General features: G+C 34.0%; 1 protein-coding gene across 1 annotated transcript; it reads right to left on the reverse strand.

Moving 5' to 3' along the window:
• Positions 1-114,274: 114,274 nt before the first annotated feature.
• On the reverse strand, positions 114,275-223,981 carry Ccdc7 (coiled-coil domain containing 7). The gene is made up of 20 exons (XM_071619665.1): positions 223,703-223,981; positions 222,467-222,559; positions 217,713-217,796; positions 204,390-204,410; positions 204,065-204,097; positions 199,051-199,217; positions 174,952-175,095; positions 174,411-174,523; positions 163,986-164,058; positions 151,665-151,695; positions 151,210-151,299; positions 150,652-150,668; positions 148,863-148,931; positions 147,293-147,347; positions 143,580-143,645; positions 139,888-140,094; positions 124,447-124,553; positions 115,132-115,237; positions 114,789-115,088; positions 114,275-114,535 (listed from the first exon to the last, which is right to left on the reverse strand). The coding sequence occupies exons 1-20, from the start codon at positions 223,979-223,981 to the stop codon at positions 114,275-114,277; spliced, it is 2,316 nt and encodes a 771-aa protein (XP_071475766.1).
• Positions 223,982-263,962: the final 39,981 nt, after the last annotated feature.

Here is a 263,962-nt window from a genome sequence, read left to right on the forward strand (position 1 = left end):
TATAAACTGTCAGAATAAATACTGATGGGATCATTTGCAAAATGACTTAAAGCACAAATGAGAGCTTGTAGTTCTGCTTTTTGGGCAGAAGCATATGAGGTTTGTATTATGTATGAGCATGAGTATAAAAACCTGCTTTACCTGAGCTTGAGCCATTAGTGAATACTGTTAGAGTACCATTTATTGACTGTGCATGTACAATCCTTGGAAATACGAATGGTGTTACCAATGCAAACTGAATAATTTTATCACAAGGATAATGACTCTCTATCTGACCAGGAAAATTAGTAAAAGCTACTTGCCAAAAATTAGAAGTTTAAAAGAGCCAATCATTGTGTTGAGCAGAAAATGGAATGATTATAATATTAGGTTCTGATTCAACTATCTGTAAAACTCTTGTTCTGCCCTTTATCACTAATTGAGCAACAAAATTATGACTTTTGAGGAGAGTGGGCTAAGTGAATCCACCTAATAACTCCCAATGTTTGCCATATCGCCCCTGTAGGAGCATAAGAAGTTGGAAATATCAATAAATATATAGGCTCTTGTGGATTAACTTTAGTAAGCTAAGTATTTTTAATAGCAATTTCAACTTTACTCAAAGCCGTTTTCACCTCAGCTGTGAGCTGACGAGAAGAAGTTGGAGAAGGATCTCCCTGTAATATCTGGAATAAAGGACTTAGATCTGAAGTATTAGCTTTAAAGATGGCCTAAGTCAATTAATATCTCCTAATAATTTTTGAAAATCATTGACTCTTATTTGAAAGTATTGAGGACAGATTGGATGTCATTAAATCACATGACCTAGATATTGAAAAGTAGGTGTCTTCTGCACCTTTTGAGGTGCAATGCACAAACTCATTACTGTGAGTGAAGTCTCTAATTGGGCAAAAATTTTTAAGAGTACATCTGAATTAGCATGAGCTAAAAGTATGTCATTCATAAAATGAATAATATATGCATCAGGAAATTTTTTCCTCACAGGTGTGATAGCCTGGGCCACAGAATTTTGACATAGGGTAGGACTGTTATGCATTCCCTGAGGCAACACTTTACAGAAATATCTTTAAACTGGTTCTTTAACATTAATTGCTGGGACACCAAAGGCAATCTTTTTTTAACAGTCATCTGGGTGCAAAGGTATAGAGAAAAAACAATCTTTTAGATCTACTACTATCAAATAATAATCTAAAGGAATAGCTGTAGCATAAGGAAGCCCAGATTGTAATGTTCCTATGGGCTCTATGACCCAATCAATAGCTCTAAGGTCTTGCAATAATCTCCAATTATCATTTTTTTTCTTAATTACAAAGATGGGTGGGTTCCAAGGGCTGAGCATAGGCTCTAAATGACCAGCTTGAAGTTGTTCCTCAACTAACATGTGGGCTATTTTAAGTTTTTCCCCTGTTAGGGGCCACTGACTAACCCAGATTGGCTCTTCTGCGAGCCAATTATTATTATTATTATTATTATTATTATTATTATTATTATTTTGCTGTTTTGGGGTTGGGGAAACGTCAGGAACCCCACCAAAAATTTTGGTTGGGTGCATTAAGTAATGTCTGTTGAGGAGATTGGGTCATAGGTAGCTACTCACCTGTAAGTTTTCCTCAATTTCCCTAGGAGTAAATCCTTGATTAAGTCCCTTAAATGACATGATAGAATTTGGAGTCACTAATAATAATCCTAAACTGCTTAAAATATCTCTACCCCATAAATTTACCAGTAACATGTCCAAACATAAGGCTTGAAAATTCCAGTACTACCATCTTGGTCTTCCCAGTGAAGATACTGGGCACTCTGGGCAGGTTGAGAGATCAGCCCTATACCTTCTAAATTGGCAGGTGCAATATGTAAAGGCCAGCTTTTGGGCCAAAATTTGTGATATAAAACAGATTTATCTGTACCAGTATTTACAATACCTCAAAATTTTTTGATTGATTTTAAGTTACAGTAGGGGACACTCCTGCCAGATTAATTGAGCCCAGTACACTCTGTCCAAGAACCCAAAAGTTGAGGTCTTAAGTGGGCTGTCCAAAGAATGGCAAGGTAAAAGTACTAATTGTGCCAGCATGTCTTTTGTAGAGAGCCGATTGGAATGCTCTGATTTCACAGTGACTGTTAGCTCATCTCTAAAATCTGAATCAATTAACTCCTGGCATTACTTGAGTTCCCTCTTTAAAATTATTTCATCCCCAAATTAGGCCTATGGTATCTGGGGGGTAATGGTCCAGGGATTCCAGTAGGAACTCACTGTGGTCCCATTTCAGGTGTAAAATCTATTAGCATGGCTGGTCATAAAAGTACTGTCTGGGTGGAACTGGCTGGTAATAATGATGATCCGCCATGGCTGGCTGTGATGACATCAAAGCCTGCGACTCTGAATCCTCCTCCCATGTATACTGTAGAGTCTCCATTGTTTGTCCAGCCTGGAGTAGGCCCAGTCTTTCATTTTTTTGGCCCTGAAGAAAGTGAGGTCAGAAATAGAGGTGGGCTGCTGCCATATCTGTTCCCATTCGCCCTCACCACATGGCTTTATGTCTCATAATGCTGCTGGCGAAAACCAGGAGAGGTTTCTGCCCTATTGCGCAGAGATTTGCAGTCCTGAGCCAAATGCCCTGCCACAATTAAAATACCACCCATGAGAATGGTGTCTCCAGGATTGGGGCTGAAGTACCTGTTTTAAAGCCAAGTGGAATGTAAAACCTTGTAATTGTGTAGGACCAACATCTACACAAAGATGAATAAATTCAGAAATTGTCCCTTTCTTCCAATAGGGTAGGAGGATGTCCTGACAAACTTCATTGGCATTTTCAAATGCTAGCTGTTTAACTATGAATTCTGAGGCATTTGAGCCTCTGACTGACCTATTAACTGTCTGGTACATGTGCACTATGAAATCAGAGAATTGTTTCCTGGGACGATATCTCAAGCCATGTTCTTTTGGCACATGCAGTGATCTGATCATAAATGGCTAGATCATAATTCAATTTTCTTTAGGTCCACAAATTCCCCAGTTCCTTTTAACACCTCCAAAGGGGCATCAAAGCCTTGCCTTATATTCCTCTCAGCCTGTTCAGAACAATAATCAGTCCAGTGAGATCTCCAAAGGAGATAACCCCCAAAAGGCAAGGCTTTGACATTGAAATCCAGTCATTTGGGGGTACAGGCTTGTGGCATAACGAATCAAGCAGACTTTGCACAGAGGGTGAGTTTGGACCATAGGTACTTCAAGTGCCTTTGAGCTCCTTAAGAGTCTTAAAAGAAAAGGCAGTGTGTACATGGGCATGCTGGTTTTGTTTGTTAATCTGCTCAAAGACTAGAAAAAGCTGAAAACCTGTACTGTCTTCCTGCACTCTTCTAAGGCCATGTTGTAGGGTCATAAGCATGGCTACCACCAGTTCAGAGTAATTATTGAACCCCGTTCTCCTGGAGGAGAGTGGCCGAATTTGGATGGTGGGTGCTGGGCCAGCTAGATATAATTTAGTAAAACCTCCTCCAGGTCTTCCTCACCTTCTGACTGAGTCCCCTCATCTATATCTTCCTGACCATCTTGTTCCTCTCCATTTTGAACCTGCCTCACTGAAATCCAATCAGAGCTAGTTTCCTCTCTGGAACATGCCCCTTGTTGCTCCTTTAAGCTGCTGTGTCTGGCTGGCTCAGCAGAGACTAAATTTTTCATTTTAGGTTTTGCCCCAAGGCTGCCTGTCTGTGGTTTGTGAGCTGCAGACTGAGTGAAAATTGTCTCTGTCCTCAGTCCCACAACAAAAAGAGAGAACCCCTTGGAAGCAGTCTCGGGCCTTTTCTCCTGCTCCAAACTTCTAAGAGCTCTCTGAAGCCCTTTCAGCAGGTCCTCAGGGGACCATTGGTCCTGTTCTAGATCATCAAAAAGACGCATTTCTAAAGTGGTCCAGGCCTTCTGAACATTCTCTGTTGTACTTTTAGACACCTTGGCAGAGAGGCAAACTTTAAATAATTTTCTACATAGCCTCTCCCAACTGTGTAAATCTGATGAGTCTTGCTGACAAAATCATGGGCACACCTTGCTAACCATTTTTAGGAAATGAGCTAGCTGGGCCCTTCTGACTTGTTTTCCTCTCTGGTTGATTATTGTCTCTAGAATTGTTAAATACATTTTTATCTGAAGAGGTAGAACTGCCCACGAAACTGTCTGCTTCCTCTGTGATCTCCCAAAGAATCATGGTTCACTAAATTTCTATAGCACGCTCTCTCAGTCAACCTGAAAATTCACCCTAAGGGGTCCCTCATTCTGGGTGCCACCTGCAGCCCCCGGCCCACAGGGGCAGCTGAACTTAAGGTCATTTGTGTGAATTTCCAGGGACACCAAATAAAACAGACACACACTTTACCTTTAAACAAGCTTCAGGACAGCTCCTACATTCTCGTCCTCAAGCTCCCCAAATGAAAGAGTGAGGGATATTTATGAGAAGGGGAGAGAGAAAGAGGGAGAGAGGGGGGAGGGGGAGGGCAGGCGCACGTTAGGAAGTGGGCTTTTATTGGGAGGACCCTCATTCTTAGAAAGTTCCATCCAAAAAAGGTAAGGGGCAGAGTTACAATGGACACTTGGGTGTAATTCAACACAAGGGCTGTAGGGCGACACCTACGTCTGGGGCAATTTCCAAGTCAAAATGAGACGCAGTGATGGTCAAAGCCTCTCCGCTCCAAGATGGAAGATGCAAATCATTCAGAGTGGCTCCCCACAATTGATTAATAATATTAATTTTATTTACTTACTAATATTAGTTATTCTTAATTTAGCAAAGAGTATTGATATAATAAGGGATACATTGAATTCTGTTCTGAATCTAAGCAGAACTTTCCTTAATGATCCCACTGAGTAACTCCCCTTTCAAATATATTAAATATATTATTTTATTTAATATTCATGGCCATGAGAGACCATTTTCATAAATCATTTTCAACAATTCTGATAAGAAGCAGCAATACTTTTGGCTCCAGTTGGTATCCAAGGGCTCTACTTTTATTATCTCATTTAAAATGTTTTTCTTGGTTTCATTCTAGTTTCATCAGTAAGTATAACTTATTTGATTGTAGAATTTGACTCAATGTTAGAAACCACTTCTGATAGTGAGAGACTTTTTACAATCAAGTATGTGAGATCTCTGTAACTAGATATACTTAAGTAGAGGCTGGATGATTATATTTCACATGTGAAGAAAATCCTATGTGGAGTAGGGAAATGCATTGTATATGATTTGATTTAATGCATCCTCTGAACTCTAGGGTGTTTAAAGACATGTATAGAAGGAGAGTAGATAAAGTATAATTTCATCCTTTACTCAGGTCTCAGATGTGTATCTCAAATTTTTCAAAACTAAATTACTATGCTGATGGAGCATATATATATTTTTTGCTTTAAAATTTGTGTTCCACTGAAAGGCACTAGAGACGTGATAAAGAAACCATTTTAATCCATTTCTAGAATCTTTAATGACTATTGTATTGTATAGTGATCTCCTATAAAAACATGCAAAAAGTTAAATGTAGAAATTTAAATGCCTATTGATATTTTCTTTGCTAAAGTAATAACCTATCAATATAAGCAGGTTTTGAAACTGTGTAGTAATTTATGGATTCTAAAATAGTAAAATTCAATATATAATAGTATTAATTCATTTAGGCTGTCAAGGAGGTAGGAAAACAAAATATTAGCTAATAATATTTGGACATATTAGAAGCTGATAAAAATTCTCCAAAATAAGTAAAATAAGTCTTCATATTAAAAAAGGCACATGAGAAGAAGTAGAAGGAAGAAGAGGAGGAGGCCAGGAGGAGGAGAGAAAGGGTGGGGGTGGAGGAGGGGGAGAAGGATGATGATAATGGGAGAAGGAGGAGGAGGGATGATGAGGGAGAGAAGGAAGAGGAGGAGGAGGAGGAAGAGAAGGAGGAAAAGGAGGAGGAGGAGGAGGAAGAGGAGGAGGAGGAGGAGAAAGATGATGATGGTGGTGGTAATCATAATCCATCAATCTTAGGGCCAAAAAAGAAAAACAAAACAACATAAATATCTTAGATTACTACATCATTTTCCCCTTTTCACTCTACTTCTTAACAGTATCTCTCTCATCAGTTAGATATCAGTTAAACTGATATATCATCTTAGTATCAGTTAAACTACATATTCATTAGCAGCATTCTCACACAAATAAGTTGAGCTTATAAATAATATCTTATTGTTCAGCCAAAGCTGGTAGTATACTTTGTAGTCTCACTAATTTTAATAAATGTTACATAAATCAAGCCTTGGTTCTGCTCTCTTCAATGTACATCTGGTTTTAATATAAAGAAGCAAAACAACATATCTTCTTTCCTAATTTAAATTCTACCTGAAAGTGTAAGAAATGTAGGGAGGTAACTTTTCTCTACTATAGGATAATACAAAATAGTTTTGCAAATAAAATGACACTTAAATAACCATTCATTTTCAAAACTTCAGAGCACAAAATTCATTTAATTGATTTTACACCATTGTAGAAGGCACTGCAGGGAAAACAGTGAATAGAAGCAAGCTGGAATTTCAACACAGAGCTCCTTTCTTACCATCAGTGACAAAGAGGCTATGATTTTAGTGGTTCAAGTTTATTCCATACAGTAGAGTTCTGAAAATTAACCAAATAATTGCAATTTTTATTTATTTCAACTTCTGATATACACACATACAAGCATTTCTGAAACTTTCAGAAATGTATGTCTTAGTATTGAAGTATATTTTATACTAAGTACATTTTGAAATGCATAACACTTTTCAGAATATCTGAAGGCCTTGAATTTAAAAATCAATTATTTTTTCTTTCAATAGTAAAATAGACTTCAAAGTGTCAGGAAGCTTCATTGATCAAGAACTATCCATGAAGCCATCAATATGGTGGATTCTAGTAATTAAAGCTCTTCATTCATTGGTCCAACATCTCAAACATTTTTGTTAAAATTTCAGACCCATAAGTTACAATTACTGCCCATATCCTATTGAAAATTCCAGTATATTTACCACCCAAGTGCTCAATGACTGAGACCAGAACATAGCATTCTGAGATTTGTTTTCTAAATCACAGGTAGGAATGTTGTTCCTGCAACCATGTAACCAACACACACACACACACACACACACACACACACACACACACACATTTTGGTACCAGGAATTGAATCCAGAGGCACTTAACCACTGAGCTATATCCTCATCTTTTTAACATTTTATTTACAAATAGGATTTCACTGAGTTACTTAGGACCTTGCTTAGTTGCTGAGGCTGGCTTTGAACTCAGAATACTTTTGCCTCAGCCTCCAGAGCCACAGGGATTACAGGTGTGTGCCATTGCTCCTGGCTAAGTCTATTGATAATTCTTGAACTGTGTTCTCCAACATGAAATCCACAAGCCATTGTTGTTATTAAACTTATGTAGTTGAAAATCTAGATTTTCGGTCACTCTAGCCCATATCAAGAGGGCTTATATACACACAGGTGCATTCTTATCTGAGTAGTCATGGAACAAACTTGAGAGGTGGATTGGATCTAGTTTAGATAATTCAGAAATCAGCAACCCTGAGGAAAGTCTGCTATTCTAAAATAAAACTTATTCTGGAAAAAGAATTCTACAAAGAAGTAAAAGCCCACCTTTTCACAGCTCAGTTCAATTAATTTCTGCATACATTCTCTCTAAATCCTCACCAGAATTAATAGAAACAACATTATGTTATCTCTGAGATCTTTTACAGTTTCAGAGAATACTGATAGTTGAATTGATGCTCAATTTGTAAATTTTTTTTTCATATAAGTGGATCATTTTCATTCTATATTAAATGTATGATGACAAATTATGTAGTATAGAAACTATTTCAAAAATTTTATTTTACTTTGTTGTTTTAGAAAAAATCCAATTTTCCTTATTAAGTATTGATACAAAATATAACTCCAGGGTTGGGGCTGTGGCTCAGTGGTAGAGTATTTGCCTAGCAGGTGTGAGGCACTGAGTTCAATCCTCAGCACCACATAAAAATAAATAAATAAGATAAAGGTATTGTGTCCATATAGAAATAAAAAAATTAAAAAAAATAACTCCAAAATGTTTAGATTAGTATTCTTGCTCATTGTTCTAATTCTTTCTGGGGGGAAACAAAAACACTCAAGGCAAAAAAACAAAAACAACAACAACAACAAAACATTCAAGTCTAGATATCTATGTCAATGATATCCCAGACTTGATTTAGGACAATCTCATTCAATAATACTCAAACTCTCTAGGGGACAGTAAAAATAGGATTAAAACTATTTTAATGTTACACAACATTTGGTTGGCAAAAGTTGTATGTTTAACATTCTTGGAAGTTGTATTTTATGCCATTACAATTTCCACAAAATATGCTTTAACACATATTAGTAAGGTTACTGTTAGTATATTTTTACTTCTTTTCCATTTTGAGTAAATTGGTTGTATAACAGTGTTTAAATATTAGCATTTTCTTTTCTTTTTTTTTTTTTGGTATTGGGGGTTGAACCCAGGGACACTTTACCACTGAGTCACATCCCAGCCCTTTGAATAATAATAATAATAATAATAATAATAATTATTATTATTATTATTTTAACAGAGTCTCACTAAGTTGTCAAAGATGGCCTTGGACTTGTGATCCTCCTTCCTCAGCCTTCCAAGTCACTGGGATTACAGGTGTGCACCACTACACCAGGCTTAAACATTAGCATTTTCGTTATCTGTGATTTTAAAAATACTTGTAACTTCTAAAAAACTACAGTAAAAGAGATAGAGGAGCAATTTGAAACATTTAAACTCACCAGCTGCCTTAGGAGTTCTTTTGTGGAGCTAGATCAGTCCTAGGGTATTTCTCATATTGTTCAATAAGCACTTGTGTCAGTATTATTGTCAAAAGGCTTTCCCACTTGCAATTTTTATTGCTGTTTCCATGAATTTATTCATGTTGTTGATCTTGCTCACTAATACTTTCTTTTTTTCAAATTTGATCCAGATTTCGGTGTAGTAGTATTTAACACTTTTAAAAAAAGATATTGTGTAAATTGAAAAACATGGTTTTGTTTAATTTTACTATACTTGATATAATTTTTACTATATTTGATATCATTGAAAAACAGGATATATGAATAGTATACTATAGCAAGTGTCAGAAGCATTCAGAGGGCTTGTTAAAATAAATCTTGCTGGACCTTAGCCCCGGAGCTTCTGATTCAGTAGGTGTGGAATGGGGCCCAAGCATTTGTATTTTTAACAAGTTCCCAAATGATGTCAACGCTACTAGATTCTTCAATCATACTTTGAGGAGCATTGATAGAGTAATTTTAAAAAGTTCAACTCAAAATTCATAGAAATTCTATTTTTTTGGCTAACATAAAATATATAAGCTTAATATGCATGTAGTTCTTCAAAAGATCAGTTGGTTTTAAATGAAAGGCTAACTGCAAAAGAAAAGCATAAAGAGAAATTAATGTCAGGAAGAAATTAAAGGAAAGTCCATTTGGGCAGAAGACTTATCTTGAAGTTGATGGAAACCCAGACTGAGTCATAAAATATCAATTACCATGATGTTATTGCAACATTTTTTTGTTATAAGAGAAAAATTGGAAATAATCAAAGGGTCCATTTAGTAGAGTTTTAGTCAAATAGACTATGGTAGGTCCAAATATAGAGGACTTAAAATGAATTAGATTTGGACATGTTGATATGGAGATTTTCAATATATATTAATATACTTTAAAAATTGAAAATAGGGACTGGGGTCAAAAAATAAGGAGGGAGAAGAAGAAGAGAAGTGAAAATATAGAGAAGATGCACTATTTCTTTGAATAATATATAAATATTATTCAAAGAAATATATATGGTTAAATATATATTTATATTAATATACTTACAGATCTTTTAATTAAAATACAATTATATGTGTTTATAAATCTACATATATATTACTTTCAGCACAGTGAGCATATTGCTATAAGTGTGTTTTCTCTTAAAATTGTGCAATGAACAACTAAGACTAATTTATTTTGGGGAAAAGAATTTGGTGAAGGAAATTTTGATTTCAATCATTAGTTTTATATACTTTTTTACATAAGTTTGCATTTTTAACTGCATGTATGTATTATTTATAGTTTAAAAACATCAATAATTCACACATACTACATTGAGTATCATAAAAAGGGACAATAACAAATATCATCAAGTATATACATAAATAACAACCTTCATACAGGGCTGGTCAGACCAAAAAAATGTTACAGCCATTTTGGAAAATAGTGTGCCTGCTTCTTAAAAATTAAGCATAAATTCCCTGTACAACTAGCAACTCTATTAATAGGTGTACATGCAAGAAAAATACAAAAATATATATACACAAAAACACTTGCATATGAAGTTCACAGTGACATTATTAAAGATAGCCCCAATGTGGAAACAACGCAAATGCCCATCAACTTTGAACCATCAACTGGTGAACAGATAAACACAATGTGACAAATCCTATTTCATTAGTAGAAAAGAATAAAGTATAGATGAACTCTGAAAACATTACTCTTAAGATTTTTAGTTTCTGGTCTGGCATGTAGAAACCTGGAAGTAATCTCTACTGTTCACACAACAAGAAAAAGTCTGACCATAGTGCAAATCAACAACTCTTTTTAGATTCATCTGAGAATTGTGGTCATAGGGCAAACCAATGTTCCTAAAATGAAAGACACAGGCAGATACAGAGAATCACAACTTTCTCAAAGCAGATGCCTAGGAGCAGAAAACTCCATGGAACCCAACACCATGGCAGGAAAACCTAGCTATAATTGTGTAATTATAGAGACTCAGTGTACACAAATTTGTTTAAAAACTCCAGGGTGACAGTCTGTTTTAGTCAGCTTTTTCACTGCTGTGACTCAATGACCCAACCAGAACAATTTTAAAGGAAAGAAAGTGTATTTGAGGGCTCACAGTTTCAGAGATCTTAGTCCATAGAAGGCCAGCTCCATTCCTTAGGGCTCCAGGTGAGGCAGAGCATCATCGTGGAAGGGTGTGGCAGAAGGAAACAGCTCACATGTTGATCAGAGACCAAAGACTGCACTTGCCAGACACAAATATATACCCCAAAGCCATTCTCCAATTCCCACCTCCTCTAGCCACACCCTAACACTTCAGTTTCCACTCAGTTAATCCCTATCAGGGGATTAAATTACTGATTGGGTTAAGGCTCTCACAACCCAATCATTTCTTCTTTGAACCTTCTCACATTGTCTCCCATGTGAGCTTTTGGGGGACACCATATCTAAACCATAACGCAGTCTTAAAGGGACACAACAGTTTTATAAGTTCTACCTCAAGGAATCCTGACAAGTTTTCATACGAAATATCAGAGAAAACTCTTGCTAAAACAGGCATTTAAGTATTTTATAAAAGCAGGCATTTAAAAGTATTCCAAGAATAATCTAATAAACTGTTCTCTTTAACAAGGCCTGCCCTCACAAAAAAGAAAACAAAATCACACCAAAACCAACCAAAAAAAACCCAAAATACTTTCCAAGAGTCTAACCATTGGAATTTTACCAGAACGTTTTTCACCTGGGGAAAGAGAATACTCAACCCTAGTGCTGTCTAGTTTTACGGTGTCTCCTAAGGTGCAATCAGTGGTTATAGAGAAGTACTTTTGAAGGTTAAAATCCAAGGCACAGGTTCACTAAAAGATAGATCTAATTAAAGAACTATAGAATGCTTTTCTCACCCATTCCCATCACCACTGTCAATAGGGCTATTATATAGTAATATGGACTACAACTATGAGAATCATGGACATGGACAATATTTAAAAAGTCCAAAGACAATAGGAAAAAATTAGGACATCTGTGAAAGTTTAGCCTTTGACAGTTACAGTACAGCAAATAGTAAACATAGAGACTACTCCTAGCCAGATGAACTGTACCTAACACTATAGATCATTTACTTTTTTAAAATACAGTATATTATGTCTCTCTGGTAATAAAAAATTGCAAAGCATAAAAAAAGACAAAAAAAAAGAATTAAGTTACAGTTTGATGAAACAGAGGAAACATTAGAGCCAGATTTAGATATGGCAGGAATGTTAGAATGATCTGATTGGGAATTTAAAACAATTATGATTAATATGCTAAAGGCTCTAATGGATAAACATACAAGAACAGATGGGCAATATAAGTAGAGAGATACAAATTCCAAGAAAAAAATTATTAAATATCAAAACCAATGAAACTATAATAAAGAATTCAGAAAGTGGCTAGGCACAGCTGAGGAAAAATATCTATGCTTAAATGTGAGTAGAAATTTCCAAAATGGAGAAACTAAAACAAACAAACAAAAAAATAGAATATTCAACAACTATGGGACAACTACAGAAGGTATAAACACAAATCATGGCAATATGCTGGGAGCCATTAGCCAAGTAGGTATGACAATTTCCTTGCCAGCGTACCCCATGTTGCTTAGTGGAAGGACTCGTGGAAATAGGACATTTTGCAGTGACATTGAATGTAGGTGACCTTGCTCAAGGACCAGGGCGGATTAGGGTGTTCCTGGTTTAGGATAATTGGGTTTAGGGCGTTCCAGTTTAGGGCGTTCCAGGTTTAAGATTATTCCTCCTGGGAATAGGGCGTATCCTGCTGCCTGAGTTCCCCTTGAGTTCTCACGGGATTCAGACAGTATATTTTGGGGGACAGAAGCCCAGTGGAGGTGGATTTGGGCAGAGAACGTGGATTTCCCCAGAACGTGATTGTAGACGGCTGGTTCAGGAATAAAGAGTTGCTGTTTGAATCTACAAGCTGTGTGGTGGCTCGTGATTGTGTGCCCAGCCACACTGCGGCAGGAATACAGGAAGAAAAGAGAGAAGGAACAGAAGCATTTAAAGCAATAATGACTGAGAATTTCCCAAAATTAATGTAAGTAACCAAACCATGGATCCTGGAAGCTCAGAGAACATTAGGCATAACAAAGGCTATAAAACTCCTACAGCTGCCACTCAATATTCAAACTGTAGAAAACCAAAGAGAAATTTTAGAAAGATTCCAAAGGAAAAGATACTTTAACTATAGTGCAGCAAAGATAAAACTACAGCAAACTTCTCCTTGGAAACCATATAAATAAAAGGAGACTAGAGTAAAATAATAAAAATATTGAGGCAAAAAAAAAAAAAAACTGTGCCAACAAAGTAGAATTCTGTACTCTCTGAAACTATTTTTTTCAAACACTAAAGAAAAAAAAAACTTTCTCAAACAAAAATCAAGGGAATTTGTTGCCAGTAGTTCTACATTGTAAAAAATGTTAAAAAATTCTTCAGAAAAAATGAAAATTATATAGGTTAGAAACTCAGCTCTACATAAGGGAAAGGCACTGAAGATGGAACAAGTGAAGGTAAACTAAAATATTCACGTTTCTCAATATTTATTGATCTAATAGACAAGAGCTAATTTTAAATAATATTAGCAATAATGTATTCAATTTTATATGCTTATAAATAAGAGAAATGAATGACATCAATGACACAAAGATTGGATGGGAGGAATTAGGATTATTTTATTTTTACCTTATGGTAAGCTTGCACTACAGGTGAAGTGGTATAGTGTTATTTAAAAGTGGATTTGGATTAACGTAAATTGTTTTGTTACTATAAATGTACATTTCAAACTTTTAGGAAACTGCTAAAAAATTAAGAAGAGGAAATATAATTGCTATGCTAATAAAGGAGAGAAAATGGAATCAAATAAAATTCGCAAAAGGCAGAAAAAATGGATAAAACAGAAACAAAGAAAAAGGGTAATGGATAGAAAACAGTGACAAATATGGTAAAAATCATTCCAATTATATCAAAGATCACTTTAAACATCAATGATGTAAATATGCAAATTTAAAGACAACATCAATTAAACTACAGAAATTGTCAGAGTGGTTCAAATAACAAGATCTAACTTGCTGTCCACAAGAAACACTTTAAATATATGACCACCTATTGAATAAAAATTAAGGGAATAGAGAAAAATAAACCATGCTAATTTTAAAATTCATAAGTTATATTCATTTCGGACAATGAAGATTCCACAGCAAAGAAAATTATAAAATGAGGGTATTACATGATGATAAAAAGGCCAATTTTCCAAGAGGACATACAAATATTACTGTGTACAAGCCTAAGAGACATCAAAATATGTGAGGTGAAAGCTGATGACTACAAGAAGAAATAGATGAATCCATTGTTATAGCTGGAGACCTAATCAATCCTGAGTCATAGAGATATTCATCAGGCAGAAAACCAGAAAGGACATAGTTGAATTCAACAGCACCATCAATCAACCAGATATAACTAACATCTATAGTCTATTTCAACCAACAACAGCAGATTCTTTTCAAGTTTTCATGAAACATCATTAAAACAGACCATGTCCTGGGCCATAAAACACAACTGAAATATTTTAAAAGAATAATCACACAACTTCTATTCCCTACCCACAATGGAATTAAAGTAGAGTCAATTACAGAAAGATAGTTTGACTGGTAGTTTTTCATCTCATTTTGTTGTTTTTTATTGGTGCTAAGATTTTGAACTCCTTTTATATAATCTAGATATTAATCCTGTATTTTAAGAGTAGCTGGCAAAGATTTTCTCCCATTTAGTAGGGTTTCTTCACCTTGTTTTCCCTCTGCTGTCCAGATGATTTTAGTTTGATGCCACCCCATTTATTGATTTCTGGTATTATTTTCTAAACTATAGGAGTACTATAGGAGTCCTATTGCCTATATGTTGGAGTGTTTTCCCTGTTCTCTTTGCAGTTGAAAAGTTTCTGGTCTTATCTCAAGGTCTTAGATCCATTTTGAGTTGACTTTTGTGCAAGGTGTGACAAAGATCTAATTTCAAGCTTTTACATATGGATATCCTATTTTCTCAGCACCATTTGTTAAGGAGTAGAATCTACTTTCTTTAACATAAGTGTTTTTGCATCTTGTTCAATAATCAGCTGACAGTAGTTTGTCTTTTTGTCTTTTATTCTGTTCCACTGGTGTGAATGTCTATATTTATGCCAGTGCCTCTTTTCTATAATTGGGCAAATGAAGTAAATAGACACTTCCCAAAAGAAGTACATGGTGCCCCAAGTAGTGGCTTAATCTCCAGTAGAAACTATCTTGCTGGCTTGAGAGCATGAGGCAGCCACCACAAATGAAAAGTGAAGGAGTTCCTAGACACTTGGTAGGGTTCCAAGACTTCAACAATACCAGCTAAGCCAAAAGAACTGAACAGAGATTTCAGAGTTTGGGACAAAGTTGAACATAATAGAATCCAGAACTGTTCTAGCATTTCATGAATCAAGTTCAGGCTAATCCAAAATTACTAGATATAAGGAAATTGGAAAGCACATCCAATATTCAAGGAGAAAGGTAATCAATAGATACTAACCCTGAGATATCATAATGAACTTGTTCTCATGTCTCAGAAATGTACTGCTAAAGATTAAATAAAATATGGCAGTATAGTGATATGTCTGACACCTTATAATGCTGTTAAATTTTAAAGGTATCATTGCGCTTTGTAGGGCTCCAAGCAATGGTGCGAAGCAATTAAAGCACCACATATTATCCATATCATATCTACTCAGCTCTACTATGGACAATGCTTACATGAATGTCTGCACCACATATTATCCATATCATATCTACTCAGCTCTACTATGGACACTGCCTACATGAATGTCTGTGGCAGTTAAGTTTATTTATGGACATTAAAATTTGAATTTTGTATAATTATCATGTGTCATGAAATTTTCTCTCCACTCTAACCATTAAAAATACAAAAATATTCTTAGCTTCTAAGTCATACAAAAAGAAATGGCAGGCCAAATATGGCTCACAAATCATAGATTCCTGATTCCTTATCTAGTTCATAAGATAAAAGGACAAAGAGATGTAAAAGATTCAATATTGTAGGAAGGTCAGTTTCCCTTACATTAATTTATAAGTTTAGGAAAATAGCTATCAAAATCCTAGTACAATTTAAAAAGTAGAACTTAACTGATTTAAAAATGTATCTGGCAAAATAAATATAAAAGAATAATAACAACATAAAAATATTTAGAAAATAAGATAATACCAGAAAGTTACCTGCCTAGCAGAGACACAGAATAACCATAAATCTATGATACTTTAAAACAGTGTGATATTGGTACAAACAAAAACTGATAGTTCAATGGAATACAGCAAACAATCTATAAAGAGAAACCACATATAGAAACCCAATATATATAGAAAAGATGACATTTCAAATTAGTGGTAAAGTATGAGTTCCTTAACAAATACTGCTGGGTTAACTAGATTTTTGAGGTTTGATCCGTAATTTAGATAAAAAATACAAATCAAACCAAACCAACCAGACAAAAACTCAACGACTAAAAGCTCACAAAAGCCATAATAGTATTAGAAAAAAAATGTAGAAAACATTAAAAATTCTTATTATGATGAAAGATTTTCAAAACATAAATCCAGAAGACAAAAGGATTACATATTTTATAAAAATTAAAAGTAGTTTTAACAAAGTAAAATGCAAGTAGCAGATTAAATACCAACAACACATATAAACAAAAAGGATTCAAAGCCATACCACACAAAGTACAACCATAAACAAAAAGTGCAAACATTTACTTGTTGGGAAAAGTATAAGGGCAGCTGCACCCCAGAGAAAAACCCCAACATGGCGCCTAAGGACCTTCTCTTCCTACTTTCCCCTTTTTTTCACTGGCGCGAAAAGTTCCCACGGGTGTGAACTCTCCCGCTGGCGCCAACTTCAAATCTCGCTGGCGGGGAACCTTAGCCCCAATAAGAACTAATTCCTGGGCTCCAGAACTGATATCTGGAAGAACTTGCCAATAAACAGGTGGTCTGCCATTTATCTAAGTCCTGTCATCTCTCCTTAGATCTATATAAGCACACAGCCTTTTGTAATAAAATTGAAATTCTCCCCAGCGAATTGTCTTGCGTGGAGGATTCTTTCATTATTGAGTACCTATTATAGGCCAGGTACTGTATTTACATAAATTAGCTTACTGAGCCTTCAATAATGGAGTGTATACTATTATTGTCCCATTTTTCAGGAGCCTGGCTTATCTAAAGGCTATGCTACTTGGGAGGCTGAGGCAGGAGGATTGCTTGAGCCCAGGACTTTGAGGCCTAACTGGGCAACATAGTGACACTACTACTACTACTACTACTACTACTACTACTACCACCATTCCTACTGCTAACAAAAATGACAAACGGTTAAAATTCCATTTTTCTGATGAAAATAGGCAAGGAGGAGTTAGGTAGTTTACCTAGGGGAAAATTCAGTGGGATACTAAGGAAAGATATGAAGGTAGCAAAAGGATAAGATGGGTAGCATATGAAGGAAGAAACACAAATGGCTAATAGACAAATGAAAAGAGACTAGCATTATTATTAAAGTATCAGTGATAAACATTTTTTTCTCCATCAGATTGGTAAAAATTTGTATGTATTATATAAATAATATATAGTGCTATCTTTCATATTTTCAAATATTATGTATGTAGTTGTAATTATTATACATGCACATTATTTCACAACTTATAGGTTTCTTTAACAACGGATTTGAACTTTAATAAAAATGATACATGTAAAAAAAGAAATACAGGGCTGGGGTTGTAGCTCAGTCGTAGAGCGCTTGCCTAGCAAGTGTGAGGCCCTGGGTTTGATCCTTACCACCAACTATACCTAAAAGAGAAATATTAAAAAAAAAAGAAATACAAATGGCCAAATAATTATATGAAAAAATATCAGCATCTCTAATTATCAGGGAAATGCAAATCAAAACCACACTGAGATTTCATCTTACTCCAGTTAAAATGGCAATCATCAAGAACAAAATAACAATACGTGTTGGTAAGGACATGGGGAAAAAGAAACTCTTATACAGTGTTGATGGGAATGTAAATTACTATCGCCATTAAGGAAATCAGTATGAAATTTACAATACTACGAATGAGAAACCAACATAATTACAGTTATAGAAAACAAATCTAAAGTCTATAAAGATTATGTGTAATTTTTAGTACTAAATTAAATCTAAAAAATGGAACATTTTAGAAAGGAAAAATATATCATTAACACTGATTAAAAAATGAAGTAGATCTTTAGCTGAGCTATCTCATGTACAATCAGAGAAATGAAAAGTTGTGCTCCATTTGTGTACAATGAATCAAAATGCATTCTGCTATCATGTATAACTAATTAAAACAAATAAAAGAATTAGAAAATGAAGTAGGAATTTAAACAAACTATATAATTACTATAGAAAAGAGTGGAAAAATAATGAAGATATATAACTGAAAATGTATGAAGACTGGATGATTTTATGACTGAATTCTGTCTAGACTTATGAGAATGTCAATCCTATATGAGTTTTTCCTGAAATAAATAAATAAGTAAATAAATAAAAGGAAGGAGAAATCCCACCTCTGTGTTTTGATATCTATTATCCACTCTTTCACCTTTGAAACATACACTTCCTAATCTTTAGTAATCTCTGTTCTATTCTCTGCTTTGGTGTGATCAACTTTCTAAAGGTTCTATAAAACAGCAAGAGTATACAGTATTTATCTTTCTGTATCTGATTTATTTTCATGAAACATAATGTGTTCCAGTTCTTTCCATGTTGCTATAAATTATAGGATTTCTTTTTTATGACGGAATAATATTTAATTTTGTACGTATACCACATTTTGAATCCATTCATTCACCAACTGACTTATCAGTTGATTTCATATGTTAGTTATTGTATTTGGATAGTACTCCAATAATTATTGGAGTACAGGTATGTTTTTTAAAGATTTCATTTTTCAGTTGTAGGTGAAAACAATACCTTTATTTTGTTTTTATGTGGTGCTGAGGATAGAACCCAGTGCCTCACACATGCTAAGTGAGTGCTCTTCCTCTGAGCCACAATCTTAGCCCTGCAGGTATCTTTTTGATATAATGATTTCATTTCCTCTGGATATGTAACCAGTAGGGTGTCATGTGGTACATTTATTTTCACTTTTTTGAGGAACTTTCATATTGTTTTCCATAATGGCTGTACTAATTTAATTTACATCGCTATCAATAGTATGAAAGGATTTCCTTTCTCTACACCCTTGCCATCACTCATTAGTTTTTGGCTTTTCGTTATAGCCATTCCAACTGAGGTAAGGTGGTACGTCATTGTGGTCTTGTTTGGCATTTCCATGAAGGTTAATGATATTATTCAATATACATGTTTTTCATTTGAGAATTATCTCTCCAGATAAGTTACCCATTTTATTTTATTTTACTTACTGTTTTTTTTACACAAATGGAGCACAACTTTTCATTTCTGTGGTTGTCCATGATGCAGAGTCACCATTCATGCAATCATACACGCACATAGGGTAATAATGTCTATCTCATTCCACCATCTTTCTCACCCCCATATCCCCTCCCTTCCTCTCACTTCCCTCTACCCAATCCAAAGTTCCTCCATTCTTACCTTGCCACCCCTTCCCCCATTATTGTCCACTAATCAGAGAGAACATTTGGCCTTTGGATTTTGGGGATTGGTTTACTTCACTTAGCATGATATTCTCCAACTCCATAATTTACCTGTGAATGCCATGATTTCATTCTTCTTTAAGGCTGAGTAATATCCTGTTGTGTATATATACCACAATTTCTTTACGTATTCATCTACTGAGGGACATCTAGGTTGGTTCCACAGTTTAGCTAGTGTAAATAGAGATGCTGTAAACATTGAAATGGCTGTGTCATGGTAGTATGTTGATTTTAAGTCCTTTGGGTATAGTCTGAGGAGTGGAACAGCTGGGTCAAATGGTGGTTCCAAGTTTTCTGAGGAATCTCCATACAGTTTTCCAGAGTGGTTTGCACCAATTCACAATCCCACTAGCAGTAAATGAGTGTACCTTTCCCCCAACATCCTCACCAATACTTATTGTTGCTTGTATTCTTGATAATTGACATTCTGACTGGAGTAGGATGAAATCTTAGACTAGTTTTGATTTGCATTTCTCTAGTTGCTAGAGATGTTGAACATTATTTTTTATATATTTGTTGATCTCTTTCTATGAAGTGTTGGCTCAATTCCTTATCCCATTTATTGATTGGATTATTTGTTTTTTTGGTGCTAAGTTTTTTGAGTTTTTTATATATCCTGGAGATTAGTGCTCTCATATGCATGTGGTAAATACAGAGGACGCAGAGACAAACCCACATACTTACTATTATCTTATAATAGACGAAGGTTCTGAAAACATACATTGGAGAAAAGATAGCCTCTTCAACAAATGGTGCTGAGAAAACTGGAAATCCATATGCAGCAAAATGAAATTAAATCCCAATCTCTCATCATGAACAAAACTCAACTCAAAGTGGATCAAGGACCTAGGAATTAAACCAGAGACTCTGTGGCTGAAATAGAAAAAAAAGCAGGCCCAAATATTCATCATGTCAGCTCAGGATCTGACTTTCTTTCCTTCTTCTTTTTTTTTAAATAACTTTATTTTGTTTATTTAGTTTTTGCCCAGGACCTGACTTTCTTAAAACTTCAAAAGCTCAAGAAATAAAATCAATAATCAATAAATGGGATGGATTCAAAGTAAAAAGCTTCTTCTCAGCAAAGAAAACAATCAGTGATGTGAAGAAAGAGCTTACAGAATGGGAGAAAATCTTTACCATACACACATCAGATACAGAACTAATCTCCAATTACCCATTTAAAAATATTGACCATATTATGCCCTATGAAATTTGAGTATAAATTATGGTTGAGATAAGAGGTCACACAAATTTAGGATTCCTACTTTTTATATTTGTGCAATAATGATATATTTATGGGAAACACATACTAAGGTCCTTATGGGAAAAGGATCATATTTCTCCAAGTTTCATAGGATCATATTTCTCTACAGTTCAAAAACAAATAATACTTGTTGGAAATGATCATATTTCTCCAAGTTTAAAAGGATCATATTTCTCTACAGTTCAAAAACAAATAATAATTGTTGTATACACATTTACTTATGAACATAGAGAAAATTATAAAGTAAAAAGTACAGGATTAAAACAATTAGTGATTCTGCTAGAAGTTGCATGGGAATTCCCTTTAGAATACCTTTGTCTATAAATTTACATTGATAGAAAAATAAAAAAGTTTAAAAACCATAATTCATAAAATTCTTTCTATTATAACAAAAGGCAACCAATGGCAAAATGGGCAAAGAATATAAATCGGCAATTAAGAGAAAAGTTAAGTCAATGATAGAATAATATGCCTAGTTTTCATTAAAATAAAAACAATTCTTATTGAAGATGAAAATTTTAATAGTGTATTTTTATTTCAAATGATTTACTTATAAATTGTGGTAAATGATACATATCATAAAACTTGACATTTTGATCATTTCTAAGTGTACAGTTTAGTGGCATTAAGTACATTCATCTTGTAGTGTACCCATAACCACCATCTAATGCCAGAACATTTTTTTTATCTTGCAAAACCGAAACTCTGTGTTCATTAAAAAATAATTCACCCTTACCACATACTCAACCCCTAGCAAGCACATTCTACTTACTCTGTCTATGAATCTGGCCATTCTAAATACCTCATATGAATGGAATCATATGTATTTCTCTTTGTGACTGACTTATTTCACTTACCATAGTCTTCAAGATTCATTTATGTTGAGATGTGTGTTAGAATTTCTTTCCTTTATAAGAATGAATAATAATCCATTGTATGTACATACTACATTTTGTTTAGCCATTCATCTATAATGGACACTTGGGCTTTTAAAAAATTTACCTTTTAACTATTATAAATAAAGCTACTACAAACATGGCTAGGTGAATCTCTGTTCATGTCTCTATTTTCTTTCTTTTTAATTTATTTTTTTATTTATATATAAAAATGAAATGCATTACAATTCTTATTACATATATAGAGATCAATTTTCATATCTCTGGTTGTATACATAGTATAGTCACACCAATTTGTGTCTTCATACATGTACTTTGGATAATAATGATCATTACATTCCACCATCATTAATTACCCTATGCCCCCTCCCTTTCTATCCCACTCCTCTGCCATATCTAGAATTTGTCTATTCTTCCCATGTTCCCTCTCCCTATCCCACTATGAATCAGCTTACTTATATCAAAGAGAACATTTGGCATTTGTTTTTTTGGGATTGGCCAACTTCACTTAGCATTATCTTCTCTAACTCCATCCATTTACCTGAAAATGCCATGATTTTATTCTCTTTTATTGAAGAGTAATATTCCATTGTTTATATATGCCACTTTTTTTAATCCATTCATCTATTGAAGGGCATCTAGGTTGGTTCCACAGTTTAGCTATTGTGAATTGTGTTGCTAAAAACATTGATGTGGCTGTGTCCCTGTAGTATGCTCTTTTTAAGTCCTTTGGGTATAGACCAAGGAGAGGGATAGCTGGATCAAATGGTGGTTCCATTACCAATATACCAAGAAATCTTCATACTGCTTTCCATATTGGCTGCACCAATTTGCAGTCCCACCAGCAGTTCCCCACATCCTCGCCAACACTTATTGTTGTTTGCATGCATAATAGCTGCCATTCTAACTGGAGATGAAATCTTAGAGTGGTTTTGATTTGCATTTCTCTAATTGCTAGTGATGATTAACATTTTTTCATGTATTTGTTGATTGATTGTACATCATATTCTGAGAAGTGTCTGTTCAGTTCCTTGGCCCATTTATTGATTGGGTATTTTTTTTTTTTTTTGGTGTCTATGAGTTCTTCATATACCCTAGTGATTAGTGCTCTATCTGATGTGTGAGTGGTAGATATTTGCTCCCAAGATATAGGCTCTCTATTCACCTCACAGATTGTTTCTTTTGCTGAGAAGAAACTTTTTAGTTTGAGTCCATCTCATTTATTGATTCTTGATTTTAATTCTTGTGCTATAGGAGTCTTATTAAGGAAGTTGGGGCCTAATCCCACATGATGAAGATTAGGGACAACTTTTTATTCTATTAGACACAGAGTCTCTGGTTGTATTTCTAAGACCTTGATCCATGTTGAGTTGAATTTTGTGCATGATGAGAGACAGGGGTTTATTTTCATTTTGTTGCATATGGTTTTCCCAGCACCATTTGTTGAAGAGGCTATCTTTTCTCCAATGCATGTTCTTGGCACCTTTGTCTAATATAAGATAATTGCAGTTTTGTGAGTTAGTCTCTGTGTCCTCTATTCTGTACCATTGGTCTACCAGTCTGTTTTGGTACCAATTCCATGCTGTTTTTGTTACTATTGCTCTGTAGTATAGTTTAAGGTCTAGTATAGTGATGCCACCTGCTTCACTCTTCTTGCTAAGGATTGCTTTAGCTATTCTAGTTCTCTTATTTTTCCAGATGAATTTCATGATTACTTTTTCTATTTCTATGAGGAATGTCATTGGAATTTTGATCAGAATTGTATTAAACCTGTATAGTGCTTTTGGTAGTATGGTCATTTTGATAATATTAATTCTGCCTATGCAAGAGCAAGGTAAATCTTTCCATCTTCTAAGGTCTTCTTTGATTTCTTTCTTTAGGGTTCTGTAATTCTCATTATATAGATCTTTCATCTCTTTTGTTAAATTGATTCCCAAGTATTTTTTTTTTTAGGCTATTAAGAGCGGGGTAGTTTTCCTCATTTTCCTTTCTGAGGATTTGTCACTGATTTGCAGAAAGGTCTTTGATTTATGGGTGTTGATTGTATAACCTGATACTTTGCTGAATTCATTTACTAGTTCTAGAAGTTTTTTGGTGGAACTTTTAGGGTCTTCCAGGTATAGAATCATATCATCAGCAAATAGTGCCAATTTGAGTTCTTCTTTTCCTGTATATATATCCCTTTGATTTCTTTCATCTGTCTAATTGCTCTAGCCAGTGTTTCAAGAACTATGTTAAATAGAAGTGGTGAAAGAGGGCATCCCTGTCTTGTTCCAGTTTTTAGAGGGAATGCATTCAGTTTTTCTCCATTTAGAATGATGTTAGCCTGGGGCTTAGCATAAATAGCCTTTATGATGTTGAGATATGTTCCTGTTATCCCTAGTTTTTCTAGTGTTTTGAACATAAAGGGGTACTGTATTTTGTCAAATGCTTTTTATACATCTATTGAGATGATCATATGATTCTTATCTTAAAGTCTATTGATGTGATGAATTACATTTATTGATTTCCTTATGTTGAAACAACCTTGCATCCCTGGGATGAAACCTACTTGATCGTGTGCATGATCTTTCTGATATGTTGTTTTTTTTTTATTTGCCAGAATTTTATTGAAAATTTTTGCATCTATGTTCATTAGAGATATTGGTCTGAAGTTTTCTTTTTTTGATATGTTTTTGCCTGGTTTGGGAATCAGAGTGATATTGGGCTCATAGAGGAAGTGCTGCCTCTTTTTCTATTTCCTGAAATGAATTGGAGTGTATAGGTAATAATGCTTCTTTAAAGGTCTTGTAGATCTTGGCTGTGTATCTGTCTGGTCCTGGGCTTTTCTTGGTTGGTAGACTTTTGATGGTGTCTGCTATTTTGTTACTTGAAATTGATCTGATTAAATTGTGTATATCACCCTGATTTAATTTGGGCAAATTATATGACTCTGGAAATTTGTTGATGCCTTCAATTATTTCTATTTTATTGGAGTACAGGTTTTCAAAATAATTTCTAATTATCTTCTGTATTTCTATAGTGTCTTTTATGATATTTCCTTTTTCATCATGTATGTTAGTGATTTGAGTTTTCTCTCTCCTCCTCTTCATTAGCATGGCTAAGGGTCTGTCAATTTTACTTATTTTTTCAAAGAACCAATTATTTGTTTTGTCAATTTTTTCAATTGTTTATTTTGTTTCAATTTCATTGATTTCAGCTCTGTTTTAATTATTTCCTGTCTTCTGCTGCTTTTGCTATTTATTTGTTCTTCTTTTTCTAGGACTTTGAGATGTAGTGTTAAGTCATTTATTTGTTGACGTTTTCTTCTTCTTAGGAATGAACTCCATGCAATGAACTTTCCTCTGCTTTCATAGTGTCCCAGAGATTTGGTATGCTGTATCTGTGTTCTTTTTCACCTCTAAAACCTTTTAAATCTCCTTCTTGATGTCTTTTATAACCCATTGTTCATTCAGTAGCATATTATTTAGTCTCCAGGTATTGGAGTGGATTTTATTTCTTCTTTTATCATTGATTTCTAATTTCATTCCATTATGGCCTTATAGAATGTAGGGTAGAATCTCTACTTTTTTATATTTGCTAAGAGTTGCTTTGTGGCATAGTATATGGTATATTTTAGAGAAGGATCCATTGCTGCTGAGAAGAAAGTATATTCTCTCATTGAAGGTAGGAATATTCTATATATATCAGTTAAGTCTAAGTTATTGATTATATTATTGAGTTCTACAGTTTCTTTGTTCAGCTTTTGTTTGGAAGATCTATCTAGTGATGAAAGAGGTGTGTTAAAGTCACCCAAAATTATTGTGTTGTGGTCTATTTGACTCTTGAACTTGAGAAGGGTTTGTTTGATGAACATAGTTGCTCCACTGTTTGGGGCATATATATTTATAATTGTTAAGTCTTGCTGGTGTATGGTTTCCTTGAGCAGTTTGTAGTGTCCTTCTTTATCTTTTTTGATTGACTTTACTTTGAAGTCTACTTTATTTGATATGATAATGGAAACTCCTGCTTGTTTCTGCAGTCCATGTAAGTGGTATGATTTTTCCCAACCTTTCACCTTCAGTCTGTGGATGTCTTTTTCTATGAGGCACCATAGTGTTGGGCCTTTTTTTTATCCACTCTGCTAGTTTATGTCTTTTGATTGGTGAGTTTAGGCCATTAACATTCAGGGTTACTATTGAGGCATGATTTGTATTCCCAGCCAATTTTGTTTATTTTTGGTATTTAACATGAGTTGGTTTCTCTTCTGGTTATATTTTCCTTTAGTTAATCCCTCCCTCTGCTGATTTTCATCATTGTTTTTCATTTCCTCTTCTTGGAATACTTTGCTGAAGATGTTCTGTACTGCAGACTTTCTAGTTGTAAATTCTTTTAACTTTTGTTATCATGAAAGGTTTTTATTTCATCATTAATTCTAAAGCTCAGTTTTGTGGGATATAAGATTCTTGGTTGGCATCCATTTTCTTTCAGAGCTTGGTATATGTTGTTCCATGATCTCATGGCTTTGAGGGTCTGGGTTGAAAAATCTGCTGAGATGTGAATTGGTCTCCCCTATATGTGATCTGATTCCTCTCTCTTGTGGCTTTTAAGATTTTGTCCTTATTCTGTATGCTAGGCATTTTCATTATAATGTGCGTTGGTGTAGATCTGTTGCAATTTTGTACATTTGGTGTCCTGTAAGCCTCTTGTATTTAGTTTTCCAATTTGTTCTTCATGCTTGGGAAATTTTCTGATATTATCTCATTGAAGAGATTGTACATTGCTTTGGTATAAAACTCTGGGCCTTCCTCTATCCCAATAACTCTTAAATTTGGTCTTTTGATGCTGTCCCATAATTCTTGGATGTTCTGTTCATGGTTTCTAACTTTCTTCATTGTGTGGTCAAATTTATTTTTCAGATTGTAAACTTTGTCTTCATTATCTGATGTTCTTTCTTCTAGGTGATCTAGTCTGTTGGTTATGCTTTCTATTGAGTTTTTTATTTGATTTATTGTATACTTCATTTCAAGGAATTCTGGGTTTTTTTTTTCAAGGTCTCTCTCTTTTGAAGTAATCTCTTTTTTAAAATATTTATTTTTTAATTTTAGGTGGACACAATATCTTTATTTTATTTTTATGAATTGAACCCAGTGCCTCACGCATGCTAGGCAAGCGTGTTACCACTTGACCCACATCCCCAGACCCTTGAAGTAATCTTTTGATACCTGTATTTGCTCTTATCTCATTGCTGAAGTGATCAATTTTTGCTTGTATTTGCTCATTTATGTCATTCTTTAATTCAAAGATCATTTTAATTATTAACTTTCTGAATTCCTTCTCCAACATTTCATCAACTTCGCTGTCCATAGATTCTGTTATTATAGTGTCCTAGATTGTTTAGGGGCATTTTCCTCCCTTGTTTTTTCATGTTGTCTAGGTGTCTTATTTTCTTTCAGTGTGCATCTGAGATGTTATAGTTTCTTCCCTATATTCTTGTAGTACCTGTACAGATTGTCTGTACCTCAGCTTGATGTTGGGCTTCTAGACTGTGCTGGTGTTCCTCAATGGATGCTACTGCATCCTGGATCTGGGATCTGCATAATTTGGAGTGGGTAGATCTGGGCCACTGGGGTTGACCTCCCTTGGTAGTCTGCTGGTCAGAAGGGACAGTCCTGTACCAGAGGCTAGGCTCGGCAAGTGTCTGCCCCACTGGGGGGAGAGGAGAACCATGCCTATGAGATCTGGATCCCACATGGCCTGATGTGGGCAGTCTGGGTTGGATCTCGGCTCCCATGGTAGTCTTCTGCTCAGAGGGGGCAGTTCTGCACCAGAGGCTACGCTCTGGTGAGTGTCTGCCCCACCGAGAAAGGGGTCGAGCCAGCTGGCTGTGTGCCTGGTCCCCACAGAAGCTGGTGTGAGTGTATCCGGGCCGCTGGGTTTCACCTTCCATGGTAGTCTGCTGGTCAGAAGGGGAGATCTTGTGCCAAAGGCTAGGCTCTGGTGGTCTCTGCCCCACAGGGGGAGGGGTGGACCAGGCATGCTGTGTGCCTGGGCCCTGCAGAGGCCAGTGTGGGTGGATCTCATGTCACATGTTTTAATTCTTCTTTTGAGTATATATATTCAGAAGCAAAATTGCTGGTTAATATGGTGATTCTATTTTACTATTTTGAAGAATCACCATATCAGCTTTACCATTTTACATTCCTACCATCAGCACACAAATCTTATTTCTCCACATCCTTCCCCCCAAATTTGTTTTCTCTTCTACTTTCTTCTTTCTTTCCTATTATCCATTCCTCTTTTTCTTCTTCTTTCCTTCCTATCAATAGCCATTTTAATGATTAGTGCAACCTTTTATTTGCGTTTCCCTTATGATTAGTGAGGCTGACTATCTTTTCATATACTTGTTGACTATTTGTATATTTTCTTAGAAGAAATGTGTATCATGAGTATTTTGTTCAGTTTTTAATTGAGTTTTAGGAGATCTCTATTAATATATTTCTGAATATTAATCCCTTATCAGATACATAATATGAAAATGTTTCCTCCAATTCTGTGAGTTGCCTTTTTACTCTGTTGATGTTACCTTTGACGTTATCCTTTGATGAGAAAAAGTTTGCAATTTTGGTAAACTTTGTATATACTTTTCTTTTTTGATTGTCTTTTGTATCAATCCAAGATAACATTTCCAAATCTAACATTACAAAGGCTCTATATTAAGTTTTATTATAAGATTTTTATAGTTTAGCTCTTACTTGTAGGTCTTTGATTTATTTTGAGTTCATTTTTGTGTATGGTGTAAGGTAATGGTCCAATCTTATTCTTCTGTATGTGGATACCTAGTTTCCCCAGAACCATATCTTGTAAAGACCTTCTTTTCCTCATTCAGTGGTGTTGGCACACTTGTCAAAATTACTTGAGCATATATGTGAGAATTTATTTCTAAAATCTATATGATATTCTATTCATCTATGTGTCTTTATGCAACTTTATAGCAACTTTTGAAATTATAAAGTATGACGCATCATACTTCTTTTTCAAGATTATTTTGACCACTGCAGTCTTTTAAGAGTCCATATAAATTTTAGAATGGACTTCTCTATTTCTGAAAAAAGGCTTTGAAATTTTTAGAGATCATACTGAATCTTTAAGTCACTTTGTATAATAAGGTAATTTTTAACAATATTGCTTAATATTGTTTATATTTTCAATCCATGGAAATTCTAATGTTGACTAAGATACTAGAAAAAATAGGCCTCTATGCATTTACTAGCATATTTATTAACTATAATCATTTTGGAAAGTATTTGACAGCATCTTATTAATGAAATAATCCTACCTATAAGCTCATTTTATGGAAAAATACCATAATATAAATGTATATATACAATGATATTTGTTAACCATTGATTGTAGTAGAAAAGCTCTAAGTATAAATATTCAGGAACTGTTGAATACGGTATGACATATTCACAGTTTAGAATATCATGCAGCACATTAAAGATGGGAAAAATGAAAGAAGTCTGGCAATTTACCTGGGTTGGAGGCAAAGAGGCTCCATATATATGAGCCTATTATTACACAGAACCACAAAGCCTTCTATACATACTTTTTTATAGGAAAAATATTAGAAAACATGATTGACTTACAATATTGGTTGGCTGGTGAAAGGAGCACACAGGTTTGAGGATACCAGTAAATGAAGACAATGGGAATATAATATATACTTTCATTTCATATATCTAAATTGTAGTGATTCTTTTACCTTTATGGCTAGACTTTATATAAGCAGAGGTCACAAAAGGCAGAAGACCTGGAAGTTCAACAGATTTTTTGCTTAAATTTATAGCTTTAGGTTTTCCTAAAAAATAAGAACAGCTTTATTAAATTATACTAGAAATTGACTAATTACAAGTTTCTAAAAGTTAAGATGAATCTTTATTTATTTCTAAATCAGTTCCCTTGTATTTTTTCCAGTAATTTAGATAAAACAGCTCAACTAACAGTAACATTTTCCTTGTCCAGTAGTTGATATTTATAAAACTGTTTTGTAGAATTGATAAAGAAGTTTACAGTTCAACAATAAAAAATTCAGTGCAAGAATAGAGGAAGAAGGATGCAAGATGAGCTAGAGGGAGGCAGCATTCTGTGTTGCTCTATGACCTGTGACTCAAGAAGTGAGAATACTGCTTCTCTATGAGCGATATTCCTGCTTCTGCACAGGAATCACAGCCACTGTGCAAGGCTCTATGCCTCAGCATCAGAGTAAGTCTCCCAACTACTCGCCCATGCAGGACTACCAGGTGCCCCAGTGGGACCATCGGCATCAGAACCTGTACAAAACTTTCCACCACCTACCCAAGCAGAAATTCTGGATGCAGATCCCATGCAGGACATCTGGCAGCTACCCACGTGCAGGATCTCCAGCTGCTACTCCTGTGTGGACCCCCATCAACCATCATGGGGCTCTCCCTGCCCCCTCACCTCCATTTTGGGACTCTGCAACAGTGAAGATAGTCCCCTACACATCATAGCACCATAGCCCGCCTGCACTGGGGAACTTCACACAGGCTCATGTTGCATGCCACAGACCCAGTCGCTGAACTCATCGTCCAATGCCATTGCCTGGCTTCCCCAACCTGACCCAACACCCCATCACTAAAAGCAAACGTCTCCATCTTGGGTCACCTTCATCACAATCTTTAGTGGAAGCAACTCCCAGTTTGGAACTCCGGCTGGCCAGGTACCCAGTTTCTAACTTCCAGCTCTCCCCAGCAGCCTCTACCCCTGCACAGTGACAGCTCAAAAAAAAAAAAATAGCTCTCAGTGGGGGCAGGTGTGCAGTGCACCCACAACGCCACACATAAGACCCCTAGAGAGAAAGGTCCCTTATTAGGAAGCAGTAAGGGAAAGGGTGAGTGTGATACAGTTTAGAGACTAACACAGAGACCAGGAACTGGGAGGTCTTCAGGCAAGATAAAGAGATAAGACCATGCACTCACACCACAGGAGCAGGCTCAAAAAGAGTTCCCTGAGATGCAGTCTCCCCTCGGGGACTGGTGGGTCCCATACCCCACTTCCAGGTGCCCTCCACCTAGGACCAACCCTCCCTCCCTGGTCACCTTCACCATCCCGAGGGTGGAGATACTAGGTAACAACAGATGACCCCACCTACTGGAAGAGAAGGGAAGCAGAAAGATACTAATCTCCAACCAAAACAATCCTTGTTTCTTCCTTCAAGATATTTTACTTTTTTAATATTTTGTTTATATATATATTTTTTCCTTCTTCTCCCTCTATTCTCCTGCCCTCGAATCTCCAATATATGTGAAACCAAGTACTTTGCATGAATTAAGATATTGAGGACTGAGACAGCTGAACAGTATATTACAGTTGTGTTGTATATACTTTTCTTTTTTTCTTCTTTTTCTCCAATTTTTACTACTTTTACATTTTTTATTTTTCTTAATATATATGTATGTTTGTTTTATGTATTCTACTGTCTTCCCACTTATTTGTCTACCCAAAATTACTTTCTATTTGCCTACTAACCTTCTTCTTTAAATTTGTCTTTCACATTTCCTAAGATATAATAACACTATATTCTCACCTCCTACATCCTCAGCATATCTTCCTATACCTCACTCACAGTTCTTTGTCCACCATCAGAAACTGTAAACACTTTTACAAAGCTACTGATTATATTGTAGATAATAATTGAATACACCATTTCTATAGATTGTGACCAAACTGTAAACATCAATTAACAACTATTTGCTTTTAGGTGGTATATTGTTCATATTGGGATCTGCTAACATTGTTCTACCCCTCAAAGGAGAGATATTGGAACCCTACAGGGGCACTATAGGGTAAAAAGGGCAACACCTTGGATCCACAGTGCTAACAGAGAAGACACACAAGCAACATGAAAAGACAAGTGAAGAAAGTGCCTCAAACAAACCAAGATTCCACAGTATTAGAATCCATGGCCAGCACAGCAGAAGAAATTACAGAGAAGGAGTTCATAATGTACATAATTAAAATGTTCTGTGAATTAAAGGATGACCAACTAAAGGTGGCAAAAGATCATTTCAACAGAGGGCTATATAAACAAATACAGAAAACAAAAGATTTCTTCAATAGGAAGATAGAGGTTCTAAAGAAAAACCAAACAGAAATCCTTGAAATTAAAGAAATAATAAAACAAATTAAAGGTTTAATTAAAAACATCACCAACAGATTAGATCACTTGGAAGACAGGACCTCAGAAAATGAAGACAAAATATATAATTTTGAAAAGAATGTAGACCACACAGTGAAAATGGTAAGAAACCATGAGCAAAACATTAAAAAAATATGGGATAGCATAAAAAGACCAAATTTTGAGTTATTAGGATAGAGGAAGGCATGGAGTTCCAAACCAAAGGTATAAACAATCTATTCAATGAAATAATATCAGAAAAATTCCAAACACGAAGGACAAGTTGGAAAACAAAAATCAAGAGGCTTACAGGATGCCAAATGTACAAAATTACAACAGATCCACACCAATGCACATTATAATGAAAATACCTAACATATAGAATAAGGAAAAAATATTAAAAGCCACAAGAGAAAGGAATCAGATTACATATGGGGGGAAACCAATTAGGTTATGTGCAGATTTTTCAATCCAGACCCTGTAAGCTAGATGATCCTGGAACAACATATATCAAGCTTTGAAAGAAAAAGAATGCCAACCAAGAATCTTGCATCCATCAAAATTAAGCTTTAGATTTGATGATGAAACAAAAATCTTCCATGATAAACAAAAGGTAAAAGAATTTACAGACAGAAAACCTGCACTACAGAACAATCTTGACAAAATATTCTATCAAGAGTAAATTAAAAAAAAACAGTAAAAATCAGCAGAGGGAGGCATTACACTAAAGGAAAAACTAATCAAAGGAGAAAGCAAGTCAAGTTAAATAACAAAAATAACCGGGAATACCAATTATGTCTCAATAAAAACCCTGAATGTTAATGGCCTAAATTCACCAATCAAAACACACAGGCTAGCTGATTTGATAAAAAATAAATAAAAAAGATGCAACAATATGCTGCTTCCAAGAGACTCATCTTATAGGAAAAGACAGCTACAGTCTGAAGGTGAAAGGTTTGGAAAAATACCACTCACATGGATTGTGGAAGCAAGCAGGGGTTTCCATCCTCATATCAAATAAAGTAGACTTTAAGGTAAAGTTAATCAAAAGGATAAAGAAAGACATTTCACACTGCTCAAGGGAACCATACACCAAAATGACATAACAATTATAAATATATATGCCTCAAACAATTTACCATCTACATTCATCAAGCAAACTCTTCTCAAGTTCAAGAGTAAAGTTGACCACAATCCAATAATTCTGGGTGACTTTAACACACCTCTTTCATCACTGGATAGATCCTCCAAACAAAAGCTAAACAAAGAAACTATATAACTCAGTAATACAATCAATAACTTAGACTTCACTGATTATATATATTTCTTCCTTCAACGAGTGAATACACTTTCTTCTCACCAGCACATGGATCTTTCTCTAAAATAGACCATATATTATGCCACAAAGCAACTCTTAACAAATACAAAAAAGTAGAGATACAACCCTGTGTTCTATCATTTCATAATGGAATAAAATTAGAAACCAATGATTAAAATTAAAAATAAAAGCTACTCCAATACCTGGAGACTAAATACAATGCTACTGAATGAAAAATGAGTTGCAAAAGACATCAAGGAGGGACTAAAAAATTCTTAGAGATGAAAGAGAACACTGATAAAATATCAAAATTTCTGGACACTATGAAGGCAATACTAAGAGGAAACTTCGTTGCATGCAGTTCATTCCTTAAAAGAAGAAAAAGTCAAATAAATGACCTAACATTATATCTCAAAGCTCTAGAAAAAGAAGAACAAATCAATACCAAAAGCAGTAGAAGACAGAAAATAATTAATATCAGAGCTGAAATCAATGAAATTGAAGCAAAAAAAAACAACTAAAAAAATTGACAAAACACAAAATTGGTTCTTTGGAAAATAAAATAAAATTGACAATTTTTAGCCATGATAACAGAGGGAGAAGAAAACTCAAATTGCTAACACGTATAATAAAAAAGGAAATATCATAACAGACACCATAGAAAACAGAATATAATTAGAAATTATTTTGAAAACTTGTATTCCAATAAAATATAAAATATCAAAGCCATTGACAAATTTCTAGAGTCATATGATTTGCCCAAATTGAATCAGGATGATATATACAATTTAAACAGATGATTTTCAAGCAATGAAATAGAAGACACCATCAGAAGCCCAAGACCAGATGGATACACAGCTGAGTTCTGCAAGACCTTTAAAGAAGAACTAATACCTATACTCTTCAAATTTATTTCAGGAAATAGAAAAAGAGGGAGCACTTCCAAACTCATTCTATGAAGCCAATATCACCCTGATCCCAAAACCAGTCAAAGATACATCAAAGAAAGAAAACTTCAGAACAATATCTCTAATGAACATAGATGCAAAAATTCTCAATAAAATTCTGGCAAATTTAATACATAAACATATCAAAAAGATAGTGCACTATGATCAAGTGGGGTTCATTCCAGAGATGCAAGGTTGGTTCAACATATGGAAATCAATAAATATAATTTATCACATCAATAAACGTAAAGATAAGAATCATATGATCATCTCAATAGATGCAGAAAAAGCATTTGACAAAATACAGCACCCCTTTGTGTTCAAAACACTAGAAAAACTAGGGATAACAGGAACTTATCAACATCATAAAGGCTATTTATGCTAAGCCCCAGGCTAACATCATTGTAAATGGAGAAAATTGAAAGCATTCCCTCTAAAATCTGGAATGAGACTGGGATGCACTCTTTCACCACTTCTGTTAACATAGTTCTTGAAACACTGGCCAGAGCAATTAGACGGATGAAAGAAATTAAAGGAATATGGATAGTAAAAGAAGAACTTAAATTAGCAGTATTTTCTGACAATATGATTCTATACCTAGAAGTCCCAAAAAATTTCACCAGAAAATTTCTAGAATTAGTAAATGAATTCAGCAAAGTAGTAAGATACAAAATCAACACCCATAAATCAAAGGCATTTCTATATATCAGTGAAAAATCCTCTGAAAAGAAAATGAAGAAAGCTACCCAATTTACAATATCCTCAAAAAAATAATTAGATACTTGGGAATCAAAATAACTAAAGAGGTGAAATCTCTACAACAAAAAGTATAGACGTTAAAGAAAGAAATCAAAGAAGACCTTAGAAGATGGAAAGATCTACCTTGTTCTTGGATAGGCAGAATTAATATTGTCAAAATGACCATACTTTCAAAAGGACTATAAAGATTTAATGCAATTCCAATCAAAATCCCATTGACATTCCTCATAGAAATAGAAGAAGCAGTCATGAAATTCATGTTGAAAAATAAGAGACCAGAATAGCTAAATCAATCCTTAGCAAGAAGAGTGAAGCAGGTGGCATCACTATACCAGACCTTAAACTATACTACAGAGCAATAGTATCAAAACAGCATGGTATTGGCACCAAAACAGACTGGTGAACCAATGGTACAGAATATAGGACACAGAGACTAATCATATAAATACAGTTATCTTATATTAGACAGAGTCGCCAAAAACATATATTGGAGAAAATATATCCTCTTCAACAATGATTCTGGGAAAACTGGAAACCCATATGCAATAAAATGAAATTAAACCCCTATCTCTCACCCTGCACAAAACTCAACTCAAAGTTGATCAAAACCTAGGTATTAAACTAGAGACCCTGCGCCTATTAGAAGAAAACGTAGGCCCAAATCTCCATCATGTAGGAGTAGACCCCAAATTCCTTAATAAGATTCCTATAGTGCAAGAATTTAAAGCAATAACCAATAAATGAGACGGATTCAAACTTAAAAGCTTCTTCTCAGCAAAGAAAACAATCAGTGAGTTGAATAGAGAGTATACATCTTGTGAGCAAATTTTTACCACTCACACATTTGAAAGAGCACTAATATCAAGGGTATGTAAAGAACTCAAAAAGCTAAACACCAAAAAAAAAAAAAAGCCCAATCAATAAATGGGCCAAGGAACTGAACAGACACTTCTCAGAACATGATATACAATCAATCAAAAAATATATGAAAAATGTTTAAATCTCTAGCAATTAGAGAAATGCAAACCAAACCACTCTGAGATTTCATCTCACTCCAGTCAGCTTTAAGAACACAAACAACAATAATTGTTGACGAGAATGTGGGGGAAAAAGGCATACTCATACATTGCTGGTGGAACTGCAAATTGGTGCAGCCAATATGGAAAGCAGTAGTGAGATTCTTTGGAAAGCTTGGAATGAAACCACCATTTGACATACTCCTTAGTCTATACTAGAGGGACACAGCCACATAATTGTTTATATTAGTATAATTCATAATGGCTAAACTGTGGAACCAACCTAGATGCCCTTCAGTAGATAAATGGATAAAAAATGTGATTATATATATATTCTTTGCAGGTAAATGGATGGAGTTGGAGAATATAATGCTAACTGAAGTAAGACAATCACAAAAAAACAAACAAACAAACAAATGCTGAATGTTTTCTATGATTAAGGAGCTGGTTCATAGTGGGGTTGGGAGGGGGAGAATTGGAGGATTAGACAAATTCTAGACAGGAAAAAAGGGTAGGAGGTGAAGGAAGGGGATATGGGGGTAAAAAAGATGGTGGAATGAGATGGATATCATTATCCTAAGTACATGTATAAACACAGGAATGGTGTGAATATACTTTGTATACAACCAGAGATTTGAAAAATTGTGTTCTATATGTGTAATATGAATTGTAATAATTCTTCTCTCCTATATAACAAATTACAATAAAAAATAAATTTAAAAAAGAATGGAGGAAGAGATTCTAAGAAATGTAAAGATACATATTTTGAACACTGTTAATGACAAAATACAGTAATTAATATAATTTCAATATCTTTATTTGAATAATGTGGTTCATTTAGATAGTACTTTCTCAAAGTAAGTGGGAAGAACTTAACTTTAATGTGTTGAATTACCACAATGTATTTTTTCCACAAAAATAAACATGAAATTTTTTCATTCATTAAGTCAAATCTTTGTTTGAAAAATGTATAGCTTCCATTATTTTTTAGATCCAAAGCCTTCATTTTTTTGATAGAAAATAAAAAGTTTATGCTATCATCATTTCCCTTCATCCTACAAAAGACCATTATTATTTCTCTCTAATAATGGAGTAAAAATGTAAATAATGATTATTGGATCACAGACTATTTTTTAGTTTTCTTTCCTCTTTGCCATTTCTTTAGGCAATATTATTGCTTATATTAATACTTCTAGAAAAGAGTTTGGCTTAGAAGTGGAAAATTGAGTTATAAGTAAAACTGGGAGCAACATCAAAGGAAAGCATAACTGTAGATTATATGAAGCAACAAGTGAGCCCCAAATCAATTATATTTGTCCAAAATACATTGAAAGATCATTGATCCCAGCTTGAGAAGTTGTGAAATGCTTGGAATCTAACCTACAAAAATTTCTTTTTCAGTCTTAACCTATCTTTTCTATACATTTTTCTATCTACTGAAACTGAGGATTTTGTTGTTTGTTTTAAAATGTCCTTTGCCATCACACATAATTTCTGACCATTTTTTTTTCTGAGACAGAAAGTGGACTTTTTCTTTTTCTCTTTCTTCCTTTCTTTTTTTTGGGGGGGCGGTGCTGGGGATTGAACACAGGGCTTTTTTTTTTTTTTAAATATTTTATTTACATTTTAGTTTTCGGCAGACACAACATCTTTGTATGTGGTGCTGAGGATCGAACCCCGGCCGCACCCATGCTAGGGGAGCGCGCTACCGCTTTAGCCACATCCCCAGCCCGAACACAGGGCTTTTTGGATGCGACACAAGCACTCTACCAACTGAGCTACACCCCCAGCCCAGATTTTGTTCCTTTTGATGTGTTCATTTCTCCTTTCCCAGAAGCAGGCACAAATATCTTCTATGGTTAAGAACTTTCTTCCTTCTTTTAAATTGCGAGTAGTTAAAACAAATGGAATAAAAATAATATCTCAGTCAACCTTCTCCATCTCCTATTGATTTTTCTTTTACTTATAACCCTATGGATGGAGAATAGCACATGTATGTACGTATGTATTTTTAGGCATTGGAGCACATATGTATTGAAGAAAAGCCAACATTAAAAAAAAGTTTAAATTCAATATCTGTAAAAAATGTACCAGGGTGTGAATTGTATGATGCCTAAGGAGTGACTAAGAAATGGGATCTGCAAATTTTTTCTATGTATTAGTAGAATTAGACAGTTGAGGAGATGGCAACAAAGAGAGAACTCTATCTTCCTTCCTACCTATCCTCATGTTGAGTTTTTCTATAGTAACCCTTCTGGGACTGGAAAAAATAGGGATTGTAAATGTAAGGAATTTATCTTAGTCATCCACAGAAACCACAATAGTGAGCAAGAAAGAAAAGTTGAGAAAATAAGTGGAATTCTGATTTAGTTATTAAGGAAAAGGAAAAGAAATGAAAGGAATGTTAGTTATCTACGAACAATAATCTACTAACATCATCTACTATATGAACTTAATTTAGAGGAATTTATGTTTTGCTAAACTGTTATATGGTTACAACAAATACAATTTTATTATTTCTATACATTAAAGCTTTCCTTAAAGAAATACCACACTGACACAAAAATATTAAAAATTACCTGAAGGTGGTTGATTCAGAGAAGGAAATGGAATGGGGTTAGTAATGCCTGAACCAGCCGTGGATTTTTTTAAAGATTCAGTTACATAGGAGAAAACATCTGAAGGGTCTTCTTCTAAAAATTTAGAAAATATGTTATGTATAACATTTATCACATTTGTAATTGTTTTAAATACATAGTATGTTAGTTGTTAATAAAAATAAACTTAAAATAACTAAAAAATAATTTTTTGAATTATTAATTAAATTAAAATAATAAAAACATACTTTTAGAAGAACTTTTTTGAGATCAGAGGTAAGTAAAAGAAGCCAGTAACAAAGACCACATATTCTAAGATTCCATTTATGTGATGTCTAACATAGGCAAACTTTATAGAAACAAAGAGTAGATTAGTGGTTGCCTACAGCTCAGAGTATAAAGAAATTGGAGAATTATAGCTAAGGAGTTCAGAAGTTTCTTCCTCAGGTAATAAACATGTTCTAAAACTGTTATGGTAGTGGATGCATAATTCTGTGAATATCCTAAAAGCCATAGAATTTAAAATTTTTAATGGGTGAAATGTGAGGTGCATGAATTGTTATGTTTTAGATATGCAGTATCCACCAAAAGGAAACATACATACACACACACACAGACACACAAACATACACACGTAAATGTTGGTGGCAAGAATCTGGAGAAATAGAAAACATCATAGCTGGCTGTGGAAATGTAAAATGGTAGAGCCTCTTTGAACACTCTGTCATTTTAAAAAATAGTTAACATAAGTTTGCCATATAATTCAGCAATGAAAACATGTTGCCACAAAAACCTGCATGTGAATATTCAAAACAGCATCAGTAAAGTCAAAAAGTGAAATCAATTCAAATGTCTATCAACTTGTTGATGGATAAAAATATGTACAAAATACTTGTCATCAATAAAAAGGAATAAAATACAACACTGCAAAATTTGCTGGTAAATTGATGGAGCTGGAGAATATCATGCTAAGCAAAATAAGCCAGTCCCCCAAAACCAAAGGCCAACTGTTTTCTCTGATATGTGGATGCTAATTCATAATCAGGACTGCCGCTAAGGAAAAATAGAGGTACTTTGGATTAGGCAGAGGAGAGTGAAGGGAGGGAAGGAGTTATGAGGGTAGGAAAGATAGTAGAGTGAATCTGACATTATTACTCTATGTGTATATGTTACTACATGACCAGTGTAATCCTACAGTATGTACAACCAGAAGAATGGGAAGTTATACTTCATTTATGTATATTCTACTGTCATGTGTAACTAATGCTTGTTTCTATCTTTAGCCTATAGTCTCCCCTTTCCCAGTTAATTAGGACAGCTTTTTTTTTTAACCCCTTTTAAGTATTGTATGTCATATATTTGTAATACAATCAGTTACATTTGTCCAAGTCTGTATTTTATTTTGGTGTCCTTCAATATCCTGATTCATTTGTTTTTGGTTGCATGTTTTCTTTATTGAGAAAATTATGCTATCACATGATGAAAAAGATGAAGATCACTGTCTGTTTATTCGCCTTTGATCTGCCCTGCTTTTCTTGTGAAGGTGCATACTTAAGAGCCTATCCTTGACTCACTGTTAAATGAATTTTTTCTTCTCTCATTTTATACTGTTTTCTGATAATGGAACTGGGACTCTACAAACCATATGTTTTACAGGCCAAGTAGCTTCCAGTTAGGCTGAGTGAAGTCATTGACAAGTTAGCTAAAAATGCACAAGTTCTCTCAGTGAAGACCAGCACTAATTGATGATCATTATATCCAAAGTACATGTATGAACACACATATTGGTGTGAGTATACTTTGTATACAAACCGAGATATGAAAATTGTGCTCTGTATGTGTAATAAAAATTGTAATGCATTTCGCTGTCATATATAAGTAAAAAATACAGTTGAGCTTGGTACAGTGGCCTATAATTTCAGTGACTTGAGAGTGTGAGGCAGGAGGATCACATGTTGGAGGCCAGTTTCATCAATTTAGCAAGACACTCTCAAAATTAAAAAAAATATTTTAATAATATATAAATAATACATATTATTATAAAATATATGTATATATTTTTCAAATAAATAATATATGAAAGCCTCAACCATATTGTCCAACACCCCACTTTCATCAAATAGACAGATCATCCAGACAAAAATATCAATAAAGAGCCAGGCACAGTGACATGCACCTGTAAGCCCAGCATCTCAGGAGGCTGAGGTAGGAGGATCACAAGATAGAGACCAGACTCAGCAACTTAGCAAGGCCCTCTGCAACTTAGTGACCCTGTTTCAAAATAAAATATCAAAAAAGAGCTATAGAATAGGGCTCAGTTGTGAAGCACTTTTGGGTTCATTCTCTAGTACCAAAGGAAAAAAAAAGGAAAATCAACAAAGAAATATCAGAGTTAAACTAAACTATAAATAAAATGGACTATTACACAACACTTTATTGAACAGCTACAGAGTATACATTCTTTTCATCAGTACATGGAACATTCTCTAGAATAGACCACATATTAGAGCATGACAAAAGTCTCAACAAATTTTTTTAAAATTGAACTCATATCTTTTCTGACTAAAAAGGAATAAACTAGAAATAAATAACAAAATTAACTTCAGAAACTCTACAAACATATGAATACTAAACAAAATACAAAAGGGAAACTAAAATTTCATAAAACAAATGAAAACAAAAACACAACAAACTAAAATTATGATAAATAGCAAACATAGTACTAAAGGTTAAATTTAAAGCAATAATAGCCTAGATAAAAATAGATTTCAAATACAACCTACTGATACATATCAAGGATCTAGAAAAGCAAGAGCAAATTAACTTAAAATTAGTAGAAAGAAATAAATACTAAAAGATCAGAGCAGAAACAGATGAAATAAAGGCAAAAAGATAATACAAAAGACCAATACCAATACCAATACAGTGGTCCCTTCACCTTCTGAATACAGCCCTCATTGCTCTAAGGCTTTAAAAACCCCATGTCCCTCCTGATGGGGAGAGTAACAACCTCTTGGACAGGAGTCCCCTGTGTTTCTCCTTTGCTAGCAATGCAACAAACCTTTTTTTTTTTCTTTTGCTCAAAAACTGTGTCTTCATTAAATTGGCATTAATTGGCACTGGGGACAGGGACTGAACTTTGGTCACAAAACCAGGGGTGATTAACCACTGAGCTTCATTCCTGACAGGGTTGCTATAGGCAGTTGATAAATCATTGCATTGAACTATATGAAACCTTGGATGTTGAAAAGCTGCTTTGGGGAAGCTTGCAGCACAAGAGCACCTGGGGAGTGCCAATGTGCAAGATGATTCCTGTTGATAGGGGAAATTCTGTGGTGTTATGGAACTCACTAGTTCAAAAAGCCAGAGCTCCCCAGATCCTAGCTCCCCAGAGTTACAGGAAGTGGCTACCGCTAAATCCTAAACAAGCTGTTTTTACCATCTTCATCCTGTTTTCCTAAAGAATTTCTTCACCCTGAATCCCTTTGGTGTACCTACCCATATAAATTACTGTACAGACTCCATTTTGTTTTCAGATCCAGTCTCCACCAGGGCTTGTCCCCACCATGCCCTGGCTTTTCACTAACAAATGAATCTTTGTCTTATTTATATAATTTCTAATTAATTTTCTAAGTTCGACTCATAACCTGCATTGGTTAACCATCCATCTGCTGTGCTGCCTGTGGTGGACTATATAGGTTTTGCTAAGTTGCCTAGAACCTCTCTAAGTTGCTGAATCTGGCTTTGAACTTGTGGTCCTTCTGTGTTGGCCTCCCCAGCTGCTGGGATTATAGACATGGCCCAACATATCTGGCAAGAATTTGTTTTTTGAAAAGATCAATAAAATCAACAAACCTTTAGCTAGACTAAGGGAAAAAAAGACTCAAATAAATAAAATTAGAGATGATAAATGAGATATTGCAACCAATAACACAGAAACACAAAAGATCATTAAAAATTATTACAAGTAACTCTATAACAAACAATTGGAAAACTTAGAAATGGATAAATTTCTAGACACATAAAAGATACTGAAATTGAACAATGAAGACATAGAACACTGAACAGACCAATAACAAATAGTAAGATTGAAACTGTACTAAAATGTTTCCCCAAAAAAGAAAAATCTGGGAACAGATGACTTTACTGCTAAATACTATCAAAATTTTAAGGAAGAACTAATACTAATTCTCCTCAAACTATTAAAAACATGAAAGGGAAGGAATTCTTAGAAACTCACTCTTAAGAGTCAGCATTACTATGATACCAAAACAAGACAAGGACATAATAACAACAAAAGAAAACTATAAAGTAATATCTTTAATGAACATAGGTGCAAAAAAGATGCATAGAATATTAACAAATCGAATCCAACAGCATATCAAAAAGATAATTTATTATAATCAGAGTAGATTCATTCCAGGAGTTCGAGGGTGATTCAACAGCTGCAAATCTATGAATATAACACATTACACCACAAAATGAAGGACAAAGTTGTATGCTTATCTAAATAGATAAACAAAGCTTTCAGTAAAATTCAATATTCTATGATATTGACAAAATAATGAAACTTCTGGAAAAATTAGGTACAGAAGGAGCATACTTTAATGTAATACAAGTTGTGCACAAAAAAGCTGCAGCTAACATTATACCAAATGGGGGAAAAGATGAAAATGTTTTCTTTAAAGTCTGAAACAAGGATGCTCACTTTCACCACTCTTATTCAATATAGTATAGAAATCTTAGCCAGTACAATTAGGCAATAAAAATAAATAAATAGTATGCAAATAGAAAGGATGGAATTCAAATTATACCTGTTTGCAGATGATATGATTCTCTATGTGGGAAAATGTAAAGACTCCACTAAAAGACTATTAGAATTGATAAGAGAACTCAGCAAATTTGTAGAATACAAAATCAACATAAAAAAATCAGTAGCATTTTAAAATAACAATAACAAGAACTGCTGAGAAAAAATTATAACAGAAAAAATCTTATTCTCAAGACCTACAAAAAATTAAAATATAGAGAAATGAATCTAAACAAGGAAGTGAAAGATCTCTATAAAGAAAATTACAAAACTCTGAAGAAAGAAACTGATGAGGACATTAAAAAAAGGGAAAGACCTCCCATGTTCATGGATGGGAAGAATTAATATTGTTAAATGCATATATTATTCAAAGCAATCTATAGGTTTAATTTAATTCCTATAAAAATACCAATGATATTCTTAACAGGACTAGAAAAAGACAATTCTAAAGTTTATATAGAAGTACAAAAGACCCTAAGTAGCCAAAGTAAGCTTGATCAAAAAGAACCAAGTTGACCCAAACTCTTTATTTCTGTATTTATAATTTTTCTTATATTTTATTGAGTAGAAATAGCACTTATTACTATTTCTATAAAGTCTTTCATCATTTTTCTCTTTCTGGTCTTTGTTCTGTGTCCTGTGATAGCATCTTCCCTAATTTTGACTTATACCACAACCGCATTTCACTTTGGACCAAATATTCATCTCTGTATTTCACACAACTTGACTTCACAATGGACTAAAAACATTATGGCATTATCACAAAACCACACAGACCAATGGAACAGAATTGAGTGCCCGTAAATAACTGTACATCTATAGTCAACCGATTTTTTGGACAAAAGTGATAAGAATATACACTGTAGACTGGACAGTCTCTTCAATAAATGGTGCTGGGAAAATTGGATATCCGTATACAAAAGAATGAAATTAGATGTCTCACAAGTTATAAAATTCGATGTAAAATGGATCAAGAACTTAAATGTAAGACTAGAAACTAGGAAAATACTTGGAAAAAAATCATAAGCGAAAAGCTTCAGGACATTGGAAATAGCAAATATTTTTTTCTTTGCAAGGGAAGGAATCCCCCAAAAGCACTGGCAACCAAGGCAAAAATAGACAAATAGAATTACTTCAAACTAAAAATCTCTGCATAGCAAAGAAAAAAGTTTTCAGAGTTAAGAGACAGTCAAGAGAATGGGTAAAAACATTTACAAAGTATGATTCTGACAAGGGGCTAATATTCATAATATATGAGAAACTCACAAAACTCAATATCAAAAAATAACCCAATTAAAAATGGGCCATAGGCCTAAATAGAAATTTCTTCAATTTCTAAGGTCTTCCTCTATTTTATCAAAATGTCCATACTACCAAAAGTGCTATACTGATTCAATGCAATATTCATCAAAAATTTTAATGATGTAAAAAAATAATTCCACTGATATTCTTTATAGAAATAAAAAAAAACAGTCATGAATTTCATCTGGAAAACTAAGAGACCCAGAATAGGTAAAACAATCCTTGGTGAGAAAAGTGAAGCAGGAGGCATCACAATCCCAGACCTTAAATTATACTACAGAGATACAGTAACAAAACCAGCATTGTATTTGCACCAAAACAGGCAAGAAGACAAACAAAATAGAAGACACAGAGACAAACTCACAAAAGTACAGTTACCTCATACTTGAAAAGGGTGCCAAAAATATACATTATCTCATCTTCAAACATACAAAGATTTCCCTAAGAGAATGCTGAATAAAAAATGTAAGATAAAAAAGTAAATAAAAGAACAGTTCAAAACTATTGTAGGTAATTAGATACTTTAAAAATATTTTTATATGTAATCTTTTACCTTTATTCTTAAAGGATGATAAATTTCTGAATTTTGTTGGAAATTTAGTTGGTATGCTGTTCTTAGTTTGAATATCTTCTTGATGTTGTTTGAATGTATCTTTGTTTTTCTGTAAACTCACACCTAAGATAAAAGTTTAAAATAAAAATTTCATGAATATTCTTACTTTTCACACACTATTTCCTAAATTCTTTATTTCTATATTTATAACTTTTCTTATGTTTTATTGAGTAGCCACTTTTTACTATTTCTATAAAGTCTTTCAACATTTTTCTCTTTCTTGTCTTTGTTCTGTGTCCTGTGATAGCATCTTCCTTAATTTTGACTTATACCACAACCGCATTTCACTTTGGACCAAATATTTATCTCTGTATTTGATAGGTAGTCTACATTTAAAATAATACTTTTTGGAAAGATGTCTTTAGAAAACAAATTTTGTGCATAAGTCACTGAATCAACCTCAAAAATCAACCAATGCTTGTTATATTTCATAAATTCTATTTGTTATAAAAGCAACATATAATTGTAGAAAACTTCCATTTGGAAGCCAGAGGGTAAGAAGATTCACAAGACATTGTAACTGAAGTCCACTGAGTGAATAAATTATTGTTAACATAATTTGTTTCAGAACCTATGGCTTAAGCTAGCTATTCACATTTGTCAAATAAGGGTGAAAGCTGGAGAAAATTTGTAAATCACTACAAATAAAAACCTTAAAGCATGTTAGAGTGATGATTCCATGTTATTCAATATAAGTTTATTCTCTATATTATTTTTCTGAAAATGTCCATGCAAAATTAATTTGTGTGATGATATTTTAATACATCCTGACATTACAGATTGAATGTAATTTCGGATATGGATGGTACAAGACTATCCCAAATGACAAGTTAACTGTAGATAAAATATGTTCTTAAAGTATTGCTAAAATGTACCATTCTCAATAGCTAGACTGTGGAACCAACCTAGATGCCCTTCAATAGATGAATGGACAAAAAAATGTGGCATTTGTACACAATGGAATATTATGCAGCACTAAAAAAGAACAAGATCATAGCATTTGCAGGGAAATGGATGGCATTAGAGCAGATTATGCTAAGTGAAGTTAGCAAATCCCTAAAAAACAAATGCTGAATGTCTTCTCTGATATAAGGGGGGTGACTCTAAGTGGGGTAGGGAGGAAGAGCATGAGAAGAAGACTACCACTAAATAGGGAAGAGAGGTGGGAGGGAATGGGAGGGAGAAGGGGAATTGCACAGAAGATGGAAGGAGACCCTCATCATTATACAGAATAATGTATGACAATGTGAGGAAAAAGAAAAAAAAAGAAGTGTGTCACATTAGATTGGGTAGAGAGAAGTGATGGGAGGGGAGGGGAAGCGGGGAAGGAAGGACAGCAGAATAAAATAGACACTAGTATTGCTGTGTGTATATATGTGACTGCATGACCAATGGGATTCTGCAACCTGTACACTCGGAAAAATAAGAAATTATACCCCATTTGATTCAAATGTATGATATGTCAAGATCATTGTATTGTCATGAGCAATTAATAAAATAAATAAAGTATTGCTAAAATGTCATAAAAACAAATGTTAGATAACACAGATGAAGAAAAAGCATTTAACTTAGTGATTTCTACCCAAAAGTTTTTAGTGTGTATGTAGGTGTATACTTTTTTCTTTTGTCTTTTTCTTTCTTTCTTTCTTTTTTTTTTTACAAAATATCTTTGACCCAAAGTAATGTAGATGATGGGAGAGAATAGGATATGAGAATTCAACAGTAAAAGGGAAAGAAAAAACAGAGGCCACAATAAAAACTTTTGAACAATACTTGCACAGAACATCATTATATATAGTTTATGACTACAAATGATAAAAATCTTAGAAAGGAGGAATGAGACAGGGTAGAGTACATTTTATATTAATTTTTGCTCTCATCTGAATATTTGTATCTCTCTTGCTCAAGTATGTTGAGTCCTAATCACCTTGTGATAGCATAGGTTGTAGGGTCTTTGGCAAGTGACTATGTCATGAAGGCTCAGTTCTCATGAACATGATGAGTACTCTCCTTAAAGAAATCCCCTTCCACTTTGCCCCTTTTACCATGTGAGGACACAGAAAGAGGCACCAGAAGGTGAATACTCACCAGTCACAACTTCTGTCAGTATGTTGGCCAAAGGTTTTCCAACTTCCAGAACTGTGAGAAATAAATTGCTATTGTTTATAAACCATTCAGTTTAAGGTCTTTATTTTATAGCAGCTTGAGCTAAGACAGTCTTTATGTATTTTCTGAAATTTTAAAATATGCCAAGAGTAAAATAATAAGAATTCTATGAAAACTATTCTAAGTAATTAGATTCTTATTTTATATGATTATATGTTACTGTCTTATACCTTGATTGTCCATGGGTGATTTTGTTGAGAATTTACTTGGTGCAGTATGCTTGACAAAACTATCTTCTTCTTCTCTGAACATATTTTTGCCTTTAGATAAACTCATACCTAAAATTAAAAATTTAAAAAGTCACATGATGGCATAATGACTACTTACGGACTACTACCAAATTCCTTATATAAGCCTTTGTTTCTGTATTTGTAATTTCTTATTTCTCATTTTATAGAGTGACCACTTGTCTATTACTCAAATTTCTATAAACCATTTTATCATTTTTCCTCTATGTTCCTTAATAGTATGTTTCTTAATTTTGGCCTTTATCTGAGTATCTTTTTATTTTGAACAAAAATATTCATTTTTATATTTGAATTGTAATCTCCTTTCAAATGTTTCCTTTAAAAAATTTACATCTCTTAAATTTTATCAACATCATTTTTATTATTGCCCTAAATTATTAAGAAGAAATATCAACTAATTAGCACTGTGATTCTTAATATGTATGATATTTTAAATAGGACCTAAATGAGAATATTTTATCGCTGAGTCTAAGGTGGTTATTCAAAAGTAACAAGGACCCACTTATTGAACAACACTGAATCAAAAATTAACAGAAGGTATTGATCCTAAAAATTAAAGAAATAAAAATGGAGGCACCATTTGCATGTATGTATAAAATTAGTTACATATCAGCAGATGTGAGTTACAGAGAAAAAAGCTGTTTTTGTGTCAGGTATATAGTGTATAGCTAAAAACAGTCCGGTGATCATAACCTACCAAATATTTTAAGATAAAACACAAAAAAGTATTTTATGTTGGCATAGCAATAATAATTCCCAGGATCTTATACAGTTATATCATCACATCCAGGATATTTGGAAAAGAAAAATTGATCTTATGGACCCTGCATCTCTAGCTGATCAAATACTTCATGAATTGAATGGTTTTAATCCTAGAAATTTGCTGAAACATTCTGCATGTATATTATGGAATGATATGTTTGCTACTATTTTTGGGGGTATCATAATAATAGATTGTCATACCCACAGAACAAGGATCCAGGAACTTGAAATAACCGCTCATCATTTGCATTAAAGAATAAAGAAGGGGAATGTGTGGGGATCCATCCATGAAATGTGCCTGAATCAAATCGGCATGGAAGCCATTGGGTAAGAAAATCTGGTATCTGGGAACTCCCAGCAGCAACCCTGACACTTTGAGACTGCCCTGTAACTGTGACTTGCTACACAGCTCTGACACAGGTTCTTCACAACAACAGAAATGGGAGTTACCCTTTAAGAATGAACAGCCTACCTACCCCCATTCCTATCCTATTTTTGGGAAGAAGTTTTTATCAAATCTTTTTGATATATTCTGATAAAAATAAAGCATGTGCAGGCTCTGCACCCCTCTGGTTGGTTTGGCCAGTCACTGCTCCTTCTCTGAAAACTTAATTTCTGGCCTCTTGTGTTTATTTTGTAGTACTATTTTCTTAGCTTTTATTTCATAGCCAGCCCATCCCTTTGATGGGAACCCTTTCCCTCACCCGTGTGGGATGTGTGTGAGACCCACGGGCACCTAGCTCTGGGCCCTACTTCTCTCCAGAGAAGTCTGTCTCTATCCCTTTCTTAAATAAAATTTGCTTTCTAAGATTGCCTCAGCGTTTCTTTGGTGATTAATCTTCAGTACCAGGGGAACGAGGACCCATTCTTGATCTCCAAGACAGGTATCAGCTGGGGGCTCATCTGGGATTGTTATCAAGATAAGCTCCTCCACATCTCACATCTTACTGAAGTGCACATTTCTGTCCCTTTCTCTTTCCTTCTAGAGGGCAATATTAGGCATCCATCATCTAGTTAAACACAATTAATGCAAGCTGCCAATCTGAAAACTCTGGTGAAAGGGTTCAAGGCCTCTGGTGGTTCCTAATCACCTGCCCTGTGGGTCAGGCATGTGGGACTCTGCCAAAGCTACTTCTGCATTTCCTATGATGGCTCAGAGTGTCTGGAGTCAGAACACAACAGCTCTGGATCCTAATTTGTCTGTGAATGAGTGGAGTTGAACAAAGGAGTGGAGCAACTGTGAGATTCTTGTCCGGGCCACTCCCCAGTGAAAATCAAATGCTTCTCCCCCAGCCTTCTCTCTTGACAGCCTAATGAGTATCCTGGGGTTGTGGCTCAGCCGTAGAGCGCTCGCCTAGCACATGAGGGCCTGAGTTCGATCCTCAGAACCACATAAAAATAAATAAATAAACAAATAAAGAAAGAAAGACAGAAGTGCTGAGCGAACACCCCAATAATACACACATCTCTGTATGAGCTAATCTCATTCTTCTACGCTTTCTTCTCCTGAACAATCTCATTCCCTCACTGATCAGCATTGAGAGAAGGACATTTTACATGGAGTGGTTCATAAGAAACACCTGGATTCCCTTTGTTCACATATTGAAACTTCACAAGCCTGTAGAAATTCTCTCCATTATTGTTTCTGTGTTCCTCTGTGCCCCACTATCTTCTTTGGTTGCAAAAGGGAAACTTATATTCACATCTTTTCAATTCCCCTTTTACTTAAGAGTCCTCAAAAAAAAAAAAAAAAAAAAGGCAGTAAGCATTCAAAAACCACTAGGTGTCATTCTCACCCTGGAGGTTCTTTGGCCCACAGCAAATTTAAGCTCCTTTGTTTTGGTGATGGTGGGGGGTGTTCCAGGGATTGAAGTCAGGGACACTCAACCACTGAGCCACATCCCCAGCCTTATTTTGTATTTTAGTAAGAGACAGGATCTCACTAAGTTGCTTAGCATCTTACTTTTGATGAGACTAGCTTTGAACTCATGATCTTCCTGTCTCAGACTCCGAAGTCACTGGGATTACAGGTGTGTGCCACCATGCCCAGTTAAACTTAAGGTCTTTATTCTATTTCTTATCCTTAATGACTCTAGTTCTCCATAATTTCTTCAAATACTGTATGATGAGGGATAATTCTTGCAGACCAGACTACCTAACTATATAGATACACATACGAAAGGAATACACTCCACTGTAGTTCATGTGTTTCATGGGTCGGCAGTTTGATAGTGGCAGGAGGAATTAGTAATCATTGCCATCTGAATCCTCTGTTTTTGGCATGAGGTGAATGAAGACCCTGCATCATTCTCACTAGTTAGACAACAATAAATCTGGTAGAACCAGGCAGTGAGAGATGAATTTTGTTAGCCATCAGGAGTTCATTAGGAAGATGTCCCTAACAAAACTGACAATTTCTCTGGTTCAGGCATCTAAGTTCTGTTTTCTCATGTTCAGATGGGAGCTCTAATAGCAACAGTTATGTCAGGTTTACCACTAACCCGCATACTGAAAAATTGAGGCAAGTTTGACTTTTTCTTTTTTTTTCAAGAAAAAGTCTCATTTTTGTCTGCTACCAAACATGTCCTCAATATCAACTCACCAATAGAGAATCAGGGCCATCAATGGGAAATGTAAATTTTAATACCATTCTACAGCTTAGCTTGTTCTGTGAAAAGGAAGGAAAACGGCTGAGATTCCTATCTGCAGGACTAAAAACTTCCCAGACATTGTTTAAAAAACCCAAATTGCACTAAAATGTAAATTAGATTCAGCTATAATCTTCCATTCTGAGTGAGGCCCAATCTCTGTACCCTCAAAGTTCATTAACTAATGGTACGCTCAGCACAGACAGGCCAGAACTCATTACAAGAAAAACATCTAACGGTCTCATGGTCTCCCAGGGTAACAAGTCACATGGCAAAGATGGATAATCTGGAGGGTTGCATTTTTTTTCATGGCCACACATGAAACAAGAGAGAGGTTATGACCATGTTGATACGGCAATAGTTAAGTTCAGAGGTCATGGAAGGAGGGGCAGAAACTGTTGACCACTAGAGGTTCCAGAAGCTAGAAGTTCCAGGACAGGGAAATGTCCACTAGCCAGATAGACAGTTTTCTTGGTGAAGGTACCCATTTTCTGTTCTGTTTCATTTATTTCACTTTGGTGTTCAGAGGAGAGCCTTATCCTCAAAGGTAATAATGGGAGATGACCTAATCACAGTTGAAAAATAAGAAGATGTCTTATTTTCTGCATTATAACCTGGCCTGATTTCCAATGGGTGAATGAAAAAGTGTCTCCAAAGGAAATATAAACTATAACCACCACAACTTAATCAACTGATTTTACAAAATGGAGAAAAAAATGATCGAAAGTGCCTTATATATGAAGTTTTGCCTCTCAAGCTCATAATAGTAGCATTCCTTACTTTTTAGCTTTCTGTAAGGTCTCTCTCTCTCTCTCTCCAAGGCTTGCATCTGGAATGTAAGCTATAGAAGCAATTGTTCAAAACCAGTTTGAGACCAAAGGGGAAAAAAAATGGTGTCACTTTTAAATTCACACCACTGAGAGATCTAAATGGCTATCTTATCTGCTTTTACACTCTGTGATTTTGCTCTCCTAACACATTTCTCCCTACACACTACAGCAGAACAATCGTATATGTACAACTCTTCTTTACCTTGAGAATTTTTACCTGAGTGTTTCAGGACTCTCACATTCTTTAAACATCAAGACTGACTCCAATCTGATCCAAAAGTGTACTCTGATATAATAAAGATTATTTTCATGCTCCTTTATTAGAGTAATTATGGCCATTGTCATTTTTTAAGAACTCCTGTGTTTTAAAAATTTCTGTATTTTTGAGCTCATGGTTTTGTGGTGGATTCACATTGGATCCTACATGCCTAAATTAATAATGTTTATTATAATCAGTCTTATTTTATCTAACTATAGAGGTTTTTGTCCTTATTCAGAGGTCAAACACTCAAAGGAAAGCTCAAAAACCCTTATTTCCTGTTGGGTTTTATGTCTAAATTTGTGCATACCTATGTATTGGATGTGTGTCTACATGTTTGTCTCTGTTTATGTATCATTTACATGTTACCAAAATTGGCATATACATAAATGAGCACTTATAAATTAAAATTTAAAAAAAGAAATGGACACAAATACCTTTTAGTTCATGTAACTTAAGAAGAAGTTCGATTTAAATTGGTTAAACAGATGAGATTAAAGTTGTCTTTAAAATTAGTAACCCAGAAGATTTCTAGGTTGTCAGACAATAAAGTGCTGGTTTCTGTAAAATGTCTAAATATAATATCCACTGCTTCTAGGATTTTTTCCAATGGGAAGAGATGGCAAATACTGTTAACTACACTTGTCTGATATCTTGGTTTTTACAGTTAAAAATGAGTAAGTTATATTCAACACAAATGGGATTAATCTTCATTAATGTGTTTGTTAGAGGCAATATATATATATATATACATATATATATATATATATATATATATATATATATACATATATATATATATATATATATATATATATATATATATATATATATATCACAATTTCTTTATCCATTTATCTGTTGAAGGGAACATAGGTTGGTTCCATAGTTTAACTATTATAAATTGAGCTGCTATAAACATTTATGTGGCTGATTTTAAATCATTTTAAATCATATGAGTATAAACCAAGGAGTGGAATAACTGGATCAAATGGTGGTTTCATTCCATGTTCTCTGAGGAATCTCCATATCACTTTTCATAATGGTTGCAACCATTGTGACTCCCTTTTAAAAAAATTGTTGTATTATTGTTTCCTTTTGCTGAGAAGAAGCTTTTTAGTTTGATTCCATCCCATTTATTGATTCTTCATTTTACTTCTTGCACTATAGGAGTCTTGTTAAGGAAATCAGTTCCTAAGCCAACATGGTGAAGATTTGGGCCTTAGGCTCAGGGTCTCTGTTCTAGTGCCTAAGTCCTCAATCTACTTTGAGTTGAGTTTTGTGCATGGTGAGAGATAGGAATTTAATTTCATTTTGCTACATATGGATTTCCAGTTTCCCTGTACCATTTGTTGAAGAGGCTATCTTTCTCTAATATATGTTCTTGGCACCTTTGTCTAGTATGAGATAACTCTATTTATGTGTGTTAGTCTCTGTGTCCTCTATTCTGTCTGGTCTATGTTTCTGTTTGTGCCAAGACCCTGCTGTTTTTGTTACTATGGCTCTGTACTGTAGTTTAAGGTCTGGTATTGTGATGCCTCATACTTCACTTTTCTTGCTAAAGATTGTTTTGGCTATTCTGGCTCTCTTATTTTTACAAATTAATTTCATGACTGCTTTTTCTACTTCTATGAAGAATGTCATTGGGATTTTAATAGGAATTGCATTAAATCATTATAGTGCTTTTGGTAGTATGGCCATTTTGACAATGCTCATTCTGCCTATACCAAAGCATGGGAGATCTTTCCATCTTCTAAGGTCCTCATTAATTTCTGTCTTTAGTGTTCTGTAGTTTTCATTGTAGAGGTATTTCACCTCTTTTATTAGATTGACTCCTATGCATATTGTACTATATAATTACATTTAAAATCAAGTAAAAGAAGAAAGATAACAAAGGACGTATTTGTACAGTCTTTTGTATAACAGAATTACTTTACTAATGCTCTTGAATGTATGGATTTAAAAAATGTGTGAGGAAACTTGCTTTCAGTCTGAAGAACTTTATTAACTATTTCTTATAAAGTGGCTGATTGTAAATTTTTATTTGTTTGAATTACATTTATTTGCTTGGATGTAAAATCATGGATGATGTTTTTTTCTTGTAATACTTTGAATGTACCATCCCACTGTGTGTCTTCTAGTTTCTTTAGTTTCTGGTGCTTTTTTTTTTAGTTCCTGAGTTTTCCTTAAAATTTATTTATTTATTTACTTTATTAGTGCATTAGATTATACATAATGTTAGGGTTCATTTTGACATAACCATGCAAGCATGGATATAATTTAATCTAATCCAGTCCCCTGTATTTCCCCTTTTCCTCTTCTCCCTCCCCTTACATAAAAACAAGGGAGGGATTTCCCTTTCCTCTACTCTACTGGTCTTCTTTGTATTACTATGGGTTTTTTTGTAGGAGAGCATTCATGAAGATTTTTCTTATATAATAATAATAGCACTAATTTAATAACAGTAGTACTGTTGTCATCAGAGAAAATAAAGAAGTCATAAGTAAATTTTTAAAATTATTGTTCCTACCAAGGTGACTTTTTGATTTTGACTTCATTTCATCCTTTATTAGACGTTTTCCTCTTATATCAGTCAACGGTTGTGTATAAGTTTCTAAAAAAGCAAACAGATTAAAAAACAATTTTCTAAAGTAAATACTTGTAAGGACAAGCACATGGATAACTGCATATATGGCATAGTTAAGGGTGTCTGAGTGGCAGGCTACTGCCCTTGCGGCAGGCCGCTTACCCAGTAGGCAGAGCCCTGGGCATGAGGTCACGTGTTGTAGTCCCTGCGCTTGCTCCAAGGCCCACTCCTCAATTGGTCACTGCAAGGACAGTTAGTGGAAATTGCATTGGTGGCTGCCTGTAATCTGCTTAGCTACTGCCTGAGTATATATACATGGTACCTGTGCAATAAAATCAGACCTGCTTCCTGCTTGGTCTTTGGAGGTCTTGATTAGCGACTCCTCAGCCACACTCTCCTCTACCCTGTTCTGTGGACCTCTTCACTGGATCAGAGAGCCCACACAAATACTAATATATGAATGTACGTGTGTCTAGTACTACCCTAATTGACATTTTTAAAATAACTTTTTAGTTTTAGGTGGACACAATACCTTTATTTTTATTTATTTATTTTTATGTGGTGCTGAGGATCAAACCCAATGCCTCACCTATGCTAGGGGAGCACTGTACTGCTGAGTCACAACCGCAGCTCCTAATTAATATATTTTTTTTAATTAGAAAAGACTGATGCAACAAGCAAGAGAAGTTGGACATGTGTCCTGATCCTGATGCCATAGAGTGAAAGTCTTGCTTTGAAGAATTGGTTAAAACTATGAATGTATGTTAAAATTTGTACTATGGTCATGGCAGCCTAAATCTATACCAGTGCAATCTAAACAGGCACAAATCAGAAATTTATAGGTACTGGTCTCACAATACTAAAGCCACAATAAATAAATTCTGGAAACATAAATTAACAAGAAAAATTAAGTTTATAAAAATTCTTGTTATTACCAGGAGAACTCTTTACTTGTATCTTGAATTCACTCTTTCTTTTGCCTCTTTCAAATGCATGGGTCAATCTGTCTTTATCAATTCCCATAGAAATACATATATATCAAAACGCTGTATGATAGCCATTTATATACAAATATTAGTATGTGCATGTGCGTGTGTGTGTGTGTTGGGAGTGCTAACTAAACAATTTTATTTATAGAGGAAGAGTCTTCTCTGAAATGAAATGCCTAAATTAGAAAATAACAAAACCTTAGAATGGAAAGGATTCTAGAAATTACATAAGACATTATATTGAGGCTTTGTTACGCTTACTAAGCTCAGCAAGACTATGTATCCAGAGAAAGGCAAACCTGATGCCCATCTTGAAGTCACATAATTCCTTAACCAGTGAATTTTCTATACAGTTATAGCTCTTATGCGTATATCTTACTGATTCAGTTTCTCTGAAGAACACTAATACACTGGTGTTCCCTTTTACACGATGCACTGCTTTTGTTTTGCTTTCCTTGCCGCTTTTAATATTTTCACTTTGTGTTTCAACATTTTTACTATGATGAATTTAGTAGTAAGGGATTTCTTTGTATTATTCTACTTAGATTTTAGTGATCTTGTATATGTAGATTTGTGTTTATCATTAAGTATTCTTCAAAGCTTCAGCTTCTGCTCATTTTTTTTTTTTGCTTTCTATAGTGCTCTCAACAAGTCTGCTAATTCTTTATTATAACAGTTTAAATGTACTTGTGCTCTCTAGTGAATTTTTTCATGATAAAAAATGAGAAATATTAGACCTGAGAAGCCTTTTCATACCGGGGAGATTCACTGCTAGTGTCTTGAGTTCACTCTTCAATAAAGGTTGTTTAAAATCATCTTCCAAGAGTTCTGGATCATTCTCTATAGAAATAAAAAGATTTCAAAAAACTTTGTGAGGTGTTACTAAAATAGGGATGTAAAGATGTGTGTGTATCTGTACATATGTGTGTGAGTCTAACATCATTAGCCTTTTTAAACAATGGATGTACTTATCATGATATGTCAAATCTCTAAACATTAGAACTGGAAGGTCGTTTGGCAATCAAATAAGCTTCAGGATACTGAGGTTTAACCAGTTTAGTGAATAACTAAGACCACATATCCAGTTAATAATCAAATTGTAACTGTTATATTCTTTTTTTAACCTCAGGTAAAAGTCAGCTGTTTTATTTTTGCAGACTGAAGAACTGTTTTTATCTACATTAGAAAGAGAACTTTGCATCTAATCAATTGGAATAGCATTGGATATATTTGAACCAATAATATGCTAAGCTCATTTCACTTTTCTAAAGTGCTTGCTAAATGGATGAGTTCTAAGAGTAATGATATATAGCTAATTATCTATTTCTAGTAAGTAACATAGAATAAACAATTATGGGAGGGTAGTTGTAAGGACTTTTGCCCATGTTATGTAACATACAGATAGTGTTGTTATTGTGGACACAAAGTTAACCATACTCCAAAAATGATAAAAAATGAGAAATATTAGATCTGAAAAGCCTTTTCATACCAGGGAGATTCACAGCTAGTGTCTTGAGTTCACTCTTCAATAAAGGTTCTTTAAAAGCATCTCTCAAGAGTTCTGGATCATTCTCTATAGAAATAAAAAGATTTCAAAAAACTTTGTGAGGTATTCCTAACATAGAGATGTGAGGTGTGTGTGTGTGTGTGTGTGTATGAGAGAGAGAGAGAGAGAGAAAGAGAGAGAGAGAATGAGAGAAAATTAGCCATTTAAACAATTAGTGAATAAGATACTAACATTATTAGCTTTTTTATTCAGAATAAGTGATAACAAAGTGTCTAGATCATCAAATCTCTAAACATTAGAACTGGAAGATCATTTGGTAATCAAATATTCTGCATGAAAGCCTTCTATTGGTTATTTGTGCTGCAAAATAATCTCTTACTCTGGCATTTTCTTTTTAAATCTCTTAATAATTGGTACCTATTGATACATATAAAATTTTAATTTTAAGTCCAGTTTAAAAACACAGAGTTAGTGCTTCTTATATACTGTTTAAAAAAAAATCTCTCCTTAATCCCAAAGATGTTTTCTTATATTATTTTCAAGAAGATCAATTATTTACAATATGCATATAAATAGAACTATTTTAAAAAATAATATCCATTTATCTTTGTTATGTAGTTTTTTCTTTGCCATCAATACATGTGTCTGTTTCTCACAATAATCTGTTCCATTCATCTATTTGTTTAACATGTACCAACACCACACTGCTTTAATTATTGTATCTTTGTAATAAAACCTGATATTTAATGTTTTATTTCCTTCAAATTTGTACTTTTTTAGAGTGACCTTTGTTATTTTGTTTCTATGAACCTATACCTTGACATAAATTTTAGAATTAATTTATCAATTTTTCAAAAAAATGTTTCTGGAATTATTTTTTTGTTTTCTTTTTTATCTTTTGTGGAGCTAGGTATAAACATAGGCCTTTAGCTCAAGCTTGGCAAGTGCTACATCTACTTAGCTACATCTACATCCCCAGTCCTGGAATCTTGACTGTGACTGCATTGAATCCATAGATACATAAAATCCATGGTTTAAATTAGAGGTAACTCTTTGTGCTGTATATTTTTATGAGTTTTTTTTTTTTCTAATGGATAAAATCATGTATCCACCACTATATAATCATGCAAAATATTTACAACACCCTGAAAATTTCATGTGCTTATACTTATTTACTCTCCCTTTACTTTGAATCTTTGTCAATTTCTGATATTTTTACTGTAATTTTGTCTTTCCTAGAGTACCATAGAATTGAAATCAGACATTATATAGCCTTTTCAGATTGGCTTATTTTTAATAAAGTGCATTTTAAGCACCTAATATATCATCTTATGGATGGATATCTCATTTCTATTTCTTACTAAATAATGAAACATTAATGAAAGTACCAATTTGTTTATGTATTATTCTATCGAAGAACATCTTGGCTGCTTCCAATTTGTGACAATTATAAATAAAGTAACTATAAACGCTTATGTGCAAGTGTTTGTGTAGATGTAAGATTTCAACTAATTTGAGTAGGAGTGATATTGACGGCAATTATATAATACAATTACTATCTTACAAAATGGCTATCCCATTTTGTATTCCCACGAGCAAGGAATGACCATTCCTGTTTGACATCCTCAACAGCATTTGGTGTTGCTGATGTTTTAGATTAGCCATTCTCATAGGTGTATAGTGGTATTGTATTTTTGTTATTCTTTGTATCTTTGATGATGCATCCGTTTAGTTCTTTTGCCCATTTTGAACTGGATTATTTGTAATCTCTCCTGATAAATATATAGTGTGAGCTTGAAAAAAACTCTCTTGAAAAAAAAAAACCTCTCTTATTATTGGGTAAAGTATTCTAAAACCACCAAGTAGATCAGTTGATTTATGCTGTGTAGTTTACTACATTCTTAATAATATTTTGTCTCTAAGATGTGTCAATTACTGATAGAGGGGTATTTGAGTCACCAAATATAATAGTGAATTTATCTATTTTTCCTTGAAATTCTATTGGTTTTGCCTCCTGTATTTGGTGCACACTAGCATATTTATATAAGGATCACTATATATTCTTGGAGAACTGATTCCTTCATCATTACTTAATGCCTCTTGCTATCTCAGTAATTGTCTTTGCTCTGAAGTCAGCTTATCTGATTAATGTAGCTACTTTTAATTTCTTTTGATTAGTGTTAGCATGGTATATATTCTCATTCCTTTACCTTTAATTTGTCTGTGTCTATATTAAAAGTAGTTTTCTAGCAAACAATATATATATATATGGATCTTGGTTTGTTTGTTTGTTTTTGTAATCCTGTCTGAACTTTACTGTTTTTTGTTTGTTTGTTTTTGCACTAAGGATTGAACCTAGGGGTGCTTTACCACTGAGTCACACCCCCAGCCATTTTTTATATTTTATTTAGAGATGGGGTCTCACTGAGTTTCTTAGGGACTCACTAACTTGCAGAGGCTGGCTTTCAACTCGTGATCCTCCTGCCTCAGCCTCCTGAGCCTCTGGGATTACAGGAATGTGAAACAAAAAATGTCTATTTTTTAATTGATGTGTTTAAACTATAGATATTTAAAGTGATTTTTGTTATAATTGGATTAATACCTAAATGTTTGTCATTGATTTCTTTTTTAAAAAATTGTTCTTTATAGTTATACATGACAGGAGAGTCTATTTTGACATGTTTATACAAACATTGAATATATCTTATTCTAATTAGGATCCCAGTCTTGTGCATGTATATATGTTGAGATTCATTGTGGTGTATTCATATACGTACATAGGAAAGTTATGTCAAATTCTTTCTTTCCCTCCTATCTTTCCTTTTCTTCTTCCCTCCTTCCTTCCCTCTCTTACCCTCCTCTGTTTTTTGGATTTTTTAAATAATTTTTTTCTCACTCTCTTAAACCATCAATTATACTTCATTTTATACTATTTAAGTGGTGGTTTCTGTAGAGTTCACAATGTACTTTTACAGCAAATGCAAGTCCATTTTCAAAAACCATGATTTGATTTCACATGAAGTGCAATTACCTTATAATAAAACTCATTCATAAACAATGATTTTCTAATACATTGCTCATATTCTTATTTTCAAACAAAAACTTCTATGTGCTAGATCAGTTAAGCTTAAGAAAAGTGAAAATGTTTATTTTTATTTATTTATTTATCCTTTCTTTATATGGATATGAGTTTCTGATCAACATTTTTTTTCTTTAAGAAACTTTCACCATTTTTTAAAATAAGGAAGTTCAACTTGCAATAAGTTTCCTCATTTTTTTTTTCATCTCAGTCTTTTCTATTGCTGATACGGTTTTTGAAGAGAAATCTTATGCAATTTTCCTTCTTTATAGTGTCTTCATTAGGGTTTAATATCAAAGTAAAACTGGCTTCACAAATTAGTTGTGAAATGTTGTTTTCTTTTGGTCTCTGAAAAGCCTAATTTAGAATTACTTCTTCAACAAATATTTGAGAGTGGGAGATCCAACATGGCGGCGGGCGCAGAGAGATCAAGTCTCTGACCTCTTCAGCTGCATGGGCATAGGGAGTCTTAAACCATCGAAATGCTGTTTGCTCAGGAGCACTAGGCAATGCTGAGCTGACGTGGATCTGGGGTGAACAATCTACGCCTCTCAGAACACACATCGAGCCTGGAGCGGCTGAATTCAGGCTCCCGTTCGCCTGCGTCTTGCAGACAAACTGCTGTGACTCAGCACTAAAGGATCCTGATCCCGCTGAGACAACTTGTCCGCTTTTCCTGATCCTGCAGAGGTTAATACCAACCGAGCCTCCATAGGCAGTGGCCACAGGATTGAGAGGGGGTTTGGGAGAGCCGGTCAGGACCCACCCATTGCATCAGTCACTTGGCAAAGGGAACGAACTGTCACCATTCGCATGGGATATCAACATGGTGATACCGCTGTTGACCGGTGACGAGTTCTTGCTTCCCCAATGTTGAAGAATAACACCAAAGAAGCACGCCGAGGCAAGGTCAGAGTAGAAATTAGAAGTTTATTAAAGGACAGCAGAAAAGACTTCTCCCGGAGGAAGAAGGGGACCCAAGAGGTGGAATCCGTGGAAGTGCGGTTGTTTCCCCTTTTTATAGTTTTGGTGATGGAATGTAGGTTGGAAGGCCCGAGGGGTGGGACACAGGTGGGCCAAAGAAGTAATCTGGTCAGGAAGGACTTGAGTCAGCACCTTTTTGCTGGGGGCTGTTCATTAACATTTCTTTGAGGTGGACTTTGGCCTAGGGCCTTTTTGGGACTTCATTAACATTCCATGAGTTGTCCTGTGTTTTCCCTGAGTCATTCTCCGCATGGCCTCCATTTTAGATTTCACTCGATATTAGACCCATATTACACCCGATTTACCTAACTACACTGACTACCTAATTTTAAATCTGGCTTCAATGGCAGAGAACTGACGTCACCAGAATGCGGTGGAGGAGATAACTTCATTGAAACCAGCGGTGGCAGGTGTGTAACCCCCTAACCCCCCCCTCCACACAGCGGGGAAACCTCAAGGGCCCCTCCCAGCTCTCCCGTGAGCACGATAGTCAGACTGAGGGAACAGTGGCGCGGGACCCACAGCGCGGGACCCCCGGCTACCGCTCCCACCAGTGCTGACAACTGAGGTCGATTGCACAAGCTACTGGGGGAGTGGTTACCGGAGGGCAAGCAAAATACGCTGAGGGTTCTCAGCCCCAAGCTCCACAACCTTAGCGTCTGAGGGATTGGCAAACAGGGAGAGTGTGCCCAGTCATTCAAGAAAATAGGGCTCCCGGGAGCAGCAGACCTGGCGTGTAGCCAGTATTGTGGTGAGCGTCACCAATGAGCGGGGCCTGGCTGGAGGAAAAGTGGGGAAGTGTCTAGACACAAGAAAGGGCCCTAGGCACTCAGGATTGGAGACCCACCCAGTCGGGGAGGAGGAGGTGCTGCACAGTGATTGGTTCCCGCGTATTGAGAGGAGAAGCTTGGCCCGGTGGGCACAGCTCCACCTACTGGAAGAGAAGTTAATTGAACTCTAAGACTGCACTTTTTAATTTTTTTTTATTATTTGGTTTTTTTAAAATTGTTTTTTATTTTTATTTTTTATTATTTTTTTTAATTTTTAATTTTAATTTTAATTTTTATTATTTTTTTCTTTTTTTCTTTTTTATTTTCTATTTTTTTCTTTTGTCTTTTCAATTTCCTTATTCCTCTTTCCTTGAATTCTACCCGTTTACTCTCATTCTCTTTAGTGACTTCTTCCCTTCCCTTCTAATACCTTTCCTTCCAAGCATCACGACACTGTTTATGTGTAATTTACTAAATATGTATAGGTAAATGTTCCAAGGCATTATATAGTGCTACCAAGTCCCTAGCTACCCCCAAATACTCCAGACCATTCTCCTGTTAATATCCCTCGTCAGTAGAGCAACCTTCCAAGGTTGCCAAGAGATACCAACCTCAATTCCCCCATTCGACATAAATATAAGTCCCAAGAACAAATTGCAGACCGCTATATGCCATCAGAATCCGTACACAGTTTAGGAAACGAATGAATGTGCATTAAAGTGCAACAAAACTCATCATTTCTAGTCATAGTTTACCATCACAAAAGAGAGACTCCAGAAACACACAAAACCAAATAAATTTATAAGAGTAAACAGTAACTCAGCAGTCAAACAGAACAAGAAGTAACATGAGCATTAATACCAATACTTTTCAAGTTATTTCAGGAAATAGAAAAAGAGGGAACTCTTCCAAATTCATTCTATGAGGCCAACATCACCCTGATTCCGAAACCAGACAAAGACACTTCAAAGAAAGAAAACTACAGACCAATATCTCTAATGAACCTAGATGCAAAAATCCTCAATAAAATTCTGGCGAATCAGATACAAAAACACATCAAAAAAATTGTGCACCATGATCAAGTAGGATTCATTCCTGGGATGCAAGGATGGTTCAATATACGGAAATCAATAAATGTTATTCATCACATCAATAGACTTAAAGATAAGAACCATATGATCATCTCGATAGATGCAGAAAAAGCATTCAACAAAGTACAGCATCCTTTTATATTCAAAACATTAGAAAAACTAGGGAAAACAGGAACTTACCTTAACATTGTAAAAGCTATCTATGCTAAACCTCAGGCTAGCATCATTCTGAATGGAGAAAAATTGAAGGCATTCCCTCTAAAATCTGGAACAAGACAGGGATGCCCTCTCTCACCACTTCTGTTCAATATAGTTCTCGAAATACTGGCCAGAGCAATTAAACAGATGAAAGAAATTAAAGGCATAAAAATAGGAAAAGAAGAACTTAAATTATCACTATTTGCAAATAACATGATTCTATACCTAGAAGACCCAAAAGGGTCTATAAAGAAACTACTAGAACTAATAAATGAATTCAGCAAAGTGGCAGGTTATAAAATCAACACGCATAAATCAAAGGCATTCCTGTATATCAGCGACAAAACTTCTGAAATGGAAATGAGGAAAAACACTCCATTCACAATATCCTCAAAAAAAACGAAATACTTGGGAATCAACCTAACAAAAGAGGTGAAAGATTTATACAATGAAAACTACAGAACCCTAAAGAGAGAAATAGAAGAAGATCTTAGAAGATGGAAAAATATACCCTGTTCATGGATAGGCAGAACTAACATCATCAAAATGGCGATATTACCAAAAGTACTCTATTGGTTTAATGCAATGCCAATCAAAATCCCAATGGCATATCTTGTAGAAATAGATAAAGAAATCATGAAATTCATATGGAAAAATAAAAGACCCAGAATAGCAAAAGAAACTCTAAGCAGGAAGTGTGAATCAGGCGGTATAGCGATATCAGACTTCAAACTATACTACAGAGCAATAGTAACAAAAACAGCATGGTACTGGTACCAAAACAGGTGCGTGGACCAATGGTACAGAATAGAGGACAAGAGACTAATCCACAAAGTTACAACTATCTTATATTTGATAAAGGGGCTAAAAGCATGCAATGGAGGAAGGATAGTATCTTCAACAAATGGTGCTGGGAAAACTGGAAATCCATATGCAACAAAACGAAACTGAATCCCCTTCTCTCGCCATGCACAAAAGTTAACTCAAAATGGATCAAGGAGCTTGATATCAAATCAGAGACTCTGCGTCTGATAGAAGAAAAAGTTGGCTCCGATCTACATATTGTGGGGTTGGGCTCCAAATTCCTTAATAGGACACCCATAGCACAAGAGTTAACAACTAGAATCAACAAATGGGACTTACTTAAACTAAAAAGTTTTTTCTCAGCAAGGGAAACAATAAAAGAGGTAAATAGGGAGCCTACATCCTGGGAACAAATTTTACTCCTCACACTTCAGATAGAGCCCTAATATCCAGAGTATACAAAGAACTCAAAAAAATTAAACAATAAGATAACAAATAACCCAATCAACAAATGGGCCAAGGACCTGAAAGACACTTCTCAGGGAAGGACATACAATCAATCAACAAATACATGAAAAAATGCTCACCATCTCTAGCAGTCAGAGAAATGCAAATCAAAACCACCCTAAGATACCATCTCACTCCAGTAAGATTGGCAGCTATTATGAAGTCAAACAACAACAAGTGCTGGCGAGGATGTGGGGAAAAGGGTACACTTGTACATTGCTGGTGGGGCTGCAAATTGGTGCGGCCAATTTGTAAAGCAGTATGGAGATTCCTTGGAAAGCTGGGAATGGAACCACCATTGGACCCAGCTATTCCCCTTCTTGGACTATTCCCTAAAGACCTTAAAAGAGCATATTATAGGGATACTGCTACAACAATGTTCATAGCAGCACAATTCACAATAGCTAGACTGTGGAACTAACCCAGATACCCTTCAATAGATGAATGGATAAAAAAAATGTGGCATTTATCCACAACGGAGTATTACTCCACAATAAAAAATGACAAAATCATGGAATTTGCAGGAAAATGGATGGCACTAGAGCAGATTATGCTACGTGAAGCTAGCCAATCCCTAAAAAACAAATGCCAAATATCATCTTTGATATAAGGAGAGCCACTAAGAACAGAATAGGGAGGAAAAGCATGAGAAGAAGATCACCATTAAACAGGGATGAGAGGGGGGAGGGAAAGAGAGAGAAGGGAAATTGCATAGTAAAGGAAGGAGACCCTCATTGTTATACAAAAATTACATATAAGAGGAAGTGAGGGGAAAGGGGAAAAAACAAGAGAGAGAAATGAATTACAGTAGATGGGGTAGAGAGAGAAGATGGGAGTTGGGGGGAGGGGAGGGGAAGGGAGGGGGGATAGTAGAAGATAGGAAAAGCAGCAGAATACAACATACACTAGTATGGCAGAATGTAAAAAAGTGGATGTGTAACTGATGTGAATCTGCAATATGTATACGGGGTAAAAATGGGAGTTCATAATCCGTTTGAATCAAATGTATGAAATATGATATGTCAAGAGCTTTGTAATGTTTTGAACAACTAATAAAAAAAGAAAGAAGTTAAAAAAAAAGAAAAGCTATGATGAAAATTAACAAGGAGAATCTTCAAAAAAAATTCTTAAAATAGTGCAACCATATGTCTTAGCTATGTTATCCTTATGTATTTCTACAAAATGATTAAAGTCAGCATATTTTAATGATACATGCATGCCCTTGTATATTGGAGCACAATTCACAATTGTGAAGTTATGGAATCAACCCAGCTGTCCATCAACAGATGTATAGATAAAGAAAACATTACAAATATGCATAATGGAGTTTTGTTTGGTCATAAAGAACAAAATTATATCATCTCTAGAAGAATGGTTGGCCCAGCCAATACCATGTTAAGTGTAATGAGACAGACAATTATTGAAAATTTTCTCTCATAAGAGGAAGCTACAGGGGAAAAATATCAATGAAAAAGAATGTCATGAAAACAGAAGGAAAATTATTAGGGAGTCAGGGGTGGGAATAGAGGTGATGAAATACATTCGGGAATGAAATTATATTATATAACAAATATGAATATTCCAACATGAAACCTATTATTTAATAGAATTGTTATTTATGACACTAGGGGGCAAAAAAGTTTGCTTTGCGAGACAGGGAATGTAGCTCAGTGATAGAGTGCTTACCTAGCATGCATGAAACCCTGATTCAATCCCTAGCACCTCAAAAGTTTTGTGCTTATAGCATGTACATTAGTTTTGTAAAGAAAGCAAGCACACAAGAAAAGGAAAAATCTGAAGAGGAGAACTAACACAATGGGATTAAAATATATATGCTCCATTAAGGGTTATGTTAGATTCAAAGGTAATTTGGAGTAAGCAAAAATGTTTATAAAGATTAAGACTTAAAAACAAATATTTGAGAAATTACCCGTAAAACCATTTGGGACTGGAATATCTTTGTGTGGGAGGGTTTAAGAGTTTTGAATTATAGTTCTTTAATAAACTCACATGAATTTTAATTTTATCTTTTGGCCTTATGTTAGCTTTGGTATATTTTGATTTTTCTAAAAATTTGTTCTTTTTTTCCAAATTATCAAACTTACTGACATGAGTTTATAATATATGATTGAAATATTTAATAATTATTAATGAATATTAGTCATCTAAATTAATGGATTTCACTGTGACTTTCCATATATGTATATATCATGTTTTTGTCATATCCACCATCCCTTCTACCCTCTCTTGTCCTCCTCTTTATTTCCCCACTTCACCTGGTCCACCTAATAGTCCCTTCTATTTACAGGTTGTTTTAATTTTAATTTCAAAAATATATAAAAAGAAAGGAAAGAAGAAGAAAAAGAAAACATGTGATACTTGTATTTCTGCTCCTGGCTTTTTTCACTAAACATGACGTGCTCTTATTCCATTCATTTTTCTGTAAATGATGATATCCTTCTTAATGACTGAATAATATTAGGGCTGGAATTGTGGTTCAGTGGTAGAGTGTTCACCTAGCACATGTGAGGCCCTGGGTTCGATCCTCAGCACCACATAAAAACAAATAATTAAATGAATAATATGCTACTATGTATGTAGATTTTTTTAATTGCAGTTTCAATCTTGTTATTGACTTATATACTTTTTATTTTTAAGATCTTCTTGGTTCAATTTTTGTAGGTCATTTGTATTGAGAATTTGTCCATTTCTTCTATATATTCTAATATTGGCATATGGTTTTAGAAAATATTCCCTAATGGCCCTCTGGATTTCAATGGTAACTTTTAAAATATTCCTATTTTTTCTCCACTTTTATTAATTTGGATCTTCTCTCTTCCTTTTGGTTTGTTTAGGTAAGTTTTGTCAATTTTGCTATCTTTTAAAAGAACCAATTCTTAATTCTAGTGATCCTTTGTATTGTTCTTCTCTATTTCATTTATTTGTACTCAAATCTTCATCTTTTTCTCCTACTAATGATTTTGGATTTGATTTGTTCTTGTTTTTCTAAGACCTTGAGATACATCATTAGGTCATTTATTTGAGAGCTCCTTTTTAAAAATGTAGACACATATAGCTATAAACTTCCTTTTGAGTGCCACTTTTGCTGTACTCTATAGAGTTTTGTAAGTTGTGTTTCTATTGTTTTAATTGATTCTTTTTAGTTATATATGACTATACACACACACACACAAAATACTATGACATAATTATAAAACCATGAAATATAATTTGTTCTAATTCAGTCCCCAGTCTTTCCCTTACCCTCCCATCTCCTACTCACTGTTCCTTTACTTTCATGGGAGGTCTTTCCATCTTCTAAGGTCTTCCTCAATTTCTTTCTTTAGTATTCTATAGTTTTCATTGTAGAGGCCCTTTCCCTCTTTTTGTTAGAATATTTTATTATTTTTTTAGGCTATAGTGAATGTGATAGTTTTCCAAATTTCTTTTTCAGTAGGCTTATCATTGGAATATAGGGAACATGATTGATTTATGGGTGTTGATTTTTTATCCTGCTACTTTGTTGAATTCATTTATGAGTTCTAGAAGTTTACTAGAGCAGTTTGGGTTTTTTTTGTATTCTAAATATAAGATCATGTCATCAGCAAAAAGGTAATTTGAGCTCTTCTTTTCCTATTTGTATCCCTTTAACTTTCTTCTCTTTCTTAATTGCTCTGGATAGAATTTCAAGTACTATGTTGAATAGGAGTGTTAAAAGTGGGAGTTCTAGTCTTGCTCCTGTTTGGAGGAAATGCTTTCAGTTTTTCTCCATTCAGCATAATGTTAGCCTTGGGTTTGTCATATAGCCTTTACAATGTTGAGGTAGATTCCTTCTACTCCTAGTTTTTTTTAATAGTGTTTAAACATGAATGCATGCTGTATTTTGCTTTTTCTGCATCTATTGAGATAATAATTTGATTCTTGTCCTTAACACTGTTTAGGTAGTGAGTTACATTTATTGATTTCCATATGTTGAACCCACTCTTGCATTCCTAGGATGAATCCCACTTAGTAGTAGTGCAGTATCTTTTTGATATGTTTTGTATGCAGTTTGCAAATATTTTATTAGGAATTTTTGCATCTATTTTTATCAAGGATATTGAAATAAAGTTTTCTTTTCTTCATGTGTCTTTTTCTGGTTTTGGTAGCTTCATATAATGAGTTTGGGAGGGTCCCCTCCTTTTCTGTTTCATGGAATAATTTGAGAAGGATCAGTATTAGTTTTTCTTTAAAGGTCTGGTAGAACTCAGCTAAGAATTCATGCAGTTGTGAGCTTTTCTTTGTTGGAAGCCTTTTGATGGCTATTTCACTTTCATTACTAGAAATTGATCTGTTTAAGTTTTCTATGTCCTCCTGGTTTAATTTGGGCAGCTCATTTGTCTCTAGAAATTTGCTGATGTCTTCAAGATTTTCTAGCTTATTGGAGCACAAATTTTCAAAATAGTTTCTGAAAATCCTTAGGATTTCAGTAGCGTTTGTAGTAATATTTTCTTTTTCATCTCATATTTTGATAATTTGCATTTTTCTCTTTCTTTTAGTGAGTTTGGCTGAGAATTTATCAATTTTGTTTATTCTTTCAAAAATCTGTTGTTTTTTTTTTGGGGGGGGGGAGTGGGTACCAGGTAATGAACTCAGAGGCATTTAAACACTGAGCCACATCCCCAGACTTATTTTGTATTTTTATTTAGAGACAGAGTATCACTGACTTGCTTAGCACCTCACTTTTGCTGATTCTGTTTGGTCCAAATTATTAATTGTAGTTTTTAGATCTATAGAATATTTACTTAGTTTTTGTTTGAGGATATATCCAATGATGAAAGAGATATGTTAAAGTTACCCAGTATTATTGTATTGTGGTCTACTTGATTCTTAATATTTAGAAGAGTTTGTTTGATGTACACAGATGCTTCATTGTTTGGGGCATAAATACTTATAATCATTATGTATTTTGGGTGTGTTATTCCCTCAAGCAGTATGAAATGAGTTAATTACTTCTGGCTTGAAATCCACTTTATCTGATGAGAATGGTAACCCCTGTTTGTCTGCAAGATCCATGTGAGTGGTATGTTTTTTGCCATCTTTTCACTTTCAGTCTGTGGATATCTCTGCTTGTGAGATGAATCTCTTGCAGACAACATATTGTTGGGTCTTGTTTTTAATTCAGTCTGCCTGTGTCTTTTTTTTTTTTGGAATGGGTGGGGTACCAGGGATTGCATAAAGTTTATTTATTCATTGGTACTGGGGTTTGAACTCAGGGACACTCAACAACTGAGCCATATCCCTAGCCCTATTTTGTATTTCTTTTTAGAGACAGAGTCTCACTGAATTGCTTAGTGCCTCACTTTTTCTGAGGCTGGCTTTGAACTCATGATCCTCCTGCCTCAGCCTCCTGAGCTGCTGGGATTATAAGGGTGTGCCACTGCTCCAGGCCCTGTGTCTTTTGATTGAATAATTTAGACCATTTACTTTTAATGTTATTATTGAGAGCTGATTTTTATTACCTGCCATTTTGATTTATTTCCAATGTTTAAATTGGGTTTGATTCTCCTTATTATTGACTATGCTTCTAGTGTGATGCCTACTCTTGCTGGTTCTCAGTTTTACTTTTAATTTCTTCTTCATGAAATATTTTATTGAGTATGTTTTGTAGTGCAAGCTTTCTAGTTATTAATTCTTTAAGTTTTTGTCTATCATGGGAAGTTTTTATTGTATCTTCAATTTATAGCTTAATTGTGTTGGGTATACTGTTCCTGGTCAGCATCCATTATATTTAAGAGGTTGGTATATAGTATTACAAACTCTCCTTGCTTTTAGAGTTTGGGTTGAGAAATCAGCTGGAATCCAGATTGGTTTACCTTTAAATGTGACTAGTCATTTTTCTCTTGTAGTTTAAAAAATTCTATTCTTATTCTCTGTGTTAGGCATTTTCATAATAATGTGTCTGTTGTGACGTTGTATATTTGGAGTCCTATACACCTTCTGTAGTTGAATTTCCATTTCATTCTTAAGGATTGAAAAGTTTTCTGATATCATCTGATTGAAAATATTGTACATGTCTTTAGTTTGAGTTTTAGAGCTTCATCTATCCCAGTGAATCTTAAATTTGTTATCTCACATTTCTTGAATATTCAACTTTATTTTCAAGATTATATACTTTGTCTTCAAGGCTTCAAAATCTGTCCTCAAAGTGGTCTAATCTATTGGTGACATTTTCCTTTGAATGTTTAATTTGATTTATTGATTCCATCATTGCAAAGATTTGTTTGATTCTTTTTCAGAATCTCTCTTTATTGAGGTGATATTTCACTTCCTGTATTTTTTTCTCTGATTTCACTCCTTATATCATCTGTTAGCTCATAGAACAGTTTATGAATTTTCTAAATGTTATCTCTGAAATTTCCTCCACTGTGGTGTCAAGGAAGTCTGTTGTTGAAGCATTATAGGCTGTTTGAGATGGTTTTTTGGCCTGCTTTTTTACATTGTTTGTATGTCTACGTATCTATCGATATAGTTCTAAATTATTTTAAGTGAAGAACTACTATGTGTGATTCTTTTTCTTAAAGTTGGATGGGTTGGATGCATATCTATAAAATGATATTTTAATTCAATGTGTGACCTTTGCTGATCCCAATATCAACTCCACTCTAAGAGATCCACTTGGATCCTATGTACTGTAATCACTTCTGGTCAAGCCTCATACTATTCAACCTTGTAAAAATAAAAACTTGTTGCAATTGTTCTCTGCAGTTCTTTAAATTCAGTTATGAACCCATAATAAATTTCAAATAGGTCAAAAAGTATTTAAGTTTAGTAAACTTATTATAACCTTAAGTGAGTGCTAAAAGGAGGGAAGAAGAAAGTTTTTGCAAATGGGGAGTGAAAAAAAGAAGGCAATAAAGAGAAAATAAAGAGAGAAATAGAGAAAGAGAGAGAAAATGAATGTGTGAGAAAGAAGATATAAAAGTAATTTACACAAAGATAGAAAGAGAAATAGATGAATGGGTGTTATTTGAGGTAGTAGCAGATAGTGCAATAGAATGAGTAGGACATAGGAAGAACAAGTATAAACAAGATAGGAAAGCAATGATAGGAAGATTGATTCCAGTTAATTATTTAAACCATTAGATGAAATACATTCAAATGGGTTGGAGGTACAACATTCTTTATAGGGTTAACAATTATCATTCAAAATAAGGAGTTATTTATGTTATCAAATTTGACATTGGTATTGGTTATAGTCTTGGAGAGTGAAGTGTTGTGAGTAAGCTGATTCTAATATTGCAGGCTCTAAAGGAACCCTGTGTTTGCTGAGGGTCACTGCTATACCTTTTCCTCTCTGCTAAATTCTTTTCACTGTAGTGAGGATCCTGGTAGCTGTCTATGTGTGCAGGCATAGTGATTGTGAGTTTTCTGCCAGTGGATTTTCTCTTGCGCAGTAGGTTTCCGCCTGCTGTCTCTACTCTCTGAGATGTTACAGTGAAGGGTCTCTGGTGGTTCACCTGCACTCTATTTTCTGTTGCCCCAGGAGGTGAATGTTGGGCATCGATTCCTCTGCTTAATAAGTATGGTGCAAAGTCCTGCAAGTATCCAAACAAAGCTCTGTCATTTGCCAGTTGTGATTACAGTTTAGGCTGTGTATCTATTAAGGCTGGTATCTGGTGCTTTCTGTTGCATAGCTTCTTGCAATTTCCTGCTGGTTTTATATATTACTGGATATTCAGGCAGCTACATGATTAGTGTAACTTCATATCTGTACAAGCATAAGAATGGAATCCTACTTGGAATGGGTTGTACTCCATATATGTATAATGTGTCAAAATACACTCTACCATCATGTATATCTAAAATCAACAAATAAAAAAAATTCATTGACAAAGAAAAAAATATCTTTATGGCTGGATTTCAAGAAGGCCTACTGCAGGAGGGCTTCCCTTTGGTTTAATTTGCAGCTGTCTGGGCATGGGAAGATGCTGTGCTGATTTAAGAGTGTGACTAGTCAGGTGCGGACTCACCAAGATGGTTGCAGGGGCCCCTGCTCAGCATTTTTCCCCAACAATTTAGTTTTAAGTTGGTTTGTGCTATTTAAAGGAGACTTGTGATTTTAAATTTTGTCTATATTTTAAATAGTTTCCCAATAGTTTAAGAGAATATCTACTCCCTGCCTGTCCTTCTCTCTCTGTTGTCCTATTCCTCACTCATCCATAGGTTTGGGTTAGGGCACTCTGAGTTTTAATTTCTACCCTGGTAACCCATCTTCCAGTCACTCCAGGTCTCAGATTATGTAGTTTTGAGTATTAGAGCAGTTATTTTGTCATTCACCTTAGAGCAGTTATTTTTTCATTCAATTCTGCTTTTAGTCAATGCCTCCTTTTTGTGGTGTGAGGAGATTGGGACTTGCTGTTTAGTTCATTTCACCTCTACCACTTTCTCCATCCTCCTCAATTTTAATTTGATTTTAGGAATTTTTAAGTATCACCCCTGACTTATTCAACACCCCAGTTTTCATTTAAAAATGTATTGCTTAATCTTTATGTGTTGGTTGAATTTATTTCATTTTAAATTTGATATCTAGTTTCATTTCATTATGTTCTGATAAGATGCAATAAATTATTTCCCAAAGGACTTAAAACTGCATACTTCAGGGACATAGCCACATCAATGTTTATAGCAGCACAATTCACAATAGCTAAATTGTGGAACCAACCTAGATGCTCTTCAGTAGATGAATGAATATAGAAAATGTGACACACACACACACACACACACATTCACACATACACAATGGAATATTATTCAGCATTAAGAGAGAAAAAAATCATGGCATTTGCAGATAAATGGATGGAGTTGGAGAATATAATGCTAAGTGAAATTAGCCAATCCCAAAAAAACAAATGCCAAATGTTTTCTCTGATATAAGGATGTTGATTTATGAGGGTGGGAGCATTGGAGGATTAGACAAACACCTGATAAGGCAAAGGGGTGGGAGAGGAAGGGAGGGAGTGTGGGGGTAAGAAAGACAGTGGAAAGAGATGGACATCATTATCCTAAGTACACGTATGAAGACACGAATGGTGTAACTCTACTTTGTGTACAACCAGAAATATAAAAAAATGTGCCCTGTATGTGTAATATGAATTGTAAATGCATTCTTCTGTCATATATAACAAATTAGAATAAATTTTTAAAAATCTAAAAAAATAATATGGGCATATTTTAAAAATATTATTGTGATTTTGATTTTAACTCCACTTTACATATCTATAATACTTAAAGACCCCAAAGTAATATAAAATGTTTAATAACCTGAAAAGGAATTTAAAATAATGATCTGAAGCTAATGGAACTGGATATAAGAGAATACAGATTTACAGTTCAATAAAAGCAGAAATGTTCTATGTTGTATTTATTCTCTAAATGAGAAATTTAAAAAGAGATACCATAAAATAGAACAAAACAGATATCTTCTATACAGTTGAAATACTTTAGGATTATGGTCTGCAGTGTCCAAACATAAATATTTACTTACCAACCACTTTGTCTAAGTCTAAATGAAATATTATATCACTAATCGATGGCTGCAATTTTGGAAAGTTTTCTGATGTATCTGAGGTTGCTTCATATTTAGCTGTAAATAGTAATAGAGCACCATATTAGTTTATTTAAAAAGATAATGAACATCTTTTTACATATAAAACTAATGGTTTGTTTCAGATAAAATTACATAAGACTAATTAGTGGTATATTACCTTACAGTCACATAAATCTATTTACTTCAAAATTTAACAACCTAATTACTCAATTAAATGCAAATATGCCCAATAATCTTAAAAAGCTATAAAAGTAGTCACCTTATGACAAGTATTATATATGGACAACTTTTCAAATATTATCTCATTAATTATCAAAACAATTGAAGTAGCTATTTTATTCCCCTTTAACAGATGAAGAAGGTAGAGTTTAGAGTTATTATGCATATTATTAAAAAGTCACAGTTATTAAAAGCAAAAACTTTAAATGAATTGGTTCTTTTGGATCTCAGAAACTATTCTCCAGCTAATAAATGCCTACTGGGACTGGGCATGCAATATGGGTAAAATGAACCTATAATAATTGGGGTGGCATAAAAAAGCAGAGGTAAAGTGGAGAGTATCTGTTTTACATAAAACAATTATACTCATTGATTGCCACAAATGCAGATTGATGTTCTGAAGTCTTCTAAATTCTCAAAAGAAATAAAAAATCTAGACATTTGAAAGAGTTGAAAATAATTTAAAAGTTTAAGCATATTTAAAAGACAAAACAAGTCATTAGAACCACAGAGGACTACTTATTCTTAGGAAAAGATTAATTCTAACATATGGGTGGTATTTGAGATCCAATCAGTGGTATATTCCTTTAGAAAATATCACATTTACCAATCAATGTATGGTGCTACCACATAGAATCAGGGAAAAGTATTTATAGATCATATTCTCCAGTTGTCTATCCCTCATCAAATCACTTCTAAGGTACATCATTATGTGTCTTCCAGGGACAGATGGTTTTATATTAACTTAAATGTGTTTATTTTTTGTAGTGGCAATTGAACCCAGGGGTGTTTTATCACTGAGATTGACTAAAGATAATGAACATCTTTTTATATATCATTATTAGCCATTTGAACCTCTTTTGAGAAGTGTATGTTCAGTTCATTTGACCACTTATTAATTGGTTTATTTGCTTTTATGGTGTTAAGTATTTTGTGGTTTTTATTGGTGCTTTTAATGACATATAATAGTGAAATTCATTGTGATATTTTCATATATGTACATAACATAATTTGATCAATCTCATTCCCTAGTATTTTTCCTTTTTGTACCCTCTTCCCTCTCCCTGTCCATTTCCCTTACTAGACTTCCTTATACTAATATATTTTTTTTAAAGAGAGAGAGAGAGAAAGAGAATCTTTTTTTTGTAGGTGGACACAACACAATGCCTTTATTTTTTTTATGTAGTGCTGAGAATCAAACCTGGGCCCGCCCGTGCTAAGTGAGCGCTCTACAGCTGAGCCACATCCCAGCCCCCTTATACTGATATTTTAGATTAATACATTATAAGTATATATAAAAGATATATATAAAAGATTCATTATGTAATATTTATAAATGTACAGAGCATAATTTAGTCTATTTCATATGACAGTATTTTTCACATGCCCTCCCCAATTTGGAACCCCTTCCTCTACTCTATTTGTCACCCTTCTATTTTGTTGTTGAGATTGTTGTTTTATTCCTTTGTTTTCTCTCTAACTTCTATATAGATTTCTGCATACATTCGAATCTTGAATTTCTGAGTATGGGTTATTTCACTTAGCATAATGTTCTCCAGTTCTACCCACTTAACAGCAGATGGCAAACTTTCACTATTTCGTTATGTGTGTGGAAAACAGTGTGTGTGTGTGTGTGTGTGTGTGTGATTATTTGTTGATAGGTTTTTTTAAGCTGGTTCGATAACTTGGCTATTTTGAATTGCACTGCTATAAACATTATGAATGTTATCACTATGATATGCTGATTTTAGTTCTTTTGAACAAGCACCAATTAGTGAGATAGCTCAGTCCATTCCTAGTTTTTGCAGAATATTTATAGTCTTCCAAAGTGGTTGTTCTAATTTGTAGTCCCAAATCTTTCCCCCCACATTCTCACCAGCATTTATCATTATTTGTATTCTTGACAATTGCCATTGTAACTGGACAGAGATGAAACTTCCGTGTAATTTTGATATTCATTTTACTGATTATTTAGGATGTTGAACATTTTTTTCTTATCTTTGTTGGTCATTTGTATTTCTTCTTATGAGAAATGTCTGTTAAAATCATTTGCCCATTTACTGATTGGATTTTTGTTTTTTGTTTTTTTCTAATGTTTTTTTTTTAGTCCTTTATATATTCTGAATACTAATACCCTATTGGGAGAGCAGCTGGAAAACATTTCTCTCCCATTTTATAAATGCTTTATTTATTTTCTTCTTTTCCTTTACCATGAATATGTTTTATAATTTGATGACATTGTACTTATCAATTCTTGGTTTTATTTCTTATTAAGGAAGTTGATGTCATTGCTGATATGTTGAAGTTTTGACCCTGTTTTCATCTAGCAGTTACTTATCCTCTGGGTTTCAGAACAATCTTTAGTGATAAGTCCTTCTTTCTCTCTAATTTTGTTGATTTGGGTTGGCTCTCTCTCTCTTACATTTAGTCTAAGCATTTAATAACTTGTTTATCTTTCAAAAAAATATTTATTTATTTTTTAGTTGAAGTTGGATATAATATCTTTATTTTATTCATTTATTTATTTTTTTTGCTTTTATATGGTACTGAGGATTGAACCCAGCACTTCACACGTGCTAGGTGAATGCTCTACAGCTGAGCCACAACCCCAGACCCCTTTGGCAATTTTTAAAATTCTCTATTTTGTTAATTTTGGTTCTGATCTTAATTATTTCCTGTCTTCTTCTGATATGGGAATTAGTTTGTTCCTGATTTTTTATACATCAAGATTTAACAATAGATGGTTTATTTGGAATCTTTCTGCAGTGTTTTGTTTTTTAAATATAGGCATTTAATGCTATAAACTTACTTAACTCTTAGAAATTTTAAAATTTCTCTCCTCATTCCTTAATTAATTTCACTTTCAAAATGCTGTCATTTAATCTCTGTAAGGTTATGTGGTCTACAATTTTTCTTGCTGTTAATTTTTAATTTCATTTTTGTGATATGACAAGATATAAGGGATTATTCGACTTTTGGTATTTCCTAATTTGCTTTGTCTCCTAAACTATGATCTATCTTGGAGAAAATTCTGTGAACTTCTGAGAATAAGGTGAATTCAGCTGTTGTTGGAAGAACTACTCTATAGATTTGATTTATATATTATATACATATATATTACATGTGTTCCATTTGATTTATAGTACTTTTTACATATGAAGTATATTTATAGATTTTATGTCTGGATGACCTGTCTCTTGGTGAGAGAGGTTTGTGGAAATGATCCACTATTATAGTACTTGTGTCTATATGAAACCTTATGTGTTTTATGTAATTAGATGCACCAAATTTAGAGGCATTAATATTTGCTATTGTTATATCTTCCTGTTGGGATTGTTCCATTTATCAGTGTAAAATTAACTTACTTGTCCTTTCTGATTAAGTTTTACTTAAAATCTGCTTTGAAAAAAAAATAAAGTCTGCTTTGTTAGATACAAAAATAGTCACTCCTACTTGTTTTCAGACTCCCTTTGAAGGAATATCCTTTCCATCCTTTAACTTTCAGGGTGAATGTCTTTGCCTATGAATCTATCGCAAATTGCATAGAGCTGGCTCATGTTTTTTTCCACTCTGCCAGTCAAGGCCTTTTACTTGGAGAGTTGAAGCTGTAAATATTGAGTTATTATGGAGAGATGTTTATTATTTCTTGCTATCTTGATTTGTTTCATGTACTTACTTCTGTCTTAATTTTTATTTGCTTAGCTGCCCTTCTAGTAAGCTTCATTCATTTGGGAGCTCTGGGATTTTTAAAGTTCTTCTCAGTGTAGATTTCATTAAGTGTTTTCTGTAACGCAGGCTTATGAATTCTTTTAGTTTATCATTGAAAAGTTTTTCTCTTTGATTCTAAAGTATAGCTTTGCTGGACATAGCAATTTTGGTTAGCAATTACTTTTTTAGATGGATTATTTCATTCCATGCCCTTCTGGATTTTAGAGAGTAAGATGAGAAGTCAAAAGTAAGTCTCATTGTTTACCTCTAAATGTGACCTGACAATTTTTCCTTGAGAATTTTAATATTCTGCCCTTAGCTTTTATGTTAGGTATTTTAATTATTATGCAGCTTGTTCCTTTTTGATCTTGTTTGTTCCATTATTCATGTATGTGTGTGTCCATCTCATGCCTAAGTTTTGAAATTTTTTCTGATATTATTTCACTAAAAAGGATATTAATGCCATTAGCCTCTATCTCAGTATCCTCTTTAATTCCAATCACTCCCAAACTTGGTCTCAGTGTTGTGCCAAAGTTCACATATATTCTGATCATGACTTTTAAAATTTTTTTTCCTTTAATGCTTACTGAGTATGTAGATTCATATATCCTCCTGTCTTCCAGGCCTGAAGTTCTCGCTTCTATGTAGTCTAATCTATAGGTGATACTTTCAACTGAACCTTTGTCAAGAAAAACAGGGCTGTATCTGTGTGGGTTTATTTATGTGTCCTATATTCTATTTCATTGGTCTAAATATCTGTTTTCATGCTACTACCATACTGTTTATGTTACTATGGCTGTATAGTATATTTTGAAATCAGATATTATAATGATGCCTCCAGTATTGCTTATTTTGCTCAGAATGGGTTTGACGATTCTGGGTTATTAATTCATTTGCTTCAGAATTTTTTTCTAGTTCTGTAAAGACCATCACTGATACATTTGATGAAGGTTGCATTAATTCTGTAGATCAATTTTGATAATATGGCCATTTTAACAATATTAATTCTGTCTATCTATGAATATGAGGGGTCTTTCTATCTTCTATCTTCTTCTATTTCTTTTTTCATCATTGTGTAGTTTTCTTGGAGGTATTTTACCTCCTTGGTCAGGTTCATTCCTATGCATTTTATTTATTTACTTATTTTGAAGCTATTGTAAATAGAATTGTTTTCCCGACTTCTTTCATAGCATATTCATGGTTGGTGTATAGAAAAGTTAATGATTTTTGTATGTTGACTTTGTACCCTAGTACTTTGTTGAATTTGTTTATCAGCTCTAGAAGTCTACTAATGGAGTTTTTTGATCCTCTAAGTATAGAATAATGTCCTCCTATCCCTGAAATCAGGGATAAGCTGACTTATTTCTTTCCTATTTCCTATCTTTTTCTTTCTTATTTGTACTTCTTTCACTTCCTTCTTTTGTCTGATTGCTCTGGCTAAAATTTCAAATACTATGTAGGACTGTAGTGGTGAGAGTGGATTTCCTTGTCTTGTTCCTATTTATAGAGAACAAGCTTTCTGTTCTCCTCCATTCTGTACAATGTTAGCTTTGGGTTTGTCATATATAGCATTTATTATGTTAAGGTAAGTTCCTTCTACTTATAGTTTCTTTAGCATTTTTGTCATGAAAGGATATTCAATTTTGGCTAGAATTTTTCTGCTTATTCATCTATTCAAATGCTCATGTGACTTTTCTTTTTTTTCTATTTATGTGATGTATCATATTTATTAATTTGCATATATTGAACCAAACTTGCATCCCTAGAATGAAGCCAACTTCATTGTGGTGAACAATATTCTTTTTTTTTTTTTTAAATTTTTTATTGTTGGTTGTTCAAAACATTACATAGTTCTTGATATATCATATTTCACAATTTGATTCAAGTGGGTTATGAGCTCCCATTTTTACCCCATATACAGATTGCAGAATCACATCAGTTGCACATCCATTGATTTACATATTGCCATATTAGTGTCTGTTGTATTCTGCTGCCTTTCCTATCCTCTACTATCCCCCTCCCCTCCCCTCCCCTCCCCTCCCCTCATCTCTCTCTGCCCCCTCTACTGACATTCGTTTGTCCCCCTTGTATTATTTTTCCCCTTCCCCTCACTTCCTCTTGTATGTACTTTTGTATAACTCTGAGGGTCTCCTTCCATTTCCATGCAATTTCCCTTCTCTCTCCCTTTCCCTCCCACCTCTCATCCCTGTTTAATGTTAATCTTCTTCTCATGCTCTTCGACCCTACTCTGTTCTTAGTTACTCTCCTTATATCAAAGAAGACATTAGGCATTTGTTTTTTAGGGATTGGCTAGCTTCACTTAGCATAATCTGCTCTAATGCCATCCATTTCCCTGTAAATTCTATGATTTTGTCATTTTTTAATGCAGAGTAATACTCCATTGTGTATAAATGCCACATTTTTTTATCCATTCATCCATTGAAGGGCATCTAGGTTGGTTCCACAGTCTAGCTATTGTGAATTGTGCTGCTATGAACATCGATGTAGCAGTGTCCCTGTAGCATGCTCTTTTTAGGTCTTTAGGGAATAGACTGAGAAGGGGAATAGCTGGGTCAAATGGTGGCTCCATTCCCAGCTTTCCAAGAAATCTCCATACTGCTTTCCAAATTGGCTGCACCAATTTGCAGTCCCACCAGCAATGTACAAGTGTACCCTTTTCCCCACATCCTCGCCAGAACTTGTTGTTGTTTGACTTCATAATGGCTGCCAATCTAAATGGAGTGAGATGGTATCTTAGGGTGGTTTTCATTTGCATTTCTCTGACTGCTAGAGATGGTGAGCATTTTTTCATGTACTTGTTGATTGATTGTATGTCCTCCTCTGAGAAGTGTCTGTTCAGGTCCTTGGCCCATTTGTTGATTGGGTTGTTTGTTCTCTAATTGTCTAATTTTTTGAGTTCTTTGTATACTCTGGATATTAGGGCTCTATCCGAAGTGTGAGGAGTAAAGATTTGTTCCCAGGATGTAGGCTCTCTATTTACCTCTCTTATTGTATCTTTTGCTGAGAAAAAACTTTTTAGTTTGAGTAAGTCCCATTTGTTGATTCTAGTTATTAACTTTTGTGCTATGGGTGTCCTATTGAGGAATTTGGAGCCCGACCCCACAGTATGTAGATCGGAGCCAACTTTTTCTTCTATCAGACGGCGTGTCTCTGATTTGATATCAAGCTCCTTGATCCATTTTGAATTAACTTTTGTGCATGGCGAGAGAAAGGGATTCAGTTTCATTTTGTTGCATATGGATTTCCAGTTTTCCCAGCACCATTTGTTGAAGATGCTATCCTTCCTCCATTGCATGCTTTTAGCCCCTTTATCAAATATAAGGTAGTTGTAGTTTTGTGGATTGGTTTCTGTGTCCTCTATTCTGTACCATTGGTCTACCCGCCTGTTTTGGTACCAGTACCATGCTGTTTTTGTTACTATTGCTCTGTAGTATAGTTTGAAGTCTGGTATCGCTATACCGCCTGATTCACACTTCCTGCTTAGCATTGTTTTTGCTATTCTGGGTCTTTTATTTTTCCATATGAATTTCATGATTGCTTTCTCTATTTCTACAAGAAATGCCGTTGGGATTTTGATTGGCATTGCATTAAACCTATAGAGAACTTTTGGTAATATCGCCATTTTGATGGTGTTAGTTCTGCCTATCCATGAACAGGGTATATTTTTCCATCTTCTAAGATCTTCTTCTATTTCTCTCTTTAGGGTTCTGTAGTTTTCATTGTATAAGTCTTTCACCTCTTTTGTTAGGTTGATTCCCAAGTATTTTATTTTTTTTGAAGATATTGTGAATGGAGTGGTTGTCCTCATTTCCATTTCAGAGGATTTGTCGCTGATATACAGGAATGCCATTGATTTATGCGTGTTGATTTTATATCCTGCCACTTTGCTGAATTCATTTATTAGCTCTAATAGTTTCTTTGTAGACCCTTTTGGGTCTGCTAGGTATAGAATCATGTCATCTGCAAATAGTGATAATTTAAGTTCTTCTTTTCCTATTTTTATGCCTTTAATTTCTTTCGTCTGTCTAATTGCTCTGGCCCGTGTTTCGAGAACTATGTTGAACAGAAGTGGTGAGAGAGGGCATCCCTTCTTGTTCCAGATTTTAGAGGGAATGCCTTCAATTTTTCTCCATTCAGAATGATGCTAGCCTGAGGCTTAGCATAGATTGCTTTTACAATATTGAGGTATGTTCCTGTTATCCCTAGTTTTTCTAGAGTTTTGAACATAAAGGGATGCTGTACTTTGTCGAATGCTTTTTTCGCATCTATCGAGATGATCATATGGTTTTTATTTTTAAGTCTATTGATGTGGTGAATAACATTTATTGATTTCCGTTTATTGAACCAGCCTTGCATCCCAGGGATGAATCCTACTTGATCATGGTGCACAATTTTTTTGATATGTTTTTGTATCCGAGTGGCCAGAATTTTATTGAGGATTTTTGCATCTAGGTTCATTAGAGATACTGGTCTGTAGTTTTCTTTCTTTGAAGAGTCTTTGTCTGGTTTAGGTATCAGGGTGATGTTGGCCTCGTAGAATGAATTTGGAAGTTCTCCCTCTTTTTCTATTTCCCGAAGTAGCTTGAAAAGTATTGGTATTAGTTCCTCTTTAAAGGTTTTGTAAAACTCTGCTGTATACCCATCCGGTCCTGGGCTTTTCTTAGTTGGTAGTCTTTTGATGGTTTCTTCTATTTCCTCAATTGATATTGGTCTGTTTAGGTTGTCTATATCCTCCTGACTCAATCTGGGCAGATCATATGACTTAAGAAATTTATCTATGCCTTCACTATCTTCTAATTTATTGGAGTATAAGGATTCAAAATAATTTTTTATTATCTTCTGTATTTCTGAAGTGTCTGTTGTGATATTGCCTCTTTCATCCCGTATGTTAGTAATTTGAGTTCTCTCTCTTCTTCTCTTCGCTAGCATGGCTAAGAGTCTGTCGATTTTGTTTATTTTTTCAAAGAACCAACTTTTAGTTTTGTCAATTTTTTCAATTGTTTCTTTTGTTTCGATTTCATTAATTTCAGCTCTGATTTTAATTATTTCTTGCCTTCTACTTCTTTTGCTGTTGTTTTGCTCTTCTTTTTCTAGGATTTTGAGATGAAGTATGAGATCATTTATTTGTTGTTTTTTTTCTTTTTTTAAGGAATGAACTCCAAGCAATGAATTTTCCTCTTAGAACTGCTTTCAATGTGTCCCATAGATTCCGATATGTTGTGTCTGTGTTTTCATTAATCTCTAAGAATTTTTTAATTTCCTCCTTGATGTCTTCTATAACCCATTGATCATTCAGTAACCTATTGTTCATTCTCCAAGTGATGTATTCTTTTTCCTTCCTTCTTTTATCGTTGATTTTCAGTTCCATTCCATTATGATCAGATAGGATGCATGGTATTATCTCTACTGCTTTATATTGTCTAAGAGTTTCCCTGTGACATAATATATGATCTATTTTTGAGAAGGATCCATGTGCTGCTGAGAAAAAAGTGTAACTGCTTGATGTTGGGTGGTATATTCTATATATGTCAATTAAGTCTAGGTTATTAATTGTGTAATTGAGTTCTATAGTTTCCTTATTCAACTTTTGTTTGGAAGATCTGTCCAGTGGTGAGAGAGGTGTGTTGAAGTCTCCCATGATTATTGTATGGTGATCTATTAGACTCTTGAACTTGAGAAGAGTTTGTTTGATGAACATAGCTGCACCATTGTTTGGGGCATATATATTTATGATTGATATGTCTTGTTGGTGTATGGTTCCCTTGAGCAGTATGTAGTGTCCCTCTTTATCCCTTTTGATTAACTTTGGCTTGAAATCTATTTTATTTGATATGAGTATGGATACTCCTGCTTGTTTCCGAAGTCCATATGAGTGATATGATTTTTCCCAACCTTTCACCTTCAGCCTATGTATGTCTTTTCCTATCAAATGTGTCTCCTGTAGGCAGCATACTGTTGGGTCTTGTTTTGTGATCCATTCTACTAGCCTGTGTCTCTTGATTGGTGAGTTTAAGCCATTAACATTTAGGGTTATTATTGAGATATGGGTTGTTCTTCCAGCCATATTTGTTTATTTCTGTTACTAAACATGGTTTGTTTTCCTCTTTGATTATTTTCCCCCCTTTAGTGTCCTACCTCCCACTGTTGGTTTTCATTGTTATTTTCCATTTCCTCTTCCTGTAATGTTTTGCCAAGGATGTTTTGAAGAGATGGTTTTCTAGCTGCAAATTCTTTTAACTTTTGTTTATCGTGGAAGGTTTTAATTTCATCTTCCATCCTGAAGCTTAATTTCGCTGGAAACACAATTCTTGGTTGGAACCCATTTTCTTTCAGTGTTTGAAATATGTTATTCCAGGATCTTCTAGCTTTCAGAGTCTGTGTTGAAAGATCAGCTGTTATCCTGATTGGCTTACCCCTAAATGTGATCTGCTTCCTTTCTCTTGTAGCTTTTAAAATTCTCTCCTTATTCTGTATGTTGGGCATCTTCATTATAATGTGTCTAGGTGTGGATCTCTTATGATTTTGCACATTCGGCGTCCTGTAGGCTTCTAGGATTTGGGGTTCTGTCTCATTCTTCAAGTCTGGGAAGTTTTCTCGTATTATTTCATTGAATAGATTGCTCATTCCTTTGGTTTGAAACTCTGTCCCTTCCTGTATCCCAATGACTCTTAAATTTGGTCTCTTGATGTTATCCCATATTTCTTGGATGTTCTGCTCATGGTTTCTTGACAGTCTTGCTGAGCTGTCTATGTTCTTTTCAAGTTGAAATACTTTATCTTCATTGTCTGATGTTCTGTCTTCTAAGTGTTCTACTCTGCTGGTAGTATTCTCAATTGAGTTTTTAAGTTGGCTTATTGCTTCCTGCATTTCTAGGATTTCTGTTTGTTTGTTTTTTATAACCTCTATTTCCCTGTATAGTTGATCTTTTGCTTCTTGGATTTGTTTATGTAATTCATTGTTGAAGTGATCTTTCATTGTCTGATTTTGCTGTCTGATGTCTTCCTTGAGACTCCAGATCATCTGAAGCATGTATATCCTGAATTCTTTATCTGACATTCCATCTGCTGCAGCTATTACCTCTTCTAACGTTGAGTTGACCTGAATTGCTTGTGGTCCTTTCTTTCCTTGTCTCTTCATACTGTTCGCGTTCCTTTCTACTTGGTGAAACTGTTGTGCTATTGAATTTTCCCCCTATATATTTATATTGGTCTTGTATAGTTGCAAAGTCTCCCTCGCAGGCGCGGGCGGAGGCTCTGCCCCTCCTCCAATTGGGGCAATGTGCCTACCACGCTGGCAGGCCGCTGGGCCTGCTCTGCTGGTCGGTAGCAGGTCCGCCGACCTTGCAGGCGCGGGCGGCGGCTCTGTCCCTCTGCGGGCCGCTAGGCTTGTTCTGTCGGTGGTCGCAGTTCTGCCTACTTTGCAGGCGCAGGCAGCGGCACTACCCTTCTGCAGGCCTCTGGGGCTGTACTGCCAGTGGGTCGCAGGTCCGCCTACCTTGCAGGCGCGGGGGAGGGGCGGCTCTACCCTTCCTCAGGCCACTGGGCCTGTTCTGTCTCTCGATTGCAGGTCTGGCCTGTTCTGATGGTGGTCACAGTTCCGTCTACCTTGCAGGCGCGGGGGGGAGGGGGCGGCTCTGCCTCTCAGCAGGCCGCTGCTCCTCTTCTGCCGGTGGGTCGCAGGCCCGCCTACCTTGCAGGAGTGATTGGAAGCTCTGTCCCGCCGCGGGCCACTGGGCCTTTTCTGTCGGTGGTCACAGTTCCCCTACCTGGCAGGCGCGGGGGGTGGGGGGCGGCTCTGCCCCTCAGCAGGCCGCTGGGCCTGCTCTGTGCGTGGTCACAGTTCCCTCTACTTTGCCGGCGCAGGGGGAGGGGGCGGCTCAGCCTCTCAGCAGGCCGCTGCTCCTCTTCTGCCGGTGGGTCGCAGGCCCGCCTACCTTGCAGGAGTGATTGGAAGCTCTGTCCCGCCGCGGGCCACTGGGCCTTTTCTGTCGGTGGTCGCCGTTCCACCTACCTGGCAGGCGCGGGGGGTGGGGGGCGGCTCTGCCCCTCAGCAGGCCGCTGGGCCTGCTCTGTGCGTGGTCACAGTTCCCTCTACTTTGCCGGCGCAGGGGGAGGGGGCGGCTCTGCCTCTCAGCAGGCCGCTGCTCCTCTTCTGCCGGTGGGTCGCAGGCCCGCCTACCTTGCAGGAGTGATTGGAAGCTCTGTCCCGCCGCGGGCCACTGGGCCTTTTCTGTCGGTGGTCACAGTTCCCCTACCTGGCAGGCGCGGGGGGTGTGGGGCGGCTCTGCCCCTCAGCAGGCCGCTGGGCCTGCTCTGTGCGTGGTCACAGTTCCCTCTACTTTTCGAACAATATTCTTAATGTGTTTCTAAATGCAAATTGCTAATACATTATTAAGATTTTTTTTTGCCACCACGCCCAGCTGGATTTTTACATCTATCTTCATAAGGGATTTTGATCTATAATTTCTTTCTTTGGTATATCCTCATCTTGTTTTGGTAACAAGGTAGTACTAGCTTTGTATAACAAGTTTGGAAGGATTCCTTCTTCCTTTTATGTTTCATGGAATAATTTGATGAAATTGGAGATAAATTTCTGGTAAATACAGTATTAATGCATCTGGTTATAGGGTTTTCATTGTTGGAAGCATTTTTATTACTGCTTTTATTTCTTTCATCGTTATTGGTCTGTTTAGATTTCCGATATCCTCTTGGTTCAAGTTTGGTACATTCTGTCAATAAAGTTATACACCTATATAGCTTTTCCAATTTGTTGGAATATAAATTTTCAAAATAGTCCCTAATGATCCTCTGGATTTCCTCTGTTATTTGTTGTAATATACCATTGTCACCTCTAATTTTATTAATTGTGTCTTCTATCTCTTTCTTGGTAGTTTGGCTAAGGGTTTATAAATCTTGTTTATCTTATCACAGAACCAAACATTTCATTGATTTTTTTGTATTGTGCTTTTATTTCCCCTTTAATTAATTTCACTTCTAGTATTTCTTTCTTTTCTTCTACTGGTTTTCAGATTATTTTGTTCTCATTTTTCTAATACCTTGTGATTCACCATTAGAGTGTTTGTGATTTCTCTAATTTTTTATGTAGACCCTCACAGCTATAAATGTCCCTCTTACAAGATCCTTTGATGTATACCACAGAATCTGGTGTGTTGTGTTTCTATTTTCATCTGAATATAAAAATTTTAAAATTTATTCTCTGATTTCTTCAGTGACCCATTTATCATTCAAAAGTTTAGTTTTCAAATTCCATTTATTTTCCCAGTTTCTGTAGATTTTTCTTTATGTTGATTTTAACTTCATTCCATTATGATCTGACAAGATGCAATAAATTATTTCAATATTATTGTATTTCTAAGATTTTATTGCCTAATATATCTTTTCTATTTTGGAGAAAGTCCACTAAGCATCTCAAAACAGTGTATTTAGCTGTTGTAGTTTAAATATTCTGCAGATATGCCTTAAGTTTATTTGATCTATAGTACAGTTTAACCTTTTTAAAAATACTTTGTCTGAATAATCTATTAGTGAGAGCAGTTGATTAACCCATTAAATCTCAAGTTTTAAATTGTGCAAATATGTCAATGAAGTTGACAAAGATGCATTAAAATGGGTTGGAAATAATCTAGATCTTATATATTATGATATTAATATTAGTCCATATTATTTCATGTTACAATTATAATTCTCTATTATAGAATTGTCATATATGCTACCTTTGTGTTCAGTTATTGTCTTTTAGGATTTGAAACACTTTATTCCATGCCCTCCTAGACTAAGATGTTTATTTTTATTCTGGTAGATTTGCCTTTTTCAGAAACTTGGCCTTTTTTTTTTTTTTTTTTTTTACTAACAGCTTTAAAATCTTTTGTTCTGAGTATTTGGTATTTTCTAGTATGCTATGGGAGAGGTTCTTTTCTTGTGTCTATTTGAAGTTCTAAATGCTTCCAGTGTCTGCATGTCCATCTCATTCTCAAGATGAGGGAAGGTTCCTGCTGTTATTTCACTGAAAAAGTTTTCAATGCCATCTGTCTCTATTTCCACACCTTTCTCAAGACCTCTGACTCTTAAATTTGGACTTTTAATGTTGTTCTAGAGCTCTTGTATATTCTGTTCATATTTTCTTATTTTTTCTAAATGTTCTGGTTCATCCACCTTATCTTTGAGTCCCAATATTCCTTATTAGCTTGATCTAGTTTTTTAAAAAATTATTCTTTTTAGTTATACATGACAGTAGAATGTATTTTGACTGTTGATTTAGTTTTTAAAGAGTATCCATTGAATTTTTTATTTGGATAATTCAGTTTTTTATTTCAAAGATTTCTATTTTGTTCTGTTATTCTTACTTAGAATCTTTATTTCTTCATTGAAATGCTCTTTCATGTTCTGTATTGTTCATTATTTAGGTCTTCTTTTAATTCATTGATAATTTTAACAATCAACCTTTTGAACCCTTATCTGGCTTTCCTATGTTTCAATATCTATGGATTCAATCATTTGGGAGTTTATAACTTTGAAAGTGTCTTAATACATTGTCTTGTCATTTCCTCTCTATTGAGATTTGTACATCTGCTGGGATAGATATCTCTTCCACTGTTACGAGTTTTTTTTTTTTTTTTTTTTTTTTTTTTTAGTGAGTTGCTTTCTCACTTTTCCCCTGGGATAGGCACATCATACAGAGAAAACATCTCACTAAAGCACCCATTAGATGTACTGTGTTTAAATCCCAGCACCTTTTTGAGAGGAGAGGATAACCACCAGTAACAGAGGTAGCAAACTATAAACTAACACATAAATAATATCTACAGCTCCACTAACCAAAGAAAAGGGGAATAATAATACAGAATGGGCTGAAAATTAGTCAATAAAGAATGTAAAATTAGGGTTGGGTTGTGGCTCAGGAGTACAGCAATCGCCTAGCACGTGTGAGGCACTGGGTTCAATCTTCAGCACCACATAAAGGTATTCTGTCTATCTACAACTAAAAAACAAAGAATGTCAAATTAACATTATACTATATAGAACACAAAAAAGGGAAATTTAAAAAAAATAAAAAGAAGACAAAAGGTGGTAGGAAGGGAAAAGAGACAGAAGAAGAGAAATTGAAAAAAGAAAAGGGGAGAGTATACAAATTAGAAAGAAGAAAAATGATAAATATAATGAATTTTAAAAGTATTTGAGAGATGCAGGAGAAGCAAAATGAGAAGAGAAAGACAAAATAAAAAGGGGGATATAAAAATGAGAATTAAGAAAAAGGTAAAGAAAATAAATAAAATTAATGAATTTTAAAAATCCCCACAGAATTGCATAAAACTATTCAATAATAATTAATGATGGAAAGAAAAAGAAACCAACACAAAAGACAGTACCAGCAAAACAAAAAACTAATATAAAAACATTGCCAAGGTTTTTTGTTGGAGATCCTTCTTTCAGATACTTCTGATTTGGAATCACTCAGGAATTGGGGGAGCAATAAATGTTCAAGCCTTGGTGCTATATTCTCTGTCTCTGGATATGAAGGCAGCAACTGAGATAGAGTCCTGCGTGTGTACATCTAGATTAGCATTCTGCTTCAAAACACTGTCATTCAGACTCTTGAGCCTATCAACACAGTCCTCACCCTGCCCAACTATGGCATGCACCTATGTGGTTTTGTGAGCTCTATAATAGCCTGAGTGTTGGTGTGCTCTCTACTGGCACAGAGGTGATGTACCCTTGGTGTTTGCTCTCCAGCATCCATATTTCTCCCTTGTGTGGCTTGCTGCTTTGTGTGCTAGTGGGGAGAAGCACAGTGTTCCTGAGATTAATCTAGTCTTCACCCAATCTTTCTCTGGAGCTGCCAAGGAGGCCTAGGTTGCTCCGTGGTGGGCCTAGGTGCTACAGAGCCTCCTGCTTGCCCAGAAAGGATGGTGCTGGAGTGTCCTCAGCCATGTGGGTAGAACCCTCCCCAGTCCACACAACAGGTGTGTTATGTGCGTGTGTGTATGTGTGTGTGTGTGTGTGAGCGTGCGCACATGCATATGTGCATGCACCTGGAAAAATCTTGGTGTACAGGGGAAAGTATGTACACCCTACTCTTCTGTCTTCCATCAATAGTAGATCTTAGTAGACTTGTACTTGGAGCAATTTTATAGTATCTATATAGATGGTTTAATCAATAGCATTTGAAATTACAATATTTACTACTATCATCAGATGAGATAAAAATGCAGGAATTTGTCTCAAAATTTTAAGCTTAGGCATGACCTTCACAAACTGGCTTCTCACCACAGCTATCCATTCAGAAAAAGAAAAGCAGAATACTTCTTATGTGCCAGCCCACTATTGAACTCCTGTATTATCTAAGTTCAATCTGATTTCTCTTATGCTGCTCTTTCCAAGGCCATTTTTTCAACTTTGCCTTTTTTTCTTTCCCTTTGTGTCTGTGCCTGTGCTAGTAACATCCCCACTGTCTGTGCTAGTAACATGAGTGCAGATTTAAATCTGATAAACTAACCACAATCTCTGAATCTCTCCAAGTCTCGGTCAGTATAGTACTGAACCTCATTGTATTCCCTCAGTCAACTATCTCCCTGTGTAGCTGTTCTCCAATTGTACTAATACCATTTATAAATGTGGGACCCTAATGACTTATTTCCCTAAAGGTCCACCCTGTTAATATAATAACATTGGGTCTTAAGTGCTAACACAATTTTGCTTTTTGCCGGGTTGGGGGTGGGGGTGGAAACAAATATTCCAAGCATACAAAATTAGACCAAAAAATCAAGAATAAATTTATCTAGATTATAGTAATATATTTTAGTAGATAATATTTGACAAAGAATTTAAAAATGAATTAAAAATATATATATTTAAAAATATATTTAAAATATATTTAAAAATATATTTAAAAATTATTGTAATAGTTCTAGAAAATTCTAGAAAAAGTGTTTCCTAAGGTAGTATTCAATAAAATATTATTAATAGAAAAAGAAACTAAAGACAGTGCTCTTTGGTCAAATAAATTTGTAAAATGCAATATAATAATTAGAATATTAGAGACTATGACAAGTAACAGGTAGTGTTAATAGCATTAGAGCATTTGCTAGTTCCACCATATTCCAATTTTTTGATAAATTATGTACTAAAATATTCAGCCTAAGGAAAAAATTCAACTGTAAATCCATAAAACAATTGACCTATGTGTAGAACACTTTTTAAATCATTAATATTTGGACTATTGTTTTAAAATACATTCATCAATATCATACATACTTTTTAATTTTTGAGACTGGAAAACTCTATTTATTTTCTTTTGATTCTTATATTCTGAACATGACTCTAGATCTTCATATTTAAAACTTTCATCCATATCTTGTTCTACAAATAAATTTTTAAAAAGCTTTTAGCAAATTTAACAGAGACATGATTGAAACTTATCTATTATTTTCTTATCTTAATAAGAATAAAATCAATCTGAAAGTTAGGAAATATCAATACATAATTACATCAAGTAAGAAGGAAAAATTATCTTAATAAAGGCAAGCAGTTAATTTGATAAATTTCACATCTACTTCTGATAAAACTCTTTGAAAAATCAGAAACAGTGATATACTGCAACACATTTACTCCCATTTCTACCTCACTCCAATAACTAATACCTTGATATCTAATGATGCACCCAAAGCCATTCCTATTAAAATTATGTAAATTATTATATTATTATAATTATCTACTTCTAATTAAGTGGTATTAGAAAGAAGAAATATAATAAAGTAGGAATATGATAATCTTCTGTTAATATTACTTATACGAACATATATTTGTCAGAGTTATAATAGTTATTTGATTTAAAAGTTTAAAGAGAAATTTTAAACAATGTATATTATTTTAAGAATACATATATTTTCAGTCACTAATTCCTATACCCAGATTTTTAATAAAATTGGGCTCAGGTATTATACCTAATATAAATATTTTCATATAGCTATCCCAAATTATTTAATCATTATGTAGTATGTGTCTACCTATAACATTGAAATTTATTTTCTCACATAGTACCTTTGTTACATTATGAACAGCAAATTATATTTTAATTCAATTCCTTTTATTAATAATATAAATGTATTTGATCAACAATAAATATGCTATTTATTTTTCTGTTGAAGGAAATACCTCCCTCTTTGGGCAACATTTCTTTTTGTCTTTTGTTTCCACCAGATGAAAACCAACACATTTTGTGGTGGTAATTATCAACTATTTTATCAACACTAGTATATACAGGAAGATTGTTATTTTCCTTTAGCAAATTTGTGTTTGCCACTTTGCTGAACACTCATATGAATATTGAATATTTGACTCTTTCACTTTTTAATGGTACAAGTCTAATAATCTAAAAGCAATAAACATGTAGTATCAATACTTCTAATATTTATAATAACAGGTTATTTTTCTTTTTATATTACACTGATTAGATATTTTAGAAGATTGTTTCATTTAGCAATAATAGCAATTTTATCTTGATTTTTTTCAACTTTAATTGTATATTTTAATTTGCAATGTAACATGTTAAGAAAGCCTATTTGTTTCATGCTTTAAAAATCAAGAACTGATATATAGCTACACAAAAATTAAACATACAAGAATAAACAAGAAAACACATAAATGGCCTTTCTTTTCATCAGTTTATCAACTTTTTTGTTACTTAAGATCTGAACTTGAGGAACATACTGTCTTCTTTGTGATTGTTAAGATAATAACAATTACATGTTAAAAGATTAACTACAAGAAATTCTGGTAGTAACAGAGAGATGGTAGTAAAAGAAAGAGAGTACAGGAAGGAATTGTATGAAAGGGTAGAGGAAATTGTTTTACCATTTAAAATTCAAATCTAATTAGATTCTTCCAAGATTTTAGTATCTTCCAAGATTCTAGTTTCCTGGGGTGATAATAGCAGAGTAAAGAACCAGATTATCTAAGTTTGAAATTCATCTCTATTTATGTGAATTTAGACAAATTACCCCATGTCTCATTCTCCTCATCTTTTAGGTGATGATAACAATACTATTTCACTCACAGCCTTTTTTTGTGATTACTTATTATTTATTTTATAATGCCATTTAATAAATAATAAATATTTGCTATTATCATTTTATTAGGTATAAAAAATAAAAACTAGTTAGCTTGATATACATTTGTAATCACTTTCCAATTTTTTTTTGTATAAATGTTTTTATGACTTAAAATTATGTGCTGATATTATACATACCAAGTGTTTCCTCTTGGGCAATTTTGCGTTTCTTACTTTGAGGATGATCTTTTGATTTTGAGTCGCTTGGCAAAGGACTTTCAGCACACATTGGAATCAATTCCTGATCTGTAAAACAAATGTTTGAAATATGGTAAAGTGAAGCATTCATCTACTCTAAAAACATGTTGAAACACAATGACCATTTTTAGGATGAAAAATTTAATATTAAATTGAATACCATCACTCAAACTCTCACAAATTATAACAAAATTCACATGCCTGAAAAAGTCAATGAACTAAACACATATTGGCATCCTGCTCTGTTGAGAGCCACAGCGGAAGGGGCCCCAGCAAACTTCCAGCTGCCAGCAAACTTCCAGCCTCCAACCGATGATTGACTCACAGCGGCCCCAGCATACTTCTAGCTGCCAACTGATTGGCTCCTCTGCGGTGATGCTCATTGGGCTGTTTCCCCACCCTTTCAGACCGCAGAGCTGTTCATTGGGGGACTTTTTTTGGCTCTGCCCACGTGACCCAGCCAATCGGCCTCAAGAGCAGGAGGAGTGGGGGAGGTTGAGAGACTTGTGGGAAGCCGGTGGTGGCAGTTGGGCTCTGAAGGTTTTTCCTGAGGAGCTGTGTGGTTTGGTGTGTGTGTTCTAAAAATAAAGTTCGTTTCTTTTGACAAGTGGCTCCTGAATTGTGCCCAGCCAGACTGCGGCACCTCTCCTTTGTGCAACTCAAAAATTTCAGGACAAAATATTTATATAATAACAAATACAGGAGATCAAGGATAGTGGCCTGAGACCAACTTAGGTTAAAAAGTCCTAATTCATTATTCCTTAATCTATCACTCCTCCTTTATCCTCTAGCATTAAATATAAAGAACACTGATGATAAGCAATATTTTAGGTTACAGAGGGGAGTAAGAGTAAATATGTATTATTCTGAAATTATACGGATTCTAATGGAACCTAAGTTTTCCTTGAGTTGGAGATACATTTTCAACATCTGGATAAAGAAAAAGGGAAGGATGCTGAGGGGGAAAAGAGGTGGACTGAGAAAGTATGCTTTATTTTGCCCCCCAGATTCACTTCTAATTGTTAGTAGCATTTCATAACCAAAATACCTGATATGAAAACTTAGAGGAGGAAAATTTTATTTTGGTCTTAATGGTTTCAGTGGTTTAGTTCATAGTTAGCCAACTCCATTACTTTGGGCCCAAGGTGAGTTAGAACATCACAGCAGAAGGGCATGGCAGAACAATGCTTCTCATCTCATGGAAGCCAGGAAGAAAAGAGAGAAGGAGAGGAGTGAGGGACAACATAAAGTACAGTGGCATACACAGTTTAACCTACTTCCGCCAGGCATTCCCTACCTGCCTACAATTACCACTCAGCAGTCCATTCAGACATTAATCCACTGATGAGGTTACAACTCCATTATCTAATCATTGCCTAAGAGCTCTTCCTATGAACTTGGATATATTGGGAACCATGCTTTCAAAATATGAGCTTTGGGGGGCACATGAAATGTCCATACCATAACACCAACTTTCTCCTTGTTATATGTGCTGAAAAATGAAGCTAAGGGAGATTCTTAGAGAAGAGGAAGGTGGTTAGGGGTCAAAGGAGAAGATGGGAAGGAGGACAATGGGGGAAGAAAAGGGATCAAAGTAAATTATATGCATGTATATGGCTACAATGAAGCCTGTGATTCTAATTAATATGCATTAATAAAAAGTGATACATCACAAAATAGACTTAAAGCCAAGAATCACATGATTATCTCAACAGATGCAGAAAAAGCATTTGACAAAATACATCATCCACTCATTTTTAGAACACTGGAAAAAATAGGGATGGAAGGAACATATTTCAACATTGTAAAAGTTATATATGACAAAACAAAGGCCAACATCATTCTAAATGGAGAAAAATTGAAAGCAATTCCCTCTCTACAAACAGGAACAAGACAAGGATGCCTTGTTTCATGACTTCTATTCAAATATACTCTTTGAAACACTAGCCAGAACAATTAGGCAAAAGAAAGAAATTAAAGGGATATTAGTAGAAAAAGAAGAGCTCAAATTATCTTAGTGGACCCAACAATGGGAGGCTATCAGTAAACTTCTAGAACTTATAAATGAATTCAGCAAAGTAGCAGGGTACAAAATCAACACCCATAAATCAATTACATTCCTATATTCAATGATCAATCAGCTGAAGGAGAAATTAGGAAAAGCCTCAAAAACAAAAACAAACAAACAAACCCAAATGCTTAGGAATCAATCTAACAAAAGAAGTAAGAGATCTCTACAATGAAAACTACAGAACACTAAAGAAAGAAATTGGTGAAGACCTTAAGAAGATGGAGAGACCTCCCATGTTCTTGGATAGGCAGAATAAATATTGTCAAAATAACCATATTACCAAAAGTACTATACATATTCAATGCAATTTTCATCAAAATGCCAATGATGTTCTTCATAGAATTAGAAAAAATTGTCATGAAATTCATTTGTAAAAATAAGAGGCCCAGAATAAGTAAAGCAATTTTAGTGAGAAATATGAAGCAGGAAGTATCACAATCAGATCTTAAATTATATTACAGTGCTATAGTAACAAAAACTGCATGATATGGGCACCAAAATAGGCAAGAATAAAAATGGAACAGAAAGAAAGACATAAAGACAAACCCACATAAATACAATTACCTCATACAAGGAAACAACACCAAATCAAACAAAAATACCCCGCCCACACACACATACACACACTGGAGAAAAGATAGCCAAAGATAGCCTCTTCAACAAATACATAAGTAATAAAATGAGAGTTAGCCCCTATCTCTCACTCTGCACAAATATCAACTATAAGCAGATGGAAGCCCTAAGAATTAGACCAGAAATCCTGCACATACGAGAAGACAATGTAGACCCAACACATCAACATATTGGCATAGGAACTCACTTTCTTAACAAGACTCCTAAAGCACAAGAAATGAAATTTTTTAAAAACCAACAAATGAGATGTCATCAAACTAAAAAGCTTCTTTACTGCAAAAGAAACATCAAAAACATGAAGAGTGATCCTACAAAATGGGAGAAAATTTTTGCCACCTGCACCTCAGGTAGGATATTAATTTCCAGAATATACAACAGACTCAAAAAGCTTAACACACACACACACACACACACACACACACATCAATCAATAAATGATCTATGGAACCGAACAAACCCTTCTCAAAAGAAGAAATACAAATGATCAACAAATATATGAAAAAATATTCTACATCTCTAGCAATTAGAGAAATGTAAATTAAAACTACACTTAGATTTCATCTCACTTCAGTCAGAATAGCAATTATCAAGAATAAAAGTAACAAAAAATATTGGTGAGGATGTGGCAAAAAAGGTTCATTGGTTGGGATGAAATTCGGTACAAATGCTCTGGAAAGCAGTATGGAGAATCCTCAAAAGACTTGGAATGGAACCATTTCACCCAGTTATTCCACTCCTCAGCATATATCCAAAGGACTTATTATGTCAACATAATGTAATGACAGAGTCACATCAATGTTTATAGTAGCCCAATTCACAATAGCCAAGCTATGGAAACAACCTAGATGGCCATCAACCAATTAATGGATAAAGAGATTTTGGTATATATACACAATAGAATATTACTCATTCATAAATAATAATGACTTGTTATGGTATTTGCCAATAATGGATGGATCTAGAGAATATCATGCTAAGTAAAATAAGCCAAACTCAGAAACTCAAAGGTCAAATGTTTTCTCTCATATGCAGAAGCTAGTGTAAAAATAAAGAAAAGTGGGAGGGAAGAATAGAATAGCATATCGAACTAATCAATATAAATTAACAGACAAGCAAATGGAAGTCTAATAGAGTAAAGAGAGTTGGAGAAGGGAGGGAGCCTGAGAGAGTGAAAGAGGGCATCATGAACTGAAATTGATTTCTATGCATCTATTTGGAGTTTGTTGAGATGAACCAACTACTATGCACAACTAAAGAAAACTGTGTTGATTTTTGAAAACATACTAAAATGATATAACTATCAGGTTGAACTTGCCATTTTTGTAGTTCAAAATAGAGGTAACTATATCTGACTTGACCTTAAATAAAGAAAAAATAAGGAAAATATTACTTTAAAATCAATATAGTAGTTACTACAGTGCAGAGGGAGAAAGTTGTGAGATTTTTGTAGTAGTATTACTCTATTTCTTGACCTAGCAAGGGTTATCCTAGTGTTAATTTTAAAATTTTTGTTATAATTTATAAATATCTTACATATATTTTCTTTTTTTTTTTTTGGTGGTGCTGGGGATCAAACCAAGGACCTTGTGCATGTGAGGCAAACACTCTACCAACTGAGCAACAGCCCAGCCCAATTTTTGTATATTTTATAATAAAAATGTTTAAGAACTGTTTTAATCATGGAAAAAACAACTAGAGGAGGAAGAGTTTATTTTGGGGCTCATGGTTTCAGAGGTCTTAGTTCATAGATGGCCAACTCCTTTATCTGGGGCCCAAGGAGAGGCAGAACATCATGGTGGAAAAGCTCAGGGTATGCACCAGGAAGCAGAGAGTGTGATCTGCTCAACATGAACATATTATAGAGCCCAAAGGCACACCCTCAGGGACCTACCTCCTCCAGCCACACCCTGCTTGCTTATAGTTTCCACAAAATTAATCCCTATTAGGGGTTTAGTGCACTGATCAAGTTAAACCTTTATAACCTCTAAACTTTTTGAATTGTCTCACACATGAGCTCATGGGGGACACCTAATCTAAATCATAATATTCTGCTCCTGGGTCCCAAAAGATCCCACTTTTTTTTGTGGTGCTAGAGTTTGAACCAAGGGCCTTCTACATGCGAGGCAAGCACTCTACCTACTGAGCTATATCCCCAGTCCCTCATGTCCACTTTACAATGCAAAATACATACAGTCCATTTTTATGAGTCCTTATAGTTTAACAGATTAAAACTTTTGACTTTTTGCCCAAAAGTCAAAGTCCAAAGTCTCTTCTGAGATTCAAGGCAAACTCTCAGTATAATCCCTTGTAAAAATCAGAAGCAAGTTACATGTATCCAATATATAAAGGTACAGAGTAAACATTTCCATCCCAAAAGAGAGGAATAAGGGCATAGAAAGAAGGGATGGGACCAAAGTGTGACCAAAATCCAGCTGGGCAGCATCTCAGGCACATGACATCATGATGTTCTCTCCAGAGGATTTGTATAGCTCCACCCCTATAGCTTTGCTGGTTGCAGCCCACATAGCCTCTCTCTTGGATTGTCTATGCTCAATTCTTGTAGCTTTCAAGGGCAGAAGTTCCATGATACTGATATTTCTAATCTTAGCGGTCTCCATTGCAACTTCACCTTCCTTCCTCACATCTCCATGCATCACCCTATCAGGAGCAGCCTGCAAGCACTCTGACCCTACAGCACTTTGACTGGCCTCCTAGCCTTTCTTTGAAATCTCAGTGAAAGCCTCCATGACATCCTAACTCCAGCATCCTGAAATCCTTCAGAACTGACACCATGTGGTTGCCACCAAGGTCTGCTACAATCTCAAGTACTAGCAAAGCCTCTAGGGACCGTGGCTGTATCAGCTTCTGAGTTTCTGAGGGCATGTTGAATCAACTTCCTAGGTCCCCTTTTGCAAGGAGGATGCCCCACTTGTCTCTTCTCAAAAGATTTTTACTTTTACTTCCTTCAGCCTGAAATGAGTTTGGTTTATCTCTGGACAACATCTTTATCATTTTGTAATGTCTTTAAAAATCACATATTCCATTTTACTCACAGTTTTCTTCCCAAGTTTTTCAAACCTTTCTGCTCCTCATTGTCATAATAAACTTAAAAGGCTGCCAGCAATATCCATGACACTGCTCAAATGCTATGCTGCCTAGATTTTTTTTCTGCCAGATTAAGATATCCATCACCATTAAATTCATCCTCACAGAAAGTCTCAGGACAGGAGCAAAATGTAGACATTCTTCTTATCTCAAATATGACATGAATGGCCTCTAGTTCAATTTCCAATAGAGTCTCCATTCCCTCTAAAACCTCATGAGCCCTATCTTCACTGTGTGCAGTCCTACTGGCATTCTGGTCTTCTGATGTCCCACCTGAATCACCCATTGAGGTCCACATTCTAGAGCTCTTCCAGCTTTTATCACTGAATTTTCCAAAATTCCTCCCAGAAATTCAAAAATGCTCCCAAAGCTTCTGAACTACATGGTCAGGATATTCACAGCAACAGCCCCACTCCTGGTACCAATTTCTGTATTAGTCATTTTTTTTTTTATTTTTAAAATATAGTGACCAAAAGACCTGACAAGAACAATCAGAGGAGGAAAAGTTTATCTAAGGGATCATGTTTCTAGAGGCCTTAGTCCACAGATGGCTGACTTCATCCTTTGGGGACCCGAGGTAAGGCAGAACATCATGGTAGAGTGTGTGGCAGATGAAAGCAGCTTAGCACATGGAACCAGGAAGAAGAGAGAGGAAAAAAAAAGGAAAGAAAGGAAGAAAGAAAAAATACATCTCCCAAAGGCCACAGCCTTTTATTTCTTCTCTCAAAATCACTATTGATTTCCTTTGGTATTGTGCAGAAGCATTTTAACTTGATGCTACACCATTTATAACTTCTTGGTTTTATTTTCTAAGCTTTAGAAAATAAAGCTTAAAAAAGAAAGAAAATAAAGCTTCCTTTTTATTGAGGAAGTCACTTCCTGCATCTATATGATGGAGCATTGATTTTCTTCTAGCAGTTACAAAATTTCTGGTCTGATTCCTAGGTCTTTAATCCATTCTGAACTGCTTTTGTGCAGGATGAGAAATAAGGATCTAGTTTGATTCTTCTACATATGGATACTTGTTTTTCCAAGCACTGTTTGAAAGGCTGTCTCTTCTCCAATATATATTTTTGGCACCTATGTCAAGGTTCAATTGACTATATCTGTGTGAGTTTCTCTCTATATCTTTTAATTTATTCACTGATATCTGTATACCAGAATATACATGTCTGCTCTTATGTCAATACTTGTAGCTTTTGCTGCTATAGCTCTGTAATATAACTTGAAGTCAGAAAATGTGATGCCTCCACCATTGACTTAGTGCTCAGAACAGATTTGGCTATTCTGATTCTTTATTTTTCCATAAGAATTTTAGCACTTTTTTTTTCTAGTTCTGAGGTTAGCAACTGCTCCTTGTGTTGTCTCTATTTTCATGGAATATCTTTTTCCAAGCTTTAACTATCCTGTGGGCAGTTTTGCCTGTACAATTAGCATCTTGCAAAAAACATATAGTTGGGGCTTGTTTTTTATCCATTCTTCTAGTCTATCTTTTAATTAAAGAGTTGAGACCATTTAAATTGATTGTTATTATAGAGATGCTTATTATTACCTGCCATTTTAATTTTTTTCTGATGTTTACTTTGGTTCTAAATTCCAATTTGTTTAGTTACCCTTCTAATGAGGTTTGTCCATTCACTAGATGTGATGTTTGTTTTTAATTTCTTATGTGTAGTATTCTGTAAATAGTTTCTGTAGTGCTGTCTTAATAGTCATGAATTCCATTAGTTTATACTTCGATTTTTCTTCTTCAACTTTGAATGAAAGTTTTGCTGCCTAGAGCAATATTGGTTGGCAGTTATTTTCTTTTAGGACTTAGAATGATATATTCCATGCACTCCCAGCCTTCAGAGTCTGTGCCAAGAAATCAAATGATTCTTATTGGATAACCTTTAAATGTAACCTGCTGTTTTTCTCTTGAAACTTTTAAAATTCTGTCTTTGTACTGTATATTAGCCACTTTAATTATAATGCATCAGGAAGAGGTTCTTTTTGAATCTCATCTATTTGGGCCTTGGAATGCCTCCTATATTTGAATGTCCATCTCATTCCCAAGTCTGATACCAATAATATCAGACATTTTTCTGATATTTTACCGAAAAGTTATCCATGCCCTTAGTTTGTATCTTGGAACTCTGTACAATACCAGTGATTCACAGATTTGGTCTCTGGGGATTACACCAAATTTACTGATTATTGTGATTATGGTTCTCTTATTGTCTTTATTGTTGACTGCGTTTTCAAGATAATATACTTTGTCTTTGAGGCCTGAAAAAAAAATCTGTCTTCTATATGATCTGATCTATTGGTGATACTTCCAACTGAATTTTTAATCTGACTTATTGAGTCTTTCATTTCCAGAATATCTGTTTGAATCTTTTCAGAGACACATATTTATTAAAATGATCTTTCATCTCCTGAATTTTCTCTCTTAGCTCATTCCTTAGATCTTCCTTTAACTCATGGATCATCTTAACTTTAAATCCTCTGAGATTTTATCCACTTCAAAATCTATAAATTCAGTTGTTGCAGGGTTATATACTTTTCAAGGTATCTTTTTTTACTTGCTTTCTGTATTCCTATGTTGAGATTTGCCAATCTGCTAGAATGGATCACTCCCCCACTATTGTCTGGAGGACTCTTCAATAATCTGCTTTCATTTTACTATGTGTCCTAAGCCAGGGGTATATCTTCATGTCAAATGAGCCAGTCAATGTTTCCTTGATGCTCAATATCTTACATCACTTTGAGTGGAAATGACAATCACCTGTAACTGTGAATATATTTATGGTCACTTAGGATGCCCAGCATTCTTCCTATAGATATTTTAGTACCTACATGGCAAAGCAACCTGGGCCTCTTGAGCATAGGAGATAAAGCCTACAGATGGATGCCAAGAATGGTGTGCTCCAAGACAAAGACCTACATTCAATAAAAAAAAATGTCAAAAAAATGTTCATTCAGACAAAAAAAAAAAAAAAAGAAATATGATAAAGAACAGAAATCATGACCGTCAAAGAGAAGAAGGGCATCAGAAAATAAAGGATAGAAATATTTCATTTTTCTTACACTTAAGTAATCAAACCAATTGTTGAGTATTAATAAATAATAATACTAAGCATATATTCAGTTATCATCATTCATACATAAGTGAAGTGAGTGACAGGACTCTCCCACAAGAGGGGGAAAATGGGGATAAGCTGACATCAGAATACTCATACTATACTTGAGATGTTATGATGGTTTGGATCTAGAATGATTCCTATGTTGAAGGCATGGTCCCCAATATACAATGTTCAAAGGTAGGACTTTTGGAAAGTGATTGGATCATGAAGGTTCTGACCTCAGAAAAAGATTAACTCATTGAAGTGTCCATAGCTGATGGCTAGTTGTAGTTTTGTGGGTTAGTCTCTGTGTCCTCTATTCTGTACCATTGGCCCACCAGCCTGTTTTGGTGCCAATACCATGCTTATTTTGTTACTATTGCTCTGTAGTATAGTTTAAGGATACCACCTGTTTCACTCTTCCTGCTTAGAATTGCTTTAGCTATTCTGGGTCTCTTATTTTTCCAAATGAATTTCATGATTGTTTTTTCTATTTCTATCTGGAATGCCATTGGGATTTTGATTGGAATAGCATTAAATCTGCATAGTGCTTTTGGTAGTATGGTCATTTTGATAATATTAATTCTGCCTATCCATGAGCAAGGTAGATCTTTCCATCTTCTAAGGTCTTCTTTGATTTCTCTCTTTAGGATTCTGTAGTTTTCATTGTATAGATCCTTCATCACTTTTGTTAAGCTGATTCCCAAGCATCTTATTTTTTTTGAGGATATTGTGAATGGGGTAGTTTTCCTCATTTCCTTCTCAGGAATACTTATAAACCAAATAAAATAGATCTGATGACTTTTTTAAATTTAAAATCACCTATAATTATTATTCTTACTATTATATTTTAAATTATTATATCTTTCCTCTCTGAAAATTTTAATTTTTTTTTTTTTACTTGCACTTCAAGTTTTGAATCATGATGTTCAAGTTTTTTGTCTGGTACTTCATCAGAATCTACATAAAGAGATACATTTAGTCTCCTAATTAAAAAAAATCTACTGAGAAATCTCTATATTTCAAAAATTTGTAATAATCACATAGTAGAATTGTGTTTCATTTTGATAGTTATAATTACCAAAATGACAGATGTGCCTTGAAAGTTTTGAGGATATTTTTAAAGGGTGTATGTTGAAGTTCATTATTTCATAGCATTTCTAGGAATCTATATTAGACTCTAGTCTTCTTGGGTTGTTCATACTTCAGACTAATACATTTCCATAGAACTAAAAATAAAAATGTGTATGTACAATGTTATTTATTATAGCATATTTGTAATTATAACATATTCAAGGCCACATAAATACTCAAACAGAAGAAAGTGATTAAATAAACTAAGGTATATGCCATACACTGTAGTATAGCACAAATGATAGCATATAGTGTGGTACAAATAGCAGTAAATGCAGCTATAAAATGAATGATATATGTATCTATAAATTGACTTGGAGGGATCTCTAGGAATAAAGTTAAAACAAACAAAAAAAAAACCTGAAAAGGGAAAAAAAAAAACATATATTTAGGTATTCTGACCATAGAAATATACAGGGAAGTGTTCCCCTGGTGAGCAAACTCCCAGGGGTAAATGGCACCCTGATTCCTGCAGTTGGAATGCCCAGCAGTTTCCCCTTGAAGCTCTTAAGATAACTATGCAGGTGCACTATCTGGTTTCCATGGTAATGTCCTTGGAGAAAAGGGAGTCTAAAAAAGATCTGATAAGTTTAATTAAAAATAGTATAATGTTATCTATAATTATTATACTTACTAATCAATCTTTCTCTTTTAGGAGTTTTTTTTCCCTTTACTTTTGTTTCTGTTATTGAGTCTTGATGTTCAAGCACAAGATTTTTATCTGGTTCTTCATCAAAAGCTACATAAAGAGATGTATTTAATGTACAAAATAGAATATAAATAGATAAATTGTTAAATGTCTAATTTTAAAATTTATAACAAGGATATAGAAGCATTTTTTCCTCATGTAAAAAGTTTTAAATCAATTACCATAATATGAGATCTGACATGAACATGGTGATAATAGCTGCAAGTATTGAAGTTATTTCCTTAATTCATAAACATTTCTTACATTAATTTTCTAATTAAGTCCTATCTTCATTGTGCCTCATATACCTTTAGATTATATAATATATATATTATATAAACAATGAAAATACATAGGTTCAGGTTGTTATTATAACATTATTTATACTTACAAAATATTCAAAACCATAGAAATGTTCAACTGTGGAGAATTGGTTAAATAAAAATTGGTATAGTACAAACTATAGTATATTTCATATTTTGGTTATTAGTGTAATAAAGATATCTATAAATAAACTTGGAAGAATTACAAGGAGATAATGTTAGGTGAGGAAAAAACTGATAAAAAGATAACTTTTATGCTACCTCTTAATGAAGAAAGGTAAATAAGATACAGAGAGAAAGGGAGAGAGGGAGTGAATTGTGATTGTGGATCAGTGGTAGAGAGCTTGCCTTGCACTGGGTGAGGCTCTGGGTTCAATCCTTAGTACCACATAAAAAGATAAATGAATAAAGGTATTGTGTTCATCTACAACTATAAAAAATATTAATAAAAAAGAGACAAAGAGAGAAAAATGAAGAGATACCTTTATAAAAGAAAATATAGTAAAGATATTTTAAAAACAAAGTAAACCCAGTGGCTTGGGAGGCTGAGAGTGGAGGATAACAGTTCAAAACCAGCCTCAGCAACACAAGGTGCTAAGCAATTCAGTGAGACCCTATCTCTAAATAAAATACAAAATAGGGCTGGGAATGTGGCTCAGTGATTGAGTGCCCCTGAGTTCAATTCCTGGTACCAAAAACAAACAAACAAGCAAACAACAACAGTAACAAAAAAACACAGTATAATTGGTTACCTACAAAATGAGGATAAATATTGGGGAAGAAATTGTATTCCTCAAGGTATGCATATCTTTTTATAAATTTTTTAAACTTGGATAGGTTGTGGTTCTAACATATTCCAAAAATTCAATAAAATCAACAAGTAGAAAAAGAGAAGCAGATTCCTGAAGCTGACAGGATACAGAAAAGCTGCATCCCAAGTTGTGCCATAGCTTGGGACCAAAACAGCAGGTGTACACCTTCTAAGTGAGATGAGAGAAAGAGGGTTCTCACTAAAAATTAATATTGGACATAATGGCACCCCTCCTACACAGAAAATCTTATTTAAGCTTCTCCAGAGACCCTCACCATAACTGTTCTTAGACTATTAGCAAGAATTTCTACAAAAGAGTTCAAATGTGGTTAGGCTTCCTATTTCCTGTTACCCTATCTTGCAATAACTAAATTTGGCTGCAGGCCCAGAGCAGATTAGCACCCCAGATTCTGAGCACCCCTTACTAGTTTTTCACATTTATAGGCTATCTAGTGTCAAAATTTTCTAGTATAAAATGATATATGATTGTTAGTAAGAATTTTTAGGCGGGAAGTGTGTTTACAAAAGCAAAGTGCAATAAGGGAGTCTGGCTCCTCTTAGCAGGCCTGGAGCCTTCACAGGGACATTTACACTTCAAAGGAAAGTAGTTAGGTACTAGGGAAAGTCCTTTACAATCCAAAAGGTAAGAGTGAATGTTGTTAATTGGGTTCCTTGAAAACCAGCCTGGGGGTAGGGGGCTCCCTTTCCCTAGCACTAATTTTTATGGAGTGTACTTGGTTTATTTTTGTATTCAGGCCTGGGTTAGTTACCCACTACAGTAAAACAAAAACAAAAAGTACTTTTATGTAGACTTCTGCAAATTGTGAACTCGCAAAGAGTGCCCATCTTCCCCTATACACTGGATATAAAATTATAAAAATTTCTGGACTTGGGGTTCTGAAGGATGGATTGATTTAGGCAAAAGCACACACTTCTGGACAAGCTGCAGGCAATAAACCTGTTTCCTTAGTGTTCAGCCTCATCTGTCCTACATCAAAGTGGTATAGAGACTCAGAAATTTGGGTATAATAAACAAAGAAGAACACATCAGAGCCACCCTACTGCTCCATGGGTGCCACCTGCACAGATTCACCACAGTCAGAGAGAGGGTACACAGTTTTGGTACAAAAAAGCATGATATTAAAATATACTGCCTAATCTTAGCTAATCCAGAGGCTGCATAATGCACTGGTGTTTGAAATGCTTGCTCTGTATCTCAGCTTGTTTTGGAGAGCTGAGGTGGGAGCCAGCTTGAGGTGAGCACACTGCCATGGCGACTGCAGAACCTAGGAGATCAGGGGGGAAAAAAACAGCCACCAAATCCAGGAAGGTGCCTATCAAGTACCTAGGTTGAGTCTGGAAGAACTTATATAAAAAGTGCAGAGTAGAACTTACCCAGGGGGTAATGAAGAGAAGGAGAGAGAAAACTCAAATTATTAAAAGCTGTGATGAATAGGAAATATCACAACAGACACTCCAAAAATACAAAAGACAATTGTCAGGTTGATGGTGGTGACTTAGGAACAATTCACCAAGCAGCCCTTGCTCACAAAAGAAACACCATTAGGCCTGACACCATCTGACAATCAGCAGGGTCTCCTGGCCAATTTTGGATCTCAGCCAGTTCCCCCCAACCTACCAATTCCAGTGGGACAAGGGACCCTCAAAACCCCTTTTCCTGTCCCAAGCTCTCCCTTCCTGCCCTAAATCCAATAAAAATTCCAGTTTCTCCTTAGACCCTCTCCTTACTCTGCTGGTCTGATAGAGTTCCCTGCTGGAAGTGAAATCTCAATTAAGACTCGTTCCGCGGCATTTTAAAATCTGCCTTCTCTTGTTTGCTGATGTTGCCTGACTTTACAATAATTAGAAATTATTTTTAAAATTTGTACTTCAATAAAATAGAAAATATCGAAAACGGAGATTCCAAGATGGCAGGCCAGAGGTAGGCAGCACCCTGTGTCATTCTGTGAACCAGATCTCACCTCACGGGAATACTGCATCTAGAAGAGTGCAAGAGGATCCCTAAACATCTGATTTCTGCAGAAATCACAAATGCTGTGATCCCCGCGCAGGGTTCAGAACCTCAGTGTTCCAGCAGGATTCTAGAACCTTGGCTCCCAAAACCCAAAGCCCACAGTTCTAGTCCACACACAGCTCTCAAGCGGCTTAGCAGAATCACCTCTGCAGAACTCCAGACTGTACTCTTCTCCCATGCAGGTCACTCAGCTACTACCTACCCACAGCAAAATGCCATCACCCGGCTCCCCCCACCTCACCAGACACCCTGGCACTGGAAGCGGACCAACTCCATCTTGGCTAACCTTTCTCACCATATTTGGTGGGTGCAGCTCTCAGATCATATCTCCATCTGGCCAGGTACCAGGTATCCAACTCCCCCCCATGCCCCCAGCAGTGATAACTCAGCACAGTGATCACTCAACATAAAAACAGCTCCCAGTTGGGCAGGTGTGCAGTGTGAGCAGGACGCTGCCCACCTGGTGTGAGCCTGGGTGTGAGAGGTCCCACAGGTGGAAACTGCTAAGTGAGAGGGGATGGGACTAAATGTTGGAGCCTAACAGAGAGACCAGAAACTGAGAAATCACCAGGCAAGAGAGGGAGACAATACCGGGCGCTCAAGTCAGACAGGCAATCCTAAAAAGAGACCCGTGAAGTACACTCTCCCTGCAGAAACTGGCAGGTCACGCTCCCCGCTCCCAGACACCCTAAACCAGGACCAGTCTTCCCACCCTAGTTACCTACACCATCTTGAGGGCAGAGACACCAGCTTAAAACAAAAACCCCCCACCTACTGGATGAGAAGAAAAACAGAAAAGATACTATAAAGGTCAGGTGAGCGTCGGAGGAAGAGACCACCAAGAGACTGTCTCATGCAACAGCAAAGGGTTTATTGGAGTCCAGCATGCTGGGGCTCAGAGCTCACTTGAATAGAGCAAAGAGCCCTGAGAACAGCTTAAGCAGAGCTTATATACTTTCCTTGGAGAGGGCAGGGAGGGAAGTTCATTGACGGGTCAGGGTGAGTGGGCGGTTTGCCTGCAACTGGCAGTTGGGGACAGCACATTCTGGGAACAAGATTAGCAAACAGTTCTCAAGATTATTAACCTTTCATTTCCCACTTCTTCTTCTGGTTACTTTTAATCATAAAAGTGATCATTGGGGGGTGTCACATTCTATGTCTGTAGTGGGGTATATTGTTGTCTGATTACCATAAGTTTGATTTGTCCAATTTGAGCTTGGAGAAAGGAAACTACACGGTTGAGCAAACAGGGTCCTAGAGTTAGCAACAATATAAGGATTATTAAAGGACCGGCCAGGGCTGATAAAAGCGTAGTTAACCAGGGGGACTGTGTGAACCAAGACTTATACCACCCTTTTTGGGTTTCCTCTCTCTCGTTGACGCTCTTAAAGGCATCTTCTTAATTTATTCATAGATTTTTTTTACAGCTCCAGTATGGTTGGCATAAAAATAACATTTTTCCCTCAATGCAGCACAAAGGCTTTCTTCTCTCATGAAGAGGAGGTCCAACCCTCGCCTGTTCTGTAAAACAACTTCAGAGAGAGAGGTTAAAGATTCCTGCAAAGCTGTGATGGAGGTTTCTAATATCTTTAAGTTTTGGTCCATTGCTGTTTCTAATTAGGTCATTTGTTGTGTCCCACGGACCAGGGCAGTGGTTTTTGTGTCCACCCCTGCAGCAACTCCTATTCCTAATAGGATGGCTAAAGTGAGGGATACAGGTTCCCAGCGGAACCAGGTTGTATGTCCCCTTATTTGATCTTCAAATGAACCTGCATCATGATAGAGCACTCTAGGAAACATCTGCACCATTATACAATTAATCACATCTGTTGACCATTTCATGAAAACATAAATAATGTTTAAGTATATAGAATTATACTGTTGTAGGGACGGACAAGGCAAGGCACCTAAGATAGCACCGAAGACAGGGAAACAGTCCTATTTGGTTGCAACCGGATTCAGAGGGCATTGCTTCTGTTGTAATCAATTAATCCTTTGAACCCCAAGTTTAGGTAGTTTCAGAATTTTGTACTCAACATGTAAGGGAAGGGGCTCAGAAGTTCACAGTCTGCAGAAGTTCACAAAAAGCAGTTTTTGTTTCTGTTTTTTTCTCTGTTCTGGGCAAGTTAACTTCAAGGACACCTGGGAGGAGGAGAACTTTTTCTTTCTTTTTTTTTTTTTTTCCCTGTCAGCTGTTACCATGGAGCCCAGTTGATAACTTTTTTAATCTTAGAAATGTAGCCATTTCTGTGAAGCCCCAGCTCAAGGCCAGAGGCCTTGTTCACATATTTTGTGAAAAACTAGTAAGGGGGTGTCTAGCTTAGGAGTGCTGATTTTTCCAGCCAGTGGCCAAGTAGAACAGGGCAACATGAAAAGAGGATGTTTATCTATACTGAACTTTTGCTGAAAGTCCTAAAGTCAGCCATGGTGAAGACTTCTGGAGAAGGTCAGTTAAGACTTTTCTGTGGGCCTGGTACAGAGGGGGAAGATGGGGAAGGTGGTGCTGAGAGCAGCTCCGTGGATCTGAGAATGAGGAAGGAGAGATGTAAAAGAATAATGGGAAAGGGGTTTGGGATTTTCCTAGCAACAAAAACTTGAGTAGTAGAACAGGTAGAGCAGAGGGGAAGACGGGAGTGAGTATCCCAAAAAGCCTGTGAGGGACTTTAAATTCTTAGTAACCTGTTTTCAGTGATGACAAAGCAACTTTAAAGGCCATTTTCATTACATCTTGGATAGGGGTCTGAGGGCTCTCCTCAGCTGGTTTGAGCTTTGGGTTAGCTGGGAAGAGGACCTGGTGGGACCCGGTGTGGGCACTGACAGGAGAAGAGAGGAGTGAATGGGTGGAGGGGTACCTCAGTACCTATTACTTCAGCAAGGGGGCAATGGTCTGAGAACCCGCGGAGGTTTGGGTTCCATCAGGTAGCCCCTGTATGTTCACATCCTTATGACTTACAGAAGAAGTCGGTTTTTCCCCCACAGAGCCGTGACTGTTTGTGGCTTTGATAGTCCGCCGGGCAAACATAGTAATCTAGGTTAGCCAACCTGCATCTGGCTCGCGTGTCCCTACATCCATAATGTTTGTTTCTATTATCTATGGTACGGAAGGGATTTAATGGAATTTTAGTGGGATCCTCTTCATCAGGGATATCCTAATAGGAAAGACCTATAGCCAGCTGACAAATGTCTGGGTGGAGAGATGGCCACCAGGTCCCTAAGGGGGCTGTATGTGAGATAGATCATACTTCTTGTCCAGTAGGATTTGTGATTAGCCATCGCTGCTGAACGGGCTGATGAGGGTTAGGACTACTAGTGGTCAAGGGGAGAGTCCATAGCCTTATCCACATGGCGAATACGCAATTTGAGAGGGTTACCAGTCTTTTCCAATTTCCAGCCAGAGTCTGGACAGGGCGCAGGCTTGAGATGAGAGGCATAGATCCAGGAAGTGATTCCATCTACCTTTACCACTGTAGGTGTTATAAGTAGCACCTGGTATGGTCCTTTCCAGCGGGGTTCCAGGGATGACACCTGATGTCGTCTTACGTAGATGAAGTTTCCCACTTGATATCGGTGTGGAGTTCTTTCATCCCCAGGTTGGTAGGCAGTGGCCAGCTGTTTCCACAGGTATCACTGAGTTTTTTCAAGAGCTTTAAGTCTGTCAAGCAAGGGGGTGTGGAAGGGATCGTTAGGTCTTAGAGTTGGGGTTAGGTCCCTTACTGGAGGAGGGGCACCATAGAGAATTTCATAGGGGTGAGGTTACACAAAGAAACAGAGGGAGTATTTCTTGTATGAAACAGTGCATAAGGCAGGAGCATAGTCCAATCTTTTATGCCGGTCTCTAAGCTTAATTTCGTTAAGGTCTCTTTAATGGTTCTATTCATTTTTTCTACCTGTCATGAGCTCTGGGGTCTATAAGCACAATGTAATTTCCAATTAATCCCCAGGGTCCTGGTTAACCCCTGACTTACCTGGGCCATGAATGCCCGTCCATTATCAGACCCTATTACCTTAGGCAGGCCGTATCTTGGAAAAATATCTTCCAGGATCTTCTTGACCACCATTTGCGCCGTTTCTTTTTTTTTTTTTTTTTTGTGGGGAAGGCTTCAATCCATCCTGAAAATGTATCTACAAAGATTAGGAGATATTTAAGTCCATACCTTGCTGGCTTAATTTCAGTAAAGTCCACTTCCCAAAATTGTCCTGGTTTGGTTCCTCGAAGGCGCCTTCCTGCAGGAAGCTTGGAAGGGTAAGCATTAACCAATTGACAGACCCGACAGGCTTTTGTTACCCATTCAGCTATTTCCTTTCGCTGTGAGCCGGTTAGTGGAAAACTCTGTTCTTGATCCTTCAGGAATGCCTGCAATTTCTTTGAACCAAGGTGAGTGAGTTGATGTACATTTTTAATGTAGTGTAGGGCTTTCTGAAATTGCAGGCTGGGCTCAGTAAAGTCGAGGAGTTCAGTGTCAGTGTCCTTATGTTCCCCCGGTGTGGAAAGTGTTAACATGGTTACTCCGTTTAGGGCTGCCAATTTAGCTTCTTCATTTGCCCTCTTGTTAGATGGGGGTGGTATCTGCACAACGGTTTGTTTTCTGGGCTCAGTGAGCCATCGTTTACAGCCCCTAAGGGAATAGTCCAGGAAGATTACTTCTTGCTGGCAAATTTGGGCCTTTTTGGCAGAAGCTCTATACCCGAGTTGAGCAAGCTCGGATAATAGTGCTTGGGTCCCAGACTCACAGTTTTCCTTGGTATTGGCTGCCAGTATCAGGTCATCCACATATTGAAGCAGGGTGACTTCGGGGTGCGTAGTTCTGAAGTTGTTGAGATCTCTGTGGAGGGCTTCATCAAAGAGAGTGGGGGAGTTTTTGAACTCCTGTGGGAGTCTGGTCCAAGTTAGTTGATCAGACGTTCCAGTTTCTGGGTTTACCCATTTGAAAGCAAACAGCAACTGACTATCTTTACGCAGAGGCAAGCAAAAGAAAGCATCTTTTAAGTCCAGAACAGTATACCATTTTCGCTCAGGGTTCAGGGTGCTAGATTATATGGATTAGGTACTGTGGGGTGAATGTCCCGCACTCTGTTGTTGATCTCTCTTAGGTCTTGAACGGGGAGATAGTCCCCGGTTCCTGGCTTTTTTACTGGTAGCAGGGGAGTGTTCCAGGCCGATTGACAGGGCCTTAGAACCCCTAAGGCCAGATATTTCTGAATATGGGGCCTTATCCCATCTTTAGCTTCTTTGCTCAGAGGATATTGTTTAATATTAATTGGGGAGGCTGAGGTTTTTAACTCCACTGTTACTGGAGGTTGTTTTACGGCTAGGCCTAACCCAGCAGTTTCTGCCCAGGCATCTGGGTAATCTGTTATCCATTTCTGAGATAGCTTGCCTGTTTGATCAGTCTTGGGGGGTGTGAAGAGTTGATGTTCATCTTTTACTGACATAGTTAAAGCCATGACTATAGGAGTTTTTACTGAAGGATTTAGAAATCCCATTTGGGGGCCTTCAGGGTTAAAAGTTATTCTGGCCTGGAGCTTGGTGAGCAGATCTCTGCCCATCAATGTAGCCGGGCATTCTGGGATCACTAGGAAGGAGTGATGGACTTTTCCTTTCCCCAGGTCCATGGTCCTCTTAGTTGTCTAAGCCTGATATTTACTGCTGTTAGCCCCTTGAACTAGAGACCTTTTAGTTGATAGAGGGCCCAATGGGGCCTTAAGGGCTGAGTATACTGCCCCTGTATCCACTTCAAAGTTTACTGGGGTCCCCTCCACTTCAAAAGTTACTTTGAGCTCGGGGAGGGGATCCGAGCCCCGACTTTCCTAGTCATCCTCCAGAGTTAGAATGGCTGGCTGGTGTGGCTGTTTCTTTCTAGGGCACTCTTTGGCCCAGTGTCCTTTTTCTCTACAGTAGGCACATTGATCTGAGGCCAGAGGTGGCTTTTGGCGTGGGCCCAGGTATCCCTTTCTGTCTCCCTGTCTCTTAATTTCTGGCCTATTTATTGTTGTGACCAGGACCTTAGTCAATGCCTTGGTCTGTCTTTTGCTTCTCCCATCCTCCCTTTGCTCCCTTTCTTTCTCCCTCCTTTGTTCCTTCTCTTCCTCAGTTTCTCTCTTATAGTATACCTTCTCGGCTTCTCTGACTAAATCTCTCAAAGTCATATCTTGTAATCCATCTAAGCATTGTAATTTTCTTTTAATATCCAGGGCAGCTTGCCCAATAAAGGCCATCGTGACAGATGCCTTTTGATCCTCTGCCTGAGGATCGAAAGGAGTATATCTCCTATATGTCTCCATAATTCTCTCTAGATAGAGGGAGATTTATCAGGCCCTTGAATAATCTCTCTTACCTTGGCCAAATTAGTTGGTCACCTAGCAGCCATTCGAAGACCTGTTATTAGAGCCCGGCGATAAGTGGACAGATGCTCCCTACCTTCAAAGGTGTTGGGGTCCCAGTTGGGTTGGTTCAAGGGGAAGTTGTGTCGGTCACCCATCTGGTCCGAGGATATTTTTTTCCTAGCTTCCAGGAGGATTCTCTTTTGTTCCTCTGTCATGAAGAGAGTCCCTAGGAGTTGCTGGCAGTCATCCCAAGTAGGCTGATGTGAAAACGCCGGCGAGTTCTTTGAGTTCTTTTAGCTGGGCCAGTTTCCTCCAGGGAAGGAGGGGCTGTGTGTGCCATGGGGGAGTCATCTGGAGGGCACTGGGCCAGCTTACCTTCCTCCAATGGTGGAGAGGCTGAGTCAACAGCAGGGGAATCACTTAGAGGGTGTTGGGGTTGGGGGATGAGGGCAGGGGATAAGGAGGGGGAGCAGAGTCCAGTAGAGTCAAATCTTGAGACTCAGGGAGAACAGAGGGTGGAGGAGGAGGAGGAGCAGAGGGTTTGAGAGACAGAATCGTGGGGGAAGGAGTAGGAGCGGGGGCAGGGACAAGGAAAGGCTTCACCCATGGAGGAGGAGATTCGCAGAGATCCTGCCAAGTTAAGATATACAGCTGTTGATCTGGATGGCTATGTGGTCCTGGCTGAAAGACAAAGACAATATCTCTGACTTTTCAAATTAGTGGGAAGTAGAAAGATCCTTCTGGGGGCCATCCGACTCCAAAGGTGGGCCATTCTGAGGCACAGAGAGTCTGCCAGGTCCAGCGTTTTACTGAAAAAGAAAGATTCTGAGCCCTTAAGCGGACTTTGGTCCAGTGATCAAGGGTCAGGGACAGAGGCGTTGAAGTGCTCTGTCCCATAATGAAAGATACACAAACAGTGAAAGCAAGGACACACGACACAGACGATAAAGACAGACAGTAAACGTTCAACACTGAGACAGGACTGAGTAGCCGGCAAAACCTGATGGGCTGGCAATCCGAATCTGAAGCAGAATACTGCAGAATACTGAGTCGAGGAAACTACTGTTCCTCGATTTCCAGAGTCCTCTGGGGCGTCCCCCAGGGATGTGGCCTGTGGCTCTGTGACACGTCTGTCAGCCACTGTCGGAGAGAGCTCACGCTCTTCACCAACAGCCACTTTGCCAGCCCTAACCTGAAACCAGAAACCTGAAACCTGGAACCAGAAACTTGAAACCTGGAACCAGAAAGCAGAAACCAGAAAGAGGCGCCTTACTTACCCCGAGAGGGGTCCGTTGGGGGTCTTTCGTCTGCTGCTGCCGGATCTCGGTGGGACCTCCAAATGTAAAGGTCAGGCAAGCGTCGGAGGAAGAGACCACCAAGAGACTGTCTCATGCAACAGCAAAGGGTTTATTGGGGTCCAGCATGCTGGGGCTCAGAGCTCACTTGAATAGAGCAAAGAGCCCTGAGAACAGCTTAAGCAGAGCTTATATACTTTCCTTGGAGAGGGCAGGGAGGGAAGTTCATTGACGGGTCAGGGCGAGTGGGCGGTTTGCCTGCAACCGGTAGTTGGGGACAGCACATTCTGGGAACAAGATTAGCAAATAGTTCTCAAGATTATTAACCTTTCAATACAGATGTCTAAAACTAGCAGCAACTCTGGTTTCTTCTTTGGAGCATTTTTTTTTTTCTCTTTCTCTTCTACCCCTCTATCCTCTGACCCTCACATCCCCAACATATGTGAAACCAAGAACTCAAGATGAAATAGGATTTTGAGGACTGAGTCAACTGAATAATATAATATAGAGGTATGGTTTATGCCCTTTTTTTCATCTTTCATTTTTCTTTCCCCATCCAAATTTTACTATTTTAACATCCTGTATTTTTCTAAATACATATGGGTGTTTATTTTATGTGCTCTACTGTCTTCCCTAAATTACTTCCTGTCTATTCTCTTGCTACTAACACTCTTCATTAGATTTCTCTTTCACACTTCCTAAGATATATTAACTCTATACCCTCACATCTTTCCACCTCAGCATATCGTCCTAGGCCCCACCCCCAGTTTATTGTCCATTATCAGAAACTGTAAACCTTTTTTCAAAACTACTAATTATATTTTAGATAATATTGAGACTAAACTGTCTTAATAACAACAAATTGTTCATAGGTGATATATTGTTGATATTGCAATCAGTTAACATTGTCCTTCCCATAAAGGAGGGATCTTGGAAGCCTACAAGAGCACTATAAACCTAGAGGGTAGAAACAATAACACCACAGACCCACAGAGCTGGAAAGAAAGACACATGAACAATGTGAAAAGACAAGGGAAGAAAGTACCACAAAGAAATCAAGACACCACATCATTAGAATCATTGGCAACCACAGAAGAAAAAATGACAAAGAGTTCAGGATATACATGGTTAAAATGTTCTGTGAACTGAAGGAAGATATGAGAGAGCAAATACAACTAGTGAAAGATCACTTTGACAAGAAGCTACATAAACAAATCCAAGAAACAAAAAATCACCTCAACAAGGAGATAGAGGTTCTTAAAAAAAGCAAAAACAAAAACAAAATCAAAAACCAAACAAACAAACAAAAATCCTTGAAATGAAAGAAACAATAAACCAAATTAAAAGCTCAAATGAAAACATCACCAACATAGAGTAGACCACTTAGAAGACAGGACATCAGACAATAAAGAAAAAATTATAATCTTGAAAAGAACATAGATCACACAGCGATACTAATAAGAAACCATGAGCAAACATTCAAGAAATATAGGACAGCATAAAAAGACCAAATTTAAGAATTATTGGGATAGAGGAAGGCAGAAAGGTCCAAACCAAAAGAATGAACAATCTATTCAATGAAATAATATCAGAAAACTTTCTAACATGAAGAATGAATTGGAAAACCAAATTCAAGAAGCCTATAGGATGCTGAATGTACAAAATCACAACAGATCCAAGGCACATTATAATGAAAATAACTAATATACAGAATAAGGAGAGAATTTTAAAAGCCACAAGAGAAAGGAATCAGATTAATATTGGGGAAACCAATTAGGATAATGGCAGATTTTTCAACACAGATTCTGAAATCTAGAAGATCCTGGAACAACATATATCAAGCTCTAAAAGAAAATTCTTTTACACCTCTAAAAGAATCTTGTATCCATCCAGCAAAATTAAGCTTTAGATTTGATGATGAAATAAAAACCTTCCATGATAAACAAAAGATAAAAGAATTTACATTAAAAACTGGCCCTACAAAACATCCTTGGAAAAATATTCCATGAGGAGGAAATGAAAAACAATAATGAAAATCAGCAGAGTGAGGTAGTACCCTTAAAGAAAAACTAATCAAAGAAGAAAATCAAGTCAAGTTAAATAACAAAAATAAACAAATATGGCTGGGAATACAAACCATGTCTCAATAATAACCCTGAATGTTAATGGCTTAAACTCACCAATCAAGAGACATAGGCTAGCAGACTGGATTTTAAAAAAAAGACCCCACAAAATGCTGCCTCCAGGAGACCCATTTGATAGGAAAAGACACAAACAGACTGAAGGTAAAATGTTGGGAAAAATCATACCACTCATATGGACTGCAGAACCAAGCAGGGGTTTCCATCCTCAGATCAAATAAAGTAGACTACAAGCCAAGGTTAATCAAAAGGGATAAAGATGGACATTACATACGGCTCAAGGGAACCATATACCAACAAGACATACCAATCATACATATATATGCCCTAAACAATGGTGCAGCTATGTTTATCAAACAAACTCTTCTCAAGCTCAAGAGTAAAGTTGTCTACACAACACAATAATTCTGGGTGACTTTAACACACCTCTTTCACCATTAGATCTTCCAAACAAAAGCTAAACAAAGAAAGTATAGAACTCAATAATACAATCAATAACAGATTTAACAGACATATATAAAATATTTCATCCATCAACAAGTGAATACACTTTCTTCTCAGCAGCACATGAATTCTTCTCTAAAATAGACCATATATTATGCCACATAGCAACTCTGAGCAAATACAAAAATGTAGAGAAACTACCCTACATTCTATCAGATCATAATGGAATGAAATTAGAAAATCAATGCAAAATAAAAAATAGAAGCTACTCCACCACCTGGAGACTAAATAATATGCTATTGATTGAATAATGTGTTGCAAAAGACATTAAAGAGGAGATTAAAAATTCTTACAGGTAAATCAGAACACTGATACAACGTATCAGATTCTCTGGGACACTATGAAGGCAGTACTGAGAGGAAAGTTCATTGCATGGAATTCATTCCTTAAAAGAAGAAAAAGTCAACAAATAAATGACCTAACATTACATTTCAAAGCCCTAGAAAAAGAAGAACAAATCAACATAAAAAGCAGTAGAAGACAGGAAATAATTAAAATCAGAGCTGAAATCAATGAAATTGAAACAAAAGTAACAATTGAAAAAGTGACAAGTTAGTCCTTTGAAAAAGATAAATAAAATTGATAAACCCTTAGCCATGCTAATGAAGAGAAAGAGAGAGAAAACTCAAATTACTAAAAACTGTGTTGAAAAAGGAAATATCATGACAGACACTACAGAAAGATAATTAGAAATTATTTTGAACATTTGTACTCCAGAAAAGTAGAAAATATCAAAGACATAGACAGATTTCTACAGTCATATGATTTGCCCAAACTGAATCAAGATGATATATACAAGTTAAACAGATCAACTTCAAGCAATGAAATAGAAGATTCCATCAGAAGCCTTCCAACCAAGAAAAGTCCAAGACCACATGGATACACAGCTGAATTCTATGAGACCTTCAAAGAAGAATTAATACCTAGACTCCTCAAATTATTTCATAAAACAGAAAAGAGGGAACACTTCCAAACTCATTTTATGAAGCCAATATCACCCTTATTCCAAAAACAGGGAAAGACACATCAAAGAAAGAAAACTTCAGACCAATGTCTCTAATGAACATAGGTGCAAAATTTCTCAATAAAATTCTGGCAAATCAAATACAAAAACATATCAAAAAGATAGTGCACCACAATCAAGGGGGGGGGTCATCATCCCAGAGATACAAGATTGGTTCAACATATGGAAATCAATAAATGTAATTCATCACAACAATAGACTTACAGAATCATATGATCATCGAATGCAGAGAAAGCATTCAACAAAATACAGCACCCCTTCATGTTCAAAACAATTGAAAAAACTAGGAATAACAGGAATATATCTCAACATTGCAAAAGCTATCTATGCTAGGTCCCAGGCCAACATCACTCTAAATGGAGAAAAATTGAAAGCATTCCCTCTAAAAATGGGAACAAGACAAGGATGCCCTATTTCACCATGTCTATTTAAAATAGTTATTGAAACTCTAGTCAGAACAATTAGACAGATGAAAGAAATTAAAGTGACACAGATATGGAAAGAAAAACTGAAATTATCACTATTTGCTGATGATATGATTCTATACCTAGAAGATCTAAAACATTCCACCAGAAAACTTCTAGAACTTCCATATTTCATTTATTAATGAATTCAGGAAAGTAGCAGGATATAAAATCAACACCCATAAATCAAAGGCATTTCTGTACATCAATGACAGATCCTCTGAAAGAGAAACTAGGAAAACTATCCCATTTACAATAGTGTCAAAAATTAAAATAAAATATTTGGGAATCAACAAAAGAGGTAAAAGACCTCTACAATGAAAACTACAGAACACTAAAGAAAGAAATTAAAGAGGACCTTAGAAGTTGGAAAGATCTACCTTGTTCTTGGATAGGCAGAATAATATTGTAAAAATACCAAACTACCAAAAGCACTATACAGATTTTTAAAAATCCAATCAAAATCCCAATGGCATTCTTCATAGAAATAGAAAAGGCAATCATGAAATTCATCTGGAAAAATAAGAGACCCAGGAATAGCTAAAGCAATCCTTAACAAGAAGAGTGAAGTAGGTGGCATCACTATACCAGACCTTAAACTATACTACAGAGCAAGAGTAACAAGAACAGCATGGTTTTGGAATCAAAATAGACTTATAGACTAATGGTACAGAATAGAGGACACAGAGACAATCCCACATAAATAGTTATCTCATACTAGACAAAGGTGCCACAAACATATAATGGAGAAAAGATAGCCTCATCAACAAATGGTGCTAGTAAAACTGGAAATCCATATGCAACAAAATGAAATTAAGACCCCCATCTCTCATCATGCACAAACCTCAAGTAAAAGCAGATCAAGGACCTAGGAATTAGACCAGAGACCTTGAACCTAACAGAAGAAAAAGTAGGCCCAAATCTTCACCATGTTGGCCTAGGATCTGACTTCCTTAACAAGACTCCTAAAGCACAAGAAGTAAAATCAAGAATCAATACATCAGATGAATTCAAATTAAAAAGCTTCTTCTCAGTAAAGGAAACAAACAATAACTTATAAGGACAGATATCATCCGATTTCACTTGAGTTTATTATATAGATCAGGCAAATTCACTGAGACAGAAAATGGAATAGAGATTACCAGGGACTGTGTGGGGAGGGAAAGGAAGTTATTGCTTAATGAGATTCTTTTTGGAGTAATAAAAAGTTGTGCAATAGATGTAGAAGTGATGATTGCACAACACTATAAATATAATAAATGCCACTCCTGGTACAAATTTGTAATAAACTCAGAATAAATAAAAGAAAGCATTCTGATCAAAATAACCAATCATCATATGTGAAACAGTAGAAAAATTCTTATTCAAAATACAATAGAAGAGTGATATTCCAGCACCATACATCACAAGCATTCCATTTTGTTTTAAAAGTATAGGCTAGTGCAATAAAATATAAATTGAATATTAAAGTTAGACATACTGATATTCACCTGATGTGATTTTGATATGATATTGTTTATACTAACAAATATACCTGTTTCGTTCAAGCAAAGTTATTACTTCTCTCTTATACAGACATTAGTTACTTGAAATAGACTCTCTGAAAAATATAATGGTAACTCATCAAATTAATTTTTATATAGCTATCATTGTTCTTCTAAACCAGTGGATGACTAACAATTTAATAATATTCTTCCTTCATTTACTTCTAATTATAGCATAGGGACATTCATATTTCATATTACATGACAGGAAATCATTTTACCTTCAAATTTTTCTGCTGTTTGGTTTTGAATCTCTGTTTGTAATTTCTCTTCTGATACATCAGCCTTCATAACAAAAAGTACAGTAATTCCAAATTAAATATCTCAGAACTCTATTTAATTACGTTCTTTTAGAAAGAAAGCTAGTTTTTTACTCTCATCTATAATACATTGAAGAAACTTTATAATTTTCCTAAATGTATCAAATAAAAAACGTGGGCACAATTAATGCATCAGAGAGGCAAATGTGAATACTGAATAGTACTGCAGGAAACTCAGTAATAATATGATTCTCCCTCATAGATACTTCCAAACAAATTGAGTTACAATTATTGATTACAATTCTTGTTTAGATTTGCATTTTAATAAGCTTAATCTTTAGACAAAGTTCAACGCTTGCAAATTTTTAAAATAAAGATATTAATAACTTCTATGATAAAAATACATAATAGATACATATCAAGTATAAATAGCCTTTTTACCTTTTTTTCTTTTTCCCAGGATTTTTACCATAACAATTTCATAATTAAATACTTTTCTAGCAAAAGAAATTCTTTAAAAATTCTGTCTTCTTTAAAAGTATATAAATTATTTTATAACTGTTACATGTTTACAATCACCTTATTATAGAAGTTTTTGTGTAGATGAATCTGAAATTTAAAAAATGTAAAAATTTTCCTTCTTTTAGTAATTATATTACTTTTATCACAACTTTGTGTCAATACCAATTAGAAATGTTTATGTTAAAGGTATCATATAGATTTCCAAATATTACCTTCAACATTCTAAATATAAAACCAGTTGTGTTAGCGAAGAAGACTTTTTATTCTATATAAGATAATATTGATGAGTTTTTAATTAACATTTGTTCAAAATACTGAAAGAGTCTAGTAATTCAAAATAAATACCTTTGAGTTTCCTTCAATAAGAACAGGAGGTGAAATCAAGGATGATGTCACTGTTTCTTTCTCATGAGGTAATATTTCAACAGACAGTGACTCTTGATTTTGTTTGCTGGATGATTCTATTTTACGTGGTTTATCATGGTTCTCTAATGAAGATGTGTGAGGTAGAGCTTCATCAGTTGAAACTTCATTTGAAATCTCTAAAAAAGCTGATTTATCTTGAGAATTGAGGTTCTGTGAAAGATCTGAAATAGCAGAGCTAGATCTTTTCTTCTCTGAGCTTTAGAATTACAAAACATCTGTTATTAGATTATTTGAAGAACATTTTATCTGCAACTGAAGAATCATTTTCATAATCAAGAAGGATATTAAGTATGCGATCATAACTATTCATTAATTAATAGTAATAAATATGAAATTGACATCAGATAACAAGTTAAAGATAGCAATATCTCTTCTGGGATTTAAAATAGATGCATAAAATTAACTCATTTAAAATATTCCTACATAATGTCATAACAGAGTACAACATGAGAAAGATTTAGTCAATCAAAGTAGAGCACTGGATGGTTTGGAGATTGCCCTTTAGTCACATTTATTCCAAAATTATTTTTCCACAATTTCAGAATGAAAATAAAAAAAAATCTTTCCATCACAATTTTGATATTAAAAGATCACTGTCTTTTACCAAGTCAATTCCCAAGTTCTAAGCTGGTTTTCTTTAAAGTAACAGGTACTTATTTTCTATCAATTCGCAGAGGATCAGCTCTCCTAGTTCCAGAACCAGAATGGCCATATGTCATGGTTTTTCTACACAGTTCTGGTTTATGCTTGTCCCAACAATCTAAGTTAGATGATAATTTAAACAGTCAAACTACCTATGCTTTCTCTAAAAAATTAACTGCTTTCTAAGTCCTATCAAGTGCAAGGGTTTGATGGTTCTTCATCTTATCAGCTAATGCTCCAGTTGACATAATTTGTGTAAGGTTTATTGCAAAGTTAGTAAAATAATTTCAGTTTTGGTCCCAGAAACAAAAGTTTTGAAAGTAACTATTGCCACTTATTCTACATTTGTTAATTTAGGATGAATTTCAAACACTGGAGTATGGATTATAAAAAAGAGTAGTGAAGTGGGAAGGACATTCCTGAAGATAAAAGTGTAAAGTGGATGGTGGTTAAAAGATGTAATTGACAACAAACAGAATTTTGTGGTGCTATTTATAAAGCAGATTCCAATATTAAAGTAATATTAAAGTAGGAGGCTTCCTATCCTCAACAGTTAAGGATATCATTGCATACTCAAACATGATTTAATAGTTTTATTAGTACTTGAATTTAAGATGACTAGCTGTAAAATAAAGTATAACACTATTCTAAAGACTGTTTTTTAAAGACATACCCTAGAGGACTACTGTCTTTAAGTTACTGAAACATAAAAATGGTCCAAAGGTATAATATAAACTGATACTTATTCACAAGCATACCTACAGTTATCATGCGGACTATCACTTCTGCCAGTAAAATTACCATATAGCTAAAAGTAGAAAGCAAAACATTTTAAAAGATTTTGAAATGGTTATAATGATACATAATTAATCACTGGATTCTAAACAGGTACATTATCATAACATACAGAAAATGTATGGCAACCCCAATAGTCTTAAATACTATCATAAAGTTCATTTATAACCTCCCACTGAGGCATTCCCTTCTTTTATCTCCTACAAGCAAATAACCATGATATTTCTACTGAAGGTATTAGGAATGAAAAATACTAGAAAGGATGCAAGCAGTACTGTATTCAAACTTGCATCAACCAAAGCCAAGAAGTAGAGCTAGGAAAACTTTAAAACCTTACTACTTATCTGAATATTGCAGAACAGAAGGAGAAAGAGGACTATATGGAAAGTAGTATATACTCACACATAAAATAATAATGATAATAACAAAGAAAATGATTTACTCCCTTCATATGCTTTGGTAATATTTAAAAAACAACCTAAATATAGTTTAAAAATATTATTAATTTGTATCATTTGCTACCCATTTTAGATTGATTCTTTCTAGTAATTATTGAATATTAAAATACAGTAGTATTAACACTGAGCATTTATTTTATTTATTTATTTTTATTGGTTCTTTTTAGTTATACATGACAATAGGATTTATTCTGATATAATTTAAAAAGCATGGAATAAAATGTATTCTAACTCAGTCCCCAGTACTTCTCCTTCCCCTCCACTTATCCTTCCCCTTTTCTCTCTTCCCTCTACTCTACTGATCTTTTAAGCATGTATTTTAACAGATTTCATAAAAGCAGGTTGCCACACTTCAACAACACAGAGGGGATATAAAGAGAAAATTTCCTCTTCCTTGCAAAAGCATTTGTTAATTCTGAAGGTCTGAGCATTACATCCTTTTCTCACCTAGCAAATAGATGTATAAGAGTACAGTCTATTCTGCATATCATCATAGACACATCATGACAAATAATACCTCAAAATATAGTCATCCTTGTAAAAGCGAAAATCGCCCTTGGATATCTGCCAAAACTGTCCTTTCTTCTTCTTCTTAGTTTTTCTTTTTCTTCTTTCGAAGACGTTCTTTTTTAGGAATTTTCTTAATTCCATTAATTTTCTAAACTGTCAACACAATCTTCAACCCATGCCCTTCTTCCCCTTTAGGGGGAAAAAAGTCTCTCCCAAGTATTGATGTGTACATAGAACTTTTAATTATCAATGCAAATATAGAGAAAAATGTATTTGATATTATTATCTATAATAATGCAAAATATGGAATGCATTTCTGTATACAAGAAAAACAAAAATACATAGGACTCAAAGTGTGCATTATAGTACAACCTAAAAAGATTCAAAAAATTAACTTTGTAGAAAATTTCAATTTAGGAAATGTACAAGTCAAAATTTACCATAAATATTTTGGTAGGTTTTTAAAAATTACAAATATCATTGTTTAAAATCTTCATAATGACTAATTTTAGGCTCCTCAACTAAAAAGAAATTTGAAAAGTTTGAAAGGTTTAGCAAAAATCCAACATTATTAAAAGACTAGAAAACTTAAAGGTTAAAATATTGGGAATTATCTCATCTAGAAAAATAGGGCTGATGGACTACTAAGAAATAGATTGTAAATGGGTAAATAATTCTTACCATGATCATGGTACATAGGTCCAATGGTACAAAGGTCCAAAAATGTTGTTATTCAAACAATGAGAAATAGGACTTAAACTGAAAGTAAATTATACAGAACAAAACCAAAACCATTCTAACACTAGGAAAAAAAATTTTTTAATCCATGGAGATGATGAACATGGTTTTCTTAAATGGCCTGAATTGATATCTCCCTACTTGATAGCTTGGTACTCTCAAAGTCTTTCATTAATACTTGGAATATTCAAACATGTGAGCTCTTTCCAAAGGCTCTTTTCCCAATAAGACTAGTTCCCCCTTATCAGGAAACTTCATAGTTCCAGAATCACCTGTTTTCCTCTACCCTCCCCCAGTTTACCTATAAATTTATGAACTGGTACGTGTATAGAATTCTTCCTTTAGAGTATTCTCCATTGTCCTTCAAATGCCCCTAGACCAAACTCAACTTGTACAAGATGAGAGAGTGGAATGTCACATGTGCTCTGGTGCTACTGTGCTTACAGTTCATTCTCAATAAATCTTGTTTAGTGTAGCTGTGGTATGTCAGATTCATCTGAGTGTCATAGCTTTTGAATATAAAAATTTTGGGTCGCTACTAAAGTGGGAATAACCCCACTAAAAACCTTACACCAGACAAACAACTGAGTTGAAATGGCCAATATCTCAGTGACTATATTGGATTTAATAGTCAGAATCCCCAGAGAGGGCAAATTACTTGGCCTAAATAGAATAGCTAAAGACCGTTTAATCACAGACTAATGGGGCATCATAATCTTAGAGGGGGTGAAATGGCTATATAATCTGTAGCCTGGGAATTGTAAAATTTCTTGGAAATCCTTAGAGCAGTATATTTGCTACAAAGGAAAATTTTGCAGCAATGTGTTTATAAGTAGGTAGCTACAAAGTAAAGTTAACTTAAGGGAAAGGCAAGGAGGCTAGGCGCAGCAGAGCCTAGAAAAAAAAGTTGCAAATATGAGTGAAAGTTAACATGCCAATACCAAATTCTGAAAAGGATTTAAGAAAATATCATGGATGAGATGCTCTATCAGGTGGCCTCCAGTTTAAATCCTGGGCATTTAGTCTCTAAATTTCCCTAGTTAAAAACAATTCACAATTCATTGCTGGAGTAATTAAGCATGCCCTGTGTGCTTACATGGGGAGAGTTATTCTTATATGCCTGCGCTTGGTTTCTTCTAACTTTACCCCATGTATCTTTGCCCTTTGCTAGTTTTTCTTTGTATTCATTTTCTGCAATAAATCATAGCATTGTAATAATTATATATTAGGTCCTGTGAGTCCTCTCAGAAAGTCAATGAGCCTAACATAATTGGCATCAGAGATAAGATTCACTAGCATTCCCATGACTCACCAGAATATGAAGAAAGCTTTGTTTGGGGAAAGGAATAATGAATGGATGATGAGCTGCTGTCTGTCAAAAGAGGAATCTGAAAATGATACAACAAGTCTAGAAGAACTGGCTTGCTAGATTCACTGGCTACTTTTGATGGTAAAGATAAAATAAGAGAATGTGTTTGATTTTTATTCTCTTTTCCAGGTGAGAGGAAAAAGGACCTAAAGATTTCCAAAAGTGGGGTTTTAACAGGCATAAAAATTTTAAAAGGTATAAAATTCATTTGTGGTTATTTTTCTTATAGGGGGGAGTATTAAAAAAGGTTTATCCAGTTTAGAGGGTGCTAGAGTAAATCTTTAAATAAGTCAGATTAAAAAATATGTGTGGGGGGCAGGGAGTGGATTCCCATCCTCCAGACATTTCTTATATTTTGTAGATACTGCATCTGAATAAATAATAAACATTGATATAAAATAATATATGTTTAATTTAATGAATGCTAGAGGAATCATTCTGATCAGGGAAAAGTTCAAAGAAAGTGTGAATGAGGCACTATTTCCTTACATCTTGACTCCAAGGGTGCTTGGAATTTAAATTATTTCAATATTGAGAATAGAACAAGGCTTCATAATTTATCATTTTTACTAAGGATATGCCTAGTAGAGCCTCTGGGAAAGAAAGACAACAGGGGAAAAAAGTCAGTCTCAAAATGGGATGTGTCAAAATTATATGTTCTTGTCATTTTCAAAAGCATTTTTTAGTTGCTAATACACTCTATCAATTAATACGGTTGAACTTTAGAGGATGATTTTTTTCTAGCATAATGTACATACTTTTTTGAGCGAGTCAATTTGGATTTGAAGATTGACAAGACAGAAAAGGCTTGGTGAAGCCCTGATTGTCACTTATACAAGAAACAGCATTGACACTGTCTATCCCTCAGCTTTGCTATAGATTTGAAGGAAGCAAGGAAGAAAGGAAGGGAGGGAGGAAGGTGAGGGAGGAAGATAGGTAGATAAAAAGAAGGAAAGAGAAAAAGAAAAGGAAGAAGAGAGAGAAGAAAAGAGAGAGAGATGGAGAGAGAGAGAGAGAGAGAGAGAGAGAGAGAGAGAGAGAGAGAAAGGTAGGTCAGTCAGCTACAGGATTTATATGAAGCAGATTCTAATTGCTACAGAGTATTTCAGCTTTAGTACAGGCTGTCCTGAAGGATTATAGAAGGCATAACCTCAGTAAACAGGACTCAGACTAGGGGTCTTTTCCAGATTTAGGACACACCCCACTTGGGGCCCTAAACTTTAAAACATGGATGTAGGCTGAACTATTACATACATTCACATAAAAGGCTTTGCTTTCTGATGGGACTATCTGAAATTCACTTGCTGATAGATTCTGTTTCTGATACAGAAATCTATTGCATTCCTTCCTACTTGTGAAAAGTGCTAATTGGGAGAGGGTACAACATATGGGATATTGTCACTCTGTCTACACCTGATGGATCATACTCCAGACAGATCATTCCAATTCCCTCTGGAATGTGTCATTGCTGTTGATTACTGTTTGACTTTCTGGATTAAAAGTTGCAGCTTTTAGTTACAGCTTGTAACAGGGACTGTTGAATCTGGATCTACTTCCCTCACCTTTCTGCTGGTAGACAAGCATTAGTAAAGCAGTCTGATTATTAACTACAGGTGTTCTAAGAAAGGGACTGATCTTTACTAAGCCACACATTAGAAAAATGATCCAAAAAAGGAGTAGGAGGTTATGTAAACCCATTTTGAAATTTTTGAAAATTAAGTGTTTCTTTCTGACCATTCCTGAGCATGACATGTCTTTTGGATTAAGTTGTCTAAAAATGTTTTTCTGTGAAAATTCTTTGGTCCTTCTACACAACCCTTCTAGTCAAATGGCTTGAATGAAAATAGAACATGACTTGTAAAAAACGTAAAGCAAATGGGAACCCTGATTCTGTAACACTTGGTGGGAGGGAACCTCTGTACCGTAGGAGGTCCTAGGGAAGAAGAGGCATAAATCATCTCTTTGTTTTTCAGAAATGCTCCACAAGTTTCCCTACTTTCCTTTGCTGCTTAAGCTACTAAGAGCACTTCCAAGTGAATACTGAACTCAAAAACACACTTGATAATGATGATTAGGAGACAATAAGGGGTGGCCAATTCCTGCACTTTCCACTCAGAACATCTGCAGATGTCATCTATTTGCCAGGCAGATGAACTGAGTCATTGACAAAAGGAACTGATTGATTTCAGAAAGTCCTTCTTAAACAAAGAGCTCAATTAAATCAATTGGACTGGACTAGGAGACCTAAGGGAGAGGTACCACAGCGGGAGACCCACATGTAGGCCCTGTTAAGCTGGACTGCCTAACATATATCCTAACAATTGTAAAGCCTTTGTTTCCAGGAGTACCATTTGTGCTGTCTGGAATTATACTTCTTGTATATGTACTCCAACTATTATGATCATACCTCACTCCTGGTCAGCTTCAACTGACCAGAGTTGCCCAGAGTTGTGCTAAGTACCTGAATTGGTGCTTTAAGCCAAATAAAAAAGGTCAGCACAGAAAATTAAGGATAAAGCCACTTGGCTGTCTAAGATATTGTTAAAGGAAGTTTTTAAATTACCTAAGTCCAGGACTCCTATAGGGCATAACTGAGATCAATAATGCAGAATAGTCTCACCCTGGAGTGTGAGGCCCTAGTGATAATAATTTTAATGTAAAATTTTCTTGGCCAAGAACCATAGCACATCCTATAGAAGGAGAAGATAGAAGGCCTGAGACTGCTATCCTTAGAAAGGCATAATTACAAAGCTGACACTTGACTGGCACCTGGGAAATTTGGAAAGGTTCCAACTACTCCCCAAACTATTAAGAGTGGCTCATGTACCTATACTGTACAAAGAATGTAGTTTATGCAGAACACCTGTTTATCCTTCTGAGTGACTGGAAGTTTGGAACTTGGTAGATAGAAAGTTCTATTTGATTAGCCCTTAATAAAAATCCCGGACACTGAGTCACTAGTAAACTTCTCTAGCATTCACACATTTTGTTACTTGCTGGAGGAATTAAGAACAACTTGTGACTCCACTGGGAGAGAATACTTGGAAACTTACATCTTGTTTCTTCTGGATTTTCCCTCACAGACCATTACCCTTTGCTGATTTTGCTTTGAATCCCCTTTTTTTCTGCAATAAATGACATTAAGTTTTCCTAGTAATGGAACTGGTCTTGAGTATCCCTGACACACAGAACTATTATTTTGTACTCTATTTTACTGTTTGCTGTTTCTCAGGTTACATAATTAATATGTGATTTCTTAATTATTAAACTCGAAACAGATACACAGCAATACTTGTTGGATAACTAATCTGTTAGAAACATCTATAATGGCTGGTCATGTACATGATAAAAAGTTGGTCACGCACATGGTAAAAAAGTGTCTGAACTGGCATTATCATTCAATAATATTGCATTTAAAGAGGGTAAAAATAAATTACATTCCCATTGAAATATAATGTATGCAGGGATTCTATACAATGCTAGTCTATCATAGTTGTGTTTTTGTTTAAAAAAAAAAACACTGGATACTCCATAGTGGACTACAGAAGCTTAAGAAAGAAATAAACAGCTCTATTTGATGCCCTCGTCTCTGTCATTATGCAAGCTACAGAATAAACTACTACCGTTACTAATATATGTATGCAGCTAAGGATTTGGCAAAACATGTAACATACCTTAACTAATCTTCCTTGAGATTATCTGAATTCCTTTCATAATTTCAAGAGATAGGACAAAAAGTACCACAATATGAACTGCTAACACTATTGAAACATTTGATTACATTGATGACACTGATCTGCCCTGAAAATGCATTGTATATTTGCTAAGTACATCAGATTAAAGAAAACTTTAAATAAAAACATAATCTAGGACCTGTCATTCAACTCAACTTGGGAGCAAGAAGTCATCATATAGACAGCATCAAAAACACACATTCCATATCCTTCAAAGGAAAATTTATGGATTCTGCAATCCCAAACACAAAAGACTTTAGGTAGTGGTGACATCACGTCCTATACCTGGTTGATTCTTTAAAGCATCTGTATCAATGCAACTAATTTTATATGGAAGCCCTTACACTAAAAAGCTTTAGAATAAGTCCAGGCATCTTGAAAACATGTTTTAACTTTAGATTGTTATATCCTGTCTACTCACAAAATACAGATAAGTCTAAGCAACTTATCATGACTGAAGCCTTTGAAAATAATACTTCATGTTGTTGTCACCTCCTGGATCTTTGAACTCAATGATTTCCTTCTATTGCTAAATGGCATATTTTCTTTGGAAAGTTCCTGCTATCTTATTACTGAGCCTAACTGGGCAGGTTTTCTTAGTCTTCAACCCAACATTCCTATTCCACAAATGGTTTTTACTAAACCAAAATCTCCTAAGGAGGTAAAAGCCCAGGAAAACTCTATTAAAGGGGGGAGATATCACATCCTATCAGGGGCCAATCCTGTCCCATAAGACCTTACCCAAATTCACAAAATGTGGTCTTATACAACACAGAGATGTCTCCCTTCTGTTTTAACCAACCATTGTCTCAGTAAGATCTTTGCCTGTAAGATTTGACAAATGACAATAAAATATGATTAACTAATGCAATAGCCTCTCTCAAAGGTGACAAAATCTTATGGAATACTGCATTCATCTACTATAGCAATAGTAGGTTGTTGACATTCCATGGCATCTGAATATCCTTCAAAATTGGGTGAATTTTAAGCGTCATTCATGTCCATAGAGCACAAACTGCCTTAGAATGACTGAATTAAATTTGTACAATGATTCATGAATCATTGCTATTGGATAGTTTCATGGTGAGGCCATTGGGACACCTATGACAGACTTCTTAAACACATAGTTTTCTGAGGTATCTCCTGCCAAAGGAAATAGGCACAACAAATTAGTCACAAATCGATTTTTATTTTTAATATGGAGATACCAAGAGAAGGAACTGAATCTAAAGGAAAATATGAGACATGAAAAAAGCAGTCAAGAAAGTATAATGACAACCTTACTGGGTTCCTGTTTGAATTCATAGCACAATGAAGGAAGAGAATGACATCTTTCAAAGTATTTGAAAGACATAGAACTCATCATTATCCATCAAGTTTATTTCATTTGCTAATTAAGCCAGCCTCTTTGAAAAGCACCTCCACAGTACTTGTTGGTCCAGCATTCCCTGATAATTTACAAGCTATAGGTTGTCATATTATATAAAGGTACCTCCTTCATGTTTGAACTCCAAAGCATTTAGGAGTTAGGAGTCAAGAGGAATAATATAATAATATTTTTCTTTTTTTAACCCCTTGCTTTGACCTCAGTACATGATGAATACAACATATGGTTCATTTAAAAGACAGACACTGTCTTTATATCAGGTGATTTGGCAGACCTCCTCTTCTGACACTGCAGTTGAACTTTAATGGTAAATGGTAAGTGGTAGGATGTTGCTAAATCAATCACTTCAAACAACAATATGGCTCATTTCTTGGAGAAATAATAAATGTTTTTTAGATATGAACTTGTCTGACCCTGGGAAACAGTCAGCCTCAAGGGAGGTGAAAAATGACTTTCTCTTTCCTATTCCAGATATTAGTAGACATTCCCAAAACACTTTTCTGTGGCTAGCCAGGAATTAGAGCACATAATGTGAGTTTATTATTATTTTTAGCTCTGAACCTTTACCTAACCCACCTGGTGATTTTATTAATACTTTCCTCCTAGACAATACAATGGAAATTAGCATATTCAGGGCCAGTAACAACCAGAGCTAATGGAGAGACTTATGAATGAGACTCCCAAACCAAATGGTGGAGAGACAAGTCTTTTTTTCAATAAGAATCAACAAATGTCTTTAATTTCTTCTGTATATCCATCTTCAATTCAGCTGCATCAAAAGTATATTATATATATATATATATATATATATATATATATATAAATATATATATATTATATATATATTATATATATTAATTTTTATTGTTGGTTGTTCAAAACATTACATAGTTCTTGATATATCATATTTCACACTTTGATTCAAGTGGGTTATGAACTCCCATTTTTACCCCGTATACAGATTGCAGAATCACATCAGTTACACATCCATTGATTTACAGAGACAAGTCTTTATTTCTGGATGGCCCTGATGGCTCTGTCTCTTCTCCCTTTTGGTTATTCAGCAAAGCAAGCTTATCAGGACTATGCTATGCCCATTCCCCCAATCAGGAAGCTCTCACTGCTACATGGTTAAGTAGGTCTTATCTATACTCTCCCAATTCCCCTAGAATTTCTATGGTGAATCCAGCTGTCCCAGTTCAAATATATCTCTCTGTGGAATAATATCAATTCAGGAGATATTGTACCCTCTACTGCTTTTCAGGTTATTAGGTTTCTTCCAAAAATTTGCCATATGCCTATAATGTAGATCACCAGTAATAAGCTCCTTATAAGTGCAACAAAAATAGTTAAATATTATGAGATCTCTAGAGCTTTCAATGGTAATACAACTTTTCATTTATAGGAGTTTATTCTGATAAAAATTAGAAAAAAAACAAAACATGAGATTTTTTTATTTCAAAATTAGAAATCCTCTTTGTCATTAAATAACACCTTCAGTTACTACCCAATCTAAGTTATTATTCCCTGTGACTCTTTGATAGGGATTTTTATTATTTTCACTTATTGACTTCTAAAATTATCTTGTTCATTTATATTTATTTATTGTCTAGCTTTCCTATTAAAATATAAGCACATAAAGGAAAAGGATATTATCTGCCTTACTTATCAACAAAACTAAATATCTAGAAAATACTTGGCATTTGAAGGTGTCAAAAACATCTGTTGAATGAATGGGTTTAATGACTAAATGTATGAGTAAATTTAATAATTAATTGTCTAGTATATGGAGAAAGATAGGCATGAATTAACATTCTGCTTTTTTTTTGTATGTTTTTGTGCTTTATAATAACCCTAAATAGTATTGGGGGCATACAAGTTCTAACAAAAAGATTTAGAAAAGTAGTATGTTGGATATGAATCTCTGAAAAATAAACCACCAAGAAATAGTTTATATTTTTGTTTCTTAAAGGTATGAATTTCGATGCTGTAAAACAAGAAAAGCTAAGAACACATATGATGTGAAATAATAAATTATTAAAATCTATTGTTGGATTAAATATTTGCCACTACTTGTTCCCTACGCCAAAATAAATTGTTAAATGCTGCAAAGTGCGAAAAAAAACACTGTACTTTATTGTAAGCAATACCATGTGTCTGCTCAGGTTGGGTCTCTTTACTTCACTCCCATCCACTCTCTGAAGGTTAGGAGACTTTTCCAAAGTATTTCAGAAATTCTATTAGGATCTAAGAAGTAACCCAAAATGAAGGTTGATGAATAATATTGTGCTTTGTGCTTTATATTTTGAACTTTTATAATATTTAGCAATATTTAACCTAAAGCTGTTATGGGCAATTCTATGAAACCTATCAAACTAAAACAGCCTATTTCATGTCATATTTCCCATTATTGTCCTTAATCAAGACTTCAAACAAAATCAATGTCTGGCCTTTCTCTAGGCACACTGTGTAGATTCTAAGCACCCTCATCTTTGCCTTGAAACAAAGTTCTGTCCACTTGGAAAATCTTTTGCTTATATTCCCTTTAAAATCTAACCCAACTCTTTCTTAAATTGAATGCTATGTAGCCAGAAGTAATCTAGAATATCTAGAAAGTACTTGGCATATGGAGGTGTCAAAAACATCTGTTGAATGAATGGGTTTAATGACTAAATGAATGAGTAAATTTAATAATTAATTGTCTAGTATATGGAGAAAAATAGGCATGAATTAACGTTCTGCTTTTTTGTATGTTAAGATACAAAAATAACCATTCTTTTTTTTTTTTTGGTGGTGCTGAGGATTGAACCAGGGCCTTGTTCATGTGAGGCAACCATTCTCGCTTTTATGGAACATCTTGGTAACTTCTTGTAGAATGCATCATTGTATTACACTCTACTTATTCTGTATATGTCTTACCCACTTTACCAGATAGTTAATTCATTGAAGGCAATGGCCATATATTTGCCACCCTTTATACCTCATAAAATCTAGCACAGTGCCTTGCATAGAATGAACTGTTAATACTTCCTCATTAGAGCTCAATTGAATTGAAATGAAATGAAATTATCTTCCTCCTGAAGTTAGAGAATATTACATCAATCAAGTTTCTAGAGGTGAAAAACCATTTAAGAGGAATTACTTGATATTAATTCTATGCTCTTTTTCCCCTAATCTTATATTCCTTATGATCCTCAGTCTGTTGTTACCATATGAAAGGTGACTGAGGCTGCTTTATTATGTCATTTTTGAGAGTAGAGATTCTCTTTAAAATATACATTTTTTCAATGCTGAAGATCAAACCCAGGCCTAGTGTAGGTTAGGCAAGTATTCTCTCAACTGAGCTGTGTCCCAGTCCTAAAATGCCTTCTCCCCCCACCATTAAAGGCAATGTTTATATTTTCTGAGATGCATTAGTGTACAGTCTACCAAATTCATCAGCAACAACTAAATGGTCGATATTAAAACAATTTATATCAAAATTTACCACTTCATGTTCTTCAGAGTGATAAACATATTATTAACTTTCCAGCATTTTCAAAGCTATACTTCACCATATTCCTACAGAAAAACTACTAACATGTCATGCTCTATCATAATCTGAGCATGAATAGAAGAGTCTCATGCTTTATTTCTTTTTCTAACACAGCTCATAAGATGGATTAGTTTCCATAAAAGTTGTAATTAATCCCTTATTACCTCTTAAATATTCACAATGCTAACCATTCACATATAAAATGTAAAGGAATACATTACAAGAAAACTACCCATAAGTTTGCAAAGCAAAAAAGTAAAACAATGTTCAGCTTTCTTTTGAAATATAAAAAATACACACTTTAAAAAATATAATATCTACAAACATGAAAAAGGGCCTTTTCAAAGCTTTTGACCATTAATCATCACACTTACTACCTAATACTTAGTAATTCATCTAGATATATAATCTAGAAATATTAAAAATGGTAATAAAGGAGAGAAATGTATATTTGTAGGTAATTCTTTTTTCTTTTCTACATGGTAATCAAAGCCCCCAAAATTTTACACATTAGGCTCTGTAAAATTAAGGAATAAACAAATTCCTCATGTATATTTGATTTGGATTCTCAATAATTTCTGTCAACAACAAAAGGAAACATTGACACAATTTATTTTCATCAAATAACAATGTAACTCTTAATGACAGAATTTGCTGTTACTAATACCTGTAGTTCAGGCTTACTATTTCTATGGCTATTCATATTACTATTAATATGGCTAATCATACAGACTCACAAGTGAAAACTACAAGTTTTCTAACTGGATGAATCAATAAACTCAAACATTTATGTACATTCATATGTATATAATAAATAAATATAAACAATATATATTTAAATATATTTATATTTATATGTTTATAAATATATATTAACATATATATTTATCAAGTAACTGAGAAAAAAATCACATTCAAAAATGTTTTCAAGTGAGTTGTTTAAAAATATAAGTCATGACAAGCATGGTGGTGCACATCTGTAATCACAGTCACTCAGGAAGCTGAAGTAAGAGGATTGCAAGTTACAGGGACAGCCTTGACAACTTAGAGAGGCCTTGAAAAACTTAGCAAGATCCTTACTCAAAAATAAAAAGGGTTGGGGATGTGGCTCAGTATTAAAGTGTTCACAGGTTCAATTCCCAGTACCCCCCCAAAAAAATTCCTACTAATCTAGGTCATGCATTTTGATAACTAAACTTAAAACAAAGGTCAGGGGCAGTTCCTACTCTCTGGAAATTTAATTGCTTGTGTTCTTACTTCAAATTTTTCATTCAAACTTTTTGATTTCTCACTGAATCAAAATTGTTCAGTCTTTGACATCTAAAGTTTCACAATTTTCTCTATTTAAAATGTGTTTCCAAAAAAATGTACTTCAAATATATGGGTACAATATTATAAGCAAAGATGTAAATCAACAAGTTTTAGACACTGAATTTTGATTGGATATTTTCATCATAGATGTATGAACTCATAAAATTAGAAAAAGAACAAAAATTTTTAAATGTTTTTACCTTTCTTCAATTGGTCTTTGATTTTGGACAATTGAGATCTATGATAAAGATAATAATACATTTTAATATACCAAATATATATAAAATATTTGCATTAGATCATTTAGAAAAATATCATTCAAAATACTTTTCTTAATATGACAGTTGTGTAATATTAAGGTATCAAAAAAGATAAGAAATTACCATATTTTGGCATTGGAATAGATATATATAGGAGAACATTATAGGAGAACAAATGATACTTAACTTTTCTAAATTAAGAGCAAAGAGGGTTTTACACTTTCAGTAAATAAAATTACTTTATATGCTAATTACCCAATCATTTTCAACATCAATTTGGAAGAGTTTGTAAGGCTAATACATACAATATACAAACATAGTACTGCTTTTTATAAATTCTTGTAAAATGTATGATCTGAATGCACACTATATTTATTGAGGTGTGTGATTAAAATATATAAAACCTGTGGTTTTAAAAATGTGATTTCACTAATAGACTATCTCTTGGGAACATGATACATATTTCCCTACACCATAAATGTTGATTCTAGGTTTTACTCCAGGCCTGAATTACATCTAACTTGGTTTCTTTTATGCAGAGATTAGCTGGCTTATCCTTACCTACCTGCAAACTTGTGTTTACCCAACTAATTTTCTTTTCTTCTTAGTCACATTGCTAGTATACATTCCTAAATTCCCCCTGAAGTTAAATGTGGCAAAGAGAATATGAAAGAAAATGATATGCTCCACTTCCAGCCTGGTCAATGAAAATTGTTCTTGTTTGTTCTCCATCTTCTCTTCTGATGTGTGGTGCAAACATCACATTTAAGATGGTAAAGATTGCACATGCCAGGATACCTGAATGGCCTTGGAGACAACTCTCTACCTTGAATACTGACCTTTAACTTCTTAAACTATTAGCACAAGGAAATAAAGTATAATTTTTGAGCCATTATACACTTTGTGTCTATGTGTCAAAATAGTTAGCCATGATACTAATTAACATATCAAAAGGGATTTTCCTACACCCTACACAGAAAACTAGCCAGAGCTAAATAATGATGCAATAAAACATTTAAGTAGTGCTTCACAATATAGAAAAGCAGTTCATTAACCTTATTTTATCCTCATTATATTCTAATAAAGTATTACAATCTTTCACTAAGGGTTTGTATATAATCTTGATAGTTCTTAACAGAAGATGTAATAATTTAGTTAATTTTAAAAAGATGGCTCTTCTATTAAAAAACCTTAAAAGCAGATATGAAAACAATAAAGAACTACTTTTCTAAAATGTCATTTTTATATATGTGTGTGTGTGGGGGGGTGTCAGACCTTTGTATAATATAATTTAGTGTCTAGTAGAAGAAATCCAAATATTTTCTTCTTTACCCCTTTTAGATTTTAGGCTTCCATTCCCCATAGCACAGGGTGACAAGCTATAATCTCTGTGAAACCCAGATCCAAGAGCATTGGATATTTCAGACCTTAGAGAAGCTTGATTTTGATACAGCAATGTCACAGCTTCCAAAAGAGTTAAATTAGCAAAAAAAATCATTTAAATAAGTTCATATTTACAATATACACAAGAGACTTCATTAATTATAGAATCAATGAAAGAGAAGACTCCATCTGCCTCATCAATGGTATAATTACTTTCTATGTTTAAAAACATAGATCTTACTTGTTATTCATTTACCTAAAACTTTCAGTGTTTCTTCCTTTCCTGAGTATTGAAGATCAAACTGCTTAATTTAACATTCAGTTTGGGAGTTATCACAATCTCATACCAATCTACGTTTAGTAGGAAGCCTCTAAAATAGCCAGCTTCCATTGTATCCTGCCTCAGGGTATTCATGCCAATGATATATTGTTATTTGTGAACTGTTCATAATGCTACTACTTCTAAACTTCTAATGAAAGTGATATGATTAAAGTGATGAGATGTCATTTCTGAAATTAGGTTTAAGGCATTCTCTCCCTCCCTCACTCTCTTTCTCTCTCCATCTATCTATCTCTATGTCTCTCTGCCCTTGTTTGTATGTTGTAAGCTTTCTTATGGAGAAACTCCCATGAAAAAGTACTGATACCTCAAGCCAACAGCCAGCAAGGATCTGAGGCCTAATGAATGTTGCATTCAAATGTGAGCCCAGTGAAATACTTGAAGTTCTTTCTCCTCTACTTGGATCTTAAGATAAATGTAGTTAAGAATATGTTGATTATATCTTTATGAGAGATCCTGAGCCATAGGACCCAGCTAAGGCAAACTTAAATTCTATTTTTCTTTTATTGGTTCTTTTTAGTTATACATGTGGATCCTTAACTTACAAATACTGTGAGATAATTAATACATTTATTGTCTGAACCACTCAATTCTGAGGTAATTTTTATGCAGCAAAAGATAAGTGAAATAATACTACTTCTTTTGAGAGAGAGAGAGCGAGAGAGAGAAAGAAAGAGAGAACTTTTTAATTTTTTTTTTTTTTTAGTTTTTTGGTGGACACAACATCTTTACTTTATTTTTATGTGGTGCTGAGGATCGAACCCAGCGCCCCGTGCATACCAGGCAAGCACACTATCACTTGAGCCACATCCCCAGCCCATACTACTACTTTTTGATTCTCATTTATTTTTAAACAAGATGAATTTTAGAAAAGAGGAAGTGAAGAAACAGTGTTTCAAGAAAAGAGAACAAAATATTCAAAATCCTGATGTGACAGGAAACAGCAATTTAAATGAATTTAAGTACAATGTAGTTAAAGCATAAAGTGTATATCAGTGTGATACAATAAAATATTTACGATATGCATTACAAAACCCTGTACAATGGCCTGGAGGTCAAGTCTGAACAAAGATAAAAAGAGTTTCTGAATCCACTGTCTTCATAGAAACAAAAATAAGACATTTTTAAGAGTTTTTTCTCCATAATTTTGAATTTATATTTAATTTTATTAATTTATAGCAGGATATTATTAGTTTTCGAACTCTATTTTCTTCTATTTCTCAAATATCAGATGCTTAAATGATCATTCAAAATCCATATATACATAATTTATTGTTTGTTATACAAGATAATAATGAATTGATAAACCTTTAAGAAAAAAGGCAAAAGAAGTAAGTAATGATATGAAAGATAAACGCATATTACTATTTCTATTTTGGTTATTTCCTTACCTCTTGGATTATATCATTTGTCCTTTGTTCACCTGAATTTGAAACAAATGCTGCCCTTGTCTCTCTGTCCAATGGCATATTTTTTGAATGTTCACCTTGTGTTTTACCAAAACCCGTTTCCATCGTTTTGGTCTTCCCCTCACTTTTAATAAGCTCCACCCCTTGATTTAGGAAATAGTCAAGTTGAAGCTTACTTCTTTCTGCTTCCTGTTTTTAAGAAAGTTAAATTTGTCAAGCATTGTTTTCTGTGACATTTTCCTGACAATACTACAACCTCCAGGAATCCACATTTATTTATGCCCATATGATTTCTCAATTTTTAAATATCTAATATTATTATTTTAATATTGACAGCTGAACTCAGAGATACTCTACCACTCAGCTACATCACAGCTCATTTTATTTTTTGTTTTGAAACAAGGTCTTGCTAAGTCACCTAGACTTGCTTAGATTCTCCTGCCTTGGCCCTCAGAGTAGTTAAGATGACAGGTGAGGCTACCACATCCAGCTCATTTTTATTTAGTAGTCAGAGGAAACTAAGTTAAACCTTTGGTATAATGTATAGTTTAAAGTTTGATAATTAAAATTAAAAGCTGTAGAACATTGTCTACTGCCTCGACACACGCCCCAAATCAATGGGCCAATACATCTTTGATTGAAACCTCCAAAACCGATGCCAGTAGGCCAGAAGTTACAGAAGTTCTGGTGCTGGCTGAAATTTGTTATACCTAAGATGTCTGCTAGAATCACTTCAATACTATCCATCTGCACGCTAAATCACACACTCCCAGTACCTGATAACTGCCATGACACAACTGAAAAGAACCATAAAACAAGTGAAAAGAAGTGGTGCCCAAATTACCAGAAAATCTTCCCAGCCCTAAATTTCATTTCCCCTGTTATCTCTAACTTCTAGATCCCCAACAGGTAGAGAAATTGATTTGCAAATTTATCTTCCACTTTTTCTATTCTTGGCCAAGAATAAATATTCCTTCACTGTTAAAAAACAAAAACTTCCATTTATTATTATTAGTTATTTATTATTTTTACTTTTTTTGGTACCAGAGATTGAACCCACTGAACCACATCCCAGCCCTTTTCATTTTTTATTTTGATACAGGCTGGCTTTGAACTTGTGATCCTCCTGCCTCAGCCGCCTGAATTGCTGGGATTACAGTATACCACCATGCCCAGAAAAAACTTCCATTTTTAAGGGCAATTTTTAAAACATAGGTGTTTATCCGAGTTTCTATCTTTTAAGACTCTAATTATTATAATGGTAAAATAAAATAACAAGTATTTATTATTTAAAGTGGTAGATAAGCAGGACAATTACCATCCATAATAACAAAGAATGAAAGAAACTAGAAAATAAGATATTTATTCCTTCTAGAAATAAATTTCTCTTTAAAATGTCTCTTTTTATAGTTTTTATTAGAAAGAATATAAATAAAAAATAAAATTCAAAAAATGTCTCACCATGAAGAGAAAAATCACTTTCTGATGCATACTCTTTTGAGTTATTTCTAAATATACTAGTATATATGTGTATAATTTTTATTTATATTGAATCATACTATACATAGTCACATAATATGCTAATATCATAGGTATGTTTCCATGACAATAAACATACATTTACCAGAGTAGATAACATAATGTATTTAGTAATATACCATAATATATTTAGTAAATTCCTTATCAGTGGGCTTGTAAATCATTTCAAAACCTTTTCAGTTAAAAAAAAATATTACTTTACACATTAGCATAAAATTTCTGAACACTTTTTTCTTTTTGTAAATTTTTAGAACTTGCATAACAAAATGACTATAGCTTTCCAAGACTTTTGCTATGTATTTTTCTTTCAGAAAAATACAAATTCATAATGAAAATAGAAATATGTGAAAGATTATTCATTTCAGCATCCATTAAGAAATATAGGTATTTCTGTTCCTTAAATTTTTCTGAAATGTTAGGTTTAAAAAAACCTATTCCACTGTTACTTTAAGTTGCATTGAATCAATAATTAGTGAGGTTGAATATATTTGTATGCCTTTATTAGCATTTCTGAATTATGTCTTTCCAATTTGTGTTATTTATATATTTTAGGCAAAGGCTGTCCATATTTCTTATATGTTTGTGAAACATCTCCATAGAAAATAAAAATATTTTCCTTTTATCTTTATATCTTGTTTTTTTATCTTAAAAAGTTTTAAATTTATATCAAATTAAATTTATTAACATTATTTTGGGGTATGGTGCTTACTTTAGTCAATACCATTTAGCTGTTATCCAGTGTTTATTCTAATATCTTCATAGTTCATTTATTACTTTTGGATCTTAAAACAATCTGCAATTTATTTTGATGTTTTTCATGAAAGAGAAATCTAGCTATTTTCCTTTAATGTTTACTTTGTTTGGCTACTGTATCCTTCTATGAAAACTTCTAATAACTAAAAGTATATAAAATACTAAATTATTATATTTCTTTGAATCTGTGTCTGGACTTTCCATTCAATACCAGAACCAGAACCTCAGTGATTTAATTATTACAGATTTATTTATATGTTGATGAGTGAGTCCTCCTTATTTGCTCTTCTTTTGTATAATTACCAGTTTCTTATCTCCTTATATCTTACATTAAATTTAAGTTCAAAAATAATTCCATTTATATGTAGAAGTAATTGTTTTAAGTTGGTATATCAATTTTGGATATATGGAAATCAAAATACTGACAATATCAAATTTCCAAAACCAAAATTATAAATTTTTATTTCTTCACTGTTCATCTGTATCACTGGTAAAGTTCTGTCATTTTTCTTCATGTAAAGCTCTCTGCTTTGTTTTTTTTAAATGTGCTATCCTAATATGCTAGACTAATTTTTATAATTTCTTAATTATAAAGGAATAATTACTTTTAAATAATTTTGGATGAAAATAAAATCTTTTGCTTTATTATTTTCTGTTCTAAATCTATCTTATTTTGTCCCAGACAATTTTTTTAATTTATCGCTGTTATTTAAATTGTATATTTTTATAAATTTATACAGCACACAAATCATTATATTTTTGTCTATCCATTTATTAAAACATTTGTGGTTTCTTTCATTTCTTGTCTTAGTTTTTAGCTAGAATTTGAAAAATAGCATGAGAGTAAATATCTTCACTTTACCGAGTTTAATTTAAATGCCTGCAATATCTTAATTTCAAGTATATTTTCTTTGAATTTGAAAGAGATTGCTTTGTTTTATTAAGAATGTTTACTTTTGTTGGGTATGGTGTTGCATGCCTGTAATCCCAGCAGCTAGAGAAGCTGAGGCAGGAGGATTGCAAGTTCAAAGCCGGCCTCAGAAAAAGAAATGTGCTAAACAACATGGTGAGACCTTGTCTCTAAATAAAATAGAAAATAAAGCTGGAGATCTGGCTCACAGATCTCTGGTACCCTCAACCCTTTCAAAAACAAAAAACAAAAATCCAGAAAGTATACTTTTTTCTAGTTTACTGATTTTGATAAGAATGAATATTATATTTTATTAATATATTCACATTGCATAAAGTAGTATTTTAAAATTCATAGAATAGTACAATATATAAATCTATTCATTTATAAGGCTGTAATTATTCAATTGAAAAGTTCCTTATGAATATGTTCTTCATTTATAATAATTTTCAAGTAACATGATATCCTCTACCTGTAAAGCCTGTTTTAGTTGTTCCTGAAGAACTTTGTTCTCAGTTTCCAGAGCATCTGCTCGTTTCTAGGAAGTAATAAGAGAAAAAGCTCTTTACATGGGTATTTTTAAATTAATTTATTTTATAATTACTACTTTTCTAAAGAGTCAAAATGATGATTTGAACACACACATTTAAATGCATATTTCTCAGGCACAGCTTTGGATAGATATTAGCTAAAGATTTACCACAGGCATAAATTGATCAGAATCTGGTAAATTCAATGTACATTAAACACTTTATTTCTCCTTTTCTCTAGACCTGAATATTTAAATAGAAACATTCCAAATGAGTCTTTACGCACCACAACATAAAGAGTTCTGGTTTTGTTTGAATGAGTGAGTTCTATTTTAAATGAAAGATCTCAGAAATTGTCCTTCAGGTGAAAAATAGAGGAACATATCTAAAGTCCCCAGTTATGCTTCTGGTACATTAGAACAAGTTTCCACTAAACAAGCCATGCTACAGATAACAACCATAAACTCTGGACAAAAATGCAAATAAACTCTGATGAGCAATCAAGTAGTAGGAGAGTTGAGTGGAAAGTGATACTTGGAAGAATAGTCCTAGGTCGGATTCAGATTTTTATGATTTTAGCTTGAAAGAAAGCCCTCTTGAAGTCATGCAAGGCATATAATAGGTGAAGAACAATTCAGCTGAGCCCAGTCAATCCAAAAATCAATGAGAAATAATTAACCATTGATGTATTAAATCTCCAACTTTTAGTGTTGTCTGTTATAGAACAATAGATAAAAAACAAATATGTACTTGATCATGAAGAAAATCTTTTAAAACTTGAAATAAGTAGAGAGGAATAATTCCGTAAAAGAGAAATCAATGATGAAAATGTGAACTAAACATACTTTGAAACAAAAAACCCTCAAATATCTATGAAATACAAATAAAGTTTTATTCAGTGAAATTTGTATAGTGTTTTGCTTGGATAGTGTGTTACTACTATTAAGCAAAGCTTAAAATAAACGAATTAATTATATAACATAAAAATAATGCAAATTAGCAAAGGAATGAACATTAAACAAAATAAAAAAGTAAAATCAATTTATAAAGATAAAGCTAGAAATAATTAAATAGAAAATAATCAATAACAAGAAAGACAAGAGTAAAACAACTAAATGAAACCCAAAACTGGTTAACTAAAAACAACTATAGTAGATAATCCCCTGAGATTTGTTTATTTATTTCCCTAAATAAAAGGGAAAGAAGGGAAGCAAACAAAAAACAAATATTTCTGTAAATTGAAAAGAAGTGGCAAAACAATATAACTATAGATACAAAACAAATAATAAAGAGAACACTAATACAGAGTAAAATTCTAATGAGCAAATTTGTTAAGATGGATGAATTTATATCAAAATTTACAAAGCCACATAGATTCATCAATTATCTCAAAATAAATTGAAAGAAGAAGGCTCTCACATTACTTTATAGGTAAACTGTATATAATCTTCAAAGTATTTTTCCCTTTTAAAAAATTTATTTTTGAATTCTGATTAGAAATGCACTATATTAGTTTTAAATAAAATTAAATCTTCCCATTGGCAATAGTATAAATTTAGATTATAAGTAATGTCATTTATAATTCTATCTTAATAAATTTATATGATTTGGGCTGGAGATGTTTAGCATGCATAAGAGCCATAAGAACTTTCATGTGAGTTAAACTACTTCAAAAACACTCTTGTTCTAGCTGATTGAAAAATCCAATCTATACTCCAAAATTTATCATTGATATAGCTGGCAGAATAATCTCAATAAAAAATGCCAAGTGGCTCATTTCTGATATTCTTCAATACGACCCCATTTCCTACTCAATCAAATTCAAACTACTGATGTCATCAGTAAATGGCACCTATTAGGCTTCCTACTACTGTTTTGTTTAATTCAAAACTCCTATCAGACTCAAGTACTGAATTTCCCTTAAGTAGTCTTGCTACTTTATTTCTATCTTTCCACAGTGTTACTCATATATAAAAATCCTTCCTGTTTTCAATCTCCAAATTCTTAGCTACTATGCCATTTATTTTGCTGGACCTAGTTGGAAACATTATGTTTCCCATGCTTATGTTCTATATTTCAGCTTCAAAATCCTTTAGCAACCTTAAATTCAGGGGAAAAATCAGCATTTTCAGTTCTGTACCTCCTATATAATATATTATGTAAGATACAGGAAATTTATTCAATTTTATTAAGGAAATATAGAATGTAATTAAAGTTACTGTTTACATTTGCATTATAGACTTCACATTTGGGAGTAAATAGTAAAGAGTTTTTGCAGAAAAACAAAGCTCTTAGCACTATGCATAGGATATATATATAAAAGTTCTGTCACTTTAGAAAGGTGATGACCCTTGAAAACAATGGGAAAATCACATTTGAATTTGTGCTTGTAGTCATTTTAGTGCCACCTACAAAAAGAAAGAGTCCTTAGACTATTTAGTCCAACCAGAGTATACTTGATAATTCTGTACACCTAGTCTATTTATTCCATGTCTCTTCTACAAATATGGAATAAAAGTAACTACATCCAGGGTGTGAAAATATGGTGTACATGATTTAACCCATGGAATATTAAAATATGTATAAATATTTCCATTTTCTAAAAGTTTTTATTAAAATGCAATTATCTTTTCTTATCTCCACATGATAAAACTGCAAATCATCCAATGAGATGCTTGTCTACAATAAATGCACTCTATTTCTCTAACAAATAATCTGAAAATCAAAAGCTAATAGAATAACCTAATATTTGAATATCATTTTATCTAAGCATAATTTTTGTTAGGTGCAACTATGGTTATTGACTGCTAGTCGATAGAGTGTCTTTGATGAATGAGAAAAAGAACTCTTCTTCTAGGCAGATTCAGCTCTAAGCCAAAGTGGTAGGGAGGGGTACCAGGAATTGAACTCAGGGGCCCTCAATCACTGAGCCACATCCCTAGCCCTATTTTGTATTTTATTTAGCACCTTGTCATTGCTGACTCAGCCACTTTTCTGCCACTCACATCACTCTACCAAGCTGCTGGAAATACAGGCATGCACCACTATGCACGATCAGCCTTAAGACTTCTAATATAAATAATATAATTAGATTATTTAAAAATTTTTTTGAGGCAGGATCTCCCTGTTATTGCCCAGTCTGGTCTCCAATTCAAGAACTCAAATGACTTCCTGCCTCAGCATCTTAAGTAGCTGGGACCACAAGTGCAGGCTACCATGTCCAGCTAATAGATTTTTCTTTCTAAATACAGAAAATACTGTGCTAGCTAAAATAAACCATAGGCAGAATTCAAGGATAGCATCCTGATCTTCAGCAATATGGTAATGTTCTGTATAATCCACTTCCTTTGAAAGTAGATAGAACCTGTGACTTGCTTCTAGTTAATAGCATAGGGCAGTGATGGAATGCTACTCTCTTATGTTAAATTATATATCTAGGGTGACGGGATACCACCTCCATGATCAGTTACATTATATAAGATTCTAAGTTAGCAAACAAAGAGATTCCTAGCTGGCATAAAAAAAAAGCATGATGCTATAATATGATATGCCTTTGGAAAAGTTCATCTAGCTGCAAACTGCAGACTGCCTCTATGAATTGTGTACCTGAGTTCTACAAATGCAAGGACATAAACTTATTGAGAGTGTGTGTTACCTGGACTTGAAACAAACTTTCTTTTACTTTAAGCTGGCTTCCTTGAGGCAACATCCTGTAATTAAAAATGTTTTAAAATGTAAATAATATTCTAAAATTCATCACTGCTTTGCTTTCTTAAAGAGAATTTTAAAGAATTCCAAATGAATAACAATTTTAAGAATTCTTATTTTTTTTAAAGAGAGAGAATTTTAATATTTATTTTTTAGTTTTCGGTGGACACAACATCTTTGTTTGTATGTGGTGCTGAGGATCAAACCCAGACCGCACGCATGCCAGGCGAGCATGCTACCGCTTGAGCCACATCCCCAGCCCAGAATTCTTATTTTTTAAAAGCTACTGAATCAAACAGGTTAAATGATAACAATTTAGTAACACATGTCAGGCCTACTTCTTACTGGTATAATTAAGAATATGAAGAAGGGAGATAAGAGAGAAAAAAAAGTGAAGTGCCGATATTTTCAAAATATATTGGTCATTTTTTCTTCTCTGATCATTTTTCTTCTCTAAGTCAAAGACAAAAACCTTTTGTCCAGTGAATTTTGTTATGGTTTATATGTGAGGTGTTTCCCAAAAGCTCATGCATGGGACAATGCAAGAAAGTTTAGACAAAATTACTGGGTTATGAGAGATTTATATTAGATTATAAAAGGCTTGGCCTAATCAGTGCATTTATTACATGAAAGGGATTGGTGGTAACTGTAGGCACATAGGGGTTAGCTGGAGGTTGGTACCAGGGGGCATGCCTTTGGAGTATATATTTTGTCCTTGGTCAACAGAGTTCTCTCTGCTTCCTGGTTCTATGTTTCCAGCTGCTTTACTCAGCCACTTTTCTGCCACTCACATCATGCCCCAAAGAATGGAATCGGCTATCTATGAATTGAGACCTCTGAAACCCTGGGTCTCAAAATAAACTTTTACTCCTTAAAATTGTTTTTGTCCTGTCTTAGTCACAGCAGCAAAAAAGATGACTTAAACAAATTTCTTTTTAGCATTCATTGTACTCTCTAAAAATAAATTCATAGTTTCTTTTCAAAAATTATATTTCTATTTTAAGATGTGAATAAATTAAGAGTGGAATGATTATTTTATAATACCAATGAAAATATTCATTTAATAAAGCCATTTTATAATAATCCATATACATAAAAGTTTACTTTTTTAATGTTTCTGGATATTTTAATCATGTTACATTTTTTAAATAGTGGAATGCATTACAATCATAATTATACATTCACAACACCATTTTTTGTAACTCTGTATATAAAGTATGTTCATGCAAAATTATGCCATTATACATAAAAGTTAAATTTTATAAAAATAAATACAATTAAAAACTTCAGTAGAAAATAATAAATTCTGGGGATTTGATTTGGGGATTTAACAAAGTACAAAGCATTAATTAGATGATTTTCCCATAATCATATCCTGGTCTTTTTATAAAACTATTTCCTAATTTTATGTTTTAAAAACCTGTCGTGTTTATATGACTTTAAATTATTGGTATGTAATAAAAATAAAAATGTCAATTAACAAAGAAGAAAAATATTAACATGTATCTTTGTCTTACCTTTCTGAATCCTCTGGCTTTTCTTTGTCTTTTTTCTTTTCTATTTTTACAGTTTTCTTTGTTCGATCACTTACATGTTTTTTCTGTGTAATCTTATATAAGCCAGAAATAAATGGTTAAGTACACAACAAATTGTGGGAAAATATTTGAAAATATACATTACTAAGATTTCCATTTTACTCCAAGAGTCACTATACTATGTTTCAAGGAAACTTATTTAAACAGAAGCAAACCAAAATTAGTGATTATAGTTGAACTGTTTGTAATAGTATTTTATTGAATATAAACTGTATATAAGTTAACATATATTGAAATAATTTAGTCACCCTGATAAACTACAGTCAGTTTTGTTGTAATGTAGTGTATGACATTCTGAAAATTACTTTACTATGCAAACAAATGCAATAAAACCTGCAGGATGTATGGGGAAAATGGGTTAGAAGCACATCATACAGACACCATCAATTACACACTTTGAAAAATAGAAACAGTAGTACTATGCCCTTCTACACAGTTAAATGATTTAGAATAAACAATATAAAAAATATAGTTGGGACTGGGGCTGTAGCTCAGTGGTAGAGTGCCTGCCTAGCACATGTGAGGCACTGGTTTCAATCCTCAGCACCTTATAAAAATAAATAAAGGTATTGTGACCATCTACCAACTAAAATTTTTTTTAAAAAAAATATATAGTCTTTTAAAGAAATCCTAATAACAAAATATTTTGGGGTTATGTAGTAAAATGTATGAAAACAATAGCATAAAGACTGAGAAGGGCTAACATATTAAAGTTCTTATATGTCAAGTGATTTAATATCACTTGAAGGTAGACTGTGACAAACACTATAAACCTTAAAGTAACCAATTAAACCAATAGAAAAGTAATACAGTTCGGGAAGCCATCCGTGAAATACATGAGGATCTTCTCTCATAAAGCCAGGGAGATTTAGGTTTGACCTTGGGAACTATCTGTGGCTCTCTCACTGCAATAGATTGCCCAACGCACGTGGCCTTTATCTCCACTCTGCTAGGAAGATTCCCCATAGTAGCTCCAGAGATGGGCATAACCTGTTGAGACAGCCCACTTTCAACTGTTTTTGGTGAAGAACGATATATGGAAGGCCTTTGATGTTTCTTGATATAAACAAAGCAGGCACAGGTTGCATTTTGCCATTAGTCTAGAAACTGGATCCATCTGAAACTACTTTCTATGTCCTGTGATTTTTTTTGTTGTTCTATTTTACCTAGCTTTTATTTCTCAGCCAGCTCCTGCATGGGATGGGCAAAATACAGATTTGGAGACCTGGAAGTGGGATGGTGCTATAACATAAAATCAAAAATGTGAAAGTGGCTTTGTAGTTGGGCAATATACATAAGACAGAAGAACCTAATGAAACCCTATAAAAAATAGAAAATTGAGACAAATATAAAATAAAACAACCAGTTCACAGTAACGCTGATTAATATTTCACAAGCAATCACAGAAACCAAATATGTTTTTTGTTATTCAGCTTGGCTGTCTAAAAAAAATATTGAGAGAAACTATTAAGTTATAAAAAGGAAGGCTACGTTGGAAGAAAATTGGCTGTAAGAGTATAAAATTAAAATGCCCACATGGGCAGATTACATGATAGATTTTCAGCCTTTTTTGTGCTGATTTTCTATTTCTACTTGGTCTATATCTAAACAGAATTATTTCTAAATTGAATATATACAACAGTCCTGATCTTATGTTTGATACCTGTATAGAATCACTACTTCTCTGATTAAATTGCTAATCTCCTAGTACTATGTTGGCTTCTTCTTCTAGGAAGGAAGAAATATCAATATCCAACATTAGTGGATTCAAGAATATGTTCATCCAACCACACAACTGGTGTTTTTAAGTGGTAAATAAAAATTCACTTCTAATCAATTTGACTTTGTTGTTGATAATTTAAATTTATAAGCTGTATAAAAACAAGAAAATACTAAAAGAAATAAAAGTTAATTTATCCTTGACATTTCTATTCACTGTGCTTGGTATAGTGAACTAAACCATTAGTTAATTGCAGGGGAAATATATAATGCAAGTAAAAGATTCTTGAAAATTCTAACTTACTGATAAATTGATGAAGTTAAATATTTGGCAGATAAATATCTTTCAGAATGTTTTCATAGCATAATCTTGGTTTTGATAACTAATGTGATAATTTAGAAGATAACATTATCTTATTTTTAAACTATTATAATTTTTTATTTTGAAAATATATTATAAAATATTTAAATATCACTTTGATTCCTATCCTGAAATAAGCAGCTTCGTTAGGTACTATATGCCAATTTTAGACACTAAAGTTTTACCAACCTCTATATCCTTCAACTTTTGTAGTTCATTTTCCAGCACTGATTTCTCCTCTGATAATAATTCAAAATCATTTTGCATCTGTTTGTACTTCTAAAGAAAAATAATAATAATGAAGACCAAAGTTTTCATTAACTCATTAAAAATAATGAATTATTGCTATTAATCTGTATTAAGGTTAATAAAAACTAGGATTGGTAATGAATAAAAATATTCAGAAGACTATATAATATTACATATTAATATTTCAGAAATGAAGTGCTTTTGAGTAATAATAAAGTATAGTAAAATTAAAAGAATATCCCAAAGCTTTCCAGCTTACATTTTCATAGAAAACTTTTGAATAAAGTGAGCAAACATTGTGTCTCTATTTAGGATAATGTAATACTGGCAATTTCTAGAGGCTATTAAAAACTCATTGACAAGGTGCAATTTCAAATAGAAAGTGACATACTCACAGCTTCTAATAAGCCTTGATCATCTTCAGCTCTGAAAACATAATATTGTATTATATCTATCAGTAATGTGCTAGACCTTTACATTTATGTTTTTATTTATGTAACACACCTATTTATTTTTTTGTAAAGAGTTTAAAATAATACAATCAAGGTTAGAATACATTTCTGATTACTACTCCAAAAATCCATTGCTCTACCCAGAGATATTAATGCACAGCTATTATAGTTTCAGAATACATCTACATAACAGTGAATGTACCTATTCAGTTGTATAATTTTTGTTGCTGGGTTAGAGTTCCATGTCTTTTTTTAAATACAAATGACCACTCTACATATTACTCTAAACTTATTTTTTCACTTAACATAATGTTTGATATCTAATTTATTAATAAGCAAAGATTTTTCTCATTCTTTTAAAATGCTATTCCATAGCAGAGGTTGCCAAACATTTTGTGTAAAGAGTCAAACAGTAAATGTTTTAGATTCTGCAGGCCTAATAGTATGTACCACAACTATTCAATATGCAAAATCAAAGTAGATGATAAAGAATGAGTGTTGCTGTGTTCCAATAATATTTAACTTATGAAAATAAGCTACAGGACAGATTTGCTAACATCTGTTAAATACTATGATTAAATCATAGATTTTTGACAAACATATTGTTTATTAAGTTGGAATTTATAACAGCTTTAGTAAAATATAGTTAATATTCCATACAATTCACTTTTAAAAAATATATAACTAAATGCCTTTTAATATATTCACCAAGTGGAGCAACCATCGCCACTAATTTAGAACATTTTAGTTATCAAAAATTAAACTTCATACCCATTAGTACTCATTCTCCATTCCTCCTAGCACAGCCTATATATATAAACCAGTGGTTTGCTTTGTTTATATAAAAAGTTCCTATTCTGGATAGTTCATATCAATAGAATCATTATACAACATGTGGTCTTTTGAGACTGGCTTCTTACACTTTGCATGTTTTCAAGGTCAATCTCTGTTGTAACATGTATTAGGACTTTGTTCCTATTTACTGCCCAATAATAATCTAGTGTGTGGATATCTCACATTTTATCTCTCAAATCCTCAGCTTATGAACATTTCAATTATTTCTCCTTTTTAACTCTTATGAACTATGACATTATGAGCATTCATATACAAGTTTTGTATGACTATGTTTTCATTTTCCTCAAATACAAACCTAGAAATAGAATTCCTGGGTCATATGTTACCTCTGTATTCAGCATTATGAGGAAGTGACAATAAGAAAAACATTTTCTAAAGTGAATGCTCCATTTAAATTCCTACCAGAAATGTCTGTGGGTCCTACAGACTTGCTAACAGTTGCTATTGTCTGTCTTTTAAGCCATCCTCATGGATATGAAGTAATATCTCATTATCACTTTGCTTTTCAATTTCCTAATGACTAATGAAGTTAAAAATATTTTACAAGTTTATCAACTATTTATATTTCTCCTTTGAAGAAATATCTATTCAGTTCCTTACCTATTTACATTTTTATTATTGAGGTGTAAGTGTTTTATACATGAATCCAATGCATACTGTTTGAATAAATAAACTCACTTTCTATGAGTTGTTGTTTTCATTCTTTTTATATATTTAATATAATATATATTTTATATATTGATAAACCCAGGAGTGCTTTATCACTGAGCTACATCCCAGTCCTTTTTTTCTGTAACTTTTAATTTTGAGACTAATTTGCTGAGGCTGGCCTCAAACTTGCCATCATCCTACCTCAACCTCCAAAGTCACTAGGTTTATAGGTATGCACCACTGTGCCCAGATTTTTTTTCTTCATGGTTATCATTTACAGTACTAATGTTTTAAATTTTAATGACATTAAATTATTCTATTTTTTTCCTTCAGTTGGTGGCATTTTTCATATCAAATCTAAGGAATTATTGCCTAACCCAAGGTCACAAAGCTTTACCCCTTTCTTCTAAGAGGCTATAATTTTAGCTCTTAAATTTATGTCTTTGAAAATTTGGAGTTAATTTAAGAGGAAGAATGAAGAAAGAATCCAACTGCATCCTGTTGCATGTAGATAACCATTTGTTCCAGTACTTTTGGACAAATTATTCTTTTAAGACAAGACATTGGTCTTGTCTTAAAAATCAATTGAGCATAAATGTAAGAGTTTATTTCTAGACATTCAATTTAATCTATATGTTTATCTTTATGCCAGTATCACATTGCCTTGAATACCGTAGCTTTCTGTTAACTTTTAAAATCAGTTAAGTGTGAGTCTTCCAACTCTTTTGCCCATTTATATTAATTGGGTCGTTTAATGTTTTGGTGTAAAGTTTTTTGCATTCTTTATATATTCCAGATATGAATCCTCTGTTATAGGAGTAGCTAGCAAAGATTTTCTCCATTGTGTAGAATTCTCTTCACATTCCTAATTGTTTCCTTGCTGTGCATCCCATTTATTAATTCTTGACATTATTTCCTGAGCTTTATATGTCCTATTGAGAAAGTCATTGCCTATGTCTATATGTTGGAATGTAGATCCTACATTTTCCTCTAAAGTTGCATCTAATTCCCAGGTCTTTGATCCATTTTGAGTTCATTTTTGTGGAGGGTGAGAGATAAGGGTCTAGTTTCATTTTTCTACATATGAATAATCAGTTTTCATAGCACCATTTATTAAAAACATTTTTTTTCTCTAATTTATGTTTTTGGTACCTTTGTCAAGGATCAGGTGACTGTAGATGTGTGGGTTTGTCTCTGTGTCTTCCATTCCTTACCACTAGTCTATGTGCCTGTTTTTATGCCAGTACCATTCTCACTATATTCTGTAGCTCTGCAGTATAATTTGAAGTCAGGTATTGTCTCCAGCATTGTTTTTGTGTTTTTGTTTTTGTTTAGAATTGCATTCACTATTCTGAGTCTTTTATTTTTCCAAATGAGTTTTAGGACTGTTTTCCCTAGTTCTGTGAAGAATGTTATTGGTATTTTTGTGGGCATTGCATTGAATCTGTATATTGATCATTTTAACTATTAATTCTGCCTATCTGTGAACATGGGAGATCTTTTCATCTTCTGAGGCCTTCCTCAATTTCTTCTTAAATGTCTTATAGTTTTCACTGTAGAGGTCTTTCACATCCTTGTTTAGATTCATTTCTAGGTATTTCTCTTTTTTAGGCTATTGTGAATGGGATTGTTTTCCTGATTTTTTTCTCAGCAGATTAATTGTTGTTATACAGAAAGCTATTGATTTTTGCATATTGATTGTGTAACCTGATACTTTGACAAATTTTTTTATTAGCTCTTGTCTTTTGATGGAATTATTTGGATCTCTAGGTGTTGGATCATGTCATCTGCAAACAGTAATAACTTGACGTCATCTTTTTCTATTTTTATCCCCTTTATTTCTTTCTATTACCTAATTGCTTTGACAAGAATTTCTAGTACTATATTACATAGGAGTAGTGAGAGTGGCATCCTTGTTTTGTTCCATATTATAAAGGAAATTCTTTCATTTTTTTTTTTGCCATTTACTTTGAGTTGGCTTTGGGTTTTTCACATAGCTTTTATGTTGTTGAGGTAGGTTCCTTCTATCCCTAGTTTCTTCAGTGATTTTATCATAAATGGATGCTGAATTTTGTCTAAGGCCTTCTATGAATCTATGTATTGAAATTACTAAGTATTTTTTGTCCTTAATTCTATTTATGTGATGAATTACATTTACTAATTTGTGTATATTAAACCATCCTTGCATCTCTGAAATAAAACCAACTTGGTTGTGGTGTATGGTCTACATAATATGTTGTTGAACATGATTATATAATATTTTATTAAATATTTTTTGCATTGAAGTTCATTAGGGATTTTTGTCTGTAGTTTTCTTTCTTTCATGTGTCCTTATCTGGTTGTAGCATGAGTGTGATATTGGCTTCATAGAATAAATTTGGAAGTGTAATTCCATCCTTGTCTATTCATGGAATAATTTAAGGAGTATTGACAGTAGTTCTTCTTTAAGAATTTGGTAGAATTCAGCAGAGAATCCATCTGGCCCTTGGCTTTGCTTTGTTGGAAGGCCTTTTATTACTGCTTCTATCTACTAGTTTTTGGTCTGTTTAGGTTTTCTGTGTCCTCTTGATTCAGTTTTTCCAGAGCTTATTTGTCTGGAAATGTATCCATTTCTTCTAGGATTTCCAGTTCATTTCAGTGTACACTTTCAAAATAGTCCCTAATGATTTGTTGAATTTCTGTGATATTGGTGGTAATTTCTCCTTTTCATCTCCAATTTTATCCATTTGGTTTTTCTCCCTTTTTCTCTTGATTAGTTGGCTAAGGGCCTATCAATCTTTTTTATCTTTTCAAAGAACTACCTCTTTATTTCATCAGTTCTTTGTATTGCTTTTTATTCTTAATTTCATTGATTTTGGCTCTGATCTTAATTATTTCTTCCTTCTACTGGTTTTGGAATTGATTTGCTCTTATTTTTCAAGGGCCTTGAGATGCATCATTGGGTTGTTTATTTGAGATCATTGTAATTTTCTTATGTAAGTGCTCATAACTGTAAACTTTCTTCTTAGAACTGCCTTCATAAGTGTTCCAGAGGTTATAATATATTGTATCACTATTCTCATTTGAGTCTAAGGATTTTAAAATTTCTCCTTTAACTTCTTCAATCACCCATCCATCACTCAAAAGTGTACTATTCAGTTCCTTAGCCCATTTACTGATTGTTTTTTGTGTTAAGTTTTTTGATTCTTTATATACTAGAGATTAGTGCTCTATATAATGTGCATGTGGTAAAAATTTTCTCCCATTCTGTAGGCTCTCTCTTCACCTCATTGATTGTTTATTTTGCTGAGAAGAAGCTTTTCAATTTGAATCCATCCAATTTATTGATTCTTGATTTTACTTCTTGTGCTTTAGAAGTCTTGTTAAGGAAGTCAGATACTAAGCTGACATGGTAAAAATTTGGACCTACTTTTTCTTCTGTTAGGCTCAGGGTCTCTGATCTAATTCCTAGGTCCTTGATCTGCTTTGAGTTGAGTTTTGTGCATGGTAAGAGATAGTGGTTGGATTTCAGTTTGTAACATACGGATTTCCAGTTTTCCTGGCACCATTTGTTAAGAGGCTATCTTTTCTCCAATGTATGTTTTTGGATCCTTGGTCTAATATAAGTTAACAGTAATTATTGGGTTTGTCTCTGTGTCTTCTATTCTGTACCATTGGTCTACAAGTCTATTTTGGTGCCAATACCATCCTGTTTTTGTTACTATTGCTCTGTAGTATAGTTTAAGGCCTGGTAGAGTGATGCCACTTACTAAGGATCTCTTCTTGTAAGGATCACTTTGGCTATTCTGGGTCTCTTATTTTTCCAGATGAATTTCATGATTTCTTTTTCTATTTCTATGAGGAATGTCATTGAGATTTTGATTTGAATTGCATTAAATCTGTATAGTGCTTTGGAAGTTCAGTCGCTTCTCAGAATAAGATATGCAATCGATCAACAAATATATGAAAAAATGTTCAACATCTCTAGCAATTAGAGAAATGCCAAATCAAAACTACTCTTAAGATTTTTTTCAATCCAGTCAGAATGGCAGTTATTAAGAATACAAACAACAATAACTACTGGCGATGAAGTGGGGGGAAAGGAACATTCTTACATTGCTGGTGGGACTGAAAATTGGTGCAACCAATCTGGAAAGCAATATTAAGTTTCCTTAGAAAACTTGGAATGGAACCACCATTTGATCCACCTATCCCTCTCCTCAGTGAGCTTATACCCACAGGACTTAAAAACAGCTTACTACAGTGACGCAGCCACATCAATGTTTATAGCAACACAATTCACAATAGCTAAATTCTGGAACCAAACTAAATGCGCTTCAATAGATGAATGGATCTTTATCTTGATCTGTGATATATACACACAATGGACTATTACTCAGCATTAAAACAGAATAAAATCATGGCATCTGCAGGTAAATGGATGAAGTTGGGGAATAAGTGAAGTAAGCCAATCCTAAAAAAAAAAAAACAAAGGCTGAGTGTTTTCTCTGATAAATGGATGCTGATCCATAATGGGGATGAGGGGAGCATGGGAGGAATAGAGGACCTTTGATAGGGCGGGGGTGGGGGGAAGGAGGGACATAGGGGTAGAAAAGATGGTGGAATGAGATAGATATCATTATCCTAGGTACATGTATGAAGACAAATGGTGTGACTCTATTTTGTGTACAACCATAGTAAAAAAAATGTGTTCCATATGTGTACTATAAATTGAAATGTATTCTGCTGTCATGTATAACAAATACATGAATAAATAATTTTTTTAAAAAGTGTATTATTCAATTTCACAGTGTTTATATAGTTTCTGTAGGGTTTTGTTCTGTTGATTTCTGATTTCATTCCATTATGATCTGATAAGATTCAAGAAATTTTATCAATTGTTTTGCACTTGCTATGAGTTGATTTGTAGTTTAAAATATGGTCTTTTTTGAAGAAGATTATGAGCCATTGTGAGAAAAAGAGTATTCAGGTGTTGTTTAATAAAATATTCTATAGATGTCTGTTAGGTCCTTTTTATTTGTCATATTTTTCAGGTCCAAAGAGCCTTTACTTAGTTTATGTCTGGATGCTTAGCTCATGGTTAGACAGGTGTATTGAAATCACCCAGTATTATTGTACTGGGGTCTACCTGACACTTCAATTTGAGTAGTGTCTCTTTTACATAAGTAGTTGCACCCATGTTTGGAGCATAAATATTTATTATTATTATATTATTATTTATTCTTGTTAGATTGTTCCTTTTGCCAGTATCAAGTGACCTTCCTTGTCTCTTCTTATTAATTTTGGTTTGAAGTCTTCTTTTGTCAGATGTGAGAGCAATTACTCTTGCTTTTTTGGGGGTTCCATTTAGATTGTATATTAATTTCCAGTCTTTTACTTACACCCGTGGCTACCTTGCCTGTAAGGTGTATTTCTTGCAAAAAACATAAGTTGAATCTTTTTAATTTATTCTGCCAATCTATGTCTTTTCATTTGAGAGTTGTGACCATTTACATTCAATGTTATTATAGAGGTGCATATTAATTCTTGCCATTTTATTTATAATGTTTAATTTGGTTTTGTTTCTAATTTGCTTAGCTACTCTTCAAATGAGGTTTGTTTACTTATGAGCTCTTCTGTTTTCTTCTATGTGGAGTATTTCATTAATTAAGCTCTGTAGCGCCAGTTTAGTTGTCACGAATTCTTTTAATTTCTGCTTATCTTGGAATGTTTTTATTTTCTCTTTGATTTTGAAGAATAGCATTGCTGGATATAGCAGTCTTGGTTGACAGGTATTTTTTTTTCATCACATCATTCCAAGTCCTTCTGGCTTTTACAGTTTGTGCTGAGAAATCAAAAGTAATTTTGATTGGCTTGACTATAAATGTGACATGATGTTATCCCTGGAGGTTTTAAAAATTCTATTCTAGTTCTAGTTCTGTATATTAGTCATTTTAATTATAATGTGTCATGGAGAGGTTTTTTGTTGATCTTGGCTGTTGTGAATGTCTCCTGTATCTGGATGTCCATCACATTCTGAAAGTTGGAAAGATTTTTTATTATTATTTCCATGAAGAGTTTATCAATTCCCTTAGCCTGCATCTTACAACTATCTTCAACTCCCTGATTCTTAAATTTGTTTCTTAATGTTGTCCCAGAGATCTTGTATAGCTTCATCATGTTTGCTTATTTTCTTTTCTTTAATGTCATCTGAATGTTCAGGGCCAGACACTTTGTCTTCCAGTTCTGAGATTCTGCCTTTAGTCTAGTCTACTCTATTAGAAAGACTTTCAACTGAACATTTTGTTTGATTTATTTTGTCTTTAATTTACAATGGTTCTTTTTCAATATTTCTATCTGTTTATTGAACTTCTCATTCATATGATATACTGACTTCTTAATTCATTCGGTAGTTTTTCTGTGGTCCCTTGAAATTCACTGATCATTTTAATGTTTCTTTTGAATTCTTTATCTGATATTTCATCCACTTAATCAGTTGCTGATAAGTAACAAACTTTAGGAGGTGTCATTTTACCTTGTTTTTCATATTTCTTGTACTCCTGTGTTGTGTTTTATGCATCTTTGGAAGATATTTCTCTTCTACTCTTATGTATGGGCCATTTTAGGACTCATTACCAAAGTGAAGTTCTGGGAAACTACAGCAATATTACTGTGTTCACTTACCAAAGTGTCCTAGAGTAATTTACATTGAAAACTCCTCATAAGTGTGGTATCCACAGTCTTTGTGCTAATTCACTGCTTTTGCTATAGCAGTGGATATTTGAAGATGGGACCTGAGGGTCCACACTTATCCATTTCTACTTGGGACCTGGTTGTAAGTTTGTGTTTCTGTCTCTTCTAGTCATTAAAGTACACCTGAATTTGAGTGTCATTTATTTGTGTGTGGAGCAAGGTGTGCTGTTTAGGTTGAGTTTAGTTCAATAGCAGAGTCTCTACCATGTTAACTTCACAGAATAGGGCAAAACAAAAAATAGCTACAATCGATGCAAACAATATATAGCATTAAAATAAATACCAAGGACCTTATATGATATGTATAACATTAATTACTACCCAAACCAAAAAATGGTGAGATTAGCAACTTTCAACAGTAAAAACAATTACCATAAACTATATATGGTTTTAAGGCAAACAGCTTGTGTTGACTATGTTATCCACAGCAGTAATAATTGCATCAGATTTAATGGTGGGGGCAGGAGTTATATAAACCAATTAGTTCTAAAAGATGGTAAAAATACAGTTAATTAAGAGAAAAGAAAATGTGCTAGGAAGGTAGAAAAGAGTTTACAATTTCAAAAAGTAAACAGAATGCAGAAGAGATGTAGCAGTTGATAGTTATAAGGATGGAGGAGAAAATGGAAGAAACAAAGTAAATAGGAGAGAGAGAGAGAGAGAGAGAGAGAGAGAGAGAGAGAGAGAGAGAGAGAGAGAGATAACAATAGAACTTTTCTGTTAGAAGAAAAGAAACAAATGACAACCATACAAAAAATATATAAACAAATAAAAAACTTTAACCCTCAAAAGACAAGGCAGGGAAAAATAATGCATTTAAAAATGCTAAAAATGAGGGGGATAAAACCAAATATGTACATTAAAAATGGACTTAAACCAATCAGCACAGACATCTCTCCTTCTCTCTCTTATTCTCTCTCCCCCCCTCACACACACACAAAGAGAGCGAGAGAGCTGCCAGCTGGAGTGGTTTAAGACTCAAGCTGATTGAAATAAGTCTCACCTTCCCTTCTCACCAACATGAGATAGGATGAAGTGGAAAACACTGTCAATTGGAGTTCTGTCCACACATATTATTGCATTCCCAAGGTGGAGTTGCTGCAAAGTTCTTCAAATGGAGTTCTGAAAGTTGGGGATTAGGTCTTCAGGCCACAGGGGCTTTGTTGGTGACATCTGTTCTGGAGACATTAGATCAACATACTCCTACGGCCTTGTAGTTGCTAATCTCTATTGGGAGTCTGGATCTCAAGAGCCTCCCAAGAATTCTAGTTCTGGGGCAGGTGAACTAATCTTCCCCACACTCTGCTGCCCAGAAACATATTTGCTAGGCTTGATCCCTGAGTGTATTTACATCTAGCAGTTCAGATTTCCAATTAGTTTCAGCTGGTCATGTGAGCTGCCAGACTAAAAAGGAAAAGCAAGTTGGTGCCCCTTTCACTTTTCCAACTTGAATCCCACTGGGCACAATCTTTTCTGTTCCTATTTTACTCATGTTCTCCTAGATCATACAGTAGGCACCTAATGGGACAGTGTGACACTGTTTTCTAGGATGACCTCTTGGCTCCTGAAGTAGCAGCTGCAGCATATTTACTTCAAAATGGCTCCCACCTCAGCTCTCTGGTCAGTTGGAAAACAGAACTTTTCAAACACCAATGCACAGAGCATCCTCTGGATCAGCTAAGATCAAGCTACTTTTCTGATCTCGGGTTTTTCCATACCAAATCTGTATTTCTCTCTGTATTATTCCTCCCTCTATGGTGAACCAGCACCACTACCACTACTGCTGCCCCAAGCAGCTCTGCTCTATTGTACTCTTTCTTCTTCATTTAATGAACCCAAGTTACTCTGGCTGTCCAATGTTAAACTTTAGTGAAATCCCTCTTTCACCCACCTCACTGAGGAACAGTACTCCCATTGCTTGAATCCCAAGCCGTGGAGCAACTAAGAATGAAGTCTTTCTCTATTCCATCATCTTGAATTTCCCAAGCATGAAGATTTAAAACCCCAAATTAAGGTATTTTCATGGTTGCACTCCTTCTGAAACATCTAAGGAAGAAACTTTTCTGCCTCTTCTATCTTCTGTCATTCCTTGAATTATAACAGCATAACTCCAACCTCTGCCTGAACCCTTACCTGAAAGTCTCCCTTCTGTGTGTATCTATACTCTCCAATTTTTATAAGGATATCAATTATATTAGTTAATGGTTCATCCTATTTCATTATGACTTCATAATAACTAATTATATCTGCAACAGTCTTACTTTCAAATAAGGCCACTCTGTAGTAGCAAGGATAAAGAATTTCAACTTCTTGAGGGACACATTCAATTTTTAACAACTAGTATATACAAATGCAACTGACTTTTTGCTTATTGATCTTGTATATATTCAGCTTGATAAATTCATTTCCTACAGGTTCGGCTTCCTTTTTCCAAAATGCTTGAGGCCAGAAGTATTTCAGATTTCAGGCTATTTCAGATTTGGGAACATTAGCATAGATTTTACAAATTGAGCATCACTAATTAGAAAATCTGAAGTCCAAAATGTTCCAAATCCAAAACATTTTTAGCATAATGTTGGCACTCAAAAAGGTATGGCAGTGCATGCCTGTAATCCCACTGGCTCATGAGGCTGAAGTGGGAAGATCACAAGTTCAAGATTAACTTCAGCAACTTAGCAAGATCTTCAGCAACTTATTAAGACCCTGTCTCAAAATAAAAAATTAAAAGGACTGGGGATGTAGCTCAGTGGTAAAGTGCCCCTGGGTTCATTCCCTAGTACACCCCCCCAAAAAAAAGTTTCAAAGTAGGGCAGGAGGTGGAGGAAAATGGGAACATGTTTGTGAAAAGAAAAAAGTTACATAGCAGTAATAAGTTCTAGAGTTCTACAACATGTTGATTATAGTCAATAATGATATATTGCAGAATTCAACATCTCTAAGAGAGTAGATTTTTAAAGTTCTCACCACAAAAATCAATAATAAGAATGTGAGAAGAAGATTACCTCTAGATAGGGAAGAGAGGTGGGAGGGAAAAGGAGGAAGAAAGGGAATTGCATGGAAGATGGAAGGAGACCCTCATCGTTATACAAAATACATCTATGAAAATGTGAGGGGAAAAAACGTGTGTCACATTAGATTGGATAGAGAGAAGTGATGGGAGGGGAAGGGAGGGGTAGGGGGGAAAGGAAGGACAGCAGAATAAAATAGACATTATTATTGCTGTGTGTATATATGTGACTGCATGATCAATGGGATTCTGCAACCTGTACACTCAGAAAAATGAGAAATTATATCCCATCTGATTCAAATGTATGATATGTCAAGATCATTATACTGTTGTGTTAACTAATTAAAACAAAAAATTTTTAAAAAAGAATGTGAAGATGGTGAATATGCTATATTGCTTAATTTAGATATTCTACAATGTATGCACAAATCAAAACACCATGTAGTACACCATCAATAAACATGATTTTATTTGTCAATTAAAAGAAAAAGTACATTTACTTACAGAGGAATTATATGAATTTACCAGTGAAAAGACTATACACAAACTACATTTTGTATCATTTGATTTTTCTTATTTTTTCAAACTATGGTAAAACATATATAACATAAAATTAACAATCTTAACCATTTTAAGTACTGTTCTGTTAAGTGCATTAACATTATTTTATAACCAATATCCAAAACTATTTTCATTACATAAAACTAAAGTTATATTATATGCATTAAAAAATAATTCCCCATCTTCCCCTCTCCTTGTCACTTTGCAATCATCATTCTACCTTCTGTCTCTAAAAATCAGACTACCCTAGATAACTTATGTAAGGGGATTCATACAGTATTTGTCTTTTTACGATTGGCTTATTTTACATAGTACAATGTCCTGTTATTCATGTCATAGCATAGATAAAGCATTTTGTTTAAGGCTAAATAATAATCCATTATATGCATATACCACATCTTGTTTATTCATTTATACATGCTATAATTAGGGGAAAAAGAGTTGTTTTAAAAGTTTACCTTTTCAACATATCTGACTGTTTTTCAAATACTTTCAACATCATATCGAATTGGTTAGTCACCGAAGCAGCATCTATTATAATAAAAGTAAAGGCATTAAAATGACTGAAGTTATAGTTCTATGCTAATATAACTCATGCACTAGATGTTAAAACTAAATAAGCATAATTAGGAGATAGGAGGGTGACATGAATACTAAATAGCAAAATGCTTATGATGAATGAAAATATAATTTTATTAAATACCTATTATGTGCAAATCTCCATGTTACTTTGCATTTTCTTAATCCTTAAAATAACTCAAAAAAGAAAGTACCATCACTATTTTTAAATTAATAAATTCAGGCTCAGAGAGATTATATAATTTAATCAAAACTTGGCCTCTGATAAATTAAAAACATTACTGAGGTCCAGCAAATGTAAACTATATGTGATAGAGCACATCAGAGGACTTTAGTCTATTAATAAAGATTTATTTTGGTTGCTGCTGCTAAAGACAATGGAAAGAATATGTCTAACCTATTGTTTTCCAACTGTATCAAATAAATAGGAAACTGAGATGCTTCTTAAAAAGGTAAACAATAATCCTTTTTAAGGATTCATAATAATCAATGGGAAAACAAGACTTTTCAGTCTTGGGACATAAAAAGTACAAGACAGAAGACAGTCACTGCATCAGGTTTTCTACTAAACAAGATATGACATGTACAAAGAAAATGTTAAATAATATGGAAACATATAAATTGATGCATAACTGTAGTAGTGGGGTTGTTGGATTATATAGTGGTTCCTATCATAATTCAAAACAGTATTTTAAGAGCAATCTGATAATAGCATACAACATGATTTAAATTTATATCCTGAATATGTTGAAGAATTATGAGGAACAAAAACTGTTATTCTGGTTACAATTTGAAAATGCAATATTCAGAAAGAATAAAAGGCCATTATCTATCTATGACTCCACTAACTTAGGATCTTCAACTCAGTATTATTACAGGGCAGCAGCCTGCTGTGAAGCCAAGGCAGCTGCAGAGGCCCCCACTTTGTAGCAATTCTTGCAACCATGGTAAAAGGATTTCAGACATGTCACTTCAAGTAGTGGGCATGACTTTATTAGAGGGGATAGGAAAAGGAAAAAGGAAACACTCTCAAAGGAAAGAATGGATCATTTCATAGAGGAGAAGAATGGCATACCCCCTCCTGCCCTCTAATTTTATTGGAGATCCCAGGAAAATTTCAAGAGAGTCTTGCCCCAGTCCACCTCTTGACTTTTGACTGATAGCTGGATGACATCAGACTTTCAAGTCCCACTGCACATGGCAACTCTAGGTCACTTTGGTTCATGTTGACCTGTTTTAATTGAAACCTGCTCTTACAGATTTTATGATTGGGAAATTAGCCTTAATCCTCTTGGGTTCTGGGATCTGGTCTGTGTAAAGCTCACAAAAGTTCCCTACTTCAGGGTGTCAAGAGTGGCAAATAAATTATTGCTTTTAACTCCATGGCCTTGGACAGCTTGACTGCCATATTGGGGAATCTTTTCATGCAAAGATGTAGAAAGATATGCCCATTTGCAGGCAGCCACTGTTAATGGGGAAGAATCCATGCCTAGTGTGGAATTTATGAGTTCCATAGCTTTGAATTTAGATGCCTTGGATAAAAGAGATACCAGCATGCCTAAACAGCCTTGACACACCAGCTGCCTGGAGGAGGACGAATTACCATGCAAGTGTTAAGTCCCCAACCAGCCCAACTTCCCCACAGCTTCTTCTTCTTTACCTTGAGGAATCCCTCCTCACAATAAATTCTTTTGGTGTGTTTCACTATAAGTAAAGCCTTCATGGGCTTTTCCCTTTGTTAGGATCAGATCCATCAGGTCTCTTCCACCCATCATACCCCTGGCTTTGAAAACCATTTCTCTGTGTTGTTTGCTTTCTTTCTTTTTTAAAAATATTTTTAATTTAGATGAATACAATATATTTATTTATTTTTATGTGGTGCTGAAGATTGAGCCCAGTGCCTCACATGTGCTACCACAGAGCCACAACCCCAGTCCCTGCTTTATTTCTTAATACTACTTTTCCAGACTTTTAATTTCAGCTGCCCCACACCTCTGATTGTTACTTATTCCATCCCCATGCAGGCTATAGGTGACATCAGGGTAAATTTGTGCTCTTTTTATTGGAATTTTCAGTTTGTATTTCCTCTGCAGGTATCATGCTGTTGCTGAGGAATGTGATATATCCTGTCAACTTAAATCAGGCAGGGGTATGGGTATATTGCTTTTGAAAAATGAAAGCATATGGAGATCAGCACAGTAGACCCAGTTTAGACAGTTATTCCTTCAACCTCACCACTCACATATGTCTGTTTTCTGTCATTTTCCCCTCAAGGATTTTGGGTCCCTAAATGTTTTTAGGAGACGTGGAAATCAATTTGATCTGGCTGCTTCTTGCTGAGAGAGGACAAAGTTATGGGGGGGTAAGCAATCAAAAGTCATTTTCTATCAGGTTGAGCATGGACAGTTAACAGTACTTAGCATCAGGGAAGTCCAGAGGTCCATAATGGCAGCTGACAGGTGACTGATTGGCCAAAGTATGTATAGAGCAGAGATCATGTTAGTAGGTGAAACTTTTGAAATTCCTTTGGGCCATAATGACTCCTTCCCTCCAAAGGAGGCAAAACTTGTGAAATTCCTGTCTTTTGTATTAAGGCACACATTTCCCACTTTAAAAGCTTTTTTCATCCTAGAACTTCTCAAAGATAGAATATTTTGGAACAAATAAGCATCTTCTATCTTTCTTGAAAACTAGTTTTGAATAAAACATATTTTCCTATCAATTTAGTTCCAAATATTCCTGGAGCAACAAGATTGTAGCCTATCCCCACACACACCTCCAGGGCAGTATTAGAGCCACTTAGTAATAACTGGACCAACAGATTTATAGGAAGAATGAAAAATATTTCCAGACAAATATACTTTTGAAATAATGAGATTATTTTATTGACAAGTTTAAAAGTTTTTTATAGAAATTTGAATATTTAAAGATACAAAAGTAACATATAACCATTCAACAGACAGAAATATAAATTTCCCCTTTCCACCTATAATTCTCCTTGCATCCTCTAATCTATCCATCCCCTAGGCCTCCTGACTACTAATAATAGTTTGACGTATATAATTATGAATTTTATTTCTATATAAGTTTAAATCTATAGAGATAAAAATAATCACATAAGTGTATCACATAAAAAATTATTTTTCTGGCAGCTAATATGAAATTCCTTTGAAAGAAACATCAGCATTATTGAGCAAATAGGGTAAATAGGTTCTCCTAAGCAGAGTAAAGATTCAACTTTGTGAAAGACCCTTGCTTTCAAGCATTAACAATTTTTCTGCAATATAAAATAATAAAGGGAATATGTAACCTCATAAAAGTATCCCAAGTTAACAATGTGGCCTATAGGGTAACTTTGAAATAGCAAAAGTGGTTAAAAGGGGCTTAATTGTATGCTTTATATTGGAGATAGATAACCCCTTTTATATAACATACACTATTTTGTGAATTAGTAAGTAGTTATTAACAATATATGCATAATATTTTTAATATTTTTTCCTCCTTGGGTGAGACCTACAATGCAGATATACAGATAGATTATAAAATGGGATAAAAATGGACATACTATGCTTTAACCTTGCATTTTCACTTTGAATGTCAAGGAAAATTCTGCAAAGCAATTAAAATAGGATTATCTTATTTTAGTACACAGTGTTCTATTGCTATCAACAAATTTATTTAATTAGTCAAAATGTATTTTTATGATTTTGTTTTTACTAATATACTAACAATAGCAATATTGGTGAAAAAAATCTAAATGGAAACTGTATAAATATTAATGAGAGAATAATAAACTATGACAAAGAATGCAAATCCAATATAGCCATTAAAAATGATTAGACATGACTCATGAGAATGAGGCAGAAGGATCACAAGTTCACAGCCAGTCTCAGCAACTTAGAAAGGCCCTGAATCAAGATAAAAAAAATATAAAGAACCAGGGATGTAGCTCCGTAAAATGTTAAATACTCAATACACGAAAGAAACAATGCTTAGACATTCATGCCAATATTTCTGTGAGACATTTCTAAAAATAAAGTTTTGGGGTTTTAGGTACATTGTTTCTATTTTCAAAAGATAATAGCATAGTGAGATCCATTAATTTCCTAGGAATTTCTATTAAAGTATGAGAAAGTGCATTTCTCCACATCATCACTTACACCTACACCTAAATGTTATTAATATTTAACTTCAATATTTTTTTGGATGTAAATTTTTTTAAATGCTTATTTGGGTGCTCATTTAAAGGTATCCAATCACATCATTGCCAAATAAGTTTGACCCCAAAGGCATTGTGTTTTCTCTAGTATCTCTGGTCTGCATGTGGCCCTTTACTGGCCTCTTGGGTGCTATTTGGGGCCTACCTCATGAAGTTGGCAGTGCCCAGTGAAATAGAGTCAGTGGAGGTAGTAGAGGCAGCTGTTGATTCTTTAATATGGCTGGTGGTAGATTTTAAGTATTCTAATTAATTGTACTTTTTATTGATTTTTTTAAATAAATGACAGCAAAATGTATTACAATTCATATTACACATATAGAGGACAACTTTTCATATCTCTGGTTGTATCTAAAATACATTCACTCCAATTTGTGTCTTCATACATGTACTTTGGATAATGATGACCATCACATTCTACCATCATTGCTAACACCCTGCCCCCTCCCTTCACTTCCACCACCCTGCCCTATCTAGAGTTCATCTATTCCTCCCATGCTCCTGCTCCCTACCTCACTAGGAATCAATCTCCTTATATCAGACAAAACATTTGGCATTTGGTTTTTGGGGATTGGTTAACTTCACTTAGCATTATCTTCTCCAACTCCATCTACTTACCTGCAAATACCATGATTTTATTCTCTTTTATTGCTGAGTAATATTCCATTGTATATATATATACCATGTTTTTTTAATCCATTCATCTATTGAAAAGCATCTAGGTTGGTTCCACAGTTTAACTATTGTGAATTATGCTGCTATAAACATTGATGTGTCTGTGTCCCTGAAGTATTCTGTTTTTAAGTCCTTTAGGTAAAGACCAAGGAGAGGGATAGCTGGGTCAAATGGTGGCTCCATTCCCAGTTTTCCAATGAATCTCCATACTGCTTTCCATATTAGCTGTACCAATTTGCAGTTCCAACAGCAGTGTATGAGTGTACCTTTTTCCCCACATCCTCGCCAACACTTATTGTTTTTTATCTTCATAATATCTGCCATTCTGACAGGATTAGAGTAGTTTTGATTTGCATTTCTCTAATTGCTAGAGATGATGAACACTTTTTCATATATTTCTTAATTGATTGTATATCCTCTACTGAGAAGTGTCTGTTCAGGTCCTTGGCCCTATTGACTGGGTTGATTTATTTATTTGTTTTGTTTATTTATTTATTTTTTGTATTTAGCTTTTTGAGTTCTTTATATACTCTAGAGATTAGTGCTCTATCTGATGTGTGAAGGATAAAAATTTGCTCCCAATATGTAGGTTCTCTATTCACCTCAAAGATTGCATCTTTTGCTAAGAAGAAACTTTTTAGTTTGAATCCATCCCATTTATTGATTTTTGGTTTTAATTCTTGTGCTATATAAGTCTTGTTAAGGAAGTTGGGGCCTAATCTCACATGATGAATATTAAGGCCTACTTTCTCTTCTATTAGACATAGGCTTATTTCCTAGGTCCTTGATCTGCTTTGAATTTTGTGCATGGTGAGAGATAGAGGTTTAATTTCATTTTGTTGCATATGGCGTTCCAGTTTTCCCAGAACCATTTGTTGAAGAGGACATCTTTTCTCCAATGTATGTTTTTGGCACCTTTAACTAATGTAGGATAACTGTAATTATGTGGATTATTCTCTGTGTCCTCTATTCTGTATCACTGATCTACAAGTCTATTTGGTGCCAATACCATGATGTTTTTGTTATTATTGCTCTGTAGTATAGTTTAAGGTCTGGTACAGTGATGCCACCTGCTTCAATCTTCTTGCTAAGGATTGCTTTAGCTACTCTGGGTCTCTTATTTTTCCAGATGAATCATGATTGCTTTTTCTATTTCTATGAGGAATGTCATTGGGACTTTGATTGGAATTGCATTAAATATGTAAAATGTGTTTGGTTATTTTGATAATATTAATTCTGCCTATCCAAGAGCAAGGTAGATCTTTCCATCTTCTTAAGGAATTCTTTGATTTCTTTCTTTAGGGTTCTGTAGTTTTCTTTGTATAGATCTTTCACCTCTTTCATTAACTTGATCCCAAGTTTTGGGGGTTTTTGTTTGTTTGTTTTTGAGGCTACTGTAAATGAGATAGGTTCCTCATTTCCCTTTCAGAGGATTTGTCACTGATATACAGAAATGCCTTTGATTTATGAGTGTTGATTTTATATCCTGCTACTTTGCTGAATTTTTTCTGGTAGAATTTTTTGGGTTTTCTAGGTGTAGAATTATATCATCAGCAAATAGTGCTAATTTCAGTTCTTCTTTTCTTATACATATCCCTTTAATTACTTTTGTCTAATTGCTCTGACCAGTGTTTCAAGAACTACAATAAATAGACATGGTGAAAGAGGGCATCCCTATCTTGGTCCCATTTATAGAGGGGATGCATTCAATTTTTTCTCCATTTAGAAGGATGTTGGCCTGGGACTTAGCATAGATAGCCTTTGTGATGTTGAGATATGTTCCTGTTATCCCTAGTTTTTCTAGTGTTTTGAACATGAAGGAGTGCTTTTTCTGTGTTAATTGAGATGATCATATGATTCTTACATTTGAGTCTACTGATGTGATGAATTACATTTATTGATTTCCATATATTGAACTAAACTTTTATCCTTGGGATGAATCCCACTTGATCATGGTGCATCTTTTTGATATGTTTTTGTATCCGATTTGCCAGAATTTTATTGAGAATTTTTGCATCTATATTCATTAGAGATATTGGTCTGAAGTTTTCTTTCTTTGAAGTATATTTGTCTGGTTTTGGAATCAGGGTGATGTTGGCCTCGTAGAATTAATTTGGAAGAACTCCCTCTTTTTCTATTTCCTGAAATAGATTGAAGAGTATTGGTATTAGTTCTTCTTTAAAGGTTTTGTAAAACTCTGCTGTATATCCATCCGGTCCTGGGCTTTTCTTGTTTGGTAATCTTTTGATGGCTTCTTCTATTTCCTCACTTGATATTGGTCTGTTTAAGTTGTGTATATTCTCCTGACTCAATCTGGGCAGATAATATGACTTAAGAAATTTATCGAAGCCTTCACTATCTTCTATTTTATTGGAGTATAAGGTTTCAAAATAATTTCTAATTATCTTCTGTATTTCTGTAGTGTCTGTTGTGATATTGCCTTTTTCATCCCATATGCTAGTATTTTGGGTTCTCTCTCTTCTTCTCTTTGTTAGCATGGCTAAGGGTCTGTCGATCTTATTTATTTTTTCAAAGAAACAATTTTTAATTTTGTCAATTTTTTCAATTGTTTCTTTTATTTCAATCTCATTGATTTCAGCTCTGATTTTAATTATTTCTTGCCTTCTACTGCATTTGCTGCTGATTTGCTCTTCTTTTTCTAGGGCTTTGAGATGTGGTGTGAGATCATTTATGTGTTGGCTTTTTCTTTTCTTGAGGAATTAACTCCATGCAATGAATTTTCCTCTTAGTACTGCTTTCATAGTGTCCCATAGATTTCGATATGTTGTGCCTGTTTTCATTTATATCTAAGAATTTTTAAATTTCCTCTTTGATGTCTTCTGTAACCCATTGTTCATTCAATAGCATATTGTTCATTCTCCAAGTAATGTAGAAATTTTTCTTCCTTATTTTATCGTTGATTTCCAATTTCATTCCATTATGATCAGATAAAATTCATGGTAATATCTCTGCTCCTTTATATTTGCTAAGAATTGCCCTATGGCATAATATATGGTCTATTTTTGAGAAGGATCCATGTGCTGCTGAGAAAAAAGTGTATCCACATATATATATTCTATATATGTCAATTAGGTCTAGGTTATTAATTGTGTTATTGAGTCCTATAGCTTCTTTATTCAAATTTTGTTTGGAAGATCTGTCCAGTGGCAAGAGAGATGTGTTAAAGTCACCCATGATTATTGTGTCTATTTGTCTCTTGAACTTGAGAAGAGTTTGTTTGATGAACATAGCTGCACCACTATTTGGGGAATATATATTAATGATTGTTATGTCTTATTGATGAATAGTTCCCTTTAGCAGTATATAGTGTCCTTCTTTATCCCTTTTGATTAACTTTGGCTTGAAGTTAATTTTATTTGATATGAGTATGGACATCCCTGCTTGCATCCGAGGTCCATGTGAGTGGTATGATTTTTCCCAACCTTTCACCTTCAGTCTGTGTATGTCTTTTCCTATCAGATGAGTCTCCTGTAGGCAGCATATTGTTGGATCTTTTTTTTTTAATCCAGTCTACTAGCCTATGTCTTTTGATTGGTGAGTTTAAGCCTTTAACATTTAGGGTTACTATTGAGATATGATTTGTACTTCCAGCCATGTTTGTTTATTTTTGTTATTTAACTTGATTTGTTTTTCCTCTTTGATCAGTTTTTCCCTTTACTGTGCTCTACCTCCCACTGTTGATTTTTGTTGTTGTTTTTCATTTCTTCTTCATGTAATGTTTTGCCCAAAATGCTTTGCAGTGCTGTTTTGCTAGCTGTGAATTCTTTTAACTTTTGTTTATCGTGGAAGGTTTTAATTTCATCTTCAAACCTGAAGCTTAATTTTGCTGGATACAAGATTCTTGATTGGAACCCATTATCTTTCAGTGTTTGAAATATGTTGTTCCAGGATCTTCTAGCTTTCAGAGTCTGTGTTGAAAGATCAGCCATTAACCTAATTGGTTTAGCCCTAAATGTAATCTGCCTCCTTTCTCTTGTGGCTTTTAAAATTCTCTCCTTGTTCTGTATGTTGGACATTTTCATTATAATTTGTCTTGGTGTGGATCTTATGTGATTTGGGACATTCGGTGTCCTGTAGGCTTTTAGGATTTGGATTTCCATTTCATTCTTTATGTCTGGAAACTTTTCTAAAATTATTTCATTGAACAGATTGCTCATTCCTTTGGTTTGTATCTCTATACCTTCCTCTATCCCAATGACTCTTAAGTTTGGTTTTTTTTTTTTGTTTTTTTTTTTTGTTATCCCAAATCTCTTGGATGTTCTACTTGTGGTTTCTTATCAGCCTTTCTGAGTTGACTAGACTCTTCGAGATGATATATTTTGTCTTCGTTGTCTGATGTTCTGACTTCTAATTGGTCTACTCTACTGGTGATACTCTGAGTTTTTAATTTGGTTTATAATTTCCTTCATTTCCAGGATTTCTGTTTGATTTTTTTGGTATAACCTCTATTTTCCTGTAGAGTTGCTCTTTTGCTTCTTGGATTTGTTTATGTAATTCATTGTCAAAGTGATCTTTCATTGTCTGCATTTGCTATCTAAGGTCTTCCTTGAGACTCCAGATCATCTGGAACATGTATATCTTGAAACCTTTATCTAACATTTTCTCTGCTGTGGCTACCAACTCCTCTATTGTTGAGTTGTCCTTCATTGTTTGTGTTCCTTTTTTTCCTTGTTTTTTCATGATGCTCACGTTTTTTTCCAGCTCTGTGTGACTGCTGTGTTATTATTTACTCCTATAAATTTGTGTTGTTTTTGTATAGCTCCAAGATCTCTCCTTTGTGATGGGAGACAATGTCTAGAGATGTTGGGTTCAATTGTAATTTAAAGTAAATTCATTAGTTTCATAAAAGGCATACAGATTCTGGTGGTGTATAGAGAACTGAGGGTTGGTTGTAGGACTTCATGTTTAGGGGGAAAGATGTAAGGATATGGGGGTTAATATATTTTAGCTACTTTGGAGGAGAGCTCTAATGAAGGGGGATATTAACAGGAGAATAGACAGGAGTATTTTGGGATAGCTAAGTACTTAGGAGGACTATAAAAAACATAGAAACCTTCACCTAATTGCATTTAGTAAATTACATGTAGTAGAAGTAGTAATGCTTGGGAGATTGGGAGGGGAAAAGAAGGAGGAAGAAACAAAGACTAGAAGAAGAAAGAAAGAGAGAAAAGAAAAAGGAAGAAGAAAAAAAATTCACTCTTAAGAGTTCTATTTTCTTCTCCTCCAGTATGTGGCATTGCGCTTTCCAGGCTGTCTCTGCCCTCAGGATGTAGAAAGCAATCGTGTGGGGTGGCTTTCCCTCCTCTGCTGGGTGTCTCTCCAATCCCGGTCACTTTGGGTTGCTCCCAGTCTCTACTCCCCTCACTTCTCCTGCCCGCTAGGCCACAATTACTGGGGCTCTTCTCCACAGCTCTAGTTTCACTCTGGGCATGGGGCACCCTGGCTGCCCTGCACTCTTGATCAACTGAGCGCTCTCTTTGTTTGGTAGTCACCCAGTCATCACAGCTGTGGAGAGAGGGAGTTGGAAACTGACAACCTATTCTGACTTATTCCCTCCAATAGCCACGCCCACCGAGAGCTGGTGAGAAAGGTTTTGGTGTTCACAGCTGGGGAAAGGGGGAATTGGAGATCAGGTGCCTTTTCAGTTTTCCTCGGCTCTGATTTTCATGCCTACTGAGAGCTGGTGAGAAAGTTTTTGAGTTATCCCAGCTGGGTGGAGGGAGGGGGCTGGGGCTCACACTCCTGATCTGTCGTCAATCTCGCTGCCATGTGATCCGCCCAAAACTTATGAGGTAGATTCTCCAAGATGGTGACCGCCCGTTTCTGCGCTGGGGTATCTGGTGAGGAGGAGAGAACTGGGCTGTTTCTCCATTAAGTCCCAATTTCAGTCCTCCGACCGGTACCCTGTGGAGACGTGGGTGGCACATCTTCACAGGATCTGAAATTCTGCTTCTCTATACTGCCAGAACTCCGCAGTGCTCAATTCGCCCATTTGCGGAGAGCTGCTGTTCAGCTGGTCAGGTTCTGCGCACAGAGGGACTCGGATTTTCTCATGTCTGGACTGCGTTTGTGACCATCTGTTGTTTAAAACCCTGTCAAAGGCTCCATGAAGATTAGTGGGTGGGGGCTTCTATGAGTGGAAGTGTCTGTCTACTAATTTAGGGTCATGCCAGTCACGAGTCTCCTCTTCCAAGGTAATAGAAAAAGAGTAATCATTTAAATTCAGTATTATTATAGAGAGATACTTATTATCTTGCCATTTTGATTTATTTTTAATGTCTGCTTCAATACTAATTCTCATTTGCTTATCTACTCTTCTAATGACAGTTTTTCTTCCTTAAGTGCTCTTGGTTATTCTTATTTTCTTCTGTATGTAGGGTTCCTTTAAGTATCTTCTGCATGACTATTTTAGTAGTCATAAATTCTGCTAGTTTATGCTTATCTTGGAAGCTTTTTACATTTCCTTTGACTCTGAGAATAGCTTTACTGAATACAGAAATTCTGGCTGGCAGTTTTCTTTTAGGGCTTGGAACACATTGCTCAAAGCCCTCCTAGACTAAGGATTCTTCTGAGAAATCTGCTGTTGTTCTGGTTGATTTTCCTTTAAATGTGACCTGTCATTTCTTTCTTGCAATTTCGAAAGTTTTTAAATTTTTTCCTAGATTTTTGGCATTTTATTTATAATGTATTTGGAGAGCCTCTTTTTCTGGTCTTGTATATCTCAATCACAAGGTTTTCAATTTTTTCTGCTATCACTTCACTGAACAGATTATTAATGCCATTAGCCTGTATATTTTCTCCTTCCTCAATGCCAATGATTCTTAAGTTTGGTCTCTTCATGTTTTCCCAGAGTTCTTGAATATTCTAATCATAATATATTATTATTTATTCTTTAATATTATCTGAATGATTAAGTCCTTCCATCTCTCTATATATTTATATTGAAATGTTATATATTCTTCATTGTTCATTTCTTACATCTTCTTGGTTCATTTCTTACATCTTCTTTTAATTCATTGATCATTTTAATAATCAACTAAAAAGTTGATTGAACAGATTTTGATCCACTACAATATCCGTGGAGTCAATTATTAGATGATTATAAACTTCTGGAGGATACTTCCTTGTTTTCTCATGTTTTCAGAGGTTATATGTTGTTTGCACATCTCTTGTGAAGGATTACTCTTCCTCTAGTATGTGAGGGTATTTTAGTAGTTATCCCTTAAAAATATGCCCTGATTGAGGAATATATTTTAGCATCAAAACATCCAATCAGTGTAATCAAAGTGTAAGTTCAACAACCAGCACTGCTTTGTGAGGAAAGTAATCACCAAAATCACTAACTGAAAGCAAACCATATATCTACATATATTGAATATTACTAGTTTTTTGTACAATTCTATTAACCAATGAGAATAGTGTGTCAAAAAATATAAATTAGGCTGAAAAGTTAAGCATTAATGGCAGTGCACTTAATAATAAATGATACTGGAAGAAGAGGAGAAAAGAAAACAGAAAGAAAGATAAAAGAGAAGGGAATGGAGGTAAGAAAGAAGAAAAGAGGTATCAAGAAAAATCCAATTAATTAAAAAAAATACATAAAATCAGAACAATGAAAAAACAAATAAAGAAGGATGACACAATAAAAAACATTACAGAAATAGTTAATGCAACAATAACCAATTTGGTTTTCTCTTTGCTGCAGTATTTAAATTGTAAACACTTCTTTCTGGGGCTTCAATTTAGAGTCTCCCAGCTATGAGGAAGTTTGTGGGACATAATTATCATACTGTTCATTCTCACCTCTGACCCCAAAGAAGCAAACTTGGTAGGGAATTCTGTATGTTGAGTTTTGCTCTTCCTTCCCTGCCTGCAACTGTTGGAAAAGCACTATCCATTTCAGAGCAGAATTCACCCTCAATTTCACTGTGATTTTATACCTGGAGATAAGGGTGTACCTTTAGTAGGAGATGGTGGCCAGCCCTCTCACCCAGGTAGCCTAAAATCTGATGCAGATTACACCACACCTCTCATTCTAAAAGCCTCAGTTCATGTGCTGGAGGGAGGTCAGTGAGAAATGTTCAAGTTTTATTAGCAGATCTCCCAGACATTTCTGGAAATGGAGGACATGGCCAGTCCCACAGTCAGATGCTGCCGGTAGCAGCTTTTCACCCAACCCAGACCTGAACCATTTCTAATCCCTGTCAGCCTTGCTCCTTATCACAGACTTCATATTATTCAGACCAATTTCACATGAAAGCGCCTTCTACCTTTCTATGTCCTAAAAATCTGCAGATCAGCAGCTGAGCTCCCATTGGTGCCCAGAGCTTCCCTCAATCTTGTGCCAGTCTCACTCTTGAGCTCCAAATGACTGATGGGTTTGTGTCCACCAATCCAATGAGAAGCAAAGCATAAATGGTTGTTGGATCTTGAGTACACAAAAAGAAAGAAAACAAAGAACAAGAAAAAAATAGACAAAGGAAGCAAAAAGAAAAACTTTAGGGATTTTTAACCTCCTTTGCAGAAAGTTTAAAACAATGATCCTTTTCAAGTTGGTTACACTTTCCCTACTTTCACTAAATCCATTGGGAAGTGCTAGGATCTCTTCCAGGCCAGGTCACTTTGCAGTATCTCAATTCCTTTTTCTGTTCAGATTGTGGGTCTAGACACAAGAGAGCCTCTTTCCTTAAGATAGTTGGAAAACCTTCTTTCAGCTTGTTGGAGGGGCATTTTTCCTTCCCCAGTGAACAACTACATGTCCAATGTGAGTGCAGTGTACTTTTAAAAATATTCTAAAAACCAATTTTTCTTGGTTTCACCTGATTGCTGGCTCTCTTGAGTTTCATTCTAGTGCTTTTCCACAGTCTTCCTACCTCAATAGGCAGCTGCAAAACTGCTGTTTTGATTCAGTCTGAGGGAGCATCTACTATATTTACGGTGGATTCTTCTAGTTCACCATTTTCAATTTCCTTCTTGATACTCCACTTTCAGCAATGGACAGATCACCCAGACACCAAATCAATAAAGAAGACCTGGACTTGAAATGCATTTTAGACCCAATGGACCTAACAGATATATATTCAGAACATTCCAACCAAAAACACTGCTCTCAAGTGGACATGAAACGTCTTCTGAATAGAACATATGTTAGGTCATAAATCAAATTTTAATTAAAAAGTTTGTTTTGAGATGGATTTTACTATGTTGTCCACGCTGCTTTCAAACTCCTGGGATCAAATGATACTCCCACCTCAGCCTCCCAAATGCTAGAACTACAAGTGTGTGCCACCATGCTTGAATAAGTCTCAGTAAATTTAAGAGGATTAAAATCAAAACATAAATATTTCTGAACCACAATGATATGAAACTAGATATCAATAATGGAAGAAAAACTAAAAAATCCACAAATGTGGAAATTAAACACTACTCTCCTGAATAATGATTCAAAAAGAAATTTCAAAGGAAAAATTTTTAAAATCTTCAAACAAAAATGGAAATACAATATACCAAAACTAATGAAATATAGAAAAACTAGTACTAAGAGGAAAGCTTTAGTAAAATAAAAGCTTACATAAAAAAGAAAAAAGATCTCACATAAACCATCATTATAACTCAAATAATTAAAAAAAGAACTAAGCCCAAAGTCATAAAAGGAAGAAAATAAAAGATCAGCACAGAAATAAATGATATAGAGATGCTGTTGTTAAAAAAAGACAAACAAAATTAATAAAACTTAACTAGGAAAAAGAAGACTCAAATATCATCAAAAAAGAAAGAGGAAACACTATAACTGTTACCACAAAAATACCTAGGATCCTAAAAGACTACTATGAATAATTATATGCCTAAAAGTTGGATAATCTGAAAGGAATGAATAATCTTTATACACCTACTATGACTGAATCATGTAGAAGTAGAATATTGACCAATTCATGAGTAAGAAAATCTTCCATCAAAGAAAAGTTAGGACATAATAATTTCACAGACTAATTCTACTCAAATTTTAAAGAACAAATATAATCCTTCTCAAAGTCTTCCAAAATATTGAAGAGGTGGGAATACTTCCAAATTATCAGCCTTATTCTGATATCAAAACCAGAGAAGTTCATTACAAAAAGAGAATACTGTTTTACAGTATTTTACTAAATTACAAGCCAATATCCCTGGTAAACACAAATGCAAAAATACTATCAAACAGCACAGAAATGAAACAAAATGAGTTATCAAACTATGAAAAGACATGGAAGAACTGTAAATGTATATTAAAAGAAAGACTATAAATATAATTCCAAACATGCTACCTTCTTGAAAACTTAATAAAAAGATTAGGGGTTGCCAGAGACTCAAGTGAATGGAGAGCGAGAGATGAATAGATAGGTAGAAAACAGGGAATTTTAGGGCACTGGAACCATTCTGGGTGATACTATAATGGTGGATATATTTCAATATATGTTTATCAAAATCCAGAGAACTCTCCAACACAGAAAGGTATCCTATGTAAGCTATGGACTTTAATTAACAATAATATATTAAAATTGCTTCATTGATCATAACAAATGTATCATGCTTACGCAAAATATTAGGAGAGAGAACTTTGTGCAAAGAAAATGGGTTAATGGGAACTCAGTACTTTCTGCTAAATTTTTCTACAAATATAAAATATAAAATTTCTCTAAAATTGTCTATTAATATTAAACAAAACAACACAAAGATAAAATTGTGGTCTGAAAATTAAAAAACAATACAGTACAATGCTAATAGAATATAGAAAATGGGAAGGGACAGAGGGACTAAATTTTGGCCAAAGACGATAAGAGAAGGTTTTTTTAAAAAAAAAAAAACAAAGAAAGAAAGAAAATGAGAGTAAACAAGTGAAACATAACAACATTGACAGAAACTAGGTTTATTCTGCTTTATCCCAGAGGTTGAAGCAACTGCCATGGGAAAACATACTTAGAAATTTTAAAAAGGGTTTTTACCATATTGTGCAATGTAACCCTGTCCTCTGCTTCCCTCAAAAACCATGAAGAAAAAATTTCTACTATATTTGATCCTTTAAAATTTGACTTTATGGTTGGAAAATGTGTTTGAATACCCTATAAATGGGCACAGAGACTTCTGCATTCTTCCATGACACAGCATTAGGGACCAGAATTACCCTTCCACCTTAAACCACAAAATCCTAGACAAAAATATATATTAAAAAAACAGATAATTCAGAAACTGGAAAACAATCAATACAGAAAAACAAAGAGCCCTAATAACTTACTAACTGGAATTTCCAGGCCACAGTATAAGAGTAAGTCAAACAGAGCCTACTAGTCTCCTTGAATATAAGAGTCAAAGTTCAGTAGTTGTGGAATTCAAGTCAGCTAAAATTCATGGAGCACGCTATTAGAGGGAAAAGTCAGTCAAATAGATTGAGAATAAGCTTCAAGAGTTCAGAGAACATTATAGATGTGCAAAGGATTACCTTTGATGCAGAGAGAGGTGTTTGTTATCCATTCTAAAGCTCTAGATACCTTCCTACACACACACACACACACACACACACAGAAACCCAAAACGTTCAGAGTTCTCTTGGATCAAAATTCTCCATAAAAACTGGGATTACTAAAGAATGTGTAGATTTCTTTATTTAAACACAACAATACTCAGGTTTAAAGGTAATGCTGAAAAAATGAAAAATTACAGCAATTTCTTCCAAAGAATTTTATTTCTACTTCTAAATTATATTCCATCATGTATATTACATTATTGTTTCAAAATTCTCTTCAGTATTAATACATAAACAAAATAATTTCTCCTTTCTCTTGATAATAGTCATTAATTTCATACATGTTCTGGCTACTCTTTATATTCATGAACTGACAAGTTCTCAGTGGCAAAGAATTAGTATATTTGAGGTGATATATAATTCCTAATATTGAAATCTATAAACCATGTCTTAAATTTATCACTGTACCAACTTAAAGGCCTGCTGACTCTTCAGTGGCATGTTATAACCACAATCAAAACCTCCATTCCAAGAACCCGCATGGCACTCCTCAAAACTGAATCAATTTTGGTAATAGCAGCCTCACCTAAGAATTTCAATATGTCCTTGACAGCCAGCTCAATTATATGGCAGTTAACTTCAGGGAATCTGTGTTGTTACCCTAATAATTATTACTTTAAATTATAGAAATAAATGTATTTGAAAAGGCTATTAACACAATGATGCCTAATAGCAACTTACGTGTTTCGGTTTCAGAAGTATCTAAAACTTCTTCTATTGAATGGGTTTTTATGAATTCTGAAAGAATTAAGAGTGTACCAGTCATTATAAATTTTAAATAGCAATCATATGTGCTAATTGACTTTAGATGTTATAGTTAACAATTCATCCAAGGGAAAGAAAAAGTAATAATTGCCAACACTATGGATCCCTCCAATCAGGCAATAAATGGTAGTATATAAAAAATATGTAAAAATTTATTACAAATTCATCATTTTCTCATTAAAACTTATTTTCCCTCTCATATTCATTTCTATGAGTTGATAGTAACATCATTATCTAAACTCCCTTCCTTTCATATTTAATTACCAAGTTTTTCCTTATATCAACTAAATATTTCTCAAATTTGTCCCTTTCCTTCCCTTTTAGTAGTGTTCTAATATAGGTATTTATCACATATCTAAGATACAATAAAAACTTCCCTTACTCCCAATCTCAAATCTAGCTCCTCCAATATGGCTAAATCATTTCTCTAAAATTAAATCAACAATGTCACTTCTCTGCCCCCAAAAAAAATCTGCAATAAATTCCTATTACATATGAAAAAAGTCCAAGCACTTTAGCACAGTACGTGATCCTTCTATGTCGAGGCCTTCTTCTCTACCTTAACCCTGACTGTCACTTTATACCAATTCAGTTGTAATTCTTTATTCATGCTGTTTATTCAAACTATTGTTATTTCTTAAAACACCAAATATCTTCCTCTTTTGTTAAAATAAATCCTATTTATCCTTTAAATTTTAATAAACTCTTCCTAATCCCTCAGGTTAAACAAATCCTTCCTTTTTTGTAGACTCATTGCAAATTACACATACTTTTTAATGTATTATACTATATTAAAATGATGCATACCATGCTTGTGTTCCTGTAAGATGTGATTTTTCATGGGAACAACAACAAAATTATATACTATTCATTTAGTATTTTCCCAGAATCTAGAATATAAACTTGGACTGATATACCAAACCCAGTATTGAATAGTTTTTAAATTTAGTGTTGTAAGATTTTATAGCTCTCAATTTTTAATTGTAAATCTCAAAATGTTAGTATATTTAGGAAACCCTGTAAAGGCTGAAAATGTATAAAATATTTTTAGGAAATCCTATAAAGGCTGAACATGTAAAAAATATTATCACCTTCAATTTTCTGCTGTATGTTTTCACAACTTTCCACTGATATTAGTTGATTTTCTTTATTATCTCTGTTGAAGTTTCAACAAATAAAACATTTTAATATATCAAAGAATAAGAGTTTAAATATATTCCATAAGAATTAGAATATACAGTCTAGACATAAGAAATTTGTAAAATAAAAGTGACATGTTCTTTAACCTTTGTTCAGTTATTAAGGTAAATTAGTAATAAGCATTTTAAAAGTATGAAACTCAAATTCTATAATTCTATAAGTTGTATATATTCCATTAATATAATTATTTCAATAATATAAATGACAAAAATAAATTGGGTAAAACATTAGTTTTTTTTTTCTTTTTTTGTAATGCACCAATGTTGTAAAGGTTAAATAAGAGTACAAGTTTTGAAGTGAGACTAAATGGCCCAAACCTGTTTTACCTAGTTATTATGTGACCTGGAGTAGAAATTTATTTTTTTTATCTAGTAAACTGTGGTATAATACCTTTATTATAAAGTGGTTATGATGATCACATGAAATTATACATGTGGTTAGTAAAATATAGTACACACCTGTAATACCAGCGGCTCGGGAGGCTGAGGCAGGCAGATGGCAAATTCAAAGCCAGCCTCAGCACATCAGCAAGGCCCTAAAGAACTCAGTGAGACCCTGTTTCTAAATATTTTTAAAAGAGCTGAGGATGTGTCTCAGTGGTTAAGTGCCCCCGAGTTCAATACCCAGTAACCCCCCAAAAATTAACACATACCAGATCATTAAATGTCAAGTATGTATATTAACATATAATCTGACACTAATGTCATCCCTAATAATAAATAACTCAAGTGAATATACCTGAGCCTCTAAACCAAGAGTCTAGTTATGCAATTCTCATGGCAGCTAACCCAAGTAATATTCTTTTCATTCCTTTAGTTCTGTTAATTAATACAAAGAAATCAATAAAGTAATTGCATGATAAACAATGCCTTCTAATTATGCATTCTTCTTATTTTAACAATTCAAAGTACAAAGGGTTTTAAGTATGCTTTCAACTGTTGTTTGAAAATGTAACTTTTAAGTTGGCCATATAATTTTTAATATTAACATAATGGTCTCTAGTTCTACCCATTTTTCTGTAAATTACATAATTTCATTTTTCCTTATGGCTAAATAAAACTCCATTGTGTATATATAGCATATTTTCTTTATCCATTCATCTATTGATGGACTCTTAGGCTGGTTCCATAGTTTGGCTATTGTGAATTGTGCTGTTATAAACACGGGTATGTATATATCACAGTAACATGATGACTTTAAGTACCAAGCAGTGGTATAGCTGAGTCATATGGTCATTCCATTCCTAATCTTTTGAGAAACTTGCATACTAATTTCCATAGTGGCTGTACTAATTTACAATCCCACCAACAGTGTAATAGTGTTCTTTTTCTCCATATCCTCTCCAGGATTTTTTTTACTATTTGCACATTTTTGTGTGTGCAGAGGGAAAATATAGTAAAAGAACTTTTATGCTTTTTGAGTTAATTTTATTTTTATTGGATATAACATTAGTATCCATCTTGACATATTATAAAAGCATGGAATATAATTTGCTGTAATTAGTCCCTGGTATTTCTCTCTCCTCCTTCCTCCCCCTATTCTTTTCCCCATACTCCACTGATATTTCTATTACTTTAAGCTTTTTTTAAAAGTTAATGTCTTTTGGATACACCTGAGGAAAAGATTCACTGTGTTTTATTCATATATGTACATAGAAAAGTTAGGTCAGCTTCATTCTACTGTTCTTCTCTTATGCCATTCCTTCTCCCTCCTTCCTTAGTCCCCTTCATCTAGGCCACTGATCTTTCTTCTATTTTGATGGAATCCTCCCTTTTCCCTCCCTCCCTCCATTCCTTCCTTTATTTTTCTCTTTTTATTCCCCTTATTTTGGGCTAGCTTCTGAAAATCATAGAAAACATTCAACATTTGGCATTCTGAGTCTTATTAGCATAATAGTCTTCATTTCCATCCATTTACCAGTAAATGCCATAATTTCATTCTTTTTAATGACTAACATTCTCTCTCTCTCTCTCTCTCTCTCTCTCTCTCTCTCTCTCTGTGTGTGTGTGTGTGTGTGTGCGTATATAACATTTTCTTTATCCATTCGTTTGTTGAAGGACACTTGATTGGTTCCATAGTTTTGCTATTGTTTATTGTGCTGCTATAAATATTGATATGGCTGCATCCCTATGGTATGACTCCTTGGTATGTATCTTTTGGATAATATACCAAGGAGTGGGATAGATGGATTACACGATAGTACAGTTCTATTTTTTTGAGAAATTTTCATACTGCTTTCCAGAGTAGTTGCACTAATTTGAAGCCCCAGCAAAAATGTATGAGCGTACATTTCCCTCCACATCCTTGCCAATACTTATTTGTATTATTGATAATTGCCATTCTAATTGGAGTGAGATGAAATTTCAGTGTAGTTTTGATTTGCATTTCCCCAAGTGATGGAGATGTTGAACATTTCTTCATCTATTTTCTAACCAATTTATTCCTTCTTAGTGTCTATTTATGGGCTGAGATTTTGGCTCAGTGGCAGAGCACTTGCCTCGCATGTATGGGGCACTGGGTTCGATTCTCAGCACCACATAAAAATAAATAAAATAAAGGTATTGTGTCCATCTACAACTAAAAAAATATTTTTTAAAAGAAGTTTTTAACTATTTTTGACTATTTTTCAATCAGGTTATTTGGGGGGTTGGTGTCAGATTTTTGAGTTCTTTATATACTCTGGATATTTATATACCTATCCAAGGAGAAGATCGCAAAAATTTTCTCCCATTTTGTAGTCTATTTCCCCGTGCTTTAGTTTCCTTTGCTATACAGAAGTTTTCAATTTGAAGTCATCCCATTTATTTTTTGTTTTATTTCTTGCAATTTAGAAGTTGGTGCCTATGCCAACATGTTGGAAGGTTGGGCCTACATTTTAATCTTGCATTTGCAGAGCTTCTGGTCTAATTTCTGAGTCTTCAATCCATTTTGAGTTGACTTTTGTGTAGGATGAGAGATACAGGTCATGTTTCATTATTCTACATACGGATTTCAAGATTTTCCAGCATTAATCATTGAAAATGCTGTCTTTTCTCCCACAAGTGTTTTTGGTACCTTTGTCTGGTATCAGATAATTGTATTTATGGAGGTTTATCTCTGTGTTTATTACTTCTATTCCAGTGGTCTTCATGTTGGTTTTGGTGCTAGTACCATGCTGTTTTAGTTACTACACCTCTGTAGTATATTTTTGAGATCTGGTATTGTGATGCCTCCAGCATCATTTTTTTTCCCCTTATAATTGCTTTGGCTATCCTGGGTCTCTTACTTTTCCAAATGAATTTTTTAATTAATTTTTCTAGTTCTGTGAAGAATGTCATTGGTATTTTGATGGTAATTTCATTGAATCTGTATAATGCTTTTGGTAATGTGACCATTTTAATAATATTAATTCTGCCTATCCAAGAACATGGAAGGATTTTCCATCTTCAATTTCATTTTTAAGTGTTCTATATTTTTAATCACAGAGATCCTTGACATCCTTTGTAAAATTTATTTCCAAGTATTTTCTGAGGTTGTTGTGAATGAATAGTTTTTTTAATTTCTTTTTCAGCACGTTTGTTATTGCAGAGTATGAAAGTGATCGATTTATGTATGTTGATCTTGTATCCTGCTACTTTACTAAATTTGTTTATCAGCTCTAGAAGTCTTCTGGTGGAATTTTTGGGGGGTCTTCTAAATAAAGAATCATGTCATCAGCAAACAGATAATTTGAGCTCTTCCTTTCCTATTCATATCCTTTTAATTTCCTTCTATTGCTGATTGATCTGTCTAGAGTTTCAAGACAGATACTAAATGGGACTGGTGAGACAGTACTTTATTGTCTTCTTCCTTTTTTAGAGGAAATGCTTTTAGTTTTATCTATTCAATATATTTTTGGCTTTGGGTTAGTCACATACGGTCTTTACAATGTTGAGGTAATTTCTCTCTATCTCTAGTTTCTCTAGGGTCTTAAAAATGAATATGTGTTGCATTTTGTCAAATATTTTTAATGTATTGAAATAATCATGTGATTCTTGTCCTTAAGTCTATTTATGTGGTTAATTACACTTATTGGTATCAGGTTTTTGAGTTCTACATATACTCTGGATATTAATATTAATTCACCCAATTTTTTCTGCTATACATTCATCATTCAAAAGTGAATTATTTAGTCTCCAGGTGCTAGAGTGGTTTCATTTCTTTATTTGCATATGCTGAACTATCCATGCATCCTTGGAATAAAATCCACTTGATTTTTGTGCACTATCTTTTCAATGTGTTCTTGTATATGGTTTGCCAATGTTTTATTAAGAATTTTTGAATCTATGTTCATCAAGAATATGAGCCTGAAGTTTTTTTTCTTTGAGGTATCTTTGTTTAGTTTTGGTATCAGGGTGATACTTATTTCATAGAATTAATTTGTCAATGATCCCTCCTTTTCTATTTCATGAATATTTGAGGACGGTTGGTTCTTCTTTAAAGGTTTGGTAGCACTTGACTAAGAATCCATCCAGTCCTGGACTTTTCTTTGTCGAAAGGCTTTTGATAGCTGCTTCAGTTTCATTACTCGATATTGATCTTTTTAAGTTTTCTATATCCTCATAGTTAAACTTGGGAAGGTCATATGTTTCAGGAATTTGTCAATATCATCAAGGTTTTCTAGCTTATTGGAGTAAAAATTTTCAAAATAGTTTCTGATGATACTCTGAATTTCAGTAGTGTCTGGAGTGATATTTTCTTTTTCATCTCTGATTTTGAATATTCTCTTTTTATAATTTGGTTAATTTAGCAAGGGGTTTACCATTCTTATTAATCCTTTCAAAAATTCTTTGTTTCATTCTCTGTTTCATTGATTTTGGCTCTACTTATAATTATTTCCTGTTTTCTGCTGACTTTGGTGTTGGTTTGTTCTTTTTCTGGGACTTTGAGGTATAATGTTATAGAACTTATTTGGTACCTTTCTAATTTTTTAATATATGAACTCAGTGCTACAGACTTTCCTCTTAATGTGTAACCGATGTGATTCTGCAATCTGTATTTGGGGTAAAAATGGGAGTTCATAACCCACTTGAATCAAATGTATGAAAGATGATATGTCAAGAGCCTTGTAATGTTTTGAACAACCAATTAAAAAAAGATTTAAAAAACTGCTTTCATACTGTCATATTTTGATATGTTGTATTGCTATGCTCATTGTAAGAATTTTTATTTCACCCAATTTTTTCTGCTATTCATTCATCATTCAAAAGTGAATTATTTAGTCTTCAGGTGCGAGAGTGGTTTCAATTTTTTTCTTGTAATTGATTTTTAATTTTATTCCATTATGATCTGGTAGGTTGCAAGGAATTTTCTCTATTTTTCAGTTGTTGTTTGGGGTATTGCTAAGATTTATTTTATGACCTAAAATATGATCTATTTTATTGAATGTTCCATGAGCTGCTGAGAAGGTGACTTGATTATGAGCGTCTATCGGGTCCATTTGGATAATAATGCTGGATAACCTAGTGGTGAGAGAGGTGTGCTAAAGTCACCCAGTACTATTGTACTTTGGTTTGTTTCTTAATATTGATAAGAGTTTGTTTTATGTATGTAGGTGCACCATTGTTTGGGGCGTAAATATTTATAATCATATCTTCTTGTTGGATGATTCTCTTAACTAGCATGAAGTTACCTTTTTTGTCTCTTCTGATTAATTTTCTCTTGAAATCCACTTTGTCTAATATGAGAATGACTACCTCTGCTTATTTATGAGTACAATTTGCATGGTATAGCTTTTCCCATCCTCTCACCTTCAATCTCTAGATGCCTTTGTAAGGTGAGTCTTTTGCAAACAACATAATGTTGGGTCTTGTTTTTTAATCCAATCTGCCAATCTATGTCTTTTGATTGAAGAGCTTACTTTTATATTTAATGTTATTACAGAAAGATGATTTTTATGTCCTGCCATTTTGATTTATTTCTTATGTTTAATTCAGACTTATTTGTCCTTCAATTGACTATCCTTCTAGGGTAATGCAGCCCTATGCTGGTTTTCATTATTATTTTTCATTTCTTCTTTATGATATTTCATTGAATATATTTTATAGTATAGGCTTTATGGCTATGAATTCTTTTAGGTTCTGTTTATCATGGAAAGTTTTATATCATTTTCAATTCTAAAGCTTAATTTTGCTGGATATAGTAGTCTTGGTTGGCATGCATTTTCTTTCAGAGCATGGGACAGAGTATTGTAAGCCCTTTTGTCTTTTTTAAGGTCTGGGTTAAAAAATTAGTTGAAATCCAAATTGGTTTGCCTCAAAATGTGAGCAGCTGCTTTTCTCTTGTAGCTTTTAGAATTCTATTCTTATTCTATATATTAGGTGTTTTCATTATAATGTGTCTTGGAGTAGATCTATTGGTATTTTGTAAATTTGGGGTCCTATACACCTCTGATATTTGAATTTCCAGCTCATTCCTAAGGTTTAGAACATTTTCCAATATTATCTCATTTGTATCCATTTGGTTTATATTTTAGAACTTTCATCAACCTCAATCATGTTTAAATTTGGTCTCTTGGTATTATCCCAGATTTCTTGAATATTCTTATCATGGTCACTTAACATATTTTCTTTATGGTCAACTTTATCTTTGAGGTTATATAGTTTGTCTTACAGGCCTAAAATTCATCTGCAAAGTGGTCTAATCTATTTATGAAGTTTCCATTTAATTTTTAATTTGGTTTATTAAGTCTGTCCTTTCCAGGATTTCCATATGCTTCTTTTGCAGAATCTTTTTTTTTTTAAGTGATCTTCACCTTCCTGTATTTTCTAATTTCACTCCTTACATCTTCTTTTAGCTAATTGAACAGTTTGATATAAACTTTCTAAATTCTTTCTCTGACATTTCCTCCACTGTACTGTAGATGGAGTCAGTTGTTAAAGTGTTAGTCTGTTTGAGGTGGTTTATTCCCTTGCTTTTTCATATAACTATTATGTCTACCCATCTATTGGAATTGTTATTGCTTCTTTTAAGTGAGGGACTACTTTATGAGCACATCTTTCTTTATAAGCCCTGGATTGTATGGATATCCAGGTATTGATAGTTTAACTCAGTGTGTGGCCTCTGTTGATTCCAATATCAGGTCCATTTTGGGAGATGCCACTGAAGCCTATTAATAATTTCAGAGCCAAGCCACATATTACTCAACCTTATCAAAAGTAAAAAACTTTTTGATATTGTCTTCCATTGTTCCTGTAATTTAGGTATAAACCTGTAGTAGGATTCTGGAATAGGTTGAACAATCAGTTATTATATATAGCAAAGTTACTATAATATTACATGAAGGCTAAAGGGGGAATGAAGAGATTGGGCAAAAGATTGAGAAAAAGAAAAACTAGAATGATACAAACTGAGCTAAAAAGCATAAAAATGGAGACGAGAAGTATTTGAGGTAGTAGTACACAGTATGAGAGGGAGTGGGTAAGAGGATAAAGTATGATTAGGGCTAAAAGACAAAAGACAAGGATAATATGATTCCAATTAATACTTTAAACTATTAGAATAAATATTCACATAGGTTGATGGTACAATGTTAGCTATGAGGATAACTTAACAATCAAGATAATAAGTAATATATGATCAAAGTTCACATTAGAGTTATTTATAGTAAACCATGCCAAGGGGAGGAAAATTATTATTGAATTGTTGAATCATTAGGATTTGTGACTTTTAGAAGATGTCCATCACTCTTTATCTTGGATCCTTCCACAGGTGCTGGGGCACAGGAGCCACTCCCCAGTTGCTATGGACCTTCCACAGGTGAGTTCTAGCTTGTCAGCTCAGGGTCCTGTGGCTAATTACTCAGAAGGTGTAGTGTTGTGTCTGTTGGTTGTTTTTATCACGTTAACAGGTTCAGGGTGCAGCCTCTGGTCTGTGGTTGTGATTGCTGTAGGTTTTCTTGTACCTCCACTCCCCATCCCAGGAAAAACAGGGTTCTTTCCTTGGTTATAGATTCTCTGCAGGTAATCTGTGATGCAGAAACAATTCCCCTGGTCTATGGAGCTCACTGAGGTACTGTCATTGCTACTGAGTATAGGGCCTTAGTTGGTTCATTTGGGTTCTCATTTCTACTGCCCCAGGTTATGAAGATCAGATGCCAATTCTCTTTTATGATTGTGTCTGAGGTAGGATTCAACCAGTATCCAAACAGTGTCCTATCACTCAACATTTGTAGGCAAGAGTCAGGCTGGGGCCATTGCTTTTTGTTGCAGGGAAATTTCTGCCTTAACTGACTTCCAGCTAGCTGTAGCAATGGCCTGGGCACTTTTCCTTTACACTTTCTAGGGACTTGAGCACCATCTTGTCATGGCTTTCTGCCAGCTGCAGCCACAATCTGGGAATTCTTACCTCCATGCCACTGGATATTCAGGCAGCTTTGCTCCATGTCAGCCCCATGTTTGGGGGACTGTCTCTCTAGGAGCCTTAGCACTAGTGCAACTTCCTGCCATGTCTCCCTCTAGTGTCAGCAGGCAGCAGGAACCATTCTAAGGGCCCCCTTTTTCCCTTACCTCTGCTCAGTGCCTAAACTGCCTTGCCTCTCAGACCTGATCTCTGAAATTCACCACTATTAATTGTGGGCACCTGCTTTGTCTCTGCCCAGGCCTTAGCAGCCTATCTACCTACAATTTAGTAGTCCATTAAAAATGGATTAATCCACTGATGAGATTACAACCCCCACGATCCAGTCATTGCCTGAAAGCTCCATCTCTGAACCTTCCTGCATTGAGGACACACTTTCAACAAATGATTTCCTGGGGGAAAAATTTCAGATACAAATCATAACAGCATTTTTATTGGGTTATCAGGTTATTGTAAATGGAATGTTTTTATAATTGCTTTTTCAGTGAATTCATGATCAATATATAGAAAAGCTATTTATTTTTGTATGTTTATTTTGTATCCTGATACTTTCCTAAATTTGTTTATCAGTTCTAGATATCTGGTGAAGGTGTGTGTGTGTGTGTGTATGTGTGTGTGTGTGTATTTGTTTTACGCCTCTTCTAAACAGAATTATATCTTCTGCCAACAGTGATAATTTGACTTCTTTACCTACTTCTATGACTTTATTTTCTTCTCTGGTCTACATTGCTTTGGCTAAAATTTCAAGTAATATATCAAATAGGAGTAGTGAGAATAGATTTTCTTGCCTGGTTCTTGGTTTTAGAGGAAATGCTTTCAATTTCTCCCCATTCAGTAAGTTTTTTTTTTTCTTTAGTCTGTCATACATACCCTTTATGATGTTAAGTTCCTCCTATCCCTAATTTCTTCAGGATTTTTATCATGAGTAGACAATGAATTTTGTCAAAGCTTTTTTTCTGCATCTAATGATATGATCATTTCTGTTTTGTCCTTAATTCTACTTAAGTGGTATATTTCATTTACTGTTTGATGTATGTTGAACAATTCTTGGATCTGTGTAATGACACCATCATGGTGTATAATATTTTTGATGTGTTACCACGATTGATTTGCTAATATCTTAGTAAGGATATTTGAATGTGTATTCATCAAGAATACTGATCTTTAATTTTCTTTCCTTGATGTGACTTTATGTAGTTTTGGTATCAGGGTGATACAGGCATCACAAAATAAGAATAGAAGTGTTCCCCCTGGGTCTATTTCACAAAATAATCTGTGGATCATTAGCATTAGTTCATTTTTAAAGGTTTGGTAGAATTCAGCTGAGAATCCATCTGGTCCTGGACTTTTCTTTGTTGGAAAACATTTTATTATTGCTACCATCACACTGCTTCTTATTAATCTTTTTACATTTTAAAAATCCTCTTGGCTTAATTTTGGTAGGTCTTATATGTCCACAAATTTATCCAATTTTCTAGGTTTTCCAATTTATTGAAATGTAAATTTTCAAAATATTCCCTAATGGTCCTCTGGATTTCAGTGGTATCCATTGTGATATCTCCTTTTTTGTTTTTTTATTTTATTAATTTTCATCTTCTCATTCTTTTGGTTACATTGGCTTATCAATCTTCTTTGTTTCAAAGAACCAACAGTTCTTTATGTTGATTCTTTGTACATTTTTTGTTGCTTTTATTTAATTTCTTTGATCCTTTTTTCTTCCTTTTACTAGTTTTAGAATTGGTTTGCTTTTGTTTTCTAGGACCTTAAGATGCCTCATTAGGTTGTTTATTTGGAATTTTTCTGATTTTTTTCCTTTTCCCTTTTTTTTTTAAACTGAAGATTGGATCCAAAGGTGCTTTACCACTGAGACACCTCCTCAGCCTTTGGTTCTTTTGTTTTTGTCTTTTTGAGACAAGATCTCACTAAGCTGCTTAGGGCTCACTAAGGCTGAAGCTGGCCTTGAACTTGCAATCCTCCTGCCTCAGCCATCTAAGACACTGGAATTACAGGCATGTACCATTGTGCCCAGCTCTAATTTTTTCAAATCAGGCACTCATTAGCATAAACTTTTCTCTTAGAACCACTTTCCCCAGGTCACAAAGATTTTGAAATGTTGTATTTCAATTCTTTGGGAGGGTGGAGATTGAACCTAACCTAACCACTGAACCACATCCCCAACCCTTTATTTATTTATTTATTTATTTATTTAGGTACCAGAGCTTGAACTCAGGGGTACTGGACCACTAAGCCACCTCTCCAGCCCTATTTTGTATTTTATTTAGAGACAGGGTCTCACTGAGTTGCTTAGCACCTCGCTTTGCTGAGGCTGGCTTTGAACTCACAATCCTCCTGCCTCAGCCTCCTGAGGCCACTGGGATTACAGGCATGCACCATTGCACCTGGATATTTTTCATTTTGAGTCAGGGTCTTACTAAGTTACCTAAGGGTCTTGCTAAGTTGCTGAGATGGCTTTGAACCTGTGATCCTCCTGCCTTGGCCTGACAAGCCACTAGGATTTCCAGCATGGCCACTGCACCCACCTTTTCTCATTTTATTCTAAGAATTTAAAAAATTTCTTCTAGGATTCATTTATCATTCAAAACTGTGGCTTTCAATTGTTATGTATTCATGTACTATCTGTAGTTTTTCTTGCTTTTGATTTCTAATTTTACCCCACTATAATCTGATAAGATGCAAGGAATTATACCATTATTTTTGTATTTGCTAAGACCTACTTTGTGGCCTAAAATACAAACCACTTTTGAAAATTTCCATGAGCAGCTGAAATGAAAGGTGTTGTTGGGTTAAAATATTCTTCAGATGACTGTCAAGTCTTTTGATCTGTATGTTTTTAACTATGTAGCATCTTTGTTGATTTAATGTCTGTATGACTCATCTATTAGTGAGAGATGTGTATGAAATAATCCAGTATTATTGTACTGGTATCTACCTGAGCCTTTAGGTCCAGGATGTGTTCATTTTTATGTAACTGGAGGGCACAAATACAATTTTATCTTCTCACTGGATTGTTCCCTTTATCAGTATGAAGTGACCTTCTTTGTCTCTTCTGATTAGTTTTGGCTTGAAGTCTGGTTTATCAGATATGAAAGTAGCTACTCTTGCTTTTTAGGGGGACTCCACCTACACAGAATATCATTTTCTATCCTTTCACATTCAGTCATTGATATCTTTGACCAAGAGTTGTGTCTCTTCAGACTACAAATGGTTGGGTCATGGTTTTTAATCCAATTTGCTAATCTTTTAATTGGAAAGTTCAGGCTATATACATTCAATGTTATTATATATATTTATTATATTTCAATTTGATTTACTTCTCATGTTTGTTTCAATACTAATTCTCATTTGCTTATCTACTCTTTTAATAAAAAATTTCTTTCCTATGTTCTCTTGGCCATTTTTATCTTTTCCTCCTCCTTCTGTTTGTAAGATTTCTTTTAGGAACTTCTGCAATTATGGCTTGGTAGTCATGAATTCCTCTTGGAAGGTTTTTATTCTTTGATTCTAAGGATAGCTTTGCTGGATAGAACAAACAAGGCTGGAAGTTATGTTCTTTCAAGTTTTGAAATATATTGTTCTAAGCCCTCCCGAATCTTAGGGTTTCTTTTGAAAAATCATAGGTTGGCTTGATTGGTTCACCTTTAAATATGTCCTGATATTTTTTGAGGATTTTCAAATTCTGTCTTTATTCTATAATATTTGGCATTTTAATCATAATGTGTTGCAGAGAGGCTCTTTTTGATGTTGTATCTTTGATGTTCTGAATGCATCCTTCATCTTAATGTCCCTTTCATTCCCTAGGTTTGGAAACTTTTCTGCTAATATTTCACTGTAACATTATCAATGCCATTAGTCTATATTTCTATTTCTTCTACAATGCTAGTGATTTTTAAGTTTAGTTTCTTAATTATCCCATAGTTCTTATAAATTCAGATCATAGGTTTTTTTCTTTAATACCTTCTAAATATTTTAGGTGAGCTTCCTTGTCAAAGTTCTGAGGTTCTGTGTTTTACGTGATCTGATACATTTGTGAGACTCTCCACTAAACTTTTTACTGAGTCTTTCAATTCCAAGATTTTTACTCTATTTTCAGAGTCTCTCTACTGAAATGCTTTCACATTCTGTATTTTCTCCCTTAATTCATTCCTTAGATCTTCTTTTAATTTCATTAATCATTTTAACAATCAACTTTCTAAAATTCTTTGGAATTTTACCACTTCAGTGTCTGTGGATTCAATTACTAGGAGCTTATTGACTTTTGGAGGTATTCTACTTACTGTTTCTTTATATGTTCTAAGGTCCTCCTTTATTTGTACATCTGTTGATATACATTCCTCTTTTTCTTTTATGTGGGAGGTCCCTTAGTGGGTAGTTATCTATTTATAATAATCCCTGGGCTGTGGGTATATCTTAGCTTCAACATATATGATCAGCAAAATAAAAGTGTTAAAATTCAATCTCTAGTACCACTTTAAAAGGAAGAGTAATCCTCAGTAATAGAGGTAATTTAAGAGTAAACCATATCAACACAGGCTATAAAAGTTATTACTAAATGATCTCTGCAGTCTATTAAAGAGAAAAGTGGATGAAAAATAAGTAGAATCGACTATAAAGATTAAGCATTAATGATAGTACAGTAAATTGAACTAGTAGAAGAAATATTTTTTAAAAGAAAATAGGGAAAAAAGAAAAACACAAGAAATAAAAGGGATAGGGAAAGGAAAGGAGACAAAATAAAATGAGAGGAAAAAATGGAAAGAAAGGGATTGAGAATGGAGATGATACAGAAGAAAAGAAGTATAAAAGAGGACCAAATTTACAGAGTATATAAACTTAGCACTCTGGGGGAAAAATAATGTGTGAAAGTTACTAGAAATCAGTTTATATTGAGCAGTTAATGCAACAATAGTAATAAAGAGATTCAGTGTTCTTCTTGCTGAGTTTTTTAGAATAGAGACATTTTCTTCTGAGATTTCAATTTTAGAATCTCCCAACAATGAGGAAGTTTGTGTGACACAAATACCACATTGTTTGTTTGTCTGTCCAATCTTGTTAGGGTGATCTGTATGCTGAGCTACACCTCCTCCTTACTTGGCAGCATCTATTAGAATAACATTGTCTGTTTCAGAGGAGATTACAGCCTCAAAATAACTTTGTTATTATGACTAGGATGGGAATGTAAGTGTGACAAGGACTCCCACTCAGCCCTGATCCAACCCAATTTTACATTCTTTCAGCTACTTTCCTGATCCCAGAGTTTGGACAGCTAATTTCAAATGAAAGCATCCTTTGTTCTTCTCTGGTCTACAGACTGTGGCTCCCACTCTCCGACCTTCTCCCAACTCTGTGTTAGAATCTCACATTTCTGTACTCAGACTGACTCATGGCCTGAACATCCAATGATCCAAAGAAAAGTAAAGCCTAAGTGGCTGTTTTGTCTTGGGTATTCAAAAAGCATGTATACCAAAGATGCAAGTATGGTTTAATATACATCAATGTAATTCATCACATAAATAGAATTAAGGATAAAAATCATTTATCATCTCAATAGATGAAGAATACAAATAATAAAGACTGGAGAGGACATGAAGAAAAGGGAACACCTTTACACTGTTGGTAGGACTGTAAGTTGATACAACTGCTATGAAAATCAGTATACAGGCTCCTCAAAATAGCAGGCATGAAACCACAATATTACCTAGCTACATCACTACTCAGTATTTATCCTGAAGAATTAACGTCATCTTACTACAGTAATACATGCATACACCCATGTTTACAGCAGCACAATTCACAATAGCCAAACTATGGAACCAGTCCAGGGTTCCATCAACAGATAAATGGATATAGAAAATGTGGTATATGTTCAAAACGGAGTTTTATTCAGCCACAAATAAAATTAAAATTATATCATTTGCAGGAAAACGTATATAACTAGAGACCATCATGTTAAGTAAAATAAGTGAAACTTAGAAGGTTAAGGATCATATGTTTTCTCTCATAAGCAGAAATTAGAGAGGAAAAACAAAAACAAAGGTGGGAGTTGATCTCCTAGAAATCAAAGAGAGACCAGTAGAGGAAAGGATCAAGGGATGAGAGGTCAGGATGGAAGTAGGAAAATGCCAGGGAGTAATAGTAGCCAAATTATATTATTATATTTGTGTGCATGTATAAATATGAAAGAAAAAAGTCCCACCAATATGTAGAACTATAATGCACCCATTAAAAGTATGAAAAAATAATATAAATAATAATAAATGCTAGAAAGGATGTAGAGGAACCTCCTGTAGTTGTACTAATTCATAGTCCCACTCTTAGTGGGACTATGAATTAGTACAACTACTATAAAAATCAATATGGAGTTTCCTAAAAAGATTAGGCATGGAATCATCACATGACCCAGCTGTATTACACCATGGTATTTTTTTTTAAATATTTTTTTTACTTGTCAATAAACTTTTATTTATTTATTTATATATAGTGCTTAGAATGGAACCCAGTGTCTCACACACTCTAGGCAAGTATTCTACCACTGAGCCACAACCCCAGCCCCACTCGTTGTTATTTATCTTAAAGAGTTAAGGTCATCATACTACAGTGATACATGCATATTCATGTTTATAGCAGCACAATTCACAATTGTGCCAAAACTATTAAACCATCCAAGGTATCCATCAACAGATGAATGGATAAAGAAAATGTAGTGTGTATCTACATAATGGAGTTTTATTCAGCCATATAGAAAAATTATGTCATTTGCATAAAAATGGATGGAGCTATATACATTATGTTAAGTAAAATAAGTTCAACTCAGAAGGTCAAGTGTTGTATATTTTCTCTTATATGTGGTTGCTAGAGAGGTAAAAGGAAAAGAAAGGTGGGTTGGACCTAATGAAAACGAAAGGGAAAAATTACGCAGTAGAGGAAATTGACCAAGAAATGTGATGTGGGGAGACAGGGGAGGAAGTGCTTGAGAATAATATGGCCAAATTATATTGTTATATTGTGTGCATGTATGAATATGTAACAACAAATTCCACCATTACATACAACTACAATGCACCAAATAAAAATGTGGGGGGAAAACAGAAAAAGGGAAGTATACCAATAAGAAGACAATAAAGAATTTTAAAAAGAGAGAAATAGGAAAAGCAAAGGTACTGAAGGGATTTCTAGTTTCTTCTCAGTAAATCCAAATGAAGAATCTTTTTAAGTTGTTACTTCCCCACTTTCATTATCTCCCTAAAGAGTGCTGGGACTTTCTCCTGAACACGCTCAGCTCATGCTATCTGATCTTATTTTCTGCTAAGATTACAAATTTGTTGGACAGTAGCACCTGTTTATCAAACTGGGCTGGAGAATTTCTTTGGCTTGTTGGAGGGGAGCTTCCCTCCCTGACTCAGACACCATGTGCCCAGTGCTGCCACAGTCCATTCCTTTTATTAATTCTCTTCCTAATTTAGAAACTTGATATTTTTGGGTTTTACCTGGTTGATAGATATCTGGGTTGCCTATTAGAATTTTCCCAGTCTTCCTACCTCGTATCCTGCTGCTGCAAAAAGTTATTTTAACTCAGTCTCTTGGAGCTGCTACAATATTGTGGGTTCCTCTGATCCAACATTTCCCAACAGACTTTCTAATAGCCATATATGGTTAATAAGCATATGAAATGTGGCTAGTGTAACCAAAAAAAATTAAATTTGAATTTGAATTTGAATAACCATGGGTGGTTAGTAACTATTGTAGTATATACTGCCACTAGACTAATAAAAATTTTAAATAGAAAAACTAAGTAGGGGGCTGGGGTTGCATCACAGTGGTAGAGCACTTGCCTGGCATGTATGAGGCACTGGGTTCAATCCTCAGCACCACATAACAGTAAATAAAATAAAGGTCCATTAACAACTAAAAAACAAAAAAAATAAAAAAACAAAAAACTAAGTAGGCCTTCTGATTTGATTTAGAAGTTCTGTGTATAGGGATACTATGCGACTGATTATACCCATTTTCCTCCCACATCTCAATAAGGATGTTTACATGTCAAAACTGATATCAAATGCTAATCATATCACCCTCTTATAGCTTTTAATTCAATTAATTATTATATTTCACTTACGTGGATTTACATGGCATGTCTTTCAAGGAGTATTTAGGCATCTGTGTAAGCTGATTTTTCAGTTCTTCAAGCTTTTGCATTTGTGTTACTACTTTTGAAATGTTTAAAGAGACTGTTTTCTCAGGTGCTAGAATATCTGCTTCTGAAAGACTATAACCTCTACTTAGCTAAAATAATAAAATAAACAAATTATTTAAGAAATACCCATTTTCCTCCACATCTCAAAGAAATTTCAGTTTGCTTTATAAAATCTGATTTTATCTACAACTATTATGTCAAATGATGATAAAATAGTTAACAAAAATATGAGCAATTATCTATCAATAGAATCACAGCCCAATAAGGATGTTTACATGTCAAAACTGACATCAAATCTTCTGTTTACACTTTTTATATCCAGAAATTTGAAGCAAGCCCAATAATAGTAAGTACAACTTAAAATATTTACGAGAGTAATTCTAAAATAGTTGCTTCACCTAAATTCTTTCAAAAAGTATCCCTACTGTTATAACTTATAGAAACACAATAATTTGCTCTCAAAGACTAATACCTTATATCAAATCCCAGAAGTTAACATATAAGTGTCCATGGAACTGCATTTATCAATCTGTGTGAATAAAATCTTAGATCACTTTGGGAGTCTCAAGTTTTTTGGAATAGACCAAGCTAAAAAGCAACAGGCAATAGAGAGAATCAATAAGATTTATAGAATAAGATGACACATCATTATTAATATTCTAAGCAATAGGCCTACTCAAAGGAAGTCCAGCAAAAAAGGAGCATACAAAAGCCACAGTGACTGTTTTAATATGCTTTTTTGATGCTTGACCCAAAGACCTGACAAGAACAATTAGAGAAGGAAAAGTTTCTTTTGGGGTTCATGGTTTCAGAGGTCTTAGTACATAGACAGCCAACTCCATTCTTTGGGGTCCAACATGAGGCAGAACATGGTGGAAGAGTATGGCAGAGGAAAGCAGCTCAGAACATGGTTCCAGAAAAGAGAGAGAGAAGAAAAGGGAGACAGACAGACTCTACTCTCCAGGGACAAGATACATACCCTTAAGGCACACCCTCAATACCTTACCCTACCTGCTTTCAGTTACCACTCAGTTAATCTCTACCAGGGGATTAACACATTAATTAGGTTAAAGCTCTCATAACCCAATCATTTTACCTCTTAAACATCTTACATTGTCTCACATTTGAGCTTTGGGAGCACATCTCATATTGAAACCATAACAGTGAAAGAAACAGCAATACATAGAGTTAAACAAGCATAACAGCAATTGGTCTGGGTGGGGAAGAGTAAGAAGTTTTGACAAGATAATACCAGAGATCCATCCATGTATATACCTCTAATGATGGGAGGGAGAGTGGTCAGGGGAGAAGTCAAGGACTAGCAAAGAGAAATTCTAGCATTAAATATTTAGAACAAGTTTTTCATTATAGTAATGACTACCTAGAATGGGATTAGAATATAGCAACAGGAAATGCTGACCAGTATAATGCAAGTCTGAGATATTGATAAGGCTATGGAACTGGGGAAGAGAAGTCAGAGACTTACAAAACCTTACTGGTAAAGGCAAGATCCCAGAGAAGAGCCATGACATGGCACATTCTTGTGGGCAGCTTCTCCCAGACCTCCTTAGCAAAATTCCCCAAAGCAGAACCCTTATGCACAATGTCCCAGCAAGAGGTACAGCATCTCCCTGGAAGATGTCTTTTCCTAGGACCACAGAGTAACTTTCAGGGTACCACCCTCATGAGCACCTTCCAAGTGAGTTTAAGTTCTACCAGCATGGTACCCAAGAAAGTTTCTGCCACCCAATGATGACAACTACTCCCTCTTCAAAAGGTCTGAATCTTAGCCCTAAGGTGGGAGAAGAGGATCTGGGGTATTTAGATGTGTTCCTTCCTTGAGTGCTCTTTTTTCCATCCTGGGGGTTGAGGATATTCTCTATATCTATTGCTATATTCTTTTAGATTGTCTTTACCTCTTTAATAGTATTTTCTCTATTATAACAATTCTCTATATTAAGCATTGCCTAATCAAATTAGTATGTGGTTTTTGTCTCTTGATTAAACCATAACTGGTACATTGCATTTCCTAGTATGAACTTAATGTGAACAGAAGTCATTTCTAGGAGAAGGAATGATGGCCCAGAACTAAAGAAGTAAGAAACAATGAGATTATCAACTATAAGACTTTACCAAAAATAACTATGGGTACAGGTTCCAGCAAGACAACTTTGAAAGGGCTCATCCAATATTTCAATGGTGCAGTTCACCATACACTCTGAAGGCTTCAACATCTCTGTTAATACATCATAGTCATAGGCATTAACCTTATCATCATGAACAGACAATAAAATATATTAGTAAAAATATTATTCAAATATTTTCAAATGTTAGTATGCATGAGAATCTCTTAAGAGAGCCTAGCTTCCTCACATACAAATTCTAATCCAGTATTATACACTTATGACAAGTATCTTGTGTTAAACATGATACATCAACTATGAAACACGCCTTAAAAGGCAGAAGAGAGTAACTTAGACAATTAACTGATACACCCAATTAAGAAAATACTCAAGAGAAGAAACTACAGATTTAAACATTGAAAAACTTGGAATTCCAGTTCAGAAATATACTTGTATAGTGAGGATTCCTACTAGAGATTATGAATGTTTACGCTGAATTTCAAGAATACTGAACAGTTGCTAACTGGCACTAAGGCACAAACAACATATAAAAAGACAAGCAGACACATTTAGGAAGGAAAATCAAAAGGACTTATGAATGAAATGAATATTTAGGATAGATGGAAGTGAGTTTCAAGGATGGTTACCCCATTTCTGATTTACTCAACTGGATGAATTACCATTAACTAAGATAGAAACACTAGAAAATGAGTACAAAATTCTTGTTTTTGATCCACTGAATTTGAAGTGAAACAAGTCTGGAGTTGTTTCTAAATTACCAACATCAAAGTAAAACTGAATGAGATTACCTAAGGAAAGTTTAGAGAAAAAAAAAGGCATGCCAAAATTTACTGCTTAAGTAGTTGACTGAAAAGGAAATAGTCAAAGAGGTAAAAACAATAGCCAGTACAGTATAATTCACAGAAACCAAAAGAATATTGTTTCAAAAAAAATGAGAAAGTGATCAATAATACTAATTATGGTTGAGATAAAGAAACATGTCTATTAAGTTTAATAATATACAAATTACTGGGAACCATATGCAACAGTCTGAATAATTTGAAAAATATATGGGAATTAAGAACATAGTTATAGTAAATATACAATCTGGCTCTGAACAGGTAACTTATGTTCCACAGATAAGGTTGTAAAGACAGACATATAATCCCAGTTACAAGGGGAAAGTGGCATTAAATAAGAAAGATAAACACTTTAAAATACCAAAAAATAAATGAGAAACGTTGAATATATGAGACACAAAGTCCTTAAGAAGCCAAGAGGAGATGGAATTCAAAACAAAAGTGAAAGAATTATTCCTATGTATAGGCAAAAAAACAATATCTGTCTTTTAAGAGGAGGGCAGAAAGATAAAATGTGTATGCATGTAAATATTTTGTTTGGCAAACAGGAATTGATATTATAGCTATTTTAGTTTCTGTAAGTGTACCCTGTGATGACACAATTTCCTGATAACACATTGTTCAGAATATATCCTTGTCATTAAGCAATGCCTAACTGTAAATAGAAAGATAGAAATCTATAGTTCAATAATAAGTTACCTGCATTAGAAATTTGATTAATGATAAAGTTCAGAGTGTGACTTGACATACAGTCCAAGGGTAAAAAAGAACACTGATCTTTATAAATGCAGAAGTCAAGGAACTGAGAAACTGGATTTTAGATTTTAGATAGATCATGTACGTTGACAGGAATGAATGCAAAAAAAAATACAAATCTACAAATAAAGCAGAAAAATATTTCTAGTTTCAAAAATAAGAAGGCAGAAGACAGATTGAAGTTCCTAAATTATGAAGAAGAAATTTTACAAGCGAGTAAAGGAATAGTTGACTTCACCCAACCTTACTTCTCTAGAAAGATAATGATCATTATGCTATAGTCAAAGAACTTCTAACATTTCTCCAATGTCAGCCATATCTATCTTAAAGAAAGCATGTATAGACAATGAAAGTCTTCTACTCTGCTAAAAAAATAGTTTATTTTCCCTTTAATTTTGTATTCCAAATAAGTCAGCCTCTTTAAAGAGCTTGGGCTTCAAAAGCAATTTGAGTGGACCATAAGCATGACAAATGTAAAACTAAAATAATTCTATATACCACTAAAAGCTACTTTGGAAATCATTGTTATTAATGGTATATATGAAGTTTTTTCCAAAATAGATTAAAAGCCCTTAAGTCAGAGGCTTAAAGTTCTCAAACTGATAAAGTACTTGAAAATCAGAAGTACAAATTACTCTAGCATTATTTAAATTATTTAATACCATTAAAAGAACATATTAAACTTAAGAGAAAATTAATAGATAATTGTATGTCTGTGAATATATTATGCATGATTTTTTAAATATAGGATTTTTTTAAATTGATCTATTCTACCTTATCATTTACTACTTTCTGTAAATTAGGAAAAGAAAAATAGTTCAATTTCCCTTATTCAATTTTGGGAAACAAAATGTATCAAATTTTGAATATAGTAGATAAATGCAGGAATATAGGGTATAAATCACTAAAAAATATTTTTTTACCCACTAATTCCTCTTCTATCAAAATCAAATGATAACTTTATGACCCAAACTTTAAACATACCTCTAATTGATTTTTCAAATGAGTCAAAATATTGATTTAATTAACAATGAAGAAATGTTATGGAGCTGGGGTTGTGGCTTGGTAGTACAGTGCTTGCCTAGCACGTGTGAGGCACTGTTTTTAGTCCTCAACACCACATAAAAAATAAGTAAACAAATAAAGGCACTGTGTTCATCTACAACTAAAAAGGAAAAAAAGAAATGTCATACTTGCCTCCTCCATTTGATTGACCTGTAGCTGAAACCACTATACAACAAACAAAACATAAAGGAGCAAAGAAGAAAGAATTAATGACAAGTTGAATTTCCTCAGTAAAATTAATGTACATATACATGTATGCCTCTGAACTTTCATCTGGCAAGCATCAGTTCTTAGGGTTCATAAAAGGGCCCAATGCAGCATACAACTGAAAATAAAGTTTTAAATATAGCAGCAAGTTTGAAAGTCCTTTAACTTCCACAAGACTTAGAAAACTGTTTCATTTAAATGTATTTCTCTATTAAGTTTTAGTATGTTAGCTTCAATACATTGATCATACCTTAAAAAGAGATTCCAAAATCTGGAAAATAAAAATTTAAAGAATATATTTTAAAATAAAATCCTTCACAATGTATAATATTTAATTCATATCTTATTATTTTCAATCACAAAAGTATAATAATTGCTAAAATAGGACATAAATCTATAGTTCAAAATCATAATTTTAAATTCAAAGACAGTGTTTCAGTCAATTTTGTATAGACAACTTACTTCAAGAATAAAAAGTAATTCTACACCCTTACAGAACTATATTAAGAGGCCCCAAAATAATCCATATGAGTCATTTCATATATTTTCTTAATATAGGTAAGGAATAAAAATATATGCCAAAGGGCATATATTTCTCTTCATAGAACAGCAAGTTAAATAATTAAAAGCATTACCTTTAAATACTATTAATACAATTTTTTTCTTGCTAAGGAAACTAAAATATCAAGATAGAAAATATCTTACTGCCACTTTTGTTTTTTATGCAAAATACAAAGAACTGGTTTGGGAGCTTTAAAAATCTATGAAAAAAAATACACAGATTAATATATACTTATCCCTTAAAAATTTAATGTGAAATGATTAGATCTTTTACCCTCTATCCCCACACTTTCACGTCTGGGTAAAAGTTTTGAATTGCACTATTAAAGAAAAATATTTCTACAAGCATTCGGGTAGAGGAAAAATGTTATTTACAATGAACCAATATAGACTAGTCTACACTGTCTCTGCTGCAATATTGACTCTACATCAGGGTTCAAAAATAGTGGCTCCACAACCAATAGTAGCAGCACCACACAAACATGCTACTTATTAAAGCAAAACCTCAGGCCCCACCCCAAAATACTGAATCAGAAACTCTGGAAGTAGCACCAGCAATCATCTATTCCTTTAGGTGATTTTTTTTATGCTAAAGTTTGAGATTCACTAAGCTAAATAATAAAATGCATAGATCTACTAAAAAAATATGAGGCCCTCCAGAAAATAAACTAAAGCAAATTAATATCCATGTTTGAAGAAAAATATTTTCAGCCATATAAGGGTTTAGGAATAATATCCACTAAGTCACACTGTCTTAGAATAACATCCTTCTTTACATTATTAAGTGGATTCTGAGGTTCACAAAACCACTCTTCTGCCCTGAAAATTGATGGGAAACACTAACAGATTCAAACACTCGATGTAGCTTGAGTTCTACAATTATGTACACCATTAAGAACTAGGAGAACAGTGGCTTCCTAAGTTCTTGAGAAATCTCACATCAGTAGTTGCTAATACTGCTAAATCTAGAACAGTACTGATAAAAACAAAGATGAAAATTGAATAAAAGTGAGAAAAAGCAACATTAGACACACAATACTTAAATAGGGAAAGTACTGTTAAATTATGGAGTAATGCCTATAAACTTTTTGAGGAAAATATTAAATTGCCATTGTAAATTTAAAGATATTGAGGACTGCCTCCACCAACCTGCACGGGAACCCAGGCCCAGGCTAGGCCCAGTACACCCCTGCCAACCAGCAGACCCATGCCAGAGCTCAGTCCCTGGCCCAAGACTGCCCCTCATACCTACACAGGAGCCCATGGGAGCCCAGGCCTAACCTGCCTCCACCTAGGGACACTGCAGCCACCTCCATAGCCCTCCCCATGCAGTAGCCTCCACCTTGTGACAACAGATAGGTCTAAAAGCAGCAGCATCTCAGAACAGGCAGCCCAAAGCTACTGTAAGGCCCACCCTTTCAGCCTCACTTCTGAAAGAGGTTGCATCCATCTTGGGATACCCCCACTGCTATCCTGATTTACCTCCGCAATTGCTGCTACCACCTATAATTCCAGTAGCATCCATCATGAGTCACTGGCAGGGTCTGGAAGCCCAACACCAAAATGAGGTGCAGATAATCCGCACAGATACTATAATATTATAGGGTAAGAACTGTAATACCTCAGATATGCACTGCAAGAAAGGAAGACACACAGACAACATGAAAAATCAACAGAATCCATGGACAGTGCCGTTAATGAAATGTCAGAGAAGGAGTTCAGAACATATATGATTAAAATGATCTGTGAATTAAAGAATGACCTAAATGAGCAAATATAGGCAAAAACTGATCACTCTAACAAAGAGATGAGAAAGCAAATACAGGCAACAATGCCAAACCAAGAATCTTACATCCAGCAAAATTAAGCTTCAGATTTGAGGATGAAAGCCTTTCATAATAAACAAAAGTTAAAGAATTTACAGTGAGAAAGCCCACTACAATCTACAGAGCATCCTCAGCAAAATATTTCAGGAGGAGGAAATGAAAATCAATAAAGGGAAGAACTTTACTAAAGGAAAGGCCAAACAAAGGAGAACCAAGTCAAGCTAAAACCAAAAATAAACCAAAATGTCCAGGAATACAAATCACATTTCAATAATAACCCTAAAGGTGAATAGCCTAAACTCATCAATTAAAAGAAAAAGATTGACAGATTGGATTAAAAAAAGACCCAACTATATGTTGCCTTCAAGAGACTCATCTCACAAGAAAAGACATCCATAGGCAGAAGGTGAAAGGGTGGGCAAAAACATACCACTCACATGGAACATGTAAATAAGCATGCGTTTCCATCCACATATCAGAAAAAGTGGACTTCAAACCAAAGCTAGTGAAAGGGAATAAAGAAAGACATTTCATACTGCTGAAGAGATTCATACATCAACAAAACATAACAATCATATAAATATCTACACCCCAAAATGGGGCATCTGTACATATCCAACAAACCCTTCTCAAATACAAGAACCAAATAGAACACAACACAATAATACTGGGTGATTTTAACATACATTTTTCACCACTGGTTAGATATTCCAAACAAAAACTAAACAAATAAACTATGGAACTCAATAATACAATAAATAATTTGGACTTCAGACATATATAGAACATTCCTAGCCAAAACAATCAGAGAGATGAAGGAAATTAAAGGGAGATGGATAGGAAAAGAAGAACTCTAACTATCATTATTTGCTGACGTGACTCTATACATAGAGGATCCAAAAAACTCTACCAGAAAACTTCTAGAATTAATGAATGAATTCAGCAAAGTAGCAGGATACAAAATCAATACCCATAAATCAAATACATTTTTGTACATCAGTGATGAATCTCTGAAAGAGAAATTAGAAAAACTACCCCATTCACAATAGCCTCAAAACAAATAAAATAAAATACTTGGGAATCAACTTAGCAACAGAGGAGAGACCTCTACAATGAAAACAACAGAACACTAAAAAAGAAACTGAAGAAGACCTTAGAAGATGGAAAAAACTCTCATGCTCCTGGATAGGCAGAATTAATATTGTCAACATGGCCATACTACCAATAGTGTTATACAGATTCAATGCAATTCCAATTAAAATACCAATTTCATTCCTTATAAAAAAGAAAAGGTAATCAGGAAATTCATTTGGAAAAATAAGTGACCCAGAATAGCTAAAGCAATCCTTAGCAGGAAGAATGAAATGAAGCAGGAGGCATCCCAATATTGGATCTTAAACTATACTACAAAGCTATACTAATAAAAACAGTATGGTATTGGAACCAAACTAGACATGTAGACCAATGGTACAGAATAGATGACACAGAGACAAACCCACATAAATTCAGTTATCTCATACTAGACAAAGGTTCCAAAAACAAATAGTGGACAAAAGATAGCCTCTTCAACAAATGGTGCTGAGAAAACTGGAAATCCATATGCAGCCAAATGAAACTAAACCCTATCTCTCACCATGCACAAAACTCAAAGTGGATCAAGGACCTAGGAATTAGTTCAGAGACCATGCACCTAATAGAGGAAAAAGTTGGTCCAAATCTTCATCATTTGATTAGGCCCCAACTTCCTTAATAAGACTCCTAAAGTGCAAGAAATCAAATCAAGAATTAATAAATGGAATGGACTCAAACTAAAAAGCTTCTTCTCAGCAAAAGAAATAATCAGTGAGGTGAACAGAGACTCTACATTTTGGGAGCAAATTTTTGCCATACACACATCAGATAGAGCACTAATCTCCAGGATATATAAAGAACTCAAAAAACTTAACACCAAAAAAACAAACAACCCAATCAACAAATGGGCTAAGGAGCAGAACAGACACTTCTCAGAAGAAGATATACATTTGATCAACAAATATATGAAAAAATGTTCAACATCTCTAGTAATTAGAGAAATGCAAATCAAAATACTCTTAAGATTTCATCTCATGCCAATCAGTTATCAAACATATAGAAAATAATAAAGGTTGACGAGGATATGGGAGAAAGGCACACTCATATGTTGCAGTTGGGACTGCAAATTGGTGCAACCAATTTGGAAAGCAAAATGGAGATTCCTTAGAAAGCTTGGAATGGAACCAGCCTTTCACTCAACTATCCCACTCCTTGGTCTATACCCAAAGGACTTACAAATAGCATCCTACAGTGACATAGCCACATCAATGTTCATAGCACCATAATTCACAACAGCCAAGCTGTAGAATCAAACTAGATGCCCTTCAATAGACAAATGTATAAAGAAACTGTGGTATATATACACAATGGAATATTACTCAGTGCTAAAAGAGAATAAAATTATGGCATTTGCAGGTAAATAGATGGAGTTAGAGAATATCATGCTAAACAAAGGAAGCCAATCCCAACAAACCAAAGGCTGAATGTTTTCTCTGATAAGTGGATTATGGAATGGTGGCGGGGCATGGGACAAGTGGAGGACCTTTGGATAAGGCAAAGCAGAGGGAGACATGGGGGTAAAAAAGATGGTGGGATGAGACAGACATTATTACCCTAGGTACATGTATGATTGTACGAATGGTATAACCCTACTTAATACAACCAGAGAAGTCAAAATTAGTGCTCCATTTAGCTTCTCTAGGCTTATTTAGCATGTGCACTTCCTATTTTGGAAAGCCATAAATAAAAGAATTGAAGAGCATTCTGCTGACAATGTATAACCAATTACTTATAAATAAAAAATAGAGAAAATACCTTGCATTCTATCTAATCATAATAAAATGAAATAAGATTAACAATAAATTTAAAAATAAAGGCTATTCTAACCACTAGACTGTAGGAGCCACTCTGGAAATACACACCCTTAAGTCCTGAGCAAGAGATACTGAACAATTATTGCACCCCACAATAACTTGGGCTTTACCTCTGCTCAGATAATGAGGCATGGCTCCAAGAGTAGGCGTTACCTGGGGGGTTGAGTTACACTCACCTGTTTCTTTGTAATCTTATTCCTTTGCCTTTTTGGGAATAAAATATTCCACAGAATCTCCCATTGTGTGTCCCCTATATAAGAATAAAGAATTCCAGTGGCTTACTCTTTTTCCACAGACCCTTAAGGTTGGAGAGCCTTCCTGAATTTTGAAAAGTACTTCTGTGTGTTTGTGCGCTTTCTTCACTATTTTCTTAAGTTATTGGAATAGTCAGATTTGTGAACCTAGCATGGGTCACAAGCTAGGATAGATGGTGATATTAGAAAATATCATGCTAAGCGAAATAAGCCAATCCCAAAAAATGACTCTGAAGATAAGTATTCCTAAAATCAGACAGAGAGCCATAAATAAATCAGCTCAACAGCCAATAGCTTATTTCAATAAAAAACTTAACATGATAGACCTTTTCTTAACTTTAATATGAGACAATGCCCTACCTACATTGATATTTTTAAAATTGGTAAAGTCACAAATTATTCATAATTATTAGAGCTAATCTTGCTACATTAAGTTATTAAGGATGTTCATGCAGCTGTTTATACACAAAGATTGGTTTGATACAGATCCCTCAAAATGTCATTGCTAGCTCAATGTCATATAAAATTCTAAATTAGATCCCTATTTTAACAACACTGTTGACTTGTATTTATCCATTAATATTTGAGATACTAACTCCCCCTACTTAGGTCAACACTAAGTTTGATAACAATAATAACAATTTTTCATAGATTGGTAAATATTACCTATTTCATTTTTTATTAATTATAAAAAACAAAATATCTTCTCTAGGCTTATTTAGCATGTGTACTTCCTATTTTGGATAGATGCATATATATTTCTCATGCCCCTAGTAAAGGCCATACTTTCTAAGTTAAAAACTCTGTCACTAGCCTCATCCCAAATTAAGATAATTATTTAAGTTAATCTAGAGCTAATTTCAAAGGATAAATTTTATATACAACTTACTATATTTTCCATTTTTGATAGTTCTATTAAAGTCAAAATCAAGTCATACAATTAATAAAGACTAAGTTTCTATTTGCCATAGTCACTTTAAATAACTTTTGTCAAAATTCAAGATGCTAACCCTTTTCTTATGATTTAAATACCTGTACTATTTAACTTAATGATATTATGACTTATGCCAGCCTTTCATTCAATGTTAATAAATTAAAAAGGGGGAAAATAGGATCCCATATGCATACACTAGATCTTACAAATATTTCAAAACTTTTCTTAAATTGTAATATTGAGAGTGTTACTGCTACTGAACATGATTCAGTAAATTAATCAGATTTCAAAGGAAAGGTTTTTTTTTAATTTTTTATTGTTGGTTGTTCAAAACATTACATAGTTCTTGATATATCATATTTCACACTTTGATTCAAGTGGGTTATGAACTCCCATTTTTACCCCATATACAGATTGCAGAATCACATCAGTTACACATCCATTGATTTACATATTGCCATACTAGTGTCTGTTGTATTCTGCTGCCTTTCCTATCCTCTACTATCCCGCCTCCCCTCCCCTCCCCTCCCCTCTTCTCTCTCTACCCCCTCTACTGTCATTCATTTCTCCCCCTTGTATTATTTTCCCCTTTCCCCTCACTTCCTCTTGTATGTAATTTTGTATAACCCTGAGGGTCTCCTTCCATTTCCATGCAATTTCCCTTCTCTCTCCCTTTCCCTCCTATCATCATAAAAATGACTGAAAAACCTGGCATAGGAAGGTAAAGTCCAGCTGCAGAGTTTATGGCCATGCAGCTTCATGAGCTTGTCAGGCAAGTAAAAATTATGATGTTGATCCTATGGTAAACAGGCTGTTTGGGAGTATCTTTTGAGAAAAAGAGAGCATATGAGAAACCTAAACCAGATAATTATGCTGATCCTTAGAAATTAAGACATATATCTGTCCAGATTTTAAATTGTTTAACAATTTTAAATTGTTTAAATTGTTAAAATAAACATTGTTGAAATAGAAATGAAGTGGCTAGATTGTGAAAATGTCTTGCCAGTATAACATATGGTATTTAGAAATAGTGGATATATTTTAAGCTGGTCTCCTAGAATTACATGAGGATGCCATAACTCCTAGAAATTTTAACCCTCAGTGAGATGGCATCCAAAAAGATGTTTGATGTTTGACTTCTACCTCCAGAATTTCTACATTACTGACAAGTTTTACCTGACTTTGTAGGCAGAAATTGTAAGGAAGGTTCTTGTTATGGCCTGTGAGCCTATGTATAATCTCCTTATGTTTTAATTACTGGAGATGTAAAAGTCAAAAGGAAAGATGATAAATATTCTGTAGCCTGTAATAAAGGTAATTTAAGTAATTGTATCACCAGATATAATAGAGGGAAGAGAACACTGATACTTTACCAGCCCTCTTTTGTCTTACTGCCAGCTAATATCTCAGAACTATGGTATGCTGATGCTGGTTTTCAAGTCTTACAACAAATACATGCCCAGCTGACTAGACCTAAGTGAGTTCTTGGACTCATAATACTTGAAATGACTGCCTTAGTTTCATTTATTGCTTCCACAGTCACAGCTTTGGTGGCTATATCTCAAAATATTCAGCATACAGATTTTCTTAATAATTTGGTTCAGAATACTTCCAAATCTCTTCATAATCAGATAAATATTGATGAAAGAATTTAAACTAAGCTAAATGCCTTAGAAAATACTGTCATAAATATTGGTAATGAGCTTTCAGCTTTAAAGTTCAAAGAAAGGCTCAAATGTCATGCTGATTATAGATATGTGTGTGTTACTGCTGCCAAATAAAATGCTTCCCAGTGGGATTGGGAGAAGGTTTAAAACCATTTATTAGGTATTTAGTAGAACAATAATAACAATTTGGATCTTTTAGAGTTACTTCATCATACTCACGATATACAAAAAACATCATATTGATTTTTCAGATCCTACCACTTTAGCTGATCAAATACTTCAAGAGTTAAATGGTTTTTTTTTATTCCTGAAAACATACTAAAACATTCTGCATGGTATATTATTGGACTGTTCTCTTTGCTATTAATCCTTTCTTGTATTGTAATCATATGATGTTGTGCCTTCAGAACAAGAACTCGGGAACTTGAGATAGCAATTCATCACCTACTTTTTCAAAGAAAGAGGGGGAATATGTTGGGAACCACTCAGTAAATACTCGCCCTTAAGTCCTGAGCAAGAGATACTGAACCACTATTGCACCCTGCAATAATTTAGGCTTTACCTCCGCTCAGATAATAAGGCGTGACTCCAGGAGTAGGCGTCACCCAATGGAGTTGAGTTACACTCACTTATTCCTTTGTAATCCTATCCTTTTGCCCTTTTGGGGATAGAATGTTCCAGAGAACCTCCCCTTGTGTGTCCCCTATATAGGAATAAAGAATTCCAGTGGCTGTCTCTCTTTCCATGGACCCCTAAGTTCAGAGAACTATCCTGGATTTTGACCATCCTGGATTGTGTGTGTGTGTGTGTGTTTTCTTCACCATTTTCTTAAATTATTGGAATAGTCATATTTGTGAACCCAGCATAGGTCACAAGCTAGGATAGATGGCGATAGGTGACTAAATAATACACTACTAAATAACTAATGGATAGCTGAAGAAATCAGGGATGAAATTAAAGAAAAAAATAGAGGTAAATGTGAATAGTGAAACAACATATCAAAATCTCTGGGACACTATGAAGACAGTTCTAAGAGGAAAGTTCATTGCATTGAGCTCACTAATTAAAAAAACAGAAAAATCACCAAATAAATAACCTAACTTTACATCTAAAAGCCCTAGAAAAAGAAGAACAAAGCAGCACCATAAGCAGTAGAATATAGGAAATAATAACAATCAGAGCCAAAATTGATTAAATTGAAACAAAAATAATATTTAGGAATTTTATCTCTAGGAATTCAAAAAATTGATGAAATAAAAAGTTTGTTTTTTAAAAAACAGACAAAATTGATAAAAGCTTAGTCAAACTAACAAAGAAAAAGAGAAAACTCAAATTACTAAAATTCTGAGAAAAGGGAAAAATCATCATGAACACCACTGAAATATGCACAATAATTAGAAGCTACTTTTAAAATCTATAAACCAATAAAATAGAAAATACTGAAGACATCAAAAAATTTCTAGAGACATATGACCTACCCAAATTGAATCAGGATGACATGGAAAATTTAAACAGATCCATTTCCAGCAATAAAATTAAAGACACTATCAGAAGCCTACACAACAAAGAAAAGTCCAGCACCATATGGATTCTAAGCCAAGTTCTATGAAAGCTTCAAAGAAGAACTTACACCATACTCCTCAAATTGTTCCATGAAGTAGAAAAAGAAGGAACCCTTTCAAACTCATTCTATGAAGCTAGTATCAGTAATAGAATGGTAGCTTGAAAATCCCACAATTTTTGGAGATTAAGCAGTATACTTCTAAACAATGCATGGATCAAAAAAAATCTTAAGAAAAATTTAAAATATTTTGGACGGAATCAAAGAAAATATGACATTAAAATTGTGAGATATGATGAAATCTCTGTATAGAGAGACATCTAAAGCATTAATGTAGTTTGGGTGTTAAATGTCCCCAAGGTAGTGTTTTGAAGATTTGGTGGGACCTTTACTTGGTGAGGGCTGACAGCAGGTCTTTAGATCACTAGGGATGTATTCCCAAAGGGGATCATGGGACTCTAGCCTATTCTCTTTCTTATTTTCCTTTGCTTTCTGGCTTATAATGTAAGTGGTTTGCTCTACCCATATATTCTTGCTATAGGCCTAAAACAATGGGGGACAATCAATCATAAATGGGAACCTCTAAAAATATGACTCAAAATAAACCATTCCCCTTTATAATTAGTTATCTTAGGAATTTCATTACCATGATGGAAAACTATTCATGCAAGCATTGAATGTATATATTTTTAAAAAAAGAAAGACCTAAAATTTAAAAATCTAAGCTTCCACCTGAAGAGAGAGCAAAAAAAATATGAAGTAACCAAAAGAAAACAGAGGGCATAAATCAATGAAGTCCTAAAAAAAAGAAGAACAAATCAACACCAAAAGCAGAAGAAGACAGGAATTAATTAAAATCAGAGATGAAATCAATGAAACTGAAATGAAAGAAAATTTTAAAGAGGTTTCTTTCCCTCTCTTCTGTCAGAAGCTCAAGCAGAATTATCTCTGTCATTCAGGTAAGAATCTGGTAGAATTCCTAGAGATAAAATTCCTAAAAGTGTGGGTGTCCCTTGATAATGGGTACCCCTAATGTTTTCCACACTGAGAATCACCAATTACATTTTATGTTTGGGGAGGGTTTTGCTAATCAGTTTCTGCTCCTGTAAGTTGTGATTCTCTGTATTTGCCTGCTGGTACTCTCCAACTTAAGGGTAGCTCCAATTTTAGGGTAGCACAAATTTACCTCACCTTTTGTAGAAAGAATTATTGATTTTTACCTTTGTTTAGCCTTTCCTCATTGTTTGCACCTCTTGAATGGTTGTGTAAATCTCCTATTCTGTTTTTAAGCTGGCTAATTTTAAAGTTAAATTTGATTACATAGTACCCACAACAAATGGTTGCATTCTAGTTTGGTTTGCTCTGGTCTGTTTTGGCCTGATGCAGAAACTCAGCCAAAAACAAAAACAATAACTTCCCATAATTTTTTTTTGATACCAGGGATTGAACCCAGAGGCACTTAACCACTGAGCCACATACCTACATTTTTTTTAATTTAGAGACAGAGTCTTGCTAAGTTGCTTAGGGCCTTACTAAGTTGCTGAACCTGACTTGCCATCCTCCAGCCTCAGCAGGGATTACAGGTATGCTCCCATCACACCTGGCCCATAATTTTTTTAACACATAACAATGGCAATCCTACAAATTCCTACAAAAAATATGACTAAAGAACCAATGATATGTGTACAAAGAACACATTACCACAATGTTTACAATAAGTAAGATAATCTATTAAAATGTTTATAAATTTTAAAGATGATAAATGTCATTGAAAACCAGATATAGGAGCTTAGAGATGGTAGAGTTGCAGGTTGCAGATCCTACTTTTTCTGCTGCAGCAGGCAAATACAGCAGAAATTGGAATCAAAACAATCAGAGAATAGCTATTCAACAAGGTGAGTGACAAAGAGTACACAATGAAGGACAATTATAGATGAGCAGAGACTTAAGACTCTGAAACTATGGTTATTAAAACAGAAAGCAAGAAAGAATTCATCAATCCCAAACCTGCACCTGCAATGTCAGGAAAAATCTGGGGAAGGTGTGAAAAACAAAGAAACAGAGGCAAAACTAACACCTTTGCCTCAGAAACACTGGTAGAAATGAAATGCACACCAAATTAAGCTGGAGCAAAAGCTGCAAAGTGAGCTGATGCGTAAGAAGTGTTCTTCTTTTCTCTAATCTGTTGGTGAATTGGAGCAGGCAGTCATTTTATAAATACAATGCCTAAACTGGCAGCTCTAAAATGATTACATTTACATAGTTTTGTCCCACCTAGAGATACCGGCAAATATTTTCATGGGAAATGCCTTTAAGCCAGGCATCTAATTAACTTATGTAGTGGGATCACTATGAATCAAAATTTCCTGAGCCCCACCACCAGCAAGGGAATGGAGCAAAGCAGTCAATGAGGAGGTGGGGCACTGAAACTGTCCAGGTGTAGTACATTTATACACATGCCACAGCTCAACAGAGTTTAATTTGCCCCCAGGTTGGAGAAATCTATCAAAAGGATTCACTAAGGAGCTCACAGGCCCTGGCACCAGACAGACAAAGTAGCAGTATAAGCCAAGGATAAATCAGGCTGCTGGGCCACAGATAATATAGACCCTTTCCCTCAGGGCCCCCAGAGAGCTCCTAGGAGCCCAGGCACACAATGGAACCACTGAAGTCATCTACATTTGTACTAGAGGTAGGCAGAATTAAGTTTGTATGAAGAAGCATCAGACCCTGAATTCTGTGCAGTTTGTGAAGTAGAACTCTGTTAGATTGGGCGGGGAAGGGAAGACTAAATATACAGTTCTCCAAACCAGCACAGAGACAACTGGTATTGTCACTACCTCCATGCCCAGAGACACTCAGAAGTCATGCAGCCTCTAGGTAAACAAATGAGAATCAGGATAGAATAAAACATTAGAAATAAATCAAAATGGCAAGATTATAAATACCTGTCTATAATGATACAAAATGGCAAGATTATAAATCTTGTGTATAATGATACTGTATGTAAACGGTTTCAACTCCCCAGTTAAAAGACAGAATTGTCTAAAAAAAATACACTACATAAATAGAGCCAATAATAAAAACCAAATAATCATCTCAATAGAAGCAGAAAAAGGCTTTGACAAAATTCAACACCTATTCATGATAAAAATCCTGAAGAAACTAGGGATAGAAGGAACTTACATAAGCATTATACAGGCTACATATATGGCAAACCCAAAAACCAAAATCATACTGAGGAGAAACCAAAGTCATTTCCCCTTATACCAGGAACAAGACAAGAATATCTACTTTCACCATACCTTTTCAATATAGTACTTTAGCCAGAGCAATAGGTAAGAGAATGAAATAAAAGGGATGCAAGCAGGAAAAAATAAGTCATCACTGTTGGTAGATATGATCGTGTTCTCAGAAGATAAAACAAACATACAAAAGAACTGCACCAGAAGAGTTCTAAAGCTGATAAATTCAGCAGAGTAGCAGGTACAAAATAACATAAAAATTAATAGTTTTTCTATATACTAATAATGAATCTACTGAGAATCAAGAAAACAGTTTCACAGCATATTATTTTTACAAAGTGAAATAAAATATATTACATTTGAAAATACACATAACTCTCTCAATTTATTACATAAAAGAAAAATTCAGATATCTAAATGTCTGTGTGAAGAATAAAGGAAAATAAATAATGCTTTCCAATGCCTTTTATAATTCGTATTGAATCTAGGCTAATATTGCTAACTGTATATCACATTCCAGTTTCACCAACCAATGAAAGTTTTAATATTTTACATTTGGCAGTTTACACAGAATACATACATCATGTTCTTCTTTAACTGCTTCTTCTAGCTGAACTGCAAATTGTGAACAATTTACCAAGAACGAATTCATATCATCCCCAACCTTTCAGAAAAAATAACAAAACAGAAAGTTAATTTTATTTTTCATAATCCATTTGCATACTTTTCTTAGTATACATAACTATATTTTGAAAATATTTCAATTTTTGTGTAATTTATATTCCTTCAAACACGTAAGGCAAGAAACCATGCTTCAAATGCAAATTTTCCCAGAAAGAAAATGTGGAAGAAAGTATAATATGGGAATTGGTCCATTAATGACGTACTGATTCTCCTCTTCTCATTCTCCTCTACACATCTGCAGAAAATCAAACAGCCCAGCCTTACTCTCCTGAAATTTCAGGTGGTCTAAAAAAGGTAACCACTGTGTGTATAACTTAAAAATATCTCTTTCTGTTAGAGAGTGAATGTGACACTAGGACTGTACCTCAGTGATAGAATGATTACCTAGCATGGACAAAGCTCTGAGTTTAATCACCATAATCACACAAAATTAAAAAAAAATGTATGTGAACTACAACTTTTGACTAAAAGTACACTTAAAATGAAGACTACAGTTTTTTGCTAAGCAATAGAAAACTTTGAGGAAGAAAATAGTTACAGATTAACACATCACAACAATTTAAGCTCTTGTAGTAGAACAGTGATTTATAAATCAGAAAACCGACCCATGATAAACAAGTCTTAAATGCACACATACAGTTAAGATTCTCACAGAATGGTTTTCCATGAATGGTATATTCCTTGAACATTACATTTTAAACATTCAAAGAGAAAAAAACTGAAATAATCATCCAAGAGAGTGGGAAATGCACAGATTAGAGTTACTAATCAAAAATATAAAGCAAGACCACCAGCATACTTTAAGATTTTTCATACACTCATATTTCAGATGCACAAACACAGAAGATGGAGATCAATCTCACTAAGTTTGCAGTTTAACCAAATAACATCTAAAAAGGAGACAAGACAGGGCAAGAGGGTTAAATACATGTGAAAAGAAGTGTTAATAATAATGAATCGTGCAATTAAAGCTGGGTAAGAGGACAGAAGGACACTAAAATGGGAGTAGGACCAACAGATTACAGCTCCCAGTGAAATCAAAGAATTTCTGAACTCAGAATATTAAATGTACTAAGTAGGAAAGATAGAAGGTAGTGGCTATTGATTAGATGATTGAAATTCCAATTATGAAACACTTAACTAATAATGACAAAGATTAGAGAATGCCACTTCTCAGTAGTTGGATAGAAGATACGATCACTGGGGGAAAGAAATTCAATGGCATAAAAGGCTAAATTATTTGGAAAGTTCTTCTGCATGAGCACTGAAATAATCGAGAATAATGACAATAGTAGATGTTGTGAGAAGTAGATTATATAATAATTCAGATTATAATGGTCTATCATATATCAATTCTTCCTTTCTTCCTAATAGAAATTTAACTTTATTGGACATGGCAATACATACATAAAATGATAATAATGATGATAAATTTTTAGCCTCATTTACCAATAATGGTAGTCATGTGTCCCAATCAGTTCAAAGAAACAAAAGGAAATTATTGTCAAAAAGATCCAGTAGTGCTAGAAAGTAGTCAAAAGTGCCACTTAACATTAGGATGCAAGAAGACACAAAAGGTCTTCACTCCAGTGTTAATATAATGAAAAGAAAAAGAATAATCTTCATGTTTTTCCTTGAGGATATTGAAAAGGCAAGAACTGAATTCCACAGAACAAGCTCTTTATAAATGAACAAGGAACCAAAGCCATATCCATACCTAATGGGGGCATAGTAGATATAGGATGGTAGTTGACCCAGTGTATACAGTCTAAAACCAAACATGGCATTGACAAACAGAATTTGAAGCAATGAAGAAAAATCAACGGAGCCTTTGACAGTCAGTCAGCCTGATAGATGAACAGGAATGAGAAAAAGTACCCAATGCAAAAGTAAATCATTCAACCCAACAAGGTTTCTCCCACCAGAGCCCTCCACGTTTGAATTTTTCTAAGAAGATGGCAGAAATGGAGGTCTACATATCCATTGTGAATGACCAAAATTAAAAGGACTGACAACATCAAGTTTGGTAAGAATGTGGTGCCACTGGAACTATCATACAAGCTGTTAGCAACTCAAAATGATACTGCCCTGTTAGGAAACAGTTCAGAAGTTGTTCACAAAGTTAAACATATACTTAAACAGTATAAACTATTACTTGAACTCTTTTTTTCTATTTTTTTCTAATTGAACTCTTAATAACATATATGTTTTCCAAAAGAATTATATACAAATGTTCATAGAGTTTCATTCATAATAGCCAAAATAGCTACTGGATTCAAAAATACAAATTGTTTATTAACTGGTAGGTAGATAAACAAATAGTGGTATGGCATGCAATGTAGCACTCTTCAAAATAAAAGGAGCAAACTACTGATATGTGGATACAACAACATGAATAAATCTCCAAGATATACGTAATAAGGGTGAAAAGCTGAATAAGCAAGTCTATATACTATGTGATTCTATTAATATGAAATTCTCAAAAAAGCAGAACTATATTGAAGGACCAATGACAAGATAGGAGGAAAGAACTGAACACAAAGAGGTACAGTGAAGCTTTTTGAGATAGTGGAAATGTTTCAGATTTTGATTATAGTAGTGACTGTAAACGATAAAAAAAGAAGAAATTAAGAGAAATTCTACTCTGTATATTCTTGTGATGGTCACATTTTGAAGCTCTGCCAGATTTAACCAAAATGTAACCAAACCTATTTAAAATTGAATTCCAAACTCTTGCCAGCTCAAACACTGGCAGGATCAAAGAAATCAATCCTTCCAGGAAAGCAACAAAAAGGAAAGGTTGTAGATTATAGAAATCAAATGAGAATCAATTAAATTAAAAATTAATGGTTCCAGCTCAATTCAATTCTTAGGAGAGTACAAATGCTTAGCTCTTCAGTCTAAATGCCAAAGAAAAGAATAAGCATTCTCCAGAAAATAAATTATATCTCCACTCCCAATGTTCAGAATATTACAATGCTCAGAATTCAATATAAAAATATATAAAATATATGAAGAACCAGGAAAATGTAATCCATAATCAAAAGAAAAAACAGTATAAGAAAACACTCTGATGACCTAGACATTAGAATTAGAAGTCAAGGAAATTTTAAAATCTATTATTGATAGAAAGCATTTTCCAGGAAAGAAAAATAGAATAGGTAAAGAGGTGTAAAAAATAGCAGAACAGATGTAACAATATCTTCAAAGCAATCAAAAGGTAATCCTAGATATGAAAATTATAATATTTGACATAAAAAATTATCAGATGGAGCTTAACAGCCAATCAGACAGTATAAAATGGATTGAACTTGAAGACAGTCTAAGGTATATTGTCCAAATTGAAACACAGCGTTCTCCAGCATAATACAAACCTTTCTGACAATACTTATCTGAGTCAAAACCAAAAAGCATTCTTCACCACCACTCCTGTATGTCAGCAGGTCTGAAAAATAGTGTGGCAGTAAAAATTGGCCTTCCATTTTCCTCAAGGTATTGTCAGTAGGGTTGAATGGAGAGCAAATTTTTACCATCTCTCTGGTAGATATAGATGGCAGCCCACAACATACCAGTGTTATGCTGGTGGGGCCAACCCAGAAACTTCTCTTTTACCCTTGTCTGAAAAAGCTAGCAGTAGAATGCAGCAAGGATATCTGCTCTTACCACTAACATTTGATGCAATACTGTAAACCATTGCTAGCACAAGAAGTCAAGCTAAGAAAATAAAAAGTATTTGGATTGCAAAGGAAGAAGTAAAACTCTCCTTTGAATGAGACATAATTGTCTATACAGAAAATTCCAAGGAATCTATAGAAAATTTCTAGAATGTAAATGTACATTGAACAAAGTTGCAAGATACAAAATCAGATGCAAAAACAACATATAAAAATCAATCATGTATGTACACTCATACAAAACATGGAAATAAAATTAAATGCCATTTATAATTATTTCAAAAAACATAAAATATCAATGTATAATTAAAGAAATAATGTACAGTATCTAAAGGATAAAATTTTTTAAATGCCAGTGAAAGAAATCAAACAAGACCTATATAAATGGAGAGAAAAACTAAATTCATGGTTGAAAGACTCAAATATATCATTACACAGAATCAAACTCAATCCCTAATAAAACTAATTATATAATTAAAAAGTACTACTCCATGTATCAAGTGTAGTGAAGTATGGTTGAATATTAAAAATATGTAAAATAACTCATCAATAAGCTGAAGGAGAAAAATCATATAATTATCTTAATAGCTGAATTATTCCAATATTCATAATGAAGATATTTGTTAAAACTCAATAACTTCCTTTATTCTTTTTTTGGCAAGACAGAAACACTTTTCCAGTACTTTCTCAATATGTTGATACAAAACATGCATCTCAAACTGACACCAAGTCCATCCTTAAAAATTAAATAGGAGAAGCATTATTATTAAAAGTAGATTCAAGATATAAATATACCTTAATTAAACTTTAAGATAGGGGTTGACAGGGGATGAAAAAACTAGTACACTTCTGTCAAATTTTCCAAAACTATTGTTTTCATGCATAGGGAATTCATTCTGAGAACATATGTGGAGGCAAAAAGAAAACCTTTTCACTTTTCAATGTTAATTTCTCTACATTAAGGTTATATACTTACAGATAAAGATAATTCTTTCTCCCCAGGCTTTGCTACTGGTTTTGCTCCATCTTCAACACTAGATCCATAGGATTCTTCTAAAGTAGAAACAACCTATGAAAAAATACAAAGCAAATTAAATATTTTCATACTTTAAAATTAATTATATTAATTGTAAAATGTAAATGTAAAGTCAATAATGCCAGGATCTTTTTATCAGTAAGACATTTCTGCCAGTGCTATAATCTTAAACTTTCCATTCCATGCCCCAACATATATCATCAAGATCATATCATCAAGCCATCACGTATCATCAAGCCGTAAGGAATAGTCCTTGATTTTACTCCCTAGCAATGGAGAGATGCTCTGGCTACCATTTCTGTATTGATAAACATCTGAAAGAGAAAGGGTGTGTACATACATGATGGTTGAAGCATTAAGTAGGGTTTTCCTCAAAGTATGTTTTGACTTTCTTCTATGAAGGGAGTAAGAAAATAGAAATGTGGAGACAGAAATCAATACAGATTTAGAGGAATTTCTCTGTGCTAACACCTCAAACTTTGAACTAGTATTGTGGAAGTTTGACAAACTATATTGTATTCTCCCTCATTGTTCTCACATATATCTGGTACATTCACAATTCAATTCTGAATCATTATACCAAAAAAAAAATCTCAGAGAACAAGGGCTATTTTTCCAACACTATGAACTAGTTCTGAAGTGCAGAGAAGAGTTAACATAGCAGACATGAGACTCAAAAGTGTGTCGTTATGAATTCCCCTTGCAAAGCTGGCCTTAGCCTAGCATTAGATAAGGTGAATTTCAGGAAGCTTCCTACCATTCACTAATGAGTGGCTCCTATCCGTAAACTGTTTGTACAAACAATGATTTATGCTGCACACCTGATCTTCTTGTCTGATTGGAATTTTAGTACATGCTAGACATAAGGCACCTAAGTGACTACTCCCAATAAAACTCTGAGCACTGAATTTCTAATGATTTTCCCTAGCAGACATTTCACTTGTGTTGTCACAATTCATTGCTAGAGAAATTAAACATGTTCTGCATGACTCCAAAGGGAGAGGATTCTTAAAAGCTTGGACCTGGTTTCCTCTAGATTTCCCTTCATGTGTCTGCTATAATAAATCTTACCAACAGTATAACTATATGCTGAGTTCTATGCATCCTCCTAGAAAATCACCAAACCCAGGGGTCATTATAGTGACTTCCCAACATGGGAACCAGCAAGTGTCTTACCACCTTCAGATGGTTGGTAATCTTCCTGATCATTTCATCTTCTGCTATTAACTCCTTTGTCTTACTTGATGGAATGGGCAAAGCATACCGTACAACGGATTCTCCTGTTGGTGGAGATCTTAGAACCATTGGTTCAATTTTATCACGTACTGATTTTGCACCATGTTTTTCTTTTGGATTAGGTAACAATGGTAAATTAAGTTGTCTTTTTTTTTGAGACAATTCTGGAACACTTGCTAATTTGTTACTATTGGATGACAGATTGATTGCTGACTTCATTTTGTTATCAATTTAGCTTCCAAATTGTAGATGAAAAATTTAATTTCTCCCTGAGAATAAAACATTAAGACATTCAGAGAAATCTGTACATCATTTAATTAATCAATAAAAACAGAGTCATTCTAATTGAATTCATATATCATATGTTTCTATTGGTCTAACATTTTAGCAATTTGTTCAGAATACATCAAGCAACTTCTAGGAACTACAATTACACTTTTGACTCTTCTGAGTTACAATTATTTAAATAAAACAATGAAAGAACACAGTTATCAGTGTATCTAATTTACAAAAAGAAGTTATTTAAACCTAAGTGTAATAACTATAACAGTAAAAGATTCATCATGTTTAAACTAAAATATACCCTATATATATATATATATATATCATTATTCCAATTTTACATCTAATTAAACTGATCTCAGGGAAGTTAGTTAACAGCTAAGAATCATAAAGATAATTAGTATTAAGTTTAAAATTTCATCATAGATCAATTTTGCTACAAATCGTGTTTCTTTCCTGTACTATTCGCTTTCAGAGTGTTGACATTTTTATCTATACACTTTATAGTATTTTGTATTTTATATATGTGGGGGCAAATAAATTAAAATATTTCAGAATTTAAATGATGGAAGAATTATCAATTCATATGAAAATGGCAAATCCCAAAACCAACTCCAGAGAAATTACAAAATGGAGAAGAAAATGTTCCTAACAACAAACAATATGTTTTAAAAAAACTGAAAAAGTGGAGCACTGGTGGATTGTTTGGAATGAGAATGCAAGAGGAAAGAAGGCAGAGGCAATAGTGAAGAAATATATTTAGAAAAAAATCAAATTCTGTTCTTACCTTTCCCCCATATTAAGCTAATTCATGCCCCTAATATACATCATTATTCCCAAAGCTACTCTGAGATAAAGAAGTATAGACTGGATAGGCCCTTGACTTTCATTCTTCTACTCCTCTCCCCCTCCAAAACTGATTACAAATCCCAGAATAATGTCTCCTCCTAAAGAATATTAAAATGTGAATAGAATGGCAAAATTGGAATAGAATAATATCAGAATAACATCAGTTCTGCTACTTGACTCTCACCACATGTAAGCTAGACCTAGTGGGCCTTGAACTATGTCTCCCAAAAAAAGATGTTTTGAGTCCTAATCCCTGATGCTGCAAATGTGACATTATTTGAAAACTGGTTGTTTCATATATAATCAAGCTGAAGTCTTACTGAACACTGGTGGGTCCTAAATCAAATGACTAGTTTCACTATTTAAAAAAAAAAAAAAGTGGGAACAGAGGCAGAGATTGGAGTGATATACTTGCAAGCCAAGGGATTTCAAGGACTACAGGATTCCTCTAGAAGAAAATGAGAAAATATAGACCTGCCTTTGTTGATAACATACTAAACATTATAAATTCAAATTTCAGAGAGTCAGTATCTAGTATTGAGAGGATCTCCCAATAAATTTGAAGAATCTGACAATAGAAAGATTTCATTTGGCAGAAATCATAATAAAAGATCACGGAATTCTATCAGCATATCTATGTAAAATATCAACACCAAATAACAGGCTATTGTAGGGAATAAAACACAAAACCAAATGACAGGAATTACTAATGTTATAAATTAAGTCATTTTGTTTATAAAATTCAGAATTGAGCCTGATCTCTCTCTTACTGCAATAGTTTTGGTATCTATTACAATATTCCTGAATAAAGTATTTCTTATCATCTAAAAAAAATAATTAAATCACTTTGAATAAGGTTTTTAAAATATTACTATTTCTCAAGAATTTTGATGCAATCCCTAATATAAACAAATAATAATTTTTTATATAATTGTGGATTTTCAAAATATCTGGAAATATGTGTATTTCTGCATGTGAACTTTTTTTTGTATTTTAACCAGTAGAGGACACTGTTAAAGGATCATGCACATGATTTACAAAGAAATGTTTTTAAAATACACATGTTTACCCACTCTTCCAACACACTCAAACGGAGCCAGAGATACATGCCTTAACAAACAGAAAATTCTCAAAAAGAAAAATTCTAAACATTTTATACAACTTGCTAATACATTATTTAAACTTGGATTGTGAACAATATAGCAAAAAATACCTTGACTGCGCTGAAAACTTTTACTTCATCTAAAAACAACTGCTTTATTACTACCCAATGATACAGTATAGTTAGTTGAAAACAAAGCTGCCAAATAAGTTTTAAATGTAGTCAAATATGAGTTAGGAAAGATATTTGATGACAATGTCCCACAAAAATTCATTTGAAGGAAGAACACAATGCTCTTTTGAAAATTGTTGATGACAATACCAAATGTGTACTTTATAAAATTTATGTCGCAGGCTTCCATCCCAACTTTTAAATATTTCTCACACTAATTGTGACTTAATGCTTCAAGTAAAATTAATGTTATAAGAAAAATGATGCAGAAACTAAAGTTAAACTTATATAATTGTAAAGCATCAAAAAGTGTTAAAGGAATTATACTGCCAAAGAAATTCCATCAAAAACAGAGAGAAGAGGACCTGCAAACAGTATTTAAAATGAGTAGCCCATGATCCATAAGGTAAAACTAAGAGGGGATATGTTGAAAGCGAAGAGAAGAAAACATCACACAAGACTGAGTGATGAACTATGTCAAATGCTGAGAAAGGTAAAATGAAAAGAATTGACTCTGGATTGTGAATATACAAATTCTAGAGAAAATTTACTATAAAAAAGGGGTAAACAGTTCCTTACTAGAGAGAGGAAATATGTAGTCAAAGGGAGGGAATTTTTTTAATATAAGAATATTTGTATGCTGTTGGGGTTGAATTGTATCCTTCCAAAAACTAAATTCACGTCCCAATTCCAGAACCTGTGAACTTTGTGTGGGAAGAGGGTCTCTGCAGATGTAATCAAGTTAAAATGGGCTCATGAGATTAAAATGGGCCCTAATCCAGTGACTTTATTATCCAAAGATAAAACATGGATCCAGACACACATGTAAAAGAATGCATGTTAAGACTAAGGCAGATATTGGAGTGATGTGTTTAGAAGCCAAAGGACACCAAGGATTGCCAACCATCACCAGAAGCTAGGAGAGAAGTTTTGGAAGAACCTCCAGTAGGAACCAACCCTGCCAACACCTTGATTTGGGACTTCCAGCCTCCAGAACTATGAGATGATAAACTTCTGTTTCAAGCCACCAAGTTAGCCCCACTTTGTTACAGCATCCCTCACATATACACACACTGATGAAAATGATCCAATGGAAAGTTGTCTGGTACAGATTAAAATGCTCAGATAATATCTTTGAGTAAACAAGGAGTTTTAACACAAATGGAGCAACTTGCTTCAGATTGGTACAAAAAAGTTTTTATGTATGCCTGATTACAGGCAGGAGGGCAGAGATGTAAAATGTGATCTGCTTCAAGAAACCAGTAAGAAAATAATATAACATTTGCTTGGTGCAAAAGAATACAGTCTAAAAAATGCACCCATGAAGTTCACATAAATACAATAAACAGTAACATGAGGTGTATTAGCAAGAAAATAAGAATTTTACATATTTATTACATTTAGCCCCATTTAGTCCTTCTAACAACCTTAAAAGGTAGATATTTTATCACCGTTAACTTGCCCAAGTTTATTGGTCACTGTCCACCATTAACACAAATATTTTGTGGTTTTACCCTTCAGGATTAATTTCATATTCATTTCAAACCCTTTAATCAAACAGTATTTAAAAAAAAAACAGGAAAGCAAGAGGGATCGAGAAGCACTGTCTAGGGAAATAAGTGATTTGCCTTAGATCTTCCATCATTTAAAAAAAAAAAAAAAAAAAAAAAACACTAACCCCACACACTGTAATCCCAGGGACTGGGTAGGCTTTGGCAGGAGTATCGCAAATATGAGTCCAGCTTCACCAATTGAGTGAACCGGTCTCAACATTAAAAAAAAAAAAAATTAAAAGGGCTGGGGATATAGTTTAACGGTAAAGTGCCCCAGGCTTCAAGGAGAGGAAGAAGAGATGGGGAGGGGAGAAGATTAGCACAGCTGCCAACTGCTTCGCGCAGCAGGAAAACTAGCGGGAAAGTAGGGACGCTCCGCCCTCGCGGCCAGTGAAAACCTTCTGCTGGCTGGGGAGAGGGCCTCGCCGCCGCTGCCCTCCCAGGCGAATACCTGCAGAGGCGGTTGCAAGTCCGGTTACGGGTAGTTTTACTTCGGCGAGGCTGATTGTAAAACGGGAAACTGTCTAGGAAAGTTGGAAATGGCGAGCTTCCTAGACTTCCTTGAGGAAGGAAGCCAGCAAACCCTTGAGACTCCAGCGCCACCCTTTACAAACCTACATTTGTGCTGAAAGGAAAGGCCGGGCCTTTGTGTCCCGTCCCAGGGCGGCCACAACAACCGCAGGGCGCGGTCTCCAACCTGCCTAGACGCCTTGGCACCCGCAAGGCGTCTGAAACGTCCTCGGGCCGCGTGCTGCGGCGCTCCTTGGCGCACGCGCTCAGACGTCCAAACCGCCAGAATCGGGGGTACCCGGATGCCCGGGCTCCAGCTTCGCGGCAAGCCGAGGACCTGGTGAGAAATCCGCACAGGGGTCTCTGAGAAAAAATAAAATAAAATGGGCTGGAATGAGCACTGAGTGGCATATACAGTCTAGGGCCTTTGACAGTGTCCTCTTGAGTAGCTCTGATTATCAGTTGTTATCGATTTAATAGTTGTTTAGATGTGGGGCAGGGAAAAGGGATAATTTTGTTTCATTACAGTAGAAAAGTGAGAATCTTGCCCGGATGATTACTGTTAGGTTGTAGAGTCCAAAACTATAAAAGCCTTGTTTCCTTGCGTCAGCGCTGTCATTGGCATGTATTGTGTGCTCAATAAATATTTGTTGAATGCATGCTGTTGGTGAATTTCTTCAGGAAAAAATCGATCTTTAGTTTATTGAAAGTATGTTTCCAAAATTGCCTAAGCATTTTTATTTCAAAAAAGCATTTGCAAGATTCAGAAATTATTACTTGTTGTGAATGATAAAATGGATTCATCTGCCATTATATCACTTAAAAACACTGAAAGATAAATATTACTTTCCCAGTGTTTTATGAAACACGTTGTGCAGCCAGAATTCCTGGGTTTTAATTCTAGATCTAGTTCTATGAGCTTGGGCAAGTTACTTGGTCTTTACCTAGTTTCTTCCTTTATAAAATACCAATGTTACCTTCCCCAGAATTGTGAGAATTAAAATGAGTTTAACACATGCACAGTGCTTAGAACAATTTATAGTAATTACATAGTAGGTCCTGAAAAAGCTAATAATTCCTCTCTATCGTTATTAGAAAAAGCCATTCTTCATATAAGGACTTAAGTATAATTTTCTAAATAGGTTTTCCTTCCTGAAAAATTTTGTTCTTATTAAAAATTATGGTGATTAAACCTGTTAATTATGGTGATTAAATCTGTTTCTTATACATATGAGAAACATGTTTTTGTTGCTGCTACTGTAGTAGTAGCAACAACAAAAACGATGGTGTATTTCTATCAAATATTGAAAGTTACATGTTTTTCCTTTTGCTTAAACTCTCAAAAGTTTGATTTAAATTTAATTCTTTACTGTACTAATAATATTATTCATTGTTCCTTAATTTTATACTTTCTGTTCATAGTTGAATCCTCCTTGTAGAAAATTATTTTTATTTTAAATAGCCTGTAAACTTATGAATACATTACAAATACGGAGGTTTTATGTAAAAAGACAATAGTTTTAGACATTCTTGGTATTTTACATATTTAATATTTACCTGAAAAGATTTTGTGTCTTTTTAGGCCCAAAAAGAAAATACCTAATGAAAAGAACAAGGTATTGTAAGAAATAGCATTTTGTTGAAAATGTATATTTTTAAAGGCAAAATGATATATTAAAAAATATAAATTTAAAAATCTTATAAAAACTAAAATTAAAAACTTGGAGAATCTTTTGCTATTTAAGGACTTTTTTTTTTGGAAAAATCTATTAAGAAACAGTAACTATGGATAAAGGTATCCTGTTGACCCCCCCAAAAATAATATCTATTAAAAAGTACCTATGCTTCTGCTACTATAAAAAAGCTGAATAATTATCCTGTCTGTACAATTAATATATGGTATAAATATTTGGGGAACATTTTGAAATAGTATTATTTTCATAGGTAATAAACAAGCAAATTAATGCTATGGATGACCTTGATGATGTAACTCAGTCATCTGAAACAGCTTCAGAGGATTGTGAGTTGCATTACCATAATTATGAGAATATTTTGCTGCTAATTGAACAACACAGAATGGAGTGCAAAGGTAGGACTATTGCAAAATGTAAAGCCTTTCATTTATATATAGTAATGTATGCACACATTCTTATCACAACACCATAAAACACTGATCTGTTAGAGTACTATTCATGTCAGAAATGTGCTTTATAGGAAAATAGAATGAGAAGTACTAAACACTGTCAGCCAAAGAGCTATGAAAATTCCCCATGCACTTTTGCCCAGTGGGAATAGCACTCTCAGTGTTTCTGAAGGCTCTGCTGCTCCCCTGTGCCTTCGCCATCATCAGATCAGGTTACCATTGCCTGAAATACTGCAACATCCTTAGAACTGTTTCACACTGTTGTACCACGTCTTCAACCCTGATCCACTCTGCACCTATTATGTTTTAAAATCCAGATCTAATTATTTTAACTCCTCACTTAACACAATTATCACTTCTCATTACTTTACCGTTAAAGATCTAAATTCTCTTTATCCTTCTCTGTGTGGTCTAGTCATTACACACTCAGATGTTTGTTCTTGCAAAAGAGCTTTCTGTTTTCAATAGTCCTAATAAGGTATTATTGATACATAATGAATTGCACATGTATAGTGTCCAATGTGATAAGTTTTGATATATGTATAAGAAACAGGTTTAATGATAGTTAACAAATCTATCACCCACAGAAGTCTAGTATGTGACAGGTCAAATTCCTCCCTATCTTCACAAATACATAGTATAGTCAACTTTGTTTTCTTTTTTCTTTTTGTAATTTTAGCTGTTCTAATAGGTGGCTATTATGTGTATATAATATGGTTTTAATATACATTATACTAATGATTATTGATGTTCATATCTTTCCACATTCTTATTTTCCTTTTGTATATCTTTGGTGAACTGTTTTTTTCAAATCTTTCGCCATTTAAAAAAATTAGTTTGTGTGCTATCTGTTGAGTTTTAAAAGCTCATTATATACTCAGGATACCACTTTCTTTTTCAGCTATTTTTTTCTGGCAAGTGTTTCTTTCCCTAGTTTGTGCTTCATTTGTTTTTATCCTTTTTATAGTATCTTCTGAAGAGCACTTTTTTCAATTTTGATGAAGCCTGATTTATGTATTTATTCAATTATGGTTTTTAGTTTTTGTGTCTTATCTAAGAAATCTATGTCTAGTGCAAGGTCACAGATATTTTCTTCTATGCTTTCTTCTGGATGTTTTATAGTTTTAGGCCTAACTTTTAGACCTGTGACCCATTTTAAGTTTATTTGTATATATAGTGCCAAATTTCTTTTTGGATATGAATATCTAGTTGTTCCAGTACCATATGTTGAAAACATTGTCTTTTCTCCCCTGCATTGTAACTGTGCCTTTATCAAAAATATGTTGCCTATTTATGTGTGGGTAGAATTCTGTATTCTCTGTTGTATTGCATTGATCTAATTGGCTTTCTTTATACAAGCATTATACTGTTTTGATTTCAACAACACAAGCCTTCCTATCCGTTTTATTTTGTTTTTGTCTTTCAGAGTTATTTTGACTATTCTGGATTAATCTACTACTGAGGTATATTCCTAGCCTTCTATGTGAATTTTAGAATCAGCTTGTCATTAAAAACAAACAAACAAAAAGCCTAGAGGCCTTCTGGAAAACAGATTGGGGAGAATTAACCTCATAATAAGGAATCTTTTGACTCCCAAAGTCTGTCTTTCAATTTACATGTTTGTGTTCAATTTTTTCAGTAATATTTTATAGTTTTTAGTGAATAGATATTTCCATTTTTTTCATTTCAGATTTATCTGTATTTCAGATATTTTGATGAAGTTGTAAATCATTTTCTCTTTTTTAAATTTATTTTACTTTTAAACGACACAGTAAGTGTACCTATTATGGAGTACATTGTGAAGTTTCAATATATTTGTAAAATGTGTAATGATCTGATTAAGGCAATGGCATATCTGTTACCTCAGATAGTTATTATTTCTTTGTTTTTAGAACTTACTGTTTTGAAGGAATGTAGTTATCAACTACAATTACTCTACTGTGCAATAATAAAAAGTTAAAAGTGATTCCTACTACCCAGCTGCACCTGCCTGCCTCCATTCCCCATCTTCCCAACTTCCTTAGCCTGTTTTATTCTCTAGTTTCATAAAATCAACATTTTTATATGGAAATTCCGTAAGTTTATCATTTATTGATCTCTGTATGGTTTCAATATAAGGTGTCCCCAAAAGCTCATATGTGAGACAATGCAAGAAGATTCAGAGAAGAAACGATTAGGTCACAACAGCCTTAATCCAATCAGTGAGTTAGTCACCTGATGGGATTAATTGACTGGTGGCTGAGGGCAGGTGGGGTGTGGATGGAGGAGATGGGGTCTTGGGGGTGTGGCTTTGGGTATAAATTTGCATTTGGCAGGGGATATTCTTCTCTCTCTGTTTTCTGAACATGATGTAAGCTGCTTCCCTCTACCACACTCTTCCACTATGATGTCCAGCCTCACCTCGAGTCCCAAGGAATAGAGCCTGCTTTCTATGGACTGAGACCACAGAAACCATGAGGCCCCCAATAAACTTTTTCTCCTCTACAATTGTTCTGGTCAGGAAAAACCTCACTAAAACATTCTCAAACTTTTTGATTTCATTGATTTTCTGTATCTTTTTCTGCTTTCTGTTTAATTTTATCCCCCATCAGAGCTCAGGCTCGGCCCAGATCTGCCTCCACCAACCTGTGCAGGGCCTAACCTGGGCCATCATGACACCAGCAGAACCCTGCTGGAGCTCAGACCCAGGCCCAGGACTACCTCCCCAATCTGGGAGCCCAGGCCTAACCCATTTCCATCTTGGGAGACTGCAGCCATTGCCATAGCCTTTGCCATGCAGTAGCCTCTACCACACAGTAGCCTCTACCTTGTGACTACAGACAGGGCCTAGAAGCAGCTTCTCTAGGAACAGGAGTCCCAAAGCCAGTGTAAAGCCCACCCCTTCAACCCCCTCTCTGAAAGACATTGCATCCATCTTGGGGCACGTCCACTGCAATCTCAATTACCTCCCCTACTGTTGCCACTACCTTTAGTTGCAGTAGCATCCATCATGGGACACTGGCAGGGTCTCAAAGCCCAACACCAAGGTGAGGTACAGATAATCTGCACAGATACTACAAGATTATAGGGTAGAAACTGTAGTACCTCAGATCCACACTTCAAGAAAGGAAGACACATAGACAACATGAGAAAACAAGGGAGGAAAGTGCCCCAAACAAACCAGGATACTAAAATAACAGAACCTATGGGCAGTGCAATTGATGAAATGTCAGAGAAGGAGTTCAGAATGTTCATAATTAAAATGATCTGTGAATTAAAGAATGACTTAATGAGCATACAGGCAAAAATTGATCGCTCCATCAAAGAGATAAGATAGCAAATAGAGGCAACCATTGAGGACACCAATAAAGAGATAAAGGAGCAAATATGGGCAGCCATTGATCACATCAACAAAGAGATAAAGGAGCAAATACAGGTAGCAAAAGATTACTTCAAAGAAGAGATAGAGATTCTAAAAAAAATCAGAAATCCTTGAATTAAAGGAAACAACAAACAAATAAAAAATTCAATAGAAAGCATCACGATTGACTAAATCACTTGGAAGACAGAAATCAGATAAGACAAAATATACAATCTGGAAAATAAAGTTGACCACACAGTGAAGATGGAAAGAAATCATGATCAGAACAGCCAAGAATTATGGAATAACATAAAAAGACCAAATCTAAGAGTTATTGGGATAAAGGAAGGCAAAGAGTTTCAAACCAAAGGAATGCACAATCTCTTCAATGAGATCATATCAGAAAATTTCCCAAACACAAAGAATGAATTGGAAAATCAAATAGAAGAGGAACCCAAATGTACAAAATTACAACAGATTACACCAAGGAGCATTGTAGTGAAAATGCCTAGCATACAGAATAAGGATTGAGCCTTAATGGCCACAAGAGAGAGGAATCAGATTACATATAGGGGAAGACCAATTTGTATCTCAGCAGATTTTTCAACCAAGACCCTCAAAGCCGGGAGATCTTGGAACAACATTACTAAGCTCTGAAAGAAAATGGATGCCAACCAAGAATCTTATATCCAGCAAAATTAAGCTTTAGATTTGATGATGAAATAAAAACCTTACATGATAAACAAAAGTTAAATAATTTACAACTCAAAAGCCTGCACTACATACTCGGAAAAATATTCCATTAAGAGAAAATGAAAAACAACAATGAAAATCAGCAGAGGGAGGTATTACACTAAAGGAAAAACAAAACAAAGGAGATACCAAGTCAAGTACAAAAAATAAACAGAAATGCTGGGTATACAAATCATGTCTTAATAATAACACTGAAGGTTAATGGATGAAACTCAATAATCAAAAGAGGGAGGCTGACAGATTGGATTTTTTAAAAAGCCCCAAAATATGCTTCCTCCAAGAGACTCATCTCATAGGAAAAGACATCCACAGACTGAAAGTGAAAGTTGGGGAAAATCAGAAGCAAGCAGGGGTTTACATCCTCATCCTAAATAAAGTAGACAACAAGCTAAAGTTAATCAAGAGGGATTAACACTTCATACTGATCAAGGGAACCATACACCAACAAGACATAACAATTATAAGTATTTATGCCCTAAGCAATGGAACATCATGTACATCAAACAAATTCTTCTCAAGTTCAAGAGCCAAATAGGCCACAACACAATAATTCTGGGTGACTTTAACATACCTCTTTCACACTGGATAGATATACCAAAAATAAATAAATAAATAAAACTGAAAAAAGCAACTATAGAACTAAATAATACAATCAATAACTTAGACTTAACAGACATATATAGAATATTTCATCCTTCAATGAAATAATACACTTTCTTCTCAGCAGCACATGGATCCTTCAACAAATTAGACCATATGTTATGCCACAAAGCAAATCTTAGCAAATACAAAAATTGTAGAGATACTATCCTACATTCTATCAGATCATAAAGTAATGAAATGAGAAATCAATGATAAAATAAAAAAATAAAAGCTACTCCAACACCTGGAGACTAAATAATATGCTACTAAATGAACAATGGGTTGCAAAGGACATCAAGGAGGATATTAAAAAATTCTTAGAGGTTAATGAGAACACTGATACAATGTATTGAAATCTCTGGGACACAATGAAGGCAGTACTATAGAGGAAAATTTATTGCATTGACTTCATTTTTTAAAAGAAAAAAAAGTCGACAAATAAATGATTTAACATTACATCTCAAAGCCTTAGAAAAAGAACAAATTAACACCAAAAGCAGTAGAAGACAAGAAATAATTAAAATCAGAGATTAAATTGAAACAAAAGGAAGAGTTGAAAAAATGACAAAACACAAAATTGGTTCTTTGAAAAAATAAATTAAATTGACAAATCCTTAGCCATGCATTAAAAAACTCAAATTACTGATATATGTGATGAAAATATCACAACACACACTACAGAAATACAGAAGATAATTAGATATTATTTTGAAAACTTGTACTCCAATAAAATAGAAAATATCAAAGACATCAACATATTTCTAGAGTCATATGATTTGCCAAAATTGAATCAGGATGATATACAAAATTTAAACAGATGTCTTCAGAAGCCTGCCAACCAAGAAAACCCCAGGACTGGATGGATACACAGCTGAGTTTTATAAGACCTTTAAAGAAGAACTAATAACAATACTCCTCAAATTATTTCATGAAACAGAAAAAGAGGTAGCACTTCCAAACTCACTCTATGAGACCAATATCACCCTAATTCCACAAACAGGCAAAGACATATCAAAAAAAAAAAAAAAAGACCAATATTGCTAATGAATATAGATGCAAAAATTCTCAATAAAATTCTGGCAAATCAAATACAAAAACATCAAAAGACAGTGAACCACGATCAACTGGGGTTCATCCCAGGGATGGAAGGTTGGTTCAACATATGGAAATCAACAAATGTAATTCATCACATCAATAGGCTTAAAGATAAGAATCATATGATCATCTCAATAGATTCATAAAAAGCATTCAACAAAATACAGCACCCCTTCATGTTCAAAACACTAGAAAAACTAGGGATAGTAGGAACATACCTCAACATCATAAAAGCTATCTATGCTAAGCCCCAGGCCAACATCATTCTAAATGGAGAAAAATTGAAAGAATTCCCTCTAAAAACTGGAATGAGACAGGGATGCCCTCTTTTACCACTTCTATTTAACATAGTTCTTGAAACACTGGCCAGTGCAATTAGACAGATGAAAGAAATTAAAGTGATACTGATAGGAAAAGATGAATTCAAATTATAACTATTTGCCAACGATATGATTCTATACCTAGAAGATAAAAAAAAATTCCACCATAAAACTAGTAAATGAATTAAGCAAAGTCGCAGGATATAAAATCAACACCCATTAATTAAAAGCATTTCTGTACATCAGTGATAAAACTTCTGAAAGGGAAACGATGAAAACTACCCCATTTACAATAGCTTCAAACAAAAAATAAAGTACTTGGGAATCAACTTAGAGGTTAAAAACCTCTACATGGAAAACTACAAAACACTAAAGAAAGAAATTAAATAAGACCGTAGAAGATGGAAAGATCTGCCTTGTTCTTGGATAGGCAGAATTATTGTCAAATATGATCATACTACCAAATATACTACCAAATATTGTCAAAATGACCATCCTACCAAAAGCATTATACATATTTAATGCAATTCCAATCAAAATCCCAATGACATTCCTCATAGAAATAGAAAAAACAGTCATGAAATTCATCTGTAAAAATAACAGACCCAGAATAGCTAAAGCAATCCTTAGCAGGAAGAGTGAAGCAGGTGTCATCACTATACCAGACCTTAAACTATACTACAAGCAATAGTAACAAAACAACATGGTATTCACACCAAAATAGACTTGTAGATCAATGGTACAGAATAGAGGACACAGAGACAAATCCACATAATCACTGTTATCTTCTATTAGACAAAGTCTTCAAAAACATACATTGGAGAAAAGATAACCTCTTCAACAAATGGTGCTGGGAAAACTGGAAATACATATGCAACAAAATGAAATTAAACCCCTATCTCTCATCATGCACAAAACTCAACTCAAAGTGGAGCAAACACCTAGGAATTAAACCAGAGAAACTATGTCTATTAGAAGAAAAAGTAGGCCTAAATCTCCATCATGTCAGACTAGGCCCCGACTTCCTTAATAAGCCTCCTATAGTGCAAGAATTAAAATCAAGAATCAATAAATGGGATGGCTTCAAACCCAAAAACTTTATCTAAGTAAAAGAAACAATCTATGAGGTGAATAAAGAGCCTACATCTTGGGAGCAAATTTTTACCACACGCACATCAGATACAGCACTAATCTCTAGGATATATAAAGAACTCTAAAAATTTTAACACCAAAAAACAAATAACCCAATCAATAAATGGGCCAAGGAACTGAAGAGACACTTCTCAAAAGACAATGATATACAATAAATCAACAAATATATGAAAAAATGTATATGCTAACAATTAGAGAAATACAAATCAAAATTACTCAAAAGAACAGACATTATTACTTTATGTATATATGTGACTGTATGACCAATATGATTCTACAATATGTACACTCAGAAAAATGAGAAATTATATCCATCTAAGTATGATATATCAAAGTATATAAGTGCATTCTACCGTCATGTATAAGTAATTAAAACTAATAAAAAATAATTTTAAAAATTAGTCAAAGATTTCATCTCACTTCAGTCAGAATGACAGGATATGGGGAAAAAGGCACACTCATACATTGCTGGTGGGAAAGCAAATTGGTATAGCCAATAATGGAAAGCAATATGGAGAATCCTTGGAAAACTGGAAATGGAACCACCATTTGAACCAGCTACCCCACTCCTTGTTTTATACCCAAAGGACTTAAAAACAGCATACTCTAGGACACAACCATATACATATATTTTTTTCATAGCTTAAATCATTTTTACTTAATCTATTTAGGAAGATTTATTGCATGGTCTTAAAACATGTTCTATTTTGTTAAGAAGAATGGTGTTCAAGAATGTTGTATTCTTGCTGATTTTCTGCCTACTTGTTCTATCACTTATTGAATAAGAGATATTGAAATCTCAGATGATACTTGTGATTTCTCTTGTAAGTTCTATCAGTTTTGCCTCATGTATTTTGAAGCTGTTATTAGATGCACAATCATGCAGGGCTGTATGTTACCTTAGTTAATTGAGCCTTTTATCATTGTGAATAAGCAGATACTTGACACACTTGAGCTCCCTGGTAGCAACAGAGGTGGCTATGAATTATTACAGTAGTACAGTTATCCAACATCTTAATGTTTTTTTTTTTTACTTTTCTCTTAACTTTTATACCAGATATAGTCTGTTTATGTGCATAAATTTGATAAATTTTAACTTTTTATAGTAGATTTGTATATATCTTATTATAATAAATGATAAAACAGACCATTATCTACAAACTACATATGTTTTATGTTTTCTTAGTTTTTTTCAATACTTCTAGATTATGTGGTGTGTCTGAAACTTTTTTCAAATTATCTCAAACCTCCAAAAGAAATAAGTGCTCATATCAATGACCCACACAGTTTCAACCATATTGTTCAGTCAGCTATAGTTAGGTTTGTCTGCCATCACACTTGTTGTTGCATTCTCTACAAATGTAACTGGCTTTAAAACATATTATTCATGCCTCTAATATTTTTTTTGAAATTTATTTTGATTTATAGTTTAGTTACTTACAAACAGCTTGATCCTACCTGGTCTTGTTTTTGTCATTTGTTAGGTGTACCAGTGCAGGGCTCATCCCAGAGTGGATTCCCCGCTGATGAGGTTTGCCTTTCTTATTACTTTATCCGTTTCCTGTGAATCACTAGTCTTTGCAGCCTGGCTGATGGCAATGGGCTGTCTTCCTGGCATTATGTGAGCACAGGCACAGTTTCCTCCAAGTTTTTCAGTTGTTTTTTTCCCTCAGTCTCAGTTTCCTGGCACACATGCATTCTTTGTTACTCTGCTAAATATTCAAGGTGGGCCCTTTGCAGATCTCCAGGGCTCTTTTTTTTTTTGGTACTGGGGATTGAACTCAGGGATCTTGACCTCTGAGCACATTCCCAGCCTTATTTTGTATTTTATTTAGAGATAGGGCTCCAGTGAGTTGCTTAGTGCTCTGCTTTTGCTGAGGTTGTCTTTGAACTCAAGATCCTCCTGCCTCAGGCTCCTGAACCACTGGGATTACAGGAGTGCACCACTGTGCCAGGCTCTGCTCTCTCATCTTTAGTGTTATGTCCTGTGATCTCTATCTGCCTTGTTTTACCAGACCTTCAGCTTTAGCCCCTCTGCTTGAGTCTGGTCAAGTGGACTCAGTTTCTTCTCATTGTGTCATGGCCTGAAAACTGTCAGAGCAGAAAGCTAAGATATTATAAAGGCTTACTTCCTTTGTATCCTGTCTACCCAGGTATCATTGTCTTCAAGTCTATCATCTTAAAATTTATTATTTAAGGTATTTTTTCTGTTTTGATTTTGAAATGGAATCAGTACTGCCTATTACTCCATTTGGACTAGAAGCAGATTGCCAAAATCCTCAGCTGTAGATTGGCTAGAATTCTCTTCCTCATCCTTTGCCTAACTGCTTTCTGCTCATCCTTCATTTCTCATGATAGCCATCTCTTCCTCAGGGATATTTTCCCAGGCCAGGTAGAGATCCAGTTCCCTGATGTGATCCTAGAACTCTATTTTCTTACAGCATATATATTAATTTATATTGGTTATTTTCTTTGTCATTCTTCTTCAGTAGACTTTAAGATAAAACAGAGCAAAGTCATATGTTTTATATGCAGAGCTTTAATATAATGTGTTCCATACTGTAGGCCCTCTATACACATTAGTTCAGTAAATGAATGAGCAATTGTAAAAATGAAGTCCTTTATTCACAAAAAAAATACTCATATGTTTTATTTTTATCTTTTTTTCTCCCTGATACAGATTCTGTTAGTCTATTGAAAATCTGTGATGCAGTTCATTCATTTAAAAGATTAATAAAACTTAAAAAAAATCACTGTAAACTACTTACAGCAAAAATTTTAAAAGTGGAAAATAAGGTCACTGGATTGCAAAAGGAGCTCTCAGAAACAAAAGAAGTGAAATCACACTTAGAGCATGAAAAAGTAGAACAGGAACAAGAGCTTTGCAATCTGAGGTATGATAGCCTAGTTTTTGTTTTTTTGTTTTTTGTTTTTTTAAAGAAATGTTTGAACAATTTCCCTTATACTACAGATATGTAGAGGAGTTTTTATAATTACTCTTCTAGGGTTTGTAAGGGAGAAAATGTCTCAATCTTGTGGACTATGAAACATTGGAAATCAATTTTCAGTATAAATACTTCTAATAATTAAAGGAATATTATTCCAATTTTAAAGGAATATTATTTACAATTTTAATGGCTATATGGAATACCACAGTAGAAAAATTTCACTACTTATTTAGTGAATAGAACTCTGATTTTTTAATATTTTTTGTATTGCAAATATGGTTGTAAGGAACATCATTTAAATTAATAATTGTCTATATTTCTAATGATTTACTTTGAATAAATTTAATATAGAATTATTTGGCTAAAGTTCATAAACTTTTCAAAAGGATCTTTGATCAATATTTCTGTATTTTCTTCAAGAAAGTTTATGTTAATTTACAGTGCCACCAGCAGTGGCAAATAACCATTTTTTTCTCTACCCAGAAAAAAATCTTTTGATTTTTACAATTTTTTTTGGTTTGGGTTTTTTGGAGTATGTGTGCATGTTTGTGTGCATGCACATATGCTATTTTGCAGAGGATTGAACCAAGGGCTTTATGCATTCTAGGCAAATGCTATACCACTGAGCTTGACCCCCAGCTGTGATTTTATTCTTAATATATATGAAATAAATAGTAAAATGGAAAGTGATTACCAGCTAGTTTATTCAACATCTCTCTTGCAAAATTTTTAACAAAATTAATCCAAACTCTTATGTTTAGAGAACATATTACTCATTATTATTCAATTAATTATTAGATCCTCTTATTACAAATCAATTTTACAAAATGAATAATTATCAGCAAGATAAGTTGAAAGTGTTACAGAAAAAGAAATATAAAAAGTATGATAACAGTTATTAGACTCCTTAGACTAGTGTTGGCTTCTAGTAATGTGTATGTGTGTGTGTATGTGTGTGTATATATATATATATATATATATATATATATATATATATATGGTATGAAAAACATCTGTATACTGTAAATCATTTTGGGGGATACCTATAATGCTTCATGAAGATAAATTTTATTTCTCGTGAATATATAGGCATGTCTGTAAACAATAACTTTAAAGAATAATTAACTTTAAATCTGTTTTAATTGAGGAATAATCATTACTGTGTACAAAAGATAATTTTCAATATATAACTTGACTGAATAATTTCAAAATTTCTTTTACATAACATTTACCAGAGTTGCTAGTAATTAACATTCACAAAATTTCCATTTTTTTCCATTATTAACTTTCAAGTTTGTGTGTCCTTTGGAAAAAAATGGAGTGATAAATTAAAAACACAAGAACTAGAAAGGAAAATATTCAAGAACATAGAAATCTTATTAAGATAACAAATCAGCATGTGAAAAGCCAGATCACAAAATGAACTTTTTATTTTCTAACCAAATGAATTTTAAGATAATTATATTTAACTGCAGATTTACCTTAAAACAAGAACAGGAGAAGAGAAAAAATACTGATTGGCTTTATGAAAAAATAGAGGAACAGTTAAGAGAAAAACAAGAGCAATATAATAAAGAAGTTGAAGTGAAACAACAGCTTAAAATATCTCTTAGAACATTAGATATGGAGTTGAAGACAGTAAGAAAGAACTTGAATCAGGTAAATTAATCTGTGGTAAAAAAAATTTTATCTCTAACTTTATTTCATCAATATCACTTATAATGTCCCCTGAATTACATATGTATACATATATATATATATATGTATAAATATATATATATACACACATACATACATATATATGTAGTCATACATCACTTAACAGAGATATTATCTGAGAAATGTGTTCTTCAGCAGTTTCATCATTATGCAAACATAAGGATATGTTTACATGAAATTAAGATATCTACCACATCACAAGGCAATATATTTTTGAAGGATCACCATTCTTGATCAAAACTGGTTGTTGATCAAAACATTATCATCCAATACATGAATTTATTATTAAAGTTGAAAACAAAATGTTAATTCAACATAAATAATTTGTGATATATGGATAAAATTATTTATTTGTAAATCTTAGCATCTCCTAGGTGCTTAGTATATGTTTTCTGAATAAAGGTATGGAAGGTAAGTTGAGATTAATCACTAACAAATAATTAATTTAAGCATTTTTATGTTAAAATACAAACTGGCTTTGAAACTAAATTTTTTGTAAAGAAAATTTTATTTCAAAATGTTATCTCTGCCTGTATTTAAGAACTATTTTGATCTTTGAATAATGTTGCTGTCATTTATCAGTTATCATTTGAGTAATTTATGTGGGATAAAAGGCCTTGTGCTTTAATAGGTAACTTCCTTTTAACATTTTTTTAAGGTTCTGCTTTAATTTAAGTTTTTAAACTTTCCCCCACAATGGTATAAGACCAAAAACTTAATGAAATGTATCCCTAGGTTTTAGAGGAACGAAATGACATCCAAAGGCAACTTTCTCAAAAAGAGAATGTCAGAATATTACAAGATGGGATTCTTTGCAAACAAAAGGAGATAGAAATGACACAAGAGAAAATGAGTTCTGAGGTATTTTCTTAATTATTTTCAAATATATATATATACATGTATTTGCATGTGGCATATTTTTAAAACCAGCTATACACATCATGGAAAGTACAGAGAATTTTTAAATCATATATTTATAGACATAATACATATATTTGGGGGTAGGGTAGTGGCATTTTTAGCCCATTGAATAAAGTAATGTTCTTAATTCAATTCTATTAGTCTATAACAGTCAACTAATTATTTGAACAATGTCCTGGTCTAAGGAAAGAACTTTTAATATTTTTCATAGGAATTAATGATTTTTCTATAATTGCAAAACCCTTGCTACTAACAGTAGGTGTTCTAGTTGTTGGCAGTGATTTCACTCCCTTGATATGTTAATGGGGAGATTTGCTACTCCTAAGTAAGGAGGAAGTATACTACTATAAAGTAGGGAGAAAAAGTATACCCAGCAGAGACCATATTTTGGATGTTATTTTGTCACTTTTGAGAAAAGTAAGTTTATTTCAAGTAATCTTCTATTTCAGCATGGAGAGCTTTTGAAAGCAGTGACATGCCATAGTATATGCTAAGAAAGTATATGCTAAGTATAGTATATGCTAAGAAAGACCTTAGATTGCTTCCAATTTTTGGCTAAATGCTACCATGAACATTGATTTACAAGTTTTTGCATGAACGTGTTTTTATTCCTCTGCCATTGGATTTTATCCTCCAAGTTAATTGTGCTGATTTCATTGTCTCTCTGCCTAACTCAGGATGTCCTTTCTGTCTCTTAAGTTTTTATTTAACTTACCTCATTTATTCAGAACTGGTTGACAATTTGCTCTTTTTCTCAGTGCTTTCTTTGTTCTAACTCATTGATTTTATCATTTTCAGCAATAATCTACAGAACAATTTAGTCCCTAATTTTACATTATTATTTTTTTGCAGGAAAGATAATCTTGTCTGAGTATATAATATGCATGTTATCTATCCTTGAATAAATTGAAAATATTTTTACTTAAGATAAAATTAAGTACTGTATATATACCATATCAATAATTTTTGAGACATTGCCATAATAAATAAAACCTTATTAGATTTTACAACTCCATATTAAGCAATTAAATATAAAACTAAAAGCACTTAATCTAATGGAGGAAAATTGTTCTATCAAATGCTCACATTTTTCATAGCTATGGAAAAAAAAATCTAGATTTACCTTTGCTCATCATGTAACCAGAACTGGAAATTTTAGATTTGTAGCATTTGACCAGCTGAAAATCTCTGGCTACAGCTTTTCTGATATACCATACCATACAACCTTAATTTGCTCATCAGAGTGCTTTCTCTAGCAGCCCAATATGAATAGATGCTAGGAATGAATTAATTCAAAACTTTAATTTAGCAATAGAGGCCAATATTTTCAAGCCAGTGATTTTAGACTGCATCTGATTGTCATGTCAATTATACACTGCTAATTCAGAAGGTTTATATGTACACCATACTACATGATCAGTGTCCACTGAGAGAAAGTAAGCTATAAACTATTATAAGTGGACAAAAATACTATTGGCAGATGGTATTAATGAAAGATTTAAGAAGTACTGCTGATGTATTCAGGCTTCATTCTCCTCATTTGCTGCCACTTTCAATGGTGTGATGAATGATTTGGTACAACTTGTATAGAAGACCTCTTCCATTGGCATACCTAAAATATCAAATTTTATTATAACATGAAATACAATAATAATATTAATGCTATAGTATTTGTCATCATTTATCTGTATGATTTTTTTCAAATTATAGTTGATGAAGTGGTGCTTGGAATACAAAAATGTAAATGCTATTCCTTAGGAAATTTACTGCTTTTCCCCATTTTACTAAATTTTTGAGTATCTGATAAAACATAATTTAAAACAAAAACAATATGTTTCCTACAGCATGGGTTGATACACTTTTTCTGTAAAGAGCCAGGTGATATTATTTTAGGCTTTGTGAGGCATAATATCCCTGTTTTAGCAACTCTGTTAACTCTGCAGTTCCAGCACAAAAGTAGCCATAAATAGTGTGTATGAAGGGATATACCTAAGTTCCAATAAAATCTTAGCACAAAAACAGAATGGGCAGATTTGTACTAGATTATCAGTAAAGATGATTTTTTTCATTCCACATTTTAGTTGCAAGAAGCACAGGATCAACACACAGAGGCTGTACGATGTGCTGAAAAGATGAAAGATCGCCTACAAAAGTGCAATTTAAAGCAGAATTCAAAAAAACTTGAGTATTTATACGACAAATAAGCAGTATATTATGAGAATTGTATCAGTTATGATAATGAATACATCTGTGTGAATCCAGGGAAAATTTTTATCTTTAAATACATAACTTAGGATTGGTGATATAGCTCAGTGGTAGAGCATGTGAGTTTAATATATTCAAATCCTGGGTTTGATCCTCAGCACCACAAAAATAGAGAAAAGAAATGTATAATTTTTGCACATTTTCCATAAATTTTGCACATTACATAAAACACATCCAGAAAAATTATATAGATGAGACAATTACCAAATTAGCTACTTTGCAAATTTTAAAGAATTTATGTAATTAATCTTTCAGATGTTGTTTAGAAATTATATGGTATTTTCAAGATTGGTCTATGATAATAATTATTGTAAATATACATTTTAGGCTTGAACTTAAAAATTCCAAGTTAAAAGTTATAATAAAAAAGCAAGCAGAGAAAAATGAACAGCTTCAGAAAAACCTGTTTAGTGCAAATTTGGTAAGTTAGTCTCCATCAATTTTTGTCATACTGAAAAGGAATTTTTTTTTTTTGGGGGGGGGGTACCAGGTGTTGAACTCAGGGGCACTTAACGAGCTGCTGGAATTACAGGCATGCACCACCACACCTGGCACTGAAAAAGAATATTTATTAAGTACTAGTATACAGTAATATTTTAGGCAATATGAAAAATTTCACTGATACATTATAAAATAAAAACAAGACAAAGTATGCTGGTCAGCATCCTACAGGTGAGTCATTCCTAACCCCAAGATTAGATAGTAACTACAAAGTAATGCCACTAAGAATCAACATAATATGTGTGAGATTGGCTATTTACAGGAATAATCCATACCAAGTAATGGCTTATGAGGCCATTATGAGGTCTATGAGAAGTGAACTAGAAGGAAGAAATAAAAGTTTATATGACCTTGGTAAAGAGATGAGGAGCCAAGCATGGTAGCACACACATTTAATCCCAGCTACACCAGAGACTAAAGCAGGAGGATCACAAATTTGAGGCCAGCTTAGGCTAAAAAGAGCTATGGATATAGCTCAGTTGTGGAGCACTTGCCTCACACAAAGACCCTGAGTTCTATTCTCAGTACAACAGAAGGGAGAAAAAAAGAGGTGAAGGCTGGAAATGTGGATTAGGTAATCTGAGTTGAAGCCTTGAATGTTAAGGAACTCTGAGAGCATTTCCAAAGAGAAATAGAAAGGGATAGGAAAAAACATCAGGGGCTGCTACTTTTAGCAATGCAGTGGAGCTAGAGAAACAAAGCGGAGAAGGTATGGTCATCATTATCAGTTGCTACTGAGGAATAAAGCAAAGTAGACTTTAAAAAGATCCTGAATGAACCTTAGATAATTTTTATTGGAATTATAGAATTGAAACAGATTTTTGTGTAAAAGAAGATACTAAGTAATAAAAAATAGATCTGTAGCTGAGACCACGTATTAAAGAATATTAGAGTCTAATGGAAGGGGGAATACAGAATGATAGGAAAGCCACAAGAACCAGGGAAAAGTTGTGTTTTTGTATATCACGGAGAAGACTTAAACTTTACAAAGAAATGGATAAGAGCAAAGAAAAAATTGAAACTTCTGGGAGAAAGCTTGCAAAGAATGAGAGCATTTTTGTGATTCCTAGTGATTTTAACTATATTCCATTTTCTTACCTAAGAAGACACAGGGCAGTTCCATCAAATTCTGTTCACTAGAAAGCAGTTCCTAGGGCCTCAAGTGAAAATAAAAAAAAAAAAAAAAGTCAAGTGAAAATAAAAAATGTAATGGAAATCAAATGAGAATTTACAAAAAATTCTTAGGAAAATATGATTTTAATAAACCTGGAATATCATTCTTAATGGAATGTTTCTAGTTCATCTTGAACTAAAATATAAATATAACCACTCGTTAAAATTTTTTCATTAACACCAATATGTAAAAACTTCTATTTTAAACAAACTTTGGCAATTTAAATTCCAGAAAAAAATAATGAAGAAAGTGTATACCAATTTAAACTACTTGAAGAAAAACCACTATTTTTTAAGTGTGTCTTTATTGGCATCAGGTCTATAAAATGATCACATATTACTGATGAACTTAGGAGAAATAATATTTTTACAAAAAAAGGAGTGAGTCTCCAGATTTTTAAAGATAATTTTCTTTTAAAATTTTTCTCAAAGTATGATGACAATACACTAGGGCTTCCACTAACAGCTTCTTTGAAGCCCTTTTGGCTTTTTTTCTTTTCTAGGTTATTTCTGCTTCCACCTACCTCCTGGTCCAAAGGCATCTTACATGTTCTATTTTTTTTAATGGCAGCAACTCATATTGTTTCAGTATCTCTGCCAGTTATTGATGTATAATAAACCACCTCAAAATTTAGTATTTCAAAACATCTATTTTGTTCATAATATGCAGTTTAATTAAGACTCAGTGAGACCCAATCAGAAGTTGGCCATTGAAGCTGGCCTGTAGCAGGGCCATCATCTGGACTACCTACATGAAGACTCTTTATGTAGGTTGGGTTTCCTCACAATGTGAGAGCTTGATCATAAGGGCAAGTTTCCTTAGAGAGAATCAGGAGGAAGCTATATTCCATTTTCTTACCTAAGAAGACACAGGGCATTTCCATCAAATTCTGTTCACTAGAAAGCAGTTCCTAGGGCCTCATTCTCAAGAGAGTAGATTTCACAGGATAAATGTTAAAGAAAGTATATACATGTTATAAAACTGCTACTCTAAATAATCATTGTGTCCAAAGTAATTCTTCTCAACTCAGTATGTGTTGTAGCAAATATCAATGTTTCATTTCTATTATTGAGAAGTAGAAAGACCTTAGATTGCTTCCAATTTTTGGCTAAATGCTACCACCAAATTTTAATTACTGTTTAGCATACTTCCTAATTTGTGGAAAGAATCAGAAGATTACAGGATAATGTTCTTTAATTCTGTCATTTTTGTTCCAAAAAATGCACAGATCCTGTAACTAAACTTTTAAACTGGGAAATAGCATTGCTCTTTACTGAGGACAATTACTTCTTGAAATGCAATTAAAATTAATTTAAAGCACTTCAAAAAAACTATTGACCTTAGAATCCATATTTACAAGATTTATTAATTAGAGACTTATTCTCAAAGTCTTATTCTGGGAGTCACTTATTGATACAGGCCTAGATAACTTAATATGATGTCCCTAAAACATCTTTAGAAATTATGAGGAGTGAAGTTGGGGCAAGGGTAAAAGACTCTCTATTAAGAACTAACTTAGTCTTTTTAAGAAGTAGAGACATAAAACTGTCATAGAAAAATAAAAGTTTAAAATCAAGTACAGATGTTTTGTTGACAAAATGATGAGTATAAAGAATACATTTTTGTGATTCCTAGTGATTTTAACTTTCTTAATTTTCTGAATAACTTAAGGGACCACATTCTAAGAGTCTAATAAAGGTTATGTTTTATTGCAACTGAATTTATGTTAAAATTTGTTGTTAATTTTGTGTTTGACTATGCTCAGTCTGCTTCCTTCATTACCAAACTATATTATTTTATTCAATCAGATTGATGATCTCAAAGAAAAATTGGAAATTGCATCTTTAAAATATCTACTTCTAGATTTTAAAAAAATCTATTTTTTGCAGGAGTTATTATCTATGAAATCTATACAAAAAGAATATGAAAAACTAGAGAAGAATAAAATAAAGTTGGAACAAAAAGTAGAAAAACTCAAAAGCCATATTGAAAAGAATATGATAAAACATGATCAAGTAAAACAGTATGAAAAAGAGGTTCAAAAAAGAGCAAGACAAGATTTAGAAGAAAAATTAGAACAAGTCAATCTATTTTTACAGGTTAATTTATCTTTAATGTGCTTTAAGTTTATTTCACTACAATTTTCTTTTGGATATATGCATCGTATGTGTTTCCTCTACCTCCCTTATAGCAATTTGTCTTCCAAATTTGTAGAAGGAAGATGACATTTTGTTCTTCCTCTAAATATTTTAGTTTCAATCCTGTCATAACTAGAGCTTTCAGAATAATGATCCTCACTAGAGAATCATTGATTTTTAAGAATAATTGGCATAAAACAAGATCATTAGGGGGAAAAGAAAAAATTGTAATGTACAAATCATATCCTATTCTTAAATGAATCTTAAATTTCATTGTTCATTTTTTTAAATTTTTGAGTTGAGTCTATTCTTTGAAATATCAGATTACATGAATGCTAACATAAGAATATTATGAGCTGCGGATGTTGCTCAGTAGTAGAACACTTGCCTAGCATGCAGGAGGCCCTGGATTTAATCTCCAGAACTGCAAAAAGAAAAAAAAAGAAATGAGTCATCTTTTTTATAATTCAGATTTAACACACTTATTTATTTATAATAGATATTTTAAATTCGGCATCTTTTTTCACATATTAAAATTACTAATGGAAACAGTGGACTGAGACTGTAGCTCAGTGTTAAAGCACCAGCTCAGCATAAGCAAGGTCCTGGGTTCCAGCACCGAAAGGGAAAAATAAAAACCTTAAGGGATACAAATAACAGTTATTTGGTTTATAATTATTTGTAAAAATATATCCTTTAAATTTGCTTTAGACACAGGCAGAGTCTCAACACTTACAGCAGATAAGAGAAAATAATAGTGCTTCAATAAAAGGCCAGATGGAACTCCGAATTAAACATCTGGAATCTGAACTGTTTAAAATGAAAACTCAAGAAGATTCTAATACAAAACAACTGGGAATATATCAGGAAATCTGTCTAGAAGGATTCCAAATTACAAAATCATTGTCAGATGAACTAAACAAGTAAGTCAAAACACAGAATCCTAGAAAATAAATTAAGTTCATTTGTCTGTCTCTAAAGTATAATTTTAGTGAGACAAGTTCATGAGATTAGTAGGATGTGAAACTTAACTATACAATATAATTTGGGGAAATAATAGTAGTAAAACAACTTGCCTTTAAAATGCTAGATTGGGTAGTCTCCCACCCCCACTCATATTTTGTTTGTTTTTCTATTAATTAATTAATTAATTTATTTATTTTAATTAGGTCTATATGACAACAAAATGCATTTTCATTCATTATATACAACTCTCATTTCTCTGGTTGTACATAATGTAGCATCGCACCATATGTGCATTCTTACATGTACCTAGGGTAATGATTTCATCTCATTCCACCATCTTTCCTGCCCTCATACCCTCCTCCCCTTTGTGCAATCAAAGTTCCTCCATTTTCCCCATGTGCTCCCCTACCACCATTATGGATCAGCATCCACTTATCAGAGAGAACATTTGACCTTTAGTTTTTTAGGATTGACTTACTTTGTTTAGCATGATATTCTCTAACCCCATCCGTGTACCTGCAAATACCATAATTTTATTCTCTTTTATAGCTGAGTAATATTCCATTGTGCATATATACCACAGTTTCTTCATCCATTCATCTACCATAGGGCATCTAGGTTCCTTCCACAGTTTAGCTATTGTGAATTGAGCTGCTATGAACATTGATGTGGCTGCATTATTATAGTATACTGTTTTTAAGTCCTTTGAGTATACATCAGGGAGTGGGATAACTGGTTCAAATGATGGTTCCATTCCAAGTTTTCTCCATACTGCTCTCCAGATTGGCTGCACCAATTTTCAGTCACACCAGCAATGTGTGAGTGTGCCTTATCCCCCATATCCTCACCAACACTTATGGTTGTTTGTATTCTTAATAGCTGCCATTCTGACTGGCATGAGATGAAATTTTAGTTTTGATTTGCATTTCTCTAAATACTGTCTCCCCACCACCAGCCTTAATAGTCTTATACAGTTAACCTGATCTATTAGTCTTTCAGCTAAATATTTTTGAAGCTTTTGTAATTAAGACAGTTATAGTATCACAGATTTTCTTGTCAGTACTCCCTTAAATATAAATATTAACAAATTTAACTGTGTTCTTGAAGATTACTACTTAAACCCAAAAGGTCAAGTACTATTATAATACTGGTCCTCTGAATGCATTCTGACACTTGGTAAATTAATTTGATTGGGATATTTGGTGTTATCACTAGAGGATGCCTGCAGACAAACTGTTCTTTTTAGTTATTCTATTCTACATAAAGACATATTTATGATATAGAAAAATATTAAAACAGGGATTAGGGGATATTTAATTAGCAAAGTGATTTAAAAAATAATTTCTTTGTCAATATGAAAGACTATATCGAAAACAGAAATGGCTCGTCCCCCCTCTGATGCCTTGATAGCAATCAGTTAATTTCTTTAGGAGCTACCTTAGTTCTTTCTGATCACCAACTCACCTATCTCCCCTAGCATTTGATGCTCTGAATCATACCTCAGGGCCAGATGCTTAGTTTCTCCCAATTAATGGGAGAAACACCATTTCTCTTCATTTGTTTGCTTTAGAAATCTCCCTAGAAATATATGTACTTCTTTAGAAACGTATAATTGTATACAGTAGGTATGCTGTGACACATTTTCAATGTTAAAACACTGTTTAAGGGGCTAGGATTGTGGCTCAGTGGCAGAGCACTTGCCTCATACATATTAGGCACTGGGTTCCATCCTCAGCACCATATGAAAATAAATAAATAAAATGAAGGTATTGTGTCCATCTACAATTTAAAAAAACACTGTTTAATGGGAAATGCTATTCATTCTTATGGCAATATTTTTTAAATGCAAGTCATTTTGGAATCATTTAGAGAAAAGTGAAATATTAAATATTTGTCTTTTTCAATCTTCACAGGACTAATGAGAAGCTAAAGGAGGTTAATACCAAACTTCTCATAGAGAAACACTACAACAGATCTTTACAACATAGCACTCTTAGCACAAGGCCTATCTCTGAGTGTCATTGTACTGGAAATCATGATTGCTTTGTATTCGACAGAAGTTTTACTCCAAGAAGAAATTTAGTGACTCCTACCTCAAACCCATGGCCTTCAAATGAAAGCATGCAGAATCCTAGGGTTAGTTATTTTATTTTTTTCCATTGCTTTTCAGATTTCTGATATAATTCTTGTTTTTAATTTGGTGAAATGCTAAGTCATTTAGTTGATTTATGCATGTTAAGTAAAGGTCACAATAATCTGTGTTAATGAAGAAAGAAAAAAATTCAAAATTTTTTCTAAAGTCCCTAGAGCTTTTATTTTTAAAGAATACTCGTGTGTTAACTTGATTTATTAAATGGAACTAAGCTAATACATTTTAATGCTCTTAAAAAGCTGTGTGTAAATTATATTTTTAGAAATCTATGAATCTATAAAATCTATGAAATCTGTGAATATTATCACTTACAACTAAAGGTATACTTTGAGATGCTTTTCTACTAAGAGGTGTTTGTTTGGCTGTGCTTTATAACACAAAGTTTTCCTATATCAAGTTTACCACCCAAATTATAAGTGAATAATATCCAAACATTTAACGACATATGGATGTTTATAATTTAAACAAATCTGAGGTGTATACTTTTTTAAATTTATTTTTTTAAATAAACGACAACAGTGGAATGCATTACAATCCTTATTTCACATATAGAGCACAATTTTTCATATCTCTGTATATTAAAGTATGTTCATGCCAACTTATGTCACTATATATGTACACTTTTTTGCATTACAATTCTTAATACACATATATACCACAATTTTTCATATTTCTGTTTGTATATAAGGTATGTTGGCACCAAATTCAAATCTTCATACATGTATTTTGTATAATGATGCCTATCACATTCCACCATCCTTGCTAATCCCCTTTACCCTCCCTTTCCCTCCCACCCCTCTTCCCTATCTAGAATTAATCTAACCCTCCTATGCTTTCCTTCCCTACCCCACTTTGAGTCACCCTCCTTATATCAGAGAAAACATTCAGCATTTTGGGGGGAGGGATTGACCAATTTCACTTAGCATTATCTTCTCCAATGCCATCCATTTACCTGCCATGATTTTGTTCTTTTTTAGTGCTGAGTAATATACTTTTATGAATCAAATAAACCTGTTACACTAAAAAAGATTATTTTCTGTTCCTAAGTTGAAGGGTTTTTTTTATTTTCTTAAACAAGAATATTCCTTAATTGCTATTTTATTTATAGAACCTGTATATCATTTCTTAGAAAATGTTCATTGCTGCATGTGGTTTATTATTATTACAATAGTTTTTAAATAGTTGCATTAAGCAAATACTTGAGTTTTTAAAATTAAGTCCTCTTATGTCTATTTTGCTTCACTTGAATAATTGATGGCAGTCATATCAGCAACCTTTAGCAACTACCATCAGACAAATCAATTATGTTTTTCCTATCCAGAATCTCATGTAAAGCTGCACATTCCCCATCTCCTCTGGAGATGTAACTGGAACCTTCTAACCCAACCATGGGATTTCATTCATAGGAAAAGAAAGAATCCATTTCTGGAGATCTTTTTTTTTTTTTTTTTATTGGTTGTTCAAAACATTACAAAGCTCATGACATATGACATATCATCTTCCATACATTTGATTCAAGTGGGTTATGAACTCCCATTTTTACCCCAAATACAAGTTGCAGAATCACATCAGTTACACATCCACATTTTTACATAATACCATATTAATGACTGTTGTATTCTGCTACCTTTCCTATCCCCTACTATCCCCCCTCCCCTTCCCTCTCATCTTCCCTCTCTACCCCATCTGCTGTTGTTTAATTCTCTCCCTTGTTTTTTTTCCCCTTTCCCCTCACAAACTCTTATATGTAATTTTGTGTAACAATGAGATCAAAAAATGGTCCCAAGAATGATAAACTGTATCAATTGTAGCATTGGTTTAAAAAAATGAAAATGTAACTGTGCTTGACCCAGTTTGAGATATTTGTCTAATGTTTGACCCTTTTTTTGACTAGAGGGAAAATTATAAAACCAAAATATTTGTTGGAACAAAATACAAATAATATAGTTTTCATTGTTTATCTTTACTACTAAAATATCCATTTCAATCACTGCTCATTGGCTTAAAGCTTTGATTTTGCTTTTACGATCGTGATCAGTAGTTTGCCAGTGCACAGAAGGGAATCAGCTCTGTGTTACCTGAGACTTCAAACTTATTTTTTTATTTGGCTTCATTTCCTAACAAAATCACAGAAGAGTAAATCTATGGTTTCTTAAGCAGCACTGTAGATTGTAGTCAAATAGTTTAAAATGGAATAAATTAAATGACTTTTAATATATAAAATTATAATATTCTAAGTAGCAGATATATTTTCATCATTTTGCTGCCTTAACTTTGTTTTTCTGGGAAAATGAATGAATCAGTGTCTTAAATGATTCAGAGTCATGAAATTGAATTACTTATACAAGAAGATAATGAATATTAAATGCATATGTAAATAGTTAAACCTGATCCAAATATAAGATATTCTCATTAGTTCTTACCAGAAAACTCAGGTAATGTATTATTTTATAAAAGAATGATAAATTAGTGTATAAATGTAGGCATCACACAAAGGAACTATTTCTCCCACCTTAATTGAGGGAGGGAGGAGGAATATTTATTTTTTAGTATTTCTAGGTAATTTTCAGAATAGCTTCTTTTAAATTTAATCTGGTAGTTTCATGGTATACATGGTTTCCTTGTGGGGCATTAGTTTGCCACATCATGCTATACTTTATAAAAGAAATAAAAAAAAACAATCTTCTCTCAAGATCCTAAGACATGTCTTTTATAATCACTTCACAATTTCTTGAAAGAGTACTTTTGCAAGTGTAATTTACAAAATTCTTAGTGTCTTATAGAGTTTCTAGGAATTTTATTATTTCTGCTATGTTAACAATATTTCAGGACATAGTAACATATGCTCTAAATGATAGTAGAAAAGGGTGGGTTTTGGAAGATGCTTTAGAAAGCAATAGACTTTTAATGATTTTTTAGCTATGATTTAAGAAAGTACGGTGTTAAACTAGCATTAATACCAAATTCGTTTACCCATCTCTTATTTGCAAGGTTTTAACATTTCATGAAGTTCTATCTTACTAGCATTTTTTCCAAACTTTAAGGAAGATTATTATAATAAATGATTGCTGTAGTCTGAGATCTCAATTGGACTGGTTGTTGAAGCAGTTTTCTCCATGTTCATAACATTAAACATTAGTACATCTCCTACCCTTCCGTGAAATTTAGCCTTCCACCTAACAAACTGGCTTTAACCTGTATTTTTACTTTTTTCAAGCAAACTTTCTTAAATTTTTGTGTCTATATTAATAAAAGAAATGTTGGGTCATAATCCAGATGCATATTTTAAATTTTTTGCCAGGAGAGTTTTCACATGACATTATGATATTTTTGCTTTTTTAATTTTTGTATTTAAGGTTCTGTGCTGAAAAATTGATAGCATAGGACATATATTGATTTTTTAATTTTCTAAAAGTAGCAAATTCAGAGTTCATTTTAAGGAAGAATATATTAAATTTTAAAAACTGATTAAACTTTTATAAAAGGCAGTTTTTCTAAGAATCACAAAATAACTCATTATAAAATACAAGTTGAATAATTAAACTTACATTAATAACATAAAACATCACCCTTCTGAAATATAAATTATATTTTATCAGAGTAATCTAAACAGCATTGCACACATATTCTCCATTATCTGAACTTGAAATAAGTAGGAATTTTATTCATATTACTTTTATTATAATTATTAGCACATATTAATTGTACAAAACAATGGATTTCATTGCAACATTTTCATACATGCATATATCATGCTTTGATCTTAACTGCCTTTCCTTTCCTGATCCCTTTCCCCTTCCCTAATAGTCCCTCATATGCCTTTTGTCATCTTTTTTTCTCACATATGAAATGCAGTACTTGTCTTTCTGAATCTGGCTTATTTTACTTAACACATAACAGTATGTTCCATCCATTTTCCTGAAAATGGCATGATTTTATTTTTCTTTATGTCTGAATAATACTCGTGTGTGTGTGTGTGTGTGTGTGTGTGTGTGTGTGTGTTCATGTGATTTTTTTAAAGCAATTCTCAGGTTCTAATATCTAAAAGTTTCAAAGGCCACATTTTCTAAGTGATATATCATCCTCATAATAATGTCTCAAATTTAACTTAAACATTGCAAATAATGTTTGGCTTATTTCAGGTCTGGCAGGAGTTGCAAGAAAATATAACTAGAGAAGTAACAGAAGGTATGTTGCCAAAATTTATGAATTAAATTTAGATTAAGTAATTCATTTCTGAAGTAAACTATAGATAACAAGTGCCCTCCCTTTGATTAATAGATTCTACATTATGTACTTTTTCTTACACATATCCAATGAACTTTATTCTGTTAGTCACCTTTCTGTCACTGTGACCAAGATACCTGACAAGAAGAACTTAGGTCATTGGTTTGCTTGAGCCCTCAGAAAAAGTTCCAAATTTCTTGGCATGGAATTAAAAAATACATAAATCAACTTGATTCTTTTCAAATTATGCTGCCTTATCTCTTCCCATTTTTTCCTACTCAGCTCTAGCTTTTAGCCAAACTGGACCACTATAATTCTACAAATGTTCTTTCTCAACTCTAGCTGTTTGCATGTATTTCTTTCTTCTTTCTGATATACTTTCTCCTTATCCTTCAATACCAATTTACATATCTCTAACAAAAAGCCTATAATATTGGCACAAAACTGGTATCTAAGTGCCTTCTCTGTGTTCCAGTAGTGCTCTTTTGTATCTGTGACAGTATCTATGACTTTGTATGGAACTTGCCTGTTCATGTTTTTCACGTTATACTACACAATTGTTGAGGAGTGACTTGTATCATCTTCATCTTGTCATTCCAGTGCTTGTTAAAGTACCTTAGCATTCAGTTGTTAAATAAATGAATGAAAAATGGAAAAACCAGAAGCTCTGATACTTACCCATAATGATAATTAATTAATTCGGTGTACAACTATGAGCAAATTATATTTAGTAGTAATTTTGTACTATAACCATGCATATGTATTCTTCATTCATTCAAAAATTGATCTTTTATTATAATAATATAAATATTTTATATAATAATATTTTATTATAATAATAAAAAGTTCTCAACTTTGTTTTACTGACTTGTGCTTAATCTTCTAGGAAGTCTGACATAGAGAATATAATTCTTTTCTTTTCTCTGCAGCTGCTGCTGAACTTGAATCTAGATCCTTTAGAGTTTCTCCACTAGGATGTACTAATAAATAAAGTCAAGATCTACTTTCAGAAGCATAAAAACATACAGAGATTTTTAAATAAAAAATATATGATATGAAAGACAAATTGTTCTTTGTTACATTGTTTATATAACATCTTAATTGCTTCCCAATAAATATGAAGTATGAAAACTTTATTGAAGGAGAAAATGTTTTTATATCATATATGTGATAAAAATTCATATAATATTTTTAACTCTTTCTTGGGTTTTGCACACTTAAACTTCCCAAATACCAGCAGCTTAAATAGTACCCAACCAGGTTGTCGTTAATAATTTGGTGGACTTAAATCTCACCTTAATGATTTTTTTTTGTATCTCCCAGTTTTTATCATTATATAGAAACCTAAAAATTCAGACAGATCATGTTGACATAATGGCACTATAGCCAATGCCAATGTTTTAATATAATCATTGTAGTGCCATCTAACATGATTTTAATTTTTTCATAATTTTAAGCACTTTTCCTCATGGAAAAACATATGCCTAAAACTTTTGACCTTTGTGTTTTTTCATTTGTTTGCTTAATCATCTTTGATTTACATTTGGAAACAGTCTTAAAATTAGGAAAAATGTTCAAAGTTCTAGTGCAAAGAACTTTCCCCGTGAGTCAGCCAAGAGTAAATTGCTATATATTACCATCATCCCTTATTACCATAGCATATGTTTCATATAAATCAGAGCATTCTGCATAACTACAATACAACATTAATCCATTCCACAATTTAATTCTCAGATTCTTTTCAACTTTTGCTATTTGTCTATAATGTCCTTTTTAGCAAAATGATTTCATTCAGATCCATAGATTAATCACATTTAGTTATAGTATTTTTTAGACACTTTCAGTTTGGAACTTCCTCAGACTTTCCTTCACATTCATAACTTTGAATCTTTTAAGGCAGAATGTCCCTCTGTTGGATTTTTTCATGATGATTAAACTCAGATCATTATGTCTTTTGGCAAGAGAAAAATAAGTGATTCTGTGATTTTTGCACTGCACCTTATCGTTTGACCTATAATTTTGATTTTCCCATTACCAGTGATGATGATTGATTGCTAGAGGTCGTATCTGCTGGGGTTTTCCTCTGTAATTTTTTTTCACTTTGTAATATTTAGTGTTTTGTGGGACATGATTTGAAACGGCGTAAATATCTCTGTTCCTCATCAAACTTTCAATTTTTTAATTTACTCTTATCAATATGAATTCATGGTTTATTTTAATCAGTGGGCAATAATTTGATAATATTTTTTAAAATTATTTTTTTCTTTTGAAATGTTCTATTTTGAAAATTTTGGACTTTTGGAAAATTTGTAAAAATAATACAAAGAATTCTTGAATACCATTTGCTAAATGTGAACATTTTACTATATTTGATTAATCCCTTCTTCCTTCTCCTCTTGTCTTTCAAGGAAAATATAAATATAGATAATTAACAACATTTTTATTTTCTATGAATTATTAGTGATGCCTCTCCATTCCTGAGTACTTGTATTTCCTGAAATCAAGGAATTATTTTCATGGCTATCATAATAATAAAATCAGGAAATTTTCTGAAATTCATTCCAAAAAAAATGGGGGTTTTTTTGTACCTGGGATTGAACTTAGGGCACTTGACCACCGAGCCACATCTCCAGCTCTGTTTTGTATTTTATTTAGAGATAGGGTCTCACTGAATTGCTTAGTTCCTTGGTTTTGCTGAGGCTGGTTTTGAACTTCAGATCCTCCTGCCTCAGCCTCACATGCAGTGGGATTACAGGTATGCACCACCATGCCTGGCTTCATTATTTATATATATATATATATATATATATATATATATATATATATATATATATATATATATATATTTTCATTATATATATATATTTTATATATATACATATTATATATATACATATATATGTATATATATACATATATGTATATATATATATATATATAAAATATTATATTTCAGTTGCAGTAACAGTCTCCTGGTTTTATAAAGTAAGAGCCATGTTGGGAAAGCCCACCCAGGAGTCAGAGAATATCTGAGGACCTCATTTAACAATAACAGGGACGCATGGAGGGATATACTGCCAATTGATTCCATTATTGGCCAATACTGACTTTGATTATTTAAGAGATCTTCCAGGTTTGTTCCTGGTAAAATTGCCATTTATCCTTTCTATTTCATAAACATCTCATGTGAAAACACTTTGGGACTCTGTAAATGTCTAATCCCTTCAGAAAATTTTACCCACTAGAATTAGCATCTCATTAACAATTCTTGCTTGAGTCAAATTATTACTATGATGGTTGCCAAATGATGTTTTTCTTTCATTTCTTCTACACCAAAAATAAAACCAACAAAAGTGGGGAAGAAAGCATGGATTATTTTGTTATTCACATGTCCCAGATTTGACCATTAGTAGCAATTTCAAGCTGATTCCACATCTTTTTGCTCTGTCTGCATTTTTCTTTTGGGTACTTTCTTACTTTCTGAGATGACAAGGTATTCCAAGCCTATCTTAGGTTTTCTCTTTTCCAGCCCTAGAATCAGCTGTTTGACTTAGAAACCCTGATTCCTTTTACCCACACGTGGGTACTAGTTGTAGTAGATTACGAGCATATTGCTCCTGGGGTTGTGAATGCTCATCAGATTCCTTAGGGGAAACTATGTGAATGTAAACATAAATATATATAAACATATATTTATGCATCAAAATATATTGAAAACTGTGTTCTTACTGATAATTCCAATCCAATCCCACATCTGGTTTTTCCCATTTCATGTTCGTTTATACTTGTTTTGATTTTATGTAGCTGTGCAAACATAGGAGCTACACGGTGATAATTCAAAACAGTGTGTAACATTCAGTGCTAGTTAACATTTTCATCTCCTCAAACTTTTATCTCCTAAATTTTTTAGTGTGAATAGTGTTTATTTTTTTCTATATTTTATTGGTGCACTATAATTATGTATAATACTGGGATTAATTATATGCACATAGTATTACTATAATTTGGCCAATATTATTCTGTGTTATTTCTCCTTTTCCTCACCTTCTACCTTCCCCTGGTCCCTTTCCTCTGCAGATCTCTCCTTGATTTTCTTGAGATGCTGCATGGGCACGCACACAAACCACTTTCTTTTCCTTTTTTCTATATAGCTTCCACCTATAAGTTAAAACATATTAGCCTTGACATTATGAGTTTGGCTTATTTCACTTAACATAATGTTCTTAAGTTCTGTTCATTTTCCTGCAAGTGACATAATTTGATTCTTCTTCATATAAAATTCTATTGTGTACATATGTTCCACATTTTATTTATCCATTCATTCATTTATGGACACCTAGGCTGGTTTCATTGTTTGGCTACTGTGAATTGTGCTACTATAAACATTGGTATGTATCTATCAGTCAATAATGTACTGACTTTAATTCTTTAAGATAAATATCAAGGAGTGGTATAGTTAGGTCATACTGTGATTTGGTCCCTAGTCTTTTGAGAAACTTCCATATAGATTTCCATATTGTTTGTACTAATTTATAATCATTAGTGTAAAAGCATTTCTTTTTATCCATATCCTCTCCAACAATTATTGATGGTATTCGTGATGCCTGCCATTCTAATTGGAGTGAGTTAAAATTCCAGTGTAGTTTTGATTTGTATTTCCCTAATTGATAAAGATGCTGAGCATTTCTTATGTATCTATATTTCATAAATTTTTATTTTCATTTATTTGGTCATTTGTATTTCTTCTTCTGAAAAATGTTTGTTTAGTTCATTTGCCCATTTATTAATCAGGGTTTTTTTTTCCGTCTTAAGTTTTTTGAGTGATTTATAGATTCTGGACATTAATCCTGTCAGAAAAATGGCTAGCAAATACTTTCTCCCATTCTGTAGGTCCTCTTTTCATATTCTTAATTGTTTCCTTTGCCAAGCAGAAGCTTTTTAATTTGATGTCATCCTTATTAATTCTTGGCATTATTTTCTGAGCTTAGGGTTGTACTGGGGAAGTCATGGCCTGTGCTTATACGTTGGGGTGTTGACCCTAAGTTTTATTTTAGGAATTGCAAAGCTTCTAGTGTAATTCCTAGGTCTTTGATCCATTTTGAGTTGATTTTTGTGCAGGGTGAGAGAGAGAGAAGAATCTAGCCTCGCTATGGATAACAAGTTTTCCCAGTACCATTTGTTTAAAAGGCTCTTTTCTACAAAATATGTTTTTGACACCTTTGTCAAGGATCAGATGACTATATCCATGTGGGCTTGTTTCTGTGTCTTCTATTTTGTACCATTGGTCTGTGTGTCTGTTTTTATGCTAGCACCATAAAGTTTATGTTTCTATAACTCTGTAACATAATTTGAAATCAGGTATTATAATGCCTCCAGCATTGCTTTGGGGGCTTACAATTACTTTGGCTATCCTGGGTCTTTTATTCTTCCAAATGAATTCTAGAACTGTTTTTTTCTAGTTATGAGAAGAATGTCATTAGTACTTTGATGAGGATTGCATTGAATCTAAAGATTGCTTATGGTCGTATGGCCATTATAACAATGTTAAGTTCTGCCTATCCTTGAACATGGTAGGTCTTTCCATCTTATTTTGTCTTCTTTAATTTCTTTCTTTCATGTTCTATAGTTTTCATTGTAAAGGTCTTTTACCTCCTTGGTTAGATTTATTCCGAAGTATTTTTTAAGGCTTTTGTAAAAGGAATTGTTTTCCTGATTTCTTTCTCAGAAGTTCATTATTGGTGTACAGCAAAGCTATTGACTTTTGTATGTTGACTTTTTAAGGTGTTTGCTAATTTGTTTATTAGTTCTAAGAGTTTTCTGGTGGAGCTTTATGGTTCTTCTAAGTACATGATCATATAATCTGTAAGTAGTGATAATCTCATTTCTTCCTTTTTCTATTTGTTCTTTTTTAATTTCATTCTCTTGACTAATTCCTCTGGGTGAAATGTATAGTACTATATTGAATAGGAGTGGTGAGAGTGGACATTCTTGTCTTTTTCTGGATTTTAGAGAAAATGATTTCAGATTTCTTTATTAACTATGATATTGGCTATGAGTTTGTCATATATATCCTTTATGATGTTGAGGTAAATTCCTTCTATCTCTAGGTTTTTCCATGTTCTTATCATGAATGGTTGCTGAATTTTGTTGAAAGCTTTCTTTGCATTGATTGACATGACTATGTGATTTTCATCCTTAATTCTATTTATGTGGTGATTTGCATTTATTGGCTTATATATGTTAAAAAAATCCTTGCAATTTGGGATAAAACCAACTTTGTCATAATGTACCATCTTTTAATATTTTATTTAATATTATTTGCTAATATTTTATTAGGGATTTTTTCATCTAAGTTTGTCAGAGATATAGGTTCATATTTTTCTTTCCTTGATGTGTTCATATCTGGTTTTGATATGGGGGTGATATTGGCTTCATAAAATGAATTTGGAAGTATCTCATTTCTTTCTATCTCAAACTATTTGGAGAAGCATTGGAATTAATTCTTTAAGGGTCTTGTAGAATTCAACTGAGAATCAATCTGGTCCTGGGTTTTTATTTTTTAGAGGGTTTTCTATTACTGCTTCTATCTTCTATTACTGGTTACTAGTTTGTTAGTTTAGGTTTTAAATACCCTTGATTCAATTTTGGCAGGTCATATGTGTCAAGAAATGTATCTATTTCTCCTAGGTTTTCCAATTTACTGGAGTATAAATTTTCAAAATAGTTCCAAATAATCCTCTGAATTTCTGTGATATCTATGGTAATTTCTTTTTCATCCCTATTTTTATTAATTTGGATCTTTTCTATTTTTCTTTTAGTTAGTTTGGCTAATGGCTTATCAGTCTTATTTATCTTTTCAAAGAACCAACTCTTCATTTAATGGATCCTTTGTATTGTATCTTCTCAAATATTAATTATTTTCTTCCTTCTACTTGTTTTAGAATTGGTTTTCTTTTTGGTTTTCTAGGGTCTTGAGATGTATCATTGGGTTGTTTATTTGGAAGATTTCTTATTTTCTTATATCAGCACTCATAACCATAAACTTTCTTCTTCGAACCACCTTCATAGTGTTCCAGAGATTCTGGTATGTTGCATCACTGTTCTCTTTTGTTTCAAAACTTTTTAAATTTCTCCCTGATTTCTTCTAGCACCCATTCATCATTGAAAACTGTATTAATCTCCAGAGTTTCTGTAGTTTGGGGTTTTGTTTTTGTTTTGGTATTGATTTCTAATTTCATTCAATTTATGATCAGATAAAATTCAAGGAATTCTATCAG

Source organism: Marmota flaviventris, chromosome 12 (assembly GCF_047511675.1).
Source record: "Marmota flaviventris isolate mMarFla1 chromosome 12, mMarFla1.hap1, whole genome shotgun sequence".
Lineage (NCBI taxonomy): Eukaryota > Metazoa > Chordata > Mammalia > Rodentia > Sciuridae > Marmota > Marmota flaviventris.

What these genes read in the sequence shown, in the direction of transcription:
- Ccdc7 (XM_071619665.1), bottom strand. Translation starts at nt 223,981, where the DNA reads ATGAAGTCAGCAATCAATCTGTCATCCAATAGTAACAAATTAGCAAGT. An exon ending in AGGTCAATCAAATGGAGGAG is followed by an intron (nt 199,218 to 204,064) that starts GCAAGTATGACA and finishes TTATTATTTTAG; the next exon opens with CTAAGTAGAGGTTATAGTCT. An exon ending in CCCAACGGACCCCTCTCGGG is followed by an intron (nt 115,089 to 115,131) that starts GTAAGTAAGGCG and finishes TTCTGGTTCCAG; the next exon opens with GTTTCAAGTTTCTGGTTCCA.